Source organism: Mus caroli, unplaced genomic scaffold (genome assembly GCF_978045245.1).
Source record: "Mus caroli unplaced genomic scaffold, Mus_caroli_1 scaffold_4, whole genome shotgun sequence".
In the NCBI taxonomy this organism is placed as follows: domain Eukaryota; kingdom Metazoa; phylum Chordata; class Mammalia; order Rodentia; family Muridae; genus Mus; species Mus caroli.
In genome coordinates, this window is record NW_028227259.1 from 39,723,125 (window position 1) to 40,010,527 (window position 287,403).

A 287,403-nucleotide genomic window follows, 5' to 3' on the forward strand; every position below is an offset into this window, starting at 1 on the left:
TACCTGATTTGGGTGTATGTACCATGTACAGACATGATTGATATCTGTGCAACTCTCGCTTGTGAGGTGAAGCTTAACCGTGTGTACGTGCGTGTGTGTATGTGTGTGTATGTGTGTTGTGCACCCGCGCACCGCCCCCACCCCGTCTCTGCCCGCGCCCTGCGCTCCTTCTAGAGGCGGAGAGCCGGGTGCGTGGAGGGCACTGCGGCTCGGCCGCCCGCCCTCCGCGCTGCGGCTACCGCACGTCACCATCCTCCCCGCCCCGGCCGCTGTCCCCGCCTCCGCGGTCCTTTGTAGCTGGCAGTGGCGCTGGTCTTGGTCACCGTAGGCTCCGCCCCGCCCCGCCCAGGCCCCGCCCCTCGTGGGCCACGCCCCGGCCCTTCCTCCCTCCCTCTTTGCCCGACCGCAGTCGCGCTTGGGCCGCCGCGGGCCCGCACCGAGGCGCTCAGCGCGGAGCCAGCGGTGGCGAGAGCTGACCGCCGGAGACGGGGATGGCGGAGCGGCGGCGCGCGTGGAACACGGAGGACGACCTGCCGGTGTACCTGGCGCGGCCAGGCAGCGCGGCGCAGACCCCACGCCAGAAGTACGGCGGCATGTTCGCCGCCGTGGAGGGCGCCTACGAGAACAAGACCATCGACTTCGACGCCTACAGCGTGGGCCGCCGCGGCTCCGCGCGCACACCACGCAGCGCTGGACGGCCCGACGCCGTGGGCCTGCCGTGCCCCGGCGGCAGCGAGGACACGGCCAGTGATGTGAGCGAGCCCTCCGGCTCTGCTGTCAGTTCGCCAGGCGATCGCGATGACAGACCGCCGGCGTTGCGCATCCGATGTCCTGCGCCCCGCGACCTGCCACTCGGCCGGGACAATGGCCAGGTACCCTCGGGGCACGTGGGCCGGACGTGGGGGGGGCGGGGCCCTTGGAGACCCAGGGCTTGGGTGGCGCGAGGGCGAGTGTGGGGGCCCCGCTGCCACCAGGTTCTGGGGGACTGCTACGTCCCCTCCCCCACATCATCCTACAAGAGGTTCAGAGAGGTTGTAGGATAGGCCAGGGTTGGCCAGCATAGCCTCAGAAAGCCAAGCCAGGTTCTGAGAGGGGAAGTAAGTTGCTGCAGCTGCCGCTAAGGGACCTGTAAGGTGAATTTAAGCCTCGTTCTCCTTCTGGGGTTCTGTGAAAAGGCGAGCATTCTCTGTCTTCCTCCATCTATCTATCTGTTCACCCAGTGATCGTGGAGCGCTTAGGCTGCACCTGGCTCTGGGAGAGGTTCACAGAATGACTCTTCATACAGCTGCTCCCGCCCCTCCCTGGGGGGCGGGCGATGTGGTTAAGGGTTCAGATGCTGGGCAGTAAGAAATCATCCAGGACACTCCTGGATGTGTAAGTTGGAGGCGAGCCCGGGATTTGAACCCAGGCATATGGACTCCCCGACTTCCGAAAGTGAGGAGGGACCTCAGGAAAAGACATGACCAGGGCTTGGGCCTTAGAGATTTTCTTCCCTAAGTTTAGAATTTACCAGGGAATACGGATGGTCAGACAGAAGAGTCCTGGACAGGGTGGGTGAGGTCAGAGCCACGTGTCTGGGAAACAGAAGTTGGAGCAGCTCTGGGAAGCTGTCCCTTGAGCTCTGGGCTGGGCTGGCTCGGCAGCCTGGCCCCACCCTCCAGAAGTTCCCTGGCTGGGGAGAGAGAGCTGTGGACTCATTTCAAGAATTAAGTTCAATCAGGTCGAGAGTAATCAATAAATGCTTGCTATGGAGTTTTATCATCATTCTCGGTTTAATTAATTAATTCACCCTTTCCGTTAACACTATGAGAGGCACAAAGTGAACCCAGAGGAAGAGTTTGAACAGTACTGTAATCTGGACAGGCGTTTTGAAGGAGAAGAAAATGGGCTGATCTGAGGGCGGTGTTCTTGCTTCTGCTCTGTCGCCTGCTCGGGAACTCTCCATGGTTCTGAATCTGCTGCCTGGGAGCTGGAGGCAGGGGTGAGGACCAGGGAACTAGCCAGAGTCCAGTCCCACATCCCTTTATCTCCTCCTTGGTAGTCCGACCTCGCGTGGGAAACAGGCTCTCTAGCTCCACCAAAGGCTTCAGGGCTCAGAAACCCAGCCACGCCACCTGGAACCTGTCGAGATGTTTCACCTTCTTTCAGATGTCTTCATCTGAGACCCGGGAGTGGCAGTCTGTTCTCTGCTTCCCTCAAAGGGAATACCACGGAGGCGAGTGCTCTTTGTGACTGGCCTGGAGCTGTCCTTCTGGCTTCATGGCGCTGGTCAGGGTCATTCACACAAGCTTTGTCTCCCGCTTCACCATGGACGACCGGGTTGATGTGCCTTAGCGTTTCTGGACCCTAGTTGCTTCACCTGCTCCTGTGTTCTTCCCACCCGGGTCCCCTCTGTCCTTTCTCCCTGGCTTCTTAGGGACCTGACAAAAGGCTGCGTCTGAGGCCTCCCAAAGCACTCTCTGGTAGGGACTTAGAGCAGAAGAACTCACGGCCCCGCTGGATGGAGTAATTTACTTTCTGAAGATCTCAGGGCATGGGTTGCAGAGGGCTAGTGATATAGGGTCAGCCTTAACCACTCCAGCAAAGAGTGCCCGGGCCCCTCCCCCGCCCATAAGGCTCTTTCTTGGGAGGGAGGAGGGGTTCCAACAGCGCAGGCGCAACATTTGTGGTTGCCAGAGGCCGATGGCTGTAAAGCTTTGTACCGGCAAAGTCTGCATGGGAGCAGCAATCTGTTTGGCCAGTAGCGAGTAGGGCTCCTCCCTCTGACTTGCACGTGGTCCAACCCCTCTCTGTAGCTTGCCTGCCCAGAACCCCCTAGCTGACCCCAGGGGATGCCCGGGTACCGGAACCTATGATTTATTGGCGAGGAAAGGAATCCAGGAGACAGAAGTGTGCTGCTGCCATCCGCAGCTTCCGGTCATTAACGAGAATTTAGGGGCTGGAGCACAGGCGGGACTTAATGAGTAGAGAACCCGCTTCGCGACGCTGCCCTATGGCAGCTAATTTACGCTATTTTATCTCTGCAAGCTTCAGTTTCCTATCTGTAAAAGGGGGAAAAAATCACAGGCTAGTGTTCCCGGATATAAGCTGTTCTATCTCAGCCTACAACCCTTCTTGGTCTCATGCTGTGGACTAGGTAACTGGTTTTCTCCACGTGGTGGAAGGCCCCAGCGGGGTCCAGAGTTTTTTCTGTTCCATCACCTCCCTTGGCAGTCCGGAAGTGGAGAAGTGGGTCTATCCACAGGGTCAGTGGAGGGATTGTGCAGGCAGGAAATGAGCTCATTGGCAGGGAAATGGCTTGCTCCTGCCTGGGGACAGCTGCCTAATATTTTGAGCTGGGGGCTCCCTTGTTCATCTTTTGTTCTCACTTGGTGAAGTTTTGTCCTGGCTTCTTGCCCACCTGTCCCAGAGCCACATCGGGACCTCCCGGGCTTCGAACACTTCAAACGATAGTCAGGAAACTTCCCACATTTCTTCCCTGTCCCCAGAGCTGTAGAGACTTTAGTACCTGTGGTCCAGCTTTCCAAGCCTTCACTGCCAGGCCATATTGACAGGCCACTGAGAGGAGAGAGCAGATGAAGGGTTAGAGCCCATGGCCCATGGGTTCGCGGCTAGCCCCTTTCGCTGCTTTGCTTCTGCCTGGGAATGGAAATGGAGCGGGTAAAGAGGTGAAGGCCCTGGGGATGGGTCTGGGAAAACGAGTCATCCTTAACTGAGGTGGACTATTCAAGAGAATAGCATGAATGAAGATCTGGATTTGGATATGGAAAGGGGGTGGAAAAACGGAGACCATGGAAGAACTGGCCAGAGGGGGTCCTTGAGTGCGGTCCTGGAGGGCCAAGGATGCTTCTAGCAATTAGGGTGGGTGCTGGCTCCTGGCTCCCACTTCCTCCCAAGCACAGGTCACACACACAAAGATCAGAGACACCTGTGGCGCTGCCCACTGCTTTTGCCCCCGTGTCCAAAGGCTGTTTGTTTCTTGCTTTTAAAACACCACTCAAAAGCATATTCTCCTAGTGGCGTGAGCGAGGCCCCGGCTTAAGCGAGGGCGCGGGGCGGGGGTCGGGGGCGGAGTAGGGGAATCGGAAGGGAAGCGCTTCCTGGTTCGAGCCGAAAGGGGCGAATCCGGTTCTGCTGCCGCCACCGGGAGGAGCTGTCTGTCTTCAGCGCCCTCCTCTCGCCCTGCCTCTCCCTCCTCCTCCCGCCCTCCTTGCCAAGCCGGGCGGTGCAGGCAGCCGGAGCAGCGGCGGCGGGCCGAGCAGCGGGGAGTGGGCAGCGGTGGGAGCCGAGCTTCTGTCCTTTCTTTCATCCCTCCCTGGCCTTTGTCGCCGCTCTCACGAGTAGCGCCGCCGGGAGAGACCAGGGTAGAGCGCCAGGCAGACGTTAGTTCCAGCGGCCGGGCGGAGGGCTCCAGAGGGGCCATGTCTCATCAGGGGAAGAAGAGCATCCCGCACATCACCGTAAGCGCCCCCACCCTGCCGCAGTGCTTTGTGGCTTGAGGGTGGTCGCCATCAGGGTCCAGACCCATGGGGGTACCACAGGGACGCCCCCGGAGGCTTCCTGCGTCGCCGCGAGTGGGGCGGGGCCCGTCTCGCCGAGGCCTCCCCCTCCCCCTCTGGGGACAATGAGGGGGAGCCCCGCATGGCAGGGCGGGGCTGGAGTATCCAGTCCCTCTCTCTGCGGGCGTGAAGCCCCCTCCCTCCTCAGGATGTGCCCGGAGGGTGGCGTGTGCCGGGAGGATGGCGTGGCCCGGAGGATGCGGAGCTGAACAAAAGAGGGAGGGGCGCGGGGCCTCAGTCCCCCTCCCTCGGCCTCACTCTAGGATGGGGAGGGTGTGCCCGGCCTAGTGCACCTGGACCCTGAGTCATCCCTCCCTTGCACCTTGCAGCCTTCAGAGGAAGGAAAAAGATGCGGCTCTGCACTCCTCACTTATTAATGGGGTGGAAGGCCCGAGTTGGAGCTGCGCCATGATGGATGCACTGCTTCCTTACCTCACTGCAGCTAAGAATAGCCAGGTGGTCCATACTGCAAGCTGCGGCTTCTTAAGGGTTAACCGCAGAGGCTGAGCAGCCCGAAGGTGGGGTGGTAGTATGCGTTGAACATCTGGGCTGTGTCCTTGGGTGTGGCCGGAAACAAAGGAGGCCGGGTCTTTAAGCTTTGTCTAGGCGGGGAGCGAAGGGTGATGAAGTCAGACACTACATCCTCCACCGAGTTCCTGCCTGGTGTTAGAACCAATAAATAGTTGCCCAGAGATGGCAGCGCAGACTGGGGTGGCAATGTTGGAACATCCAGTTTCTGGCAGGCTGGATTCCCAGAGCTGTTATTCCCCTGGGTGTCTCTTGAGATTGGAGGGTGGAGTTCAGGTCAGGGACAGCCCCAGGAACTCTCCAGGATGGCAGCTGCGGGTTAGAGATGGGTGCTGACTTTCCTTAGGCACACGTCCAGTGTGATACCCTGCTAGTTTTATGGCCCTGGGGAGGTCTTCTCAGGGAAGTGCTGTTAGGAAGCAGGGGAAGGTTGGCAAGTAGACTGGGAGTATGGGTGAGAAAAGTGGGGGTGGGAGGTGGGGGTTTGGGGGGAGGGGGGTGGAAGGAATCCTCGCCCCACCTTTGTTTTGCACTGTCTGGCTTTCACCCCATCTGAACTGAGCTTCAGCCCTGGCCAGAAGACCTCTGCTGAGCTCCCACCTACAGACGAGAGTAGGCCTGGGGACTAAAACATAGGAGATGACTTGGCGAGATTGTGATGTCCATTTGGCAGACAATGAAGGAAGAAAGCCTGGGATGATTTGAACAGGTCTCTGTTGGAGAGCCTGCTGGCCATGGGCTTCTGTCAGAAGAACTGAGGCAGGTGATGAGGTGGGGCTGATGCAGGGACCAATGAGTCAATAGCTTGGGGTTCCTCTGTGTTGTGTGCTCCTGGTGGATCTGAGCTTCAGGGCACGGGTATCTCCGGTTGAAATTCAACAGATGGCTGCTAGGCAGGTCTCTGGGATGAGTTCCTTTGGAGTCAGTCCTGTGACTCTCAGTCTGTTGAGCTGTAGGGCCATCCTGCTGTGACCTTCTGCAATGGAGATGAAGAGCTCAGCCCTTATACCAGATGGCTGTGGATATGTGTCCTGCTATGGTGGCCTTTTGGAGCCTTGCTGCTTTGATATCCATGGCAGATTCCCTCCCACGCCCTCAACAAGCCTGGCCATCCAGGCAGAGCTGTTAGTGTGTTGGCACACTTGACAAGAAAGGCATGGCCTATCTGCTGCTTTAATCCTATATGCAAAGCAGGAAATCCACTTGTGGTACAATTGCAGAGATGTTCCATCAATCTCAGGAGTGGTTCCAGTGAGCATGGTGAGGAGGGATGCAGAAAGGCTATCTCATATGCAAAAAAGAGGCCCCGACAGGGCACTTGTTTCCTTGGCACACCTTGCCTATCCCAATCACAAAAATTTGTGGTTTTAAGGGGAAATAAGGCTGGATGTGAATGGCTCTACCTTGTAAGACCTTTCCTATGTCTGGAGACCTTTTGCTAATGGTGCATAGACTGTGATGAGCATCAGGTTTCCTTTTTTAAAATGCCACAGCCCTTACCTGTTCCTCAGCAGTCACCGGGTAACTTTGTCTCTGCTGGACACAGGGAAGTTGGAAAGGAGATAGCCTTAGCTCCTGTAGTTAGCAATAATTCACAGCTACTTCATAAACGGTGGTGGGTAGAGTAAAGGGGGAGTAAGGGGTTTGCAGGCAACTCCAGCAGGTATGTAGAGGATGGGGGTCAAACGAGATGGCTTTTGGGGGAGGCAGAAGGAAAGCCAGCATTATGGATCCCCATCTCCGCTGCCCTGTGGCTTCTCTGGACACTGAAAGCAAACCTTGGGAAAGTGAAAGGGGCTTTAAACAGCCTGAGGGGAGGCCCGAGATGCAGGCCACAGAAGCAAACAGAGAACACAGCTGCAGCCCCTCCTGCAGGGTGCTGGATCCCTTCATGGGCCCCTGGATCTCTGTTATGGGGAGAGATCCACAGAGGTGAAGATCTAGGCTTCAGTAGGGAATTCAGAGTTGTGTACCAGAACAGAGAACACAGGGGACACCCAGGCCAGATACCTTATGGACAAACATGGAGATGGAATTAGGAAAATGCTCTACTCCAATTGGCTAGGATGTGGAGTCGTTTCTTCCTTTGAGTATCCCAATCCTTCCTGAGATGATGGGCAGGTTGGCCTGATGGAGAAGGAAGGTAGGAAATGCACAATTAGTCTCTATCTCTAGGGTCTGTTTCAAATATTGATGAAGCTCTTTCAAGGGTGGATTTTTTTCTGTAATGAATGGCACAGGTGGGGGTTAACATAGCTGAAACTGTTTATAGATACCCACTGTGTTTAGCAAGTAGAGTATCATGGGTGTGGCTCTCAGCAAACAAAGGCACAGGGCTCCCTGGCCAGGCAGAAACTCTTGACTCCCCCCCTCCCCAGAAGAGCCACAGAATGGGGGATGCTTGTTCAGCTGTGTGCATGGGGGAGTCAGGGCACTTGCTACTGAGCTTCTGATTATTATTAAAAACAGGACTCACAGCCCTTGCTGTAGTCTACATGACTTCCATTATCTCCCGCAGGGATCTTACAACCATGGGAAGAGGGCAGCCTAAGGGTGTTAGCATCAGTCAGCATCGCTTCCCAAAGAGCAAACTGAGGATTGAAGGCATGTAATGGCACACCGAGGTTTTTGCATTGGGCTATGGAGGGAAAAAAAATCCACGTTCCAATTTACATTCAAGCAGGCAGAGTGCATGGGCTGTACTGTTTGCTGAGAAAATCACCGGGTGGGTGTGTTGGTATGTGCTTGTGTATGTGAGTATATGGTTGTGTGTGAGCGAATGTGGGTGCATATCTAATCAAACAATGAAGATGAGAGAAACTTATAATGGGCTGAAATTTGCAAAACATGTGGGGCGGTGGGGGGAGGGGGAAGAAAAAAGAAAAGGAGCTGCTTCCCACCCCCTCAAACAAAAATGAAACAAAACAAACAAAAACCCCCATCAAACCTGTGAAGATTTGACCGTCTGTCCCAAAGAGGACACTTGGAGTAGATGTTCATTTATTCCCTGAGTCTTTGCACAAAGGATTCAGGCAGTTGCACAGTTTGGCAAATGGGCTGGGAGTCGCACACCAGTACTGAGGATCTGGAAGCAGCAGAGGACAGTGCACCAGGGCCACTGTGGGACTGACCCAAGCTTCTGTCATTTAGGGCAGAGACAGAAACCCTTACTAGCGTGGGGTTCATGGGCGGGGAAAGGTGAGCCAAATTCTAGGGAAAATTACGTTTATTACAAATGAATTCTTAAGGAGGGTTTCAGAAGGGACACAAAAGTGATAGGGCAGTGTCACAGCACAGTGACACTGTCACCTTTGAACTTTCATTCTTTTAAATAATTAAAACATTTTTTTTTAGAGGCAGGATCTTACTCTGTAGCCCAGGCTAATCTATAATTTATTCTGTAGCTCAGGCTGGTCTCTACTATCGATATTCTTGTTGAGGTTTTCCAAGTGCCTTGTAACAATTATTTTATGAGTTCATTACGAAGTGGACTTGGTCAATACTCAACTCATGGGAAATGTTCAATGTCATACCTTTACAGGTTGAGAACTGCTGGTAACATAGTTAGCTTCTTTCTCTATACTCATGAACTCCGAGGAATGGAAACTTGACTCACTTTAGTGGCCAATATTGTTCCCATAGTGACTGCACATAGTGACTTACCATCAGTGCTTGCCAGCAGTGCACACACCTAAAGTAAGGACAGGTTGGATCAGAACATGCCAGGAGGAACTTAAGGACCTGGTCAGAAGCAATGGGTGGCTTCATGGATTTCACAGTGGCATAAGCAAGCAGTTAGAACCGCATAGGTGAGGTCTGGGTTGGGAGGAAGGTGGGGATTTTACACAGCCGAATCCGAGGGTCCTGAGAGAAATCTGAATGTCTGGGCAGCTGGTGATGCTTCAGGGTTGCAGAAGTTGGGGTGCATTGAAGTAATAGAAATGACAGGGCTTCTAAGATTGGGGCAGACTCCAAGAAGGTGTCTGATCTTAGGCATACCACTTCCTCCTCTTAGATCTTGAGTTCTTTTTCTTACTGTGTAATACATGAGGTAGTTGGGGTTCAATGTTACAGGGCATTCTGACACTCTGTGGGTCATAGGAAGGAGCTGGAAGCCTGTGAGCTGGGAGAATGGTGTGTTGGAAGACGCAGTTACAGGTTTGACTCCTGGGAGCTCACACAGTCTCTCCACACATCGGCCTTTCTTTATGGCCATGTGAGTGAAATGAGACAATAACAGTCAAATCCTCCATCACTAATGAAAGAAACTTGTGGGATGCTGAGACTAGTTTCTGTGCAGGGTAAACACCCCATGGGTGAGCCGTCAGCATGACCATTGTGGGACAGTGTACAGGTCAGCTTTGAGCTATATAGCACATGACCCTGAAATCTCGCTCATGCCACAAGCTGTGACCTTGTCCCTGCTGCTGCTGTTAGAAGGAGTCTCTGCCCCATGCATCTCTTTAAGACCCAGGCTGAAAGAGGAACAGAGCATGGAGATCGGGAGCCTAAAAGACCTTTAGGAACTTCTGGACCATCATGGCTTATCTTATATTTAAAGTCGTGGGGCTGAGCCCAAAGTCAGTATAAACCTGGAGTCAGCCACCAGAGGTCACACAGGCCAGTTCTGGTGTGGGAAGAGATGCTTGTAATCATCTGTTGAGACGGATGCTGAGCTCATCAAGAGTCATGGGGAAAAGGTGCGGGTTCTCAGGTGGGGTTTGCTCCCAGGGTGGTTAACATTACAGGTTGGAAGGAGGGCAAAAGGCATGGGTCATGTAGAGAGGGAACCATGCAGAGGTGTAGAAGAGATGATGTAGCAAGGAAAAGGTAAGCTATTCCACCTGAGGCTTTTCTCAGCCCGAGGAACCGAGGAACCATCTAGAGTTGGACTGCAGGTCAGTGACAGGGTTTACAGACTGTTTGAGCATCCTCTGTCTGCAGAGCCCTGAGCGCTCACAGGTGCTGAATACAGCCCAGTTTCCTGCTGTGAGCAACCCCCCCCCCCCAAAAAAAAACCAAGAAAAAACCCAAAATGAGGCATCTGGTGCTGACAAGACAAAGAAGCCTCAGAGACCATCCCCCTCCTCCCAGCACCAAGAACTAGGTCAGGGCAGTGTACAGTAGGGTGATGTGGAAGGGTAAGCCTGTGCAATCAGGGCTGCTAAGGGCCTCCATGAGACAATGAAACATGGCTGCCTACCTAGCTGGTGATATTTGGTATTTAAACCCTCTAGGAAATGCTGCTAGGTTTTAGACTATTTGTGTTTTCTGCTTAGAAAGACTGAGAACCATTTCCCTGGACAGTTATGTCTAAATCCCAAATTTTGCTCTGAGCAAAGTCAACTGTGAATTGGTGCTGGTGTATTCACGAACTGTGGCGGGAGCTGGGATACTTGAGTCAGAAGTGATTCAGCAAACATGAATGGGGCTGGGGTTGGGGGTGGCTCAGCATGTGAAATGCTTGCCACACAAGGTCTGAGTCTGTATCCCTAACACCCGTGAAAGCACTAGATGCAGTGGTATTCTAGGAAGTACTGTGGGTGGTACCTATCTGTAACTCCAGCTCTGGGGAGGTGCACCATGTGGTGAGGTAGGCAGATCTCCAGATCTCATGAGCCAGAGCCTAACCAAACCCAGGTTCAGCGAGAGAGCCTGTCTCAGACAATAAGGTGGAGAGCCATGGAGGAAGAGATCCTCCATCAGCATCTGGCTGCATGCATGTGCATGTGCATGTGCATGTGCATGTGCATGTGCATGCATGCATCCACATGAAAGGAACACATTGGTGCCAGGCTGTGTGAAGCTCCCAGTCCCACAGACTTTACTCAGCCCTCTGCTGCACGAACCCAGAGCTCTCCTAGATCAGGAACACCCTCTCTAGCACTCTGCCTTTGCCAGCAAAACCTCTGTTTTCTAAGGAACACTGTTCCCCCCTGGGATGGGGAGCTGTGAGCTCTTTGGTTAGTTTCTCATGTCCGTATGTTCCACTTTATCATGGGAGAGTCTCCCCTTCTCATCCTCTCAGAGCACCCTGCATCCTCAAGAGCACCCTGCATTTGCCCATTCATCCAAGGGATTCTACCGTATGGGTGGATAATGGAGTCCACATGCTAAGCCTTGTTTCTTGGCTGAGTGAGCTTTTAGCTGCTCCTGCAGTGGTTCTCCTTCAAACCCTGCCTGTGGACTTAGCTCTGAGCTAGTTTGCATCATGAAGGTAGGGAGAGCGGCATGAAGGGATTTAGAAATGGGGGTGGTCTTCCAGAGTGAGACCTGAGCAGCAGGGAGAGGGCGTATCTGCTTTGCCAATGAGCTTAGTTATTGGCTTTAACAATGGACAGCACTCTCTCAAGAATGTTCAGAAGTCAAGTTGAGACACAGCATGTATGACTTTACTCCCAGGGGCTTGACTCAGTAATAAACCCGATGTCAGAACTGGGTCAGTTCCAAGGTAGACTCAATGGGTCTGATACAGAACCACATAGAGCAAGCAGATGGCTGCTTGAAGAGTGTGGTGCCTATCCTCAGGCCTGGGTGGTATACACACATGTGCAGACATGCATGTGGTTGGAGACTGAATTCAGAGTGTCATGTCTGCTAAGCAAGGACTCGACCACCAAGGTATATATTCTTAGTAGAAATGTGCTTTTTGTCATAACAGACCCTGAAGGCTCAAGCCCTACATTCTACACAAATATTTGAATTCTGTAACCTCTAAGTTGAAGGGAACCTTATAAATGTGGGGGAGGTTTTCCGTGTTTGTGTAAGAAAATGCCAACATGATTTATTTTCCTAGCTTGTGCAGGAATTCCCAATCCCTCCTCCTAGAATCTTTACAGTTACAGGTCACACTTCATAGGGCAGCTGGGCTTGCTCTGGGACAGCTATGCTTGGGATGTGTGTGTGTGTGTGTGTGTGTGTGTGTGTTTCTTTTGTGAAGTGCCCTTGTTTCGCTTGAGAAATGACTCACTCCTCTGCCCTCTTGCTGCTCTCAGAGACGGTTAACCTTCTCAAAACACCGCAGGTCATTCTCTGTGCTGAGGACAGCATCATGTTTGGCTTCTCTTCCTTTCTGTCCCAGTTTGCTTTCTATTTCCGTGATAAACACTCTAGCCAAAATCTTCCCAATTTAGGGAAGAAATGGGTTTGTTTGGCTTACAGTTCCAAGTCATAGTGCATTGCTGCGGGGAGTCAGGGCAGGAACCGAAGCAGCCATCAAAGGCCGGTTTGGTTGGTGCTCTATGCAGTGTGACCTCTAGCCAGGGAACGTGCAGCCAAAGGAAGTACAACAGAAATCATGGAGCAACATTGAGTGCTGAGTTATTCACAGGCTCAAGGTCAGCTTGTTTCTTTCTACAGCACCAGAAACCTGCCCAGGGAATGGTATCGCCCACAGTGGGCTGAGCCCTTCCACATCAGTTAACACTCAAGAAAATTCTTCATATGCTTATCAACAGGCCTGTCTGATCTGGGCAACCCCTTGATTGAGGATTGAGACTCTTCTCAATAGGGTAATTGACAGTTAAAACTACAGTATTCCCTCCCCCACTTTTGTTTTTTTTTTTTTAAACTTAGCTTTATTTCTGGGCATATAGAGTAATAAATATCCAAAATAAAACTCAAAGGATTTGGCACTGAATTTTAAATTAGTAAGATAAGGAACATTCGTCCTACTTTTCCAAATGCCTCAATGCAGATGTATGGCCCCAAATCTTGGATCTCCTAGGCTGGTGTTCAGTGTGTGGGCAGCCTCCAGGCTTCTAGATCTTATCCTGGTAATCCTACAAAGTTGGAGCTCTGACTACTTCTATTTACAGAGGAGGGGCACAGCCTGCAGAGGCAACGTGGGGTGGGGGTGGCAACATGGGGTGGGGGTGGGGAAACTGTGGTCTCAGCACCAAGGAAATAATCCCTATTCTATGGAATAAGGCAGATAAAGCTGAGCTGAAAGATGGAGCACCTTGGATGTGCTAGCCAGAGGTACAGACCTCACACTAGGGAGAGCTCCATATGGTGCTTCTGGAATGACAATGGGAAGGCTGGGATGTGTGAGCTGAGTGGACCTGGCAAGTGGCCTGTCCTTCAGAGATGGCCCAGGGAGGGGCACAGGTGGTGTTAATTGGTAAGTATGGTGTGTCTTGGCAGTGAAAAGGTAGGTTAGGCATGGAGGAGCCTGCTCCGTTCTGCATGAGGAGACACTGCTGAAAGGTTGTGAAGAGGGGTGAAGACAGTTTAGTTGGGTTTGTGCTTCAGAAAGTCACTCTGGTTGTCATGTGGTAGAAACAAGAAAGGTAGAAGGGAAACAGATGTGAGGGCCAACCTAGGACAGGTGCATCAGTTGTCTGTGGAGACGTTTCTCGAGTGGACAGCGCTAGGGTCCCCATTTATCATGGTTTGCCACCTTGGAAGCTTCATCTGCAGTGCATTCATTGTGTTGGACATGATCTCACAGGCGATAACAAAGGGAGTGGGGTTGACAGAAAGTGGTGATGCCATGAAGCCACACCCTTCTGAGTGAATTGGTGTAGTTAGTGTGGAGATGGACTAGATAGAAGAATGAACCTGTGTGCACCTCTGACTGATCGTGCTCCTCTGTCCTTCTGTTTCCACCTTGGATGATAACACAGGGATTCTGTCACAGAGTTGACACCGCACTCTTGGGCTTTCTAGTCTCCACAATCAGGAGCAAAATAAACTTTTATTGGTTAATAACCTACCAGTTTCAGGTGTCCTGTGACAGGAGGTAAGGCAGTTGAAGAAAGGTATGAGAGGGTGAAGGATCTGAAGTTGAAAACACACATCTCAGAGTGATCCACCTCTCCACAGGACTGTAGTCAGATGCATTGCCATGTGTGGCCCACAGATGAACCTATGTCAGTTGTGTCATATATGGGTACTGAAGCACAGTTAGACATACACACATGACAGGGTGGCTGGACTCTGCATGGTGTCCTTAGAAGATGAGCTATGTTCTCTAGTAACCTACATGTTCTGTGATGTAATGAGGACAGGGGGCAGTGTCAGTTCTTAGCTGGGTAAGGCTCTATGCATAGTGTCTGACTCCCATCCTTCAAAACAGCCAAAGCTTTTTAATGTGCCTTCCCTTCTTGGACCACATTACCAGCAGGGATTAGCCTGACACATAGGATGACCTTGAAAATGACACAACAGATGTGGGTCTACTTTTGCTTAACCCATTGATAGAGGGGGGCAGAGCCCTTGCACCATCATTAGGGACAGTGAGAATACCCTTACTCATAGATAACCCCCAGGAGTCAGAGGAGTGGGAAGTCACAGTATAGGTGACTGAGTTTCTGCATTTGTAGCAACTTTGCTTGCTTCTTGTGGAAATTTAAGAATTAAAAATGAAAATGGAGACCCATGTAGATTTAGCTAGTGCTGTCTTTTGCAGACAGCAGGAAGGACCTGCCCCCTGGGGTCCCTGGAGAATGCACCATTTGACAACCTGATATTCTGTCACTTGAGAGTGCTTCCTGAACATCCACCAGAATGATAGGCCTGAGACCCTGCTGTCACATGTTGCCCTGGGAAAAGGCCTAAGCTCTATTCCTTGGGGCTCACCTACATTTCCGATTCAAGAATGGAACACCATTCTGCTTCCATCCGGGCAAAGGAAAGGGTAAATGGATGCTAATTAGACTGAGTTCCACCCTGATTTCCACTCCCTGGGTCTTTCCTGACTATGGATGTGTAGGCTGCCACAAAGATGATTTTGTGTGAGTGAATAAACAGATGTGTGTAGCTGTATAGTAGCACTTGCTGCTGCCAGAGAGCCTGGTGGGAGATACGGAGGGGATGAGGCTGTGGCTACTGAGGATACAACCCCATTGTGTCAGTGTGAAGGGTTTGGGCTGTTCAGCTCGCAGCCGGCACATGTGTTCACGGTGTCATTATACTGTACTGCTGCATAGCAAACACACCCACACTCCGCAGTTCATTTTTAGTGATCTGGAGATTTTGAGTGATGTCATTTGTTACGTCTGGACCACAAGAATTTTGCTAAAAGCTCCTGGGCTGAAATTTTACCAGATCACCCCAGAGTAGTTGGAGGCCATATAGACCTGGTCCTGGTGCTGTGCTATGGTCTTGGTCTCTGTCTCTATCTGCCTTTCTGCTCTCTGTCTGTCTCTCTGTGTCTCTGCTTTTGTCTGTCTCTCTCTCTTTCTGTCTCTGTTTCTTTTTCTGTGATTGAATGAGTGAACACCTACACACCCTATTGAATTTTTGAGTTTTGAACATGATCCTTGTTCACTGGTAGAGGTTGGAGAGTTGATAACTTTCTAATCTCAGCGTCAACTTCCCCCCTATCCATAAGGGAAATCATTTTTTGCCTGTGTTCATTTCCTGACATGTGTATTTTCTCCAAGGCGGGGAACCCCTGGTTTCTGTGAGGCTCATTTCCATGCTTTCCCTTTACAAAGGAAGCCCCCTCCCCCACTCCTAGGAGTGACTGTGATCTTCATTTTCCTGTCCTTCCTGCTTGTGAATATGGGAGCCTTCCTTGAATCTGTGACCTGAGGACAAGTGGTAACAGTCTTTGACATCAGGGGCTAATCTCAGCACAAGCTGAGCACCAGAAGGGATAGGACATGGGCCGTTTGGAGAATTAAAATGCTGAAAGGGTGGTAGGAGACTTGGCAGTTCTTGAAGTCGACGACATCCATCATGAAATGAGCCGTTTTAACTTTAGTTCTGTGGGGATGTAAAAATAGAAAAGCTTCCAACCAGTCCAGAAAGAAAAGCAGCAAGGACCCACAGTGCTGGATGAGGTGAGGGGAGAGAGGGACCTCTAGGTTTGGAGAGCCTCAGTGCCATGTGGACGGTGTGGCAGGACCACGGACAGCACCCACCATGCTGATCCCTGCCTTGAGCCCAGAATGCTTTTTTCGAAGGTCTGTGTCTGTGAACACTCTGTTTATGGAAGTGTTCCCCTCCCTGCTTTTATAGCTTTGTAAAGTTCCACTCATATTTTGAGAACCCAGCCCAGTCCCCTCTCTGATGACACAATTACTGTACTTCTTTGTCTAATTACAGCTTTTAGTCTCTGCTATATTTTGGACAGCCACAAATGGCCAGCCAGTGATTTTCGGATAAGTGTTAGGTGAAGGTAGCGCCTCTTTCTCTTCCTGTGACAATTCACAGATCATAGTAGGATTTTATGCAGTTTCCAGCAGCTGCCTTTGTAGAAAAGACCAATTTCATTTCCACTGTGTGGGAAGAGAGCAGGACCCCATGGGAGGTAGGATCCTGTAGTGTAATTCCTCTTGGGAATAGACATGCTGTGTGATCTAGACTCATCTCCAGCTGAGCCTTAGTGTGGCTTTTCTGTTGTGTGGATAAGAATGTCTGAAGTGTTGATTTAATTTTTTGTAGTATAGCTCCACAAAATATTTCCCATCTGTATGGAGGACAAAGGCCTCCTGCCAGTGTGCCTCTCTCCAGTGGTTCTGGTAGCAGATAATGCTAGGCTTGGAGCAGAAGCCCTTCCTATGGCCTGGGCCACCCTCCTACTCACAAGACTCTTGCTAGTAGAAGTGGCATTGCTGCCTAGAGCTGAACTCAGACAGACCCTTCAAAGGAGGCATTCAGCAGCCCCACCCTCTGTGAGCCTTGTGCTCTGGGTGTGCCCCTCTCCAGATAGTGCGGCAAGGCCTCCAGAGACTAAAAGCAGGAGAGAGCAATGTGTCATTTGTCAATCTCTCCCATGTTCTCTCTTTTCTTTCTCCCACCTTCCATCCCTCCTCTCCTTGTCAATCATTCTCTGTTTCATTCTCTTCTCATTTCTCCCTCTTCAAACTTCCTTCTTCTCCTCCCCTTCCCTGTTGCTGTCTGAGACCTGCCTCTCCTCCCACTCAGCAAATATTTGCTGAATACTGTGGGATCCCAGGCTGGCTCTTGGGGACGTAGAGATCCGATGCACGGGGCTCTATGGCTCTAAAGTGAAGGCACCTCAGCAGCCCATGGCTGTGTGTACACAGACAGAGGCAGTGCAGGGGTTTCAGGGGAAATTGTGTATCTTACTGCAGTGATGACAGGGAGAACACCACGGCCATGTAATTCCAGGAAGGCACGTTTTTTTCCTCCAAGTACTTCCAAATGAAAGTTGTGTTTTGCTCTTTCCTCTAACATTTTATCATCTGTCCTTAAAACTCCCTAGAAACTATGTGAGCAGTCCAGTCCATTGGTGGCATGACTATGTCACCACACCCAATGATTCTGCATCCTTTATTGTATATACTTTTTTGACCTTTTCCTGGAGACAACGTCCCACACCCAGTTTCGGGCTCACTTGATATATATTGTAACCCCCTATTCTTACCCTCAGGCCTCTGGACAATTTAAGATAACCAGTAACCTTCTTTCCATTTCCTCTTAGTTTCCCCTCCCACATTACCATCATGCAGAGCCCAGATTCATTTTTTATGAGGCGCATTCATGCCCCAGGGTGTCACACCTGGAGATCTTTCTCTGTTCCACACTCTGAGGTTACAGACATTCACGGGCTCAATGTTTCATGCTTTAGCCAACCACAGGTGGAGAATAGTGAACAGTATTTGCATCTTTTCTTAGCATGGACTTCTCCCTGGCCCTCCAGTTTATAGTCCTTCAATAGCACAGGCTGATAACTGTTGGCTTGATGTTTCCATTGGCCCAGTGTTACACATAACCCAGGGCGACATAATCTATAGATGCTGGATGCCAACACTGAACCATTATTTTGAGGGAGTGGAACCTGTGTGATGTCTGTGTGTGGTCCTGGGGCCAAATCTCTTATATATGTGGGGGCTATACCCAACCAAAGGCCTCCACCTGTAAATGGTTACTTACAAAAGAGATCTTGCCACAGGAAGTGGCTGAGACAATCCATCCTCCAGGCCTGAGCCCAGCACTGCTCTTGCCCTCGGTTAGTCCTAATTGGCGGTCTGTTCTAATGTTGCTCACACATGAGGCTGAAACCAGCATGTGCACAGGCTGGGCACAGCTACCTTCTGCTTATCGTTGTCCCTGTGGAACGAGCCAGCACTTCCCAGAAGCTACTGAATTTCTTCTTGATGTCTTCTCAAGGTGTTTCATTTTCTGTCCATTTCCTGAGGTAGTAGGTGGCCACACTATTATGTTCTATAAATGCATGAATCTTATGCATTGATGTTTAAAATACATACTTACACATAGCTTATGTAAATGTAATGGGTTCTTTTTTGTATAATAAAACTTACCTGGTGCCTAGTTCATGAGGGATTATTTGTTTATTGATTCAGTTTTGCTGCATTGGAGATGGAGCCCAGGTCCTTGTGCATGCTTGGCAAATATTTTCTCACTGATCCATGGCCTAAGCCCAGTGATATTTGTGTGTGTGTGTGTGTGTGTGTATGCACATATGCATGTTGTGTGTGTGGAAGCCAGAGGACACACATGAGTGTCATTCCCTAAGTGCCACTTGCCTTTTATTACTTGAAACCAAGTCTCTCATTTCATGTGTAATTCACTGATTATACTAGACTGGTTTTTCAGTGAGCTGCAGGCATCTGCCTGTCTCCTCCCTGGTGTCGGGATTAAAAGCACATGCCGCCACTCCTGGTTTTCTTGAAGTGGGCTCTGGAGATGAACTCGTGTTTTTGAGCTTGCAAGGCAGGCAACTTTATTGACTGAGCCATCTCCTCTGCCCCACATGTGAGTTTTTATGATGAGAAAAAGGAGTTTTAGAATGCAAGGTTCTTGGATCAGAGTTATAATATTTCTAAATTTCATCTGCTCATGGGGTGTCATGAAATCTAACGTCTGAAGATATTTTAAAATGTGTCACAGTGTGGTTTGGTGGATCCCATGTGGACAGGGAGTTGAGAGTCATTGAGTCTGACCTGTGAGAGCCTTGGCCACTTGTGCAAAGCGGGGCCACCCATGTTCCTGAGTTTAATTTTTCTGATACACACCATTCCATGTATCAGTTACAAAGAACATACTTGTCAAAACACTTTCCCCAGATGTCTTCTATGGATATTATCCCACTAAATTGACCTGCCCTGCCCTGTTCATGGGAGGTGTGAAGCGTTCATGGAAGAAGCTATATACAAAGTTCTTCAGAGTCTTCATAACATACTGCATGCTGTCAGGGTTAGGGCTTCGTGAGGAGACCGAAGCCTTCCTGCTGTGCCGGGTGGCATTTTCTGACTTGACACACCTGGGAACCCTGGTCTATGATGGCACTTTCTGGATGTCTCTGAACTGGAGCTTAGCAGCAATGATGCTGAGAATCCTTGTTTAGGACTGGGGAGATGGTTTACTTGGTAAGGTCTGGAGTGGAAGAGTAAATTGGTTCCTGGAAACCATACCAAAAAAAAAAATCCCAAACAAGAACCAACCAACCAAACCAAACCAAACCAAACCAAACCAAACCAAACCAAACCAAACCAAACCAAACCAAACCAAACCAAACCAAGCAAACCAAAACAACAACAACAACAAAACCCCCAAAAAACCAAACCCAAAACCAAACCAAACCAAAACAAAACCAGAGAAAGGTGATGGATCAGTTGTTAAGTGCTGGTGTGGAGAACCTGAATTTGGTCCCTGAAACTCACAAAAAAGCCTGACATAGTGGCGTGCCTGTAATCACAGTACAGGGTAGACAGAGATAGGCAAATCCCTGTAGTTCATTGGCCAGTCAGGTTAGCCTACATGGGAAGATCCAAGCCAATGAGAAGTTGTCTCAAAAGAGCAAGACTAAATTCTGGAAGATGACACTAGACCTCCATACAGGTGTACACACCATCTACATGCACACGTGTTCCCCCACATGAATGAACACATACACACATACACACACACACACACACACACACACACACACACACACACACACACAGAGAGAGACAGACAGACAGACAGACAGACAGAGAGACAGAGAGAGACACAGAAAGAGACAGAGAGAAAGACAGAGAGAGAGAGACAGAGACAGAGACGGAGAGTCAGAGAAAGAGAGAGGCAGGTGACAGACACAGAAAGACAGACAGAGGGGGAGGACTTTTACAAAACAAAGTAGCAACCATTTTCATGAAGGAAGAAAGATAGACAGACAGACACCCCAATTCTTGCCTTGTGTATACATTTTCCTCTACAGATTTCTTGGTGTCTGTCCCCTTGTGGTCCCTCCCTCTCACATACAGAATCTGGAGTTAGATGGAGGGGTGTGTTTGAGCACAGGCTCTGCTTTGCGACTCTGGAAACAGTTGGCTGGGGATGACCCGGCACACTGCATTTAAATGCCTCCTTTCAGGCAGTGCCTGAGAAACCCACTATTAAATGTGACAAGGCAGACACTGCTCCCTGCTGCGCAGCAGCTGTGGATGACGTGTGCTTGCCTGCTGCTGGTGCTGGAGAACCCTCACCTCCCACTTGTCTGTGCTGCCCCAGACACTCAGGGCCCAGTCCTCTTCTGTCTGATGCTTTGCACTGCTCTCTGAGGTCTCATGGGGTTGCAACATCCTCTCTGCCTCCTTCATTAGGAGCACAGGACAGGAGGTTGGACTGGAGGAGAGCTACTAATTTTGCACTTCTAACTTTAGAGACATTCCAGCTGGGGAGTGGGGGCTGCTCCTTATTTTTTCCCTTTGAACAAATGATGTCATCTCTTTTCCCTATCCTTACATATTCATCTTTCAAGGACCAGTTCAGGTATCCCAGGATACCCATCATCCTTCAGTATTTTCATCTGTCCATCCCTCCACCCACCCACACCCCCACCCACACATCCATCCACCTTCCTCTGATCTGTCCATCCATTCATCCACCTAATAATTCATTTTTCCATGTCATCCATCTATCTTTAATATATCTATTTTCCTTCCTTCCTTCCTTCCTTCCTTCCTTCCTTCCTTCCTTCCTTCCTTCCTTCCTTTCCTCCCTCCCTCCCTCCCTCCCTCCCTCCCTCCCTCCCTCCCTCCCTCCCTCCCTCCCTCCCTCCCTCCCTCCCTCCCTCCCTCCCTCCCTCCCTCCCTTCCTTCCTTCTTTCCCTCCTTCCTTTTTTCCCTCCTCCCTCCCTCCCTCCCTCCCTTCCTTCCTTCCTTCCTTCTTTCCTTCCTTCCTTCCTTCCTTCCTTCCTTCCTTCCTTCCTTCCTTCCTTCCTTCCTTCCTTCTCTCCTTCAACAAATGGATCTGTACTGGTTAGTTTTTACAGTCAAGTTGATACACCCTAGGATCACCTGAGAAGAGGGAACTTAGTTGAGGAACTTCCTACATCAGATGGTCCATGGGCAAATCTGTGGGGACAGTTTTGATTAATAATTGATGTGGGAAGGCCCAGCCCATTGCTGGTGGTATCATTTCCAGGCAGGTATTGTGGGATGTGTAGAAACCTAGCCGAACATAACATAAGTCAGTGAGCAAGTGAATAAATAGCTTTCCTCCATGGTTCCTGCCTCTAGGCTCCTGCCTTGAGTTCCTGGTCTGACTTCCCTCAGGGATGGATTCTGACCTAGAAGCTAAAGTGAACCCTTCCCACCAACGAGCTACTGTTGATCAGTGTATTACCACTACAACCCCTTAGAATCTAATAGGGCAAGCCACACATTAGCTAGACATGGATAAAGCCTGTGTGACAGACGCTCTCTTAAGGGCCATGGAAACAGAAAGCAGGTGTGATGTGTAGGTTCTCCTGGCAGGTGGCAATCAATATGTGATGCTCTCTCAGACGTCTCTGCCGTGTAGGGTCTGAGTGATGCTGCTAACTTCAAGACCCCATGATTTGTTTCTGCTCAGCCAGCCACAGCTTCCTTAGCTGGGATCTTTGGCTGGGCTTGCTCATGTCTTCCCCTCTCACAGCATCTGCCACGACAGAGACACCATTAGGATCATGGTCCTTGGGATCATCAGCTTGTCCTAAGAATTCCAAGGTTCTGGTAGATTCTAGTTTAGCTGGATCCATACTAATTGTATTTAGTATTTCACACCTGCCTCCTTTCTCTGTTTCCACTACCAGCTTCCTAGGTTCCCCTCAAATTCTCTGCTCTCCCCCAGGTAGTTCTGTCAGGGCCCTGTTTCAGGAGACTGGATTCTTCTGGTTCTCTGTCAGACTCTCCCTCCTCAAGGAAGGGGGCTTAAGGCACAGTTGGAGAAACCACAGAAACAGTAAATGAATACACACCAAAACTGGATAGCCTCAAAAATACAAAGAAAAAAATCTTAATGCGGAACAATCTTAATGCCCTTGATGAAATGAACAGACACTTATGTATCCACAAGGCAGAGTATCCTGTAGGCATCTAAAATCAGAATCATGAAGAACATGTCATAACTTGGGACATACCCATGGCAAAATGGAAAGAAAAAGGCAGAAACTCGTTTTCCCTGTCTGTGGGCTTCACAATCTTCAGTGTGTCTATAACAATGTCTTTCTCTCCTAGCTGTCTCCGTTTCCATTACCTGCTATGATCCAGCTCTCCACAACTTCTCTGTGGGTCTGAACCTGCCTTACCTAACCCCAGATGAACTTGGAAGACACACCCTTGCCCTTCTGACCCCCATGAATCCCATGGCTTCTTAAACATTGTCCTCTCATCTGTCAGCCCAGCAGAGTAGACCCAGATGCCCCATGTGTCCTCTGGCTTTTAAGAGCTTGGCCCTGACCAGGAGCCAAAATAATGAATCAACCAACATGTGACTCAGGCAGGGGGAGGTCAGGATGGATGGTCTAGAGTCACAGCTGTGGAAAACATCTAGCAATACGAAAACATCAAAATGTGTAGCCTCGGGCCACGTGTGAGGGGGAACATGCTTTTAAGTCTTTTTATTATCTTTTACAATTCTCTGAACACGATTATTATACTACTTAAAAAGTGGCTTATGAAATTTTTATTTTACAAATGACCTAGTTTCTCTAATGAGTGGAAGTCACGAGGGAGGGGCTAGTGTAGGCAGCAGGAGCTCAGAGAACTCAGTGTAGGTACACTGGAGGCTTCCTGTCCTTGCTTCCTCCACAAGTACAAAGACATTTCTGAGCAAGTCTGTAAGATTGCTTATGATCTGTTCAGACGTTGGGATAAAGGCATTGGTATTCATCGAGTCAGTGGGAATACAAACTAAGTATTTAGTTGGGAGCTTGCTTACAGTTTTAGAGAGTAAGTCCATGACCCCCGGGATTGTCAGGCAGACATGTAGGCACGGCTCTGGAGCAGCAACTGAGAGGTTACATCCTGATCTGCAAGTTGGAGGCAGAGAGAGAGAGAGAGAGAGAGAGAGAGAGAGAGAGAGAGAGAGAGAGAGACTGGGCTTCAAATGGGCTTTTGAACCCTTAAAGCCCACCTCCAGTACCTCCTTCAACAAGGCCGCACCTCCTAATCCTTCCTGAAACAGTTCCACCTACTATGGACCCAGCATTTAGATATATGAAGCTATGGGGACCACTCTTATTCAAGCCATTACAATGCTCATAAACATAAAATAAAGATAAATAAATCCTTAAAGGCCAAAACAATCAAAAGAACATATAGGTCTTATCTTTGTCATTGATCTAATGCATCGTTTTGTTTTTCAGAGTGACCGGCTCCTCATCAGAGGTGGACGCATCATCAATGATGACCAGTCCTTCTATGCTGATGTCTACCTAGAAGATGGACTCATAAAGTGGGTTGACCAGAACAGACTATTACATCCTTAACAGCCATACTGGGTGTGGGTGGGTGGTGGCTGGGTTTCATCAGGAATTCTAGGGGACCCATGTTCTGAGGGTTTATGATCATCTCTGTCCCCACTGCTGTGATGGCTCCATTGCTGCTCTCTACCATTGATATGAGATTGCATAGATTTCCTACCTAACTCTTCCCTCGGGGTCTGGAAGAGGAAAGGAGGAGAGAAGAAGGCCACCATAGGTCCACCCTGGAATCTGGTACAGGAACAATGGGAGGAGTGTCAGGTTTGAAGGGGCCCTGCCAGTAGGACCAGCCTGGAACCATATGTGCTTTAGGAGGAAGAGGCAGAGAAGGAGATGTAAGAGGATGGGAGGAGGAGGATGGGGTTATGGGTGCAATAGAAGATACCATTATGCAACGCACAGTGAAGAAAGGGGCTCAAGAATGTGGGCTGGCTCTTGCCTTCACTTCTTCTCATCCTAGGAAACTAGAGAAGCCAGTAGGGAGGTAAGAGTGGGCTCCACCACGAGTGTTTCCTGGGCACCCTAGCAAGATGCTAAACCACACGGTCTGGGGTTCTGTGGGCATGCAGGTGTAGGTCAGTGCAAGGGTCTACAGCCCATGGCAGCGTCACTGGGCTGTGCTGCCTGTGGAGGGGACTCATTTGGACCACTGCCCTTCCATTTCATAAACATAGTAGGCACTAAGAGAAGATCCATATGATGTGAATAGGAATTTTAGCTTTTTTTAATCTTACCCGGGCCCCTTCAATCTCCACAGGATCCCATGTGCTTGGAGAAGAGACTCTGAGCTCAGGTGGGAACTGTGTAAGGGAGATGGACAGCACTCCTCACAGCAGTCACAGTCAGCCATCCTTTGGATGTCCCCTTGACACGCCTCCCCACATTCCATGCTGCAGCTTTCAGCTGCAGGGAAGCCCTTGTGTGATGCCAGGGTTCCCAGAAGAACCCAGTTGTTACAGACACTCTGTGGGCCTGCTCACCTCTCCATTCTTACCTCTGAAGCCCGAGGCTTCTGTGTTCTACCGGGGATGGTTGCTTATTGGGGCTGGCATTAGGATTACCAAGGCAGTATTTTTTTTTCTCTCTCCATTGTTGATGTAGAAAAGTCAAGAGGAGTTGAGAGTTTCTGAGTTTGGTTTACAAGTGAATTTGCTGTCATCTGCATCTAGTGATGCCATCCAAGTGAGGACATTGGAAGATGCTGAGCTCCCATTCTGGTCTGGCTGAGGCTGGCCCTGGTGCCTTGACAGGGGCCAGGTTACTAGTGGCTGTGGTTATTCTTCTCAAGCCTGTTGTGAGGTTTCCTCCTGGGAGATGATTCTGTGTTCCTGTCTCAGCAGGGACCAGATTGCTGGCCAACATAGCAGGCTTGGTCATGACAGCCCGGCCCTCTGGGAAGCTAGGAGTCTCTCTTGCGGTTATCATTTTTTTGGTAGCTTTGCTGGGCAGGCCCAGGAGTTTTTGTGATGTTCACAGATGTGCTGTGATTGCTTCATTACAGGGAGGGAGCTGTGCCCAGTGTGTGTAGCACTGTCCCACAACCCAGAGCTATAACACACACACACACACACACACACACACACACACACACACACACACATTGTTCAATGTTCAGCTCACGTCCCAGATCAAGATAAGGCAGGTCCCTCTAAGAAGGCTTCTCTTGTTTGTAGATAATATCTTTGCCCTGTGTCCTCTCAGGATTATCACCCCATGTGCTCCATTGTCCTAACATCTTTTTTAAAATGTATGTTATTTTATATTATTTTTGAGATTAGCATAATTAAATGTCTTCCCTTTTTCTTTCCTCCCTCCAAACTCTCCCTCTTACTTGCTCGCAAATCCATGGCCTCTTTCTTCATTAATTATTATTACATTGTGTGTATGTATATATACATATATATTCCCAAATGTAACCCGCTTAGTCTATACAGTGTTTCCTGTATCTGTGTTTCCAGGGTTGACCATTTGGTATCGGGTAACCAGTTGGTGTTCATTTCCCTGGGAAGACTATTTCTCCTCTCCTCAGCATCCCTTAGTTGCGGGTAGTTCTTTGTGTAGGGATGAGGCCTCGTGAACTTTTCCCTGTCTCCTTCGGCATGTCCCTTGGTGTCATCCTTGTTCAGTTCAGGTTTGGACAGCCATGTCAGTGAGACTTTCTGAGTCTATGACATTCCTAGGAGACACAATCTCAGAACAAACACCCTGACCCTTTGGCTCTTACAGTTTTCCCAGCCCCTCTTCTTCAGTGTTTCCTGAGCTTCGGATGTAGGGGTGCTTTGTAGAAGTGTCTGTCGGCACTGGCCTCCACAGCTCTGCATTTTGACTGGCTGTGGTTCTGTAGTTTTCTCTGTGTGAATTGAAGCCTCTTAGGCGAAGGTCGAGGATGATGCTTATCTGTGGGTATAAGGACAAATGTGCAGATGGCTTTGAGGAATTATGCTAATTTAATAGTGACCTTACGTTCTTCTCCATGATCCATGATTTCCTAGCTCTGGGTTGTTGGCTAAGTTTTCAGTCCCAGACATGGTTTTCTCCTCTTATTGAACAGTTCTTAAGTCCAATAAGAGAGCTGCTGATTACCACCAAGTTATGCCCGCCACCTCTGATCATTGATCTAGGTTTATATGCATGCTGACCATTGATAAAGTTCATAGGCATCACGGTTGTGTAGGGAGATTCGATTGCCTCCCTCCTTATGTCTTTTTAAATTAATCCTAGTCCTCTTGGATTCGGGCCCACCCTAGAGACCTGCTTTATCTCTGTGAAGACCTTGCCTTTATTACAGAAATATTCTAAGTTGCTGAGGGTTGGAGCCATAACATAGGGATGTTAGGGGGACACATTTCAGTACTTAAGTGTTGGTGAAATCCTGTGGAACTAATGCTGCTGCTGCTGCCTCACTCAGTGACTCTTCTCTGTAACCCTTAGGGAACTGTCAAAACCACATACAGTTCCCTAGGGCTGACCACTTGGTAGAGAGGACAGTTTCTTCTTAGCTCTGCCATCTCCCCTCCTGGAGTCCCCTAAATAGCCCAGCCAAATGGCTAGCCCTCCTGCGCTTCTGAATTTATACTATGCTGCATTCAAGCATTAGATAGCAGGCTCTGAGCCCTTGAGAATGCTATGCCTGAGTCCTTCTTCTCAGCCCAGTACCCTGAGTCAGCTTGGGCGGGGAACACATACTTTGGGGAGCTGACACTGTATAGTCTGTACAAACAAACAGACAAACAAACAAACAGACAGACAAACAAACAAAAACCAACCCACAATTTCTTCTTTATTTGCCCCTAGACAAATAGGAGAGAACCTGATTGTTCCTGGTGGAGTGAAGACCATTGAGGCGAATGGCCGAATGGTCATTCCCGGTGGCATTGATGTCAACACTTACCTGCAGAAGCCCTCCCAGGGCATGACCTCGGCTGATGACTTCTTCCAGGGCACTAAAGCAGCGCTGGCAGGTGGAACCACGATGATCAGTGAGTGGCACTTTCCCTGGCCTTGGGGATATGGTCCATGAGCCCTGCCCTCCCCATCAGTGCACACTGGTGCTCAATGCATCTGGCCCTGTTCTCAGGATTCCATGTAACTCCTTGTCATACCCTACCACGATAAATATAGATCATCTCCATGGGTGCTCCGGTCCAGAACAAAAAGAGTTCAAACATGGTGGAGGTTAACTCTCTAAAAGGTATTTTACTGTGTATCCGAGTGAAATTGTTACCCTTGTGGTGTGTTCAGATTGGGTGTTTGCAGGTTCTTGGCCTCTTATTCAAGGACTTGAAACAAAAGCTCTCATAGGTTTGCAAAAAGTAGCGACGAGGTGTTATTTAAAGCAGAGTTAAAGAACAGGTCAGGATCCCCTGGGAAGGCAAGAGGAAGACACCCAAGGGCCCCATTATTGTTCAGGGAACATTATTGTTCTTCTTATGGGGGTTCAGGGAGTTCTGGTTGCTAAGGGCCATGATGAAGGTGGTTCTGTTGTGACTGATAGTGTAGATCACATACTTACTTTTCTACTGTACAAAGCCCTTACCAAAACGGATCTGATTTTAATCACATACACTTCCAAGTATGCATAGGCATAAGGGGGTAAACAGGAGATTCTACCTAAAAGTTCCCCTTCAGTTTGCTTTACTGTACTGCACCCTGAGCCAGTTCAGACTGAATGGGCCTTTCTGGTCTTCTACCTGGGTATAAGGAGTCCATGAATGAATAGGAAGCAAGACTAATGGTTGTTAAGGGAAGGAAAAATCTCTTCCATTGCTCTGAGAGGGGTGTGCATGCAGCTCAATGCAGCTGGATTCCTAGGCTGCTAACAGGTTGTTAGGTGTGTTATTTGTGTGTGTGTGTGTGTGTGTGTGTGTGTGTATAGCATGTGCAGGTGAGAATCTCAGGCTACCAAGTAAATTATTAGGTATTGATGTGAATATTACTTAAGGCTGTGCTTAGCCCAAGCGAAGTGGAGTCCCAGGGTGCTAAACTGTTCCTTATGGTTGCTTTTCTTAAAATGACTCGTGAATCATAGAGGCTGGGTACGTTATATTAAAGACACTTTTTTTTGAGCTTATAGTTTTAGAAAACTGAAGGTTTGAGATTCAGTGGCCCCGCTCAATTCAGCCTCTGTTGAGGTACTCCTGAGTCACATACTTCTGGCAAATGTCACCATCCTATGAATGCCAAGTGTGATGGGAGGAGATCACAAGGCAGGGCTCACTCTCTTTATCAAAGGCATCAGCTCACTGAGTGATCTCAGCATCAGTACCTTCTACCAGTACAAAAATGTAGTGTCCCAGCCACCTTCCATTAGGCTCTACCTCTCAAAAGCATGGGAATCCTGGGGACCCGGCTTCAGACACATAAATACTTGATGGACCTACTCAGGTCACATCTATGCTGAATCTGAAACCTCATTTACTATTCTGCACTCATATATGTGGATAGGAGGGTAGCGCTGCAGTGGTCACACCAGGCTATAGCTGGATCAGGGCACTGGCGCACTCCCTCTATGGAACCCATGCAAATGCACTACATCCTACTCATGGCTCATCCCAGTAAGCAGGACGGTCTTCAAGACCTCTCACCTCCTCTTGCAACAGCAGCCCTTCCCTTGCCCTCATTTCTACTCATATCAGCTGCACTGAGCTTTGAGGATGACTAATACCAGCCCATTGCAGTATGCCTGCTCCCTCTGCTTTGCTTTGTGTGAGTGCCTGCTTTTACTTGGGTCCCATTGCTATGAGGTTTTCTTTTAAAAGGCAAGACTTACGATATTCATTTGTCAAGCTCTGCTTCCAGAAAGCTTACTTTCAAGCTGCCCAGCCTTACCTATTCCTGCAGTGTATATAAGAGACTACATATGGCAATTGACAGCAGAGCCATCTGAGCTGTGAGAACCAACTCTCACCTAGCTTGGCTGACAAGTCAAGTTTATGTCTTTTTTAATGAATAGTCCTTGAACCCACTCACTGGCTAGGAGAGTGGATGAACCAGGACTTTAGACCAGAGTGAGCTCGGAACTGATCTTCAGAAACTACACAAGGATGGGCCAGGACTCAGCCTTGAGGAGCCTCAGTTTCCCTACCTGCAGGCTAGGTATTAGGGGTAACATTCCTAATGGTGGAACCTGGCATTGATAGTGTTAGAAATGATAGTGGCAAAGGTGGTGATAGTGATGATGATAGTGAAGATATCAGTGGACCTGATTTTGATAGCGGTATTGATGATGAAGATAGCATTAGCAATGGTGGTGATATAAACAGATATGATGGAGGTGACGGGGTGGTGATATTGGTCGTGGTGATGGTAGTGGTGATATTGATGTGGGCATATTGTGGTGATGGTAGTGTCCTATTTACTTACTTTTTCTATTGCTGTGATAAAACACCATGACCAAGGCATCTTATAAAAGACTTTAGTTGATGTCTTAATTAGGTCTTCTATTTTGCTCTGAAGGGACACCATGATGACCACAGTAACTCTTATAAAGGAAACACTATTTTGCTGTGAAGGGACACCATGATGACCACAACAACTCTTATAAATAGAAATTCATCTATTCCTTTTTAGTTTAGCTTCAGGAAAATTCTTGGGGCTGGTTTATAGCTCAGAGGTATAGTCTATTATCAGTATGATGGGAAGCCTAGTGGCATGCAGGTAGACATGGTACTGAAGAGGTGCTGAGAGGTTCTAAATCTGGATCCACAGGCAGCATGAAGAGAGAGTGAGCCATTGGGCATCGCTTGTGCTTCTGAAACCTCAAAGCCCATCCCCCGTGACACATTTCCTTCAACAAGCCACACCTTCCAATAGTACCACTCCCTATGAGTCTCTGGGGGCCATTTTCATTCAAACCACCACAGTTGGGCTTACAATTCCAGAGTGTTATGTCAACAGTGGCAGAGCAAAGTAATGGCAGCTGCAATAGCTGAGAGCCCACATCTTGATCTGCAAGCAGGGGGTAGAGGGCACATTGAAATGGGATGGGTCTTTTGAAACCTCAAAGTCTGTGCCCAGTGACACATCTCCAACAAGGCCATATTTCCTAAACCTCCACAAATAGTTCTAGCACCTGGAGGCCAAGTATTCAGATGTCCAAGTCTTATGGGGGACATTTCCTTCAAAGTACTACAATCCATTCTCTGGTCCCTGTAGACTTGTGGCCATATCATAATGAAGCCTGCGTTTGGTTAAACTTCAAAGTTCTTGTAGTAGTTTCACATTCACAGGCTCAAAAGTTTAAAAGTTCAACGTTCATTTGTTGTTGTTTTTTTAAACCCATAGGCCTTTTTTCCTTCACAAGTTGGGGTCTAACCTTGAGGGAATCCCTCCATTATTCCAATTCATCTCAGACTTTTCCCTGATTTCCTTATCTCTTCCAGTATAAGCCTTGGGTCCAACATCAACTTCCCTGTTGCTTGCTTCTCCACATATTGTGGATTTTGTATTTCACATTGCACTTCTTACTCTCCTCCTCTGTAAAGTTGAACAAGAGTGATTAGTAATAACCACAAGACAGAGTCAACACTAGGGTGTCTTGAAATCTCCTCTACCAAAGAAATTCATCTATTCCTTTTTAGTTTAGCTTCAGGAAAATTCTTAGGTCAGGGCCAAATGACAGGCAGATTCTTTGCCAAAATATCACAGGAATGACTGCTAGCCCAGTGGCTGCTAAAGTCCTCGTTCCTCTCTTGAGATGAGCTTCCACATAGATAGCTCTCAGCACTGCTGTCTCCCAAGCCCTACTAGGCTGACTCATTATGCTCAGCTTATGGACTTGATCTGCTTTTCCAGTCCAAAGGCTCAGTCTTCCACATTCCTCCTCAGAGCCACACGGTCAGATCTGTCTCAGCAATCTCCCATGACCCAGTATCAATTTCTAACTTGGTTACTTACTGTTGTGACAAAATACTATGTCCAAGGCACCTTATAAAAGAAAGTGCTTAATTGCAGTTATAATTCCAGAGGGGTAGAGTCCTTGATGGCATAATGAAGGCATGGCGGCGGGAACAGCTGGGAGCTCACTTCTTGATTATGAGCAGCAGGCAGAGTGCATATTGGAAATGGCAGGAGAATTTTTTGGAACTTCAAATCCCACTCCCAGTAGTGTTCTTCCTCCCACAAGTCACACCTCTTAATATTCCCCAAACAGCCACCAAATGGGGAACAAGTATACAAATGCTAGAGATTTATGGAAGACTTCTCATTCAAACTACCACAGTGGTGCTATTCATGGGCATGATGGTGGGACTATGATGATGGTTATGGGTCATGATTGTGGGTTATGGTCATGGTGATAGTGGTAGTGGTGGTGATGATGGTGGCGGTGGTTGTATGGTGATACTGATGGGAATGATGGTGATAGTGGTGATTGGTGATTGTGCCAGTGATGGTAATACTGATGGGATAGTGGTGGGGGTGATGTGGCCACTGTTGGAACATCTTGGGTTCTGAGCATCATGCCACATGTCTCTCTGTCCCAGTTGACCATGTTGTTCCTGAACCTGGGTCCAGCTTGTTGACTTCCTTTGAGAAATGGCACGAAGCAGCAGACACCAAATCCTGCTGTGACTATTCCCTCCACGTGGACATCACAAGCTGGTATGATGGCGTTCGGGAAGAGCTGGAGGTGCTGGTGCAGGACAAAGGTCAGTGAAAACCCAGAATGGGCCATACAATCCCTTCACCCTCTTCTGTGAGCCCAGCTTAGAGCTACACACTTCTGTAAATAGATGGAAGGATACACTCCTGTTTCAGGGAGTCTGTACTCTTTGAAACCTTAAGAAAGCATTCCTAGCCCACAGAATAAGTCCTATCTCCATAGCCTGACACAGAAGGCCTTTGCAGGTCTAGCTTTATTTTCTTGTACTTGGCACTATGGCTGCAATCCCTTGTCACCTGCCTTGCTACTGGCCTCTGCTCAAGCCATTTCCCCCACTGGAGTGTCCCTTTCCTGCCTGCCAAATGCTCTTCCTCACAAACCAGCCCAGCAGAACTCTTTCCCCTTAGCCTGTCAGAATTGCTTTATTCCTAAATACCTGAAGCCGAGTCTGACATTGTGGGGGCACAGCCTTTGCGTTGCTCTCTGATTTGTCCAGCTGGCTCTGTGAATAATTTTTGTGGGTAGACATCTTGGTATCCCACTTGGTTCCCCTCTGTTGGAACTCACACCAGGTGACCCTGCTCATTGCAGACATGTCTAGCTGTTTATCGTATTGAGTAGAAATGGGCCAGAGAGACAGGCAGAAAACAAGGACTGGCAGGAGGATGGAACAAGGTGGAGACATGAGTGGTCAGTCCAAAGGGGATCTTCCAGAGGTCCCTCCTGTACTGCAGAGGCTTCAAGGGGTGCTGGGTACATTTTTTATGTTTACAATACAGGTTATGTTTTCTAATTATAAAATTATCATGGTTCCTAATGCATAAAACTCAGAAAAGCAAGCGCTTCCCCCTCCGGTTCTGCTTCTGATCTCAGTGTGACATTGGTTGAATGTTACCGTCTCCACATCCTGTCCATGTCAGAGGTTTCTCCCTTATATGGATGTGCAGTTGTTGTAATTTGGAATCTTTCTCTTCACTTAATGTTTCATGAGTGACATTGCCCTCCATCAGTAACTTTTTAACGACGCCATTTATGAAATGCAATGGCTAATTTGCTCAACTGTTTTGTTTTAAGTGGGCATTTAGGTATTCTGGTTGTGTTATTATAAATTGTGTTCTGGTGAGTCTCTTCATACGCAAGCTGCAGTTTGGGATTTTTATGATTTCTTAGACCTCGAGAAAGGAAATCACAAAATGTGAAGGCTTTTGCATTTTTTTCCAGGACTGTGACTCTTATGATCAATTGATTTCCTGAAAGATGCTCCCATCCGTGCAGCCGCAGGGACACATCAGCGTCCCTGGGTCCTGAGTGTTGTACCATTGGGTATCACTGCATTTGTGATGCCCTTGCTAATTTCAAGCCAGGGTATCATTGTAGCTTTCATCACAGGTCTTCAATTGCTAATTATACTCATGCTTTGTGCATATTTGCCCCGTGTGACTACTCAATTGTCCCCGTTCCTCTCATCAGTTCAGAGTCCCAGTGTCTGTGCATGCTCTGCTGGCAGGAAGGCATGGTCCTTCCATGATGGCTACTGTGACTCTTGCTGCATGCTCAGTGTGTGGTCTGCTGTCTAGAAGGCATGGTCCTTGCATGATGGCTGCTTTGACTTTTACTGCATGCACAGTCATCACAGGAGAACCTGCCATCGTGATCTCGCTGTCCTCCCTGAGCCCTGGTGACAGTGATATTGCTTTGGTGTCTATGACTATATTGAGGTTTTATATTTTCAGAAAGGCCCATCTCTGCCATGAATGCAGTCTCTTAATGTCATATTTATGCTGGCCTCATGCATGTACTAACTGTGATATTTTTACTTGAATATACTTGTTTAGTCCATGGTATTTTTATACTAATCTCGGAAAACAATTTTCATTTCTAATTATTCCCATTATTTTAAGAGAAGGAATTTTTGTAATGCTTGTTTTTTTAACATCGGACACCTCGCTTGCCATTTCTGTTGCTGAGTAGAAGTCTCATCCCCTTTAATACTTTCAGGTTGTCTTAATCTGCTCCAAATGTTTTCACACTCTACCTACAAACCTGAGTCACACATCACAGGTCCCAGAGGAGCAAGGCTACATGACCCAAGATCCATGGCCTCTGTCCTCAAACAACTTGAAGAATGAGAGACAAGCCCTCTCAAGTCTGTCCCATGCTTCCGCAAACTGCTCCTCACAACCAAGTCTTGCCCTTCCATCCTTCCTTTTTAAATCCCTGCCTAGCCTCTGCCTGGAGTCCTGGCAGGATTCCCCAGCCTTTTCCATACTCATGTGTCCTCTGTTTCCAAGGCTGTCTCTCTATCACAGGCTGAGCTTCATGGTACGACCACCCCCCCCCCCCCGCCATGGGGAAGGGTTATGCACTAGACACAGAAGTTGATTGCAACTTTGTGTCACACACCAGAGTGTGGTTTGTACTGATTATGACATTGAACTTCATCTTGTGTATCTGTGTTACAATACAAAGAAGGGATTGGGAAGCACATGCTCTCTTTGTATCAGCTGGAGGAAGACACTTTTGTAGAAAGGAAGATAGCCCCACCATGCACACCCCTCTCTCTTTTGCACAGTTCCTGATCTTCTTCTCTACCTGCTCCCTCCTCCCTTTACTCTCAGATCAAGCTCAAGTTTGATCTTTCCCAGAAGGCTCCAGGGACTGACTGCCACCCGTATGCTGGGTTTGGTGCCACACTGTGGACCCTATGGCATCGTCTCTCCTGGTAGTTGCTACCGAGTACCAGGTCATTTGATTTGCTGCAAAGACCTTCGTCCCTACTCAGATATGCTTTTCTCCATCTTATCTTGCAATAGGTGTCAACTCCTTCCAAGTCTACATGGCGTATAAGGACCTGTACCAGATGTCTGACAGCCAGGTAGGCTCTGCTACAGCTTCCCTTTATCTGCGCAGGCCAGAGCCAGCTTTCATGGAGTCACTCCCAGCACTAAGTGATCATTTGCCTTCTTCTACCTTTGTTCACTCCTTAAAAGATATGGAAGTTGAGGTCCTAGGTGGGGTGTCCCTCACATAGCTCTTCTCCAGCATTCTCTGGGAAGCTCATTAACAAATAGCTGTTTGGAGCCCATTGTAGACATTCAGAAGTCATCTTCTGGACATGTCCTTCCTATAGGCCGGACAGTTGGCCTTGGGGCCCAGGGAAGGCTGGGGACCATCCCACTGACTCTGCAGGAGTGAGCTGTGGCCTTCCTCAAATAATGCAAGGCACCAAGGAAGTCAGACTCTCTGTTTTCTCATTTAAAAATTGTGAGATCTCCGGCCTGGGGTGCAAGGAGCTGAGGAAGACACCATTGCGCGTTTCCAAGGGCAGGCTTACTGCTGACACCCACCCTTCCTTCGTCAGTGGAGCCCTCTACCTCCTAGAGGAAGCTGTGGATGCCAATGCCAGCTTACCACACCTGTTGCTTGCTGACCAGCTAGAAAGGTCTTTCCCACCAGCTCTGGGCCTGAGGCTCATAATATCCCCAACCTTAGAGAGATTGTCGGTGTGTTGAGTGACTTCATAAAGTGAAATTCAAGGACTCTCAGGAATTGCACCTTGGCTGTTACTGCAGAACTGTGCTGACAGTGAGCTTTGCATGGAAGCCAGTCCAAAGAAGCACTTTGGATCAGACAACCACTTACCTAGGATGCCTTGAGCCTTTTAAGCAGACACAGGGTACTCTAGAAGCATTGGGCTGGTTGTAGTTCATGGAAGCAGTGCTGTATAATGAGTAGAATTATAACTAGTGCTTTTTTCTTACATTGACCCACTGAGGCACCTGGCGTGGATGTCAGCCATGGGCCTCTCATTGGAGATCTTCCAGACTGTTTCCTGCCTCTGAGAACTCCCCCCCCCCTTACATATGCAAGTATGCATCCCAGGAGCAGCAGTCTTGTACTTAGAAGGAAGACAAAGAAGATGGCAGGAGTTATAGCAGTATTTCTCAACCTATGGGTCACGATTCCTTTGGGGGGTCAAATATCAGATATCCTGCATATCAGGTGTTTATATTGTGATTCATAACAGTAGCAAAATTACAGGTATGAAATAGCAATGAAATAATTTTATGCAAGGCAACTCTTATACGGACAACATTTAATTGGTGCTGGCTTACAGGTTCAGAGGTTCAGTTCATTATCATCAAGATGGGAGCATGGCAGCTTCCAGGCAGGCATGGTGCAGGATGAGCTGAGAGTTCTACATCTTCATCTGAAGGCTGCTAGAAGACTGGCTCCCACATGGTTAGGAGGAGGGTCTCATTGCCTACCCTCACAGAGGCACACTTCCTTCAACAAGGCCACACCTACTCCAACAAGGCCACACCTCCTAAGAGTGACACTCCCTGGGCCAAGTATATTCAAATCACCACAGGGGTTGCCACAACAAGATGAACCGTATTAAAGGGTTACATCATTAGGATGGTTAATAGCCACTGTTATAGTGACACTCTTTGCCTTTGATTGGTTTGGCCCCACCCAACTTCCTACCTCTTAATCCTGAAGCTGGTAGCCCATGGGGTCTACAGAGGCTGCAGGAGTGAGCACAGAGTCCTACACCTTGATTTCTCACCAGCCCCATCTCTCCTCTTTAGCTGTACGAAGCCTTCACCTTCCTTAAGGGTCTGGGAGCTGTGATCTTAGTCCATGCAGAAAATGGAGATTTGATAGCTCAGGTGAGTGGTACAAGGTTCTCCCTCCTACCATAAAGGGGACCTGTTAGAAAGCAGACAGTAAAAGAGGGGTGCATCCTCCATGAGTGAGATGAGTGGGTGGGGAAGGATGGAGTTGAACATTGGATGCCATATCACATGTGCAGATGAGAGATGTTCCCCTGTGTGATGCCTTGTGACTACTGGCAAGGCATGTGGCTTCTGGGATCTGTTTTCTCCTCTGCATTGTGAGGTTCTGAACAAAAGTGCCCTGTGAGTAGGGAGGGGTGGTGCCCTTCAGGGCCATGGGCACCCAGCTTCTTTGTTGAAATTTGGTTTCTGAGGATTTTACTCATTCTCATTCTTGTGTAGTCAGCACTTTACCAACTGAACCATTTCCTTAGACTCTTATATCAGTCAGGTTTTTCTAGAGGAACAGAACAGACAGAACAGAGAGAATGAATATATATATATATATACACACACACATATATATATGTATATATACCATACTATATATCATATCACATATACCACATATATATATATATGTAGTAAATCACACGCATCTACCTGTCTGTCTGTTTGTCTATATTAGAGTGTCTTACAGCTAGTCCAACAATGCCTGTCTCATTGGTCCTTGTCTCCTAGGAACAAAAACGGATCCTGGAGATGGGTATCACGGGTCCCGAGGGTCATGCTCTGAGCAGACCCGAGGAGGTAAGGACTCCCCACTCTGTTATCTGTAGCTTCCAAGTGCTCATTCCCCAGCCCTTCAGCTGGGACAGAACAGCTCAGCTGCACGCAGTTCCTCCTCCTCCTCTCTGCTCTGTCCTCTCCACCCTACTCTTCTCCCTTCTCTCTGCTCCTTCCCAAGACTCTGGAGGACACAAGTCAATCAAAGAGGCCAGAAAAGGCTCTGCCCATTCCAAAGTCCAGGACCATCACCCCTGGGCTCTGCACACAACCCCAGTGTCCTGATTTGGGGAGAATCTTTAATGAAGACTTGGTATATTGGTGACAGAAAAATAGACAGAAAAGTCCCAGTCAAACCATACCCCTCTTAAGGCCATGTCTGAAGCCTTCACAGAGTGTAAATTAAAGTCCCAAAATAGAAGTCACAACAGTGCTTTGGCTTGCTGGTCCTGAGAGCATGGCTGGTCTAGAGGGAACTGAGACAAAACGAATCATGCTCAAGGGGTCACAGCAGCCAGTCATTTGACATGACCGTTTTGTGTGCTTTTGGACGCAGCATCCTCTTGGGAGAATCTTCTGACACAGCCTGCAGAGTATTTCCAAACAGTCACAGGACATCATTCTATCTCCAACTCTCCCAGCAGAATCATTTTCACTTTCCTCATTGTTCATCTGTTTTACACTCCCTTTATAAACGGGAGACTTATAGCTGCCTCCTTCCTTGTGTGACCTTTGTATTTGCTGTGTCCCCAGCTGGAGGCCGAGGCTGTGTTCCGGGCTATTGCCATTGCAGGCCGGATCAATTGCCCTGTGTACATCACCAAGGTCATGAGCAAGAGTGCAGCGGACATCATCGCACTGGCCAGGAAGAAAGGCAGGTGGTGTTTGTCCTCCTGAGGGACGACAGACGGCTGGCCAGGTTACTCTAGGGCAGAGGTCTGCCAGGAGCGGGCAGCCTGTGGTCTCTGGTATACTGGAAGGGTGGTCTGGAGTTGGTTTTAGATTTGATTGCTAGTGTCAGAGACCTCTGCAGCTCCCCCACAAGCTCTGAGCCTCAGCTCCTTCCTTTATAGTGTTCCCTGTTTCTACTTCCATTGGCCAGGTGAGACCACGTGTCTCTTCTCTGACTTTAGATCCATTCTCAGGGCTCACAAAGCTGTTGAGTAGTTCGGAATGGCCAGCAGGTCCTCCTGGATCCATCTCCACTTATTTGGGCCATTCCCTGGGCTCTAGAGAGGGCTTGGCCCTCTCCCGTGCTCTGTTCAGGACTCAACCGGGGAGCTTGGCGTTAAAACATGACCCAAGGGAACAGAGTCAGTTGTGGGTTGAGAAGAAGGAAGGCATTGTCCCAGAGTCAATGGGAACATGAGGAGCTGGATGTGGATAAGTGCTGGCTGGGACAGCTGCTATAGCTGGTGACAGAATTGGCCTCTCATAGTAAGGGGACTGTGTGGTATTGCCCCCGAGGCTTCCTAGTCAGTTTCCTCTGTCGCAGACCCTCCTTTTGTGTCAGGATCAACACTATTGTCTATAACCATGCTCTTGATGTTTGCCCCTTCAAGGCCCTCTTGTCTTCGGTGAGCCCATAGCCGCCAGCCTGGGAACCGATGGCACCCACTACTGGAGCAAGAACTGGGCCAAGGCAGCTGCATTTGTGACTTCCCCTCCCCTGAGCCCAGATCCCACCACTCCTGACTACTTGACCTCCTTGCTGGCCTGGTGAGAGCCATGGGGATAGGGACACAGGGCTGGGGTTGTAGGTGGAGTCAGTAGCTGGAAGCCACAGGCTAGTTAGACACACTAGAGAAGGGAGGTTTGGGGTCTACACTCAGAAAACAATATTCCACTTTGTTTATAGCAATTCTTCCTGGACCTAAGGGTATGTTTTGCTTAGTGATAGCTCACATTTAGTGGCCACCTGCTCCTAGCAAATGTCCTGTTTATGCACCTGCTGTGTTCTAAGCAGTTAGGTGTGGTTGATAGCCTCTAGGACTGGGCACGAGAGACCAGGATTCAAATCTTGCCTTTACCACCGATTCCATCATCTTGGGCATCAGAGCACACGCAATGTCTCCGTGCCTTCTTCAGCTTGCTCAACTGGCCACATGCACAGAATCAGATGCCTGCTTGTATGGGGCTAGTTGTGCCTCAGTGTGGGTGGAAAGCAGTTCAGTGAGCAGCATCGTTGCCGGTGACGCATAGTATTTTTCACACAGTAGAAGGGCAGCCACGGCAGTCCCTTCCTTCCATCAGTCAGCGTGCGAGAAGAGGGCTCTGCAAGACCACACAGTGAGCAGAGAGAGGCAGACTGCCACTGCAAGGGTGGATGGCTGGAGTTCTGTGGAGGAGATGAGTCAGGGCTGCGCTTGGCGATAAGGCAGGGCTTCCCAGTATAAGGAACTGTGTGGACAAACACGGGGACTCTGGCATAGGCGCCGTGTGGACATCTCTGTTCCCACACGATGTAGACACCATTTGCTGGAGAACTCAATTACTGAATCAGCACCAGAGCTGTAGCTTGTGAATGTCAGATGATTCCTCAACCTAAATAAAGAGTCCATGTCTTCCTGGGATGTGCTGTCTCACAGACATGGCCAACATTCCATGGCAGGAGTATGACCTCAGTCCACAGAAACGGATTGTGTCTCTCACCTTTGGTCACAGCCACTCTGGCTCAGTGTGCTGGTGCCTCTTGCCTCCACAGACCTCCAAAAATGCCATTACCCCCCCCCCCATGTGCTGTCCATGGAACTTAGGTACTTTAAATGTCAATGAGATCAAGGGAGGACGCCTTCCACCCATCCCATGATTTCTTCTCCCAAAGTGGAGCCCAGAAGGCAAAGCATGACCTGGACCCCCCACTCCTTAACTAGACTTCCACCTGATCCTCGCTCCAGGCTGACTTCACCGCCCGTCTGCCCTTGGCTCTCTGCTCAGCTTAAACAGTCTCAGGCCCCTGACCCCGAGAAAGAACCAAAGTCTCAGAGCCTTTGAGGTCCGCACGCACTTTGCCTAACACGCTCTCACACGTCTCTCAGTCAGCTTATTAACTGCGTCCACACCTTTGCTGGAAGGTTCCTTTTCAGAGAGGTATTGTCTGGTCATCAGATTTAAAACCGCAGCTCATCTCAACTGCAGCACTCCTGTCTCCTGTCCCAACCTACTGTGGCCCTGTTCCTACATCCACCATGCCACTGGTCTGTTGACTGTCACTGTGGCCTCACGTTATTCCAGGCACAGAGCATGTGTATGGTGTAGGTTTGTTAAACAGTCCTGAACAAGACAGCTCCTAGGCATGTGTCTAGCATCCAAATGACCTGGATACTATAAAGTAGAGGGCAGCGTCAGCCTACATCTGTACCCACCAAGCCACGGCCCTCTCATCACTCGTCCTGGTCCTCTAGGCTCAGACTCTAGATGCATCCAATGGTCCTTGCATTGTCCAAAGTCTCAATGGGCAAAATGAAAAACCCAGAGATCTATGTCACTCAACTATTACCCACGAGCAAATATTTGTTGTGTAAGCCCAGTAGAGAGGGCCCAGCTGCCATAGGCCAGCAACCTCACTGCAAGAGAAACATGTCGGTGTGTGTGTGTGCGTGTGTGTGTGTGTGTGTGTATGTGTGTGTGTGGCTCTCTTGTGACGGGAGGAGACATGAGGTTTGGGTTGCAGATGGGAGGCTCCTGATGACGTGCTGGCATGTTTTGAGTTGACAGACTGATGTTGGATGACTGACTGTATTATTGTTTATTGAGATAGGGCTGGGTAGTTTACTTGCTTCGCATGTATTAGACCCTGGCTTTAATTTTGAACAGTAGAAAAAAAAATACCAAGGTAAAATCCACAATGCTCAGAGCCTCCTTCAGAACTAACATAGAGCCAATGGTGTTTAAAGTTCCAATCTTGTGCTGGGTGAACCATTTCCAGTGAGTGTAACTCTGTCTCATTTATGCTCTTGCCAGTGGAGACTTGCAGGTCACAGGTAGTGGCCACTGTCCCTACAGTACTGCTCAGAAGGCTGTGGGCAAGGACAACTTCACTCTGATCCCTGAGGGTGTCAATGGTATAGAAGAGCGGATGACCGTTGTCTGGGACAAGGCAGTGGTAAGTCTACCCTTTCTCTCCTGGAAGATTCTACAAGCATCTTGTCTGGACCGTCCGAGCCAGTGGTATGGACGCAAGGCTCTGAAGTCTTCCTTTCTTTTTTTTTTTTTTTAATATTTTTTTATTACATATTTTCCTCAATTACATTTCCAATGCTATCCCAAAAGTCCCCCATACCCCCCCCCCACTTCCCTACCCACCCATTCCCATTCTTTTGGCCCTGGCATTCCCCTATATTGGGGCATATAAAGTTTGCAAGTCCAATGGACCTCTCTTTCCAGTGATGGCCGACTAGTCCATCTTTCGATACATATGCAGCTAGAGACAAGAGCTCCGGGGTACTGGTTAGTTCATCATGTTGTTCCAACTATAGGGTTGCAGATCCCTTTAGCTCCTTGGGTACTTTCTCTAGCTTCTCCATTGGGAGCCCTGTGATCCATCCAATAGCTGACTGTGAGCATCCACTTCTGTGTTTGCTAGGCCCCGAAGTCTTCCTTTCTTACCTGAAAGTAGAGATGGGACTTATGGGAAACTAGCCGCAGGCAGTAGAGTCCATACTTCCTGATGTCATGGTCCTGAAGGAGGAAAAGTGGATGGTGGAGGAAAGTGGGTTTTAGCTCATCAAAAGGGCTCTAAAAATCGCGTGTGTCTATCTTCATGTGTGCTTGTGTGTGTATGCTTGTGTGCATGTGTGTGCATGTTTGTGGGTGCTCATGTGCCATGGTGCTATGAAATTCAGAGGACAGCCTGTGGGAATCAGTTTTCTGTGGTAGGTGCCTTTACTTGCTGAGTCATCTTGCCAGTCCCTGCCTTACTTATTTATGTTATATTTTGTGTTATGGGTGTTTTGACTGTATTAAAGTCTGTGTACCACTTGCTGGGTGCCCTTGAAGGCAAGCAGGTGGCCCTGGAGATGCTGGAATTGAAATTATGAGCTGTTGTGAGTCATCATGTGGGTGCTGGGAATCAAATCCTGGCCCACCACCAGCGCTCCTCACCGCCAAGCTGTCTCTCCAGCTCCTCCCCGTCTTATTTTTTGAGACAGGATCCCTTTTGGGCCTCAAGCTCACCAAGTAAGTGTGGGTCTGGCTGCTCACTGAGCCCCAGGGATACTCCTGTCTTCCCCCTCCCCAGTGCTAAGATTACAGGTCTGTGCTGCTGTGCCTGGCCTTTTACATCAATTCTGGGGATTGGACTAAGATCCTCATGCTTAGGTCATGAACACTTTACTAACAGCCATCTCCTGGACCCAGTGGGCCTAGAGCCACTGATAGGCCATCACAGTGGCTCCTGTACAGACGTCAGCAGCCCTCCTCTGCAGCTCCTTCACCCTTGCTCTGTTCAGATTTCTCTCACGGGTGACTGGTGCCCATTTGTGTAGACACCATTGGAAGGCCCAGGTCTGTGCCTATCTGTTTTCCTCAATGCATGAATCTTGATTTCAGGCTACTGGCAAGATGGATGAGAACCAGTTTGTAGCCGTCACCAGCACCAACGCAGCCAAGATCTTCAACCTGTACCCGAGGAAAGGTCGGATCGCTGTGGGCTCTGATGCTGACGTAGTCATCTGGGACCCAGATAAGATGAAGACCATAACAGCCAAAAGCCATAAATCAGTAAGTGCCAGCCCACCCGTGGCACTCCTAGTTTGGGTGGGTGATGGTTCTGTTGCATCATTTCAGAAGCGTCTGGCTAGAGAATGGTTCACGGTTTTCTAAATCTGCCACATGGCTGCACCAGCAGCTCACACTGGAGAGATCCAGGGAGGTGCCTTCAGCAGGCTCAGCCAGGCTGCTGCTATGGTTTGTGAGCCTGCTCCCTACCCTCTGCCTCTTTCTTTGGCCATGCACACAGGGAAGGTATGTCAATTCCTGGCCCTTGCATCCCCCAGAAGAGCAGCCAGTGCTTACACCCCTCAGCCATCACTCCAGCCCCCAGCATACCTTTTAAAAATGAAAGTTTGGAATAGAAATCATGGAGTAAAATTTGGAAACTGCAGGAGTGAAATTTACAACATAGCTACAGAAAATAGTTATCAAAAATAGTTTGTAGAGCCAAGGAAACAGCATGGCAGAAGATACAGAGCTCAGGGCAAGGACTAGGGGCAGAAATCTGCCTCTCACAGAAGGAAAGGTAGGCTCTTTGCAAGGTGGAGAAAATACTGTAAGACTAATAAATACTAAGACAGTTGCATAGTAAGGTTGTGCATATGTGTGTGTTGCCTCGGGGAAGACAGACGCCAGGGTGTAATGTGTGTACCTGTGATACTGTCACAGCATCAGGGACACTCATAGTTGCCAGAGCTGGAACCTAGTGTCACCTCTTCAGGTGATGGAGATCACGTGATCACACATAGAGACTGCACACACAGTGTGTCTTAGCAAAAACATAGAAATATCCCATTTGTTTGGTGTTGGGAAGTGTATGTAGATCAGTGGTAGTCCCAATGCAGGTTGGGACTCAGCTCAACGGCTTAGGAACTGTAAAGAGCGCTCAGCCTCAAGTCATGCTGAGGACTTCCGGGATGCTGCTGCTGAGAATACGGCCTTGTATGATGTGCAGCCAGCATGCGTGCGTGCGTGTGTGCGTGTGTGTGTGTGTTTGTGTGTGTGAAAGATATATATATATATATATATATATGTATGTATATGTATATATGTATATATATATATAGAGAGAGAGTTAACATTCAGAAGTCCTTTAAGGCGCTCCGATCAGTCGGAGGTAGAGAGCATCTCTACCAGATACACGTCATACCACTTGATTGCTTTCAACCACATATGACCCACTTTTAAAATAATTGATAAAAAAATAAATACAGTTAAGAGGAGGTGAAAAGCCTTTGGATCGTGGCGGTTGGCTCCTGGAGTTGAGTTTCCTCTTCAAGAGCAACAAACCTAACGCAGAGTTTTAGATGTTCTGTTGCCTTTCTTGTTATTTTTCTTAAGATTTTAATTTACTTTTAAATTACATATATGTGTGTGTTTATCTGTGGAGAGATTAATGTAGTAGAGCCTGCAGATGCCAGAAGAGGGAGTTGGGTTCTCTGGAACTGTAGTTATAGGGCTGTGAGCTGCCTGGTGTGGGTGTTGGGAATCAAAGTCTGGTCTTCTGTGCTCTCTCTCTCTCTCTCTCTCTCTCTCTCTCTCTCTCTCTCTCTCTCTCTCTCTCCTCTCTCTCTCTCTCTCCTCTCTCTCTTTTTCTTTGAGGAGGGGATGTTCAGGTCAGGAACACATTGAAGGAACGAGTTCTTCTCATCCACCACATTTGTCTCAAAGATTGAACTCAGGTCATCCGGCTTGGCAGCAAGCACGCTGCCGACTGAGCCACCTCGCAGGCCCTGTTGTCTTTTCAGTAGACGAGACAGCAACAGCTTGATCTTGCCCTGTGCTCAGACTGTAGGTGTGCCACGTTCCTCGACTTCCACCTGGCAGTGCAGACTGGGCTCATTCCTTGGGGCGTGATTTGCCTGTGTACCACAAGTGTTTTAGGGAAGCCCATGCACTTTAGTTAAGGAAGCTCTCCCTCATAAAATATAACAATGTCACAGAAAGGTAAGTTACAATCAGAAAGTACACAGTGCTTGTCTACAGAGGAGCATAGCTTCCATTCAAGATGCCCAGGGGGTAGGTGTTAACATTCAGTTCCAGCAAGTACTGTTTATTGTATGTTGTGTATGATAGACTATCACAGAGAGAAGGAAGAAAACGTCATTGGAAAATACAACAGATCATCCTATGCGTGCCATGCCGATGCAGGGGAAACCCTGGCTGTGGTACAGAAGTAACTCTGGGCTTTTTTGCATTCACAGACTGTGGAGTACAACATCTTCGAGGGCATGGAGTGCCACGGCTCCCCCCTGGTGGTCATCAGCCAGGGCAAGATTGTCTTTGAGGATGGAAACATCAGCGTCAGCAAGGGCATGGGCCGCTTCATCCCCCGGAAGCCATTCCCAGAGCATCTCTACCAGCGTGTCAGGATCAGAAGCAAGGTGAGCTCCTGCACGGAGGGCCCTTGAGTTGCTGTCCCCTTCTCTGGGAACAGGGCTCTGTCCTGTGGAGGGTCAATGGGTGAGGCTGTGTGTCCCTGTGTGTTCATCTGAGACCAGACAAGGCCAGGGAGGTTGCGGGGCTTTACAGTCTGTGTCCGGTGCACCCATGTGTGAGAGGTGCTCGTGAGCTGCTTGGGGCTCTGCCTTGCACATCTTGGAGGTTCCTCACATAGCCCACTGGAGAGTCACGAGCTTTATTTTTCAGATTAGCACGTGATGCTCAGGGCCTCAGAAGACTTACCCAGTTACCCATCCACAGTGAGAATACACAGCCCACAGTCTGAGGGCTGTCTCCCAGCTGACCTGCCTAGCTCTCTCCTCCTCCCCTCCTGCCACATCGTATCTACTTCATTTCCAAAATCTTGAGCTGTGGCCTTGGAAGGCCCAGGAAGCTCTTGTCCTTGTCTCTGACTCAGAGGAGGGAACTCTGAAGTTCTTACTGTGGCCATTCCCCCCCACCCGCCCGTCTGTGACCCTCCTGTCACCATATGAAATCATTATCTACATGATCTAAGTGATGCTGTGATGGAAAGGCCACCTGTGTGTATGTTGTCTGTGTGTCTTTATTTCTTGTGTATGTACACATGTGTATCTGTGTTGTGTACTACACAGGTGTGCCACTGCATGTATTGCACACACATGCACATGTGCACATACTCATTGTGTGTAATGTGCATGCATGCATGTGTAAACATTTGTCTGTTGCTTGTATTATACATGTATGCATATGTGTGTGCCTATGTGTTCTGCGCATACATATTTGTGTGTGTGTTCATTTATCCATTGTATATTATGTATACAATGTGTTTATTATGTATACTATAAATGTATGCATATGTGTGTGCCCACTTTGCACTGTGTACACATGTATGTATATGTTCATTTATTCACTGTTTATATTGTACCGTATATGCATATGTGTGGGTGTGTGCCTACTGAGTACACTGTGCATACATGTGCATAATCATTGTATGTACTGTACATACTGCATATATACATATGCATATATATGTATTTATACATATGTATATATATGTATATATATGTACACACACACACACACATATATATATATATATATATATATATATATATATATATATGTGTGTGTGTGTGTGTGTGTCTTGCATATTGGGTGTGCACACATGCATATGTAAATTTGTACTTGAGTGGGTGCATTCTCCTGTGTGTGTTTTCATTCTTGTACTTTATCAATGGTAGCACTACTTCTTGATTAGACAGAGAACTCAGACACCTTCTCCAAGCCTCGGACCCCACAGAGTTGTCCCGGTCAGCTCTCCCTCTGCCTCTGCCACAGGGAGCAGTACCAGATAGACACACATCACAGGCTCTGTGGGCCAGAGGTCTCAGGTACCAAAATGGCTGGGATGCCCACTCTTCACAGCCTTGGCTGGGCTGTAGACCTGGTCTGCGGCTGAGTCCTGTGGTGAACAGTTAACTGTCACCGAGAAAGTACCTGGCCCCATGCTAAGTCATCAGTTTGCATCAGAGAGTCAGGTTACTGTACCTGGGGTTCCCTGCCCTAGTGCCTGGGCAGTGGACAGGAACCAGGCTGGGAGTGGGGCACAGAACCTGCCTTTGGCTGCCCTGAGCAGAGGGAAGGGTGGTGACTGAAGGGAGGCATGACATGCAGAGTGACAGGGGCACAAGTCACTGGAGGCCTTGGTAGTCAGGGAGCAGGGACTTGGGACAAAGCTCAGTTTGCCAGTTTTGGAGGAGGAGGAGTCTGGAACCGGGGTCAGAACACTTGACACCACTGGTCCGTTTAAGGCCTTGGACAGTTCCCTGGGTACACGCTGTTCTCTGAGGCCTGGAGCCAGTGTCATCTCTGTAGGACAATTTCGAGACTGGGCTGTAGAAATCTCCAGCTGGCTCCATGGGTCCCTCTCTCAGTCCTGGGCTGTCAGACTTCTTTCAGTGTCATGGCGGACAGCCTCCTTGCTTCTGGATGGTGGCAGCCTGCCCTCTTGTGGCCACCACTAGGAAGTCCTTGATTCTGCTGCCCTGTCTTAGCCTCCCTCCTTTAACCAGTCTCCTGACCCCAGTTCCTCATCTCCCTGTGTACTCTGTAAAGATGAGACTGGTGTGTGTGTGTGTGTGTGTGTGTGTGTGTGTGTGTGTATCCATATTGCGCTGTGCTGTGCGGGCACATGTCTCTGTGGGCACAAGTGTGGCTTATGTGCTGGCAGGACAGAAGCACAGACACAGTAATCATCTGACTCTTCTCTCTTTCTGTTAAGGTTTTCGGGTTGCATAGTGTTTCCAGGGGCATGTACGATGGGCCTGTGTACGAGGTGCCAGCTACACCCAAACATGCTGCTCCTGCTCCTTCTGCCAAATCCTCGCCTTCTAAACACCAACCCCCACCCATCCGGAACCTCCACCAGTCCAACTTCAGCTTATCAGGTAGTCTCATGGAAGCCAGGCTCCTGTGGAAAGGGGCACATGGCTGTGGGCATAGGTGGAGAAGGCGAGAAGGCACGGGCACACTCCTCTGCTGTGCCCCCAAGACACAGTCTAGGCGGGTGTTTCTAGGGTGCAGCCCAGCATGGTAATTCTTGACCTTGGCACCAGTCAGCCCTGGGCTTAAGCATTATGGGGGTGGGAGAGAGGACATTGCCACTCTTATACCAGGAAGCTAAGTGTGGAGCCCAGAGGTGGGTATGAGGCAGGAGCCCTGTCATTTCCTGGGTACATGCTCTGCGCCTGGCCCTCAACCACACCCGCCCTCCTGGCTAAGGAAGCATAATATGGACTCTATGTCACCCCCACATGGTGGTGGTGTGTTCCTGGTATTGTTTGAAGTTTCACAAAATTCAGTCTTAGGATTCAGGGCTCAACAATGCTTAGGAATAAGATCCCAGCTTGAAGACATGTACCTGCAACTCCACCAGATGGCCACACGGGGGCAGACACAACACTGGGAGCACTGTACTGTCATTGAAATTCCAGTTAGAGTCAGTGTAGGGTCCTAGGGATTTGATGATCAATGATGCACATCTGGACAGCTTCAGATGAGCCAAAGAACTTGCTGAATTCCACAGTTTAGAGTTCAGGTTGTTGTATTCAATGGCCTTTAAAAACAGGAACCTGTGGGGGGAAAATAAAAATAAAATCAGGAGCCACTTAAAATGTGAACCTGGGCTCTTGAGCTGTGTAAAAACAGGCAGTGGGCTAAAGTAGGTCAGTGGGTCATACCAGAAAGAGTATGTGTTAGCAACAGAGAGGGTGGGAGGAGAGAAAGAGGGTGTAGTTTTAGCTTAAATTGTAGGATAAGAAGTACGCTGCACGGGGAGTACAGTGGGTCCTGGGTCAGGGGACCCCGGGACACACCTCACTTTTCACTATCCTTTCTTGGAATAGTTACCCAAGTACAATTCTGATATTAAGGGTAGCCCATGTTACTGCACAAAAAGATTCCAAGCACAGCTCTTGAATCTTGTCTGGTATGCGCAGAAGGCTGCCTTCTGTGCTGGGAGGAGCTGGCAGACTGGCTCTCTAAGTCCATCAGGCAACTGAATACTGTAGATCTATCCTTAGATGTGGATATAATAATCTTGAGATCAAAGATAGCCCTGTAATAACAAGCCTGTGTTAGGGCTTTTGGCCCGCCCTCTGCCTGGGCCCTCTATCCCCTCTGAAGCTCACGGTGCTGCCCTCAGGGCTTCGTGGACATTTACCAAATGTCAATCCTGCTGCCAGCCGCATAGCTGATTCCCCTGCATTGCTATAAAGTTCACCCTCGTCCACTTCCAAGGCAGGGCACTGCTCTGGCACATAGGTGCAGTGTGTTAGGCTAGCAGGCATCTTCACGGTAATAGTCAGTTACCTGGCAAGCAAGGCGCATGATGGAAAATGAATGAAGTGTAGGCTGAGTCCTGAGTGGCCAGGAAGACAGACAGACAGACAGACAGACAGACAGACAGACAGATAGCTGACAATGGGACAGCTGGGAGAACCAGAGCCGTACTCTGTGCCAGGCTCTTGGTGGCCCTCCTAGTCAGGCTCTGTAAAGTCAGGGTCAGCAGGGCAGTCAGTCAGTCCACATGCAGGTACAGACTTGTGTAGTGTGCATGCACACATTTATCAAATGCCATTGGAGCAAGGGATACTGGGCAAAGGAGGGTGGGCTTCAGGGGAAAGCCAGTATGGGTGTGAGTCCTGCCTTCCCAACCTAGTATCTGTGTCCTTAGGGTATTCAGCCTGAACCTCAGCACCCTTAGTTTTGAATTGTGGGTAAAACACATATCTATCATCAGTTTGTGTGTTCTTGGCACACACCAGTGCACCATGTCTGCCTGCACCAGTAGGAACTCCCTAGTGTTTCCCTCTCTCAAGGCCAAACTATGTTGGAGTCAGAGATATAGGAGAGGGACCTCAGGACTGGCAGGTACCCAGGCGAGGTCAGGAAGGTCTACAGGTCAGGGACCCTTCCCAGAGTGAACCTGGACAGGGCCTTGAAGGTGGGTTGGAGTGAGTGTCAGCCTCAGCATGCCAAGGTGATGTGAACAGGTCTTATCTCACACACTGTTGGCTTTCTGTCTCTTTTAGGTGCCCAGATAGATGACAACAATCCAAGGCGTACAGGCCACCGCATCGTGGCGCCCCCTGGTGGCCGCTCCAACATCACCAGCCTCGGTTGACCTCAGATGAGCCAGATATGCAAGAGTGAAGGATTATGGGAAAACGTCCATTCCTTTTCCGTGTTTTTGAAGCCCACAGTTTTAGTTGGTACTGACGGAGGGGAGATTGAGTGATGCTCTTTCCTTCTCTGTTTAGGCAGAAGTGGTACTAGTGTGGTGTGTTTGCCTGGAAGTCCCTCGCCCACAGTGTGTGTTCACACCGACTCCACCTCAGAGCATGGTGCCTCCGTTTTCCCTTCCTAGTGACCCCCAGGTTTAGCATCGTCCTATACTGTTCCCTCCACTCCTCCATGACCCTCTGAGTGATGGTTCTTTTGCGCCCTGTAGCTGTTCTAGGATAGGATGCATGTTAGTAAGTTATGTATGCAAGTCTGAGCGCGCGCGGCTGATGGACATCGTCGAGGACCGACATAGACCCGATGCCAAGACCTTAGACCCCAGGGGAGATTTCCAAACTCTTAAAAATGAAGGCTCCCATGAGTCTTCACTAGAAAGATGTGGTCCCCATCCCCACCCTGACTGAGACCTGTGAAGATGCAGAGTGGCAGGGAAGGTCACGGAGCTCCACCACCCATGTCCTGTGTCAACAACCCGGTCCCTGTGGCACCTGTAACTGGCCATAGTGTTTTTTCTGGTCTGTGTGTTCTTCCAGCCAGCCTTGGGATTTGGGCCCAGCCAGGCTCACACCCAGAAAGGGGTGTCCTGACACTCCACCCAGGCCTTGAGGACGGTGCGGTAATGACTGCCCAGGCTGCCTGAGTCTCTGACCCTCTGAGGAGTTCGAGCAGGGCAGTCAGATTTTTAAAGTTTTGTACAGTTTTCCTTTGTATTCACTTCCATTTTTACTTAATAATTGACTTGTTGGTGGCTCTTATTTCTGAATTCAAAGCTTGTGAAAAAAAATAAAGAAATTAAATTGCCCGTTGATCTGAGTGGGTGTTTTCACTTGGGTTTATCAAATGCCGGGTCCTCATTCTGACTCTGTGATGACCGAGTACTTGGGACACTGGGGGTGAGAGATGGGAGAGAAGAGTGAGTACACGTCTTGGGGAAATGGGTCAAGACCCTGGGTCAATAGGCGGGCTTTTGGGTTATGCGCTGATCGACAGACACAGCTCACAGCTGGGTGTGCTTAGGAACTGGGTCACTAAGGATGATACTGGGTCACTCCTGAGCCTAAGGATGATACAGAGCAGTGACTCTCTATGTCGCACTCTAGAGCGGAGGGGCTGGGAGAAGGCTGTAATTTCTGTAAGGAGCCATGCTACTGTCCAACTAAGTAAGCCCGGGGTTAAAGAATAAGAGTGTCCCCAAGTAAAGGGCACCCTTGCAAAGTGAGTGGTAATTTTTCTCTACAGTTCCACAGAGACCCTATAGGAAAGGACATGGGGCCAGACCAACTTGGCTTCAGGGGAAAGATCTTTATTTACAGTAGCAGTTCTCTATGAGAGAAAGGCATTGCAAGGTTCTGTGAGTACCCAGGGCCTACTTGGGATGTGATGTGATAAGCAACCTTTAAAAAAAAAATCCCTGTTAGGCAGGGCTCAAGGTCTATTGGGCAGCTTGGGGCCCAGCAGGTGCCTGGCTGCATAGACATCAGCTTGTGGGGGTCACAAGCCCCACACTGGGAGGGAGGTTTTGTTCCTATTATATTTCTGTGTTTGCGATGGTGTACCAGCTTCTTAGAAACCAAGAATCCCTTCCTGTGGCAACCCTCTGACTCCTGAGGAGCTGTAGTCTCCCATCATGATCCCGGAGTGAAGTAGGTACTACTGGACAAGGGCTTCTCTTAGACCAGGCATCCCTCTCCTTAGTCTCCCTGACTCTCCTGAGTCATCTTCCCCTGCATGCTCTCTAGAAGTCCAGAGAAGTCCTGGCTTTATATTAATCAATTAGTTGATTAATTAATTAACTTATTTTCAAGATAAGGTTTCTCTTTTTAGCCTTGGCTGTTCTGAAACTTGCTTTGTGGACCAGGCTGACCTTGAACTCAGAGACCCACCTGCCTCTTATAAGTTCTGGGATTAAAGGTATGCACCACCACACCTGTTGAGATCCTGGTTTTAAAGGCTTAAAGGGGTCATAGGGAGAAGTTGAGACTTGGGACCATGAGGCCAGGTTAGAGTCTCTGAAGAGAGCGTAGAAGAGGCTACTGGTAAAGGCGCAATCCAGATACAAAGAAGATCCCGGCATGTCAGGGGTGTCAGTGCCACAGGACAGCCACCACGGACAGTAGCGTGAGCCTAGGAGGCAAGCCATGCATGCTGTAGTTGGTATTGCCAGAGAAGTGGGGCTGTCCAGGCCTTTTGAATCCACAGGATTGTGAGTGGGTCCCAGACACCAGGCACTGAAATTTTGACATTGTTGAAATTTGTTTTGCTTTGTTGTGATTGTGACTGTGCCCTGGTTCTGGTCTTTCCCTCTTGGAGTTAGGGAGTACTTCTCTCTCTCTCTCTCTGTCTGTGTCTCTGTCTCTCTGTCTCTCTCTCTCTTTCCTTCCATTCCCTCCCTCTTCCCCTCTCTCTTTCTCCTTCTTCCACCTCTTCATCCTTCTCTTTTTCTTCCTCTTCCTCCTCTTTCTGCCTCCTTTTTACAGGAGTCCATATTCAAGAGACGTGGAATTTTAGACTTCAGATACTTTAGGGAGGCTTTATTATTTTTCTTTTAGTAAAAAAAAAAAATCACACATGCACAAAACCCCCCTCGTCTCATACAATATATCCCAAACACAGTTTCCCCTCCCTTCACTCCTCCCAGTACCCACCACTACCTCCTCCCCTCTCCCTGAGATCCACTCCTCAGTGTTCCTTCAGAAAAGAGCAGACCTCCCAAGGATAGCAATCAAACATAGCACAACAAGTTCCAATAAGACGGGGCACAGACCTTCATATTAGGGCTGGGTAAGGCAGCACAGTAGGAGGAAAAGCCAAGAGCAGGCAAACGAGTCAGAGACACCCCCATTCCCACTGTTAGGAGCCCCACAAGACACCAAGCTAACAACCTTAACAAACTTGCAGAGGACCTAGTGCAGACTCATGCAAGCGTCATGGTTATCACTGCAGTCTCCGTGAGCCCCTATGAGCTCTGCCTAGCAGATTCTTCCATAGCCTTGTTCTCCGGATGTTCTTGACCTCTCTGGACCCCACAATTCTCCCCACCCTCTTCTATGGGGTTCTCTGGGCTCTGAGGGGAGGTGCTCGCTGGAGATCTCCAATTTGGGCTCCTTCTGCACCTAATGTTTAGCTGTGGGTCTCTGGTGATGATTGGGTCAGGCATTGATTTTGAGGATAGCAGAATATCATTAGGAGTCATTTTATTGATTTTTTTTTCTATCTTAGGTCTCTAGGCTATCCAGCCTTTGGTTTCCAGTCACCCTGGCAGTGTCAGTGTCGGGCATGGGCTCACGTTCATGGTGTAGGTCTCAGAGGAGACCAGGCGTTGGTTGTCCATATCCACGTGTTCTAAGCTTCCATTGCCCCCGTCCATCTTGAAGGTGGGATAGATTGTAGGTTGAAGGCTTGTGGCTGGGCTGATGTTGCAGTCTCACCATGGTAAGTTGCCTGGTTACAGAGAATGGCACTTTCATGCTCTGTATTCTTCATTACTAGGAGTCCTTGCTAGGGTGGCTCTTGTAGAGTCCTGGGCGTGTCTACTACACTGTTTTCACAATGCCTGCCAAAGCTCTCCAGTTCCAGTAGTCTCTCCCCATTCCTCCCCACACCCATACCTGACCCTTCCTGTTCCCATTCCCACCCGTACCCAGTCCACCCACAAAATCTATTTCTATTTCCCCTTCCCGGGAAATAGAAATCCATGCATTTCCCTTAGAGGCCTCCTTGTAAATTAGCCTCTCTGGGTCTGTGGATTGTAGCATGACTGTCATTTATTTAACAGCTAATACCCACTTATAAGTGAGTACATACCATGTTTGCCTTTCTGGGTCTGGGTTACCTTAGCCAGGAAAATTTTCTTTTTCTAATTCCATGCATTTGCCTGAAAATTTCATGATATCATTGTTTTGAAAATTTCATGATGTCATTGTTTTGAAAATTTCATGATGTCATTGTTTTGAAAATTTCATGATGTCATTGTTTTGAACAGCTGAATAGTACTACCTTGTGCAAATATACCACACTTTATTTGTTCTTTGGTCGAGGGACATCTTGGTTGTTTCCAGTTTCTGGCTATTGTGAATGAAGTCACTATGAATGTGGGTGAACAAGTGTCCTTGTGGTAGGATGGAGCATCCTTTGGGTATATGCCCAAGAGTGGTATAGCTGGGTTCTGGGGCAGTGGACTGTGCCAGGAAACTTGGTAAGGTCTAGTGGGTTCAGAAACTCTGATACTCTCATACCTGAGGAGGGTGGATTTCACCTATTCCTAACTGAAGTGGGAACTTTAGGGTTCTTTGGAAAGTCAGTTGGACAGTGTTTTGCTGGGACAAACACATAAAGGAATGTTTCCTTAAAGTGGACACAGGTGTGAAAGGCTAAGGCCGACTCATGAAGGAGCATTTGGATGAAGCAGACATAGGAGAGAGGATGTTCTGCCAAAGCAAGCACGTGAAACACATGTGATGAAGGATTCTCTGCTAACAACATGCATGTATTGGTTTATCTTACATTGCATAGTTGAGCTGCATTTGTCGGGACTCCATAGAAATGAGGCAAAAACCCTTCTGGTGGTGTACTGTAATTTCTTGCTGCTTCCACGGACTCTGGATGATTGGATGCACATGCTGAGGCAAGTCCCATGCTGAAGCAAGGCACATGGAGGACAGGTGGTGTTTGGAGGGTATAAATGGGACTCTACAGAGTGACACACACTCAGATACACACACACACACACACACACACACACACACACACACAGAGAGAGAGAGAGAGAGAGAGAGAGAGAGAGAGAGAGAGAGAGCTAGGCTTGCTTATAGAGCTAGCTGTGCAATGCTTGTGTGTCTTGAGTCTTCACTGATTTTGATTCCCTGAGAGAGGCACAGCTGAGAACTTCTCCTGGTGTTCCTCCTGGTCCCTCCTGCTGACTCAAGGGACCAAGGTTGAGGCCTGGCTGTCTCTGCTAGGTCCTGTCTCCATTATTGCTAACCTGACTCTACCTAACTGGACTGTTGGTGTACCCATGAGGTGCTTGTGAGTGGATCGAGCTGCCACTGCCTGCTAACCTGTGAACTGAACTACCGATTTCCAGATAACACAGATGGGAGTTGCTCCAAAGAACCTTTCTAAACAGGTCTACTTCCCCTATATCCTTCCTTTCCCACTGCCTCTGGTGGGTGATAGGTTACAGGGTGGTTAAAGCGTTTAATAACCATCATGAGAAATACGGTTTGAAATAATTAAAGTTACACTGGACCAGTTTCCTGTCCTGGAACACGTGACCATGGCACTCCATGGAGAGAACCCTGACAATCAGTCACATAGGGCCGGTGCCCGAAGCCCCTCCACAGGCAGATGAGGCATTGCTAAATCCCCAGACCAAGCCAATAGAACGCGTCTGCTTTTAGAGCCCACACCACCCCAAAATGTATACAAAACCCTGTCCAGAAGGAATCAAGTGCGAGAGTTATTTCATCTAAGATAGTCTGAGAACGTCTGTCATGTAAGAGCGGGGACACTTTTGAGGAAGCAAGTTCTCTCCCGAAGGCTAATTGAGACCCCTTCCCCTTGCTGGCTCCATGTAGCAGCCACGGAAGAGACCAGGCAGCTCGGCCAGATCCGATTCCCTCTCCCTGTTCGTGTTGGCCCACCATGTAGCGTTAGATCAACTTCCCCTCCCCTTTGAAAAGCAAGCCTCTTTGGCAACTGGAGCCTGGCCAGAGAGCTCTGCAGATCTCTGCAGATCTCTGCAGATAGTTTCTGGTGCACAGACCGGCACTCAGTGTTGGGATAGATGAAGCCCCAGTTTTCTGAGGAACTGCTATGTTGATTTTCATCGTGGTTGTCCAAGTTTCTACTCACACCAGCAGTGGAGGAGTCCCTGTGCTTCATAACCTCGCCAGCATGATCTGCCACTTGTATTACTTACCTTAGCCATTCCAACAGGTTCAAGACTTTGGATATTCTAAAAGAAAAAAAGGCTTTAGATATTTTAGAGAGGATTTGAACTTTTAAAAGGACTTTGGGTATTTTATTTAATTTTTTGAAAGCTTCTACATTTTATTACTGGACAAACCACACCACCGATTTAGGTATGAGTAAGTCTCCAGGTTAAAAATATTCACCTCTGGACTGGAGAGATGAGTTCAGTTCTCAACAGCCACATGGTGGCTCACAACCATCTGTAATGAACCCCAATGTTCTCTTCTGCTGTGTCTGAAGACAGCTACAGTGTATTCATATAAATAAAACAAATAAATCTTTAAATAAAATGTTGAACTCCATCTGGCAGGACTGATGGATGACCACAGCTTGTATAAACCCTTGCCACCATGTGGATCCTTGCAGACCCAGCTTCGTTCTCCTCTAGGGTCTTCTCTTAGAGCTGCACCTGACTTTGTTGCCAGTTTCCATCCAGATCCACTGAGGAAAAGGATGACTTTGCTTTTGGTTCTTGGCCAGGAATCGCTTGATTCTGAAAGTCTTGTGAGAAGACGACATGGCGAGAAGCCGAGTCAGGCGTAGCGCACACACAATGGTGGAGGAGTGGAGAAGCTTGACTTCGGATATTTTAAAGAGAGTAAACTTTTAAGGTGGATTTTAAGGCCTGTGGGACTTTTGAAAATATGCTGTTTTCTATTGTGATACTAACATTAACACGGTATCCTGGGTACAGATGAGAAAGGAAGATGGTAGTCGGGTAGTGACGTTTTGGAAGGAGGGAATCTTAGTTGAGGAAAGCCCCCATAAGATTGGACTGTAGGTAAATCTGTAGGGCATTTTCTTAGTGGTTGACATGTAAGGGCCCAGCTTATTGTGGGTGATGCCACCCTTGGGCAGATGGTCCTGAATACTGTAAGAATGCAGGCTGAGCAAGCCACGAGGAGCAAGCCAGTAAGCAGTGTTTCTCTAAGACTCTGTATCAGTTCTTGCCTACAGGTTTCCTGCCTAAGGTTTCTGCCAACAGTGATGGACTGTGATATGGAACCATAAGCTGAAATAAACCCTTCCCTTCCCAAGTTGCTTTTGGTCATTGTGTTTTGTCACACAATAGAAACCCTAAGTTTTCAGGTTACCTGGCCAGTCTTCATGCTGGAGGAGTGGAGCAACACGATTTATGTTCTCCACAGTCACACCATCAAACCAGAGGACTTAGGTGAGAATAGTGGTCCCCATGCAAGCAGTTTTCTTGCGGGAAGGAAATAGAGTTTTTCCAGGTTCCTCAGGTGACATGCTACATCTGAGCCACCAGAGGGCACTGTGGACTCAGGCTGGGAACCAACCCCATTCTGGGCAGGTTGGGAAACATGATCTTCTGATTGCTAAAGTGCTTGGCTTCTGAGCATGAGGACCTTCTGGCCAGGCGGCCTCTCCTAATTCCAGGCCAATGAGAAGCCTCTCCCCCATCCTTCCCTCTCTGCTGGTCCCCAAAGTGGATAAAGGTAGATAAAGGCCAGGTGGCACAAACTTTGCCCTTGGGACTCTAGAGCCTGAATCCCTGATCTCGGAGTTTAAGGTCAGCTCAGGCCTCTACATGTACACACACACACACACACACACACACACACACACACACACACACACACGGCTGCTTTCTAATTAGCCAGTTGTCGTTTTCCTAAAATTCCCAGGAAGTCCAGGAGATTGCTGAGAGGACTCCTAAGTGACAGAAAGCAGTGGGCGGTGCTGTTCTGGGCTTGCCAGGGTAGGCACACATTGACCTGTCACTGAGAAACTCTGGAGATGAATGGTTGGGTACCGTTGACATCTACTGGGTAGAGCCCAGGTTTGCTCCCATTGTCCTTCAATGCACAGGACAGGCTGGGTTCCCACATGCCTGAAACAGGCAAGAACAACTCCTGGGGTAGAGCTCTTTATTCAGGGTGAGCCAGGGTTGGCTCACGTGCAAGGAGGTTAAGGCACAGGAGGCTGGGGAATGGAAGTAGGGGAGGAAGAAGGAAAGTTGGTTGCTGCCCCGAGCCAAGTCCTTAGTCAGGAGCTCTCTCAGCCTCAAGCGTCACTCCTAGACACGATGGTGTTCCTCGGGAGGTGTTTCCTAAGAACAGCAAACCTGAAGGTGTGTTTTCACTGAGTGACAGCTCTCATCTCAAGTGAGACAGTGTGTGCCACCTACAACCTCCCATCTCTACATGGGTCTGCCTCTGACATGAGAGACTCCATCCTTGCCATCAGCAACGTTCACACCTGAACAATGAGTGATCATACCCAAATGTTGACAGTGATGACTGGGAATCCTTGATGCTGCTCCTGGAAGAGATAGCCCCCCAAGTGGGAAAGGTCTCTGGCCTATGGAAGTACGGCTGGTTTGAAAGCTTATGGAAGCCCTTATCATCCCTCGGAAGGGGCAGGTGACCTGTGGGCATCTCCTCAGATGAAAGTTTCCTCTCCTCAGTGAAGATGGTAGATGCTCCTGATGGTAGGAGCAGCATCCTTCTATGCCCTCCCTGCCCACAGAGGACCTCTTGTGGTATGTGACAGGCAAGTGTGGTTCCCATGTTCTGAGTGGTTGGCCCTGGGACTCACACATCCTTGGGTGACCAGGTTCCAGGGCTACCTGAGCCAACAGATAGAAATACCAAGGCCAAAAGTTGGTCCTGGTTGGGACCCTGACAGCCAGAACCAGGGACAGGAGATGACTGTGGAGCAGTGGAGGTGAACCAGTGGCCTCAGGCCAGGAAAATACCAGTGATGCTAAGACCCAGATGGGCAGAACTTCATGCATGCTGGAATCAGGGTCATCAATCTCCAATCAGACTGCTAGACAGCATCAAGATACTATGTGAAACTGGAGGGTGCGGGTAAGAGGGCCCTTCTGAGGGAGGAAGAGACCAGGGCAAGAGGACCAAAAAGAGGTGACAGTGGAGATGCTACATTCTCAAGGCATGTCCCCACCATCTCCAATGATCCCAGGCAGTTGATGCTACTGTCTTGCTCTCTAAGGCAGGTGGCATCCCCCCTCTCAAGACTGGCCTTTTCTTCTGTCCCCTGGTCCCAAGAGGAAGTGAGGTGTGTGCAGACCCATCTCAGCAGGGCTCCAACTAGAGATTGCTTCTTTTCTGCAGTATCTTCCTTGTGCTTTCTCCATCGCCAGCTTCGCTGTCTTGCTGATCCAGCCTTCTGCCGCTGTGGACACGGATGGGAGGCGATGCTGAGTAGGTTGCATTGTGGATGCAGGACCAGCCAGAAGAAGTAAAACTTCATGGTGCATGTGATATATAAAAAGCAGGCAGAGGATAATGCCCAGTGCCAGAGGATAATGGCTCAGTTGACCCAGCAGCCCCAGAGCTGATCCACGAACGAAAGTTCCCAGCAAAGCAGGTACCTCCTGTTATGGTCCCTCCCCGCCCACCATTCTCAAATTATATCCCTAGCACTTCCTGGGCCTCACATGAGCATCTTGAGAAGAGTCATTCCCTGACTCCAGACACTTGACAGGGGGCAGTGGGCTGGAACCCCTCACACCTGAGTGGTCCTGTGGTGTGGTCGGCCAAGGCAAGGTGGTCATCATTTGGTAGCCCCAGGTCCTCTCTCTCCCGAGGTGGGGGCTTCTTCCTTTTGGTTCTTACTGGCTTTTCTGTAGAAGACAGGCAAACCCAGGATGGCTTCACGACTTTAGATGGCACTTCCTGCTCCCACAGTTTATGAGCAACCTTGGTGGGCAAGGGGGCTTTGTACCCACGTCACTGCGAAGCAAGCTGAACATCGTGAAGCATTTCCTACACCCCACAGCCTGCTCTTGACAGAGCTGGGATGGAACTGGGTGCACCAGGTTCCTTGTTTCTGCTTCACCCACAGCATGCAGGATACAGGAAGTGGGAGAGATAGAGGGTAGAATTTGGGTACAGACCAGAGCTTTTGTGTGCAAGAGCTGTGAATCACTTCCACCAACATGACATCAGGCTATGATGTCCCATAGTATCTCTGGCAGGGGAAAGACATGTCATTTCCCCGTTTTACATATGGGAAAATAGAGATGGGGATAAGATGAGGCAGGAGAGTAGTGGAGCCAGGAACTGGCATGGTGGGCATGGGGGGATGCTAAAAAGCCAGGGTCTCTGGGATGTCCTGAGCCTGCTCAGTTACAGAGAGTAGGAGAGCTGAGAGAAGCTGTGCAGGATACCCAAGGCTACATAGATGTTTAATGGTGGCTGTGGACCGGCATCCGCACTTCTAAGCTCAGAGCCTCTTTTGTTGTAGGGACGTACCTGGAAGTCCTCGCTTGTTGGAGAATGGCTTGTTCTCAGGAAGGGGCACTCGGGCCAATGTCGCTAGCTCTGAGATAAGGGTCTGCTCAGCTTCCTGATAGACAAATGGAAGTGAATCAGATTTCTGCCACTGAGTTGAAGCTTTACACTGTGAAAGATGACTACTGGTGGCCATATCTCATGTCCCAATGTGGAAGATTTTCCAAGCAGCACCCCACCAGAGGCGTCAGGACCAGGACAGAGGCATGGAGGAGGTTGCTCCTCTTGACACATGGGTCCTCTCTTCTAGTCTCATAACCCTGTCCACAAATGAGAACAGTTTAGAGGCTCAGCCATTGCCAAACACCAGCTCTGTTCCACTTCAGTGCATGGCTGCCAGAAGACCCAGTATGATTCACTACTGTGTGTCTATACCAGACTCAGTTTCCCCGATCTGTAGTAACGATCTCTGAAGCCACCCCTTCAATTGTTCACATTTGATGTTGAGAGCTCTCAGACTAGCTACCATCTGTAAAGGATCCTTGGGAACAAAAGCTCGTCATTAACAGGATTCTTTTTTTTTTTTTTTTTTTTTTGGTTTTTCGAGACAGGGTTTCTCTGTATAGCCCTGGCTGTCCTGGAACTCACTTTGTAGACCAGGCTGGCCTCGAACTCAGACATCCGCCTGCCTCTGCCTCCCGAGTGCTGGGATTAAAGGCGTGCGCCACCACGCCCGGCCCATTAACAGGATTCTTAACAACTGCTGTCACTACTGCTAACCCTGGCCAGTTGGACAAAGAAAGGCCACACCCTGATCATACTCCTTCATTCTGAAATTCTAATTTTTCTTTTACATTTTATTTATCTATTTGGGGGTGGGGTGGTGGTGGTGGTAGGGGTGTGTGTGTGTGTGTGTTGTGTGTATACCATAGTGCATACATGGTGTTCAGAGGAAACGTCAGGAAGTAAGTCTTTCCTTTCCTTCCACCATGCATTCTGGGGCAGGGACTCAGGTCTAGGTTTGAGCAGCAAGTGCTTTTAATCTGAGCCATTCTGTGTTTCCTTGATTTTGTTTGAAGGCATCCTGACATCCCCGGATATATAGATATATATATATAGATATATATATCCCCAGATATATGTGTGTGTGTGTGCATGTATGTATATATATATTTTAAAGGCAGATATTTTGTGAGTACAGCCACACCTTATACTCCTCCAGGCTGAGACTTTTTCTGTGCTAAAGTACCCACTTTATACCCTGGGAGCTAGGCCGCTCTGACTACTTTACTGAGTCTGTTACTATCAGCATAGCCCAAGAGGCAGAGATGGCAGCCCCGATACCTGCAGCCCTCTTGGTGGTGGTCTACACCACAGGGAAAGACTCATTCCTTTACTGCTTCCCAAACCACAGGCAGCCTGCTCAGCTGGGCCCTGCACACACCAGAGTCACGAGGGGCCAACTATCCCCAAGGGGCTCATGTTCCCTTCAAGAAGCCACACGGTGTTGGCCAGTAGAACTCAAGAGAGTCAAAGATGCCACAGACAAAGAGAGGTGGAGAGGTCTGGAGTGGGGCACAGAGGGTTGGTTTTTTTTTTTGTTTTGTTTTGTTTTTTTGTTTTTGTTGTTTTTTTTTTTTTTTTTTTTTTTTTTTTTTTTTTTTTTTTTTTTTTTTTTTTTACAGTGGCCTGGGCAGCTGGCTGTGAGCCCAGGTGTGGCCTCTTCCCGGTACACTATGCCACTGCCAAGTGACACATCTCTGCAACTACCTGCAGCTGGGTCTCAAGCTGGGCTTGCAGCTGGTCCAGCTCTTGTGCCTTCTGCCTCTGAGAGTTCAGGCGGCCCTGCTGATGCTTTGTGAACTGGTCCAGGAGCCTCTTCTGCTGTGAGAGCATCCTGGCGGTGTGAAGGGGTGAAGGGATGGTTAACACTGTTGGAACCCTTGGTCCCTACAAAACCCTCCCAGAAATCATACTGCGCATGGAAACATGCTGCACAAAGGGCTTGAGACCCTTAGCTGCACTTGAGCCCTGGAGCAAAACGGGGAGCCAGGAAAACATGTGCATGCCATGTTCTATAGCCACGTTCTTCCTGGACTCTAGTTCTGACCCTGAGGCTGCATGGCCGTAAAGCTTGGGGAAGTCTAAGGAATCCTGCACTAACACTGGACTTAGACTCCTAGGAAAGCCCTGGAGGGGGGCATCAGCAGGACAGAAGGCAAACAGGACACTGCCAGGTGGGGACAAAGAACTGAACACTGGCATCAACTCATGAGCAGACAATTGTATCTAAGGAGAGATGTTCCTGTGAAAGGACCAGAGGCCTTCCGGGACTACCGAGGAAGCTCATGTCCTGGGACAGTGTCTGAGAGAGCCTTAGTGTGGCATTCTATTAATTCTGTGCAGTAGGAATAGGTTGGGTATAGGCCAAGTCCTTCACATAGAGAGTAGAGCCTTCCCTCTTGGACACAGACCCCTTCTCTTTCTCTCATCAGCACACCTTGCTCTGGCTCTGCAAACAGTGACATCAATTCCCGGCCTATAGTGTGCAGCTGCTGCCTTCTTCTTTCAGTCAGTTTTAAGAAAGACTGACTGAAGATCTGAAAGCAGAAGTCACCTTTAGCATCAATAGGTGGCTGTCTGGGGGACATAAGACACACGAATGCCACCTTGCCTCTGCTTCATGCTCTGAAGGCTGATGAAATAGCTTTCCTTCCTTCCTTATATTTGTCTTGTAAGTTTCTATTCATCCGGTTAGGACCAAATCATCCATCCCTCCATCCATCCTTCTATTTATCTACCCCCACCTATTCATGATTCTTCTCTTCAGCCACGATCCATCAATTTATTCATGATCCATTTATCCATCTATCCATTCATGATTCATGTATCCACCATCCACTTAACTAGCCATGCATGGTCCTTCATTCATTTAGCTATGATCCACCATCCAATCATCTATGTTACATCCACTCATGATCTATCTACCCGTCCATTATCCATCTATTCATCCCTTTTTAAAATCAAAATAGTTCTGGCTAGATAGGTATTATGATAGTTTAATTTTTCACTCCTCCCTTTAAAAGCCTTATTAGCATGTATTAATTGTGCACAATAATGGGTTACATTGTGACATCTCCATACATGCACATCATGTACTTTGACCATTTTGCTATCTATTCTCTCCCCCTGCCGCTCACTTATCCCTTTCCTTCCTTCCTCCCAGGACCCTGCTTCCAATTTCACATCTTCTTCAAAAATCTAGATTTTGCTTAAAAGAGAAATGTATGCTTGTCATTTTGAGTCTGGATTACCTCACTCAACATGGTGATCACCTGTCTCATCCATTTTCCTGTAGATGACATGCCATGTTTTTCAAAGGTGCCATCATATTTTATCTCTACATGTTTATTACATTTATTTCGTCCATTTGTCCATGGACAGAACAGTGGACTGATTCATTTTACCTTGTTCACTGTGGATAGTGCTGCAGCAAGCGTGTGTGTGTGTGTGTGTGTGTGTGTGTGTGTGTGTGTGTATGTGTATGACTGTTTGTTGACTATGATGGTTAGTTTTTTTGTCAGCTTGTTACAAACTCTATAGAGTCACCAAGAAGAGGAAGCCTCAACTGAGAAAACCTCAATCCCTCCAATCAGATTGGCCTGTAGGCGACTTTGTGGGGCATTTCCTTGATTAATGATAGATGTGGGAAGGTACAGCCTGACTCAGTTGTGTCATCCCTGGGCAAGCAGTTCTGAGTTATATAAGCAAGCCACGGAGAGAAAACCAGCAATCCTCCATGGTATCTTGGAGGATTTCTTGTCTACCTGTTCCGGTTTCCCTTCATGATGAGCTGTGACAGGGCACATAAGCCAAATAAACCCTTTCCACGCAGGTTGCCTTTGGTTTGGTGTTTTGTCACAGCAACAGAGACCTAACTAGGAGGATGACTCTGGTTCCTTTGGGCATAAACGCTAAGTAAGCTGTCTTACCTACTTCGCTGGTCCCCAAAGCTCTCTCTATCCTGGGGATACAGTCTTTCCATGCCACGCTGATCTCATCCATGGAGTCACATGGGGGAAACCTCTGATTTGTTTGTTTAGTGGCCTAGCCTTGCCTTCGTGGAGGTCTTCTAAGGGATGGGTATTGGACACATAAGGCCTGTGATAGGGCAGTGCCTGGCTTTGCAGCATGCTCCCTCCCTGACTTTCAAGGAGGCTGAGTTCACTATGGACTCAAGGAGAGGCCACAGCATCCTGTCTGTCAGGCTGGCTCTCCTCTCTCATCAGCCATGCGGAGTTAGAGTAGCTGGCTACTGAAGCCTGTCTTGTTCTGGGTCAAAGCTAGGCTCTGGACCACATTCCAATCATAGTGGTCTCTCTAATAGTGGAAGCCCAGGTGATAAAAATGTGGGTCTCTGAGCTCTTCCTGCAATTCTGTGACTACATCTTTGTTTTAAGGTACAAGAAGTGGGGATATGGAACCTGTACATTCAATGGCAAAGCCAATCATACCTCTGTATCTGAAATCTAAGAACTGCTGGCCCATGCTTTAACAACTTAAGGAAGGGTGGGGCAAGCCTGGACCTTGAAACTTAGCAGTGGATACCTGCTGATGGCTGCCAGTGCCCAGGCAGAGGACTCCAGGTAGGGTATGGCATTTGTTCAAGGGAAGCCCTGTTTTTTATTTACTCAGACAGCCTACTGAGGCTGGGATCAATTCTGTTATATGTGTGTGGTCCCTCCTCGATGTCATGTGGCCTCTGCTGCTCTCAGTGGTAGATGCTCTGTCTAAGCCCGGGTCTCCCTGTAATTAGAGGCATCATTCCCTAACACAGTAGCACGTGCTTTACAGCCTGCTTCTGAGACTTCCTTCAGGGGACAGACAAGAAGTGTCCCAGGCAAAACTCAAGGCCAGCTCTCTCAAAGCACTGCTTCTGTAACTCTTCAGCCCACCTGCAGCTAGTGGACATTTGTCCTCAGTAAACTGGAAAACCACTTTTCCCATGACCCTGCAAGAAGAGTCCAGCTGAGTGGCCATTTGAGTCTCGTCCTACATGACTGACAGGAACCAGACAAGCTGATTCAACTCTGACCCTCTGGTCTGCAACTAGCAGGTGAATGAAGCTAAGGGCTGCTGAGCTTGTGCAGCCTACAGAGATGCAGCAGGCATTGCCATGAAACACGCCTTTGTCTCTCTCTCCTGGATCCTCACCTTTACTTTCCAGGTTAACATCACATGACCAAGCCTAGGGAGATGGGGAGTGCTACAAGAGGGGCCATGCAGGTCTCTGGGGCTCACTGGCCAGCCAACCCAGCTCGCTTGGCATGTTCCAGGAAGGACAGTTGAGGCACTGTTGAGAATCATGGTAGATGGTGCCCGAGCAATAATAGCCAAGGTTATCCCTGGGCTGCAACATACACCTGCACCTACATAAACACACACATACACACACACTACCACCACCACCACCACCACCACCAGCAGCAGCAGTACCACCACCACCAGTCTTTATACAAATTCTCACACTGAGCCTTTTTTTCTGGGGAGCCCAGGGTATGATTGAGGGAGGCTTCAGAGCTGGCTATGAGGGAGATAAAACCCTCATCAGCAGGCAGACCATGCAGGATCCCAAGCCCACCAGGTAGAGTGGAGTGTACCCACGCAGAGACCCCCACATACAACCCTGAGCCCCACCTCTGCTGTACCCCCTGGGAAGCTCCGTGGGTACCATCCGCTGTTTGACTCTCCAACGACGGGTCACTGAATTCTTGCTTCTTCCACAGCTTGTAAGCATTGATTCTCTCCCCTGGACCCACAGACACAAGACAGTCAAGGTGTGCATTTGGAAGGTAGACTCTGCTAGGCCTGAGGTGAGGTTGGGGGCCAGGGCAAGGGGTGAGCAGAATACACCTCTTCATAACGTGTCACAAGCACCAGCACTTGGGAAGGCCAGTATAAGAGAATATCATGGGAGCTTTGGCATAGAGTAGCACCCATGGCTCCCCTCTAGCTATCTGTCAGGAGCAAGGAGAGGTGACAAGCCAGCTTCCATAGTAAGAGGCTGTCATATACCTTTCGGAGTCAGAGTCATGCAGCGGGAAGAAGGGCTGGGTGAGCTGAGCTGGGGCTTAGGTTGGCCTCGAGATGCCTGTGTGAGCGTTCTCAGAGGAGCAGGCATCTGGCCTTGACTTCACACCTACTGCCTACAGCTTTCTTATTTGCAGAGTTACCTGCTCAGAAGACTTGCGACTCATTATTATTTTAAGGAAAGTGATGTGCTTCTGGGGGCTGCCATGGCTTAGGATGCTGTCTGTTACATAATTAATCTGGTGCCACCTTTAGCCCAGGAACTCCAGCTTGGCCACAGGTGACAGACAAACCTCCTGGAGGTGCCTCTCTAGCAAATATAATCCAACACCCAGGGAGTAATTTTGGGGGTCACACAGGTTCTGCACTTTGCAGGCAGCAAGGTGATCAGCAGCTGCTGACCTTGCTGGGCCTGAGCAGCACATGGTGGGGCTTTATCAGCAGAGCCATGAGCTGGCTTACTGCCCCACGCTCCTTAGGGAAGCCGCCCTGTAAAGAGGGAGGGCTGCCTACAGTCTACCAAGGATGCCCGTTCAAGTGCCTGAGGTAAAGCTGGGCTGGAAGAGCTCAGAGGACTCAGGGAGGGAATCCTAACCCCGCAGATGGCAAGCTGAGACCTAGTGTGAGTAGATGACAGGCCCTGGTACTGAGTATATGCAGGGATGAGCAGGCGTCTTCTAAGCAAGCTCAAATCTCTTAGAGAAACTGCGGGGGAACCTGCAGCCACTAGTAGATTCCTGAGCACATGCCAGATCTCGGGTGAATCCTCCTGAATGGGGCAAGGGTCGGGCAGGTGGCAGCTAAGACCAGCTGAGAGCAGGGACAGCCATGGAAGGTGCTTCAGGACCTTCCTCCTGTCCCCGCTCCTGTGGCTCAATCCCAGCCCATCTTGAGGGAAAGCAGCAGAGTGTATGAGCTTTGGAGTTGGTGAAGTTCTGCAGACCCTTGTGCAGGGTGAGAGTAAGGAGAGGAATAGCCTGCAGGGAGCTCTGGGCGTTATTTAAATGTTGTGGTAGGGAGGGTGACCGTCATCCATTGCTTCACAGGTATGGCGGTAGGAGGTGATGGGTTATGGAAATCCTGGGTAGAGCATTCTCAGGGTCTCAGGAGCTCTGTTCTGCCTACTCTTACTCGTTGTTGGTTATTGCATGTCTTTGGCCACCAGGAAGCTCAAAGATGGCATGGCTTTCATTTTTCATTATTGATCCCAGGTGCTTCCCATAAACAAACTAGACTTACTACATACACATGACCTTTGAAGCACCCTTTACAAAGGGTTTGGAGTCAAAAGGGAAACACACACACACACACACACACACACACACACACACACACACACACAGATTCTCTCCAGGTGTGCCAGATTCTTGCAAAGCCACTCTCAGCCTCTAGCTGGGGAGACACCTACCCTGCAGGGTCTTTAGGCGCTGCAGCAATTGTTCCTCATGAGCCTGCAGGAGCTTCCCGACAGCCTGGTAATGCACCTGCACGAGGCGGTTGACACTAGTGCTGGTCACATACACACTCTCCACCACCGTCTCCACCAGCGTCCTCTGTGGAAAGCAGAAGGAGACAGGGATACCTGAAGATCATAGGTGGGGCCACCTGCCTTGCACTGCATTTCCCACCTGCTTCCAATCCAGACTGGACTGGCCAGGACTCATGCAGGGTGGGCGTGGCTGCTTAAGCTGGCTGTAATAATCTCACTTTCCTACGGCAAGAACAGGTAAAATGGTGGTTTAAATCCAGTTCTAGCTAACAAGATTCGATATTAGGGGAGCCTGCCGAGGGCAGGGCATTTCCTTCCCAAACATTAGCACAGAGCCTTGGGGTGAGAGACCCCATCACTTCCCTCATTCTGCCAGACTGTGCGCATCTCTGATTGCTAGGTCACAGACATCACGGCCCTCTGCCTCAGTTGGATTTCTTGCCTCATGGATTCAGGGGGAAACCAACAGGATGTAGGGTGCGCACTGGAGATGAGCCAAGAACTGACTCCAAGTTCATTTCTGTTGCTCACTACCTGCCAGGCTTTCAGCGTGTCTTTCGCACAATGAGAAACCTCAGTTTCCCCATCTATAGTATGGGAAGGATGATCTTCACCCAGCCTGGGCTGTGGGAAATCTGAAGAGATAGGGTGGAGAAGGCACCCAGATCACAGGACCACTATCAGTATTTTGCCCACTGTCATTTTGCCCTGGCACCAGCACCAGCACCAGCACCAGCACGTCACTTCTCACGTATCCAGGTGGAGCTCTGTGGATCATGGGGCTACCAGGGTCTGTTGGCAAAGACTCAAGGAAAGTCATATTTCTCAGTTTGAATCTGGTTTTGCTGTGCCATGGGCAGTGGGAAGAGAAGCAAGGTGCGCCTCTGGCTGGTGGAGAAGCAGAAATGACAGGACCCAGCTCAGAGCCTCTATGTGTGGGCAGGGTGATTCTTGGCTGACAAGCCAGGCACATGCCGTAGGCTGGAAGCTCAGAGGGGCAGGGAAAGTGCCATTCCTCCTGCCCCTTGGTGTCGAGGGACAGCGCCTGGCTCTCACCTTGAAGTCTTCCTTCTCCCTGGTCCGGCCTTTGCTGGCAACATTCCTAGCATGTACCAGCAGCGCCTGCCCAATGACCCGCTCCATGTGCAGCTGTAGCAGCCGCCCTGCCTCCTGTGCTTCCGCCAGCAGCTGCTGCTGGAGCCGCAGACCTGTCTGCTGGGCCTCATCCTCCAACCTGGCTGCCTCCTCCTGGATCCGTGCCTCCTACAAGGGAAGAGTGCGTGGGCCTGAAGGCTGGGAGAGGCTGAAAGGGTGGGTGTTCCAGACCTGGAACCCTAAGGATGATCTTAGGTGTGTGTTGCTTGTTCCTTCCCTCATCCAAAGACATTTGTTGAGCACCCACTGTATGCTCAGGGCCGTCCACGGCCTTTCATAAAATGAAGGCCTTGTTCATCCTTCTCAGACACTGCCAAGCCTGAATGCTGGGACTGGCAAAATTTAGAGACTCAGAGAGGTTGAAAGATTATCTAAAAGGCACACAGCAGAGCCAGGTTGAGATTTGATTCAGCTTTGGGGACTTCACAGACTCTGTGGCAGGGCACATGGGGCCAGGGGCTGCATTTGCTTAGGATGGAGAGATGGGAAGTTGGGAACCGGAGCTAGAGAAGTAACCTGCTTGCTCCTTTCGAGCCTCCAGGGAAGACCAAGAGACAGAGCACAGAAGGCATTGCAACTTCTATGGCTTAGGAGCTGTACACTGGAGACCTGGGTCAGGGGTAGGGGTTCACACCCCAGCTTTGCTGCTTGCCAGTTATTTCAATATGTTTAAACCTCCACAGAGCAGGAAGGGCCTCTTCCTGGTACCTGCATGCTGGATGCTGCACCCTCTCTGAGACTTCACTTAGACCCTTGGTGGAATCCTCTCCACGTTGCCGTCATTAGAATCCCTCGACATATGTGTGACCCCATCAGCGTTACCTCTGCCCCCCATTTTATGAGTTGGACTGTGTTCCCTCAAATGTACATGTTTAAATCCTAACCATAGGACTTCAGTGTTGGACAGTAGGGACATTGGGACGTGAGGTGATTAGTGTAGAAGGGTTGTGAGCTTGGATCCCCTCTGGGGTACCTGAAGTCCTTTCAAGAGATCAGGATCTAACACACACAGAAAGATGACCATGGTAAGGACACAAGCGTACATACATGTGTAAGCCAAGGAACAAAGTCTGGGGAGGGACCTGCCCTCCCCTACCTTGACCTCAGTCCTAAGGTCCCCATCTTGGGAGGTAATAAGGTCCTGTGAGTCAAGCCCCAACCCGTCCCTTTTGTCACCCTGCTCTGCAAGCCCCTGGGTGTCAGGACCCTAACATGGCAAGCAGGGATGGAACTTGGGTTCTAACGGAGCACTCCTAGGCAGGGTTGGGGGTAAGGGGACACCATGTTCTCACCAGGGCTCTGAGCAGCTGCCATTGATGCTCCTCCAGGCATGGGGACACACCCTGCTCTAATGCCAGCTGCTCATGTAGCTCCTGCAGGAGCCTCTTCTTCCCAGACAGCCTCATCTGAGCCAGGGCAGTGATGGTGGTGCCTCGGAGGGCCAGTCTGCGCAGAGCAGAGCACAGCAGCAGCTCGTGGCCCTGCAGGATGCCTCGTGAGGACCTGTGGGAGGAAGCAAGGCTGCTCAAAGCTCTTGGATGCTCTGAATAGTGAGGCACTTCCTGAGGAACCACACTCACAGGAGGAAGGGGAGTCAACCCTCCCACAACCCACCTAGTAACATTCAATCATGTCCGGTTCAACCCACCCATTGCACGTTCAGAGGTACATGCAGTGGCTATGGTACATGCCCTGTTCCATTTCACACACAATTCCTAAACACATTTAAAGCCAATACAAGTACTTGAGTTCCCATGTCAGTGAGTCAAAACAATCCAAAGCCCAACAAGGGGCCAATGCTTTGTTTATAATGTGCAGTGATGTCAAGAGGCTGGGAAGCTGGGCAGAACCTTAGCATCCAATGACTGACAAAAGGCAGACATGGGAAACATTCAAGGTTTTCTGCTGTGGCCTTCAGCTTGGGGATGTGGAGTCACCACACCTTACAAAGCCCTGCTGTGGAGTTAGTCAGTCCCCAGGGGGTGGAATTTATTTGCTATGACCTAAAATCCCTACCAGGAGTAAAACAAGTCATCCACACTGTTTGATACTGTAAAAGCTGGATCTTAGCTCTTCAGTCATTCAACATGTATCTACCCGTGGTCAGTAACAAGAATGCAGTCATACGAACAGGAAACAAAGTGAACATCTTTGAGTGAAAAGTAGATAACAGGAGAGCTACAAGGTAACACATTGGACCAAAAGAATGGAACAGTGCAGAATGAGTGTGGAGTGTGGTGGAAAAGTCTATTAAGTATAAAATTGAATCCTGAGAGACGAAGAGAAGACTGATTTGTATTAAATATAAATGGACCAAATACTAGTACCACTCAGGACATAGACTCCAGGCTACCTGAACCTCAGTGAGCCGGCAGTGTTCACTGGGTCACTCTGGGCCACCCTGCTTATGTTTCTCCTGTTGCTTCACTTGTATCACCCACTATAACAGCCGTACATCTGTTGTCTCCTGCCCACAACATGTTTGTGGTCATGAAGCCACAGCCATAGCCACCCACTTCGTGAACCAAACACTGCCAAAGCCACATACCTGCTCCTGATCCATCCACCATAACAGCCACACACCTGTAGCCACACCAACCCATTGCTGTTATGGTCGCCTCTACCACAGGCACATGTCTGCTTCTGTACCTACTTCTACTACAGCCACACACTGGCTACCTGTGTAAATCAGGTTCTTGGGAAAATATGGGTAATTTAAAAAAACTGTCATTTTTCTCTTGGAAAACAAGGAGAAATATTTTCACTCAACAGAAAAAAAAACCCACACCACATGAGTAGCAAAAATGTGGAAAGAAAATATACACCACATGAGTAGCAAAAATGTGGAAAGAAAATATACAGTTGATTGATAAGTAACACATGATGGTAAACAAAGATCTCTGTGGTGATAGAAGCTTCCAACATCTGGACTGTATGTAATAGCAGAAGTGAAACTTCAAATTTACCAAACATCTGGAACTGTAACCAAAACAAATGTGTATACATTTACCTCACAAGAACTATTCCGAAAAGTCCCTACCAAGCGGCATTCAGGGAAACAGGTTCTATTAGCCCCACTTTCCAGAGAAGGAAACTGAAATGGTATATCTTTATTGTCAGCGGCAGGCAGAGGACAGCTGATGTGTCCACCTGGCAGGTTAGCACGCTGAAGCCAGCCTGGAGTCGTTCACACACAGAGCCCATCCTTCAGGGTTATACTCACTCTTCAGAAAGGCCACTGAATCTGCTCAGGACGCCGTGAATGGTGCTCTCGTGGTGATCCCGCAGCTGCCTCTGTAGCACCGTGGACAGCGTAGCCTCCTCCAGCCACACCTGTGCTCACAGGGACAGCCGTGCATGAGCAGCTGCAGCCCCTCCACGGGCCCCTGACTTTTTAACACGTGCCCCCTTTTCCTGATCCTCTTAAGAACTTTGCTTGTTCCCACAGTCCTCCGAGGGGATGTCATGTGATCAGAAGGAAGGCTCTCATCTCACTCAGCGAGACAGTGCTGCAACAAGACTTGCATCACTAAGAGGCCTTTCCCACTCTTCTGAGTGTTAGTGGGCTCTGTCTCCATCAGCCCGGAGTCTGCACGTAGGCTGCGGATGGAGTACAGGTCTTAAGGAGGCCCCTGCAGCTTAGACTTCCACTCCCCAGGTTCATGATTCTTTGCCTGGTCCAGCTTCCAGAGGCTGCTGTGCACTCAGGTTCGCCAGTCCACCATTCCAACCTCTGCTTACACTGCCTGCCATTCCATCCTTTTTGGCTCTAACCCTCCTGCCTTTCTCTCAGCCCTCCTTTATGTACCTGCAGCCTCAGCTCTGTCTCATCTGTCCTCTGATTCATCACCTTTTGCCACCTGACTTCCTGGGTGAACTTGTGAGTGCTGTGCTCACACCCTGGCCCTCTGTTCATGACTGATGGGGAAGCTCTGTAATCATGAATTGGTTTCCTTGGGGCACTACATATCACCCCAGGGATTTGTGCATCTTCAGCACGCACTCTGACACTTAGTACACTTAGTACATCTGGGCAGTGTCTCTATGAGGACCTTGGGGATGTGCAGCATCTGAAATCCTTCCCTAGTACCCTAAATCTCAAATGCATAGCCCAGCCGGGGTCCCGGGAGACAAACCCGTTTGTCCTGCTCCAAGAGATCACATAGGAGTCCCCACTGTCGTCTGCGGAATCGGTCCGCCTGTCCCAGCTGCCTTGCTGCCTGCTCCTGGACCTGTTGCCGCAGGATCTCACATTCTGCCACAGGGAGGCTGCTCACTTCTGGGAGGGTCTTCAGGAACAGGGAGTCCACAAACTTTTGGAAGGTTCCCATGGTGCTACAGTACAGCTCCTGAGAGAAGAACCACACTGGGGTTATGGGTCAGGTTCCACATTCCACCGCCCTGGAGCCTGAGCTTCTAGATTTGAAACAGAGAACAGGAGGAGGCACAAGCAAAACAGACAATAGGAACAAAATGCACATACATAGCTGTTATCACAAGTGCACCATATGGATTCTGGAGAGAGTATAAGAAACGGACCTTAGGTAGTGGCGGCTGCTCTGTTCATGGTGTTATAAGCCACGCTTACACAAGACAAGCAAAGAGCTGCAATGATAAATAACATTGCTTAGTTTAAAAAGAACCAACTAGATGTTTTAGAATTCAAAAGGTCTGAGAACTCAGTGTACCATTTTAGTTACAGTCATCTAGAAGCAGGTGAAGAGAGAATCAGTGGAGTGGAAGGCAAAACAGAAGAAATCCTGAACAGAAACAGGATGGACATTGTAAAGAGAATCACGCACCAAAGAGACCAGAGAGTCCAACAGGGGTCCCTGCTGTCCCCAAGGAAGGGACAGAAGAGTGGAAGCAGAAGCAATATTTTGAGAAATAATCTAATTTCTATAAATTAAAACTATAAAAGAAGTTTACAGATGAGGAGCCCAAGGCCACAACTGATGACACCTGTTCAACACTAGACAGCTCTGGTCAGGTCAGCCACACTCCCTATCTTTGCACTTTAGTCTTGATTCTGTAATCTGGAATGCTGACTCCTGGTCCACTCAGAAACACTTCTCCAGACAGTTGTCTTTGAGTTCATCTTCACCCAGAGTCTTCATGGTCCCTCACTCTCCTCTCTGTGCTGGGAAGTAAGGGCTTGGTGATGGAGTCAATATGAACTGGGATGTCCCCAGTTCCAGCTGCTGTCCCAAGCCCTCTCAGACACTGAGTTGTTACAGTACCCCTGTGAAGGAAGACTGATGCCCTTACATAGATGGAGAAAGAAGGCTAGAGGGACCAGGTAGTGGTCACATGGTAAAGCAGAGCCTGATGCTGCACTGGTCATCTGGGCCACCTCTCCTGACAGTGCTGCCTAGCCCTAAGTATATGTGTTACATCTTTCCCTACCAGCATCTTCCTTTACCTTGTTTCCATCTTTCAGCCTGTGGCTCGTCCTTGCTTACCATCACACCCCAAGGGCCCTGTACCTGGGGAGTCTTGATGCCCTTCTTCCTGTCTCTCCCAAGCCAGCCATGAGGCGAGCAGAGCAAGCTCTAACTTGCCCATGCATAGATTCAAGGGTGGCTCAACGTCCCAGTTTCCAGCACAGACAGGTAGAACCCATGGTAGAGATGTGGTCTATGGGCCCTTCAGGCAACAAATTCAATGCTACTTGTCCCTGCTTCTAGTGTTTCAGCCCAGAAGACAAGAGGACCAAGTGGTTCTCTCAAAAATGCAGAGCTAAGGGTTGCTCTGTTGTCTGGCTAAGCCACTGCAATCTTCGTTGTTAACCTGACAGACTCAGAGTCACCTAGGAGACATACCTATGAGTAAGTCTGTGGTGGTATTTCTAGACATGCTTAACCAAGAAGGGAAGTTGCTCACCCTGAATGTGAGCCACTCCATTCCGTGAGCAGAGATCCTAGGTTAAGTAAAAGGAGGGAAGCTAAGGACCAGCATGAATGTCTTTCTGTTTTTTGACTGCAGACACAGTGCGACCAGCTGACTTAGGTTTCTGCTGCCATACTTTCCCCACTGCGATGGACTGAGAGCCTGAATTCACCCTCTCTTAAGTTGTTTTGTTGGGTATTTTGCCACAGCCATGAGAACAGTAATACAGTCACATACCTGGCAGAGCACAGCCATGGCCTCAGTGATCCGGGTGTCCTCGTCTCCCTCCTGGTCACTCCTTGTCAGCCGCTGCCTCTCCAGGACCTCATGAAAAGCCTGTAGTTAGAACAGGGGCAGAGTTCAAGCAGAAATTGCACTCTTTTGTTTTTGTGGGAAATTCTCCCCAAATGACTGACTGCCACCTCAGATGGGAAGAATATTCACCCCAATATGACTGTGAGGAAACTGAGGCACGGAGCTTTCACATGACTTCAATGGATTACAAACTGTGCCTGAGGCCAGGACTTTAAATTTAACTCCTAGGAAGCCAGTCTGTGCTTCTGTTATACTGTTGTAAGGAGTCTCCATTGGGCTGCACTTGTTAATTGTCTCTCCTATGCCTTATCAGCAGACAGTATCCTCTCTGACTTCCTCTGCTATCAACCTGCCATACTCAGAGGGACCTCCCTGGGGGACCTGGGGTAAAGCAGACAGGTTACTAGAGGCATATATAGTCAAGAAGAAGCCAGACTCTGACATCCAGAAGTTGGACCCTGCCTCCAGAGAGACAGCAGAACAGATGAATGTGGAGTCGGCCAGCAGGATAGCAGAGGCTCCTACGTAGCCAGAGGGTAGAATAGGGCACAAGGACAGGCAGTGGCTTCTCAAAGGAGGAGGGAGGGCACAGGGGCCATCTTATCAGGAGTACTCTCTAGATAGTCTCTGAAGGTGAAGGCTTCTAGTGGGGACACAAGAGCCACGGCCACCCATGATTGAGCAGCAGCAGTTGCCATAACTGGATGCTGGAGAGTCCTCTGTCTGCCTATAGGATGGTATGGAGTGGGACTGAGACGAGGTTGGAGGGCAGGGATTAGAAAAGGGGTTCTGAAGGTGGGCTGGAGGAGCTTGGTGTCCATTCATTTGTCCGTTCATGTGTTCATTCTTCGGTTCACTAATTCATTTATATGCCTGTTTATCCATTCATGTGCCCATTCAACCATTCATGTGTCCATCCATCCATCCATCCATCCATCCATCCATCCATCCATCCATCCATCCATCATCCATCCATCCATCCATCCACCTGTGCATTCATTCACCTCTCCCCTGTCATGTTTGTCCCCTGGACACCAGCCATGTTACCTCGTCTAAGCTGGATCTTGGGACACAGATGCCTATCACCCTCCTATGTTTGGGGCTCAGGGTGAGCAGAGTGTTATCCAAAGGTGACTAAGAGCTGAGTCCTATCTTCCTCTTCCTTGAGTCAATCTTCTCACTTAGAGCAAACTCCACCCCTTAAGGGTACCCTCCTGACACCTAGGCATGGATAGGGAATGTGTGACAGGCCTGGGTCTATTCTGTGCTCTGAGGGCGGGGCCTTACCTTACCTTGATGCTGTTCCCCATGCACTGTCCCCACGGCCCTGAGCCTGTCCCATTGGTTCCCAGATGCTCATTTCCTCTTCAGAGGCACCTTATTTTCTGCCTTCCCACTGGTCACCTGTCCTCTTCCTACTGACTCTCATGGTGTTTTCTAGTGGGACCGCCTCTCCGGTTCTGACTAATCCATTGACCAGAGCTGAGGGCTACTCTACTTCCTTGGCTTAGGACCATTCTGAGAAAGGTGTGGGCCTTGCACACTCTGTGCCCCATGAGCCAGCATTGGGTATGCCTCCTAAAGATTCTCCATCTTCTCTCAGCAAACCAACTTGGGATGCTCAACAATGGCTCATGAAAGAGGAATCAAGAACTCAGAAAGACTGAGGGACTTGGCTATGGTCATGTGCCTGGCATAGGGAGGCAGGTGTTGAAGCTGTGTGTGATGAAGGCCTAAGTTCTGACCAGACTCAACCTGCAAAGGACAAGTCCTGGGGATGGGGTAGGGGCAGAGTCACCTTGAGGAACTCCCCAGGATCTGAGGTCAGCTGGGAATCAGCCAGGAAACTCCTCCGTTCTTCTTCTTGGGTCTGTGTGAGCTCTGCCGCTGCCTCTGCCTGGCGAGCCTGAGATGCCTGGACCAGATCTTTCCCCCGCTGTGTGAATTCTGGGATTGAAAAGAACCATAGAGCAGGGGGGTCACTCTCCAGCAGGGCCACAGTGACTCGCTACTGTGACCTATCAAGTGGTCCCTTCTCTGTAGATGCCAGATCTGTTTTTCTGGGTAGGTCTCACTGACAGTGATCTCAAGGGTCTTGAACTCTGCCCAGCCTATCTCGGTGGCCCTGTGGGCAGGAGCAGGCATGGAGAACCTGTGTAGCTTTCCTCCACCCATGCTGACCTGACTCACAGTCACTAGCTCTTCAGCTGGGCAGGGCTAGGGCTGCAAGTGGGTAGCATGGCTCACCCCCTAGACACTTCTATGTCCTCTCTGGTTGACAGCTTCTTCTCCTTTGAGTTCTAGGTGGTTGTGCCTTGACACTGGGGTCTTGTCAGCCTGAGTCACTGAGAATGGGGGATGACTCCGGTCTTATACAGTCTCTGATCACTCTGCTTTATGGGCCTGGCACTGTTCATGGCCTGCCCTGGCTTATCCCCAGGACTGGAAGGGGAAGCAGCCCTGGCTTAGTGTCATGGATCATATGATTCCAGGTCCCCAGTCCAGGCTCACTAGCGCACCCCTGCCAAAGCGCTCTGCCTCCTCCCAGAAGGCCTTGTGCTGCTGTGTCAGGAGTTCCTCCTTCTGCCTCCCAGACAGCTGCCCCTGGACAGTCAGCAACTCCAAGCCACGGGAGATGGCAGCAAGTCTGCACTTGGTCTCCTCCTGGATCTGGGTTCTCAGGAACTCCACCATTCTTGCCAAGTGGGCTCGACCCATTGTCCTTTCCAGGGTGTCCTTTAGGGAAACACAGGACAATGAGTGGGCATCAGAGCTCTTTCTGAAGATGTTGAGGAGGCAGTGGCCTCCAATCTCACACACACACACACACACACACACACACACACACACACACACACACACTTCATTCCGAGCACAGTGAATGCCCTCCCTCCCCATCTGCATCTTAGGCAGGGATGGAAGCTTCCCCATGCCTTCAGAGTTTGGGATCAGCCACTGGGTACTTAGCACCTGTGCTGTCCCCAAACCCTTCAACTACTATCCTCTAGTCAAATCAGATTTTGGAACTCTGTCAACTACCTCTCTTCTCCTGGATGTTAGTCTAAGCCTGACCACTATATAGAGACCATCCAAAATCCAAGTATCAGAGTCTTTTGAGTGCCCTACGAAATATCAATAGACAGCCAGCATTGAGAACCCAAGCTCAGTGCTGTAGGACCACTGATCTGACTATGCACCTCCACTGTGGGATGGTGGCTGATGGATGGATGGGTGTAAGAATGGGCAGACAGGTAGAGCGGTGGCTCTGTAGTCAAATGGTACAGCTCTACCAGAGGACCTGAGTTTGATTTCTAGCACCCATGTCAGGTGGCTCACAATGGCTTGTAACTCTCCAGCTTAGGGGAAACACCTTTCCGGCACCCCCCTCCCCAATTAACAAGGGTCTGGAGAGATGACTCAGTGGTTAAAAGTACTTGTTCTTGCAAAGGACCTGGCTTCTGTTCCCAGTACCTATATGGTGGTTCATAAATATCCATAACTCCAGTTCTAGAGGATCTGGCACTTTCTTCTGACCTTCCTGGGTAACAGACATGCACCTGGTATATATACATACACTCAGGCAAAATAGTCATACACATAGAGTAGAGTAGAGTAGAATAGAATAGAATAGAATAGAATAGAATAGAATAGAATAGAATAGAATAGAATAGAATAGAATAGAACAGGCCTTTTTTTTTAAATGGATAGATGATGGGTGGATGTGTGATGGATGGATGGATGGTGATGGGGTGGTGGACAGATGGATGATGGATGGATAGATGCTAGGAGGATTCACTGCCCTTTTCTGGGGGTGCTATATCTCCCTTTACAACATGACCGTTTGACCTCCTGATCCCTAGGGTGCTTTCCTCCCCTCCATGGGCCCTGTGTTACCAGGACATGCAGGTCCTGGGAGTCATGCAGCAGCCCTTCAGCGACAATCATTCTTCCTGTCAGAGTCATCATGAACTGCCGAGCTTTGGAGCTGGAACACTTAAACTGGTCCATGAGAGTGGGCTGGATGCTTTCCATCTGCTTCCAGAAAGCTCCCATCTGTGAAATGAGCATGAGAAGCAAGTGACAAGGGAACCTTATTCAAGAAAGAGCTCGGGGCAGTGTCTGGGAACCACAGCTCCTCCCCCATTCTCAACCCTTCTGCAATTGAAGGGGGTTTATCTCAGCATTGATTGTGTCCCCGTGGTAGACACCCTCCACTCTGCCCCAGAAACTGTGGCTCCAGTCATATTATAGAGGTGTTTTCAGCAAACACAGGGTACCGTTGCCAATAAGAAAGTTATGAACACTACTTAAGGACTCCAGATGGATCAAAATTACTCCTTAGGAGCATGGGAAATGAGGCAATGAGATCCTGCGAGTTCTGGGATCTCTCAAAGGGATTAAGTATGTCTTTAAAATGAAAGCTCAGAAGGGCCACCAACTATATTAGTCATTTTCCAGAAGTCCAAAAGAGCCAAAAGGCAGAGAAGTTGCTGGTGTGAAATCATTCTGCTTTTGAAATGCAGTGTCCCACACCGTATCTTATCAGGACCAGAGCTGGGAAGAGTCGATTCATGGCGTGGGATGTGGGAGGTTCAAAGTGTGACCACACAGCCTAGCTAAGCTCCAGCACCAAGGATGGCAGGAAGTCTAGTGGGTGTCTTTATGGCATGCAGGTTGTGTGTCATCTGTGTGCTTTGCTTGTTTACTTCTGGGCAGAACGTGCCCTGAGGCAGAGCAACAGGACTAGGAAAAACCCAGATGTCACAGAATGTGACAGTCCATCATTGGCTGTATTTGGTTCAGACCCATTTAGGTCCACACTGATCCTGAATGAGGGTGGCACCATCTCATGGAGACCCAGAATGAATAAAAAGGAGAGAGATCTGAACTCCAACATTAACCTTGGATGCAATGTGACCAACTGCTTCACCCTCTTGCCACTGTGCCTTGCCCACCATAGATGACAGCCCTTTGGAATGTAATCTGTATAAACCATCTGTCCCTTAAGGTGCTGCCTGGCAGGCATTTAGCCACAGCAATGAGAAAAGTAATTGTGCTTTTTGAGTGAATTTTCCCCATAGCCTCGGTCATTTACATTTTTGGTTCCCAGTTGGTGGCACTGTTTGGGGAGGCCTTGCTGAAGGGAGCATGTCACCAGAGAAGGGTTTTGAGAGTTCAAAGACTTGCGGCATCTCTAGTCTGCTCTCTCTGCTCCATGCTTGTGTTCAAGATGAGAGCCCCCAGTTCCTGTTCCTGTCACCATGCTTTTACTCTCAGCATTGCTGTTGCTGAGTCTCTCAGGCAGGGCCAGCCTCCAGCAAATCTGAGTCCCTGCTCCGCAGCACAGAAGGTGCCAAAGGCACATATCCGTGGCCTGGAGGCCATGGAATAAAATGAGAAAGGAGTGTTCCAAGGAAGCCCTCTTTGGTGGCTTGTTTTGTGAGGCTGAGGGCTGGAGATGCTCCTAGAATCCACTCTACTATGGGATGGTAGGAATTGTGGCTTCCAGGGATGAAAGCAGCAGGCTAAAAATGTAAATGGATAAAAAATTTCCTCTGTAAATCTCTGCTCTCTAAGGATACCTTCTCGGTCTCTGAACTTCACAAATGGGGTCTCTGTCTTGGGATGGTGACAGTGTCACCTCTCTAGTCTTGCCAGTGTCACTGTTGCAGAATCCAAGACCCCCACAGAAGAGAGAGGCAGCACCTACGTTGTCTATGAGCTGCTCTGAGAGCTCTCTCTCCTTCCTCTCCACATCTGCCAGGGAAACGTAGCCAGAGTCGCCGGTACCTAACATTTCTGTATTCGCCAATCTGGCCTGAAGTCCCTTTTCTAATTCCTCCAAATCCTAGGATGAGGGAAAAGAAAAAAATACACAAAGAAAAACCAGTAAAACTCAAATCCCAGAAGAATAAATGTTCTTAAATATTTGACAGATATTTTATTATATTTATACATACATATATATATATGAATATGTGTGTGTGTATGTGTATATATGTGTGTGTGTGTGTGTGTGTGTGTGTATATACACACATACTAGTGAGATGTTCTTGGCACAGTCTTAGAGTTTAATGCTGGGCCAGAGAGATGATTTTGTGGGTAAAAGCAACTGCACTGTAAGCCTAGAAATCTGAGTTTGATGTCAGGACCCATGGGGGATGGAAAGAGAACCAATCCCACAGAGCTGCTCTCTGGCCTCACTCATGTCCTGTGGCACATTTGCCCACACCCCACCAAGCATTCACACATAGAAAGTGAAGATATGTTTAAGCTATGAGGTACAAACTCTTTTACCTCATAAAGCATTGGACCTCCAGAATGAAGGATGACTTTCTTCTATGTCCTCAATCCTCCTGACACTATAATTAATACTTAGCAAACAATGAAACTGTGTCTTCCAATGACTACAAACTCTTAGAAAAATGTGTGTTCTCAGGACTAGGCAGGAATGTTCCTTCTTCCCACACAAGGTTTCCAGGGGGAAGGATTATACATTACACCTCAAGGAACCAGTGGGAAGTATTTGGTGGGTTCAAGAGCAGGAAGTGAGCAGTACAGCTTAGTTGTCCAGCTTCTTTCTCTCTGGGACAGTATCTTCATGGGAAGCCATTGATCCGTTGTGGTCTCAGCACAGTGAACAGACAGCACAGGCTTTGCTTCCATGGGGAGATTGACATGGTCCAGGGTCTTCTTGTGACGAGGTGGGTAACTGAGTCAGTTCTGGGATTCAGTGTTAGGAAGCAACACCCTCCGGGCTGATAGTATGTCTAGATCTGCAGTCACCCCAAGCTCAGGAAGGATCAGGGGGTGCATGTGTGGCTCTTCCAAACCCCAATGTGGAGGTGAGGAATGGTGCTTGCTTCACAGGGACTGTGGTCCCAGGAAACCAAGGAGATGTGGAACTAACTTCTTCAAGTGATATAAGGTTGCGACTGATCACCTACTCATCTCTCCTTCCAACAGCAGCCAATTTCTCCTGCTACCCAATAAACATGCTGAGGCTCCTGTTTGCTGGTGGTAGTAGGTACCCTCCATCAGAATGAATACAATCCCAGCTGGCCTAGGTTTCCTGTATGCGTGTTTGTCCTTTCTTCATTCTCTTGCTGTCCCTAGTTAGGGTTCCAGGAGCCAAGCTGCAGGTCAGCACAAGGGTCCTCTTTACATATGCACATACACTTTTACAAGTTGTCACACTGTGTTCATATGTATACTATAAAATCTACTTTATGCATTAAAGAAAACTAGTTTATGCATAGCACGATATGTTTCATTATTTTCACAATTTACTGAGTTATCTTCAGATACAGGCTAAAGACTTACACGCTCTTGTTTGGAAAGAACCTTCTGGCATAATTCATCATCAGGCTTCTTTTTAGGAAAAAAATCCAGGAGGCATGCTTTAAGAATCTGAATGAACATCTGTTGGCATAGGGAAGTGTCAGGAGAAACATCTGGGTAGTGCCCCACCCCCAACATCATTCTTGCTGAAGGAAAGGACCTATATATAAAAGATTATATATCACGGCAATGGGCTGTTCTGGATTTGACAAAGCTTCTAAAGAGTATGTCTCACCTTCCTTCCTTTCCTTTTCCTTCTCTCCAGTTTCCTAATTTCCTCTCTCTCTCTCTCTCCTGACCCTCCCACCCTTATACTATGCAACTCAATGCCTACCTACACTGTGCAGAGCCCTTCATACCCTGTCCCCATTTCCACATGGAGACTTGCTTCCTTGTAAAAGAGTTAGAGACACCTCTACAGAATTGATGTGCAAAGCCCTCCTAGATTCCCGTCTCCACTAGAGATACCCCTTAAATCAAGAAGGACCCTTCTAGAATCGGGGAACCCCAGGAAATCCCAGTGGGTACTATCTCCATGGTGTCTAGTCACCCACTGAAGGAGTATTATCTGGGTATCATTAGAGACACTATTCATACAAGGGCTGGGGCTGACATGGTCTCTCCGGGGAAGGTCCTATAGGCATAGCATGCTTGGTTGTCTAATAACTGGTCCTACAGTTTTCCATTCCCTCAGTGACATGGGCAGGCCAACCTCCCCACATCCTCAGCTGGTGTGCTGTAGATAATATTTGTAGTTCTTGGCTTGGTGTCTTTCCCTCAACCAGTACTCTCTTCCCAAGTCCTTAGCAGGTGTAGCCTGAGCCCTCAACTCATCTCTAGATAGCTCCCACCCCAGCTAAATAGAAGCCCATGTCCTGTCAGTGCCCCCGAATGCATCACCACATACAGTGCTTCAGAACGTCAGCACATACAGTGCCCGGACTTCACTGCATGACTCTCAGATTTTCATGTCTGCTTTCACCCAGATCTGTGACCCTCACTCAACTGGGGCTCTGTGCACATAGGAAGTCTCACATTCTCATCTGGTTCCCCAGGTCAGGAAGAGAGAACAAATGTCTCTACTTACCAGGTGCTTCTCTTGCCTCAGCGCCATGTCTACCTGAAGCAGGTCTTTCAGGTGAAGGCTGCAGACACACAGGTCAATGTCTACACTGAAAGAAGCATGCAAGGGTCAAAGAGTCAGAAGGCAGGGTGAAGACAGGACCCTAGTCTCAGCTTGGTTTATGTGGTGGCCCTGTCCCTGTCATGCTCCTCACATACACTCGGGGTTAGAGAAGTCCACACAGCTGCTGGATGTCTCAGCTGAGGAACAGTATCAGGACACAGCTTCTGGGACATGGAAGACAAATGCATCCAGAGAGAGAAAGCCAACAGAGCAGGCTCGGTGCATCCTCTCTAGAATCTGTCACTTCTGTCATCATAGGCCTTTCCTCAGCACAGATAGCCTTAGGCCTGCATGACAGGCAAGAAAGAGACTCAGAGAGCAGAGGACCAGGGCCATCGGGCACAGACACAGGTTGCCTCGGGGACCTTTCTCTTCCTCACAGATGAGTGCATTTGGATTAAAAACTCCTATCCACACTATTATGAGGTCTGTAAATGCAAATGTGAAAATGTGGCCCCCTCCAGCCTCTCTCAGCCCGGGGACAACACCCTGGCAACAGGCCCCAACTCCATTCCTCTCTATCCTTGGGCCAGGGCTGGCTTCTGTTGGTGGAACAGTTTGTGAAGGATTAGGAGGTGTGACCTTGCTGGAGAAGGTGTCACTAGAAGCACACTTTGAGTTTTCAAAAGCCCGTGTCATTTCTAGTTACCTCTCCCTCTGCCTTGTACCTACAGATAGGGATGTGAAGCCTGTTGTTCTAGTGCCATGCCTGCCTGCCTGCCTGCTGCCCTGTTCCCCACCATGCTGATCCTGGACTCTAACCCTCCGGAACAGTAAGCTCCAATGAACTCTTTCTTGCCCTGGTCACGTATCTTATCTTAACACTAGAAAAGTAACTAAGACAGCCAGGGATTCCTGGAACTTCAGAGCACAGAAGACAGGGGACAGCTGCCAATCATACCTGTGTCAGTAGACCAAGAAGTGAGTCTGGAGACATGTCCCCTGTGCCTCAGAGATAAGGTGTCTGGATCAAACCCAGCTTATCACTCACAGTATGTGACCTTATTCACGTTACTTGGCCTCTCTGCATCTCTTTATAAAGTAGGGGACATATTGCCTAATTTTTAATGGATCACTAAACCTGGTCCAGGCTCCCTTTGCCATGCAATGGAGGTATAGCCATGAACAACAAGGATCAGGCACTGAAGTTCCTGGGACCATTTTTGCAAGGGCTGCAAGCTCTGCCCCAGACTCCCAGAGCGTTTGCTGCACTACAATTTATGGGAGACGTCAGTGGTTAGACACTGCAACCTTGTCATCTCACTCTGGAGCTCAGGCCTGGCTCTGATACTGTGCTTCTGTGTGTCCCCAGCTGAGTTACTTAACATTTCTGGGTCTGTCTCCTCCTTTGCACCAAGCCCTGCAGCTCCACTGTCCTGAGGATGCTCCTTACCTCTCACAGGCCAGGATCTCAGGGAAGCTGCCCACCCGGAGAAAGGCACACTGGAGGATCCGGTCGTCACTGTAGGTTGATCGCATGCTGGAGGAGGAGCTGCCGTCCTCCTTGCCAGCCTGGCTTAGGCTGCCCAGGCTGCTGGCTGGTGAGGCCTCTGCTGGCTGGTGGGGCAGGTGGGGCAGGATGGCCGCTGCCTGTGTCAGGTTTTCATGCAGCGATGGGTGGGAGGATCCGTCGGCCAGAGGCTATGAACAGAGCGAGACCTGACTGAGCTGACTGACTGCTGGGGTGAGTGTGCACAGACCAAGCTGCAGTCCCAGGACCAGACCAGGGTCAGGCCCACGCCTGAGGGACTGAATCATGGCCCATCTGTCCTCACACTTGTCTTCAGGGGACCAGCCCTCTTCACCAAGCTCCTACCCTGGAGCCATTAGGATCTGTCTCCCCACGCCCTTGTGTTCAACTCTCCCATCTGTGTAGCCCATGATGACCTCTGGAAAGCAGGTTTCTCTCCATTGTTTCCTCTGTGGCTGGCTCAGCTCCAGGAGCCCTTTGACTGCTTGTTCTGAGCATCTATCCTGATAAAGGGCTTTCTTGCCACAGTCTCGGTAGCTCCCACTTCCCTGACAGGCCTTATCTCCTACCTAAGCCCAGTGTGGCACTAGTCATGGCCTGATCCCAGGAACGATTGGAAGTGTCCAGCTCTCTGTCTAGGCTTGTCCCTTGCTCCTGGACCTACCCTGGCTAAAGTGACTCGTGCTCCAGACCTTCTCCTTGTGTGCTGCTTCTGGGTCATCCCAGATTGGGTTGTCTAGTTGGAATCTGCCTTTGCTGTGGCTTGCCTTCCTTGAGGTCTGCTGGGTCCCTGAGGTTTCTGACCATCTCCTTGTGGCCTGCTGCCTGACGATGGGAAGGGGCTCAGGGAACTCATAGAGCCTGTGTTCTTGTGCTGCTCAGGTAGACACAGCCATATTTACATAGAAGAGCCCTCTGTCCACCTTACAGACAGCAAGGAGCTGAGTAGGCTTTTAACAGTGTACTAGGGAACAGGTCAGTCAGCTATGATTATAACTGGCCTGGCAGAGGTGAAGATCTCCCCTGACACCTCCCCGCCACCGTGTGTGTGTGTATGTGTATGTGTGTGTGTGCCAGTGTGACCACACTGAATACATGCCCTGTCTCTGCTTTCCTGTTTGTTCTCTGTTTTCCTGTTGACTCTTTAACTGGCCTCCTGAAGCTGGGTAAACCCAGCTTGTTAGATCTGCCTGCACCTGGGATCTGACCCTAACAGCTTCAGCAGCACAACCAGATGGTGCCCATCACGAGGCTTCCCTACGGAGAGAGTCTGGAAACACCCTCTGGTGCAGGAAGCTTGCTGGCTGAGCAACTTCTGAGTCCTTCCATTCACTGTCTTGCCTGAAGTCCAAACAGCTGTCAAGGCAGAAGACTATTGCCGTGCCCCCTATTTCATAACATAGCAAGAAAGGGCTATAAAAGAGAGGCTGAGGCAGGAGGCAGGATAGCATCCTCAAGACGCAGAGCATATCTTCCTGAGTACCAGGATGCCAGCCCTCCTCCAGACACTCTGGCCCATAGGACACTTTGTGGGCTCAGCTCCTCCCTCTATTATGGCTGCTCTCTGCATAAAGACTCCAGCCAAGGGGTCCTGGTTATAGTCATGGGTGCCAAGTGTGGAGGGTAGAGCTGGCCTCCTCCTGAATGTGACCTTGAGCAGTCCGTTCACCTTTTGGGAATACTGAAAAGGGGGAATGCCTGATGCATGGCAATCCCTCAGCCCCGCATGAGTGTCTAGGAAGTGTAACATCTGGCATCAACCCTCAGCCATATGGATAGAGACAGAAGCTGAGCCTGAGGCACCCATCGAGTCGGTGCCAGAGGGAGGATCACATCCCACTATGAAGGAGCTGCTGACCTTGTAGATCAAGCAGCTTCTATAACTCCTGACCTTGACGTGGCCCCCATGTGACCCACACAGAGTCGGTCGGCTCTCACGTTTTGATCTGTTGCACAGCAAACTTTCAGACAGGATGGGAACCCGCATCTGATCCATGCCCTTGGATCCCCATGGAGCCCAGCACATCCTGGAGTAAACTTCACTGATAACAGTGGAACCTGGAGTGCTCACCCGGAACTTCTGGTTGATGGGATAGACAACTCTGGCTTTCAGTGCAAATGCCGTGATGTTGCCACTCAAGGATGCTTCACACACCTGCAAAGGAGAGGTAGCAGCACAATGAACTTCCTGTCGCATTAAAGACGGACTCTCATAGCTCTCCAAAATGCCACATTCCACCTGCAACAATGGCCGCTTGAAGGAACCCCAGTAGGCCCATTTGGATCCTTGCAAGAAGGATGGATGGATGGATAGGTGGTGGTTTGGTAAATAGTGGATGTAAAAATGGACAGGATTGAGGAATGAGAGCGTGGATGGATGAATGAATAGTTGAATGGACAGATGGATATATGAATGGATGTATATATGTATGCACACATATATGTATATATTTATGTATATGTATGCACGTATGCACGTGCGTGTATGCACATACACACATACGATGGACAGACAATGGATATATAGTTCAATGGACAGATGGGTGGAGAGACAGATGGACAAGTGGGATGATGTATCTATGAGTGTATAGATGAAGGGAGACATAGGAATACATTATGTGTATACATGACACTTTTCTTTTACTGTGATAAATTCAATGACAAAAGTAACTTGGGGAGGAAAGGGTCAATTTCACCTCAAATATTAGAGCCCATCATTGAGAGGGGTGAGGACAAGAATCTGGAGGCAGGGACTGATGTTGGGGCCATGAAGGAGCCCTTACTGCCTCGCCTTACAAGGCTTGCCTATCTTGCTTTCTCATACACCCCAGGACCATGAGGGTTATCACCACTCACACATGCAAAAAAAAATCCCCACAGGCTTGGCCACTGGCCAGTCTGATAGGGTCATTTTCTCAATTGAGGTTCCTGCTTCCCAAATGGCACTAGCCTGTGTTGGGCTGATGTAAAACTAGTCAGCACAGTACGTATAGGTGGGTAGGTAAGTGGTGGAGCATGGGATTATGCATGCATATATGGAGTAGGATGAATAAATAGGTGGAATAATTTGATGAATAAATGAATTAATGAGAAGATTGGTAGATGGGTAGATTCATGAATAGGTGGGTGAGTAAGCAAATAGGAAAATATATGGATGTGTTGATGGACAGATGGATATATGAATGGATGTATATATGTATGCACATACATATGTATGCCCAGATACACACACACACACACACACACACACACACATATTTATATGGAAGATGGAAGGATGGATGGACAATTAGGTGCATAGACAAATGCTTGTATAGACACTATCGTTTCACTCTGATCCTTCATCTTTGAAGTAATTAGGCTTTTAAAACCTTGGGACAGATTAACAAGCATCTCCAGACGGACAATGGATCATCTTCAATGGGAAAAACAACCACACGAAGTAAATGAACTTGGAGGAATTAGACCTCGCATCTCACAGTGCAGCATCATCTCTGTAGCCTACACTTCATATATTTCAAAGCAACTGGATGATGCAGAGGCCACAAAGCTTCCTACCTCACAGAGGTGACGGGTGTGATAGCATCCAAGTCACAGGTTGCACGTGTGTCATCACACCATGCTCACTGATGTAGATGATTATACGTGTCAACCAAAATTCTAAAGTAGGCGTAGCAATGCAGGCTATACACATACAGGCAATGTTTACATAGGGTTTTGGAGTATTACTTTAAACAAGAAAGGGATGGCTGAGTTAGCCTCGGTCTGCCCATATAATCAACAGAAGGAACATCTAACCCTCAAATAAAACAGGCATGAAGCTTCCAGCTGACTCCCTGGGACCAAGAAGACGCGAGGCACTGAACAGTTGTAGTGTTGGTGTTCCTAAGACAGTCAGAGCCTGCTGGGCATCACCTCCTTGAGAAGCCACCTCTGACGCAGTGGGAGGGACCAATACGTTGCTCATCCTATTCTCAGACATGCTCTGTATCTCTTCTTAGGGTTTTATTAAAGTGTACATGGTGGCCTTGAACTTATGAGCCTCCTCTGCTTCCACGCAGCTGGGATTATAGAGCTGCACACCATGTCTGGGAGCTCTGTGCAGTTTAAATCTTCTTATAATAGAGATGGAAGAAAAGGGGCCAGGGAGAGAGGAAGGCGTGGTTTCTCCAACAAACAGAGTACAAATGTACTGTACCACTATGCCAGACACAGAAAGGAACGTGCATGCCTATGCAGGAGGCAGGTAGAGTTAGGGGTGCACATGGAGGCAGGCATGATTGAAAGGCCTGGGTGGGACCACTAGGAATAGTCCTGGCTGTGTGACGCTCTACCCTTAAGGATGCCTGTGTGACCGCCTGTATCCTGCAGGACTGGATGGCTGGCCTGCTCTGCTTCGGATAGGAGATGGAGGACGCTATAGCCCTGGGTGTGTGGAGGCAAAAGCAGCCAGATCCTGTTACCTGGACAGGATTCAGAGACTTCAGCTTTTTTTTATAGTTCTCTTCACTTAATCTAGATGCTCCAAATCTGCTGGTTCCATCCCCCACCCCCACACTCTGAGATGCAATGATCCAGGAAATGGGTTGCTGTGCAAAGTTACAAGGTAGAACTTCAGCCAAAACGAGGCAGTGGTTCAGAAAATTGGTGAAGGTGTCTCTGTGTGGGAGAGAACGCTGTTTCCCTCATTGGCCCTAAGGTGTTCTTTTCCACCCTGCAAGTCGCCTGCATGGGTTGCATCACCCCTCCTCCTCATTGGCAAAGGCCAAACAGAAGACTCAGGCTGTGGAGCAGCAGGCCTCAGAACCCTTCTGGAAGTTTCTGCATGCTTTAACCAACAGGGCTATTCATTAAACAGAGTTCATCTAAGCAGCAGCAGGACAGATCACAAGGCTGAGGTTCTCTGTGCACAGGAGAGGTGGCTGGGCTCCCCAGGCAGAAATACAGCTGAATAGAGGCAGATATTTAACTCAGCTCTGGGCAATCATTAGCCTGGTGATGGGTGCCTGCCAGGGACTGAGGCAGGTTGCAGGCTAAACCTTACTAGGCTGAAGGAAGCTGAGGTAATCTCCCACTGCTGCTGCCCCGATGGAGTACCATCTGAGACAGGAATGGTGGCATGACCCTGGGCACTCTGTGGCGGACCTCTGTGACTCTCACAGAGAGGGGCCTGAGGCTCAGACAGGTTATGTCTGCTGACCAACACCAAAGAGCAAATGTACAGCAGAGCTGGGATTGGTCCATACTGGGGACCGAGGCTAGTGCTGCTTCCATGGGATCCAGAGCCACCTCACATGTGAGGGTTTTTAAAAGCTTTATCAATATAGAATTCATACCCTGTAGAATCACACTTGTATAATGCGTAACAATCGTCTTTAGTGTTTCCCCAATATCAGAAGGTTCACATAGGCAATGTCAGTGTGGCTCATTGGAGCAGAGAAGCCCCGTGCTCTCTAGCTGTTACCCACCTTCTCCTGGCAACTGCTCAGTGACTTCCTGTCCATATAAATCTCCCATGTATTTTCTTTCTGGTTCCACTTATGACTGGCTGTCTTCACTTTGGCTAACAATGGCCAGGTCACAGTGCATATCAGTACTGTGCTCCTTCTTATGGTCAATAACATTCAGCAAGGATAGATCACAACTCTGTTTTGTTTGAGTCTTGGTTTCAATATGTAAGACAGACCAGGCTCAAATGCACAATCCTCCTGCCTCAGCACTAGTGCGGCCCACTGTGCCTGAATGATAGACCACATTCTGTCCATGCATTTCTTGGCCAATGGTCATTTGTGTTCTTTCCAGTCTGGCTGTTGAGGACCAAGCTGGACATCTGTGTACAAGCATTTGTGTGGAAATAGTTTTCCTGTCCGTGAGAGGGATTTTAATGGTATGCAGGGAGAGGCAAGACAATCTAGAGAGATGAAGGAAATTAGAAAGACAGAGAGATAACACATACCCAAAACTCTCACACACATTGTCTCAGGCACCCACAGAGAGTCACCCAGGCAAACAAGGGTGGCAAGCTCTCCACAGAGACACAAACCCCAAAAATGCAGAGACACACAGGGAAACAGACACGAGAGCAAGATTTAGAGATACACATTACTGTGGGTGGACTGTAGCTCCTGGGTTCACAGGTCCTTCAGGGTCCTGGAATCCCAGCAAGGCTCTCTCTTCACCTTCACACCCTCCCTGAAGCATTGAGGTCTGGGGGCTGCAGGCTAGGCTCTCTCCCAGAAAAGAATGGGGTTACTGAAATCTGTGGGAGGCATAGGCAACTTGGGAAAACAAGCTGCTACTCTAATTTGATTCCTAGACTTTGGAGAAGGTGGCTTCAAAGCCTAAGCCCTCTACATGACCAGCAGAGAACCCCAAGATGGAGGAACCTGAGAGACAGGGGTAGGTAGGGTGTGGAGAGTAGCAGTGCTTGCTCTGCAGGTACCAGACAAATCTTAGGATGCATCTGAATTTGGCCACTCCCCAGGTTGGGGACCCAGGGAAGTGGTCTGTCTCTTTGAACCTCAGTTTCCCCATTTGAATATAAGAACAACAATGAAAGCTGAAGGATAGTGTTCTGAGGGCACAAACCCACTGGACATTACACCCCGCCTCAACTTACAGTGTGCAGGGGTGCCTGGGACATTTTTTGGGGCACCAGGGAATGTCAAGTGATGTCCTGCCATCCTTACTGAGGGAGTGCACCCTGGCCATGTTCCATGGACCAACTGAAGCAGAACAGGGAAGATCTGGGCACAGAGAATTCATCTTTTAGGATCGGTGCCAGGTACCCAGCCTTCCCTTGGCTGCCTGTTTACTTAGAGTAATAATTTTTAGTTGGAGAATAGAATTGGGGCTTGGCCGATAACACCTGGATTCTGAGAACAACCAGTCAAAAATTCAGGAGTTGCTGAGTGACTTGCAGTGGTGGGCTCATATTGATTCCCCCACTTTTCTTTGAAGGGGAGGAGAAGAGGCCCAGGTGTGGCTATGCAAAGAAATGGGCAAGTGTTAGTAGCAGGGTGTTGTGGGACCCAAGACACAAAGAGAACAGGGCACTCTCCACACAAAACTCTAGTCATCCCATGGTCATGCAAACCCTACCTGGGGTTGCTTGAGCTTTCTGGGGTATTGGGACTTTAATTATGAGGGAACATAGCTTTGTCAGAACTCATACAACTGTGGACTTAAAAATCTGTGCCTTTTACTATACAGTCATGACAATTTCTGGGGAAATAAAACATCCAGTGGTTGTAGCACGATATCTTGGCTTTCAGGAAGACAGTCCCACACTCAGCATGTGCCCACAGAAGCACCCAGACTAACCTCAGGGGCGTCTTCATCCCGAGTGGTTTCTCTCTGGAGCCTCCTGGCTTGAGAGCCAGTGTCCCGTAGGCTCTGTGCAGAGGGCTCTGAACTCCCGAGCAGACGTTTTCTGTCATCTTTCTAAAACCACAAAGGGGTGGAGAGAAGCCAGATGCTGAAGTCAATCAGCCTTGTCTGTCCCCCTGAACTTTAGCCACCAGACCCCTACCCAGCAGTCACCTCTGCTCACCATGTGCCCTTCCTGCCCCCTTCGCCCACTGAGGATGTAGTCGAGTCCTTTAAAACCACCCAGTCCACCCAGACTCTTTCTAAGAAATCCCCTAAGGTGCATATTTCAGTTGTCCTCAAGACTCCGGGCAACATAGGGAGCAAATCTTGCAGTGTTTCTCCGCTTCTATTCTTCACTCCTTTCTGCAGCTTTGATGGAATACTCCGACAGAAGCAACTGTACCTGCATGCAGTCATTTCTCTCTGTTCTAGATTGTGGTATGACTAGCCGCTTCAGGTTCCTGCTTTGACTTCTGCACAGTTATGGACTGCCCTGTGCTAAAATACACCCTGCCCAGTTGCTTGCTGTCAGATTTGTCTCATCACAGCAACAGACAGGAAAGCGGGACAGAAGCTGCCACTCCTTTGCATGGAATAGGCAGACACTAGTTCCCCTGCTGTCCTCTGTATAGCCACTGGGCAATTTTTAAAATGATGATATTGGTTATCGTCAATAGAGGAGTGACTTCTACCGTGGCCTACAAACAAGCAGTAGGTGTGTGACCTGAAACTCCGCCACCTTGCAGATGTCAGCACCGATATGGACAGGTTTCCTACCAGCTTGTTTGGGTGGATGGGAGCCCAGTCAGGCACTTCCCTGTGCCCACTCTCCTTGTCAAGTAAATGTCCTTGTTGCAGCTCAGAGTCCAGCTTTCTGCAGTCATGTTTCCTGTTTTAGGAGACTGTGATCCTGAAACCTTGTCTAGCATTCCAAAGTACCAGAGGGCCATGATGTACCCAACAGAGAAGGTCCTTGTGAAAGAGGATCTAGTCCCAGCCAGAGTTCTTGGGTTTTTGGCTGTGAGTTCCAAAGAGAGGATTAACAATATGCAGCCAATGGCCTTTCTTTAAATAGACACAGGGTCACTTTGAAGGTAGACAGATGGAAATAGAGGCTCAAGGGACTTGACAAAGTATTCCCCATGCACAGGCTTAGTGTTCACCTGTTCTGAGCACTAAACAAGTTTGAGGACCATAACTATAATGGATAAGGAGACTAGGCAGCAGGTACAATTCTGTGAGGGGTTTGGCTCATTTAGAAAGTGCTTGCCATGGATGCCTGGGAACTCAGTTGAACTCCCAGAACCCACATCAAAAAAGCCAAGTATGGGTGTGTGTGTGCTCTCAACCCAGCGCAAGGGAGGAGGACACAGGTGGACAGACAGCCTAGCCTGCTCGCCTAGCCCAGTGAGAGACTTTGTCTCCAAAAGGTGAGCAGTGTCTAAGGAATGATACCAAGGTTGACCTCTGCCCTTGACATGAGCACACACATGCAAACTCTGGATGCATACATGCACTTACATACACATGAACATGCATGCACACACACCCACATAGGAGACAGCAGGATGGTTCAGTGTAAAGGCAGCTGTTACTAAGGTTTCTGACCGAAGGACATGTCTGTCTTCACATGGAGGGAGGGGAGAACTGATTTGAGGGGAATGTCTTCAGATCTCCACAAGCATGCTGTGTCAGAGGTGCGTGCTCAAAAAGTGCTCACACACACACACACACACACACACACACACACACACAGACAGACAGAGAGCGAGACAGAGACAGAGAGACAGAGCCAGTGACAGACAGACACACAGACCCCACCCCCAGAGAATTGCAGTTCTACCTTGATGAACTTGTTGTGCACTTAATTAGTCAGGGTTATAATTCAGCATCAGAAGGGTACCCAGCCTTGTTCCTGACACTGAAAAGAAGCCTCTTAGACAAAGTTTAAGAACAAACTTAAAGGAGGGAGCAAGCCTCTGAGGTCCCAGGAGACGGATGTGAGAGCAATTGGAAAGAGCTTGACACAGACACAGACAGGCCTGGCCATGTCAGATGTTCAGGAAGCCCATGTGCCTGGACCAGGATGGGTCTCTGGGCAGAAAGGACAGATGCTATAGCCCAAAATTCCAGGATGCTTTGTTTAGCAATTGCTGGCTGTGTTAGGGAATAATAATACACCCAGGGTCAGAAGCAATTTCTACTTCCACACTTAGAAGTGGCCAGGAGGTCAAGGGTCACAAGTGATTTAAGGACAAACTCTAACAAGAAGGGAAAAACCCCAAAACAAACTGCAGAGGGCTGAGGAGACACAAGACAACAGCCAATTACAGTGCCCTCAGAGAGAGAGAGGAGAGAGAGTCTACTCACAAACTGGCAGTTTGGGATCAAAACGGAGGACTTGGGGGATAGAAAAGAACTCTTGAACATGAAAACATAGAATGTATATTCTCATAAGAATAAAACTGAAGAAAGCCTTCCAGCATGCGTGTGCGCGCGCGCGTGCGCGCGCGCACACACACACACACACACACACACACACACACACACACACACACACACACACACACACACACTCTATCCAAGAGTTCAGGACTGCTCACAATCATATCTGACAAGCACAAAGGGTTGTCCATGAAGAGGCTTGATAACAGAGAGAAAGAAGGATTGGCCAAATCAATCCAGACATGTGTGAGTTCTTGAACGAAGTGAGAGACCAAGAAAAATAATCCTCAACCAGACATGTTTCTAGCTGGAGAAAACCAATTCCCCTGCACAACAGAGGAAACCTGGAAAAAGTCAGAACTGCCCAAAGCCAGAGTGCCCAATGGGTCTTTCCACAATTGATCAGATGGCTGCTCCTCTGTGCCAGGAGTGTCCCTGAACATCCCTAGTCATTTACACAGTTGCCAGTTAGAGCATTACTTACACCCCCCAACGCCCCGCCCCGCATATGCTTGTTGTGTTGCTAGGCTGCTTAACCCTTTGCCTCACTTTCAGCATCTGTAAAATGAGGCCACACATGGAGTTGATTCAAAAGCTGTTTGGAGAGTTCAGAGCCTAGGGCAGACAGAGCCTAGGGCTGAGAGCCAGGCTCAGTGCCTGGAACAGACATCTCTCAAGAAACTCTAGCCTCTTTCTACTCCACCACATTACCCACCTTGTTGGGTTCTATCCAAATGCTAACTGGAAATATCTATCCTGCTCACCGTTGTGCATTCAAGGCCCCGGGCCAGTTTCATCTGACAGAAAGTCCTTAGCCCACTCCCAGAGGATGTTGTCTGGCAGCTCCAAAGCAAGAAAGAGGGAGTGGGCATTCGGGTGCACATACTAATCTTTCTCTGTCCCCATACTGATCTGGGGCATATTTGCTGAGATCATGTCCAATCTTCTAACTAAACCAGTGGGCACTGTGGCATAGAAGGGCTTTTGGGCGACTATCTTTCTGCGGCCCCCAGGCCAATGCTCTCTGGCTACTCACTCTATCCTTCCTCCTCCTTCCTCAGAAAGCCCTGATGCTCCTGGATCAAGAGGTTGCACGCAATTGCAATCGCAGTCAGGAGACGCAAAGCTGGGGGTTCAGGGAATGCAGCCCAGGACTCCGCGGGAGGAAGAGGAGGGCGCTCGATCCTCCCGGCTGCGCTGGGACCCACCTGGAGCCGTGCGGGCAAGTGGCTCGCGCGACAGCCAAGCCACAAGCCAAGGCCTAGGCCGAGAACGCCACCCAGTAGCACCGCGGGGACCAGCAGTGTCGGCGCCGCCTGCAGGGCTTCCCGGCCCAGCTTCAGCCGCGCATCTTTAGTGCAGGTCATGGGGGGCTTAGGCGGGTGACCCGCTGCATCCCGCCGCCGGCCAGCTCCGCGCCTCTGTACCCTTTCCCGCTGCACCCGAGCCGAGGGAGGAGCTTGGACCCGCCGCCCCAAACTTTCAGCCTTTCCGGGCCATTCCCTACGGTGCAATGAGCATGCGCAGCCGAGGCGCGCCTTTCAGCCTGAGGACCCCAAATGCAAGAGCAAAGGAGCACCTCTCCTCCCCGAGCAAGCTACGCTTTTGTGGTCACTGAGCGTCCAGGATGCCCTGAGTCCTGAGCTGGCGGCCAGATTAACTCCAGCAGCACCTCAAGGTTGCTGTAGCCTGTTCAATCCGATTCCCGCGCCGCTCCTGGGGCAAGTCGGTCTTTCCCTCCGGGATGCTCCGCACCCGACTGATTGAACGCTTCTTGTAACCCTGGTTTCTCCCCGAGAAAGATTCTTCTTTAAGAGCGAATGTTACATTCCGGCCCCTCTAGAATCCTAACTTCTCTTCATTTTATCCTTCACGGTTCCACGTGGGCAGAATGGGAGCCAGTACTTCAGCCGCTTCAAAGAAACTGTCAGGGGAAGTGTCTCATTCAAGATCTGACAGCTCAGAAGATGGCAATGTCTGTCTACGCACACCTGTGGCTTCAGGTCACACACCTGTTAAGAGGACCTTCCTGTCCTCGGGGTATCCCTGGGAACTGCAACATCTTCCTGGCAATAGCTTCATGCTGCAACGTAGTGTTGGTTGGATGCTCAGGCCTGACTTTAAAAAACGCACAAGGTCAGGCAGTGGCGTACAGCTGTTATCTCCGGGTCACTCAGGCTATTCAGGAGGCAAAGGCAGATCACCTGACTCATCTCAAAAGGGTGGAGGGTGGGGTGAGGGGAAGGATCCATTAAAAATCAGCGCTGCTTATGTTTTGCCTCTAAAGTCACTTGTTAATACTGCCTTAATACTGCTCCAGGATGCCTGGCACTTCTCAGTGGTGCAGTACCTGGCGTGAGAGGTTTAGTTAAGGACACTAAGGGCTGCAAACTCCTGGTCTTATTTAGGTCAGGTCAAGAAAGGGATGTGTCATTGAAGGTGTGGAGAGGCTGATACAAGGCTCCCCGGCAGCTGCCCAGCAGGACCGTTCACAGAAGACCCTGTCCCTGGATAAGGGACCTCTCTAGAGCCCAGAAGGCAGACTACCCCTTCCCCAGCTCCTCCCTCTGGGCACTCAGAAGAGCCCTAACACCCCCTGGGGGAGCTTTCTGCCCCAGCTTACTCATTGGCCAAGTGATGGCTTCACTGTTGATGGAGAGGCTGGGCAGGTCCAGGAAGATCCCCAGCCCGGATTCAGAAAGTGGGTGCTCTGCTGAGACTTCCCCCTGCTCCCTGTTCTGTGTCCTTTCTAATGCTTCCCTGAGGTTTTTTAACCTCGCCGAGGCGGTCTGAGGAGAGTCGGGGTTCAAACAGTGTCTCTGGGAATTCCTAGTGCTAAGACTGAGCTGAGATCTAGAGATCCAGTGGGCATTAGTAGAGGCCTTTGTCACCCTCGGGGAAGGAGAGTAGGGGGGGGTGATTTGGAGTGAGGCACAGCCAGCGAAGGAGCTGCGCAGCTCCCTCCTACGCAGCTTGCGGCCTCCAAACTCGAGATGCCAGCGTTCCAGAAAACTTTCCAGGCGGTTCGCACTGAGCATGCTCCGCGGCGGGGCGGTCCCGGGGTCCGGAAGCTCCGCGACTCTGCGGGGCCTGTGTGGGGTCTGCAGCCACCAGATGGGGGCGACGGGCCCCACGGGCGCTGGGAGACGAGCCACGTGGGTGCTGGCTGGGAATATCCTGGCCGCTGCTCTGGTACTGGGCGCGGGTCCGCGTGCACTTCCACCCTCCTCCCCTGCTCTGGGCCCAGGGTCACCATCTCGGCCCGGCCCAGCAGGACCCTGGGCAAGCTCGCAGGTAAGCAGAGCTGGAGCTTGTGTCTGTCTCCATACTCTGAAAGAGTTCTGCCCTGTAGGGCACAAGATCAAGTGGAGGGAGAGGCTGAACTTTTTGCTTGGTGGTGCTTCTAGGTGCGTTCTGCACATACTTGTATCACGGAACTCCAGAACCGGTGAAGCCTCAGCTTGGTAGCCATAGGCTTGTATGGGTTCGGATCCAGATTCGCACCCTAGCAATTCCATGTCTGAGGGCAAATCACTTTTTATGTCTTCCGTTCTCAGTCCACTGGGACCCAAGTCATCTGAAGCCACCGTATGCACATTAGTTAGGTTGGTTAATGTATGTAGGGGTGGTAATATGGTGAGAGAGCTGGGAAGACTGGGTAGCTTTGTACTTGCCTCCAGTCTACTGGCTGCAGTAGGCCACTGGCCCCGTTTGTAGTAGTTCTAGCATTGGAAAAGCACAGGGTCCCCAGTGCCCCATAAGCCCCCTTCTGCAAGTTAGCCCCCAACCCTCCTGCCTTCTTCTCAGGATTGGCTTACATACGCCCTCCCTGCACCCTGCTACCTCTTTGGTTCAGCCATCACTTACCTCTGGCTCTTGGCCACCCTTCCACTTGGTTTCCACCCACCACTCTTAATTTGTATCTTATCTTCTGCTGGTCAGCTTTACCTGTCAGCCTAACCCATCCTAGTATGACCTGGGAAGGCTGTCTCAGTGAGGGATTGTTTAGATCACGTTGGACAGGGCCTGGGCTGGAGAAGGAGGGTTATCTCTATGTGGAAGACCCAGCCCACTGTGGGCAGTGCCATTTCCTGGGCAGGGGGGCTTTGACCTGTGTAAGAGTAGAGAAAGCAAGCTGAGTACTTGGCCTGCAAGCATTTATTGCTCTCTGCTCTGAAATGTGGCTGTGATGTGACCAGCGGCTTTAAGCTCTTGCCCTTTGGCTTCCAGGCAGAATGGATTCTAACTTGAAATTGCAAGGAAAAATAAACCCCTTTCTCCTGTAAGCGTCTCTTTGTCAGGGTGTCCCATCTCAGCAGCAGAAACGAAGTACAGCCTCTCTTAGTCATTCTGAGGAGCACATCTGTGCTCACCGCTGCCCTGATTCCTGTCACCATGGCCCTGGAAGAAAATGCAGCTTCAATTCCCAGGAGGGCCCTGGCTAGTGGCATGGCCTGTTGGAGCGGACTCTAGCGTTGCCTGCCCACTCATGACCTGTAGACCCAAGGATTATCACAGGGCCACTCTTGTTGCGAAGACTTAGTGCTTTAAGGGCGATTCTGTTTCTTTTCTGTTGCTTGCTGTCTTAGGTTGTCACTGTATAGTCCATGGACTGCACTTTAAGCCCCGTGATTGGCATTTTCATGGAGTCCTTTCCCTTACTCCTCCTGGGGAGGTGGCATAAGAGTGGCCATTTGCAGAGGACAAAATCAAGGCCCTTGAAAGCTGCTCTGACCCTTGCTTATCCTCTTGTGTGTCCCCCACATCCAGAGCCTAAGTCACTGGCTTCAGATATTTTTGAACATCTTCCCCCTTTGGGAAGCGCAATGTTCTGGTAGACACTTCCTGTTGTCAAGATCAGGTGTCGAGTCTGGAGTCTGGAGGAGTGTAACTGTTTTAAAGTAGGTTTTGGGAAGTCCTGAAGGCCATCCAGAACCAGAGCACTTCACTGTCATGGGTCCCTCTGTCCTTGTTGGAGCCTGGGCTGAACACCAGTGTCCAGAGGCCTTGGTGCTCCAACTGATTATGTTGCTTGAGTTCTGTTCATAGAGTCAGCACGTCTTCACCAATCTGGGGCTGTTATAGACAGCCCTGTGAGCTGGGCCCTGGATATTCCTGCCTTGGCCACTTATCTCTGTGAGGCACGGGTCTAGTCACAGCCTCTTGGGCCTCAGTTCTGAACAGGGATAGAAAGACTCTCTACTGAAGGTGCTTATCAGATGTTCCATCTCTGGTTGTCCAAGCCTTCACTGGCCCCTTTCTCTGCTTCCTTTCCTCATTATGTACATCTCAGAGTCATGTTCTGTATGTGGGGTTGGAGAGATAAATTCCCAATTGCCTGTTGATTAAGTAAGCACTTTGAGAGTTCTCTTGGGCTTTTATTGCTGTGAAGAGACACCATTACCATGGCAACTCTTATAAGGGACAACATTTAATTGGGGCTGGCTTACAGTTCAGAGGTTTAGTCCACTATCATCATAGTGGGAAGCATGGCAGCGTGCAGGCTGACATGGTGCTGGACAGAGAGCTGAGAGTTCTATATCTGAATCAGCAGACAGTAGGAAGAAAGAGTGCTCCTTGGCCTGGCTTGAGCATCTAAAACCTCAAAGCCCACCCCCAATGACACACTTCCTCCAGCAAGGCCACACCTGACAGTGCCACACCACAAGTGGGATGAAGGAATTGTCAGGGCTGCTAGAGGAAGAGAGGCAGATGGAAAGGCCACAGAATGCAGACATTTGGGAGGACAAGTAGAAAGGACCCCATGGGAAGGATCCTGGTGGGTGTGATCCAGGTAGGAGAGGCCTCATTGACTTGTTTGTCTTTGGCACACGGACACCCAGCCATCCTTGATCAGACCTTGACTTCCTGGCACGGGCAACCTGGGTGCCTCCTGGGTGGATGTGATCTACTGGGCAGGTATTCTCTTTTATTTCTTCCCCAGAGACACACAGAGGTCAGGTTTATACTCTAGTCGTTCTAAGAGTGGGCCCCAGAAATCTGGGGTTCTTGAACTTTTCCAGGGGTCCATGGAGTCAGGGTTTCCTTACATTTTTTTCAGAAGTGACATGACATGGGAGAGTTCACACAGAGGCAGATTTAAGAATTCAGATGCATCTATTAATTCAGACACAGGTGACTTTGCAAAAGTTTAAAGTGATGCCATTATGATTTTTTTCTTTTAATTTGGGAGTGCTAGTGATTTTCAAAGAAAATCTCCTATTTATATGACTATAGGATTCTTATTACTATTTTAAAAATGGATACTTGTTTATTCTGCTCTCTTTTGAATACAGTCTTTCTGTGGTGCAGGAGAAATGGAGTAAGTACTGACAAATGGATTGCTCATAAACCCAAGTTCTTCAGTCCTTTCTGACGATGTGGGAGGAATCATGAAGACAAGCAGTTTGGGAGCCACTGTTCCCTTGCTATCCCCATCTGGTTCCCTAGGATTTGGGGATGAAATAAGCCAGCTCCTCATAGTCATGGTTTTACTTAAAATATGACAAAATGGCTCAGGTTGGCTGGTATTCTAAGCTGAATGTGCTGTGTGTGTCCTAGGGAGGAGGAAAGAAGGGGAGAAGAAATGGAGCTAGGAAGAGTGAGGCACAGAGGGGAAGGAAGGGAAGGGAGAGACCCCAACTTGGTGCTGTGAGAGCTATCTTACAGAGCCTTTTCTGTATCCTTGTTGTTGTTACACTGTATCTTTGTTGTCACACTGTATTTTTTTGCTTGTTGTTACACTATATCTTTGTTGTTGTTGTTATTACTTTCTCTTTGTCATATTGTATCTTTATTGCTGCCACACTGTATCTTTGTTGTTACACTGTATCTTGATTGTTAAACATTGTATTTTTGTTGTCACACTATCTTTGTTATTGTTGTTACACTGTATCTTTGTTGTTGCTATCCTGTATCTTTGTTGTGTGTTGTTGCACTGTATAGTAGTTGGGCTTTCTTATTGCTGTGATAAAACTACCATGACCAAAAGCAGCTTGAGCAAAGGGTTTAGTTGGTTTATGCTTCTACATCATAGTCCACCGCTGAAGGAAGTTAGGACAGGAATTCAAGGAGGGGTGGAACTTGGAGTCAGGAGCTGATGCAGAGGCCATGGAAGGGTGCTTCTTATTGGCTTGCCCAACATTGGTTTGCTTGGTCTGATTTCTTGTTTTTGTTTTTGTTTTTTTGAGACAGGTTTTCTCTGTATAGCCCTGGCTGTCCTGGAACTCACTTTGTGGACCAGGCTGGCCTCGAACTCAGAAATCCGCCTGCCTCTGCCTCCCAAGTGCTGGGATTAAAGGCGTGCGCCACCACCTCCCGGCTTGGTCTGATTTCTTATAGAGCTCAGGACCACCAGTCCAGGGTGGTACCACCCACCTTCCCTACAGCTAGAAGCACCTTTTAAATTGAGACCCCCTCCTATCTGATGAGTCTAGCTTGTGTCAAGTTGACACAAAGATAGCCAGCATAAGCCGGGCGTGGTGGCGCACGCCTTTAATCCCAGCACTCGGGAGGCAGAGGCAGGTGGATTTCTGAGTTCGAGACCAGCCTGGTCTACAGAGTGAGTTCCAGGACAGCCAGGGCTACACAGAGAAACCCTGTCTCGAAAAACCAAAAAAAAAAAAAAAAAAAGCTAGCCAGCATAGCAATACCTTTGTTGTTGCTACTACACTGTGTTTTTGCTGTTTTACATTGTATCTTTGTTGTTGTGGTTGTTACATGGCATCTTATTGTAGTGTCAGATTGTTTTGTCCCTGTGTGAAGGGAAACCATCCTCAAATGCTTCTTGAGTCCTGTGGAGAAGATTAGGGAGGGGTCTCTGGAGCATTTTAGCTCCCAGTTTTTCTTTAGTGCCTGGGGTCTTCCAGGACTTCAGTGCTCAGCTTTCTCCTCTGGGGACTGGTATGACCTTGACCATCCAGCCCCTGAAAAGTCCAAATTCTGATTTTCAGCAGAGCTTTCGCTGTCCTTCTGGGTGGACCTGTCTGTCTGCCAAATATCCCCTCCTAGGCAGGGCCACACTGCCTGCCTTTGGTCCTCACCTTAGCCTTGGCTGTCTGTTCCTGTGTCCCACATTCCCTCCACTGGCAGGTACTCTGTTTCCAAACACGCTAACAGCTTTCACTCTTTATAAGGATGTCTTTGGTGTCATTATCATTTATATCTTGCATGGACCTCCCTACCTCTGCCCTTCCTGACCATCTTATCCCATTTAGAAGTGCCTTCTCTCCACTCCTCTTGAGGAAGCTTGTCAGTGCTCCTAGAAGAAACCAAATCCCCAGTGTGACCTGGAAGTCTCCGGATTAATCCTTACCACACTCCCTCATCTCTTGTGTATGCTCTAAGTTTCTCTGTTTGTGCATTTGGCCTCTGTGTAGTTCCTTGAAGATTCTAGGTATCTTCCTACCTTGGGGCCTTTGTGCATGCCGCTCCTTTTGCCTGTTGTCTCTTCCCCCTTAGATTCCCGTAGCCCCTCTATTCGTTCTCCAGGCGGTCCCAGAGTCACAGAAACCTTCCCACAGTGATCAAGAGCTTCGACTCTCACGGGTATGTGCACACCTGCCATCCCAGCACTTGGGAGGTCAGTTTAGGAGGACCAGGAGTTCATCATCCTCAGTTTAGAGTGAATTCAAGGTCAGCCTGGGCTACATGAGCTCCTGTCTCAAAACACAACCAACAAACCAACCAAACAAACAGAAAACAAACCTCATTACGCCGTCCCTCTGTCATCCTTTATTCCTCTCCCCATGTGTCCTGGCTAGTTTTAACTACCAACTTATCACAACTTAGCGTCATCAGGGTGGCCGTTGGTACATCTGTGGGGGATTGTCTTGATGGTTGAGGTGGGAAGATGCCCCATGAAGGTGGGCAGCACTAGCCTGTGGGCTGGGCACTGAGCGGAGTCAGAGTGAAGAGTGCTGGCTGAGCAGCAGCAGCGGCAGCAGCAGGTGGCCTGAGTGAATTCAGTTCTCTATCCTGATTGTCATGTGACACGAATAGCTGCTTGGGGGTCCTGCCTTGACTTCTCTGAAGTGATACATTGTAACCTGGAGTTCCTTGTAAGCCAGACAAACCCTTGCCCCTCCTGCTTCCCATCAAGGAGTTCATCACAGCAAGCCCCTCTTACTACTCTCTAGTATTCTGTTTATATAGTGAAATTATACAAGCAGTGCATTCTATACTGGGAACAAGAGACATAGAGAGTACATAATATAAGCAATGATGTTTATATAAGGTGTTGCATATTATTGTCTGTTTTGCACTTTTCTTAACTCCCATGAGGACATAGTTGGTGATTTCTCAGAGCAGCTAACCCCAGGCATCTGCTGTGTGTCTTTTATGTCAAGATGGTGCCTAGGTCCTGCTCTGTAGCAGTCACCAATTTCTCAATACCTTCAGTTCCAATACTGACACTCAGTCCAACATCCTTAGGTTCCATGGGGGTTGATTCTTATAGTTCCCAATGAAGAGTGTTGCAGAAATGATGATGGCAATGGCACAGCAGTCACAAGGATAACCCACTCACTCCCTGGGTCACTGCATGTACAGTCCTGTGATAACTGCTTTGTCTACATTGTCCAGTTTAATTCTTCAAAGCATGGCACAGAAGGTGTTCTTTGCCCTCTCTATTGTTATAGAGACTGTGGTCATGATTTGTGCAGTTGCGGGGAGCATGCTCAATAGACCTGGCTCCCTGGGCTTTTGCTCACAGAGGCTTAGTCCTATAAGGAAGTGCTTTTGTGGACCTGAACATAAAGGCTCAGGACTAAGTGGGCATCTGTCCCTTTCTGTTGCTCAGCTACCTGGATGCATTGGCTGCTAGCTCTATGAGGCTACTGAAATGTGAAATGCAAAGTGTACTTAAGGGTCCCTGTGACTGGAGGTGACCGGGACATCTCTGTTAAGCTCAGTCAGTCCTTCTGTGCAAAGACCCTGTGGCACCAGGAGGCGGTAAGAAGAAAGTGTGGGGTTTGTGCGGGTATTCAAGTCAACCATTCACTAAGGATGCCCAGGAGGGCCCTCCAGGGCTAGTTTCTGTCAAGAGAATATGACACATCAAGATCAGTCCCCCATTCCCGAGGGCTCTGCCTTCTCTCAGCTGGAGGAAGAGAGTAAGTGGTGGTGTTGGTGGGTATCTGGTATAGCAATGGGGTTTGTGGATCCTCACAAAGCAGGCAGCATGAACGGGAGCAGATGTGGCAGGCACTGTCCACAGGTGCCAGGAATGTGTTTGGGAGGTGGCACTGCTAGATAGGTAGAGGCCTGTGAGGAATGCAGAGAGGAGCTTTTTGGAGAGACTCTGCTATTCTGAATAAGTGGGCAGCTTGGCTGGATTTGGTTTCAGGTTGGCCCAAGTACCATGTTCTGATATAGAAACAGCTTTATGACATTACTATAGCTAGCTAACCAACCAACCAACCAACCAAAAAGCCCTAAATCAAGACAATTGGGAAACTCATTAATGGGAGCATCTGACTGAGAGGTTATAGCAAAGAGGGGGTCTCACATGCTGTCTGATAACATTCCTAGCACTTGGGTTGGTGAAACCTAGAGATATGCTAAGTTAATACTCTCCAGAAGGTTTTATGTGGTCATCATAGGATGTTTGATCAGATAGAGATGGGGAATGAATTGGCTATTAAGGAGTCTAATGATTGCTCCAGATCATTTGAATCTGGACTTGCAATATCCCAAGTCTCCACAATCAGGGACCTGCAGATGGATCCGTCAGTTCACTAGAAACCCTGGTAGAGACTGGCTTCTCCCCCAACCCCGAGGGAACTTCAGTGCCATGCAGCACTGGAGAGTGAATGCATGTGTTAGGAAGACTGTCCTGATGAAGTACTAGACAGAAAGGAACAAGATAATGTGAACAAGAAGAGAGGCTGCTGATGTTCTAAAGTGGCAAAGAATTTATGTTGCATCCCAGCTTTTAACTGTGGTCTCTTAAGTCATCCCCTGGAAGACTCCATCCATGGAATGTACAGCATCCTTTCCATCTCATGTCTGAGCCCATTACAGCCAAGTCCATACCTATTACCCAGTCTAAAGCTACATCAGAGCTTTCAGGGATTCATTGTAGCATCTTGTACTGGCTCCTTCTTGATAAGTCATCTAGACACAGGTATTTTGTTGCAGTAGCATGGAAGGACTCAGATGCTTACCTGCTGGTAGCTACGAGAATTAGGCCTTGCCTTAGGTCCACTCAGTTCTGGTGTATACCCTCTTGTTCCAGAGCAGAGCAACCAGTGAACAAATGGTGTGAGTGGAGCACAAGAAGGATCATTACCAGGCACAAAGGACCAGTAAGGTCTGAGCTCCTAGTTACCCTGGTCTAGAAGCCCAGTGTGAATGGAAGAGAGGGCTGACGGGAGGTTTGCTCAGATCATTAGTTGGTATGTGTGGCACAGGACCTGGCACTGAGCAGATCTATCCAGGATTGCTCTCCTTCCTTCCTTCCCCCCCCCTCCTCCTCCTCCTCCTCCTCCTCCTCCTCCTCCTCTTCCTCCTCCTCCTCCTCCTCCTCCTCCTCCTCCTCCTCCTCCTCTTCTTCTTCTTCTTCTTCTTCTTCTTCTTCTTCTTCTTCTTCTTCTTCTTCTTCTTCCTCTTCTCCTCCTCTTCTCCTCCTTCTCTCCCCCGCCCCTCACCACGTGCTGGGAAAAGCTAGAACTTTCTAGGGCCCAGTTGAATACACAAGTTCAACTAGACTTAGCTGCAACCAGATTTCACCCCTCCATTTGGCTAAGCAGTCTTCCTGGAAGTTTTGAGATAGTCACTTTTTGGAGAGGGATTTGAGGTTCAGAGAGGCTGAGTGGCTTGTCCAATGACACATAGTAAATAAGTGGTTATACCTAGAACACAGTTCCCTGGACTCCATATCCTGGGTTTTATCTCCAAGTCTGATAAGTGGCTGCATTGGGCCCAGACCAGAACAAGCTATGATTCATGTTAGAACGACTCCTTCTTCCTAAGCTTTGATTCACGATCCTTTAACACTATTTAAATGAAATATTTCATGTTCCTGAAAACTGTGATCAGCAGAAATAATCCCTGTGGTGTCCTTTAAAGACTTTCTCATCTTACATTTCCATCAGACAGGTGGAACATGAAGTTTTTCTCACTTTCTAAGGGTTTTTGTGTTTTTATTGTAGTACAGCGATATTTCAAGAGAAGCCCGAGGTCTCTTTGAGAATGGAGTGATATTTCAAAAATGCTCACTGGTAAGTTTCCAGGGGAGAAAATAATTGGATTTTCCCCCAAATCTCCGAAGTCATCATGTATTTAGAAACAAGCGAATAGTGGATCTGGGCAATGAAAAGAACAGAAGACCTGGGCTTGCATGGCCTCACTAGGTTTGTTGACGGAAGTTTGATTGATTAGAAGTCATTGTTAGTAAAAATCTACTGGTCAGAGCAGGGATGAAAGGGTGGTATGTTTATCACACATGATGAACAGTGATATGTGATATGGTACTTGGGGTGTATGTGTGTGTGTGTGTGTGTGTGTGTGTGTGTGTGCATAGAGGCCAGAAGAGGATGCCAGGTGCCTTCCTTAGTCACGCCCCATCTTGTCTGTTGAGAGAGCACCTCTAACTTGAACCAGAGCTCACTGGAGCAGCTTACTCTACATAGCCAGCTTGGTCCAGCGATCTGGTCTCTTCTTGGCATTTACATAGGTTATGAGGATCTGAACTCTGGCCTCCATACTTGCACATCTAATGATTGACCCACTGAGCCATCTCCCAAGCCCAGGGATAATATTTCCTAACAATGCTGTGAACTGAGGGTGTCCGTGTGTGTGTGTGTGTGTGTGTGTGTGTGTGTGTGTGCGCGCACGCGCGCGCGCGAATGCAGGCCTTTAATGCCCAGACCTTTGGGATGAAGGGGATCCAGATTCAAACACAGCAAGTCATACGTATGAAAGGGCTAAACCTGGGTGGAGGAGACCAGCCTGGAGGAGGGAAAAGCAGATGACCTACAGAGCTCTGGCTGTGGAGTCAGCATCATCTGCAGTGACTCAGGTAGCGCTGTTATTTCCTCTGTTTTGGAACACCAGGTGCCACAGTGACCCCATCCCGACTCAGGAGATTTTTGATACTCAGGAGATTTCTCCGTGACAATGAGTTCCCTGCATCCAGGGCTCTGGTTTCTCTGAAAGTGTCTCTAAGTCACAGCTTGCTAAGTGAGGGTCAACATCTCCCCTCCCAACTCTCACCTCAGGTGGAGCCTGATAGAGTCTGGGATCCTCTTTGAGGCTTATGGGTCATCATAGGGAGTCAGGCTGACAGGAATCTGTCCTCTCCCACTTTCCTCCTGCCCTAGGTGTCTGGGCAGAGCGAATCGCAGACCATGCACGTGCAGCTGTCCGTGAACAACACCAGGACACCCACGTCAGTCAACCTTTCGAACCTGCTCATGCTAGATGAGATCACTGGCCTTGCTGTGAAGGAGTCGCCTGGAAATAATACTCAGGACGGAATCCAGACTTTCAGAAAGAGCTTTCTGCAAGGTAACCACGGATGCTTAAGGCCACTATGGGTTATGCGTTAGAATGGGGTTCCCGTGTTTCCCTCGGGGAGGATCACAGCAGAGCTAGCCTACCATGGCACACCAGGACACACACACCCCTGGTTGCCTTTCAATGCCCTTCCCAGCTGTGGGTCTCACTGCCTACCTCTTACTTTCCATCATCTGTCATGGCTCTCACTCTGACCGTGTTGGGTCATGCCTGTTCTGACCCTGTCCCTCAGACAGTACTGGTCCCTCTCTCTTACATATAACATACACATCTCTCTTCAGTGAGGATTGGTGTTAGGGTTACCTTTCCTGGAAGTTCTACTTGTTTTCCAACTCCAAGCTTTCCCTCCCACCTCCACTCTGCCACAGGGACATTCTCTTGACTGTCCCTACTCTAGCCATGCCTCACCCTAAGTACTAACTAAATTCTGCTCCTCCAGATGGGCATACATCCCCTTGCCTGCACCAAGCATGGTGCCCCCTACTGGGAAAGGGCACAGTGATGTAGAGAGATACCAACACAGTCCAGCCTGGCCTGTGAGAAGTGCCCTGGCTCTGTGGACACTGTGTCAGCTTTTGATTCTTGGTGCTATTTTCTCCTGTTTATTCCAGGCATTTACTCTGTCCAGGAGGCTGTGTGCCCTGAGAACACAGTCCAAGTCACCTGTTCCCAAGCATATCCAACTGGTGCACAATGGTCACTTTCAAGTTAGGAGACAGTCATCATCCAATGAATGACTCTAAATTCCACTGGCCAATCAGATTCTAGCTTCCTGCCTTCCTGGCTCTATTACCATCATCATTGTTTGACACTCCCCCGCCCCCCCCCCAATCCCTGCCTTTATTTTAAAAAAAAATGCAATTTAGCCTGGCTGAGAGCTAAGTAGTCCCTTACTTACTACCTGTCCTGGTCTCAGTCACAGTGTCTCTTGAACACTACAGAAGGTAGCAGGCTCTTTATGTTAAACCTCAGGGGTCATGTGCAGGGATGCTTTGGGTATAAGGAGGGTGTATTGGGAGGTGGCTGAGACTGCCTTTCCCTTCTCAATGTCTTAGCTTTTGTCCTTGTGAGACAGCAAAATAGACATGTTGACTTTTCTAGGCAAACTGATTCAAACTGTCTCTAAGTTAAGCCATAGTCTCCAGCTCTGTCATCCACCAGCTGGAGCTGAGGGTCTGGCTTTCTGTGTGTAGAGCTCCTGTGAGAGCTCAGAGGGGTGTGTTACAGAGGGGGAAAGGCCCGAGAGACCAGCCTTGCTTCCAGCAGAGTGTACTGCCTGCTAGTGGCTGGGAGGCCTCAAGCAACTTCTAGCTTCCTTTCCCCAGAATGCCCTGGAGTGGGTGAAATCCTGATGCTTCTCGCTGGGGATCTGGGCTTGTGAGCAGGTACAGGATTGCCGAGGCCAGGGTTGTGGCTAGGCCAGGGGGAAGGCTACTTAGGGATGTGGCTTGGTGTGGGGAGGACTGTCCCCTTCCTAACCTGCACTTGCTGTCTCTGAGCAGTGGGAGAATGCTACTCTGTCAGTTACACAGCCTCGCTGGACCCCACAGCCCTTGGGACTGGAGAGAGCTTGGATCTTCCTGCCCGACTCATCTTTCAGAGCCCCTCACAGGTAACCCTGTCACCCTTGCTTGGGATCTGCCACTGCCCTGGAGGGGTATATTGACCACAAGGGCACAGAAACAATTCTTTCTCCCTTCCCTTCCCTTCCCTTCCCTTCCCTTCCCTTCCCTTCCCTTCCCTTCCCTTCCCTTCCCTTCCCTTCCCTTCCCTTCCCTTCCCTTCCCTTCCCTTCCCTTCCCTTCCCTTCCCTTCCCTTCCCTTCCCTTCCCTTCCCTTCCCTTCCCTTCCCTTCCCTTCCCTTCCCTTCCCTTCCCTTCCCTTCCCTTCCCTTCCCTTCCCTTCCCTTCCCTTCCCTTCCCTTCCCTTCCCTTCCCTTCCCTCCCTCCTCCCCTCCCCCTCCCTCCATTCTGTCCTCTTTCTCTTCTTCCCTTCCCTGGGAAGTCACCTGCTAACCTGAGCAGCTTCCCTGTTAAAAGCAATCTCCCCTCCCTTCTCTTCCACGTTCCATATTAATTAGTTTCATTTTCCAGTCACCTTTGAGGTCCATGTGGGTCCCATTTTACAGATGAGACAGCCAGGTCCCTCAGAGATGAACAGCTTGCCCTAGTTTGGACTGGCAACATTGCTCCAACCCAGTCCTCCACAGAGAGCTTAGCCCTCAGGACATGGGTTTGGGTTGCCACATTCTCTAGTAGAGAAGCTGGAGTCCTAGTTCCCTTGTTTCTTGAAGAGCCTTTAGAGGTTGGACAAACCCACTTTACCCAGCAGCCAGGGGCTGTTACAACTGAATTCAGGTGTGTGGGTTGGATGTGGGCCAGATTCCAAGTGACTGAAACATTTCTTCTCTGTCTTTTCCCAGAACAGAACTCAGCTAAAAGCCCCCTTTACCATCACAGTGGAAGAAAAGATAATGGTAAGACGTTTCGATCCATCCTGATCTCATGCCCACCTAGGCTCATGCTGTGTTGATGTGGGGCCTGACCTCAGAGCCAAGGGGAGGGGCTGGCCTCAGGCCTCACATCCCTGCTAGGTGGGGGTCTTAGGCCCTGTGTGTCCTAAGGCTAGTTCTGTTGGTGACCTTCTGTGATGGTTAAGTTTGAGCCCCAACCTGATGGGGTTTAGAATTACCATGGAAATGATATCCATTTCTGCTGCTGCAATAAAGCACTGTGGCCGAGGTAGTGTACAGGAGGAAGAGTTTATTTCAGCTTACTGTTCCAGAGGGGTGAGAGTCCATCATGGCAGAAGGCATGACTGTAGGACCAGGAAGCTGAAAGATGTTATCTTCAACTACACACACACAAAGCAAGTGGAGGCAGGCTATGAACTCCCAAAGTTCCTCCAACAAGACCATACCTCCTCAGGGTTCCATGACATCCCCCCAACCAATTCCACTGACTGGGGACCTCAAATACATGACTTGTGAGGAAATTTCTTATTCATACTGCCATAAGAAACAAACCTATGGGTAGGTATGTGAGGAAGCTTCAAGTCTGAATTAAGTCAGGTGCAACATCTGTTTTAAATGTGGGTAACCTCCCATGGGACTGGGGTCCAGGCCCAGTTGCTGGAGACAGCTTGTCTTCCCAGACTGTACCAAGGTGCTGTAGTCTGTAGGCAGCCTCCCTGCCTCCAATGTCCACTAGGAATCTGTTTCCCTTTTGCTTGGCAATGGGGCTGGCTCTTCCTAGCACACACACTCATTTGCCTGCATCTAACAGTTGTGTCTCACTCTGTGGGTTAGTCAGTCTTCTTCTCCAGGAGTGGGAAGGAGAGATGGAGAGAGAGAGGGAGAGGGAGAGGGAGAGGGAGAGGGAGAGGGAGAGGGAGAGGGAGAGGGAGAGGGAGAGGGAGAGGGAGAGGGAGAGGGAGAGGGAGAGGGAGAGGGAGAGGGAGAGGGAGAGAGAGAGAGAGAGAGAGAGAGAGAGAGAGAGAGAGAGAGAGAGAGAGAGAGAGAGAGAGAGGAGAGTGACTCCATAGTGTGTACTGGCTCACACAATGATGGAGAAGTTCGTCCCTGCATACCAGCATGTGGCTTAGTTCAAGTTGGAAGTCTTGGGATGCTGATGGTGTGACGCATCTGAGGATACCATTCTGAGGACTTAGTGACCATTGGTGTGTGCCGTTTACTGTCTCACCTGGTCGGTGACAATCATTCAGTAAATATCCTTTGATTGAGTTGATTGTCACCAATGATGATTGACAGTCAGTTGAAGAGGTGGCAGATGCTCTCATGATTGTGGTAAAGAACATTCTGTTAATGAATGTGCCCCACCTTCCAAGGCCTAGCCTTCCCACAGGGGTGGAAAGGGGCCTTCTATGAGGCCTGTGACCATGAGATGCCACAGTATTGAGGGTGTAGCAAGCTTTACAACCATGTGGCCTGTTGTGAATCCTGACTCTTCACGGTTCGTAGATAAAGTAATATATAGAAAGTCAATATGAGTAGTCTGAGGAATTTGAATAGAAACCACATGGAATTTTACTTTTAAAAACAACAGCAAGAAAGAGAAGTGAGAAACTGGAGGAGGTGCTTATGGTGCACATAAAAGACAAGTGCTGTAATATGTAAAGAGCATGTGTTCACTAACAAGAAGAGGAATTATGTAACAGGTGACCTTTGGCATGTTCTAGCCTGTCTGGGCCTCAATTTTCCCAGACATAAAATGAGAACCAAATCACAAACACCTCTCCAGGCAAATGGGTTCGTTTACGCAGAGCACTGAGTTTCTTTAAGTCTGTGAACATCAGCAACTGTTCCTGGTGTCATTTTTAAGTAGCAAGAGAGTAACACCAACATGCCAGTATGATCAGTCAGAACGACCGTTGCCATGGTGTCCGGCTCAGGTGTTGTACCTGGGGAGCTGAGCTGGCACCAGAAGCATCTGTGAGGCCCAGCGCGGTGTTCTAGGGACTGGAGTCTGCTGTGCAGCTTCAGAGTTAAGCTAATGTTGACTGTAGGATTGACACAGCCTCCCTCGGGTTTCCTGGGGAGAGACCCTTGGCTCGGAGTGTCCAGCAGGTCTGACCTGGGCACCTTGAGAGACAAGGGTGTACCGGTTGGGGACTGGTGGCTGGAGGAATACCAGTACTGTCATCAGACAGAACAATGGAATGCATCTACTTGCTATGTGGCCATCACACTGGAGCAAGTGGAAACTGCCCTACTGCCTCTTTAATTCCCCACCTCAAGCTAACAAGCTAGCTGGTTAAGGAAAATAAGGGGGCAAGAGATTTATTCTTAATTTACCACCCAAATCCCTGTCTTCCTCTATCCCCTGGTGAGGAGAGTCTCTGAGAGTATCGCACAGTGCCATATATGAACTGCAAGCCTTGGATTCCATCAGACTCACCTGCTGCTTGTGGATTGGGCACTACCATCTGTCGGACACCTGGATGGTGGGTTGCAAAGCTTGTTGGAAAGGGTCCCAATGAGAGAGAGAGAGAGAGAGAGAGAGAGAGAGAGAGAGAGAGAGAGAGAGAGAGACAGAGAGAGAGACAGAGAGAGAGAGAGACAGAGAGACACAAACAGAGAGAGAGAAAGAGAGACACAGACAGAGAGATAGAGACTGAGACAGAGACACCCACAGAAGGAGAGGTACACAGAGACAGAGACACACAGGTAGGCAGGTAGATAGGTAGATAGATAGATAATAGGTAGAGAGATAGATTGGTAGATAGAGTATGTCATTCAGAGTCCACTGCCAGAAGTTCTCCCATGGAGATAGAGAATTTATCTGTGTGTTCATGTAGTAAAGTGATGTTTTATTAAATGGAGAGAAGATGGTGTCCTGTGTAGATTTGGAGCCAAATAACTGGATCTCTTGAAAGAATGACAGAGGTGAATTCTTTAGTCAAACCAAAATATAGATAATGTAATATGTAGAAAGTCAATATGAGAAGTCTGAGGAATTTGAATAGAAACCACCTGGAATTTTACTTGTAAAAACAATAGCAAGAAAGATAAGTGAGAAGCGTGAGGAGGTATTTATAGTGCACATAAAAGACAAGTGTAATATGTAAAGAGCATGTGTTAACTAACAAGAAGAGGAATTATGTAACAGGTGGCTAGCTATGAAGTGAGAATTCTCAAACACTTAGTTTTACGGGGAGCTCTTGAAGCCTGGTAGATGTAACGCTATTAGCAAATCCACGAGGCTTTGAGCTGAGGTGGTGGTGTGCAGTAATCATGTCATCACTATTAACCTCACTTTCCAGCCCTCTGATCCTTGTCCTGGCCTCAGCTATTGGACTCTAGCTGTCTTCCTTAGAATACAGAGCTTCCTGTGCTCTTTCCGTAGGGCATTCTTACTGAGGCTTCATCAGAAAAGTTAACCCTCTCGATTCCTTCAAGGGCTACTGGGACGCTCTTCTTTAGAAGTCTTTCTCTCAGGTGTCCCTCAGAACTCAGCCAGCTTTTCTGACGCTGGTCATCTCTTCTCCCCAGACTGGTTGTTTGCCCCCTGCTGGACTTTCATGGCATTACAGCATTGGGCTTACTCCTCTAGTTGGCATTTGACACCTGTTCATTGACAAAAAGAGACTTTTTGCCTGGAAGATGCCTTAAGATGACTTGGTCTATGTCTGCATTTTATTGGGAAAGACGGAGGTGCAGAGATCCTGGAACCAGCCATGATCACGATGCTCTTCAGCCCCATGGCTGTGAGGAGTCGTCTGGTGTTCCCCGAGCCAAGCTCTGCTCTGTTGGAATCAGCAAGCGTATTATTAGTCAGGGTCCTTTGAACCAATAACACATTTATTTGAAGGGGTTTGTTAGATTGGTTTTCACAAGATGGTCCATATCAATGGTTCTCAACTTTCCTAATGCTGTGACCCTTTGATACAGTTCCTCATGTTGTGGTGACCCCAGCCATAAGATTATTATAGTTACTTTTTTATTATAGTAATCTTGCTACTGTTACAAATAGTAATAAAAATATCTGCTATGCAGAATATATAATATGTGACCCCTGTGAAAGGACTTTTCAACTCCTCAAATGATTGAGATCCACAGGTTGGGAACCACTATAGTGTCAGGCTTGTCCAACAACAGCCGTCTTGACCCAGGGGAGGCTGAGAGCCCAGTAGCTTCTCCACCCACCAGGCTGGGTGCCTCAGTAATCCACAAGTGGCTCCGAAGTATAGAGGACTCCTGGAGTCTCTGGTCCTCAGCCATTGTGGAAGCTGGGCTCCCATGCCGGTGTAGGGTGAAGGTGGCTGCAGGAGGCAATGGGGAGGGTGAACTTTCAAACAGAGTAGATGGACTCACCATCGAGAAGGCAGAAAGTGAAGCTTGCCCCCTCATACCTCCTTTTATGTGGACAGCCACTGGAGTTACTTACCACGGTTAGTGTGAGAGAGCCTTCTTACTTCCACTGAGAGAGAAAATCCCTCGGGGCTGTGCCCGGCAGCTGGTCTCCTAGTTGATTTCAGATCTAGCGAAGTTGACAACTAAGATGATGTATCCCAGCGAGGCTGCCTTAGGTCATGTGATGTGTGACTGACACTTCCTGCAGTCAGTCTGAACATTCACTCATCACCTGGAGGCCATGAGTCTCTTTGCTGTCCCCTAGGTCTTTGCTAGGTCACTGAGATTAGGGGCAGTGAGCCACCATTCAGCCTGCTCCTTGACTATGGAGGCCAAGCAAGAGATTTAAAACTTGCTGAGATCTTTTCTGGGAAAGTCGTGTGTGTGAAGGTATCAGGTCCCCTGGAATTAGTTATAGACAGCTATGAGCTACCATGTGGATACTGGGATTTGAACCTGGGTCCTCTGGGGAGCAGCCAGTGCTCTTAACTTCTGGGCCATCTCAGGATATCTGAGCTGCCATTATTATTATGTACAGTAAAGGGCTCAGGACAGAGGAACATCTAGGCAACATTAAATGGATGGAGAACTGAATAACACACACACCTTTTCCCATGTTTGGGGGAATAGGTGGGCATGGAAAGACACCACACATGCTCCCCCATTTCCTGCATTTGGGGGTAGGGGACATGGAAAGTCAGCACATGTGCCCTGTTTTCTGTGTTTGGAGGAGTCAGTGGGCAGGATTACTGTGTGGCCACGGGACATCCTGAGATCTCTCTGTACCCAGCCTCTGCACACACAGGGAAGCTGAACAATGACGGCTTCCAGCCTTCCAAGCCTATAGATGCATTTATCACATAATTGAAACCAAACTTTCTAAACAAGCCTTTATTGTGTCTTTGAAATGCGGTATTGAATTCTCATCTTTTCAAGTCTTCGTTGAAAGGCCTTTTTGTGCAGGATCGCTCCTCATAAATGCTATGAAGAATCTCTCAGAGGCAAGGCTGCTGCGAGTGTGTGATTAAAGGGGTGGGCACAGTGAGCGATGTCTTTGCAGGAGGTGGGGGGGGGGAGGGGAGGCAGTCACATCGTAACCACTATTTTTCCTTTCGGTGTAGACATCTGCAGCTTAGGTTATTTGTGTCCTAATGTCTCTGCTGATTGTGGTGAGTGATGGCATTTGGCTGTGCCATTTCTGAGGTCACTTAGGGATGAGGACTTGAGGCTGGATCTAATGCTCTAACAGCCCCAGTTTCCTGTCTCACTAGAGGGTTTCTGTCACCCTTGTAGAGGGGTCTCACTGGTGCCAGCCTTCCAAACAGATCACCCAGAGCCACCGTTGGCTTTTGTTTGCTCGCATCCACTCTCCAGTTATTCAGTTCTCCATCCATTTAATGTTGCCTAGATGTTCCTCTGTCCTGAGCCCTTTACTGTACATAATAATAATGGCAGCTCAGATATCCTGAGATGGCCCAGAAGTTAAGAGCACTGGCTGCTCCCCAGAGGACCCAGGTTCAAATCCCAGTATCCACATGGTAGCTCATAACTGTCTATAAGTAATTCCAGGGGACCTGACACCTTCACACAAACATACATGCAGTACAAATAAAATAAAAGTAAATCAAGTTAAGTTCCCCTCTCCAAAAAACCCAGAGTTTCTGACTGACAGTGAGGTGCTTCGCGTTTTATAATGTGGATGCTGTGTGTGTGTGTTTGTGTGCATGTGTGCATTTGTGTATGTGTGCATATGTATATGTGTACATGTGCATGTGTGTATATGTACATGTGTGTATGCATATGTGCACATCTGTGTATGCATATATGCACACATATGTGCATATGCATGTGTGTATGCATACATGTGTACACATAACAAAATAGGAGATTTACTGACATTAATATTATGTGAATCAAGTATTATATAGTTCCAGAACTTTCTCATCACTCCCAGAGTTTGAAATTCTGTACCCAGAAGCAGTCTCATCTCTTTTCTCCCAGCCCCTGGCAACCATTCCGTTGCCTTCAGTCTCTGTGGCATGGGGACTCTGGTTATTTCTCAGCACCTGTATTTTGTCTCTGTTTTATGCAATCTGGGGTTTCCCACCTGACTGGGGAAGCAGGTGGTGGTAGCATGAGGGGTCTCAGACTCCCTTCTTTCCATGCAGGTTCTGCCTAACCATGGCCTTCATGCAGCAGGCTTCATCGCAGCCTTCCTCATCTCCCTCCTCCTGACCTTGGCAGCCCTGTTCTTCCTGGCGAGGGGTCGATGTCTGCAGGGAGGCATGCTGTCCAGATGCCCGGTGAGTCTCCTTCCCAGGGATGCCAAGGTTGGCAGTGGTGTGAGGTGAGGTGTGAGGACACTCATCCTTTAGCCTGATGGGTCGGTCTCAACTCTGAGCTAAGTCAGACTCCACTGGTGATCTAAGGACAGATGCTCACCTTGCTTGTCCCTGGACATAAACTCATCATTAACCCTGGGGCTGGCAATGTATCTCAGTGGTTGAGCAGTCACTTAGCCTGTGCCAGGACAATCCACAGCATTGCCAGTAAATGAGAAAATTAATTAATTCATCAATCAAATGAAAGATTCTATGATTATTTCTATAAATATTTTTCTTAGCACACACTTGTGTGAATTTATCAGATAGAGTGTGCTAGGTTTACATGTGTGTACAGTGTGTAATGCATGGCGTACCTGTAACCTCAGGCATCCATCGCTTCTCCGTGTGAGGAAATGTACATGCTCTCATCAGCTAGTGTCAACTATGCGGCACCTTCTTGGCGACCACGCTGCTCCCCTGTGCTATGGAACTGCACAGCATTTTCCTCCTGCCTACCCCAACTGCACCCTCCCCGAACCGCTAACCATCACTCTATGCTCAGCCTCTAAGAGTTCATCCTTTTAGATTTCACCTGTGATGGAGATGAGTGATTGTCTTATTCTGGATGTAACATCCTCCAGGACCACCCACATTTTGACAGTGTAGTAGTTTGAATGACAGTGACCCCCCATAGATTCAAATATTTGAATGCTCAGTCTCCGGTTAATGGAACTGAGGAGGTACTTCACTGGGGATTGGCTTTGAGGTTTGAATAGCCCGTACTAAGCTCTCTCCCTCTCCCTCTCCCTCTCCCCCTCCCTCTCCCTCTCCCCCTCCCCCTCCCCTTCCCCCTCCCTCTCCCCCTCCCCCTCCCCCTCTCCCTGTGGATCAGGATGTAAACCTGTCAGCTACTGCTCCAGCATCATGTCTGTCTGCTTCCTACCATGATGATTATGGCCCAACCCTCTCAAACTGTCCCTGAACTAAATGCCTTCCTTTTAAGAGTTGCCTTGGTTACTAGAACAGTTACTAAGAGACAGGATGGTATCTTTTCATGACTAGCTACTATTCCACTGTGTGTTTGTTTGTGATGAACACTTAAGTTGATTTTATATCTGACTGATGGACAATTTACATGTGTCCAGATATAAGAACCTTACATTCTAGCACTCTTCTATGTAGGATGGCTTTATTCTACCCCCAATTCAAGCCCTCCCACCTGCTGAGGAGCCTCACTGTTCTGAGGTGAAGTCAGACTCCTTGGTCTGGCTTGGACTTGTGCCTCATATCTTCCCATCCTTCACCTCACCCTCTAGGCGTACACAGCGACTGACTTTTCTGAGGGAGCTCTGCTTTTCCTGCTCACTCTAATGAGGCTCCCAATCCCTTCCTTAATCTTCCCTCATGGAACTTTCCTTCTGCTTTAAACATTAACCAAGCATCTTCTTGTCCTGGAATCATCGTGGGTGCTCCTGGTAGATTGGGGTCTCTCTCAGGGTCCTCCGCTTGCTTTGAAAGATTCCACTCGGGGATCTTTTAGACCTAAGCTTTTCCAGCTCCTGATCTTCACTTCACTGCCATAGGAGTACACCCCGAGGCCAGATTCAAAGGCTCTCCGTCTCAGGAAATAACACGTTCAAGGCATGGCAGGAGGAGAGGATCGCCAGCAGCACCAGGTGTGTCCTTGAATGCCATCAAAGACTCTTAGAGCCAACCAGCCTGAGGTGCTGGAGCTAGGTCAGAATCAGACTCTGAGCCAATCCTCCTGCAGGCTGCGGCTGTGTTAGTTCCATCTCACAGAGCTGTGTGGACCTCAGGAAGCAGCCAGCAAGGTCACATCAAGAAGGCCACTGAGGAGTTTTCCTCTGATGTGGATGATGATGATGAAGGACTTAAAAAGTTATTTCTCTGTGCAGGGATGGTTCAATATATGGAAATCTGTCAATGTAATCCACCATATAAGCAAAGTGAAATGAAAAAAAAATAGTCTCATTGGATGCTGAAAAAGTCTTTGACAAAATCCTTTCACAATATAAGTCTTGGAAAGAACAGGAACACAAGGGACATGCCTAAATATAATAAAGGCAATTTATAGCAGGCTGATAGCCAACATAAAATTAAATGGGCAGAAACTGGAACCAATTCTACTAAAATCAGGAATATGACAAAGGTATCCACTCTCTCCATATCTAATCAATATAGTACTTGATGTTCTAGCTGGAGCAGTAAGATATTTAAAGGAGATAAATGTGATACAAGTTAGAAAGGAAGAAATAAAAGTATTGCTCTTTACAGATGGTAAGATATTATGCAACCCCCAAAAGTCTACCAGGGAACTCCTGCAGCTGATAAACATGGTAAGTGAAATGGCTGGATACAAGATTAACTAAAAGAAAAAAAAATCAGTAGTCCTTCTATATACCGATGACAAATGCGCTGAGAAAGAAATCAGGGAAACAGCATAATAGCCCTTCATAACTGCCACAAATAATATAAAATATCATGGGGCAACTCTAATCAAGCAAGTGGATAACAACTTCAAATCTTTGAAGAAGGAAATTGCAGAAGATAGCCATCAGTGAAATGCAAATTAAAACAGCTCTGAGAAGTTACACCTTACACATGTCAGAATGACTAAGATCAAAAACTCAAGTGACAGCTCATTCTGGTAGGGATGTGGAGCAAGAGGAGCACTCTTCCATTGCTGGTGGGAGTGCAAATCTGTACTTTGGAAGTCAATATGGTGGTTTCTAAGATAATTGGGAATTAACCTACCTCAGGACCCAGCTAGACCACTCCTGGGCATGTACCCAAAGGATACTTCATCCTATTGCAAAAACATTTGTTCAACTATATTTATAGCAGCTTTATTCATAATAGCCATAAACTGAAAACAACCTACATGTCTCTCAACTGAAAGGTGGATAAAGAAAATGTAGCCCATTTACAAAATGGAATACTACTCAGCTGTTAAAAAACAATGACGTCATCAAATCTTCAAGCAAATGGACAGAAATAGAAACTATCATCCTCTGTGTGAAATAATCCAGACCCAGAAAGACAAATATGGATGTACTAACTTGAAGTGGATCTTAGCTGTTAAGTAAATCATAATCATGTGACAACCCACAGACACAGAGAGCCTAAGTAACAAGGAGGACTTAAGGGTCTGGAGGACACGTGGATCTCGCTGGGAAGGAAAAATAGAATTAATTTTTCAGGTGAACTGGGGGCAGGTGGGGTTGGCAACAGAAGGGATCAGGTGATGGAGGAGGGAAAGAAAATACTGGGAGAAAAGCCTGGCATTGGGGAGCATTTTGGGGTCAAGTTGGAAACCAAGTGCAATGGAAACTCCATTGAATCCATGAGAGTAACCATAGCAAAAACTCCCAGTAATGGGGGACATGGAGTCTGAACTGGCCATCTGGTATAACCAGGTCTCAAGTGGAGGGATTGCGACACCACCCCAGCCACAAAAAACTACCTACAGTTTGTCCTGCTTTCAGAGTGCTCTGGAACCTGAGCCTAGCAGAATTGTCATCAAAGAGACCAGAGAGACTTTATCTGGCAACTGATGGGAGCAGATGCGGAATCCTATGGCCAGACTCTATGTAGAGCTTGGACATCCTGCAGAGGGGGTAGGAAATAGAGACCAGAGGGGTCAGGGACACCATGAGAACACGACTAACAGAGTAAATTGACTGGGACCTATGGGAGCTTGCAACCATGAGGGAGCCTGTAGGTCCTCAGAGCTAGGTCCTCTACATATGTTATGGTTGGGTAGCTTGGAGTTCTTGTGGGAATCCTAACAGTGGGTGCGGTGCGGGAGCTGTCCCTGACTCTTTTGCCTACTTGTGGGACCGTTTTCCTCCTCCTGGCTTGCCTTGTTCAGCTTTGATGTGATTATGTATGTTTTATCTTATTGTAGACCTTTTTTTGTGGTGTTTGGTTGGTGTCCCTGCGAGGCTTGCTCTTTTCTGTGGGGAAGCAGACAGGGGAGTGGATTTGAGGGAGCAGATAAGTTGGGAGGAGAGCCTGGGGCGAGGGGAGGGAGAGTAAACTGTGGTCAGGCTGTAATATATGAGAGGGTATAAAACAAAACAGAACAAAAAAAATCATCCCCCTGTCATTTTAAATGTATGTATTTTATTAATCTTTTGGGAATTTCACATAATGTATTTTGGTCATATTCACTCCCCTAATCCTCCCCTAACTCTCCCCAAGTCCATCCCTGACTTTAAAAATAATCTAACGCATCAGGTTTGAGCTTCCCATAAACTCCTAAAAGTAGGGTCACTCACTGGAGCAGAGTCAACCTACCAGAGTCATACCCATAAAGAAAACTGTCTCTGTCTTCCCAAGAAGCTGTCAACTGTCAATAATTCCCTAGTTAGGGACGAGGGCTCATGACCCTCCAGGGTGAGGTGTTGATTGGCATGATATTGTACAGTACTTATGCGAGCAGCCACAGCTGCTGTAAAGCTATGAGTGCTGCCATCCGGTCATGCTCTTCCACCCTGGTCCTCCTTGACCTCCTCCCTTCTCCCTCCTCCCCTCCCTCCCCGACTCTCTCTCTCTCTCTCTCTCTCTCTCTCTCTCTCTCTCTCTCTCTCTCTCTCTCTCTCTCTCTCTCTCTCTCTGTGTATGTTTGGTGTTCATGTCTTCTCCTCAGGTGCCTCTCAGCTTGTTTATTTGAGGCAGGGCCTCAAAATTCAGAACTCACCATTAAGGCTAGGCTGGCTTGTTGTGTGCCTCTGGAATCTGCCTGTCTCTGCCTCTGGGCCCAGTTTTCTAACAGTGTGGGTTTTAGGGTTCAAACTGGGGACCTCACATTTGTATGGCAAGCACTTTCCTGACTGAGCTATCCCCCCTCCCTGCCCCTGCCCATCTCAGTAGCAGAATATGTATGGTGATATCTTGCATATCTTTGCTTTGTTTACCCAACACTCTTGTGTGCAGCTGTTGAAATCCCATCCTTTTGATTTGGTGAGAAGTGGAGGATCTGACCTGGACAGGGGCTGGTCTGAGGTGGGAGGAGCCTAGCTTCTCCGACTGCACACACAGCCCTGCCTTCCCTCTTAGCATTCAGTATTGTCCAGGAGGCCAACCCAGCTGTCTCTCCACTTCTACAGATTCAGCATCCTGAGAACAAGCTGGAGCCCTCACCCTTCACCTCTGCTAACGGTGTGAGCCAGGACCTTTCCCTCAATGACCAAGTGGTTGCCATCCTGACTTCTGAGGAGCCTGGGAGCATGCTTCAAGCCCTAGAAGAGTAAGTCTTCAGTCATATCTGCTCTCCAGAGGTGATGGGTTGGGGGCAGCAGGCATGGAGTGTCCTTTTTGGGTTCACTTGGTCATCCATTCATCACTTGGTGGTCAGAATGGAAGTGTTGCTAGGCATTGATTCTATCGGGCCAGCTGGATGCAGAAGAAAGCGGCACCCTGGAAATGTTCCCTGGAGGAAGTGACATTATCACTTGTGTTTGATGCTGTGGAAGAAGCTTCCAAGGGGAGTGAGAGGGAATACTTCAGGCAGAAGGAAGACAGGGAGGTATAAGGATGGGAAGGTGTAAGGAGCATTTGTGAAATCTAACAGAAGAGTGTGCCAGGTGTTTGTTTACCCAATACAGAAAATAGGGAAGAAACGGCTGTTTGAAAAAGAGGCTAGCCCAGGTGCCCACCTTGGTTTGCCGGATGGAACTCTTTTTTGTTGATAAAGACCTGCACTGTGCTGTCTCCATCCTATCAAATCCTGGATGAAAAGGATATGAACTAACTCACAGGTCTTCAGAAACAACTTGGGCTGGGGTGTTGTTTTCCACTTACCCGAGGACTTGAAGGGGTATCGCTAGCAGTTCAGTTGTGATTCCTCCTCGGACAAAAGCTACACTGAGTCTGACTCATGGTACTTTTTAAGCCACTTGTTCTTGACAGTGAGGACTCTGCTCCTCTCTTGTTCAGTAGCTCTGTGAGCAGCCAGGCCTGGAGCTTTGGGTGCACAGGACCGACGTCACCCTGTGGCTCATGGGGCCCAGGGCCCCATGCACTTCTGGATTTTTGGGTAGTGTGCATGGCTTGGGTAATTAGGCTTTGGACAGCTGTTCACAAACCTTTCTTTTGCTCAGCTCTCTGATTGGAATGCCAATGATGGCAATTAAAATTTGCCACCCTGTCTTAGGAAGGCAGACATGGGTGGGCAGCTGGGATGCAAACTCCTGCCAGGAACCAAAAACACCATCTCATATATTGTGATACAAACCCAAGCAATTATCAAAGCATTTCCTAGCTAAAAGTAGGGTGTTCCCCTCCTCCTCAGCGTGAACATGAAGAGTTGGCTGGAACCATCTGACTTGGGTAACTGACAGCTGGGTGTTTGATTTACACAGGCAGGATGCTGCATGCTTCTGCCCCGGTGAAGTAGTCCTCTTTAGCAGGAACATGTCAACTCTCCGGCTCGGCTTCTGATTCAAGATGTGAAGGGTCTCAGGAGCTCAGCCTCCTCCTTCCCCATCACAGGAAACTCTCCATGGTGTTGCAGCTTATTTGGATGCCAGAGTGTTGGCATTATTAGTTCCTCTGGGACCCTGGAGCCTCTTCTTTGTACCTTCTAGGTTGCTGATCTTATTTTGTCAGAAGATCAGCACATGGATCAGCAAGCATGAACTGTGAGCACTCAGCGCAAGAATGAAATTCATCCCTCCTCCCCCAGCTCGGCCTTTTAAAATGACTTTTTTATTATGGGTGTTCTGCCTGTGTGTATGTCTGAGCAGAATGTGTGTGTGTGTGTGTTGTCCACAGAGGCCAGAAGAAGATGTTGGATCTCATGGGACTGGAGTTACAGAAGGGTGGGACCTGCTGTGTGGGAGTTGGGGAACAGACACAAGTCCTCTAGAAGACTAGGCATGGCTTTGACCCCCGAGCCATCTCTCTCCACCTCCTCACCACAGTTTAGTCTTAAAATTTATTGATTTAACTGTGTTTCAGCCTCAGTGGTTGGACACTGGTTTGAGTACTTAGTCATTCATTCATTCATTCATTCATTCAGCCTGCCTGTCTGCCTGTCTGTCTGCCTGCCTACTTGTCTACCTTCCTTTCCCTCTCTCCCTCTCCCTCTCCCCCCTTCCCTCTCCCCTCTCCCTCTCTCCCCTTCCCTCCCTCCCCCCTCCTTTCCTCTCTCCTTTCCTTCTTCCCTCTCTCTCTATCTCCCTTCTCCTCCACTTGTCAGTTACCTTTTATCTTTCTGTGTTGACCTCCACTAAGGTTTTGGAGCTCCCACAAAGGAAATGTCAGGGGCTTAGTTTGCATGGAAATCAGTCTCTCATGGGCTCCTTACTAAAAATAGCCCTTTTCTCTAGTAAGTCATTTATCCTGCCTGCAATTCTCACTGGAGGTTTAGCTGGGATTCTCACCCTGCAGACAGGCAGGCAGGCAGGTGGGCAGGCAGGCAGGCAGCTTGATTGTTGCCACATTTCCAAGGCTAGGAGGCACTGTGCCTGTTTCCCCTCTGCTGGCACACTCCTGACAGAGCATGCCCTGGGCTTGCTTGCATGTTCAGCTATGGGTTATTTATTCACAGGCCACCTCTTACAAAGAGGGTTGGAGAACTGCTTTTATCCTTTGGTCTTTATCAGGTTCCCTGACTGGAGTCACAGTGGAAGTGGGCTTGGTCCCAATGCATGCTGGAACCTGCTATGAGGAAGGAGAAACTGGATAGCTTGGCTGATCATAGAAGGTTCTAGAAACATGATGTGTGTGCGCTTCCAGTAATTTAGTGCCACCCAGACTGAAAACCTGGTCACACCAAGCATCTGGCATTGTATGAAATTCTCACTTCTGCTCAATTTTCAGACCAGTGAGCTGCCATTCAGACAGGCTCCAGTGGTTTGCCTGAGGTCGTGTGGGTGGTAATGGGCTCGCACCCATGCTAGAGTGCTTACAGATCCACTGTGCTGCTGAGGAATGGTCTCTTAGAAATCCCGAGTGCAGACGCTGCTAAGACAGAGCATAAGGAGTTCAGAGAGCTGTGTTTCTTTCCCTTACTAAGCTCTGAGCTCTCGCTGCAGCTCCTGTGCTGTCTGGAGGTTGTTTTGTGTGTGGCAGATGTGTAGGAAACATTTGTTGTGCTGGAGTTGTAAATACACATATTGAGTAGTTTTTTATGTGTTAACCATATGGTTATCATTTTTTTTATAATGCCTATCTTTTATTTTTCTTTCAAGCATTCTGTAAAAGCAAGACCTGTGGTTCTAAGATGCTTAGAACACTTTTTAAAAGTAATTAATTGGCAGGTATTTTAGCAATCCTGTGTGGTCCTGTTTGGTGCTCAGCATAGTAGTGGGCACTGCCTGGATATTTGGGTTTGTCTTTGTACTGCATACATGGGCGGAATACAAATGTCTTGAAGTGGGGACTCAAGGCTCCTTCTTCTTCTATCCTCTTCTTGGAGACTGGGTTTCGTGTAACCCAAGCTAGCTTCAGAACTTGCTATGTGACCAGAAATGAATGTGAACGATTGATCCTCCTGCCTCCACTCCAGTGCAGGGAGCCCAGGAATGAGAGAAAAACCATTAAGCTGAACGATGGTAGCAGCACATATTGCATGTGGGATGGGGTGTGGGTATCCAAGAGTCAGACAGAGTAGGTCAAAGTAGCAACTGCATGGCACAGTGGACTGGGGAGTCAAACAGAGCTAGGGAAACTTCCTCTGCAGTGGTAGCTTCTCCATCCTGTATACCCAAACTACTTCTCTTCATAGCATCCCTGGCTGCTAGAAGTGACTATACATGCAGAGGGGAGGGACAGGGACAGAAGACAGACAGACAGGCAGACAGACAGAGGCACAGAGTCAGACAGAGAGACAGAGAGAGACAGACAGACCCAGAGAGATATTGTGTCATTGCATTCTGTCTTATCTACTTAAGCAGGAAGTTCTTTGAAGGCAAATGTTTTCTGCTCTGCTCATGGATTACCCCTCCCCCTCTCCTCCTACCCCGATGCTTTGGGATGAATGTAGTCTGTGAGTGATTATTTCTTCTTACAGAGTAGCTTGGTGCCTGGAAAGGGAGCGCAGCATGAGCTCTCTGCATGGAAATATTTGGTGAAAGATGGTCCAGGAGGAAAGATGCTGAGAGCTCACCCTTGGGCTGTGGCTTGGGCTGTATTTGGAGTCGTGACAAGCTGCTGGCTCGCTGGCTCAGCATTGATTTTTCTGGTATTTTCCTCATATTGTGTGACTGCCACTTACTAGAGATTCTCAGGGGATACTTTCCCCAATTTCTGCTGCCTGCCCACCGTGCTGACAGGGTGTACGTGTGATGTTTGCCCTCTACATAGAATCGTGCACTATGCCTTCCATTGAAATCGGTTCTGATGAGGAAAGCTTTCTCCTTGCTAATATTGAGCTGTTTTGTGGGTCTGTGGTTATACCAGCTAACTTGATGATACTAGAATTATTCTAAAAGAGGCCGTGGCTGCATTGGCTTCCTTCTGAGTTACCATTCCCCAAGTTGCTTTATGAGTTCTTTTCCCCATTCAGAAAACAGTTGGCTGCCATGTGTATCAACTGGATCCTAACTTTATCCTGATACCTGGCCTCGCTATTTCGTGAGAATGATTGATTTTTTTTTAAAGAACCAAATAGGAAAGAAGGCATGAATACAATTATACTCTTTATCACTGGTAGGCAGTCAAAGTATTAATCATAATTGGTTCTTGGAAATTCTAAACAGTGGTGTTTCTTAGGCACTACTGTGGGCGCGCCAGTACAAGGAGAGATACTGGAGTTCCAGTATAGAACCCCCATCCCACGTGGCCCCAAATGCCTGTTTTCTTGATGTCATGAAGGATTTCCTGGGAGAATGGAGGAACATAGATTTCATTTTCCTGTAAATGATCACCAGTGAAGGAAGTGTGTCGCTTCACCAGTGGACCTGACGCTATATGTGAGGGAGAGATTTTTTTCTATTTGTGTTTTTCTGAAGCCGTTGGGCAATTAACAATCAGAGTTCCTGTCATTAATAGCTTGGAAATTTAGCTAATTTGTGGGGACACTCTTCTTGTGGCCTTGGGCTATTTACAGTTTTTCAGTCTATGTAAAGCCCTTGACAGTGAAGTGGCTGCAACCAAAGCATATTTAAGCTGCCATGTGTGTCAAACTCTGCTCTGACCCCTCCATGGAGTGAACTATGAGTATTTAGGGCCAACAGGCCAGGAAACTGTGCTGTGAAATTGTCATTTCTTTGTTTGATAAAATAAACTTATTTTATTGAACAGCAATGTAGGGCCATTCCCATTACACAGATGGGAAAAGCAAGTCTTTGTCTGAGCTTGCCTGGTTAATAAGTGGCTCAACAGGCAGCCAAGAGAAAGAACAAGATTGCGCAGTTTGTCCAGTGCAGGCCACCGTATTTTCTGAATTAAGGAATGCGTGATGGTTGCAGCCACTCAGCACAGTGTCTGTGAGCTTGCTGTTCACTTGGCAGATCCCCAAAGGCTTGGCAGCTTATGCCTGAATATCCTTAGATTCTGGAGACAGGGTCTGCTGCGTCTCTCCAGGCAAGAATTAAGCTTTGCAGCTTCCACAAGCGGCCTCACTGGGTGCTCATCCCTTCCTAGGTCTGCAGATCTGTCAGTTTTCACACCTGCATCCTCTCCTTCCTCATGCTGCCTCCTCTGATCCTGATTCCTTTTCAGCCTCTCTCTTCCGAGTTGGAACCCTCCTTGCTTATGTGCGGATGCTGAAGCCAGCGGCTGAGCTCTGTCTGCAGCCTCAGGCCCTTTTCAGTCATATGTTCAGGAATACTGAAGATGTAGTGGAGGAGGACTGAAGACATAGTGGAGGAGCCATGGTTCTTTCTGCCCCACAGGCTTCCTTCAAGGTGTGAAGTCTGTTTTTGCCTGTCTCAGCGTAGAACACAGCTTTACTTTCAGGTCTTGTGGGATTCTGACTGGCTCATTTAACATTTAGCTGTACACATACTTCATTCTGACATCTCCTGTGATTCTTTCTGGATCCAGCACAGTTTCCCTTGCAGTTAGGCACTTGCTGTGACCATGAAGGAAGCAAATGCATGGAGTGTCCTTTAAAATGAGACGGATGAGGGTTGGGTTTAGAAATAGTAGCACTGACTTCTTTCTAGAGAAATATCTTTTATTGAAGTGCATTTAACTCAAGGTAATAAGTTACTATAGCTATTCTGGTAAAAATATGTAGGTTAGCTACCAGGTACCCATTTTTCTGTTTGTCTGTCTGTCTGTGTATCTGTTCATCTCCTTGACACCTGAAGATGGGTGTTGAAGGGTTTTCAGATAAGATAGCATATCTTATAGCATTTGCTTTCAGTGCTCAAATACGTGTGGCAGTGAATAGACCTAGTGGGACAGGTGAAAGTTGACAAAACTCAAGCAGACCGAGATGGACCACAGTGTTCTCTACTTTCAAATGTTTAGGATTTTCTGTGATGGTTTTCTTTACTACGTTTGTATTGTCACATCCCCATCGAGTGACAGAAGATGCCTGCCATTGCAGAGCACAGCTGGAGGAAGGGCGCATTGCTGAGCGCTACCTCTGGAATCCAGTTGGGCAGATGATCAGAAAGGCTTGAACATTATGCTTTTACTCTCCAGGGTAAAGGAAGAAAAATTGATTTTGGTTCATGGGCTGAGGGTCATAGCAAGAATATGAGGCTGCTTGCCCACATCTGGAGGCATTGGGGATCAGAGACAAGACAGAAAGCAGGGCTGCTCTATCATCCTCAAGTCTTGCACTCAGCATCCCACTTCTTCCAGGCAGGCTGTACCTACTATGATTCCATAACCACCCCCAAAACTGTGCCACCAACTGATGACCAAGTACTGACCAAATGAGCCTGTGGGAAGCATTTTCCATTCAAATTATGAAAGAGTAAAAGGAAGAGAAAAACGGGAAGAGAAGGAGGGGAAAGAAAGGAAAGGCCTTTCCCATGAATACCTGAAATCCTGATAGTCTCCAGTGGCCCTTTGCTCTCTCACGCTGTCCTATAATGGAGTCTGTTTGACTTCTGTTTCTCAGGTTGGAGATCGCAACCCTGAATCAGGCAGATGCGGATCTGGAGGCTTGTCGAAACCAGATTAGTAAGGACATCATTGCCCTTTTGATGAAGAATCTGATCCGCGGTGGTCACCTCTCTCCGCAAACAGAAAGGAAGATGGCCGCTGCTTTCAAAAGGCAGTTTCTGCTGCTGGAAAACGAAATACAGGAGGAGTATGAGCGGAAGATGTTGGCACTGACGGCAGAGTGTGACCTAGAGATGAGGAAGAAGACAGAAAACCAGTACCAGAGAGAGATGGTGGCCATGGAGGAAGCAGAAGAGGTGTTGAAGAGAGTTAGTGAGAGGGTAAGGCAGCCCTGAAATCTTGTGTATGCTTCATTCCTCCTCAAGGTCTCATCAGTTATCAGTGTTTCAAATCATCCATCCATCCATCCATCCATCCATCCATCCATCCACCCACCCACCATCTACCAACTCACTCCATTCACTAATTCATCTATCAGTCCCACCCATCCATCCACCCATTCATCCATCCATGCATCTACCCACCCATAAATTCATAATACATACATATGTACATAAATACACACACACACACACACACACACACACACACACACACACACACACCCCTACCCCTCTCTCTACCTATCCACCTAGCATCTATCCTTCCATTCATGGATCTCTTCATTCACTCACCTTCTATTTATGCATTCAACCAACCTCCACTTCAATCCACCCACCCACATAGAGAGACATTCACCCATTCATCCATTTATGCATCCACCAATTTACTCATCCACCCATGCATTTCTATATCTATCTACTTACTCACCTCCCACTTTTCTGTCTGCACACCCAACCACACATATTCCTTTCTGTCTGCATCCACCCATCTATCTGCCCTTCCTGCCTCCCACCTGTCTGCTCATCTACACTTTTACTAATTCACTCATCTATCCACACACTTTTATACCCCTATCTATTCATCTATGCTATTTCACTAGGATTTATGGGTAACTTACTGCCTCTTTCCTTTAGGCTAGAAACTATAGATACTGAGTTGAATTCAACCTCTTACCTTCAAGAAGCTCATGTTCTCATGGATCGTCCTCATATTTGAAAACCTGTTACACAAGTCAGCCATGTTGCACTACATTCCCATTTGTGGTGCCACAGTGGTCATGGGGAGGGTAGAAAGGTTTCATTGGCAAAGGACATGTCCAGTTCATGATGGGTTGTGATATCAGAGTACATGTGTCCGCTTGGGGACTACCTTTTGCTAAATTACAGCTCCATCTTGGACAGGTCTGGAGCCAGGCAGGCCTGGACAGTTGTGTGACTTCCTGTGCAGGCCTGAACAAATGTCTACTCCCCTCAAACAGGGTACCAATGATAGATATCCCCTCCAGAAAAATCTGCCAGTCGAGTTTGTTGAAGTTATTATGGGAGTATGGGAGTATCAGAAGCATCTACATCACCATTTAAAAACTCAAAGCAGTATGACTGATGATTCCCAATAGCATCCCTTGGGCTCCGTGCTCAGCTTGCAGGCAATTCCATGGAAGAGTCCCCTCTCCCAGACAATTGTTACTGCTTATGTAACTTTGGGGAGGAGCCTTGTGAGTTTCATTTACTCTCTGAGCTTAGCTGGTTTTGTTTACTTCTTGAGTCTTATGAGCCTCTCTCCTCCCTCTAGGAGGGAGTGTTCATTTGGAAGACATTGTTACACAGTTATCTTGATTCCCCACATGGTGCCCTTATATCCTAAGTCCTCTGAGCACCTCCTCAGAGTGGGAAGAGAAAAGTAGTCAGGGCACCGGTTGCCAACCTGAGAGATGTGGTCTGCCAGGCACAGCCAAGCAAGTCTAAATTGTCTTCCCAGTAAAAGATGGTTGTCTAGACCATGTGACCTATGCCCGCACACATCTGAACACCTGTGTCCTTTACAGGCCCAGCAGCCTAGAGAGAGTGCCTGACTGCTGCCTCCAGACTCCACTTGCCATGCAAACACAGGCTATCTCCTGCCCCAGAAGTGAATAAAAAGCTCTCAGTTGGTGGCTCAGGGCCACTCAGTCTTCAGCACAGACACTGCTGCAGTAAAGGATAGGCAGGGTTCACTGTGCTCCACCTGTTCCCTTGCTCCAGGGCCTGCCTTGTCTCAGTGCTGTCTTGTTTAGGGTGGGGCTTGTGGCTTGTGTAGGTGCTATACTAGCTCCCTGTGGATGCTAGAACAAGGTGCCATCCATCTGGTGTCAGAGAGAGAGAGAGAGAGAGAGAGAGAGAGAGAGAGAGAGAGAGAGAGAGAGAGAGAGATAGAGAGAGAGAGAGAGAATATGTGTTCCTTTGTGGTTCTAGAGTCTAGAAATACAATTCTGAGTGTCAGCAGGGAGGGGCCGGGTCCCTCTGGACTGTTTAGGGAGGACCTTCCTTGATTGATAGCTTTGCTGGTGGCTATATGTGTTCCTCAGGCTGTAGTTAAGTCACTTTACTCCTGCTCTATCCTCTCATAGGATAGAGAGTTCTTCCTGGAACCTTGTCACCTCTTCCCTGTCTCTGTAAAGATTCTTGTCATTTGATTCATGACTTATGAGATCCTTAATTTGGTTCAACATGCAAAGACTCTTCACAGTTATGGGGTCAGGACTTAGACATGTGCATGTATTTTGGTGTGGATGTTACTCTGCCCAATCCAGCTTCACTGGACACCCCTTTTCTCTAATGCTTTGTCTATCACTATGGCTCAGCCGTAATTCCCAAAGCTAGGTCCTTGGGGAGAGTGCATTTAGCTTGCTGTATACTGATTTGATCCTAGTTCCATCTCATCACAATTTGTTCTGAGTTTTGGTTTTCAATTTTCTCTAAAAAAAAAAAAAGTATAAGCCAGTCTGCACTACAAAATAATATCTATATATCCTATGGCTTTCAGAGCATGTCCCCTAATGCTGAAAGGCTCCAGCTCCCTAGACTGGTTTTGGAGGGGTGGAGGTTGAATTTCATCCGCTCTTCCAGAAGGCTGGGCCTCCCTTTGTCTCCTCTCCACTTTTTGAACACTAGAGATGGTACTGTCTCGTCTGTTTGCCTCAGAAGACTGTGTGTGAAGTAAGTTAATATGTGGTAGGGCCTCTGGTCCAGATGTTGGGCTCTTGACTCTGATGCACAGTTAGAGGAGAGGAGACACTCTGATGGTGCCTGGACATGAAGGCACAGGGAGGGGATGATCTACTGGCCATTGCACAGTCAAAGTGGTCTCCGACCACCTTGACAGACTATGTATCTCTAAAAGCCAGAGGATTTGTGTGTTTTCACCTCAAGGAGATGATTCGTGTTGGAAGATTAGCTGTGTGGACCTGACGCAACATTATGCAGTGTATACTCACACCGAAACATCACAAGGTGGCCCATCAATATGCCACATGTTTCTGTTTTCATGAGTCAGCTAAAAGCTCGATATGAATGAAAAGATAAAGAGAAGCAAGGGTTTCGGTCAGTGCCCTTGTCAACCCTGTGTGGGTGCTGGCATGTTAGCTTTGTGTTAGCTACTTTCCTGTTGCTGTAATAAGATGCCCTGGTGAAAAGCAAACTAAGAAAGGAATTGTTCGTTTTTTGGCTGGCAGTCCCAGGAGGATAGACTCCATCATAGCAGGGAAGGCATGGCGGCATGAGAATGAGGGTGGCCTGGAAGTGAGGAGGCAGAGCAATCACACCTTCTCCACCCATGAGAAAGAACAGGAAGTGGGGCCAAACTATAGAACCTTAAAGCCCACCCCCAGTGACACACTTCTTCCATCAAGTCTCCACCTCCTAAAGGTTCCATAACCTTTCCAGACAGCACCGCCAGCTGGGGACCAGCTCTAGGGGGATTTCATCTTCAGACCACCACACCCTTCCTGTTGCTATCATAAAGTACTCTGACAAAGTAGCTTAGGGGAAGAGATTTGTTCCAGCTCATAGTTCCAGGTTACTTATACTCCATCATGACTGGGAAGTTGAGGCAGCAGACACTTGAAGCAGTTGGTCATAGGACATCCACAGTCAAGAACTCAGAGAGATGAACACAAGCCTGCTAGTGCTCAGCCCTTTCTCTCCGCTCTGGCAGAGTTCAAGATCCAAGCTTAAGGAATGGTGCCGCCCACTTTTAGCATGGATCGTTCCACATTATTAATGTAATCAAGTTAAGCCCCCTAGACACGCTCACAGGCCAACCTGTTCAAGGCACTTCTTCACTGAAACTCTTCTCAGGTCGAAACTCTTCTCAGGTGACCCTAGATGGTGTCAAATTGAGGCTTCATCTTTTGGGAAACCTTGACCACAAAATGCATATTTACATTTGAAGATGGAAAAACTAAGGCCCAGGAAACCTCATAGCTTAACTTCCCTAGGCCACTTTAGGTCCTGACCTCCTTTGTCCTCCTCCTCATCTGATATAAGTAGTACCCAAACAGTGGTAGCAGACCCCTGGAAATGGGTGTGTAGGGGTCCATCTTCTGTACGTAGGCACTGTTGACTATTTGTAAGGACCTGCATCCTGCATCGTTCCCCAGAGGGTTCCAAGCTCCCTCTTAAGCTTCTGAAAGAGAAAGATTCCTTCTGTGTAAGAAGTTGACATTGCACCCCTAATAGACATATTTTTATAAAACAGTTTTATAGTATGCCAGTCATGCTGAGTGAAGAACAGGGAGTATAATTGAGGTGATCTTAACCTCACATTTCAGATGGCATAGAGTGAACTGGAGCCCTGGTGAAGTTCTGGGACAGCTCAAAGCCCCCCTGCTGTTGGCTGAAGCTCCCTGCTGGCCACACCTCCTCTCCATGAAAAAAGGCTCTTTCATTAGAAAGTTCAGTAGGGATTTGGCCATGGAAGGTGAGGGTATCTCTGATGCTTTTCTTTTACTAATGCACATTTACTGACAACATCTAAAATAGAACCCCTTATATTAAATATGTGGATTTCTCTAAGCATGGTGGCTTATGCCTGTAATCCCTGTGTTTGGGAGATAGAGTAGGAGGATCAGTTCAGAGACATCCTTAGCTATTTGTAAGTTCATAGTCAGGCCAGGGTATGTAAGAGCCTCCCTCTCAAAACAAAACCAGGGCTTGGAGAGACAGTTTAGCAGTTAAGGGCTCTGACTGTTCTTTCAAAGGACCTGGATTCGATACGCAGTATCACACGGCAGCTCACAAAAGGGCATATGATGCCCTCTTCTGATCTCCAAGATACCAAGCATGCCTGTGGTGGTACCAGGCACACATGCGGTTCCAGGTGGTACAGGAGATACTGGGTGCACATCCATACATGCAAGCAAAACACTCATCACATATAAAATAAGTAAATATTAAAAACTTTAAAACAATAAAAGCAAAACAACAAAAGCTCTCATGGCTTTAGCCTTTCTATAAGGGATTGGAGTTCAGACCATGCTCTGTCTTCATGCGCATGCTCACCTGTCTTGCCCCTCTTCTCCCACAGTGTTACTGCCTTCTCTGTGTGTGGTTTCAGAACCCAGACCTTCAAGGGTTGCTTATATGGAACTTAGGAAAAAGGCCTGAACTTCTCTGAGCCTATGGATCTGACCTTGTAAAAGGGAAGGTGTCCGTATCTTATGGATGTGCAAAAAACCACTCTACTGAAAACAGCAGGCTCTCCCAGCTTCATGGGCAAGAGTCCTGGAAGTTCAGCTGGGTCTTCTACTCAAGATGCCACAATCTTGCAACCGTTGCTCCTTTGGACTTCAGGGTCCTGGATCAAGCTCTTCATGCAGTGGGCATAATTCACATTAGTGTGTGTAGGACCATGGATACTCCACAGTCATGGTTGGCTTCATGCCCAGCAGGAAAGGGGCTGTCTCTTTTCAGTGAGTACTCACTCCACACCTCCTTAAGGGGTCTCATGTGATGTAGCCATATCCCTCAACCCCAATTTACCCATGGTTAATGAAAGAGGGATCCAGTTACATCAGGACACCGGGCAGTGTAGGGGATACGCAGGTAAGGTGTCTGCTGTGCCAATGTGAGGACATGAGTTTGGATTCATAGCACCCATGTAGAAGCAGGCATGGCAACACACCTGTAACATCTGGGAGGGTAGAGACGGCAAGCCAGCCTAGCTGAAGCAGTGAGCTCCAGGTTCAGGAGAGACCCTGTCTCAGTAACTGAGGTGAAGGGGGAAAGAGGAGGAGACTGGGTATTGACCTCTGGCCTCCATACAGGTATGTGTATTTACAACACACACACACACACACACACACACACACACAGACAGAGCCATGGAAGGTAATGTTAGAAGTGAGCATCCTATCATGTTCCAGTTTACACTCTCACACATGGAAGTTCACCTGACATATCCACTGGGGTCCTATGATCCCATCTGCCCATGAAGGTAGGAATGGGTGTCCTGCTTATGGGGTGCAGCCACCCCAGATCTTAACCTAGGCAGCCAAGTACCATTTCTCAGGAGCTCCTTCTCTCTTCACCGAGGAGCACAGCTCAGGCCTGATGGCTGCATTTTTTTCCTCCTCGTTGACACTGGGAGTGAAAGGAATAGGAGTTATCTTGTGAGTCTAGCTGTGCCATCCGTTGACACTTCGGAGATTTCCATTTTCCACAGACACCATTCAAGCAATCTGATTTGCAAATTGGCACATGCCCGCCTACTGTGAACTTTCTGTTTTACAGCTGTTCTGGCAGAAAATTCAGATAACAAGGAAGGATGGTTTAGAATAGCATCTTTCCAGGACTCAGCAGCTGTCAGCGTGTGTGTGTGTGTTTCTGCATTCACACATGTGCTATGTTGTGTGTCTGTGTAAGTATCATGTATACACACACATTTGTCTACATTTGGATGTACTGCTGTGTGTGCACACACATGCATGTACACAGTGAAGATATGTATGTCTCTGCATATATATATATATATATATATATATATATATATATATATATATATATATATTGTGGTTACATGGACACATATACTGTGCCTGTGCATGACATGTGCATGCAATACAATGTGTGTGTGTGTGTGTGTGTGTGCAGTTCATTGTCTGTTTTGAGTGTGCTATGTGTCCATTGCACATGTGTATTATCTGTGTGCGTATATGCTCTCATGGGCACATGGGTGTGCGTGTTCATGTTCAGTTTGTCTGCCTCTCACAGACTTCTCTTCTCTCCCCAGTCTGCTGCTGAGTGCAGCAGCCTTTTGCGGACCCTCCATGGGCTGGAGCAGGAGGACATGCAGAGGTCCCTTACTCTGCACCAAGCCGAGGACTTTGCTCAAGCACACAGGCAGCTGGCTGTTTTCCAGAGGAATGAATTACACAGCATCGTCTATACCCAGATACAGAGTGCTGTCTCCAAAGGGGAACTGAGGCCCGAGGTGGCTAAAATGATGCTGCAAGACTATTCTAAAACACAGGTAATGCCTGCACTCTGGCTTGCTCCAGCAGAGAGGTGTTTTCTAAACCTTCAGTGATTTATTCCCACCCCCCAACTCCCTGCCTAGAGCTTAGTCCTGTCTTCCTTCTGTGCTGGGGACTGGTGAGCTTTCTATTCCTTCTTCCTCCTGATGAAGGAGTCAGTATGGAGGGCAGAAGGTGAGTCATAGCGCAAGCTATGGGTTCAGGCTGACTTAGACTGGATTCTGGTTCTTCCTGTATCAGCTGTGGGTCCTGGTGTAGTGGAGGTTTAATGAACGGATCCTTGGCAGGTCAGTGCTTTGCATAAAGTGTGCCACACACACATGCACACACTGACACAATAACACAGTAGTACAGACACCACTAGATACTAGATAATGCACCTACACATGCGTGTGTACACCAGTTGATGTATATCTAGGATTTAGGGTCTATGTCTAGATGAGCCCATAACAGGAGTGTAAAGACCGTTCATGTAGACTGAACCAGTCCCTAGTTGAAAGTGAAGGTAGTTCTCTGAGCATTTTAGTATTCTGGGAAATTTCCTGACTTTGAAATGGTGTAGACCAACAGAGGAGCAGCCTGCAGGCTGTAGGACTCAGCCTTCGTCTTCTAAGTCTTGGTGCCAGCAGCTGAGGACGACCTGCCAGCCTTTAGCATTTGGGGTTCTTGCAGAGGCTGAGCAGGCCTGATATGGGACAGGAGGGGAGAAGTCATCACCCTGGCCTGTTAGGAAGCCATTGCCATGCTCAGAAGATTCTCAGAGTGGACACACCATCTCTCTACATGGAACTAGTATGAATGGTTCTTGAGTGTACTTCACTCCCATGATGCACAGCACTGATGCCTTGTACCAGACACTGGGAAGGAGCACATGACATTGTTAAAAAATATTCCCTGACCCACCCACTGGCATCAGTACCAAGTACACTCTGCACTGCCCAGGTGTTGCAGCTGGCTGTGAAGTTCCTGATGGCTCAGGGGTCTGGCTCCATCAGATCCAGAAACCAGTGGAGTGTTGCTGCTTGGGAACTCTGGTGCCTGGAAGGCCCAGGGGGGATGTCAGCTTTGCTTCATACTCCTGACTATGCAGTGTCTTGCTGGAGAGTGCTGGTCCTTACATATTGGAACCCAGGTCATGGATTGTGTGGAAAGGGGACTGTCCAGCCATCACAGGTCTCAAGTGGGTCTCAAATGTATATTCAGTGTCTCCACAGCGAGAGGCAGCACTGTCTGCTGGGTGAGCCACTGTGGCGGCTGCTCAGAAAGGGGCAGTATTGTTCCTGGGATGCTGAGTTCGTAGGAGAGCTCTCCAGGATGATAGCATCCGGAAGCCGTGATGTGAACTCGATTTCCTCATCTGTTGCTCAGCCATTTCCCACAGTGTGATGTGTGCTGTGGACTCGATTTCCTTGTCTGTAGATTGGGAATAATGACTCTCTTCTTCGATTAAAATGGGGAGGGCAAGAGAGGCTCAGTGTGCTCTTACCCAGAGATATCCCAGAGGACACAAAGACTTGAGCCAGCAAGTGTCACTATGACTTTCTTCTGCTGTTCTTTGCCCCTGCTCCTGCTTGCTTTATCTCCTTAGCCACCATAGGGCTGGCCAGGTGGCTGATTGATTGACCCTAGAACATCAGCACTTGTCCCACAGTGTAAGGCTGTGGGGCATCCCCGACTGGGCTGTGAATGGTGGGTACAAGGTGACTGATGGCCTAGGTATCACATACATTCACATTCATGTTTGGTTGGTGCAGATGTGTTGCTTGCAGGCGGTTCTTGAGGCAGTGCTTGCATCTGGTCACCAGGGCACTTCTCAGAGCACCCTTATTCTCATATCTCTCCCTTATAGCCTTTGCTACAGCATGGAGGTTCAAGGTGTTCACCCTAATGCCAGTCTGCGGACCGTCTTCCAAAAGAAGTCAGATTTTAAATGTCCACAGAGACATTTCTTAGCATTCTAGTGAAGTGCACATCTTATTTTTGTAAACCAGGAGAGCGTAGAAGAGCTGATGGACTTCTTCCAAGCCACCAAGCGATACCATCTCAGCAAGAGGTTTGGCCACAGAGAGTACCTGGTCCAGAGACTGCAGGCCATGGAGACCCGCGTGCAAGGGCTGCTGAACACCGCGGCTACCCAGCTAACAAGCCTCATCCATAAACATGAGAGGTAAGAGTGAGAGCGTGTAGCCTCATGAGGGACACAGGGACACAGAGACACTGTCCCCTTCTTCCTGCCCAACAGCATTGGGAGGCTGATCCACTCCCAAGACCAGTCCCTGCTTTCCGCTATGGCTGAATGCTGTCCTCTGGTTCATCGTGGGGTTCTTTTGTTGTAAATTCCCTCTTGGTAGACTTTTAAAAACATACATGGTAGTCAAGACAACCGTGTGATGGAATGATGTCCCCACCCATCAGCCTCTGCCAGCTCTGACTCATGGCTTCATGCTCCTGTCTTGGGCTGTTTGGAGGAATAAATTCTGAGCCATGTTTTCTGGATTAATCTATGAAGGATGACATGGTGTTGGGACAGCCCTCGTCCCTTCAGGTCTAGCAATGACCCTCACAGTTGGGTATAGTACACATGGGTCTTGAGCTGACTAGGAACCATACAGGGTAAGGTGAGTCCTGCCAAGCAGGCTTCTCAGAAGCTCCCCCTCATGCCTCTAGTCGCAGTCCCTGCCCGGCCATGCTCTGAGACAGCCTCCTTGTAAACAGTGAGATGTGCTATCTAGGTCTGAAACAAACTGGGACGGGACCGTGAGGTTGGCCTGCTCGTGAGCACACATGGTTTAGTGAATTGGTTCTACACCTCAGGTCGTGTTCCGGGGACTTTGAAGCTTCCTGCCGCGGTTAATAAAGATTCAATAAGATGCAGATTATGTAGGCACTGCCCATCTTGAGATGATAATGGATTTATCACTGCAGTCTGCTTGGCATTCCTAATTAACACTTGCTGAAGCAAAAGGAGGGCTCCTGGCCTCAGCCTGAAGAAACAGCAGCTGCTGGGCTGCCCTGAGCATTTTCCAGGGAAGGCTGTCATACTTCTTATTTTAAATTCTGTTTTAAAACTGGGCACAGACCATCTCTCTCTCTCTCTCTCTCTCTCTCTCTCTCTCTCTCTCTCTCTCTCTCTCTCTCTCTGTGTGTGTGTGTATGGGTGTGTCTCTTTGGTTGGGGGAGGGAGGGTGTGTGTGTATACATATGGAAGCTGGGAGTTGGTCCTGAGTGTTTTACTTTCTGGCTTTCTTCCTTACTATTTAAGACAGGAATTTTTTTTCCCACTGAATTTAGAACCCAGAGATTGGCTATCCTGTGTGGCCAGAGAGCTCCTGGGATCTGCCTATGTCTAACCACCTCACCAGTGCCACCACTAACACACCCTCTCTCCTGCCTGGGGTGACAGATGTGTGCACCCATGCCCAGCTTTTCACACGGATGTTAGCATCTGAGCTCTAAGTCACTGTTTTTTGAACAGCGGCCACTTTAGCTACAGCCACAGACTGATGTTCTGAAAGCACCTGCTTCTCTTCCTTCCTCCCCCATTCCATCAGCATCATCCGACCTGTGTAGAACTGGGGACACAGCCAAGGGATGCAGACAGGCTGGGGGATGTGATAGCAGGAGAAGCACACACTTGTCAAGGGTCTAGGCAAATAAAAAGACCAGGACAGACATTAGGAGAGCCAGTGTAGGGACTGGCGGGGGAGTCCCTCCACCTGTCCAAGTGGTTGTTGTAAGTCAGTTCCGGTTAGAAGGCACAGGTCCCAGGTCCTGGCATGTGAATCCCACTGAAAGGGCAGAGATGGTGTAACTGACACACAGTGAGCTGTGAGGCTCAAAGGGGTGGGTGGGTGGTGGTCCTTCATGCTGTAAGTTTGCTCTACTTGAGACCCCATGAGTTGGGTGTTACCCACATTTTGGAGATGTCTCTTTTCTGTTGCTGCCTCAGAGTACCACGGACTGGACACAATGTGAGTTTATTTGGTGTATGTTCTGTCTGGACCGTGGAAAGGTTAAGACTTCACCTACTGAGGGCTTACCCCTATGTTGGACCATGCAGAAGGCATTGCATAGTGACAGTGTTTGAGAGAGAAAGGTGAGGGGTCAGGGAATAAGATTCCTTTCACAGATAACCCACTCCTGTATTTATTACCCCCCCCACACACACACACACTCCTTCCCTGTCACTTCTCATCCCCTCTTGCTGGCCATTTCTGATTTAGCTCATGGGTTAAGACTTATGGGAAGTTAAATGCCAACATGAATTTTGAAGGGATCATTCAGACCATAGCATCTGAATCACTTCCCGGGTGTCCACAGCCCCTCTTTGTCTCTCTCTCTCTCTCTCTTCACCCAGGATTCTTGGTCTCCTCTTCTTGGAAAGAGACACTCTTAATACCCCCTGGTCTCTGCAGAATATTTTTCTCCCCAAATGTCTGCCTATTTCTGACCCATCAGATCTTTCTCCTTCCATCTCCATGAACCCCGACTTCACTCTGTAAATAACATATTTGTGTCTCAGCGGCAACTTCTCCTCCTGGAAGTTTTCCATCTTGAGACCAGCCTAATAAGAACCCCCCTCCCATGCAGTGGTCCAGCCTGTGGAGAGGAGGGAAGTCCCCTAACTTTCTATCTTCTCCGTGTAGGGCTGGCTACTTGGATGAAGATCAGATGGAAACGCTATTGGAGCGTGCACAGACAGAAACCTTTTCTATAAAACAGAAGCTGGACAATGACTTAAAGCAGGAAAAGAAAAGGCTCCGCCAAAGATTAATAACCAAGAGGCGGCGAGAGCTTCTGCAGAAGGTATGTGAGGCATTGTGTTCTTCCTTTCTAGAGAACCATTCCCACAGAGTAACAGACATTGCTGTCAGCGCCTGATGCTCAGAGCTGGTGTCATGATCTGCCATCTGTAGTTGATTAGTTGTGACTTCTTAGGATCCTCTGTGAAGGAGGATTCTGTGTCTCAGTATAGCAGAGTTTGTGGTGGACTAGTCATGTCTGCATTGGAAGAGACTCAGAGGATGATAAAAGGTTCTGGCTTTTTTATGTTTAATTAGCACTGTGCATTAGATAAGACAATGTCTTTAATCCTTAGGAGGTGCAAGAGTGACCGTCACTGTTTCACTGGGGAAGGCATGTGTAATACGGATGGGACCTGAGGACAAGTAGACATTTGAAGCAGGCAAGAGGGATGTGCAAAGCTGCAGCAGCAGGCAGCACTGCCTTCTAAGTTTGAGCATTAAGACCAGAGTGTACTATTGCACTTGGCAAGCAAAGAGCAGAGTGGGGCTGAAATCAGTGGAGGGGTGAGGCCAGGACTGCAGGGGCGCTGGAGGGGTAACAGCAGGGCCAACTCAAGGAGGCATGGTATGCCAGTCTGAGGACTGACCCTCTACATTCAGACCAACTAGATTTAAAAGGTTTAGGGAAGAGAGGGTGACCCTAAGTTTGTGATTCTGGAAGCTTGTTGGGAGCACTTGGGAAGGCAGACTGTAATCTAGCGTGTGGCCAAATGAATGTTAGCAACCACTCGAATTGACACGGTACCCAGAGTTTATCAAGACAGATTCAGAAGTCTCATGGAGCCTCAGGGACCCCAGGGTGACATAAGGTAGTGTATCAGTCCAGCTGGGTAGAGAGGAGAGAAGGCAGAGCCAGGGGGTTTCAGCTGCATCTCTGGATACTGGTTTTTATTTTTATTCTTTGATAATCTCACACTTGAATACTATGTGTTTTGATCTCCACCCCTCACTTCGGCACCCCCTCTCTTTCCCACACATCCCCCCTCAACTTCATGTCTTCTTCTATTTTTGTTTTTTTAAAATGTGTGTATGATCATTTTGCCTGCATGTATGTGTGTCACACCTTAAGCCTCCCTGTTGTTGATAGAGGCCAAAAGAGGGTGTTAGAGCCCCTGGAACTGGAATTGTAGATGGTTATGAGCCATGATGTTGGTGCTGGAAATTAAACCCAGATTTTCTGGAAAAGCAGCCAGTGGTCTTAACCACTGAGTCATCTCTGTGTCTCTCTCTCTCTCTCCCCATCTCCATACTGTCTAATTAGTGTTGCTCATATTCACATAGGCTAAGGCTGACCACTGCACCACTGGCAACACACCAGGAATCACATCTCTGATGAAAACTGGCTTTCCCTTGCACCTGGAAATTGCCTGTCGCTCCCTGGCTAGGAATTAGGCTCTGTGAGCCCCTTCCTCATCCTGTCAGAATACTGACTTATGGTTTGATTTAAGGCAGGTCTTGTACATATAGGCACTGTTGTTGACAGCTCATCCTTTTTTAAAAAATTAGATATTCTTAATTTACATTTCAAATGATATCCCGAATGTTCCCTATACCCTCCCCCTGCCCTGCTCCTCTACCCACCCACTCCCACTTCTTAGCCCTGCCATTCCCCTGTACTGGGGCATATAACGTTTGTAAGATCAAGGGGCCTCTTTCCAGTGATGGCCGACTAGGCCATCTTCTGCTACATATGCAGCTAGAGACATGAGCTCTGGGGGTACTGGTTAGTTCATATTGTTGTTCCACCTATAGGGTTGCAGCCCCCTTCAGCTGTTGGGTGCTTTCTCTAGCTTCTCCATTGGGGGCCCTGTGTTCCATCCTATAGATGACTGTGAGCATCCACTTCTTGACAGCTCATCCTTATAATGTCTGGGTAACTCTTCTCCAAGTATTCCAGCTCTTCCTCTCTCTGTCCCTCTTCCCCAGTGCTCCCTGAGCCTCTGTGGGGGTGGGATAGGTATGATGTAGGTGTTCCATTGGAGGAGGGGTGTAACATAGCCTCTGGTTCCCATAACCTGACCAGTTATGAGACTCTGTAATAGCCACCATCTACTGCAAAAAGAAGTTTCTCTGACCAAGGCTGAGAGCCTGATCAAGAAACCCTAGAGACTGCATTTTATTAACACATCGTGTCCCCCTGAAAGCCATGCTTCTGTCTCTGATCACTGAAGAGTACTCCATCACCAGCACCGCCCCTTTCACGTATTAAGGTGGTCACGCGTGGGAGCCCAGAGCCACATTTCCTAGACGGTTTGGCCCCATCCAAGGTTGGTGTCTGGAAGGAGGGCTGAATTCCAGGCCCTGATACAGGTCTTGGCCATTTCTCACAGATGTTATTTTTAGCAGTTACTTTTTATAAGTGTTGTGAGTGACTCAGAGGTATAACAGCTCCACAAAGGCTATATGTTGTGTTATCAATGTCAAGGACATGGCCAGACACATGCAGTCAATAAAGAATTGATTAAAAAAAATTGGAGGACTGGATGAATGGTCCCAGGGGTCGAAGCATGAGCTGATGGAAGAGTGGTGCTTCTGCTTCTTAAATAGACTAGAGCCTGTAGGCCCACTGTCACAGGTACCGCCGTGATAGGCATCTTCGTGAAGGGCAGGACTTTCCTACTGTAGAGCCTTAGTACCAGATATCTGTCACTCAGGAGGTCCTTTCCCCAGGATTGGCTTAGGGTCTTCCTAAAGAGGATCCACTGACTTCCTCTTTAAGCTGTCTCCTACAGATAAACATTGGCTCCCCTACTCACATATCATAATTTTAGTGACCACATGCCAGACCCATAGTAGGGCCAACAGCAAGTGTGCATTGCCGCAGACTCTGCCATAGGCATTTTCCTAAGTGGGCAATTTTCTTAAGTGCTGAGCATGTATTGAGCAACTCATGAAGGTGTCTACTTTAGTGTAGGCGCTGTTGCTCCATTTGACAGATCAAGAAACAGAGGCAGAGGGAAGTCAAGACTTGTGGATGGGAAAGTTGGGCTAGAAACCTGGGGGTTCTGTGTGTGTGTGTGTGTGTGTGTGTGTGTGTATTTAATATATAGCTGCTTGTCAAACATGAACTTTTAACCATGGTGTGTGTCTTTGTGTGTGTGTTTGTGTGTGTGTAAGAGAGGGGTTGCTGAGGTATGAACCAAGGATCTCACACAGGCTAAGTAAGCGCTCTGTCACAGAGCTGCATCCCCAGCTCCCGTGTCACCCACTCACTCATAATTTACTCTTTATTTTGATACAAGGATTCACTCTGTTGTCCAGGCTGACCTCGAATTTACAATCCCCCTGCCTCAGTCTCTTAGGCAGCTGGAATGACAGGCCTATATCACGAGAGCCTGAGGTTTGGTTGTGCCAAGCAGTTTTCTAAATTGTTGGGGACAAGACAGTCCATATACTTTCTGTGTCTCTGTGAGTTTGCAAAGAAAGTACTGCACCTCTTCACCTTGATTCCCTGTGCTCCTGTGCTCCCACAGCCGTGGGTCCTGCCCATTCAATTGCCCTTTCTCACATTCCCGCCAGCACAAGGAGCAGCAGAAGGAGCAGGTGTCCCTTGGTGAGGCTTCCAGCACTGCGGAGGATGCAGTCCAGTACCTGCACCAGTGGAGGAGCGTGATGGCCGAGCACACTGCTGCCCTGGAAGAGCTGCAGGAACGTCTGGACCAGGCTGTCCTGGACGACCTCCGGGTCCTGACTGTGTCGCTGTCTGAGAAAGCCACGGAGGAGCTGAGGCGCCTGCAGAGCACAGCCATGACACAGGAGCTGCTGAAGCGCAGTGCTCCCTGGCTCTTCCTGCAGCAGATCTTAGAGGAGCACAGCCGGGAGTCTGCGGCTCGCACCACGCAACTGGAGGCAGAGGAGAGGGAACGTGGCCAGGAGCTGGTACAGGGCGTGAGGCAGAGGCTACAGCAGGATGCACCGGAGGCCTACACGGAAGAGCAGGCAGAGCTGAGGCACTGGGAGCACTTGGTGTTCATGTGAGTGATGATATCCGGCGTGTCACCGACTCACTCATAATTTGAGCTGCTTATTGTCACTGCACACAGAACCATGTGATGACTACTCCTATAGGACACAACCATCCAGAGTGACTGACATTCTTGACCCTTTTCCACCATACTAGGAAGGGACTAGTCCTTGAGGAGGGAGAGGCAGGATGTCTAAGCATATGATGTCATCCCCAGACAAATAAGATTTGCAGCGTTTATTAGTGGTACACACTGCCTAAATGTCATACAGGATTACACATGATCGGCAGGGTCATCATGAGATGATGTACTGTAGGCCAGAAGGATGGGTAACCCAGTTTCTGGGGCTGGGGGGTGGACATAGACCTATCTGAATCATCCAGTGGGTTGCCAGTGAATGAAATGTGCCTGGTCCCTCCATAGGCAGTGCTGTAACATAGGCAGTGTGGTAGTCAGGCCTGGAATTCCAACCCTTGGGAAGTGGAGGCAGGAAAGTCCGGCCTGGACCATGTGATGCCCTGTCTCACAGTAAAGTAAGGGCTGGGGAGGTGGCTGGCGTGACTAAGTGCTTGCTGCAGAAGCATGGCGACTGAGTTGGGAATCCCTAGAACTCAATAAAAGAGCCGAGCACAGAGCCTGCAACCCTAGCGCTGTGGAGGCAGAGGCAGGAGGGCTCAGACAGTCTCACCAAACCGGCACACTCCAGGCTTGGTAAGAGACTATCTCAAAAGAATAAGGTTGAGAACAATTGAGGAGTAGACCTAACATCGACATCTGGTCTCCATATTCATGTGCACACACATGTATGTGTACCTGCACACATGTGTGCATGCACACGCAAAACATGCACTCACAATAGAACTTTCTTACAGGAAGTAAAAAAAAAAAAAGGAAATGCTACCTTGCCAAGTGTGGTGGCACAGTCCTGTGACCCTGGCATTCAGAGCCAGCAGAGATCATGAGCTTGAAGCTAGCCTGGGCTACATAGTGAGAACCTGCCTCACAGAACAAAAACAAAAGAGGTGTGCTGTCTGCTTCAGGGACTTGAAGAGTGCATGTGGTGGCGTGCATGACAGTGTTACGATCTTCTCAACCCACCCTACAATGACAGCAGCCATTCAGGTAACACATGAGGGACCCACAGGCACAGTCCTGACCCCACTCTGCATTGGTTTTGCCTGGCATGCCACCCACTCACTCATAATTTGAGCTGCTTATTGTCACTGTACACAGAACCATGCAGTGGCTACTCCTATAGGACACAATCGTCCACAGTGACTGACACTCCTGCTTTATCTCCAGAAGCTGCAGGTGGTGGGTTAGGCTCAGCTGCAGAAGCAGTGGGACAGTCAGTAGCATAATCCAGGGGTCTCCGTCTGACAGCTACACTTCTCTAGGACACTTGGCAGTTACTTGTGCTGGCTCAGGTTTGACTTGGGTCTTGGGTCAGGTTTGAAAGGGGTCTTGGGCATGTCATAAGGGTCCACAAAGCATTGCATGCTTGCTGAGGGGACGTTTGGGGAGCTGCATACATGCTAGAGTAGAGGGAGCATGACTGTGGATGGAGAAACGTGTGTTTAAGCTGGATACCAGGCTCCATGTCCATGTGGGAAAGATGCTAAACTGCTGCTGGTCTCAACTTCTTGCCTGTAAAATGAGGTGATGGTATTGAATCTTTTGGGGGTGCTTTCTGCACTGCATGATGTCATCTGAAGGGTGTGATGCAAGAGCCTACGCTGCCCTTGGGGACCTGTGAGTAGACATGGAATGACACAGTGTCTATTTATAACTGTCCTCCCTGGAGGAAGTTACTTAAGTTTTCCTGCCCAGTGCTTTTCCCAGGAACCAACCTTGCTGCCAGGAGAACAGGCCACGTGTCAGGTGTGTTCAGAGAGTGGTATTGACTAGTGTGTGTGTGTGTGTGTGTGTGTGTGTGTAGCATGTGTGGTGTGTATGTGTGGTATGTATATACCTATCTATGTGTATTGAGATATATGTGTTTGTATGATGTATGTCTGTATATGTGTGTATATGTGTGTGTGTGTGTGTATGCATGTGCATGAGTGTGTGTATGCGTGTGCATGAGTATGTGGATGCACCCATGTGACAATCCTAAGAGGCTGGGTGTCCTCCATCACTCTCAACCTTATTTCCTTAAGAAAAAGTCTCTCATGAACTGGAAACTTCATTTCTGGTATCTGGCTGGGAACGAATCCCTCGGGATTCCCTTATGATTTGCCCGTGACTGCCTCTCAACGCTGGAGTTCCAGTTACACACAGCCATGCCTAGCTTTTTATGTGGGTGCTGGGGATTTGAACTCAGGTTTTCATTACTGCACAGCAAATGTTCCTTGTTGCTAATGATATTATCTGGCTTGCATTCAGCAGTCTCCCAGTTGGCCCCATCTCCGTTGTGAGCCTGGCTTCATTTGTTTTCTAGTCTCTGGTGAGTTGTTTTCTTACCCAGGGACACAAGACACTGTCTCTCTGCACAATACGAATGAGATCTTCTAAGGCCACTTCTTATAACCCGTATTGGTCCTTAGTCAGCTCAGGTGATGCTCGGCCTGGACCTACCCACAGTTCAGTTGGTGCAGGATTCTTTGATGTGTTTAATGTGACATTCCCATTACCTGACGATTATTTCCTTCTACTTTATTTGGACCTGTATTGCAGGGAGTGTTTCCAAGGCCAGCATGAAGTTAGCCGTTTATGGAGTAATGGGATATCTTGCTTTCCCATCAGCAAACTCTTATGACTTTACCTCTGGGGGTTAAGGAGGGTCAAACCACACACTCACGCTGCCAGCTGCTACCAAGCTTTGCTGATTTGAGACCCTGGGGGGTTGTGACCTGAATTTCTGAGGCATTAAGTAAAAATGGCTCTTCACTGTGGTTCTGAAACACGCTTTTATAAACGAGATGGACTGCGGCAAACCCTCTGAGCAGAAGGGTAAACGGATACCAAGAAATAGCAGTGCCGTTGAGCCCTGCCCACAGAGCCTAAACCAGGTTTCTGGCTCAGTGCTGAGCCCCAGCAGGACAAGATCCTGCCTCACGCATACCTGCTTTCTGCTGGCCACAGTCTGTTAGAAGGCTGATGAGGGACTGTTCACGGCAGAGTCCCTGTAACTCAAGAGTCCTTGTTAACAGAGGGCAACAGGCAGAGGCCGTCCTAGGAAGAGGGATCAAGAAGAGGCATTCAGAGTGTGGGAGCTGTTAGGTGATGTCAGCTGAGGACCCTGGGCATCTCTCAAAGTCAGACTGGTTTTCCATCAGAGAACTTTCTAGAACTTTTCAGTCCCACATGCTACACTCAGATGTGAGCGTCTGGAGGCCACCGTTGGTGTCCTACGGTAGGTATTCTACACGTATACACATATTTCCTGGTTTCAGAGCACGCACAGAGTGCGTTTCATGCTGCGTATGTTGACAGAACCCTGCCAGGAAAATCAGACAAACCTTGCTTGTCTGCACAGAAAACTGTTTGAAGAACATGAATAGAGGCACACTGGCCAAAGTGGGAGCGCGGGGTGGGGGTAGGGGTGGAGCTCTCCTCGAGTCACTCATTCCCTACAGTTCAAAGCTGGGGTAAGGATTATCATTGAGGTAGCCAGTATCTGGTCCTGTGGTTGCCACAGCCCAGCAACAAAACCTTGGCTTAAAGCCACAGACAGGTTTTTCTCGAACACGAGGGAGAAAAATGAAGGAATGGGCTGAGTTGCACCCCCTCAGAGGCTCAGGGGACGCTCTGCTCCTTGTTTTCCTCACCCCCCTAGTGTGGTGTGGTGCTGACCGTGAGCAGATAATTTGGGGGACCCAGTTCAGTCCCCAGCACCCAGGCAAGCAGTGTGTGTGCCCAGCATGGACTGGGTTGTTAAATGAGTCACTGATCTCTCATTCTTTTATTTTTTCACTTATTCACTTTACATCCTGCTCACTGCCCACCTCCCAGTTACCTCCTCCCACAGTCTTTCCCCATCTACCCTCCCCTTCTCCTCTGAGCAGGTTTGTGGGTATCCCCTACCTTGGCACTTCAAGTCTGTGCAAGGCTAGGTGCCTCCTTTCCCACTGAGGCCAGGCAAGGCAACCCAGCTAGAAGAATATATCTTCTAGTTGTATGGGCAACAACTTTTGGGATAGCTTTCCCCTTCCCCCCACCTCCAGTTGTTTGGGATCCACATAAAGGCCAAGCTGCACATCTGCTCTGATCTCCATTCTTTATGCAGGACTCAGTGCTAGACTTGTGCACCCATTAAGTGAACCTCCCTCCTCTCCACTTATGACATGATGCTTATGTGGCTGGGTGGACAGTGCCTCGTTTGTCTTACACTATATCAATGTTATTCTCTGCACCATATACATTAGGCACTCAAGAAAGGCACACAAAGTTGTGGATAAGCATCTAAAGCTCTTTGCTCCAGCTAGGGATTTAACTCAGACATGTTGTGTCTACAGCCTCTCTCCAAATTCCTTGCCATGCTGTCTCTGATCCAGTTCATGGTCACTGTCCCCTCCCAGGAAGCTCTGCTGTGCGGCCATCTCACTGTCTGAAGAAGACCTGCTCCGGGTAAGGCAGGAGGCACAGGGCTGCTTCAGCCAGCTGGACCGGAGCTTGGCCCTCCCCAGAGTCCGTGCACGAGTGTTGCAGCAGCAGATGCAGATGGCCTGGCGGGAAGCAGAGTTTCGGAAACTGGACCAGGCCCTGGCTGCACCCGAGCTGCAGGTAGGGGGTGTGCCTGTCTGAACTGCCATTGCAGTGGTGACTGTGGACTCACGGGCTCCTGTGCCTCCATCAGCTCTGAGCTAATCATCTCCTTTCCCCCACCCATTACTCTCTAGCCAGGGTGGCCTTTGAACACTCCCAGGGCTTCTCAGTTTGCTTTATCTTAAGGATATGAAGTAGACCACAATGGTGCCAAGGGCAGTAAGAGCAGTGACCACCGGCAGCCATGAAAATCAGCCTCCCCCACAGCTTATAGCCATACCCTTCTGTTTCTCCTGAGCATCGCGCAGCATGTCTGGCCTAGTTATCCTTGCCTTCAGCTCACATCACTTTCTGAATCAAGGGTCCAAAAGGCCCTTTTGCGTTTGACACAGAGACAAGTTCAGTGCGGCTGAGCTATGAAAGGGGGCTCTGGCCTAAAAGCTGAGGACTGACAGCCATCTTTAGTGACACCTCTTCGTTGTGTTCATTCTCCAGAGCCCTGTGGACCAGCACAGGATAGACCCGACCCAAGGCTACAGCTCTGCTTGGCCTGTCCACATCTGTCCTGGTGGTGTGTTCTGTTTAGTCCATTCCTTAGACCTCCTTAGGACCTTTGTGTCTCCCAGCCTCGGTTCAGCCTCTGCTTCTAGGGAGCCAAACACAAGATGAAGCCCTTGCGTCCCCTGCTTCCTCTGCCTGCAACATGTTTTGTAGTCTAGTCAAGTGTCAGCTCTATGTGGTCTCTGCAGAAATCCACTTCTTATGCAGCACTTGTCTCAAAACTGAGTGTCTCTCTACCACCTTGGCCTGGGGTGGAAATTTGCGGTTCTAGCCATGTACACATATCCCTTTTGGCTTGGAAAGAAGCCAGCATCTCTTCTGATCTGTCTCTTCCCACAGTCCAAGGCAAGAAAGCTGCGTTCCAAGGGCAGAGGCAAGGCCGATCTTCTGAAGAAGAACCTGGAAGATAAGATCCGACTATTCGAGGAGCGGGCCCCTGTAGAACTGGCTGACCAGGTAGGGCTGGGCTCACTTACCCTTCCTCCACATCTTTCTCATCCTAACACCCAGCACACTGTCCATCCTCTTCTCAAATATTCTGTGCAGTCATGCTGGCATTCCATAGCCAGGAACCACGTGCAGGAGCATTCACAGGGTACCCTATCACTGTACCCACAGGGCACACAGGTTGGAGTGATGGATGGATTCTGCATACTTAGCTAAGGCCACAAACTGATTGGGGCCATTGAGGGAGTAGAAGAAATGTATATTTCCAGCACCAGTTCCCCCAGTCTGTAGTTCTCTAGAAGGAGGACCCACCAGAGAGAGGTCAGATGCTTTCAAGGGAGCTGTGGCTAGAGAAGGGACACTCTGTGGAAGAAAATGGGCAGACCAGGCTTGACTAAAGGATACTACTGCACTGGTACAGAGGCAGCCCAGGGAATGTGGGACCTCTCAGAAAGGATGCTCTATGGGTGTGCTGAGCCATGAGGGGTGTGTGTGTGTGTGTGTTGGGGGTGTGCTGAGACAGGAACTTGGTGGAGCTTGTCAGATAGTAAGCTGGGAATCAATGAAAGCCAGCTTGCTGGTATTATTGAAGTGGGGCAGCCCACTGAGAGATAGCTTTGTTACCTGGGCGACCAGGTACCAACTGTGAGTTGTCAGAGACCAGTCGAGATGCAGACCAGTTCCCATCCACTGCCCAGCCTCCTCCCCCGATGGTGCCTCAGCTCTCTCTACTCCTTTGAGTGACTGACTGCTGAAGAGCAAACAGACAAGATGTTTGAACATTAGCATGGCTGCTGGGTCAGTGAAGTAAGAAACTGTGTTGAGTAAGCCAGGCCTCAGAGAGAGAGAGAGAGAGAGAGAGAGAGAGAGAGAGAGAGAGATGTTGAGAGGTACTGTCACTGTGACTTTTATTTATTCTTTATTTGTGTGTATGAGGATGCAGGTGTCTATGCATGTGTGTCAAAGCCAGAGGACAACCCCAGGTGTCTTTTCTCAGGCAATGTCCACCTTTTGTTGTTGTGAGCACCTGCAGGGGAAACCCAGGTCTGAGATGTCTTCTCTTTCCTGTCACTGTCTGGAACACCTGTGTCGGGAAAAACAGAGAATACACACAGCCTAGCTTTTGGGGGGCATTTTGTCTTTTGCTGATGGAAAATGGATGTCTGTCTACGTCATATTTCTTGTGCATGAATTCTTATTGCTGTTTGTTGGATGTACATGCGCCTGTGTGGTGTGTGTGTGTGTGTGTGTGTGTGTGGTGTGGTGTGGTGTGTGTGTGAGTATGTATGTGTGTGAGTGTGTGTGTGGTGTGTGTGGTTTGGTGTGTGAGTGAGTGTGTGTGGTGTAGTGTGTGTGTGTGTGTGTGTGAGTGTGAGTGTGTATGTGTGTGGTGTGTGTGTGTGTGTGGTTTGGTGTGTGAGTGTGTGTGGTGTGTGAGTGTGAGTGTGTGTGTGTGTGTCTGTGCAGGTCAGCATGCTCCTGGGTGCGCGTGTCTATCTATGAGCTAGAGGACAGGATGATGTCCTATGTCCTCTTCATTTGCTCTCCGTGGTTTTCCCCTTTTAGTTATCTTCAGACTGGCTCTCCTGAGCCTGCAGCTCACAGGCTGGCTAGGCCATCCTCAGGAATCCTTCTGTCTCTGCCTCCCAAACACCAGGTTTATAGACACACACTGCCCAGCCCAGCTCTTAAGTCAGTGCTGGGGATATGGATTCAGGTCTCTTTCCTGCACAGCAAGCACTTGACCAACTGAGCCATCTCTCCCTGTGTCTTCCCATTCTACATCTATTACACACGTAACTGTCAATCTGTCAAGCATCTTTTGCCACCTTTCCCCCGTGTAAGACATAGAAGTCATTACCTTTAATGTCTCACCATATGTGGACTGTTAAACTCATTTAACCTCCCCAGTAAATGAGGGCATAGGTTCTGAATTCCTTGAGGTGTCAAGCATCCTGGAATATCAGCCTGCATCATTCACCTGCCGTAGCGAGGGGCAGAGAGCAGCCGCCACTGTGCATCTCACGGATAAGAAGATGAGGGCACTGACCGATCTTACAGCTCCTGTCACAGAGTGGGGAGCAGCGGAGCTGAGCATGAAGCCTTTGCACTCTGCATCCTTTCTCATTAGTGGGTCCATTTGATGGATGCCTCGGCTCACCCCTGGCATGCTTCTCCTGCTGGTTTTGATTAGCAGACGTGAGAATACTCATGAATATGCCTCAGGAGCATGTAAGGCTAAGTGGTGATGACAGGCCCACGGTTCTCTTCACCCATTGTTTCTCAGTTTGCTTTAATGACACATATCTCCGCCATCTCTGCGCACCCAGCCATTCATTCATTATTCATTCACTGTTCCCAGGTCTCATGATGCGCCATACGTGCACACTGCCTCAGGAATATCCCCCACAACTTCATCCCCTCTCATCAAGCCAAGGCCCCATTGTGCTTCTGCAGCTGCCTGGCTGCTAAGCAGAGGTGGCTGGTGTTTACCAGGGCACTTCTTCAAGGTCATCTTGACCGCACAGCTCGTTACTGTTGGAAGAGTATTGTGCTCGTCTTCAGGTGGCCTGACAAGAGAGGCAGTGGCTGGCATGGCTTCTGGCAAATGTCCATCGTAGGGAGGGGAGGCATGCTCACACAGCCACAAAGCCTGGGAAGACTCCATTCACTTCTACTGTCTGTTCTTATCCCTATCTTAGCCCTTGAGGCAGCTCGTGCATCTGGATTTCCCAGAAGCACTGGGGGAGAAGTGTCATAGCTTACTGCAACCCCCAAACAAAATCAGGACTCCGTTATTCTTGTTCATGGGACTGGGATGGAACCCAAGTCTTTGCTCATTCATGTATGGCAAGTGCTGTACCCCTGGCCTAACCCCAGCTCATCAGCAAATGTTTCTATGTTGTATTTTACCTCTGTCATAGATCATATTACTCTGTGTGTGTGTGTGTGTGTGTGTGTGTGTGTGTATTGAGAAAGAAAAAGTTAAAAGCAGGCGTTCTTCACCACCATTCACCTGGTTTGTTGAGATGAGGACTCACTGGGAACTTGTCAAGTAAGCCTGGATGGCTAGCCAGAGCCCCGGGGATCTACCAGTCTGCCCTGCCTCCCCAGCTTTGGCTTACAAGCCTGCACCAGCACACCCAGCTTTTGTTATGTGGGTTCTGGGAAGTGAACTCAGGTCCTTATGCTTACACAGCTCATACTTACGGACTTCGACATCCCCCAACCCCCATGTGAATTTGGATGCTTCTGATAAAACTCTTCTTTTCCACAATTTTTAAACTTTAAACTTTAAACTGTTTTAATTTTTGTCTAACTTATACATACATTCTTTCTGACGATCAAATAATTATAAAAGGCTTGTGCTGGGTAAAGAATAGTAGCAAAAGTCAGAGCAGGCCTCCCAGCCATATTTGCACACACACATCTTAATTCACAGTTGGAGTTCCAGTCCTGTATCTCTAACGGACACTCTCGCCTTCCTACTTAATGATTTCTCTGCTCGGATTATCTACTTGCTTTTCTCTGTGAGAAGTGGAGATTTCATCTCGGTGCCGCACGTGAGCCCCTCCTCAGCCCCAACACAGGTCTATTAATTTCCATTATCAATACTGCAGCACTATCCACGGAAGGATCACAGAATAAACCAAGGTCGGTTTTCATCCTATGCGACCTTTTGTTTTTCCTGGAATTAAGATTATCCATTTGTTTCTTTTCCTCCTTCCTGTCTTCCTTTCTTCTTTTACTTTTCTCTGTGTTCACAACTAGCTTATTGTGCTTCTTGACAGTTGAACAACTGACCTGTCAGGACCACCCCCTGGAAGTCCTCTCCCTCTGTGCTCTGCCTGGTTCCTAAGGGACATGTGTGTCTGGGCTTCACACACAGCTCCTGTCTTGTTCTTCTTTGGAGTCTTCTGTTTTCTTTTTAATTTCCTTCCTTCTTTTCTTTCTTCCTTCTCTTCTTTTCCATTCCCTTCCTTTTTATCCCTTTGTCTTGTTTGCAAACGACAGCCTAGGTTTTATCTTGCAAGACTTTGAATTTCTCATTTACAGTTTTGTCTCTAATTTTTTGAGAACTCTTCTGCCGTGTCTGTACTCTCTTTCTATATTAAGAGTATTCCTTTATTATTGATGCTGTGACTGGTTATCTTTCTCCAAGAATGTGAATAATTTATAAAGGCTAATTTATTTTATTCTTTTATAATAAATAAATAAGTAAGTAAGTATGTTTGTGCTGTTTCTCTATATGTGTACCACATTAGTGCAGGTGCCTAAGGAGGCCAGAAGAGGGCACTGGACCTCTGGAACAGGAGATAGAGTTGTTTGTGAGATGCTTGGTGTGGATGCTGGGAACCAAGCTCAGGTCCTCTGAAAGAACAAGTGCTCTTACCCACTGAGGTCTTTCCAGCTTCCACAATGGCTTTGAAATTCTCGGGTACTCTCTGTCTCCTCTGTGCTTGCTAGGAGCTCTCCTGTGCTTGTGACTCTCCTTGGCGGTCTGCTTGTGTTTTCTAGTGGATAACAGCTGTTTAGAAGCTCTGGGACTCAGTGAGGCAGTAGACCATGGCCTTCATTATTGCAAGACACCCCCCCTCCCTGCTCCCCAATATATCCCTTCAAAATGAGCAGAATTTCTCAGAGGAGATCACTGTAGTCTCCTGCAAAGGTGGAAAGGTCTGGATGCCCAGATCATGGGCGCTCAACAGGAAAAGAGCTGGGAGTTTCACAGTTTGTATGCAGACGTGTATTGGCGCTTTCTGATTTCAGTGCAGAGCCTTTTGATGCAGCTGACTTCCTTCTCCAAGCTGAGAAAATTCCCACAGATAAGCCAGGAGTCACCTGCTGGTGGAAGCAGGGAGTGGCCTGCTGCCCAGAGAGAGTTCAGGCAGGCATGAGCATTCTCAGAGCTGTCTTATGAGAGGCTCAGCCTTTTCTTCAGTCTTCCCCTACTTGCCCATGCTATTGATGCTCCTTTTTTGGGACTTGGCACATCCTGCAGAATACAGTATTTTGTTTCTGGTGACTCTACTCTGGATGGCTGAGATTTCAGCTTGGAGGATCTGTCAAGTCATTTACGGTTCAGTAGTGCACTTTCATGCTTCGTCTCAAATCCTCTGTAAACAGGGATATTTTTAACATTAAATTTATCTATTCACTTTACATCCCAATATTAGCTCCTCCTCTTCTTCCAGTAACCCTCACAAAGATCCTCTCCTATGGGAAGGGGGAGCGCCCCTCTGGGTATAACCCCCCACCTATCTCCACCCTCAGCCCCATCATCACCCAGAACAGGGAGTCACTGCAGGACTAGGTACATCCTCTCCCACTGAGGCCAGACAAGGAGGCTCAGTTAGGATAACAGGATCCACAGGCAGGCAACAGAGTGAGGGATGGCCCTCACTCCAGTTTTGGAGGACCTGCATGAAGATCAAACTGAACATCTGCTACATATGTGCAGGGGTCCAGCCCATGTATGCTCTTTGGTTGGTGGTTCAGTCTTTGGGAGCCCCCAAGGGTCCAGGTTATTTGATTCTGTTGGTCTTCTGTGGCGTCCCTGTCCTCTTCCTGTCCCTCAATCCTTCCCCCAACTCTTCCATAAGACTCCCCAAGCTCCATCTAATGTTTGGCTGTCTCTACATCTCTTTCCACTGGCTGCTGGGTGGAGCCTCTCAGATGGCAGTTACGCTGGGCTCCTGTCTGCAAGCATAGCAGAATATCATTAATAGTGTTAGGGATTGGCTCTTGTCCATGGGATGGGTCTCAATTTGGGGCAGTCATTGGTTGGCCATTCCCTTAGTCTCTGCTCTATCTTTGTTTCTGCACATCTTGTACACAGGACACATATTGAGTTGAAGGTTTTGTGGGTGGGTTGCTGTCCTTATCCCTCCACTGGGAGTCCTGCCTGGTTACAGGAAGTGGCCGCTTCAGGCTTCATATTTTCCACTGCTAAGAGTCTCAGATAGAGTCACCCCCATAGGCACGCTGGGGCCTCCCCCATCTCAGGTCTCTGACACAGCTGATTTCCATTCTCTTTCCATTGCTTTCTCCCTTGCTCTCCCTACACCTTATTCCCCGCCCCATCCCCTCTTCCACACAGTTCCCTCCCTCCATCCACCTCCAGTATCTATTTCATTCCCATTCTGAGAAAGATTCTCCATCTTCCCTTGGGACCTCCTTGTTATTTGTCTTCTTTGGGTCTGTGGATTATAGCGTGCCTATCCCGCACTGGGGTATTTTGACTTCTCACTTTCCTGTTTGTTCCCATTTTGTCTTGTTTGCTTCTCTTTTCTTAGTGCATTAATAAGACCTCTGGTCTTATTTTGGCTAGGAGTGGAGAAAGTGGGCACGTTTGCCTAGTTACTGATCTTTGTGTAGATGATTCAAGATTCCCCCCATTGAGTATAATATTGGCTGCAGGTTTACCATAGTCAACATGCTTTATTTTGTAATATGTTCCTTCTCTTCTGAGTTTCTTCAAGATTTTTTTTTTCTTTTTTGGTTTTTTGAGACAGGGTTTCTCTATGTATCCTTGGCTGTCCTGAAACTTACTTTGTAGACCAGGCTGGCCTCAAACTCAGAAATCCTCCTGCCTCTGCCTTCCGAGTGCTGGGATTAAAGGTGTGCGCCACCACGCCCGGCTCTCTTCAAGATTTTTAACAAGAAGGGATATTAGACTTTTGTCAAATGCGCTTCTGTTTCTGCTGAGATGGCCATGCGCTTTCTACTCTTGGGGCCATTTATGTAGGTCAGGACAATTATTGATTATATATGAGCCATTCCTCTGTCTCTGTCATAAAGCCAACATATTCATGGTGAACGATGTGTTTTGTTTTGTTTTGCTTGATGAGCTCTTGAATTCAAGTATTTTGTTGAGAGGTTTTATATCTAAGTTCATTGGGAAGATTGTTCTGGAATTTTCATTTTGTTGTTGCTGCATCTTTGTCTGATCTTGGTATCAGGGTATCACTAATGTCATAAAGACTTTGGTCATGTTCCCTCCCTATTTTGATGATCTGGTGAAACTCACGAGTGAATCCATCTGGGCCTGGACTTTTTTAGTTGGGAGGTTTTAATTACTGCTTCAACTCTACTGCTTGTTGTCGGTCAGTTTAATTGTTTATCTCATTTGATATAATTTTAGTACATAATATGTCTAGTGATTTATCCATTTTTGAGATTTTTTTTTCCAATTTAATGGAATGAATACACGCTTTCAAGATGAGGCCTAATGATTTTCTGCATTTCACTGGTATCTGTTATAGTGGCTCCCTTTTCATCTCTAATTTTACTCAACTGAGTCCTCTCTTCTTTTGGTCCATTTGGCTAAGGGTTTGTTTATCTTTTTAAAGAATCAGGTCTTTGTTTTGTTGATTTGTATTTTATGTTTGTTTGTTTTTTCCCCATTTCATTATTTTCTGCTGCAAAATTAAATGTTTTCTTTTGGGCTAGTGATTTGGGGTTTTATTTGCTCCATTTCCTGAATGTTGCTAAGTCGTTTATTTGAGATCTTTCTGATGTCTTACTAGAGAGCCATAAATTTCTCTTTTCAGAGTCTTTTCATTGTATCCTGTGGATTTTGCTATGTTGTTTTTCATTTTCTTTTGGTTCTAGAAATTCTTTTATTTCCTTCTTGATTTCTTCAGAGGCCAATTTGCCATTCAGTGGTATATCTTATATCCCTGTGAGTTGACATATGTTCTTGGGTTTCATGTGCTGTTCATTTGTTCTATTTATGCATATTCTATTATGATCAGATCGAATATGAAAGAATTGTTCCAATTTTCCAAATATCTATTGAGAGTTGATTTGTGTCCTGATACATCATCTATTTTGGAGGAAGTTACATGGACTGCTCAGAAAAGTGTGTATTCTACAGTATTCGGATAGAATATTCCAGAGATGTCTGTTAAGCCCATTTGATCTATGGTGTCATTTAATACATTTATTTCTCTATTTTTATTGGTATAACTTGTCAGTTGCTGATAGTGAGGTCGCAAAGTCAACCACCACTATTGTGCTGGGGTTAATCTGTATCAGTACATCTAGGAGTATGTGTGCTGTGGAATTGAATGGACCTGTGCTCAGGGTATGTATGTTTAGAATCTTAATGTCCTCCTGATGACTGTTCCCTTCATCAGTGTGAAGTCAGCACTGTCATCCATTCTTATTAGGGTTGGTTTAAAGTCTCTTTTCAGATACTAGGACAATGAAGCCCTTTAGTTTTCCAATTCTCCATCCTTTCACCCTAAGGTAGTGTCTGTCCTTTATACTTAGGTGTGTCTCAGAGGAAACCAAATAGATGGCCCCTACCTTTTAATCAAATCGACAGGCCTGTGCCTTTTTATTAGGGAGTGAGACCATCAATATTTGGCATAATTACCAAAAGGTATGCATTGGCTCTTGCCATTTCATTGCTTTCATGATGTTTGGTTTTGTTCTCTTGCATAACTGTTATTCTAGTGTGGTTTATTCTTTCCTGTAGCATCCTGGATGGAATTGTTTTTCCCTTCAGCCTAAAGTAATTCCTTCAAGTATCTTCTGTACAGCAGGCTTGTGATGGTTTGATTATGACAGTTAAGCTTAGGCAGTGAGGGATGTAATAAAACAAGTGTATGTGTATGTGTGTGTGTGGGGGTGTGTGTCTTCCAGCCCCATCAAGCAACAGAACTCAGCAGCTTCAGCCATGTGGCTGTGTCTTTAGTGGGAAGAATAGGAGACTACTGGAACAATGGATGCTGCTTAGCTGGAGCTAAGAAATTAGCAGTCATTAAGAAGAGACCAGCATCACTGAGGTGAAATCTAGGAAGTGTTTTCTGAGAGCACAAAGAAGCTGTGTTCCAGAGACAGCCAAGATTGTACCTCATGCTGCAGCGGGACTTGGTAATGTGTAAGAGTCACCCAGGTGGGACTGGTTTTGAAAGCAGCTGAGGCTCAGTGCTGTGAGAGTCCAGGAAAGGCCGATGGTGAAGGTGTAGCCTCAGTTGCAGTTGATGGCCCAGTACTGAAGGGGCCAGGCAAAGAAGTGGAGGCTTGGCACCATGAAGAGAGCCTATGAGAGGCTATTAGTGAAGCCTACTGTCAGCAGAAGGTCCCAGCATATTGGAGATGCCAGTACCATGAGATGATCACCTAGAACAGCAGTAACAGTGGAATGGCATCAACCAGAGCCTAGAGTGCTACAGAGGGCATTGCTGGAGATGTGACCCAAGCCCTTTGGAGGATCCAAGAAGATCATATGTAGATCCCATACATTGGTACAAGAAGCTGTAAAGTCAAAGTTGCCTTGGAGACTCCAAGATGTTAGAAATGCCAGAACCATGGGTTATCTGCTGAGGAAAACTGTTAACAGGGAGTGGAACCAGCCCAGGAGAAAGAAGTGTGTTACAGTTGTCAAAGCTGAAAGGAATTGGGCATCAGACATGGAGATGCAGAGTTTGAAGGATGCCCAGCTGGTCTTTCATGTTGCTTTGGTCCAGTATTTCCTCACTATAATGTTTTGGAATGGTAAATATATGTCCTATGATCTTGGAGATATGTGATCAGCTTTTTATTTTGATTTTATAGGGCATTCCAGTTAAATGATTGGATGAGTCTCAGAAGAGTCTCTGGACTTTGGACTTTTAAGATTATCGAGACTACTATAGACTGTGGGGACTTTTGAAGTTGGACTAAATGTATTTTGCATTATGCTATAGCTAGGTATGGCCCACATATACTCATGTATTTGAACAAGCCTATGGGGACCAGGGAGTGAAATGGGGTGGTTTGTATATGCTCAGCCCAGGCAGTGGCACTATTAGGAGGTGTGGCCTTGTTGGAGTAGGTGTGACCTTGTTGGAGGAAGTGTGTCACTTTGGGGTTGGACTTTGAGACCCTCCTCCTAGCCTCCTAGCTGTCTGGAAGCCAGTTTCTCCTGTTTGCTTTCAGAACAAGATATAGAACTCTCAGCTCCTCCTGCACCATGCCTGCCTGGATGCTGCCATGCTCCCCACCATGATGGTGGGCAATGTTGACAGTCTCATCAAAAGTGATGTTTCCACTGTGTTGAATGTTCTTCTGAGCCTTCCTCTCTGTTGGCAGCTCCTTGAGGGCTTTGATGATCAGGGCAGAGGGTACCACCTCCGTCTGGACCTGTCTGTTCTGTATGGTCAGTGTCACTGTAACCCTGAGACCTTTCCAGTCACCAGTAGCCTTGGCAATGTCATCACCATTTTTTGGAGACAGACCCAGAGTACTGATCTTAGGGGCTAAGGTGGATGTGGCGCTGACCTTGCCTCCAGTGCACCTCAAATACATGACTTTGATCTTGTTGGGGTCGAACTTGATGGCTGGTGTCGGATGAACCCAGATTGGGGACAGCCAAAGAAAGTTGCACAGTAGCCTCCTCTGAGCCAAAACCCGAAAAGGCTACTTCCCTTCAAGTGAAGCATTTACAGTGTTCAAGTGTGGGACCTGGTGGAGTTGAGTGTGTAGCGCCCAAAATGCTTCCTTAGTCTGTGAGCTCTGAGTGCCTATTGTAAGCTCTACATCATTTCCTGGGCAGGATGATAACTGCCAGATAGATATTAGCAAAGTGCAAATGTCACAGCCAGCTATCGACAGTGACAGTGTGGTGTCTACTACAGCTTTAGTTAATTAGATTAGGAGTGGGGAGGGAAGTAGGAGGATAAGGATTAATTAGTAGATGGACTTGGAAAAGAAAAAAAAATGAGGTGGGTAAGGAAGGTGGGAGGGATAAGCTAGGATCCTGTTAGGAGACTGGTAAAGCTATAGATGGTTCTAATGGAGACATAAGAAGAGGAGAGGATAGAGATGAGAGAAAGAAGACAAGACACAGACTTAAGAGGAGCTTAGCAGATGTGTGGCTAGAGAGTGTCGAGAGGAATGCCTTCTAGGCCGGGTGAAGACATATACTCCTATGTCCTAACTGGCCAGCATACAAACAAAGCAAAAACGTTCTGAGACAATTAGGTAAGATCAGGAGGCAAACCGCAGACTGAAAGTAAGGGCTGAAAGGGGGGCTTATGGGGTGACCTGCTGGTACAGATGGACTGAGGTGACAGCTAAAGTTCTCATATCCCTCTTGCTCTGGCATCGTTTCGTCCAGTGTTGTGGGCAGTGGGGCGGGAGGTACTGGGGGGCCTTTGGTCTCTCTAGCCTCTGTGCAGGTCCTGTCCTGGTAATTCTCTGGGACTTCTACACTTTACCCTCTCTTTTGATGCTAGAGCTCCTGTGTACCTGAGGAAGGCCCTGCTAACGCCTCACCTGCTCATCTCTCCATGTGTTTGTTTCTAGACCTGTTAAGAAGGACTGGTGTGATTTAGAATCCCATAGAGACCCTGTGGCGGGAGCTGGCTTGGAGGAACCTTAAAGAGCATCTTGGGACACAGCAGGGCCTTCCTTGTGCTTCTAGTGCTGTCAGGGAAAAGTAGGAAGAAAGTTGTTTGAACTTCCTATTTAAAATAAGAACATTTAGCAGGCCTTGTTCTCAAATGAGTTGTTATTATTTGAGAGGCATGAATATGTAAGGAAACCAGCCATTAATACCTCATAGATATGCAAATCTGTCCTTACCCAGGATTCTCCCGCAAGGATTCAAATCCAATATAGAGAAATAGTCTCACCAGGTGCTGGAATTCACAGAGTAAGCTTTCCAAAGAAAGAAAGGGGGATTGTGGAAACCCTTTTTAAACATTCACTGTCCATGACTTTCTTAGGAGATATACAAGAGGCTTTGGTTTTCCTTGCATTGAAGGTTTTCACTTGGGATAGCCTGGAGCTGTCCCTGAGGGTCACCACACTGGTGTCTTCCCTTTGGCAAGGCAGTGTGCCTGGGAAGGCTGAGGCTCAAAGAGCTTGTAGGGTCACAAAGGAACCAACAAGTCAATGACAGCACAGGCTTTGTTCCTGAAGAGACCTACTGGGTCAAGTCCTCTAGCATAAGGCACCAGAGGCCTCTGTCCACTTACAGGCTAGAGGTGTGTGAATGAGACTGATATCTTCTTTGGTTTATAGTCTGCCATTGTTAGGAGGAGAGGGAAATAAGGTGAGCGGGTTGAGCGTGGATGAGCGTCTCTCCTGGTCAGCCATGAATGAAGGCTCGTTGAGCTGAGAGAGCAGAAATCTAGAAAAACAACTTACTTTGGTTTCAAGAACTATCATTATTTTAAACCAAATGGGGGAGCTTTACAGATGGCACAGTCATGGCTAACCTTCCTGACTGCTTCTCAGATGGCCGGAGAAGGGGATGGAGCCGTCTTCTATGTGATTGCCTTCTGCTGGTTAGGACCAGTGACCCACCAGGTGGGCCTTACACAGACCTGAGTCTCAGGAGCTCTGTGTCTTTGTCTTTGCCTTCCTGGTTCTGGAAACATCCAGCCATCTTAATTTAGAGCAGTTTCACCATGCCCTTTCCCTCTAAGAATGGCGTCCATCTTTCCTCCCTTCTCTGTCTCCTCCCACTTACCTGCCTCTTCTACTTCATTGTTGTTGATCTTCAATCTCTTTCTTTCTGTATTTATTTATTTTTTTATTACATTACAATTTGATCATTTTCTTTCCCCTCCTACTCCTCCCAGATCCTCCCCACCTCCATACTTAGCTCATTTCATATCTGCCCATCTCCCCCACTCCCACCCCCAGAATCAAAACAAATAAAAAATCAAATCAAACCAAACAAAAAGCACACACAAAAAGGTAATCCTGCCTGGAGGTGGTGGCACACGCCTTTAATCCCAGCATTTGGGAGGCAGAGGCAGGCGGATTTCTGAGTTTGAGGCCAGCCTGGTCTATAGAGTGAGTTTCAGGCCGGCCAGGGCTACACAGATAAACCCTGTCTCAGAAAAAAAAAAAGAAAAGAAAAGAAAAGAAAGAAAGAAAGTAATCCCTTTTGTTTTTTTTTTTTTTTTTTTTTTTTTTTTTGGTTTTTCGAGACAGGGTTTCTCTGTATAGCCCTGGCTGTCCTGGAGCTCACTTTGTAGACCAGGCTGGCCTCGAACTCAGAAATCCGCCTGCCTCTGCCTCCCGAGTGCTGGGATTAAAGGCGTGCGCCACCATGCCCGGCTCAATCCCTTTTGTATAAGCAACACCGTGTAACATAGCAATATTAACCATCTTACTCAGAGTCGCACTGCTGAGTCCAATGACATCTGGGGAGACCCAGAATATGTAAACTTTACAATCAAATGAGTCTTTATCTGCCAGGTTGTGCTTTGGGAACAGGGATGAGCAAGGGATGGTGTAAGATTGGACTTTCTCCCATCTGAGTGCTAGAGAGGGATCGCCCTCTGATGTTTGCTAGAGCCATGGGGCATCAGACATCACACATAACGTTTGAAGGCTTTTGAATCTTCTATCTGCAGTTTCTTAAGTAAGTCTTTAGAGTTTGTTTGGGAGACAGAGAAGAAAAAGGTTTTACCCAAGGCTCCGTTACTAGAGGAGCAAAATATTAAGATGACTGATAGGTTAAAGATGTTAGGAGATGGAAAAGCATCTCCCATGGCTGTTACTGACAGGGATCAATCTGGAAAAGTGAGTTACTTTTAATTTCAGAAACTCTCATTGTTCAATGAAGGTGTGGTTGGGGGTAGGAGGGCAGATGGAGAGGAAGGAGTTTCATAAGATGGTGTGACCATGGCTAACATTCCTGACTTTAGTTTCTCTTAGATAAGTGAAAATGACCATGGCTGTCATTCTTGTAATTACTTTCTGCTGGTTACAGGCAGTATCCTCACCAGGGGAAAGGAGGTCCAGGGTAGTCTCTGGTATTTTAAAGGAGGAATGCACTGTCAGTTTGTCTTTCTGCTGTTTCCTGGATACAGGACTTCTCTCTATGATACAAAGCATGTTTGGGGACAAAGCAATTTTAAGAGACTGGGTAGAAATCTGTACCCTTTAAATTAGGGCCCAGGAAAGCTGGCAGATTCAGTAGTGGAGGTCAGTAAACAGCCATATGATAGGAGGTGGGGAGGGGTGTCAGAGGCTGAGTGAGAGGCCCGAGGATACAGGGAAAGCTTCCAGGCTCTGGCAGAGCACTCCATCTTCTTTGGCTGGCTTTTGGCCTCTACCTCTTAGTTTCAGTTACCTTGGAGACCCATCCGGGATGGGTATCTGGTTCTCCAGACTAGATAGAGATTGGGTCTAGTGTATTGTTCTGAGAACCTGGCCTGAGTTTCCCTAGCAAGCCTGTGTTTCTGGGGAATGTTGTGCTTGCCTTGGTGCTATGTGCTCTTCTGGCTCGTGTGGGGGTTGGGGGGATAGAGCATGTATCTAACATGAGTGCAGTCCTTGCAGACTCTCTTCTGTATGTACTCCATGGCCGTGGGCCTCTGAATGTCCTTCCAGGGAGCAGCACTGCCCTTCTCGTGTTCCTGTTTTGACTTATCCCTACCCCTCTGTGCTTCAAGCCTCAGTGCCTCTGAAAGGGCAGGTCTGAACCTTTCAAACAGGGCTGCATTTTATTGGGGGACATGCTGGGCAGTCATGGGAGAGACCTGAGCCATGATCTTCTAGCAGCCTCCGCTTCAGCTCAGTGTCCTTGTCCTGTTGCCTCTACAGAAGCATCAGGTATGAACATATATGAAAACATGTCCCATGGCAGGTCAAGACTCACGGGCTTTGCTTTTGGTTTTATGTATTGTGTTAAATCATACCACAGGAAAAAAAAAAAAAACAACTTTTAAAGACTCAGCTCACGGATATTAAAGTCCATTCACACTCTTTTGAGCCACCATCTAGCTCTAGAATTTTCCATCTTGCCAAACTGGAACTCCACACCAGTTCCACAGCACCTCCCGTTTGCTTTCACCCCAGCTGCTGGGGACCACGGTTCTCCATTGAGTGTGGCTATACAGAATTTGTCCCGTTGTGATCGACAATTCTCACTAAGCCTAGCTGGCTCAAGGCTCACCAAAATGCAGTTTCCTTCCTGTCTCGATGTCAAACCCTGGCTTGCACCGTGGATGTAGTTCATCCGCTCATCCCTCCCCGGCAGTGGGCACGTTTATGTTTGAGTTTTGGTTATCGTGGACGACATTCTAGAAACTCTAAGGTAAAATGAAAGAGATGTGGATTGTCCAACTTTCTTTGTGATTGGTGCTTTATTCTCCTGGTTTGGGGACTGGAACTCACAGGGTGACCTGTTTCTTTCCCAGGCTTGGGGAGTGAGTTTATAGTGTCTATGTAGGAAGCATAGGAGGTGTTTTGGTAGTACATGGGAGGCTGAGGCAGGAGGATTACAGGTTTGAGGAAGGGAGGGGGCAACAAAAAGGTAGAAAGAACATAGATGCTTCATTGAGACAAATCAACAGGGAAAGGCTCTTGCTGCCATGTTTGATGATCAGAGTCCCATCGCTGGAACCCACATGGTAGAGGGAGAGAACACTCTCAATTGCCCTCTGACTTCCACGTGCACTCCTTGAGGGTTAGGTATGGCTGAGCCTGCCTGTACACAAGGCCTAGGGCATGGCAGGGGTGCAGACTATCACTCTCCAGGATGCTGGGAGTCTGTAAAGGGCTAGGAGTGGACAGAGCCAGGTCTGCTCACCTCTGAAGATCCATATAGACCACGAAGGACACTGAGCCTGGTGTCCCCAGCAGCTGAGACATTGCGTCGCTCCCAGCAAAGCCCCAGACTGCTGTCTCCTGGGCAGAGCCCCTGGGATCCTCAGCTTGTGCTCTGTGGGAGGCAGTGGGATCTCCTCCTCACAGCCTCTCAGGTCCTCTGGTTCTGTCCCCTTCCCCAGGTGCGAGGGGAATTGCTCCAAGAGAGGGTCCAGAGGCTGGAGGCCCAGGAGGCGCACTTTGCTGAGTCACTTGTGGCTCTACAGTTCCAGAAGGTGGCCCGGGCTGCTGAGACCCTCTCAGTCTACACAGCCCTGCTCAGCATTCAAGACCTGCTGCTGGGGGAGCTGAGTGAATCGGAGACTCTGACCAAGTCAGCCTGTGTGCAGATCCTGGAGTCCCATAGGCCGGTGAGTGGGCTTGGGGTAGAAAAGGGTTACCTGCACTATCGTTCCTTGTGGTGCCTAGAACTTTATTAGGCATGGAATGAGTCTCTACCACATGTCCTGTCTGTGAAGTGGGGGATCAAGTAAAGGTGATTTACTAACTATACAAGAGCACTATGTGCTAGGCAGCATCCCACCTCTCCTCTGACCCCTTGCCTCTGATCGGACACCCTCTGAATCGCCACACCCTGAGAACTGGATGCCTCTTCCATTCCAGGCACTGTCCAAGTTGGTAGTGTCTCTTCATAAATGAAAACCCACCATCATCTTAATTAGGCCACATCAAATGCAGTCTTGCCTCGGGCTAAGTGTTTTACTCGGAATGTCACCATTATTCCCACTTACCGTGTTCTTTCAGCTGAAGAAATGTCACCATGAAACAAATACGTGGTAAGGCAGGTCTGAGGACCAATTTTAGGTCCTTTATATGTGGGTTTTAAAGAGAAGATTTTATTCTATTTTTAATTATCTGGCCTGTGTGTGGGTCTATACACATAGTGCTGATAGAGGCCAGAAAGAGGTATTGGCTCTCCTGAAGTTGGTGTTTCAGGCAGTTGTGAGCTGCCAAATGTAGGTGCCTGGTATTGAACTCAGGTCCTTAGGAAGAACAGCACATATGGCTAATCACTGAGCAATCCCTCCAGCACCTCTGTGTGTGGATTTTCCCCCCATATTTTGTTCTTTGCGAATTTCATAGAGTTTGTTTTGATCATATTCACCTCTCCCCTAATGCCTCCCAGATAAAACCTCCCTTCTCTACTGCCCCAACTTTGTGTCTGTTTTTTTTTAAATCCCCAATAGAGTTTTTATAAATCCCCAAATATAATTTGTGTTTCCAATATATTCTTAGATGTGTGGCTCTTTACTGGAGCATGACCAACCTACCAGGGGGCCACCCTTTTAAGAAGAGTGATTCTCCCTCTTTCTATAGCTATCATTCTTCAGTAACTTCTCAGCTAAGGATGGGACTTTGTGCAAATTATTCTTTCTTTTTTCTTATTTATTTATTTATTTGTTTATTTATTTATTTATTTATTTATTTATTCATTCATTCATTCATTCATTCATTTACTTTACAACCTGATTGCAGCCCCTCCATCTCCTTCTAGGTCCCCATCACACAGTTCTTCCCTCCCACACACTCTCTCTTTCTCCTCTGAGAATGGGGATATCCCTCCTGGGTACCAACCCACCCTGGCACCTCAAGTCACTGCAGGACTAGGTGTATTCTCGCCCACTGAGGACAGACAAGGCAGCCCAGTTACAGGAATAGGATCCACAGGCAGGCAATAGAATCAGAGACAGCCCCCTGCTCCAGTTGTTGGGGGACCAGCATTATGAGCAAGCTGCATTCCTACTATATATGTGTGGAGAGTCTAGGTTCTACCCATGTATGCTCTTTGGTTGGTGGCTCAATCTCAGAGACACTCCAAGAGTCTTATTGTGGAGTCCCTATCCTCTCCGGAGTATACTTCAATCTTTCCCCCAACTCTTCCACCAGACTTTCCAAGCTCCAAGCTCTGTTTAATGTTTGACTGTGGGTCTCTAAATCTGTTTTCATCAGCTGCTGGGTTAAGCCTCTCAGAGGACAGTTATGCTAGTCTCCTGTCTTCAAGAATAACAGTATCACTAATAATGTCAGATATTGGTTCTTGCCCATGATGTGGGTCTCATGTTGGTTGCCTCTTCCTTCTATCTCTGCTCCATCTTTGTCCCTGTATATCTTGTAGGTAGGACATATTTTGGGTCCACAATTTTGTAGTTGGGTTGGTATCTGCTGGAAGTCCTGCCTGGTTACAAGGGGGTAGCCACTTCAGGCTTCATATCTCCCACTTATAGGGGTCTCAGCTAGAGTTACCCCCAGAGACTCCCTAGAGCTTCTCCCATCCAGAGTCTCTGTAAAGTCTTAGAGATAACCCTCATGATTATTTTGTTCTCCCTTCTAAGTGGAATTCGAGCATCCTCACTAGGGCCTTCCTTCTTGTTTAATTTCTTAGGGTCTGTGGGGTGTATCATGAGTATTCTCCAATGTCTGTTTTATTTTCCCTTCTGAGTGAGATTCAAGCATCCTCCCTTGGGCCCTCCTTGTTATTTGGCTTCTTTGGGTCTTTGCTTCATTTACACAATGGAACACTACTACTCAGCTATTAGAAACAAGGACATCATGAAATTCACAGGCAAATGGATAGAACTAGAAAATATCATCCTGGGTGAGGTAACCCAAACCCAAAGGACATGCATAGTATGTGCTCACTTATAAGTAGATATTAGCCAAAGAAATATATGGGATACACACACAAATCATTCTTTCCATGCTAAGATTTTGTGTGGCTTGGGCTTTTTCTCCTGCATGTTGTCACAGTCTCTGTGCAGCTTCCCTGCTCTATCTGAAAAATTCTCTCCTTGTATTTATCTACTTTTCTGGGACCTGCCATCTCTTGGCCTTCTGTTCTGACGTGATCCCTGAGTCCCAGGATGATGGGTGTGATTGAGACACCCCATTTAGCCTGCAGCATTCTAAAGGCTCTCTTACAGTGCCAGCTGTGGGTCTCTGGGTTGATCACCATCCATAGCAAAACATAGCTTCCCTGGTGACGGTTGAGAATATGTGTGGATTTTTCTTTTTTAAATCCCATGAATTACAGTAACATGTTCCAGTGAGGAGAAAGCTCTCATTCCCTGAGGCCCTGGGTGTGCAGGCATGCACAGAGACCCATGACCAAGGCAACTTACCAAAGGAAGCACTTAACTGGGCTCTTTCAAAGGGTTGGAGCGCATGATGACAGAGCAAAGGCATGGCAGCGGGAACATTTTGTTTCACAAGCAGGAAACTGAGGCATACTAGAAATAGTGTGAGTCTTTAGAAACCCCAAAGCCTGCCCCTCCTCCAACAAGACCACACCTCCTAATCTTTTGCCAACAGTTCCACCAGCTAGGGAGCAAGTACTCAGACACATGAGCCTATGAGAGCCATTCTCACTCAGAACATCGCCCTTCTCCTACTCATATCTTCCTGGATGCTGGAGAATTCTTGATGGACTTTAACAGTCACTCCAGATGGAACTCCTCAGAAAATCAGACAGGAGGGAGACTGGCATGGAGATGGACCAGTGCCCCAGATTCTAGTCAGAGGGAAGGAGCCTAAGATATGGAAAGGGAACCAGGCATTGTGGTGTACACCTTTAATTCTAGTGCTTGGAAGGCAGAAGCAGGCAGACCTCTATGAGTTCAAGGCCAGGCTAGTCTACATAAGGAGTTCCAGGAGGCTGCATAGTAAGAGACTATCAAAGTTTAAAGAAAATCCAAGACCTCTCCCCCACTCAAAAATATGAAATTCATGCCCCAGGTCTCTTATAGAGCCCTGACATTGAGACACTAAGGCACCTGAGTAGCTGAGATGCACATCCGGGCTAGTATTGTTCACATCAGACCCCCCACACGGTCTTAGACTACCTAGGGAACACAACACCCACCCTTCCCATTTCATCTCAGAGCTCTTCTGAATAATGTCAGAGCTTCCTGCCATGATTGGCCACAGTGCGGAACCCTGTACATCCTTAATCAGGAGCAGAGACTCAGACTACACGTTCTTTAGTTGGTAGGGAGGTGGTGGACAGGCTGGACATTCCTGGTTGGCTCAAGGAGAGAAGGCAGCCTGCTTTGCTTTGTCTGAGACTCTCATTCTGCAGTGCAGTCATTCTGTGCCAAATGCTTTCCTGTTGGTAATGAGCTTCTTAGCTGTTAAAGCATTTGGAGAATTTAAAAAGCATGAAATGAAAAAGCTTGGGAAGAAACGATTCCTAAGGAGAGTCCGCGGTGTGCATCTCATTCCGTGAACAATTTAGATTCCTTTTGTGAAATAGGACTAGGAGAACCTTGTGGCAAAGAAGGGCAGATTTAAACAGGACGGGCTTATTCAGAAAGAAGGAGTAACCCCGGGCTAACGGTCCCTGCTGTATTCGCAGCTCAGTGTCACTTGCTAAGCCTCCGTTTCCAAGCCCAGCAAGGTGTCCTCCTGTGCTTCGCTGCCTGTGTGCCCCAGCCACTCCGTTGGTTGATTATGCCTGAGTTTTCACATTGCAACTCTGGCTCTTAGGCACCTTGATATCAGAAGCAGAGATGCTGTTGCGATTAGCCGACATTCACTGAGCAGGCTCGAAGCCCAGTGCACCACGTGCAGTGCTTGGAGCTTAGAGACACTCAAAGGCATTTCTGTTCCCAGGTGAGAGGCTCAGGAGCAGACTTCTGTAAAGCACTGTTACGCGGGTCTCAGGGTCTTTCAGAGAATCCAATCAAGAGGCTCAGAAGTTTAAGCAGAAATATATTTAGCAAAGCAAAACACGGAACTCAAGAGAGATTGGGGTAGGCTGTCCCGAAGCAGAGATGAACAGCACAGAGGGTTCTAAGTTGTGGGTTTAAAAGTCATGGTTTTAAATTTTTATTTATTTATTTATTTATTTATTCATATTTTATGAAAGTTTATGGGGTGGGTAGTGTAGTTATGCATGAGATGTCTCGAAATACAGATATATCAGATCTCCCTTTTAGGACATTTCCCATAAGTCTGTGGGAATGGTTAGGAGATTGTCTTAGTCAGGGTTTCTATTCCTGCACAAACATCATGACCAAGAAGTAAGTTGGGGAGGAAAGGGTTTATTCGGCTTACACTTCCATACTGCTGTTCATCACCAAAGAAAGTCAGGACTGGAACTCAAGCAGGTCAGGAAGCAGGAACTGAGCAGAGGCCATGGAGGGATGTTCTTTACTGGCTTGCTTCCCCTGGCTTGCTCAGTCTGCTCTCTTATAGAACCCAAGACTACCAGCCCAGAGATGGTCCCACCCACAAGGGGCCTTTCCCCCTTGATCACTAATTGAGAAAATGCCTTACAGTTGGATCTCATGGAAGCATTTCCTCAACTGAAGCTCCTTTCTCTGTGATAACTCCAGCTGTGTCAAGTTGACACAAAACTAACCAGTACAATTGACCCCTTGTCAACTTGACACACAAACACATCACTAGTAAGCCTCAACTCTTACATTCTTATTCATCCCCAAGATCTAAATAACTTTAAAAGTCCCACAGTCTTTACATATTCTAAAATTTTCAATCTCTTTAAAATATCCATCTCTTTTAAAATTCAAAGTCTTTTTACAATTAAAAGTCTCTTAACGGTGTGCTCCACTAAAACAGTTTCTTCCTTCAAGAGGGAAAATATCAGGGCACACTCACAATCAAAAGCAAAAATCAATCTCCAACCGTCCAATGTCTGGGATCCAACTCATGATCTTCTGGGCTCCTCTAAGGGCTTGGGTCACTTCTCCAGCCATGCCCTTTATAGCACAGGCGTCGTCCTCTAGGCTCCAGATGCCTGTACTCCACTGCTGCTGCTGCTCTTGGTGGTCATCTCATGGTACTGGCATCTCCAAAACACTGTGTGACCCCTTCAGTCCTGGGCCTTCAATTGCAACTGAGGCTGCACCTTCACCAATGGCCTTCCATGCCCTCTCACAGTGCCGAGCCTCAACTGCTCTGCATGACCCCTTCATGCCTTCAAAACCAGTACCACCTGGGTGACCCTTACATATTACCAAGTCCTGTTGCAGCAGGAGTACAACCTTGGCTATCTCTGGAACACAGCCTCTTTGTGCTTTCAGAAAACACTTCCCAGAAGATGTCACCTCAGTGATGCTGGTCTCTTCTTAATCACCGCTAATTTCTTAGCTCCAGCTAGCCAGCATCAATAGTCCCAGTAATGCAAAGTTTTTGCTTTAGTAGTTCTGGTATCTTGTTAATCACAGCTGATTCTTCAGCCCCAGCTAACAAGAACTACAGAATCTTCACAATCAAAACAGCAATGGCCCTGAAAAGAGTCTTTAATTTTTCCTCTGAAATTTCACAAGCCAGGCCTCGATCTTCTGCACTGTTCTCAACATTACCTTCCAAGCTCCTACAAAACATCTGACAGAGCTCTTAACAATGAATGGATATTCAAGCCCAAAGCTCCAAAGTCCTTCCATAGTCCTCCCCAAAGCATGGTCAGGTTGTCACAGGAATACCCCACTCTGCTGGTACCAATTTGTCTTAGTCAGGGTTTCTATTCCTGCACAAACATCATGACCAAGAAGTAAGTTGGGGAGGAAAGGGTTTATTCGGCTTACACTTCCATACTGCTGTTCATCACCAAAGAAAGTCAGGACTGGAACTCAAGCAGGTCAGGAAGCAGGAACTGAGCAGAGGCCATGGAGGGATGTTCTTTACTGGCTTGCTTCCCCTGGCTTGCTCAGTCTGCTCTCTTATAGAACCCAAGACTACCAGCCCAGAGATGGTCCCACCCACAAGGGGCCTTTCCCCCTTGATCACTAATTGAGAAAATGCCTTACAGTTGGATCTCATGGAAGCATTTCCTCAACTGAAGCTCCTTTCTCTGTGATAACTCCAGCTGTGTCAAGTTGACACAAAACTAACCAGTACAGAGATAAAAAAAAAAAAACAAAAAAACAAAACAAACAAACAAACAAAAAACACAGTGCAAATGATAGTAGGCTTGGGATAAGCTTTGGAGAATGTAGCCAGTTCATGAGTCCATGTGGGTGGCAGTTAACAAAGTGGCCTGGTGCTTTTTCTTTTTTTAATTGATAATTATTCATTTATTGAGCATTCACTAGGTACCAGACTTTCTCTTAAGCAGTTTCATTGAATTCATATCTATTTAATATTTGGAATAAATGGAGGTTTAGATGGGCTTGGTAGCTCGGTGAAAGTCTGGTCACTCCTTTTTTTTTATCCCAAAAGTCCCCCATACCCCCCCCCCCACTTCCCTACTCACCCATTCCCATTCTTTTGGCCCTGGCATTCCCCTGTATTGGGGCATATAAAGTTTGCAAGTCCAATGGGCCTCTCTTTCCAGTGATGGCCGACTAGGCCATCTCTAATCTGGCCTGAGCCTGACTTCAGCTCCAGGGATGCTTAACCACAGAGGGGACACAGCTACTGGAGAGGCTTGTGATAACTGTAACTCCTCCCTACCTGGATTCGGGTGGGACTCACCCCCCACCCCCGCCCCCCCCGCCCTGCTCCTTCATCTGCAGGAGCTGCAGGAGCTGGAGAGGAAGCTGGAGGACCAGCTGGTGCAGCAGGAAGAGACCGAGCAGCAGCGGGTCCTGGAGAGCTGGCAGCGGTGGGCGGCCGATGGACCTGGGCTGAGCGAACCTGAGGAGATGGATCCTGAAAGGCAGGTCTCTGCTGTCCTGCGGCAGGCCCTGAACAAGGGCCAGAAGCTACTGGAGCAGCATCAGCAGAGGTAGGTGGGTGGTCCACGGTGAACTCAGGAGGAGTCTCCTGGCCGGAGTAACCCGGCCTCTCACTTTCCTGCCTTAGGTACTATTCCTGTGTTCTGTACAAGCTGCTGTTGTTGAAGTATACCAGCTTCCCTCCTTCCTGATGTCTTCTATAATTTGTTTTTTAAAATATCATTGAGGTTTACTAGCAGTATTTTTTAACTTTTTAAAAACATTTTAAAAAATCGAGTGTGTGTATATGTGCATGTCTGTGCATATATGGAGGTCAGGGGACACTTTGGGGAGTTGGTTCTCTGCTTCTACCGTGTGAGTCCTGGGGATTGAACTTGGGTCTTCAGGCTTGGTGGCAGGTGCCTTTGCCTACTCAGCTGTCATCTCAACAGGCCCTTTTAAATTCCCCCCTCACCCCCAGGGCATGGTTTCAATGGATAGCCTAGCTGCCCTAGACCAGCTGGATCTGCCCGCCTCTGCCTCCCAAGCGCTGGGGTGAAAAGCTTGCACTACCACATCTGGATCCTTTTAGACTTTTTCTCAAGAAATCATAAACTTACAAGAAATTGTGAAGAGATGAGAGAGAGGCCCCACATGTTCCCACGCAGCTCCCCTGCCTGGTAGCATTTTACACCACAGTGGAGCAGCATCAGAGCCAGGAGGTAGCTGTGGCATAGGAAGGGCTCGGTTCTGATTCCACTGAGCTGCAGAGTTCTAGACCCTGCCTCTGTGGAGCTACAAATTAGATAGGTCCAAACCTTGTTGTTTCTTTGGTTTATTTTCTTTACAATCAACATCAGACAATTAGGTTTTGCCTGTGGCATTCAGTGCTTCTGGAGAAACACCATTCCTTGCAGCTCTCTAACTCCCCACTGTGACTATGGTATCTTGTATGTAAAGTAGCAGATACAAACTGTATACGGCACGCATTGGCTGGGTTTTTAGAAATGCACACATTAACTGGAGGAAACACTCCATTTGGTTTCTGGGTGAGCAGATTACAGTGATTTTGAGTTTGTTTCCTGGGTAAACAGGACATTAAAGTGCCATTTTCATTGCATGGAATTAACCAATGGAGGAGCTGAATGTCTGTCAGAAGGGGGTGAGTGCAGAGGTGTTAATTTGATCTAGGCTGGGTCTTTTTAATATATCATCATCATCATCATTATCACCACCACCACATTCTCCTGCCCCCTGAAAGAATCTGCAGAAGACAAGGGTTGGGTTTGAGTTGTACCCGTACAAGTGTTGGGTTGTGATAGGCAGTGGAACCCTCTTCATTCAGCTTCCTGGAGCTCTGCTCCTCCGCCAGCCTCCTGCGCTCCGTAAGAAGTGATCCAGGCCAGGAGGGCAGGCTAGCTCCCAGGCCAGCTCTCCCTTCCTTCCCTCCTCGCCTGTGAGTCTTTGGCCTCCCGTCAGCTTTCCCTGGCCGGGCTGGACCTCTAGATTTTCTCTTCACTCCAGGGTGAGAGAGGAGTGGCAGAACAGTGCGGTGCTGGAAGATTCTCTGGAAAGCATGGAAGCTGACACCATGGCCAGCCTTTGCAGCCAGGTGAGAGGGCACATCCACATCTGAGGACATTCTCCCTTTCTGAGAACCAGCATCTTTCGGATGTCAGATGGTCCAGCCTCGGGTTCATTATCAGCTCAGGTCCAGCAGACATGACAATGATGGCAGCTGTGCTGTTGAGCCTTTTTGTCTCCAGGACAAGACAAAGTCCCTACTGTCACCACGTCCTGTTTACAGTGAGGCCTGAGATGTTTACATCTGGCTGATGTATACAGACATCTTTCTTGTTACACTGTAACAGCAGTTCTTATAACAACAACAGTCCTTTGCCACAGCAGAGCAGATAGAGTGAAGTCTCATCTTGTCTTTACTCTGCCCACTCATGAACTCTCTCCACACGTCGTAGATCAGTCAGACTCTCCATAACCCTGTCTGGCTTTGCTGGACATCAAATGTTCCTCTTCCCCTCCAGGCATTGCCCTGTAAAATCCCAGGGAAGGCAGGGATTGATTGGCCAAGGGGCAACAATGGCCACCCTGCAAATGAGAGGAGTGGCTTTTATTGGGTTGTGGGGTCCTGGTGGCACTTTTTTTTTGCAGGGGGTGCAATGGGGTAAGGGAGTGTATCACTCAAATTGGATTTAAACTCATGCAACCCCCTGCCTCACCTCCGGAGTGTTGGCATTATAGTCACGTGCCACCACACTGGTAAACCAGCTACTGTGTCCTCGCCAAACATTTTGCAGCAGTACTGGTAGCCTCACAGTACAGATAAGAATTTGAGGCACAAAGTAAAGACATGGCCCAAGGACTTAGCATTTGGTTCAGGGATGCTGGGTACACAGCACGGGCTTTGAGGAGCACAGAGCTGGCCCATTTTTAAGCTTGTTATTTTGGACTCATTTTGGCCTGTCAGGGTATAGAACTTTACAACATCCACCTTTCGTTCCTTGTCTCCTTGGCTTTGCCTGGGACAACATCAGATCTGGCATGCAGCTTTCTGTCCTGTGACCACAGGAAATCCCTGTAACCATCACAAAGATACATAACTGTCCAACCCAGCGGTGATCCCCCATCCTCTGTATGTCATTTCACAGCCGCTGCCACACTTGACATCCCCAACCCCAGCACCATGGTCCATTCTCCATCTTTCTCTCATGTTCAGCAATGGCACTGCATGTATGTCACCTCACAGCCTCCACAGGACACAGACCATTCCCTCCCATCATAGCATCCTTGAGCTCAGCAGCCCTTCCTTTTTTGTTACCAAGTGACCTTTCATGTGTCAGTGGAGCGGTGGCACCAGTCATCCACCGCTGTAGGGACACTCAGCTTTTCCCAGAGCTTCCATTATCCCAGGGGCCTCCCAGAAGCAGAGCAGAGGGGATGGAGAGATATGCCCAACTGCAGTGATGCAGGCTGGGCCTCCTGCGCAGGGAGTCTGCCTCTGCTCAAGTGAGCCAACTTGGAAGGGGTGGGTGAGCTGTTAGAGACATTATGGGTGTGAAGGCTGCTGACCAAAGACATTTTTTTGACAGCTTTGTGAGTTCAGAATGTTTCCAGGCTGAGCCACTGAAATATTTATCACCCCAGGACAATGAAAACCTTGAGAATGTCATGAATTAGATATTGCTGCACAGCATGTCGAGAGGGAACCATGGCTTGTGTTCTTCCCTTCTTGTGTTTCCCCCTAGGGACTGAGGTTGGTGTCATACCTCTCGAGGATGACAATGGTACCAGGGAGCACACTATTGCGACTCCTGAGTGTGGTGCTTCCAGCGGCTTCACAGCCTCAGCTACTGGCCCTGCTGGATGCACTCAGTGAGAAGCACTCAGACCACACAGCTGAGAATGAGAGCGGTGGTGAACAGGCTCAGGCAGAGCAGGGCAAGAGGAGGTGAGCTTCCGGTGTGGGTGGGAATGATGGGGCAGGGGTGAGGGTGGGTGCTGCCTTGAAAGTCAGGTTTGACCTTCCTAAGATCCAGAGAAAAAGAGTGTCCGTCAGACATGGACATTTCCAGCTGGCCCTGCTGCTCAGAGCTCACGCATTAGTAGATCTGAGTAGTTGGTCCGGTGCTTTAGATTTTTATGACAAACTTCCAGGCTTCTGAACATACATTTCTCTAGGGCCATCAGAATATGTAGTATTCATGCTATTAAGAAAATTTTAAAAGTGCATAGAGAGAAAAAGAAGAAAGTATTCATGGTTTCCCTGATTGGAAAAAAAATAACTGTTATCATTTGGTTATATTTCTTCCCTTGCAGCATGCTTATCTGGCAAGTTTTGTGACTATGTGTATGCACATGTGTGTTCTGGTATCTTTTGAGGTGTGTTTTTCCATGTACTTGCATGTATGCGTGTATAGTTTCTCTATATTAATGTGAACAGGCTGTTGTTCATCAGTGTACAATGGGGTCATGTTAAGATTAGCAGAATATGAACAGAAAGAATCTCCAGTGGGCAGTGTGGCTAGCATGCCTCGCATGTCCAGTGTCTAGGCCCAGCTGCAGGGCTCGCTGCAGAGTATCTCCAGAGGTTGATAGGAAGCCTGCCCCTCCTAAAACCTGCACCCAAAAGGAGCCTGGAGAAGACTGGAGTTCAGATTTCAAATTACCATTTCTGCTGAATGTCTGTTACTGTCCCACCTTCACAGAGTGAGTGAAGCCAGCTTAGGTCAGGGTGGACGGAATTATGCCGGACTTCAGTGAGCATGCAGTGTGCACACACATGCTGTCTGCTTTCCAGACCTTGTAGCAGAGTGACTTTCCTTACTCCTGCCTGCTTCTTGTGTCGCTAGCTAGGCTGCATTTCCTGCTGTTTTTATGAATTTAAGCATGCCTCTCACTGAAACTTCCCTAAATGTTAGCTTTGGTGGCTTCTCCAACAGCGTGCCTTAGTGGGTGTGACTGTCTCCTGTTCTGGAATATGCAGTTGGGGCCCATACCTGCAGACCTACCCTCAAGGGCTTTTCTTTACAGTTATGGTCTGGGTCTGAATTGAGTTAGGCAAAGCTCCTGGGAAGACAAGACTGGGAGGAGCTTTTCACAAAATCTGAAAGCCCTGTGTCCCATCCCTGGAATGGAAAGATGTCCCAAGTGTGCCCGAGCTGGTGTCCTGACTAAAGGAGCAGTCTCTTTTTAATCAATCATAAACATTGATTAGACTTAGGTTTGCAGAGGCCAAATGGAGTAGGCTGTGGTGAGAGGAGTCAGTCAGGACAGGAGTCTCACTGGTTGGAAGAACTGTCTTAGTGTCCATGGCTCTTGCACAGTCATCTGAATCAGACTTGGGTGAGACCAGAGGGGTGGGTGTGAGCATGGTAAGAAGCTAGAGATGGATATAGCTGGATGAGTAGGTGTGGTCAGAGGAAGACAGTGCGATCTGGAACCTGGGTATGGAAGCGATCTGAAGGCTGGTTGTGAACATGTCAGAAGGCCAGGTGTAGGTGACCGAGACAGGGTGTGGGTGGGGTCATGGCTCTTGATTCTGTAGCTCTAGTCTCTGGTAACTCCATTCTGAGGCCAGCTAATCTCCAAGGCTGTGAAAGGATTGGCAGGGTGGGATAGGCTCTGGAAGACTGGGATGTCTGTCCTGAGATGAACACACATCTTCCTTCTTTGCCCTGGCTCCTGGTCAGGCTCTGAGGTTGGAACTGTCACTCTGGAGACCTGGGGCCTGGACATCACATGAGTTCAGAGTCTTGGGTTTTAAGTAACAGAAGCTGGCTAGAGAGAAAAGGTGTGCAGAGGGGCATGTGGGATCCAGAACAGATCCAGGGTCCATTATGGGAGGGCAGTGATCAGATGTGCCCTTTTCTGCCTAGGAGGTAATGGACTCCTAGCAGTAACTGTCCCCATGGAGAGTTGAGTAGCTTAGAGCACAGTGACAGCCCTCTTTGTTCTGTGCTATCTTGTGCTGGATTGAAGCCAAGGCCCACACAATTCTTCCTCTGTCCCTCTCCTCAGCCTGGAGTTAAACAGCCAGGTGGCCACCAACACTCTGTCAGGCCACCTTCCAAGACTCCATGTTTGCATTGCTCTACCCACAGCACACCTCCACACTCTTGAGTGTGTCCCCATGACCATGGCACTAGGACTCTGTGGAACATAAGAGGAATTTCACCTGCATTGTGTGTGCATCCTGAGGCCAGGAGACACAGCAGTCAGCACATGCTGTTAGGACACCACCACAGAACTCTCTGCACTGCCTGCCTCCACCTGATAGATGCTGTCTGTCACCACCACCCTCCAGGCAGGGATTATCTGTGGACCAGGCCTGAGATTGACACTCAGCAAATCTCTCAGGGTTCTAGGTGGCATCGGCAGCCACCTCAGGGATGGTGCCAGATGGGTTTTTTGAGAATCAGATTTTATTCTTTTTTTTAAAAAAAAACTGTAACCCCTTCCTTCTGCATTAGGAAACACCAAGGCTGGTGGAAGGCTTTGGACAGCAGATTCAGAGCAGATCTGGTGAGTCAAGGACTGGAGAGGATGCTCTGGGCCCGCCGGAAGAAGGAGAGGTGAGGAGCTGGGGAAGGGCCTCCGGGGTGTGGCCAAGTTGCCAGGGAGGGGATAGAAGGTGGGAAGTTCTTTCCCAGAAGAAAACATGCCTATGTTCTTGGTCTTGGTTTAAAAGCTGAAGACAAACCTATAGCTCTCAGTAGGAGAATGTTCTCCTAACATTTATTAGCGTTTTAATTACTGTATTTATTTTAGCTAATAGCAGGTTTTAATGAGATATAATTAGAAAAAGAATAATTCCTTAGGGTTCTTCAGACTTTACTATTTCCAAAGTTCTTTAACTTCTTGTTACCCTGAACCTTCCAGAAAGTGGGGAGGATAAAACCTAAGTGTGGAGAGGTCTGGTGCAGAGGCCCAGGACTGAAGCTGGGGAAGGTGGTGCGGGCCACAGGCTTAGGGCTGTCAAACTCATCCTCCTGTAAGTCTGAGCTCACAGGCTTGCCTCTTCCTCTAGTGCCTGTCTCTCTTGCTTGTGATTTCTGCACACCTAGATCTCAGAGGATAGGGAAAGGCAGGTCACTTCACATTGCCACAGACCACAGAACAAGGGTTTCCTGTGGTTTCAAATAAAGGGGATTAGAAAGATGTCACATTAGGTGGAAAATAGTCGCTTAAAAAGTGATATTTTCAGTCTGGAGTAGCAACTCAGTTGGTCAGGTACCTGTCACGCATCCAGGAAGACCTGAGTTCAGATTCACCCTCTCCAGTAAAATGCCTGGCATGGTGGCTCTTGCCTGTAATATCAGTACTGTGGAGGCAGTGGCAAGAGGATTGCTGTAGCCCACAGGCTAGCTAACCTAACCTTGGTGAGCTCTGTGTTCAATGCGGGATGCTATCTCAGAAGACAAAGTGGAGAGGTGACTGTGGAACACAGATGTCAACCTCTGGCCTCTACATGCATATACACATGTATACACATCCAGAGGAACATGCAGGCATGCCACATACATGCACACAGAAGGTAGCAGCATCTGGGCCCACACAAAGAAAGTAACGCGGCTGGCTTTAAAAGTCTTGCCCTCTGGTTACTTGGAATTGGTGGCTGTTCAAGCCCTACCCTTCTGTATTGTCTCAGAGCTGAAGGTCCCGAGATCCCATACCATGGATAATCTGCAAAGAAAAGCATGGGATCATTGGTAATAGATTGGATATCAGAATACAGCACCCAAGATATAAGAGCAGGATGTCAGGCAATGGAAGTTAACTCAAGTCCGGACCAGAAACAGCACTTGGTTGTAAGGTATTCTCCCTGCACCCATGCTGTGCTGTGCTGATGCTGTAGAGTGGGTACCAGTCATGAGAGACCTTGGTCCCAGTGTCTCGCACAGAGGCGTATACCTTAGGAAAGGCCAGTGAGCCTTGCAGGTGGTCCTTATTGATATGGCTTTTCACTACACTGCTTGGAGCCATGGGAGCATCCTGTGGCTTTAAGGTTCCATGTGGCTCGCCGGGAAGAGTTATAACAGCAATAGTAGCAGCCAGGGCTCCAGGGACAGGACCTTCCAGACCTATCATAGGGGAGTTCCTAGTCCTTCGACATTCTGTCTCAGATGTACTCTACCCAAATTCTCACTGCTTCCAGGATGAGGTCTGTAGGATGTGGTTATAAGTGTTTATCAGGGAGCTGTAGTTCCTGTAACAGGGAGTTCCAGAGGGAACCCTGCTATTTCCATAGTGTAAATATTCCTAGGAAACAAGCTTACACTGTACAGTGGTCTCACAAGACTTCTGAACCTTTCACACTACAAGCTGGTGAAGGTAGCCAGCAGTTTCATCTTCTGAAATTATACTGAAGTCACAACCAGTGGTCAGAGAGGAGACAGAAATATAAATTGTGCTTAGGGCTGGAGAGTTGGCTCAGTGGTTAAAAGTGCCTGGTGCTTGTGGTGGTTTGAGTGAAAATGGGCCCAAGGGCTCATATATTTGAATTCTTACTCACTGGGAGTGGCAGTATTTGAAAGGATTAGAAAGGTGTGGCCTTGTTGGGAGAGATGTGTCACTGAAGGGTGGACTTTAAGGTTTATAAAGCCCAGGCCAGGCCCAGTTTCTTGGCCTGAAGATTACCATGTAGCTTTCAGGCACCAAGCATGCCACCAAACCCGCCATGGTAATAATAGACCAAACTTTTGAAACTGTAAGCAAGCCCCCAGGTAACTGCTTTCTTTTATAATGACTGTCTTGGCCGTGGTGTCTCTTCACAGCAAGAGAACAGTGACTACATCAGTGCTCTGGACAGGACTGGAATTTGGTTCCCAGAACCCACATGGAGCAGCTCTCAGCTGCCTGTAACTCCAGCTCCAGGGGATCCATTGCCATTTTCCAGCCTACATGGGCAGTACACAAACATGACATACACAGAAGCACATACACACAAATAAAATGACACTTATTTGGGTCAGAATCTGATCTTCTTTTTCTCTCTGCAGCATATTGAAGAAGATATATGTTCCCGTCCAGGAAAGGGTGATGTTTCCTGGGAAAGGAAGCTGGCCACACCTGTCCCTAGAGCCCATTGGAGAACTGGCTCCCATCCCCATCACTGGGGCAGACGCTATGGACATATTAAACACGGGAGAAAAGATCTTCGTATTCAGAAGCCCAAGGGAGCCTGAGATCTCTTTGCGTGTTCCTCCCAGGAGGAAAAAGAATTTCCTGAATGCCAAGAAGGCCAACAGGGCCTTGGGCTTAGACTGACCCAGGGGGAAGCACCAGGGGCTGTCTCAAGACAGGTGCATCTTTCCTCCAGCCCACGTGGGTTGGTCTGTCCGTCTATATCACACAGCTTGCAGTATACATATGCTTGCAGCCTTGACACAGTGCCATACAAGTTGGCCCTCCAGTGTTCAGGTCCAGTCTCTTTTGTGCCACAGGACACAAACATACCTTCCTTCTAAGTCCATATTTCCATGATCCAGAGGGAACCCACCTTACCCCACCTTCCTCACACAGACCACTGACCGTGGCTGGGATGGGTCCCCACCCAGTTTATGTGAGGAAGGTGCAGTTCTCTATTCTTACAATGTGTGTTACATGCTCTGTTTTTCCATAAAGGGAACTTTAAAAATGTATGTATAAGAGTGGACCTCCTTTTTTGCTTTATGTGGGACAATTTGTGGTTGCTTTCATCTGTGCTTTGGCTCCCCATGGTGGCTCCTACAGAAAGACCCAGCCTTTCCTACAGAGGCCCAAGTATGCCAGCCCTTGAGTTGCCAGGTCAAGGTGGGATTATTTTTCTCATTTTGCAGTGAGGATATTCAGGAGAAGCAGGGCCCTCAAGCTGGTAAGTAGTGTAACAATGGCTCATGGTCTGTGGCCCAAGCCTTGGTCTGTGTTCTCTGGGTCTCAGTCAATGGACATGTTCAGGGCTCCATCTCTGCAGATATTGGGAAGCCATCTCCAGCCTTCATAGCTTACACAGACTTTCTATGTGTCCTGACACTCTCGTGCTCAGGACAGTGGTCAGGCCTTTCTTGTCCTTTTTGGGCATGAAGTTAATGAGAAAGGAATCCCATGACCACCAAGGAAAGAACAGACCTCTGATGATGATGCTTCTGAACTTCAGCTATGCCCCATTGCTCCCTCCCCCGGCTTCCTTTAAGGAATCTTAGCACTGATGTTCTAGCCACAGGGTACCATCCTAAGGAGCCAGCCAGCCCCATCACTCCATTAGTAGAGACACAAGGGAACAGTTAGTATCCCAGAGAGGGCTGATTTTCCTCATGAGATATCCAGTGGATAAAGTATAGACAGAGGAAGAGTCACTTTTCTCAGTGATGCTGAGGTTCAAGAGAAATTGTGGTCTTTCTTGTATCTTTAGGCCTCCCAGTGCTGTGGACCACAGTGCATCTGGGAGACTCCACCCAATGATGTGGTAGCTGCCCAGGGGTGGAGGGACTAGGGAAGGCTGAGGTACTTCCTTCATTCTGTGAGGGCCAGAAGCACACCCTAACCCCCTGCCCACATCACAGCTGTTCAAGTCCCCAGGCTTTCTACAATCCCACCATCAATATTTCATTCTGTGCCTCCAACATAAAGGGGTCCTATTTTGTTTTTAAATCTTTAACACAGTGCATGTCAATGACTGACCTGGGGAAAACAAAATTTTACCAAGAAGAAAATTCAATTCAAATGCTGAGCTTTCAATAAACCTTTATTATACACAATAAAGCATATGTTAAATATCTACTTAAAATGATGCTTGAGAGAGGGGAGGGACTGTGTAAATCTGTGTGTGTGTATGTGTCAGAGAGAGACAGACAGACAGACAGACAGGGAGAGACAGAGAGAGACTATGTATGTGTCAGAGAGAGAACAGTGTGTGGGACTCTGTGTGTGTGTGTGTGTGTGTGTGTGTGTGTGTACATCATCTCCCAGAGCAGAAAACCAATGTGTGGATGATCCATGATACACCATGATTATAAATACCTAGAGCACAGCATCTTCTGGATATAGGCCCACTAATCCTGTTAGGAGAAGCAAATAAACAAATGCAGCCATGGGGCACCAGTTTAAAGCCCAAGTACAGCCACCAATGCCACGAAGCTCAACCCCTTCCATAAAGTGCTACTGAGTATACACAGAGCCCTCACCATCCTCGAACACACTTAAACTCATGTCTGTGTGACTCATGATGTCAAATGCACGGGAGTCGTGCTAAATATCACCCTTAGACTGCTGCTTAGGAAATAATGACAAAAAGCCTTGTGCATTCAATACAAACTCAACTAAAATTATTTTAAAATCTACACTTGACTGAGTTTCTAGAAACTCAATCTATAAAAGGGTAGACTGATGGTAGAAAGAGAAATGAGGTGTGGAGACAGCCAGGCCAGGGTAGCTTCTGTCAGAAGATTCTCAAGGCTAGGACATAGGGCAATGGTTTAATGCTTGCATCTCATTTATGAGGCCTTGGGTTCCATCTTCAGTATGGACCAACAGAAAGGAGGAGACAAAAGGGACTCCATCAGTTTTCTGTAAACATGGTACATGTGTTGGTTTATTTAATGCCCCCCATCCCAAGGCTTCAGAGTTCAGAATCAAAGTACCTCATCCATTGCTGGTTCTGACACCTAAAATAGTGTCTGACCCCAGGCCTTTAATTTCACCTTCTGTGGCTTTAATGTCCTTGTCCATCAATTCAAAGGCACTGAATAAATAAAACTTTATTAGCTATAATGAAGTAGACACAGAATATATACTTACAATGCTGCTCTGTCCCCTGAGGTAAGTCACCAAATACACAGGTTGAGGACAGCCTTTGAAAACCTGTAACTGCTTTAAGTCAGAGCATCAAGAAGCCTAGAGTCAGAGGGGCTTCTTAGGTAGCCACTGTCCCCAGACAGGCCTGGTCTAGAGCTCAGCATGACTCAGTGACAGGCTGTGGGGCCTCTCCACCCTTAATCACTGAGGCTGAAACTGCTCCTCTGAGATACTGACAAAATGCCACTTTGTGATGCCTGCAACCCCCAATGCCCATGGGGCTGCAGCCAGTGGCTGCCTGGATAGATCCTTGACAGGCATAATATAATATTATGCATTAGTTTTATCACTGCTTTCTAGCTTCTTAATTATGCTGATGAATATTTAATGGCACATGAAGCTCTGGTAAACAGCAAGTAGCAAGTAAAAAAAAAAAAAAAAAAAAAAAGGAAAGTGACTGGAATGACCATGCTGGGGCCTCCAGTCAGTGTCTGTTCAGGGAAGGAGGGAGGAATAACTCCCCACCTCTTAAAGGTTCCTCAACACCCTAACCACACCAACACGGGCTGACATTCAAGACCCAAACTACACCATCTCCAATTTCATTTTCTGATTATGCAAATCGTTCTCTCCCTCTAGTTGAGAAAGTAGGGAGATACCAAGAGCCTCCTAGGAGGCATCCTCTGCTCCCTGGCTCCTGCTATAAGTTTGCCTGTGCTGTTTTGAAGGTAAGTTAATACCATATTCCCAATAATTCAGTTCCCTAGAATTGAACTTTCTGGGGGTTGGGATAAGGAGTGGATAATGAAATGGAGTTCATCCTAGATCAAATGGATGCAAACCTTAGGAAACCTTGCAGGTGGAGAACTGACCTCTTCCAACAACTCTCTGCAAAGAGCAAGTTACAAGACCGTGGCTGCCTCTTTCTCTCTGGCAACTTCACCTTTCTTTCTGGCCACAGTCTTGATTTCCTCATGGCCAGGCAAACCTGCACAATCCAGCAGCCTCTTCCTCAATTTTCATTTAAATCCCACCAATTTCAGAATGTCTCTCTCCTTCAAAGCTGGCACTTGAGTTCTGCCAGTGAGGAAACATGGGTTCTAAATCCAGGTTTGCATGCCTGGTTTCCTGTGACTAGCTGTCATCTCGGCTGTTTGTGTCCCTCATCCTGGCTCTGCAGCCCAGACTTCCCAGATGGGCTGAGCACAGAGAATGTGCTGTATGGGGGGAGAGCCAGACCCTAGCACTGCCCCCAGGCCACCAGAACAGAGACACAGCCTTTGCAATCACTGTATAGCTAGTCCTGGGCTCAGGTATGAATTTCCCCAGAATGCCTGATGGTCTCAGACTGCCACACACCCAGCTCCAGGCACACTGACCAGCCCAGAGTAGGCTTCCTATATATTCCTTCCAGAACAAGCTCTAGCTTGTCTTGCCTGCTCCTCCCCTCCTTCCCAGAACCCGGCCTTCTCCCTTGTTTTTATTGAGAACATGTCTCTGCCAGCTGTGGGCCATCATGCACTCTGGATGCCCAGAATCGTCCCAACTCAGAAGGAACCATAGACCCTCTAGAGCTGGCCACTGTGGGCTGCAGAACTGTGCCATCTATGGATGAAGAGGTTATTTTTGGAGATAATATCTGCGCTCTCTCTCCCTCTGAAGTTGTGTGTGTCATGGAGACTGGAAGCCCCTGTGTACTGGCTGCTACTGCCTGTGTGAATGAGCTAGTAGTGGGCAGGGAAATGGTAGAGGGGAGACCCTTGTTGGCCCAGGAATTCACCTGTCTCAGCAAGGTGACATCATTGTCACCATTGCATCCTCTGATTTCTGTAGGAGCTCTAGCTACTATTCACATGGTGGATTTCTGGAAAACAGAGACTTGCCTGTAAATTTGTCCCCAGCATGCTTTAGTGCCATTGGACACGGAACTCCAACCCTTAGATCCTGGTTTCCATAATTCCAAGCAAAGACTCTATCATAGCTCAGGAGAATAGAAACTCAACTCTAGTTGGAGATCACCCGGGGACAATGTCTCCCCCTGTCATGTGATAAGGACTCCAGCTCTAGGTAAAGAACCCAGTTCTCATCCTGTATTCTATCTATGGACTCATAATACTTCATATAGTATTTAACTGGTGTGACTCAGTTTCCCTTTCTGTTAAATGTGGGTGGTAATAACTGTATTGTGGGGGACAGCATGACTGGTTTCCTGACTGGTGCTTTGAATAGGTGTATTCCCCACATCCTCATGTGTTTGAATGCTTGGACCATAGCAAGTGGCACTATTGGGAGGTGTAGTCTTGTTGGGAGAGGTGTGACTTTGTTAGACTGTGTCAATGTGGAGGTAGGGCTTTGAGGTCTTTTTTTAAAAATTTTTAATATTTTTTATTACTTATTTTCCTCAATTACATTTCCAATGCTATTCAAAAAGTCCCCCATAGCGCCCCCCACTTCCCTACCCACCCATTCCCATTCTTTTGGCCCTGGCATTCCCCTATATTGGGGCATATAAAGTTTGCAAGTCCAATGGGCCTCTCTTTCCAGTGATGGCCGACTAGGCCATCTTTCGATACATATGCAGCTAGAGACAAGAGCTCCGGGGTTCTGGTTAGTACATCATGTTGTTCCAACTATAGGGTTGCAGATCCCTTTAGCTCCTTGGGTACTTTCTCTAGCTTCTCCATTGGGAGCCCTGTGATACATCCAATAGCTGACTGTGAGCATCCACTCCTGTGTTTGCTAGGCCCCTGCATAGTCTCACAAGAGACAGCTATATTTGGGTCCTTTCAGCAAAATCTTGCTAGTGTATGCAATGGTGTCAGCGTTTAGAAGCTGATTATGGGATGGATCCCTGGATACGGCAGTCTCTAGATGGTCCATCCTTTCATCACAGCTCCAAACTTTGTCTCTGTAACTCCTTCCATGGGTGTTTTGTTCCCAATTCTAAGAAGGGGCACAATGTCCACATTTTGGTCTTCATTCTTCTTGAGTTTCATGCGTTTAGCAAATTGTATCTTATATCTTGGGTATCCTAAGTTTTGGGCTAATATCCACTTATCAGTGAATACATATTGTGTGAGTTCCTTTGTGATTGTGTTACCTCACTCAAGATGATGCCCTCCAGGTCCATCCATTTGGCTAGGAATTTCATAAATTCATTCTTTTTAATAGCTGAGTAGTACTCCATTGTGTAAATGTACCATAATTTCTGTATCCATTCCTCTGTTGAGGGACATCTGGGTTCTTTCCAGCTTCTGGCTATTATAAATAGGGCTGCTATGAACATAGTGGAGCATGTGTCCTTCTTACCGGTTGGGACATCTTCTGGATATATGCCCAGGAGAGGTATTGCTGGATCCTCCGGTAGTACTATGTCCAATTTTCTGAGGAACCACCAGACTGATTTCCAGAGTGGTTGTACAAGCTTGCAATCCCACCAACAATGGAGGAGTGTTCCTCTTTCTCCACATCCTCGCCAGCATCTGCTGTCACCTGAATTTTTGATCTTAGCCATTCTGACTGGTGTGAGGTGGAATCTCAGGGTTGTTTTGATTTGCATTTCCCTGATGATTAAGGATGTTGAACATTTTTTCAGGTGCTTCTCTGCCATTCAGTATTCCTCAGGTGAGAATTCTTTGTTCAGTTCTGAGCCCCATTTTTTAATGGGGTTATTTGACTTTCTGGAGTCCACCTTCTTGAGTTCTTTATATATATTGGATATTAGTCCCTTATCTGATTTAGGATAGGTAAAGATCCTTTCCCAATCTGTTGGTGGTTTTTTTGTCTTATTGATGGTGTCTTTTGCCTTGCAGAAGCTTTGCAGTTTCATGAGGTCCCACTTGTCAATTCTCGATCTTACAGCACAAGCCATTGCTGTTCTATTCAAGAATTTTTCCCCTGTGCCCATATCTTCAAGGCTTTTCCCCACTTTCTCCTCTATAGGTTTCAGTGTCTCTGGTTTTATGTGAAGTTCCTTGATCCACTTAGACTTGACCTTAGTACAAGGAGATAGGAATGGATCGATTCGCATTCTTCTACATGTTAACAACCAGTTGTGCCAGCACCATTTGTTGAAAATGCTGTCTTTCTTCCACTGGATGTTTTTAGCTCCCTTGTCGAAGATCAAGTGACCATAGGTGTGTGGGTTCATTTCTGGGTCTTCAATTCTATTCCATTGGTCTATTTGTCTGTCACTATACCAGTACCACGCAGTTTTTATCACAATTGCTCTGTAGTAAAGCTTTAGGTCCGGCATGGTGATTCCACCAGAGGTTCTTTTATCCTTGAGAAGAGTTTTTGCTATCCTAGGTTTTTTGTTATTCCAGATGAATTTGCAGATTGCACTTTCTAATTCGTTGAAGAATTGAGTTGGAATTTTGATGGGGATTGCATTGAATCTGTAGATTGCTTTTGGCAAGATAGCCATTTTTACAATGTTGATCCTGCCAATCCATGAGCATGGGAGATCTTTCCATCTTCTGAGATCTTCTATAATTTCTTTCTTCAGAGACTTGAAGTTTTTATTATACAGATCTTTCACTTCCTTAGTTAGAGTCATGCCAAGATATTTTATATTATTTGTGACTATTGAGAAGGGTGTTGTTTCCCTAATTTCTTTCTCAGCCTGTTTATTCTTTGTGTAGAGAAAGGCCATTGATTTGTTTGAGTTAATTTTATATCCAGCTACTTCACCGAAGCTGTTTATCAGGTTTAGGAGTTCTTTGAGGTCTTAAATACTCAAGCTATGCCCAGTGTCAAACACATCCAGTCCCTTTCTGCTGCCTGCAGGTCAAGATGTAGAACTCTCAGCTCCTTCTCCAGCACAATGTCTGCCTGCATGCTGCTATGCTTCCAACCATGATGATAATACGCTGAACCTCTGAAACTCCAAGGCAGCTCCAATGAAATGTTTTCCTAACTAAGACACTGACAATGTGGTAAGTTCTTAAGACTGATTTCTCAAAGTCCTCCTAAGCCAAAGACCTAAGGCACATCCTCTACCATGGCCTAGCTTGCAATTAGAAGCAGCTCTCATAGGCCCTGCTTCATACTACCTGGGTGCAAGTGTACACATGTGAGGGCATATACATATATATATGTATATCTATCTATCTATCTATCTATCTATCTATCTATCTATCTGTCTGTCTGTCTGTCTGTCTATCTATCTATCTATCTATCTATCTATCTATCTATCTATCTATCTACATGTGTGCATACATGCACATATATGCATATACACATACATAAATGCATGCATACATATATGTGTATATATGCACATATGCACACATGGACATACATACAAATGTATAGATACATGCATACATAAATAAATATATATGTATATATATGTGTATATAAATATATATATATATGTATATATATATATATATATATACATACATACACACATGCAAGCACACATATACACGCATACACATGCACACCTGGGTGACCTGCATGGGTCAGTGTGTCCTGCCAACATCATGGTTATCTCTGGCTGCTATCACAAAGTACCACTGCTGGGCGTGGTGGCACAGGCCTTTAATCCCAGCACTTGGAAGGCAGAAGCAGGTGAATTTCTGAGTTTAAGGCCAACTTGGTCTACAGAGTGAGTTCCAGGACAGCCAGGGCTACACTGAGAAACTCTGTCTCGAAAAAAAAATCAAAACAAACAAACAAAACCACAAGCTGAGTGGGTCGTGAGCATCTATCTTTCACTACTTCTGAGCCTGGAAGTCTGGGATTGAATGCCAGCATGGTGGAGATCCAGTGAGGGCCTCTGAGGCTGTGTATGTACTTTTGGCTCCTCAAATCAGCACTACAAAACAGCTGGCAAGTGCTCAGATGGCAAGTGCCTGTGGGAGCATCCATGCTCACGCATGAACAGAGGAATAGCGCAGCTTTGCTTTTCTGAAAGTGGATGAGAAAAATTGGCATTATGTCTTCCTTAAACACTCCATTAAACTCCCCAGTGATTTTAGGGCAAGTTACTGACTTTATTGAGTAGGCTCTAGCTAAAAATTTAATTTCCTTGATACACATATAGAATTTATTTGTTTCTTCTTGAATAAATTTTGGTGGTTTATGTCCTTCAAGGAATTTGCTCATTTAATATAAGCTGTTGAATTTATTGGGGTAAAATATTTCCTCGTCATCTTCTTCATTTCGGTAGGATCTGTAGTTATGTCACGGGTCAGTATGGGCCCCTCCTTCCCCCTTGTTCTCCCTTCCCTTTCTTCTCTATTCCCTCTGTTCTTCCTCCTCTCTTCTCTCTTCCCCACTTTCCTCCTAAGTAATCAGGTTCCTTAGGAGTCTGCTGGACTGGCTGTTTTTTATGTCAACCAGACACAAGCTGAAGTCATTTGGGAAGAAGGAAACACAATTGAGAAAATGCCCCCACCAGATTGGCCTGTGGTCAAGCCCATGGTGCATTTTTCTTGCTTGAGGAGGCTGCAGCTCACTGGGCATGGTTTTCAGCCTTGGGTAGGTGGTCCTGGTAGCACTAAGAAAGCAGGCTGAGCCAGCCATAGGGAGCAAACCCATGAGCAGTGTTTCTCCATAGCTTCTGCTACAGTTCCTGCCGACTTCCTTTGATGATGGACTGTAGTGTGGAAGTGGGAGCTGAAATAATCTCTCTCCTTCACAAGTTGCTTTTGGTCATGGTGCTTTATCACAGCAATGGAAACCAAAATTAAGACACTGAGTAAAGATCTGCCTGCTGTATTGGCCTTTACAATAATGTATGGGTTGGTTTTTCATTGGTTTTGTCGATTGCCTCTTTTGCCTCTCCTTTCCCATTTCATTGACTTCTGCTCTTGTGGTCATTATTACCTTCCTCAGTGAATTATGACTTTGCTCTTCTGTTTTTCAGCTTCTTATGGAGGCCCCAAAGCCCAAGATTTGGGACATTTGTTCTTTTCAATGTAGACATTAACTGCTATGAGTTTTATCTCTAGAGAGTGTGCTTAGTGACATCTAACACAATTTACACATGCATGTGTGTGTATTTGTGTGTGTGTGTGTGCGTGTGCGTGTGTATACTCAAGGACACACATGTGCTTGCCAACCATGCTACCCCTACGGTCTACTCTAACCAAAGAACAAATGTTAACAATGTCAATTCTGGGTGGAATTTTAAAGATTTCATATCCTCTTCATTTTGCACCAAAATCCTGGTATTCATTGATTGACTGTTACTAACTGCAGTCTGTTTAGGGATAGATAATGTCATGTGTTAATAATCGATTGTATTGCTGGAGTGTGTTCTACGGTGAGGTTTAGAGCTTAGGAACGCTTTCATCCATTGAGTTCCCTTTGACAGATTTCTTCTGTGGAGTAGAACAGTCACCACCACTATTAATCTAAGATCTTCCTGGGTCCTCTGCGGTCTTGAAGGACAGGGGATTCCTAGTCTGGTGGGAGGAGTATGGTCCCCCAGGCTTGTATAAGCACTGATCTCCAGGCTCTCTGGAGTTCTTTCTGGATGTCTTGCCCTCATGTAGTTTCTCCATTGTAATTTCTCACAGCTCTCTGCTGAATACTGAGGGTGCCTCTGAGGTTTCTAACATCCTGCCACCTCTGGCTAGCCAGTGCTCCACGAGGTCTCATCAGGTCCCTTCCTTGAAGAAGCACTGGGTGAGCCTCCTAGGGAACTGCCTTAGATATAGGAAAGCCCCTAGAATCTTACTCTGGTCCCAAGTCCTTCAGACTTGTGTGGTTGACAAAGTCTCATTTTTCAACTGAAGCACAAGGGAGATGGCTGCCTTCTGAGAAGCTTTGGAAGCTGGCTGTCCAACTCAGCACCTCCTTGAGGTGGGGTTACATGTTGTTGCAATAAAGTTAAGGACGGGAAGTTGGTATGGACACATGGACCTCAAAAGTAAGAGGACTTTTTAAAGAGTTCACTGGTTGCCCCTAGTCCATCGCCACAGGACTTCCTGTGGAAGTTATGAAACACACAATTCCAACCAGTATTTTTCATCTGAGGAGACAGGCTGTTGTGTGAACCAAGAATGACAACCTCACAACTTTAATTGTCAACCTCACAACTCGCTGTATAAACATTTATTGTGTCTAGCCTCAGCTTTGTGTAGATGCTTAAGCTGTGCTCTGCAGCACAGTGGGGTTGAGGAGACCCACTCCTCTAGGGGACTCTGCGTGGGTACTGAACAGTGTTAAAGTCACAGCTAGGACCTAGGTCAGGCCAGTAGTGAGATTTATTTTAGTTCTTATTGTGAATGTTTATTCTCATGTTTGTTTTCCTGTAAATAAGCAAGGATGTTGGAGAACAGTGTGATTTTTGCTTTCCAACTGGCAGATATGGGACTCTCCCTCACTGCTCTGATGACTCTGACACCAGAATCCTTGGCATATATAAGGTTTACTCTTATACATGCCACCTTAAACACTGGACAGACACTACACCATAGCCTTGCTACACTTTTCCCTGCAGATATTCCTACCCAGGCTAGAGGGGGAGCACTTTCCTCATGACCTAGCAGAGCAGCTGCTGTGATTGGCACAGATATAAGCCTTCATTTGCATGAAAGGCTTTCCTGTTCAGGATGCAGATGTTCTTTCTCAAACTGTGCAGCAGGCTGTTCAGCTCACTCAGCAACCCTCCTGCACTGCCTTCCTAGAGCTGCTATACGAGGCACAATCAAATACTTCTTTTTATTTTTATTCATCTCTTTATATTGTATTTCACACCCCTTCCCTCCCCCACCTCTCCTTTCCCCATCCTACCCCTCTCTCCTGATCCTCCCTCACCTTCTACTTCTCCTCATAAAGGAGCAGGCCTCCTAGGGACATCAACCTAACACTACATAGCAAGTTATGATAATACCAGGCACATATCAAGGCATTATATCACATCAGTGCATCCCAGGAGGAGGAAAGGAGTCCCACATGTAGTCACAAGAGTCAGGGGCAGCCCCCAATCCCACTGTTAGGGGTCCTACAAGAACACCAAGCTACTCAGCCATACATATATAGAGAGGACCTAGTTCAGATCTCCACAGGCTCCCTGATCTCTGTGAGCCACTGTGTGTTCCAGTGAATCGATTGGGTTGTGTCCTATGGTGTGTCCCTGGGCCCTCTGGTTTTTCCAATCTTTCCTCCCCCTCCACTGTAGGACTCCCCCACTCTGACCAATGTTTGCTGTGGTACCCTTCAGGTGCAGGATGAAGTCTCTCTGGTCTATTTGATGATGATTCTGTTTTCCTGACTTCAGAGTGTGCTGGGACTGAAGACTTCTTTTGAGTGGCCCTTTATTGCCTATTTTTAGTAGAACTGATTGAGGTGGCTACATGAAGAAACAGTGACAGCAGAGACAGCTGATTTATGATGCAATGGCATGCAGAGCCACAGAAGAGAGAGAGCATCTGACTGCCTGTGTGCTTCTGGGGAGCATCTAGTGGATGGAGCCACAGACAGGGTAGCTATTGGATCCATATAGTTCTGGAAAGAAGCAAGTGAAGCTAAGCAGTTAACAAAGCTACAAAGGTTAGGAAGCAGATGCTATCCTGACAGCTGCAAAAAGAGGTGGGCCTGAAGACCAGAGGCTAGCAGCAGCAGCAGCAGCAGCAGCAGCAGCAGCAGGGTGGAGGCAGCTACCTCCCAAGCTGTGACTATTGTGAAGCAGCTGCAGCAGCACAAGGCCACTGAACAGTCTGAAAGTGTGACAGGATAGGAAATGAAAGAGATGGTGATGTTATGGGTCTTGTGTTGCTCAGAGACTCACCATGACCATAAATAAATAAGAACAGTCTTTTTATTTAGGTACTGGCATCCATTGTGGGGTCAGTACTGTACCTGAGATCCATTGTGGGATCAGTACTATACCTGCGAGCATGCCCAAGATACAGCCCCTAGCAGTATCAGCCCAATGGGTTATAAAGGCAAAGCCCACCAGATTACATGAATTCTGCCTACATATAAGCAGGGTCTTATTTTTAACATATATGTCTTAAGTTGTTCTAGCTATCTTTCTGAGCAGAGTAAGCAAGTTTGATCACAAAAGCAGAAATAACAGTTTTATGGCCTGTTATCTTGCTAGAGCACATCTTTTTAAAAGACCAGTCAGTTTCAGTATAGTTTTCAGTGTCTGGCGAGAAAGGGAAGTGAGCTGACGGGGTACAGCCTGCACTGAGTGGCTTATATTCTTTATTATTTATTTATTTGCTTTTAGGTCTCTCAAGCATAGTAAGTCTAGACTTTAAGCACAATGCTAACCTCCACGGTGGAGGTAGGGAGACGATGAGGCAGGGTACTGTGCCGAGGCTGTGAAGAGTCAGGGGAGACAGGGAGAATTTTAGAAAGTTGCCAAGTCAGGATCAATGGACCCAGACACCACAGGGCCAGATGCTTTAATACTGGCTGTTGGCAAGGGCCAAGGGATCTCAAAGCCCAGTCCTACACAGATCTGTAATGGTCATCAGAGTTCCCAACCTGTCTCCTGCAGGGGAACCATGACACTAGGGGGCTCCACTTGCTGCTGCTCCTGTTAGCCTGAGGCTAGTACTGGCTGGCTGTGGTCAGATGCCCAGGGACACAAAAGTGGCCCAGGGCCAGCACATGCAGAGCTCTGTACTCCCCTACCCAATGGCTACCTGGTACCAAGGAGAGAGCTGCGCGGGGATCCAACACAAAGCAGTACTGTTGAAGGACGTGGAGTAACTAGTTGCCTTCTGCATCATGTGCTGTGTACACAGGCTGAGTAACCCATACCAAACTTGCACATGATCATTACAGCCAATTGCTAATCATTACAAACAACTGAGTTAAAAGCTAAGCATTTGTTCTCAGCCCCGAAGGAGCTTCCAGTCCACAGGGGTCTACAGTTCATTGCCCATATTGCGTGTTGATCCACTGTACAATGTGAAAAGTCTTAGAGACAGAAATAATAGCTCTTTCTTCATTCCCCCAGTGCCAAGCTATTAGGACAATGGGTGTGGCAGGTTGAGGAGAGAATATCTTTTAAGGCTGTTTAGTCAGGGTTTGTATTCCTGCATCATGACCAAGAAGCAAGTTGGGGAGGAAAGGGTTTATTCAGCTTACACTTCCACATTGCTGTTCATCACCAAAGGAAGTCAGGACACACACAGGGCAGGAAGTTGGAGGCAGAAGCTGAGGCCAAAGAGGGATTGCTTTCCCTGGCTTGCTCAGCTTGCTTTCCTATAGAAGCCAGAACTACCAGCCCAGGAATGATACCACCCACAATGGGCCCTCCCACCCTTGATCACTAATTGAGAAAATGCCTTACATCTGAATCTCATGGAGGCATTTCCTCAAGGGAGGCTCCTTTCTCTGTGATAGCTCCAGCTTGTGTCAAGTTGACACACAAAACCAGCCAATACAGCTGAACTGGTTGGTGTATGCCTCTGAAGTGAACAGTCACAGCAGGCTGTCCCTGCTTTGCCCCAGCATTATGGGGACCTGCGTGGCTGGCCTTAGGCATACTCATCTCAGAAAGGGTTGGCTGATGTTCCATGCCCATGCAGGGAGGAGGCAGAAGAAGCTAGTGACCAGAGATGCAGAGATGTCTATCTGGGAGGCAGACATGAATGCTCTGGCCTCTGTGGGAGTTCTGGAAGTGGAGAGAGCATTTCTGCTTGCACCGACAGAAGTCATGGCAACTTTCAGTGCAGTTGGGTTTGTGAGTCTCTAATTCAAAAAATGAACCTCAATGGGAGCGTGACGGCTAACTCAGTAATGACGGCAGTTACAGGACCCATGGCATCACCTACACAAACAGCAGTGACAGTTGCATGAAGTAGTGACATTTTAGGGACAGCAACAGCAGTGGTGGCGGCAGCAGAGCAATGGCCACAGGAGCAACCACTGAGAATGTTGAGGACTACAGGCACAGAGGCAGAGAACACATCACAGTGACAGCCATAGGGACAAGACTGTATCAGTTACAGGGGCTGCAATAACAGTAACATCAGCACCCCCCAACAACAGCACCCCCAACGACAGTGCCCCCCACCAACCCCTTCCGAGTGATTCACCCCAAGCAGTGACCCCAGCAGTAGCAGAAGCCCCCAGCAGCAGTCTGCATCTCAGAATCCCTCCCCACTCAGTACCATCTCCACAGCCATGTCTATGACCATTTTCTTTCCCTGGGCTCAGGCTTAAATGCTTTCACGTTGCATTATCTCAGCTAGCTTCTGCATTACTCCCGTGTTATAACTCCATGACTCAAAGCCGCTTATAGAAGAAAGAATTACTTTTGAATTACGGTTCAAACCACCATACCTCCCAAGACCTGCCTGGAAAAAATAAAAGGAGAAAATGGATGAATTTATACTCATAAGGTATTCCTAATGAGAGAAGAGAATTCAGAAAAGTCAGAAATCTATCCAACTTTTTAAGGTTTCTATGACTAATAAAGCACTGACCAGAAGCAATTTGGGGACTAAAGAGCATATTTTATCTGTAGGCTACAGTCCATCCTGAAAGGAAGCCAGCAGAGGGGTGCAAGGCAGAAATCCTGAGCAAAGAGCATCGAGTAGTACCGCTGTAAGGTCACTCTTATGAGTTGCTCAGACTATGTTCTTATACAACCCAGAGCCAGCAGCCCAGGGGTGGCACTGCCTGCAGTGGGCTGGGTGCTCCCACACCAGTCATTAGTCAAGAAAGTGCCCCGCAGAACCTGCCCACCGGCCATTCTAATGGAGACATTTTCTCAGTTGAGGTAATCTACCCAGATGACTCCAGCATGTGTCAAGCTGACAAACCACCAAGCAGCACAGGGTTCTAAGCCAGGCTTTTGATTTTCTGCATATCCCTAGGAAAATCTGTTGACTTCCCTGCATCTCAAGTGTCTTAATCTTGCAATGACAAAGTGATATGATTTCCACATCTGTCCCCAAGGGCTTTGAGGTGAGGTAATGCTGAGCTATTCATAGGCTCCGATGGGGTCACTTAGGTGGAAAAATGTCTTGTTAGCTCATACTTCTTGAAGGGTGAGGTCTCTGTTTTGCCTCCTAACACCCCTACCCCAATTCTCCTCTCTCATCTTGTGGCTGCTCACAGACAGGAGCCATCAGCAAAACTGGGGAATGTGCGAAGGGGGACCTTTCATCCTATAAGCTTGTCATCTGCAGCTTCTCACTGATGTCAGGCTCTGTTTCCTCAGGGAAGATATAAAGGAAACAATAAAAGAAACCACTCACAAGCACAGGAAGGTCCAAAGCATTGCTCCTCGTCGTTGTCGTGACCCAGTCTCAGGAAGAGGGAAGGAGGGGTCCACTTGGGTCTGTGGGCTTGTTTGTGGCACTGGGTATGTTTGTAGAGCTGGCAAGGCTCCAAAGGCAATCCCAGAGCTGGCGGTCCATCTACCATTCTGTGTTAACACTTGTGGCTTTGTAGACGAAGGTGGCAGCCACTGTTTGAGAAGTGGGATACTGGAACACTCCATGTCTTTTATGCTGCTGCATATAACACAGTGGGCAGGTTGTAAAGGGTAGAGATTTACTTTGGTTCCTGGAGGTCGTAGGACAAAGGCTAACAACTGACAATGGCTTTAATGCTGGTGGAGTCCCCTGATGGCACAACTCATGGGGGCGGGGGGAGGCAGACCTACCTACATAGCTGAGCCTTGGAACTTGTTTCATAGCCCAGACTGGTCTCAGATTTGATATCCTCCTGTCTCAGACTTCCAAGAGCATGTCTTTCCTCCCCTTCCTCCTTAATGTCTATAGATCTTTAGCCTGTCTGTATGTCTATGCACCACGGGCACTCCTGGTGCCTGCAGAGGTCAGAAGGAGACATCAGATCCCCTGGAACGGAAGTTACAAGTGGTTGTCAGCCACCCAGGGGATGCTGGGAAAACCCAGGTCTTCTGTAAGAGCAGCCAGTGTTCTTAGCTGCTGAGCTATCTCTCCATTGCCCACTTTCTCTTCTTGAAAAGCTATCAATACTCAATCATAGGACCCTTTCCAATGACTGTATCTAATACTGATCACCCCTCAGAGGCTGTACCCCTAAACACCACAAGACTAAGTTTTCTCCCTCCATATATCTCACAATGGGAGCCAATTTCAAAAGTCCTCTGCATATCTACACAGTGATGAGGCAGGTATGTAGCATGGCAGAAGCTACCTACTTCAACAACAGTACATGTCTGTGACCATAGATATCTCTGCACTACCTTTGCAGGGATTCCTGGAAAGTGTAAGAGTAAGGATATGATCTATCCTCCTCCATGGGCTTTATGATGTTAAGACTGTCTGGGTTGTTTCCCTATGTTCTTTTATTAGCATGACCGTGTCAGGCCTTTGCCCATTAGTGACGTTCTCCTAGAGTCTGAGCTAAGAGTTCTGTGCAAACAGTTGATTTAAGGAGTGTTCCCAAAACCAGGCCAGCAGGGAGTGTATGAACATGTCAGAAAAGATGCTGAGTGGGTGTGTGACAGCAGGTGCTGACCAGTTCCCTGTGAGCAGGGGTGTGACAGCATGTGCTGTACAGTCCCCTGGAGCAGGTATGGGACAGAAGGTGTTGCCCAGTCTCCTCTGGTCTTGAGGCATGTATAAGGCAGTGGTGACATCTCCAGCTTTGTGTCACCCACAGAAAAGCATTAAGCTATTCTACTCCCACACTGCTCAGTTTTTGGCCATCAGTGTGTATAGAGGCAGCAGCTGAGGCAGGAAGCTACCGTAACAGACCAGTGTCGTGAGACTAATGGATCATTTTAAAGGCACCCCGGTGAATATGGTCAAAGCTAAATAGTGGTATTAGGTGTGACCAAACACCTGGCAAAAGTAACCCAAAGGAATAAAGATTTGCCTTGGCTCAGTTTTAGGTTACAGTGTATCATGGCGGGGGTGGACTGGAGCATAAGGATAATGCTCACATTGTATCCAGTCAGGAAACAGCTGAGAGCTGGTGCCCAGCTCACTTTCTGTCTTCCTTCCTTCCTTCCTTCCTTCCTTCCTTCCTTCCTTCCTTCCTTCCTTCCTTCCTTCCAAGTCCAAGACCCTAATCCAAGAGATTGTGCTGCCCTCGTTCAGTATGGGCTGTCCACCCTCAGTTAAACCAATCTGGAACCCGCCTTACAGACATGCCCAGAGGGGTGTGTCCTAGGTGATCCTAAAGCCAGTTGGGCTGACAATGCAGCTGGAGCATTGCAGTAGTCCTGGATGGAATGAGATAGAACAAGGAGGAAGTCTCTCTAGCGTCACACACCTGTCCAGGTGTGCTTTTACAACTGTGTGTATGGACATGATCTTGGGTGTCATTCACTCCTTCCTTTATGTTGAGGCAGGACAGGTGTATCTCATGTGCTCTATAGATTGTCTCCTTCCCTCCCCTGTTCCCTTAGTCCTCTTGACTTGGTGTCACCTGTGGTTTGACATCAGGAAGACTGATTATAAAGAGAAAACCATTTAAATTTAAAGTCCTCTGGGTTCTCAGGCCACTCTCAAGGCCCTGATTTTGAGCTTGCCATGGGCACTCAACTCTTTACAGAGGGTCCCTGTATTATATTAACTCCACTGCCTCCCCATTTAGATCTGCTCCAAGAACCTCATTGTGTTGATGCATCTCTCCCCATAAGCTAGAACAGCCATGGCAGAAGTGGGAATAAGCTTTTTTTCCTTCCATCGAAGTGGTTCCCAGACTCCCTTGGTGAGGACAGTTAATGGGCACTTTGCCAGTCTGCTAATCTTTTTCCTTTCTGTTTTTTTTTTTTTAATTTTTTGATCATCCAATAGCATACCAGGGATAGTCCCTGCTCCAGTTGTTGGAGGACCTGTATGAAGATTAAGCTGCACATCTGCTACATATGTGTGGGGGTTGTATTGAGAAGAGATTCAGGTCTGCAGCTGGTTCTCGCCAGTCAGCAGTTGTGGGAGCCTCAAATGTCATTCCTCTTGTTGTGCCTCACTGTCCTCCTTTAGGAAATGGGGACCCTGACTAAGTCCATCTCAATAGGCTGTGACTCCTCTGTGTGTGCCAGGACCACTGTGCATCAAGCACTCAGCATACCTCTCCATTGGTAGTAAACTCAGTGCTCTTTTGAGGTGCCACTACCTGGCTAGTCTTAGTTGTCTTTTTCTGGTGGGTCTTTGTAATTTCTTTCCCTTATCTCTTCAGGCCTTTTCTGGGATTAAGGGTTCGTGGTAATAATCTTTAGTTTCCAAAAGCCCCTCCCACTCCTTCATCATTCTAAGATAGTTTGTTCTATTGCTTTATGGTCGCAGTATTTTCTTCAATGTGTTGAAGGAAAAATAACTCAATCTTTTTAGAGGTCTCTGCTCTTCTCTGAATTGCCTGATGTCTTTAAGGAGATCGGCTTGGTACCCTGTTTGGGTCTATTGATTTTTGTATATTGGTCCACACCTACACTTTATCTTTATTGGAAATGGGCCACACTGGGGAACACAGAGGCCTCTGTGACTTTAGCTGTGTTGTCTGAGTGTGTTTGATCTCTGGGCTTCCCTCTCGAAGGAAAAATTGGCTAAGGTTTTGTGTCACAGCATGGCATCTGTCAGGTTAGGAGACAGACAGACAGACAGACAGGGTGATGCAGCTCTCTGTGGAAGCTCTGATAATGCTTACCACTAGGAAATTGGTCTCAACTCCCACAGTCCTCTGTTTGCTTTAGAGAATAGAACTCTAATTTTGGTTTAGAAGAAGAAGAAGAAGAAGAAGAAGAAGAAGAAGAAGAAGAAGAAGAAGAAGAAGAAGAGGAAGAGGAAGAGGAAGAGGAAGAGGAAGAGGAAGAGGAAGAGGAAGAGGAAGAGGAAGAGGAAGAGGAAGAGGAGGAGGAGGAGGAGGAGGAGGAGGAGGAAGAGGAGGAAGAGGAGAAAAGAGGAGGAATGGATGAGTGGGTGGGAGTTCCTGTCTTTTGTCATACCCCAGAATTTGGTGATGGCAAATTTAAGTTCTGAGAAGGATGGAGACCTTTGCTAAGGCTTGGGTTCTTGTCTGCTTCAACTTGACTCTCTGAGCAGGTTCCAAGCTGTGGTTTTTGTAATGATAAAGACATTTGGATGTCTATGTTGCTACTGTTTCCCAAGCTGTTTTCTTTTTTAAATTTTACTGATTCTTTACGAGTTTGACATCATGTACCCCAGTCCCGCTCATCTCCCCCTCCCCTTGTATTTATTCTCCACCCTTGCAACCTCCCCCTCAAAATAAAAAAATACAAAGAAACAAACAGAATACACAAATCAAAACAAACCATAGAAAACATCTTGTCATGGAAGCTGTAGTGTATCACAGTGTATCCCACAGTACATCCATCTGTTCACACAACCTTGCTTGCAAATGTTCATTGCAATGAACATTTTCTGGTTCGAGGTCTCTGGCTTCTGTAACACCATCAATACTGGATCCTCACCATGTGGTCCCCAGTGGCTACCCAGACCAGGGAAGCCCCCATGTTCTCTAGTGGTAAGATGAGTCACAGACATTGACACCTGACCCTTGCCACTGCATAGACACATAAACATGGGCCTTAGAGGGTTGGTTTGGGACTTCATCATGGTCTTAGGTGGTGGGGCTGGCCACTCACAACAGTCTGTTCCTCTCCACCTTCCTGTCTCCAGTTCCAACTCTCTTCATAATGCTCAAATGATTCCTCTTCTCCTTTCCCATCTGCCCACCATATACTTGTACATTGTAGTAGCTCCCACTGGAGATGGGCCATGTGGCTGGAGGACTTCTGGGTGACCTCCACTCTCTGCATTATGTGGTGGGGCTGCAAGCAGGCCTCTAGGTTTCCACAACCTGCCTGTGTGGCACAGTGGCAGGCATGTCTGCAGACATCTTCCCCCTCCCATACCATGTGGTGTGGCAGCTGTGTGTTTACAGCCTGCCTGAGCCAGGCAGTGGTAGGTGTTCTCTGGGAATCTTCCTAGGCCCCAAGTAACCCCCTCATTGTTATTATATCTCTGGTGGCAGTGGGAAGCCTTTGGATGCAGTTCTTAGTGACACGAGCATTCCCAGAAGCAGCACTTTTATTGGCATGAGGAATGAGTCACTTTACAGTGACAAATGGCCTCAGGATGTCAGGAACATTGCAGTGATCTGGCTTGAAGGTGTGGGTAGGGGTGGTGAACCATGAGAGGAAGCCTGGTAAGGCTGAGCTAAAGTGACCCTGAAGGGATGGTAGAAGTTTTGCCTACTCCCAGCACCAGGCTCCTGTCAGGTAGCCACACACATCCTCCCTTCCCCCTTCGTCCCCCGAGAGTATTGTGTCCATCAGTTACATAGGGACATTCACATATAAATGAGGCATCCCTAACATCTCAGACCAAGCCAATAAAAAGCCCCTACTGTTAGACCCCACCCCCCAAACTGGTATTTAAGATGCTATCCAGAAGGAATAAGGTGTGTGAGAATTATTCTGTTGTCTGAGAGCATCTGTCACAAGAGCTGTAACACTGCTCCTGAAGCTTTCATCTCCAGAAGCTCCCCTGCACTCCCCTCACTGGCTAACCAGCCCCCAGCCCCCACACTCAACCCCCACCCCTGTTGGCTCATCCTAGCTTGGCTCAGCACAGCCAGTGCAGCGTCTTGGAGCAACAGCAGCTGCTGGGGCAGCAATTCCCCCTTCCTGCTCATGCCCTTTCCCCTTTGAGTGAACCCTCCCCCTGTCCAGGCCAGAGATCTCCTTGGATAGTCTCTGGTCTACAGAGCAGCAGGGTGGGAGTGTGGAGATGGCCTTGGTCCCCTTAGATTGGCCAAACTGTTCATTCTACTTTCCTTAACCTACACCAAGAATGCCTATATGGGATGGTTAGTAAGATCCTGAAAAAGAGAAAAGCCTGTGTCCTGTAACAAACCCAGAGATAATATATGAAAGCCACAGATGGCCTAGGGACATGATATCAACAAGATAAGTGATAAAATCCTGTGGCCAGCACTGGGCTCTCTGGGGCTTCTCTTTCCCTACTCTTCAGTCCCTACCATCCAATAGGAGAGCCCTTTTCTTTTCTCAGGATTCTGGGGGAAAAAAACAATAGAATGTTTTTAGGCAGTCTAGAAGAGTCCATGGCATGGCACCAACAGGATGCATGGGGTTTAACTTAATGACAGAGTCCTGAGCTTCCTCAGTGAAGATAGGAAAGCCCTGAAAAGGCCACTGCTTGTCCTAGTGACTGCGTCTCAAACACCGGTGAATCTAAACACAGACTCGTGTTTGGGCTGTAGAGCCATCTCTTTAGCAGGTTTTACTGTTTAACCCCAGGAAAGAAAGGGACTTTTGAACCTCATAAGTTTCAGGGACTTTCTAAGACTTGTATGTTGTTCACTTCCTAGGACTTAAGGAGCCTCCCTCAGAAATACAGTGTTTCAGTTCTGAAGGATCTACTACACAGCACATCAAATCTGAAGGGGCTGTTTCCAAGGAGTTGATTCCAGGACCCTCAGATGCCAAAACACAAGCGTTCTCCAGCGCTTTACAAACATCAGCACCAGTTTGCACATAGCTCTGTTCATGTCCAGGCAAACTGTAGAGCATTTTCCCACTAGTAAAATTCCTGGCATAGTATAAATACTGTATAAATAGCTCTTAGACTATATTGGTCTGACTGCAAGAAAGGTTGTAGTATTCAGCACAGATGCAATAAAAAATATTTTTAGGCCGGGCAGTGGTGGCGCACCCCTTTAATCCCAGCACTTGGGAGGCAGAGGCAGGCGGATTTCTGAGTTCGAGGCCAGCCTGGTCTTCAGAGTGAGCTCCAGGACAGCCAGGGCTACACAGAGAAACCCTGTCTCGAAAAATCCAATATATATATATATATATATATATATATATATATATATATATTATATACTTTTTTTTAGTATCTAGTTGGTTGAAATTGAAACCCTCTGGATAAGAAGGTGCTGTGTAGTAGATCCTTCAGAACTGAAACATTGTATTTCTAAGGGAGGCTCCTTAAGTCCCAGGAAGTGAACAACATACAAGTCTTAGAAAGTCCCTGAAACTTATGAGGTTCAAAAGCCCCTTTCTTTCCTGGTTAAACAGTAAAACCTGCTAAAGAGAAGAGATTCTCCCATCTGTTGAGCAGCTTCCAATTGTTCAGAGTACTCCAAGACTACAGAATCCATGAGTCATCACTCCTACTGTGTTGGGTTTTTGCATGGTATAGCTAGCTACCTTTGTGTCCCATACTCCTGTAAGAAACCCCAGTGCCCTCATTGGTTCACCAAATTGGACTTTGGTAGAATCCTTTCAGTGTGTTGTCAGCGTCCTGTCTGGGGTGAGTGGTGTTTCTGTGTCTCCTCAGGCAGATCTCACACTGAAAAAGGGATAATGTGTTTAATCTGATTGCTTTTCTGCCACAGCTGGGTTGAAGTCATTCACTCTGAGAATGGAGGTTGTATGAGAAAGAATGAAAAACACATTTGTAACTTGGGCCTCATGGAAAAGTGGCTCTGAAGAGGGTCAGTCCCCAATAATATTGAAGAGAAAAAGTCCTGGGAAACGCAGGGGAAGTAGGGAGTGAGTTGGTTTGGCAGTGCCCAAAGCAAATAGACACAGCCAGTTTGTGTTGTGTTCCTCTATCTCCTTCATTAAAAGCCTGCTGCTTGCCCCTTACCAAGCAAGTTCTGTGAAAGCTACAGAAAATGTTCATAGAAGCCCACACGGAGTAGCTATGCCTGGCATGGATTAGTGTTGCCACGAGTCCCAGGGGACTTGGAAGAGGTGGTATTAACCTTTAACACTGATGTGATAACCTACACAGTTGGAAGCTGAGATTCATCCCAGTGGAGAGGAAGACTGGAAGGTGGTGAGGAAAACCGAGACGTCCACGGGCAATGAAGGCATTGGTTCCTGCGGTGCTGAGTGTGAGAGTTCCAGGTAGCAACTTGAGGACATCAGAAAGCATGTTTTGCCTATGTGCACCATTCTCTGGCTTTCTACCACGGAGGATAGATTCTCTCTTTACAAACACATAGCTGTAATATAAATTATAGTCACGTGGGGAGACCTTCCAATAAGCAAGCTCAATTTGATCTGGGGGGAAAGGTCAATGTGTCCTTCGAATAGCACCCCATAGCTTGAATCTTGTGTCTCCCAACAGTTTGTGTTCTAAAAGCTTGGTCCTAGAATGGTGATATTTAGAGGGAGTGAGACATTTGAGAGGTGAGTCTTGATGGGGGACTCTAGTTCAACTGGGGGCATGCTCTTGTGGGACACAGTAGGACTCTGACCCCTCTTTACTCTTTTGATCCCTGGCTCCCGTGAAAGTCAGTCCACCACACACTCCTGCCACAAGCTGCCTCCTCATGGGGCCTTAAAGAAAGAAGCCAAAAGAAATATTTTTCTCTTTCTAAGTTAGTTATCTCAGGTGTTTTGCTGCAGTGACAGAGAGCTGATAAACTCATCTTTTCACTTCGTCTCTGCTTCTGATTAATGTGGAGCCCCCTATGGATAAGAAGAAGGTTCATCCCACCCATCCCTGAATTAAGAGCCTTTTACAAGGAACATCTGAGTGCTTATTTATTCTGAACAAGGAACATGGACTTAAACAGAGCCAAACAATCAGGGTCCCCACTGTGCGCCTCCCCTTCACCACCTCCTCTCATTCACAAGCTCATCCCAAGAAGACATTGTGATACTTCCAGGTCACAGTGTAGAGAAGATTGGCTGGATGTTCTGCAGGGCAGGAAGGGCAGACAGGGGCTGGAGACAGTACAGTGGGTAGGAGATAGACATGGTGGGGGGACTCAGTTAAGGGAGGCGGTACAATGCAGTTATTTGAAAAGTGTAAAACCTTACCATACATTAAAATGTCTCTCAAGAGATCTAAGAGATGACACTGATAGACGTGAATCATAGTGAGAAAGTGGAAAATGGAAACAGACGCTGACGTGAAAACACTTGATCTCAGTGGGGATGTTCTTAGCGGGGATGACCAGACCTCAGAGGCTCCAGGTAAGAAAAGGAAACAAACTGTAAACTTAGAGGATCCTTGATCCACAGAAATCAGACCTGCTATGTCACCAAAACAGGAAAGTACCTCCAACAGAAGAGGACTGTAGTCATGATGGTGGTGATGATGATAAATATGAGGAGGAGGAAGAGTAGGGGGAGGGTGGAGAAGAAGAGGGAGGAGGAAGAGGAGGAGGAAGAGGAGGAGGGAGATGATGATGAGAAGAGTGATGGCCAATGGCTGCTGGCTGTCAGTCATTACTGTGTGACACATGGGATCTTATCAAGTCCCATAACAAAGCCATCCTTCTCCTTCCTGTTTGAAAATGAGAAAATTGACCTTTGAGCAAGCACATGATTTGCAGAGGTCTTCCAGTCTTGGCTGCAGCTGCCAACTGGCTTTCTTTGCTAATCTCAGCATCCTCAGCTCAAGGGTCAGCTGGTTCCTGGCCAGGGTATAAGATACTTGGCTTCTTGGGTGATTCTGCTTGTGTCTACAGGAGACTCTAAGCACCGAGGCTTCCTAAGGTATCAACAGGAAGCTCTGACTACCCAGCCAGGGAGCCTTTGCATGACAGGCTGACTGGACTCTTTTATATTCTTCCTGGTGGGGACTGAGGTCATGCTGCAGGATGAGTCTCCTCTGGGATCCCAGGACACTCTGTGGTGGGGAGGAGTGGCCAGAGACACAGTGCCATCTAACACGGGGATGTGGTGATATGGTGATAGCTGGTGATTGCTGGAATCCAAATGTGGGGGCAGCCTTCCACGAGTCAGGGAAAAACCTGTTTGCAGCAGAAACTTCTGGGCTTGGTCTTTATGCTGCACCATTCTAGAAGGCCAGGAAGTCTGTGTGACTCTTCCTGGTTGCTTTGGGACCTGGAAGTCCCATAAGAGGGGCAAACATGTCAGCTATTTATGTTGTTGAAAGTTCCATCAAGCAAGCTAGGATGGGCCAAATTGCAAAGTCCTCATGGTTTAAATTGTGTGGGGGCTTAGGGAGGACACTTCAGATATTGAGATAATTTACATGTATAAACACTTGATCAATGCCCAGGAGTTTACATATCTGCAGTCCAACCAGATTCTCACAATTTTATGACTGGAGATGGGGCAAAGAGCTGTTTAACCCCTTCCACAGATGCAGAAAACTGAGGCACAGAGAATGTGTGATTTGCTCAAGGTCACACAGCGAATCAGCTGGAAACAGGGACCAGAACCCTGAATACAGAGCTCTTCCTGCATCTGATGTTTTAGGGGTGAGATGGGGCCCATTAGGGGACGGGGGGAGGGGTTCTGGGTGTCAGGGCAGACAGTGTCATCTGGGCAGTCGAGCTTAGCTGCTGCAGCCTCGGGGGCATGTATGGGTCAGGATGTTATTGTTTCGACCATCCTGCAGCTTGCTTGAGGTCTGGCTTCCTATTCGGCCATCCAGGTCTGAGAGTTGGCCATCATGTCCCTGCTGCCTCCTGAGTCTGCAACAAACACAACATAGACTTAGTTAGTGGTGGTGGGCTGGATGCAGCTACATGATGGTGAGAGATTCCTAAGAGACAGCTGGAACCTGACCTTCCCAGGAATGCACGACTCTCTGGGAGTTCCCAGTGCTCTGCTTGGATATACCAGGTGAGTGACTTAACACACAGAGCCTCAGTTTCTCTGACTACAAAATGGAGATGATAATTCCAACCTTGCCAATCCCTGTGGTATTTATAAAGCATTACAGACATAATTTGCTAAGGTTCAAATCCAGGAGAGTTGTTTGGTGAATCTATGCACCCCACACAATTTAAACCATGAGGACTTTGCAATTTGGCCCATCCTAGCTTGCTTGATGGAACTTTCAACAACATAAATAGCTGGCATGTTTGCCCCTCTTATGGGACTTCCAGGTCCCAAAGCAACCAGGAAGAGTCACACAGACTTCCTGGCCTGTTTATACCCATGAACAGAACAGTAGCCGTGCCTAAGGGCAGGGGCTATGTTGGAAGGCAAAGCAGCCCCTGTCCTCATAGAGATTATGCTGCAGAGGAGATATTCTCACAAACAAATATCTGCATAATCAAACACAAAGACAGATGAAACACTTCACAGCAAGTCATGCTAAGGGTTTTAGAGTCTGGATGCTGCAATTCTTTGCAGCTGGCCACCTGCTGCAGGTTGGAGGGTGCGCACATCCCTCCTCCAGGTTCCCTTACTGCACCACAGCTGCCTTTTGTGGGCCAGAGGAGAAACAGAGACATTCAAGGAGACAGCAGAGAACCCAACCAAAACCCAGGCTCTCACCTCCCAAGTGGTCTTGGTTAAGCTGTTTGGAGTCTCTGAGACTCCATTTCCTTAGCCAAAGTGAGGCAATGGAATTAGACAGATATAAAGGAAACCACTAGTGTGGGTCTGAAAATAGTAGTTCTTTTTTTATAAAGTTAATCATTGTTTATTTATTTACATTCCAGCCATTGCCCCTCCCAGTCTCCCCTCCCACAGTTACCCATCCCACTCCCCATCCCGCTTGCCTCTGAGAGGGTGCTTCCCCTCTCCCCTGAAGGCAACCCCTTTCCCTGGGGCCTCAAGTCTCTTGAGGATTAGGCACACTAGCATGGGATGGTGGCACATATTAGTAATTCCAACTCTTGGAAGGCAGAGGCAAGAACATCCCATGGTTGAGATTAGACCAGGCTATATAGTTTCAGTCAAGTCAAGGCTGCACAGCAAGAAATTGTCTTTTAAAATCCAAGAGGAGGGGCAGCGAGAAGATGACTCCATCAACAACGTAAGTTCAGAACGTGATTGAGGAAGACACCTGACCAATCTCTAGATTATTACTAGCTCCATCTCATTCAGAAAGACACACACTTCAGACTTCAGGCAGAATTGGCCTAACCTGTAACATTTCTGTCAAACAGGGCATAGCAGGTGGCCATACACTGTAGTTCTCATTCACATGAAAGTCCTTTTACTAAAAAATAAGAGAGAAAGAGGCCTGCTTGGGCCTGCCAGCTCAGGGCAGTGTGGCTGAACTTAAGAGTAGAGCCGCAGGATCTGCACCTCAGTCAGATGGCAGCTGGGTGTGAGTGCGAATGTGCACCAGCGCCATTGCCTGAATGAACACTCAGTGACATAGCATTGTTTCATAGGACAGTGACTTGGGGCTCCTGTGCCCTGCTCTTCCTCTATCCAGCAGGACTGGAAACAGGTGGGCTGTTCTTCTGGGGTGCTTGGAAGCCTCTGCTCTCCCCACCACAGCTGAGCTCTTTCCACCCACAAACTCATCCATCCATCCATCTTTCCATCCATCCGTCCATCTGTCCATCTGTTCATCCGTCCATCCATCCATCCATCCATCCATCCATCCATCCATCCATCCATCCATCTGTCCATCCACAGATATATCCCGCATATATCCATAAATCTACAGAAACATTCCCTACCTATTTAATTTGAACTTGACTATTTATAGATATATTTATAACTTATCTAAGGGTCACAGTCAAATACTGTACCATCTGTCTGTCCACTCTCATATTTGTCTGTCATCCTACTTCATGCACACTCCCACCTATATATTCTCCATTCATGCATATCCTTCACCCACTCACTCACCTGCCATCCACGCCTAACAACATATTAACCCCTCTAGTCTGTCTCTCCACCTATTCATTATCTGCTCCATCTACTGAGATGAGCACTCACCCTACAATTCATCCATGTGTGAATTCATACATATATACATTATAATGCATCAACCATCTATGTATACATAATGTATCCATCTACCACCTACCCATCCATCATCAATCTCTATTTCCACAGGCTAACCTCCATCCGTCCACCTGCTAATCCCCTGTTCTTCTCATCTTCCCCACTTTCCAGTTGGAGATCTCAGTTGGAGAGAGCAGAGAACCGAACAGAGAGTGAGCGGGGAACCCTCGATGTGAAGAATTATCTTCTGGCATCTCTGAGCAGGGCACAGAGCTAAGACCTCTGCAGTGGGGCCCAAGTGCTTGCTCACTTGTGGGCCTATCCCATGGCCCAAGCATGTATAACGTAGGAGGAAATGGTAAGGAGTTGCAAATATATAGTGGGCATAGTTGAAAGCTACCCATGCAGATGATTTGTCTGTCTATTTCTATGATAGGACGTGTTCAATTTCTCCACTAACCTATGATTTTAACTATCAGTATTGCGAGAATCACAAGTGACAAATGCAAGCACTTCAAATTCTGCAACTCAGCCATGGCTCACCAAATTTAGAAAGACCCCACATGTCCTGTGGTCCCAAGCATTTCAGACAAAGGAGGCATGGACTGTCATGCTTCTCTAATGATAATACAAAGGGGCAGATGGGCACACACCACATCAAAACAATTGAAATGACTGCGAGGTTTCAGAAAGCCATGTACCAAATCAAGCCATGGCTATCTGGTTGGAGATGGAGGGCAGGTATCAAGGGGAGAAACCAGAGTTGGTTGGGGTAACTTAAAACTCTTCAGGAATGTTCTCGCCTCCTCTAGAGAGCCCAGCTAATCTTACCAAACCCCAGGTCCCTAGATCCCAAGCCTATATCTGGGAGCTACTGGATTCCTCAGGTGCAATGACTTGGTGTCCAATTAAAAGTGAGTCACCTGCAGCCTTCCTGGCCTCTCCTCCATTCCTTATGCCTGTAGTGTGAAGAGATGGAACAGAGAGGAGCTGAGCACAGGTCAGGGCCACCGTGTGTTGGAGGGGGCACTCCAGATTCATATACCAGACTCTGTTTTGACCTTCCCTTCATGATGGGTGCCCTTCCCACTGTGCTTTCTGGGTACTGTTTCTGGCAGTATGTTCTCTGGGTTCAGTGAGGCAGCCAAGCTTGTGTCTGTCGCAGGGCTCTTTCTTCTGACATGAAACATTCTCTTGTCATTTCCCGCCCCAGGCACTAATCAGCTCTCTGCTCCATCTCACGTTTTGCTCAAACAGTCCAGAGGAAAGGCAGATGGCTGTGTTCATCTCATGTTCTCATTGTGTTCATCAGGTCTCAAGTTTGGAACTCTATGGGAGCTGCCCCCTGACTCCTCCCACTCTCCTTGGTGGCAGGCATCCCTTAGTGCCTCCTAGGCTCTGGAAGTATCTGTCTGTCTTCACATTAGCTTGTTCCCTGTGGAGTGGGGGTCACTCTCATCCAGTGGGGCTTCATGATAACTCAATTCAGGGGCTGTCAGGCAATCTATGGCTTCTTTCTACGAAGCCTGAGAATAAAATAACAGCCAGTTAGTCAGGAAAGCAATGTAAAAATCTCACAGGGGAAGTTGCCGGTGTCCTACAGGCTTGCTTAAGGGATCCTGCTCATGGTACATACCTGACACACTTTCCTATCAGTGCTGACTGGGCTCCTTTTCCTGTTGCCTTGACTTAAAACACCTTGACAAGAGCAACTTAGGGACCAAGGGCTTACTGGACTCCGAGTTTCCCAGAACAATCCATCAGAGCATGAAGTCACAGTGGCCCGAGCTTCAGGGAGCTGGCCATGCCAATCCACAGTCAAGGAGGAGAGAGATAAATGCAAGCTACCTATCAGCTCCCCCTTTCCATTTGTATAATTCAGAGGCCCAGCCAGGGAAGGTTGCTGCTCATAGAGGAAGTGTCTTTGCATCCAATTTAATGTAAGGAGAATCCCAACAGGCATGCTCAGAGTCCTGTCTCCCAGATGATTCTAGATCTCATCAAATTGTCAACTGAGATTATTTATCAAAAATACCATTGAGCCTGGGGAGTCTTGTGAAAGAGTTGGAGGAAGGGTTGAGGGACATGGAGGGGTCAAGGACACCAAAAGAAGACCTATGAAGTCAACTAACCTGGGCCCATGGGGGCTCACAGAGACTAGACCACCAAGAAAAGAGCATGCATGGACTGGCTCTAGACCTCCTGCACGTATGTAATAGATGTACAGCTTGGTCTTCATGTGGGTCCTCTAATTATTGGAACTGGACTGTCTCTGACTCTATTGCCTGGCATTGGATCTTTCCTCCCTAGCTGGGCTTCCTTGTCTGGTTTCAGTGGGAGAGGATGTGCTTAATCCTGTTGCAATTTGATGGGCCAGGGCAGGTTGTTACCCATGGTGGGAGCATCTCTTCTTTGAGGGGAAAGGAAGGAGTGTCGGGGGAAGGGGATGTGAGGGAGTGACTTGGAGGAGAGGAGGGAGGGGCTGCAATGAGAATGTAAAGTGAATTTTTAAAGACAACCAGGCACCACTTTTGGTTGCTTGGCTGGTAGGATGAATCAATCACACTACGTTTTAATGTGCTTTTGTAATTCCAGGCACATAGTCAATACTTAGTAAACATGAGTGAAGTATGAACCTCGGTGTGCAACACTGCAAAGTCTATTCAAACTTAGCTCTCCCTTAAGAAATACAAAGTTAAATAAACACTAAGTACAAACCCCCCAAAAAAAAATACCATTGAGTTTCCTCGCATGGAAAGTGCATTAATAGCTCTCTATTTTCTTTTTTTTTAATTTTTAATATTTTTATTACATATTTTCCTCAGTTACATTTCCAATGCTATCCCAAAAGTGCTCTCTATTTTCAAGATGTTAGTAAGACTCCATGTGGGGCTGCGTCATGAAGAGGAATATCGGACTGAGCACCCCCTGAACTCCCAAAAAGCTGTGTGGGGTCTCAACTCCAAAATGATTTAACAGTAATTTCAGGCAAGAGTCTCACACTTTAGTCACACACACACACACACACACTGAGCCTGCACTGAGCATTAACACTGAATCAGGCAGAGAGGACTATAAAGAAATGACCATGGTACCTGGCCTAGAACACCTTTCATGTCCTTTCTGATGGCTGTATTTTCTGTACCCTTTATTGGCTGAGATGAGCATGCTGGGACCAGCTGCCCTCTGCACATCACACTTCAACTTCCTGTGATGGACACCCAAATGTAGTTGACCCGGGTCCCGACTTCTTAGGGAAACTGAGAGTCTTCGGAGCTGCCTTTGTCTTTACAGGAATTTCCTCCTGTAGTTTCAGGGGCCCTGCGTTTATTTTCCCCAGCATGGTCTCATACTTTGAAGTGGCTGCTTCTCCGGCTGGTGTTGCTAGGGACCCAGGAAGTCTGGCCCTGCCTTGTTTATGCCCTGTGCTCACCACTACCCTCCACCTCCCTGGGTGGTACTCTGTCCACAGTTGCTGAGCTTCAGAAAGGCTTCTTTTCTTACTGTTTCCACTGGTACTTGCAGATGGGCAGACCCTAGGGAGGTACTCCCAGACCTGCGTCATCCCATGCCTTACCTGCCTCAGTGGTGGCAGAGGCTCCCACACACTGCATCCCTTAACCCAAGTAGCAACAACAGTGGCAGTTATTACTTCTCCACTGAACATCCTCTTCTGCTGGGCTCTGCACCACAGACTCTTCTCACTTTGCCTTACTAACAAGGATGTTCAAAGTGGCTAAGGACTTTGCCTCAGGGTCTCCCAAGGGCTCCCACATCATTCTACATCCCCAGCAGAGCCTACTTCCTTTTAGCATTAGAACAGAGATCCTAATTCTGAATCTAGAAGCATCCTTCCCTCCAGGGCCTGGGCATTGCTCCTCTTTGCCCTCCCTTCCAGCACCAGGGCTGCAATCTCTCACTGTTCGTAGGGTTGGGCCACCTTCTCCTGAGGTCTCTAGTGCTGGGGGACAGGACCTAGGGGTGACAGAGTCCATGGATAATTATACTTCTCTTTAAGGATTTGGTCTTGTGGGTTAGGCTCAACCCAGAGGTGACAGAGTCCAGGAGTGACTGCACTTCTGCTGGCGGCCTTGGTCCTGGGAGACATGTTCTGTGTGAGTGTAGCAAGCTGAACTTACTTCTCTCGGTTGAATATGATGAACTCTTTCCGCACTGTCTCCAAACACTGCTGCAGGTGTCCATTCTGTCGAAGGTACAGAGAGAAGTCTAAATGGCAGCGCACTGGACAGGGGGATGTGGCAGAGGGACACTAACAGTGACTAGTTTATTTATATGGGAATTGTGGCCACTTGGGACTTAGAGACAAGTCCAGTGGCTGGGTTCAGCAATTATGTCTGCAGACAAATGTGCTTCTGAGTTTGGGCTCCCTCATATTAGGATGCTCAAGCCTGCTTTAGGACGTGGAAGAGGAGATGTTTAGATTGAGACATTCATGCCAAGCCCTCCGTCCAGGATCAGAATCTTTTAGGAACCCCCCCCCCCCCGCCTGCCGCCAGAAGCTGCATATAGATGACACATGATGCTCTGAGAGCCTCTGGGATCACTGGTCTGTGGTGCTTCCAGGGGCTGGCAAGACGGTTTCATTTATATTTAAACAAGAGCACTAAAATAAGCTTTTTTTGTTTTTTAAATCAGAGGTCATATTCATCTTTATATTAAGGTATCTGCAAAAGCGTAAAAACCTGTATTTTATAGGGGAAAGGACTGCTATGGACTGAGTTTTGTTCCCAAAGAGTATGTTCATTAAGCCATAGGGTCTTAATATGGTCTTATCTGAGACCAGGTCTTTGCAGGTATAATCATGTTAAGGTGAGGCAGGGTGGAATGTTATGGGTGCTGAAGCCAGTGGGGTGTCTTTGCACAAAGAGCACAGAGACCTAGAGACAGGCCACAGGAAGTCAAAGGGGAAGGTGGAAGGATAGAGTTGCCAGCCTGGCAATCCTAGGAAAGCTAGAAAAGCTGAGATGGTATAATGGTGAGAGAGAGAGAGAGAGAGAGAGAGAGAGAGAGAGAGAGAGAGAGAGAGAGAGAGAGAGAGAGAGGATGAAATAATTAGTTCAGAGGTCAGAGTGCACACATAAACCCTTCACAGGAATGAGAAGTAGGGGAGTTGCAGGGTATGGTTGACCCAGGAGTGGGACTGGAGTTCTAAGTGATGGTGTAGGTGGCGAGACTGTGCTTATCTCATTGGCTGAGAAAAAGTCAAGCAATATTCTCAGATCCCCAGAGTTCTGATTCATGTTGCTGCTCAACACTAAGATACCTATGTGAGAAGGACAGCCAGCCAGTGATGGGCTAGGACAAAGTGACAGGATCTAGAACAACCCAGGAGACAAACTGCTGGGCTTACCTGGGAGAGAGATTCTAAACTGGATTAACTGAGATGGGAAGACTCACTTTAAATGTGGGTGGCACCATCTCAATAAGCTTGGGTACCAAAATGAATAAAACGGAGAGAATGAGCCAGGCACCAGCATCACCCTCTCTGTGTGTCCTGACTGTGGACACCATGTGACCAGCTGCTTCAAGCTCATGCTATCATGCATTTTCCACTGTGATGGGCTGTCACAATGCAGCCTGTGGGGATCCCTGCAGGTTAGACCCTTACTAAAAGGTGCATAGAGACTGGGGTGCCCTGTATTGTCCCTGAGGTTCTCAGTGTGGATGGCAGGGATGTGGGCACTCCCTCTTCAATCATCCTTGTTTTTATCAGTATTATAAGAGATCATTCATATGCCAGAGGCATTTGATTTACTTAAAAAAAAATAGTAAGTCAGCTCTCTGTGACCTCAGATCCAACCAACTGCAGTCTGAAAATGCTGAGAAACAAAGAAATTTCAGAAGGTTCCATAAATCAAAACCTAAGATTTGAAGTGCACTGGACACTACACAAATTCCACAAGAAAGGAGTGACATAAAAGTCACCACCCTTAGCCTCTCCTGTGTCCCAGAGGTCCAGATAAGTGTTATCATCCAGTATGTCTTACTTGTGAACTTTGCAGTTGAGCCTGTGCTGGTAAGATCTGTGTTGAACAGCAATGTCCATCACCTATGTTACACACAGCATTTGGGCTGTGTCAAGTAATGGAAGTAATCCCAAAGCAATCTGAAGCATATGGAGGATGTGCCTGGGTTTTATACCCAGCACAACACCATTTTATACAAGGAGTGTGGGGATCTACAGGATTGGGATCTAGTGGGGCCCTGGCACTACTTCCCCAAGGACACAGAAGGAGGGAAAGGAAGGCTGTGGGCTGAAGTGTACCTTTGAATAAGAGGGGTCTGTCCTCCACACCTCCCTCCTTCCCCACAGAACCCTCCCCTGAGGGCTCACCAGGGGACAGCTGTCCTTTGTGCTGTCTCTGGACCTATGCTTGGCCAACCTCTTCTTCTTTTTATGAAGCGGCTTGGATTCTAGAATCATTTCTTCAAGTTCAAATGTGGGGTCACAGTTCAGTCTCCCTTTCTGAAGGGAAGCAGAAAGAAAAACACGTTTCATAGTTATTATCTGTCACATCATCCTCTGCCCATAGCCCAGGCATCTTCACATGTGGCAACCGTTACCTGTCACCCTGGGATGCCTCATGTTTCTCTCTGATAATATAATCAGTGTGGCCTAACCACACACACCATCAGTTCAGAGACACAGTCCCAGCTGGGCAACCATGCCCTGTTAACTCTCTGTCCACCTCAGCGACTCTCAACCTTCCTAATGTTTCTACCCTTTCATATACTTCCTCATGCTGTAGTGAAGTCCAAGCATAAAATTATTTTCATTGCTACTTCATAACTGTAATTTTGCTACTGTTATGAATTGTAATGTAAATATCTGATGGTCTCAGGTAACCCCTATAAAAGGGTCATCGTACCCCCAATGGAGTCACAACCCACAGTTTGGGGAGCACTGGTCTAAATCCTGTGACTGTTTATACATGTAAATTTTCTTTATTTTTACTAATTATTTCATTATAGACACAATCACAGGTCATTGTTTTTCTTATTATATTTTTTATAATTTTATTTAAAGTCTAATTAATACTTTTGAGATAACCTTGGCAGAGACAGAGTCTTACTATGTAGTACTAGCTAGCCTCAGACACACAGAAAGCTTCCTTGCCGCTACCTAAATAACATTTCTGATCAACATCTCCTGGTTACCAGTTCCTGTTTTCACAGCTAGAGCTGTCTATCCTCGGAACAGGCCCTGCTAGAGGCCTTCGTCTCCACCCACCCTGTCTTATAGGCCTAGACCCTCATATCAGGGTTCTCAGTCTTTGATGGCTGGCACCTTGATGACCCACCCATTAGCCATGCAGCCCTGTGACTATGGCATCAACAGCTCTGCAGCCACACAGGGAAGCAGAATATTGCAGTTCTCTGGTTTATAGCAGGCATCCTCACTTATGGGGACTCAGGGAGACAGGGAAAGAGCTGTCTTCCAAAGAACTACCCTATGATTTCTAGAAAGTAGTAGAACTACTACTGTAGTCCTTTCTGTTTTCATGTTGCTGGCCTGTGAGGCTCCTAGTTAAGAGAATCCAGGCCAGGTGCAGCCTCCAAGACAAACAGCCTGTCCTCTCCACACCCCAGTTGAGCAATTCTGGATTACACATGACCTGGGTCCACCCTTGTGTGGGATGCACAGCCTCAAAGGCTGCTAGGATTCACCGAGAGAGACCTGCTAAGCTTCCAGTGTCTGCCCCTTTAAGAACAAGTATTTTCTTAGCTGTGTCATAGGCTGGGTAACACTACAGGACTGCCAGCTTGAAACCTAAGTCACAAGCTAGGGTCTGCTGACCACACCAATGTGGCCAGAGCTGTCAGACTGTCTCAAAAGTGGTGAGTGTTGATATAACCAGAGAGTGGGAGGCAGGTGGGGCTCCCCAGATAGAACTGTAACTAATCCTGGCTCTTCTAACACAAGTCACAAAACCTTTGTGAGGCTCACTTTCCACGGCTATAAGATGAGGGTAATGAGGCTGACCGGAGAAAATGGAGGAGGATATTTGGGGCTGCTCTCTGCCCCTCAGTGGCACCCATACACACATTGATCTCTGATCTGTTTGTTGGGTTCTACTGTGAGTCCCATGGATCCTGGCTCCTTCTATCATAATTAACTTCCTCACCTTGGCTAAGAATCCCTTTCCTGTTGTGCACATTTGACCTCAGCATTTGTTCACCCCCAAGGGAAATCTTGAACTCAGACTCACCTCTCTCCTGAGTGGCCTGCCATCCATCCATTCATCCACTCAGATGCAGGCCCTGGATCCGGCCTTGCCTGAGATCCAGCTCTGCTGGCTTCATCCCAGGTCATCTTGGGAAAACTATTTAACCTCACCCAGAACACTAACAAGATCCACTCTCCGGCTGGTGTGAAGCTTCTAGAAGCCAACGCCTGGGAGGCTCAAAGAACAATCCCAGAGCAGAGCCCACACTTAGCCCTGCTGGCCCTGAGCACCCACACATGCACACATATGACAGTAGCAAACTGAGGACCTCCAGTGCCTTCTAGTCCACTGAGGAGGATGAGCTCCCAAGGGATGGAAGGTTCCCTGTGACCAATCATCATCTGCACTAACATAGTCCTTGACATCTGTTCAGAAGGGCAGAGAGACCAGGGGCTCTCAGCAGCTCATGGCTCCACTGCAAGAAGCACACCTTAGAAGTCTGGTCCACATACCGTGGATCTAGGTGAACTGTGAATCTGCTGGTGCCTTACTTCAGTGACCTTCAGGGGGTTCACCAGTCAGTGGCAGGGGTCAGGCTTAATACTAGGAAGGGACCCATGGAAGGGGGTGGTATGACTCACATTGGGCACAAAGCCAGGCATCAGGGCCTTCTCGAACACTGCATCCCAGTTCATGTCAGCCATGTAGGTCATGCTCTGGATGTCACGAAGGCTTGACAGGCGGCTCTCAGGGTCCTTTGTCAGCAGCTGCAGTTAGAGGGCACACTGTGAACGGTGTATCCCATAGGGATGAGCATGGACTTGGAACATGACTCCTCACCTAACACTTAGGGTGTCCTTGCATGCTATGCCTGGCAGTGGCCTGCCCCGTTTGGGTCTGGGTTCTCTCTGGAATGCTAAATGTACTGCTATAGCAAGGGAGGGACTTCAAGGTCAACTCTTTTCTCTAAGGTCATCTGGCAAGCTACCCTTGGGGAGAGACTAAGTTTTCAGCCCTCTGATAAGCAGCCTCTCTCTGATGTTCACGAAAGCTTTGATTGGAAAGAACAGGCTGGCTGCCTCATCAGAGGACTTCTGACTTGGTTTCACAAGAGTGAAACGGAATGTTCCCTCAGGAGTTACAAGGTGACCTCTGCATCCTAACTGAGTGGTCCACTTTTAACTTCTCTTGAAGGCCAGTTTCTGCTAATGGAGCTAGAGTATAAAAAACAGCTACAGAGGGACTGGCAAGGTGTCTCAATGGTTAAGGGCACTGGCTGGCTGTGCATAAGACCCCAGATTTGGGTCCCAGGACTCACATTTTAGCTCAAAAACCTCTATAGGCATTAGGCCATGTATGTGATACACATATGTACATGCAGACAAAATATTTATACACACTAAATAAAAAAAATTTAAAATGAATAGCTCCAGATCAATACTTTGCATTTTCTTTTTCTATATGCATATGTGTAGATGTGTATGCATATGTATAGATGTTATGCATATGTGTAGATGTGTGTGCATATATGTAGATGTGTGTGCATGACCCTGTGTGCATGAGTATGTGGAGGCCAGGGTTTCCATGTCTTCCTAATTGCTCTCCATCTTAGTTTAGTGGTAAAGTCTCTCACTGAACCTGTAGCTCATGGGCTCAGCTAGATTGACCAGCAAGCCTCGGGTATCCTCCTGATACTGCTGAACTCAGACATGTTGGTGGGTGGTGTGGGTTCAAACTCAGGCTGCCATGCTTGCAAAGCAAGCACTTGGCCAAATGAGCCATCTCCTCAGCTCCTGCACTGTCTTTTAAAACACTCTAGTTTATGAGATGCAAAGCCCGCTGGGATAAACACAACAGGACAGGGCTCATCCCTGGGACTGTCACATAAAGGAAATGGCCAATGACCAGGAGCCCTCCTGAGATTGGCTGTTGTTGTCTCCTGGGAAAAGGAGGAGTCCCTTACTTTCATCACAGGGCCAGGGTGAGGACCAACAGGATTGGTAAGGACCTAGCATGTGCTAAAGAGGAATGTGACACCCTTCTTGTTGGTACTGCCACTGTCATTGCAGAAACATCTTCACTCTCCACATGGAGTTGTCAGGACCACAGCACACATTCTCCTAGCAGCCCTTCCTAATACCCACATGCAGTAGGTATTTCTGTTTAATAGGAACTTGCAGTGGATTGGGAAGAGCCTGGGCTGTCACACACCCCACTGTGTTGGGTGTTAGTGCATTAGCCATCACCTCCACACAGCTGTCCAACCTCTTACCTTCTTCAGCAGGGACACCATCCCCTCACACCACGTGGAGGAGTAGTGGACACGCTCCACCTTGAACATGTTGAGAATCTCATCAATGGGTGTGGCTGAGTGGATCTCATATGGCCTCTGCAACAAAGGATGATGCCAGAATCAGAACGAATGTGTTGGTAGAGGCAGCACCCTCTTGTTCAAGGACTGTGTGGTGATGGAAAACCATTTCTATCTCCTTAAAGATGCTATGGGCTCTTCTATCTCATCAAGGCAGTGCAAGAAGAGGGCATGGATGGATTGTCTTGGACATAGGAGGCTGAGGTATTTGTCTGTGAGTGGAAGAGGCAGGACTCACTCGGCAGCTGGATGAGTCACAGGCTGGAGTACTGATACCTGCCACTGAGTACCCACAGGGACACCGTTAGTCCCATACTTCATCTGCAGGAAGAGTGGCCAGCACCTCTCTCTGTCTTGGCTGAGCAGGTCTATGAAGAGTCAGACATGATATGTGTTGGGTCTGTGTGAATACTGGGAAGACACCCACAGAAGCCATGCTTGTGAGAACTTTGTATGTGAGTATATATACATGCATGTGTATTCATGCTCATGTGTGCATCTGTGTGTAGGCCACAAGTTGACCTTGAGTGACTTCTTGATTCTCCCTCTACCTGGTTATTGAGACACACTCTCCTTCTCAACCTGAAGTTCACCGAATGGGTTAGACTGGCTGGCTAGAGAATTCCTGGGAACCTCCAGCTTCTGCCTCCCCAGCCATAGGGTTACAGGTGCTTGCCACTGTACCCAACTTTCTTTTGCAAAGATTTTTTGGATCAAACTCAGGTTCTTATACCCATAGTGCTTTGCAAACTGTGCCATAACCCATCGTTGACTATGAGAACTTTAGCCTTCAGAGATAGGTGGCTTGTACATTTAAAGTCATCCTGGGGTGACTCAGCTGAGGTGCTTCTAACTTGGGGGCCCCAGGTTTAGCCCTCCTCTGTTTGGGTGGGCATGGAGGCACAGACCTTCCTCTGAGTTAAACAGCAGCTATTAAGGCCTGTAACAGAGCCAGACTGCACTGACACTTTGTTCCATTGTCCTTAGGACGCTCTTTCTCAGAAGCTCCTCTCTTTAGAGGGTACAGTGATTGTGAGTCCTGCTGGCAAGAGTGGTTTCCAGCAGCAGGAAACAGGTAGCTTATTGCAGAGTGCAGGTATGTCTTTATTCCAGGAAACTCACTTTGTTAAAAAAAAGGCAATTTGCCACTAAATGGAAGCATAAAACGGGAGAGAACTGGCATAGGCCTGCCGTATCTTCTGCTAGAGTATGGCAGGCAGACCATCGAATCCTCTGTATGCTTTCTAGTCTCTTTATTCAGAATAACCGGCCTACAGGCAATTTGAGACTCCAAATCCTGAGAATGACTCCCCCCCACCCCCCGGGAATGATCTCCGCAGAGAAATGATGAGAAAGCTGGAACCCCGTGATAACGGGCCCTGGAAAGAGCAGAATCACCTTCCAACTCTGACTCCAGGCACTGTGGTCTGTCCTTCATTGGGACAACCAGCAGCCTCCCCATTAGGTGGAGCCCTGTTCCAGTGGTGCACACAGCAGTCCTTGGTTCTGCACTGGGCCTCTCTCTCTGAGGTATTCCAGATCTCCTTCCTTTATTGATTTGGCCTCTCTATACCCCAAATACTTTTGCTTACAGTCCCCAACAGGTGCTGGTTGGAGACAAAGGCAAGAGGGAACACACAGGGAGGCAAGTTGTTGGTAGTCAAGCTAGGAGGGCAGCATGGTCCCTACCGGGTCTCCAAGCCTCACCCTCTACTGATAGGATCTCTCTTGCACCATTGCCTCCCAGGCAGGCATCATTCAGTCTGCTGTTGCTAGTGTGCAGAATCACCTCATTATCAGCCTTGACCTCAAATATCCTCAGCACTGGAGTTAGACCTCTTATACTAGGATCTCCTCTTGTAGCAGAAGCTGGAAACAGGTGATGCCCAGGCATATATCCACATGGAACTACTGCTCTCTTACTTCCCTGAATAAGTCTAAGGTACGTCACTATACCATGTAACAAGCAAAGCACTCAGAGCCCTTTACGGAAGTTCCCTGACTGCCCTATGACATGTGGTGGGATCCAGCGATGGGTGAGTCTGCCTCGGCCTGCCTCCTCTGCCTCGCTCACACCATTGCCAACAGCAGTGTGGTTCACAGATGAGTCATCTTAGCTGTCATTCAAGAACTCCCCTCTGCTCTTCCCAGTAATGTCTTCCATGTCTGAGCTGCATCCACAGCCTCCATGGGACCATGCAACTTACATGATGACATTGTCTTCAGCACTCTGTCCCTCAGCCCCATGCTGCCAGGGCTCTCTCTGGTTATATTCCCCCCACCCCCATACTCCACAGAGACCATATTCATTATCTCAGACAAGTTAAGCATGAATTACAGTATGGATAAGCGTTTCGGCTGGCACACCTGCAGCCTTATTGTCTAATAGGTGGTAACCAGGCTGGGCCCAGCCTCATAGTGTTTGAAGGATGCTAAACCCTTGAAGGGTGCTGTGCTGAGACCACAGCAGGCTTCTCTGGGTGTGAGTCTTGTTGAGGTTAGAAAGCTAGAGCTTGTACAGTGCTGACCACCAGGGACCAGAATGTGATGGGTAATTTACATTACTAGGTCATTAAATCTCCACAAATCCCTGCTGGGGAGACATAACAGAAGTTGCCAGAGGATCTGAGCTCCCTGCCTGTTTACAAGTCCTGCTGAGTTAAGGTCACCAAACGTGGTTCCTGATGAGCCAGTGAGGTTCCTCTCAGTCTTCCTATTATAAGGAAGCATCCTTCCATTGAGGAAGAAGGAAAACTCCCTGTTTGTGACAGCTGTGTGAAGTGACTTCTCTCTGCAAGTAAGGAGCCCTCTGGATCCCAAACGTGACCATCTGTTAGGGTGGCGTCCAGTTAGCAGGGATAGTGTCCATGCTGCAGGTCACTAAGTATCTTCCAGGAGGACATGGTCAGGAGGTGGAGTCTCCTTCCACCCTGTCGGTGCTCCAGTCTGCCTTTTCGGTTCAAGAGCTGCAGGCTGATGGCAGCTCACTCCGTGTTTAAACTGCAATTGCTGGTGGTGCTCACCTGGGTTGTTTGTTCCAAGGTAGTTTTGTAGGAGTAGGAGTTCACATTCTACTCTGGGTTACAAGAGATGCTGTGTCCCGTGCACCCCTTGCCCAGATTGTAAACAAGTTCTACTTGTTTGCACAGGAGACCAGGTCCCTTTATTCTCCCAGTGTGGTGAGAACTCCTCATGGGAGAGGCAGCTGTTTTCGGTCAGAACTAGAGCATTTCTGAGATGCTGGCGAACAAGCCACAGGAGCCTTTTCTGGAGTTCCCCAGCTCCAAGCTCCTACAACTCCAGTGGGGAAGCCCCTGATGCTTTCCCTGTCTTTGGAAAGCAAGGAGCCTCAGTTCTGTCAGAACTGTCAGTGACAGACTGGAAGGAATGGCCAGGACAATGGATGACTTCTGAATCCACAGTCTACAAATAAACTGAGCAAGGTGAGGGGCTATTGAACTGGTCATTTGGCTAAATCAGTGGTTTCCAGCATGAAACCCAGAGAGCAGCCCATTTCACAACTCACCGCCCCTCTGGTAGACAACACTGACATGCAAAGACAGCTGGGAAAAAGGCTCACCCTGTTCCTAACAGGCCGTCTTTCCAGTACTTACATTGTCCCTGTACCACAGGCCCTCACTGACCCTGTGACTCTCTCTCTTCCCTTGAAGTAGAAAACTCAAGAATGAGACACGAGGAACTTAATTTTTAAGAAGCAGGCTTTCTTCCATTCTTGGGCTTCTTTGCCAAGCCATCACTGGCCCTTGAGGAATAACAGCCAGCATGCTTTCTGCTGGCAGGCTTCCTCTTTTGAGGGCAACTGTGCAACAAGGTCACCTGCATGAAGGATTGCATTAACCGCGCAGCCTCTGGAGGACAAGCATCCTGGTTCATCTGGGATTGGGGAATGCTTGTGTTCCCTGTTGGCTGCAGAGCCAAAAAGGAACTGCCAGAAACAAGGGAGCCCATGGAGTGCCAAGCCTTCCATTTAGTGCTTGAGGAAGCAAACAAGTCCTCATTTTCTCTGCGTTCTAAAAATGCCATGCACTGCAATTAAGCTTTCGAGGAATTCATGGAAATAACTGAGTTCGCGAGCAGAAAAATAGTTGGCCGAACTAGAGTGAGAATCTTTGTGCTCACGAAGGAGTTCAGGTACAGGATACTTTCATCATTGTTTGTTTGTTTGATTGACTGATTCATTCATTTATTCAATAAGCATTCATTCATTTCCCACTATCCTAAAGAAGGGATTCTCCCACCAAAATAAGATCCTGCCTTCATGGATGCTGCCCTCTGTTGTCATGAATATCCATATAAGCAAATAGATGCAAACCTGTGTTAGACTTGCAAAACTTTGTTTTGGGCATTGGATGAACAGAGACAGTTAAAGCAGGGAGAGTGCCACAGTCCAGGGACAAATGTCCCCTAATGCCATTTTCTCTATTACATAGCTGAGGAAACAATGGGTTGGGGAGGTGAGTTGACATTTTCCAATTATACTTGTGCAAAGAAAACACACTACAGAGGTTGTTTGGTCACAAGAGTTTGTACTTAAATAAAACTGTGAGGTGTTGGTTGTCAGATGGCTCCATCATTTTCAGCAATTCATGCAGACTAGTCCCAAAATAAAACCAGGCACTGACTGTCCCATATCGCCCTTAGAGATTCCTGAGTCATGTTTGAGAAGGATGGGGAGAGAGGAAAGAGAAATGAGAGAGAATACCCAAGCAAGCAGTGGGGAAGTTGGGCTTGCACGCAACTGTGGGTGCAGAGGAAGGGGTTTGAAAAATCAAAGGCCAGGGTGCTTCAACCTTCTGTGTCCTCCCTCCCTGGGCACAAAGAAGAATCTCTTTCCCTATCAAAACAGTAAGTGGCTGAGATAGAGATGGAGCCCTCTGAGGGGTTTCCAAAATCCTGGTCCAGCACCCCCTCCTGGCATCTCAGCAGCTTTGTGGATTGAAGTCCTCCCTTCTACAGGACTTACCCAGCCTCGGAGCAGCTCATAGGCTGTGACACCCAGTGACCACCAGTCCACGGGGTATGAGTACCCAGGGCCTCCATCCACATACACCTGGAAGACTTCAGGGGCTGTAATGACAAGGCAGAGAGAATATCAGCCATACCTTGACTTGAACACAAGAAGACAAGCCTGCTGAGACTTATTTTGCTACCACCAGATCCTGCTCCTGGGGAGATACCGCAGACTTTGGAATGAGCAGAAAGGGGCTGAGTGTGTGTTCCTGTGCTAACAGCCAGTGAGGTACTTGTCCATGAGTCACCTTGGGAGACCCTAGCATAGCTCACTCCTACAATGGAAAGTAAGACCTGAGCACATGGGTTTGGACAATTGCCATTCTGTCTCAGTATCAACATAGGCCAGGTAGCCAGCTATTAGGATGCTGAGGACTCTGTACCTGCAGCCCAGCTCAGGAATGATCCAGGCATGGAGTAAGACAGAGAGCAAACAGAGTGGACTTTTGGTGTAAAAGGAAGGAGTGAGGAGGCGGCTGCCTGAGGGGGCAATGGGTGTATGTCCCTGGCAGAGGCAATGTTTTTGAAAAGAGATAGAAGGAAAGGTTGTAGAGCAGTGTGGAGGGGTTTGCTACCCACCCCGGGATGGCACAAGTCGGCATGGCTAATCTGATGTTATGTGAGTTTTACCTCTCCATTGTTCTAGAGAGCCACTGGACTGAAGCTGCCAAGGCTTTAGGTGGCACTGAGGGCATCAAGGAGAGATTGGAACAGGACAGGCATGAAAGATCAGGTTGGCTGGGTTCTCTACTAGTATCTGACTATGTTGAATCTAGAGCTTAAATCAGATGAACAGTCAGATCCCAGATCCCAGATCCCAGCCGGCTTCTGTTTTTCTTTCACTCTACATTTTAATAGCATGTTCTTGCCCACAAGCTTCCCTCCCCTTGATACTACAGCCTCTTGGGGTGTGCTACCATTTAACACCTTTAACAGATGAGGTTCAGGGAGAGTCTATGGGTATATGGGAAGTCATATGGCTGAGACAGGAATAACTGAATAGTGCTCCCTACTTTGGCCAAATCCCTGTCTGACCAACATTCTTTCAGTGTGGGATCATGTTCTATTTCTGGAGAATGATGGAATTTAGAGTTTGAGAAAATAGCAACTTGTTGTGTTAGAAATAGGAAGACAGTGGGTTTGGCTGGAATAGAGTTTAACATATCACTTAGTGTCTTTACCTGTTTTGACAAATGTGGGTAATAATTATGGTTTATTCATTTGTATATTTATTATCTTTGCGAATGTGACACAACTTAGAATCCTCTGGAAGGAGAATCTCAATGAAGGGTTGTCTATGTTGGGATGGCTCAAAGGCATGTCTCTGAGAGATTATTTTAACTAAGTTAACTGAAGTGGGAAGATCCTGCCAACTGTGGGTGGTACCATTCCCTAAGCAAAAGGTCTTGAACTGTGTGAGTGGAGGAACTGATCTGAGCCCAAGCAAGTGAGCATTCATATGTTGATTTCTCTCTGCTCTTGTCTGTGGGTATGATATGATCGGCTGTCTCAAGCTCCTGCCACTGTGACTTCCCCACAAGGATAGACTGTAACCCAGAACTGTAAGCTTAAGCCTCTTTTCTCCAAAGTTGCTTTAGGTCCGAGTATTCTATTACAGTAACACAAATGGAACTAGAAGAACCAGATGGCTGGGACAATTCAGCAGCTGCCTGCAGGACACCTCACCCACACCAGATACTCTGTAAACTGAAAACTTTATCAATGGTAGTCTGATTGTTACACAAAGTTTCCCTTCCTTTGTCATGCCACCCACCCAGTACCGCCTAACAGAGATGTGGAGACCATTCTAAACTCTACCCTTCCTGCCGTATGAATTAGCTTTCTTCAAATACTGTAGGTCTTGGATTTTCAACTTTGTTTTTGTGTGTACTTTCCAATCTATCCCTAAATCAGCAGACTCCGAAGTCAATGATCTCACTTGTTCTTTACTCCATCCAATTGTGAAGGCAGCCATTGATCTAGATGAACCCATGAGAACTTAATGCACCCAAATCCATGTACTTGTCTGGCTTCTTCCTGACTTAAGAGATCTGGGAGAGAAAGACTTGCATGATGTTTGTCTATGCAGTCCCAGAGCCTGGACACTATGGCCTTGTGACAGCTTCCCAGGTGTGCCCATGAGTACAGCGTGTGTCAAGTGCATCCCAGTGCTTCCTACAAGTCCCTGTCATATCCACAGTCCAGCTCACACTTGAGACTCGGTGTAGAAGCTGCAGGTGAGGGATGCTACCAGGTTCCCATGAATAGGAGATGGCAGACGTTTTCAGTTACCGTGAAACTGATTCTCCCCTCTCTGCACTCTTGTGGCTGATGACAGAACAGAAACGTTGATGTCATAATCCCTGCACAGCTGCTTTTGTGGTTCAGAATCACAATGCAGAAGCCAGATGGGAGTTGAGAACCCGGCAAAGTCCTAGTATGCATTGCTTAGTGAATGACAGCACTGTGGCTGCCAGCTGCTGTGGTTCTGAACAAATTGAATCCTTTCAGCGCTCAGTGGGACAGGTGCAGAAGGCAGTCTGTGATGAGGAAGCAGAAGCAAGAGGGTCCTCGTGGGCTGAATGGCAGGCCCCCAAGCTTCACTCCCAGTACTTGTGAATACCATCACATGCTGAAATAGGGCCTTTGAAGCTATAACGGAGGGTCTCAAGATAAAAGGCATCAAGGTTTAGATTTGGTCCTAAATCCCATGAGTGATGTATTTATAAGAGAGATGAGAGATGATCTAAGACACAGGATGGCTGTGTGAAGATGAAGATGAAGCATGGAGTGAGGAGGCAGCACAAGCCCGGGACACCTGAGGCTGCCTGAGCTGGAGCAAGTGGAGGGACATCCCCCACCCTAGCCAAGCCTTCTGAGCAAGAATGGCTCTACCACACCATGCTAGCTCAATTCCAGCTTCTAGAACCTCAAGGAACAGCTTCTCTGTGGTTTTAAGTCTGGCTTAGGAAAGTTTGTTCTACAGTCACAAGAAGCAACTTGTCAGGTAAGGGACTTGTCAGGATCACCCACCTAGCTTGGGAAAGCTGGGATCAAATGGGTCTCAGGTTTCTGGCATCAAACCCTTTCCCCCAGTCCTGGAGAATGCCAGGAAGGACTGGGTTGCCTGAGGATTGGGGATCTGGTCCTTCCTCCTCCATCTTCCCATCCATAGTGGGTACTTTACACTATACATCCATAGAGGGTACTATATCCACTAGGTCTCCTCTGTCTCCATGGAGCTGGTCCAGCTCAAAGATGGCTTCTGGGAGGAAAAGGCTCAGTTTGTTGCTCATTTTTCAACTTTTCTCACATGCTGCCTTTGGCTGGATATCATTTTTGCCCCCTGACTCCTGTAGGAGCTTTGCATCCAGCCCCACCCCTAGAGCTTCCTGCTTTGGTCTGTTCTTGAGGCTGAGTGGGTCTCCTCTCTGCCTTGTGATGCAGACCATGGCAGTGTACTGGAACAAAACATCTTACTGCCATGCCAGCTGCTGTAGACATGGTTCTCCACAGGGATGCCAGCTCTGGGAAGGTTAACCATGCCCACAGCAAAGGGGACCTGCCTTGGAATCTTAAGTTTCAGCTGCTTGGCTTCCCAGGGCCTTTTGAGTGCCAGTACCCTCAAACAGTTTCAAAGGAGCTCAACACAATTGCATGGATTGGCAATATCTTGACAGGATTCTGGTACCATTTTGCTTTTATCTCTCAGTAGGGCACTGCAGGTTATTGATTCAGGGAACCGGTCTAGATGGTGACTCTAGTTCTGCAAACTGCTTGCAGTCTCAAGCCTGTACAGAAGTCAGTAGAGGCCTGAATACCACCAAAATATGCTGGGTTTTTTTTTCCCTCTGTACCTACCGACTAGGATAATGTCTCACTTATAAAGCAGGTCCAGGAAGAGACAAACAACAAAAGCAAGTGATAAAATAGATCAAAGTGATAGATCGCCTGAGAATCATGTGAATATATTTTCTCTTTTTCTCTGAAAATATTTCATTATACTTTCTTCATTTTCCTGTGATGATGTAAGATACACAATAAGGTGAAGGGAGATGGGTGAATTGTAGGTTCCCATGTCAGGGTCATATTAACACAAGCACTGACATACTGTGATAGTCTACTGATAACTTAGATGTCTGGGCAACTGATGGGAAGGTAGCATACACAGCATGGATGCACTGCAGAAAGCTAATTCACTTGTCCCGGGCTGGAGGGTATGCGATTCCACTATAGTACTCAAAACACACAGTTGAAACTACAACCCTATGCACCCCTAGATCATCATGCTATCACACATCTATATATTCCTAAATATCTTCAGGTCAATGTGTTAAATTGGCTGAGTGAATTTGAACCCAGTCCAAAATTTTGTTTCAGAATTGCATCTATTTATTTGGGGTGTGTGTGTGTGTGTGTGTCACAGTGACACAGTATATATTTAGTGATCAGAGAACAATTTGTGGGAATCAGTTTTCTTCTTCTACCATGTGAGGTCAGGGAATTGAACTCAGGTAGTCAGACTTGGTGGCAAGTGCCTTCACTCAGCCCCCAAACCAAAGATTTCTCTGAAGGTACACCAACCACTGTTACATTTGAGCAAATTAGGGTTTCTGTGCAACCTAAAACAGAAACATGTGGCCTTGACATTAACACGCACATAAATAAACATTGCTCACTGTTTCCACCCTGCAGATGCTACCCTCCTGTTGGTTATTATTTGTCATCTTCATTATCAGATGAGCTATCACAATATGGCCTCATGTGTTTAAGGAATGCAGGAGAACTTTGGGCTCTGGTCACATTACCAGAAGTACTGTCTGCTTTTGGCTGTTCCCCAAGAACTCATGACAATGCTGGGTGCATGCTGTTCATCCTGTGGATGCCTGTGAGTCCACTATGGCTACATGGGACAGACTCAGGCACCATGGAGCCTCTGGCTGCTCTCCCAGAGTGTTCCCATTACCTAGCAGGATCAGCGTCACCATCCATGAACTGCCTTGACTAACAGCCAAACATTTCTTCCAAGGCAGGTTTTTAATTGAAGTGAGTTTCCATGCCAAAGGGCATCAGACCAACACACAACTGGCCTTCCAGAAGAACAAGGACACATGGAGTCTGGTGGGAGAAGTTATCTTTCTTCCCCTAGAAATATAAATATATGCTTGGTGGGATTCGCCACCCAGGCTAACCATGCAGAATTCATGTGCTCATTCCGCTAAAAACAACAAAAAAAAATACAATCACTTCCTATATTACCCTTTCTCGCTTGCTGTTCAGCTCCATGGATGCTGCTGAAGGTTTTGATGTGCACCAGAGTGTGAAAAGCTATTTAACATGGAATCTGCCAGCTGACAGGCTGCCCAAGTCTGCCTCTCCAGGTAATTATGCCCTTCTGGGCTGTGAACACAGAGTCCCTGCATTTCAGCTGCGGGGTAGGGACGTTCAAGATCATTTGTCTTTTTCCCTAAATGTTCCACAGAGAAGCCAAGGCCTGGGAGTTCAAGGTCATCTCGTCCATCAGGGCCCAGAACACAGGCCTCCTTCCCACTCCTTGCTATGACAATGTGTTTCCAGCTTGATATCTCAGACTCTGGAGGCCCCACCCCTAGGCACCTCTGCCATGGGTCCTTCACATCCGCCTGCCCATCCAGATTCTTCCCTCTCACTCTGGTCCTGCTCTTGTTTCTGGGTCCCAACTGATGGTTTGCTCACCTGCATGGTCAGAAACCAGGAGTTACTATGGAGTCCACCCCCTCTTTCAGCCTGTCCCTGATCACTCGGTCACGCCCAAATCTTATCACTCTTCCCTTCTAGAACTTTCTTCTCCAGCCTCCATTCTAATTTCTATGTTGACCTATTATCATCTCTGTCCCCTTAACTTGACTTTCATGTGCCCAGAGAGATTCTAAGTACATTCAGTAAACAGAGAGATCAAGCATACAAAGAAAGTCACTTGTTACCACTGAGTTCAGGTCCCATATTCAACAGGTACAGTGGCCTTGTTTCCTCATCTGTCAGAAGAGGTAACAATCTCTTTTATGTAACATTACTGAGAAAGAAAGTATATTTATGATGTTCACTGAACATACAGTAAGTGCTTAGTAAATGCTCATTGGTCAAGCATTTAGCCTTTAAGTCTCAGGCTCCATGGATTAATGACAGTCCCCATACCACAATGAGATAGCACAGGCCACGCTTCCTTTGGGACTGGTGCAAAGCAGGGTCCCAACAGATGTGATCTGGATTTTAATATCGCAGTCTGTCAGGATGTGGGCAATGATTGGGAACCCAGTTCACCCAGACACATTCTATACACGGTCTCCAGATGGTTCAAGTCATAATTCTTTGCATTAAAATGAATCAATAACTGTAGAGATAAGTGGTGAGCCTGGGTACTCTGAATTCCACAAGGGTCATTTAATTTTGTTTGGCTTCTAGCTAGCCAATGAACTCAGGTGCCACTCTCTTACATATTAATTTGCAATAAAATGAAACTACCACCACAGGCTATTGGTTTCTTTCAGGGGTTGTTAGTAGCATTCATGGCAACAGGAAACAGCTTTTGTTAAAGTGCAAGAAATTTCTCAGTCACAGACCATTAGCATTTCACGGTCTGTGTGGGAAGAGGGAGGGGATGGGAGTCTAATTGGCTAAGGAAGAAATACAGAAGCTCTGATAAGAGGCAGAAATGAATCATGAACAGTTCCAGAAAAGCACTTCATGTTAAATAAGTCAGATTCTTCTAGTAGAGTGGATAGAAGGCAAACCCAGGTCCCCAGGAAGATTCAGATGTACAATTGTAACTGCTGAGCCATCTCTCCAGCCCCCTGGCTTGCAGCAAGCAGCTCTAATGAGAAGAGCCAAGACAAAGTCAACACATTTCACAGTTAAAGTGTGAAGCAGGGGACAGACTTCTAAACAGCATCTCCTGCAGAGACATTCATTAGCATCTGGATGGAATATCCTACATCTGAATGTCCAGGGCCAGATGTGTTTTGGCTTCAGGTTGCTTCAGACTCTGGGATGTTTGCACATATGCAATGAGGCATCTCCGGGGTAGGATTCAGGTCTCAAAAACCGAAATTAATCCAAATCTCCAGTAGCCTCATGCACATATCATGGACATAATTTTACAAAGTTCTAGGGTACTTACGTTTTCAGTGTGGCCTGTCACATGAGGTCAGGTGTAAGTGCCACCATGTCAGTACTACACGTTTTTGAATTTGAGGTTGAGATTTCTACATTTGGAATGCCCATCCTGTAGACTGCTATATAGATGGTTTGGGGTTTTCTATTTGTCCAAGACAAATAATGTTTACTACTGCTACCCCAATTTATACCATGCGGGTACTGTGTTATCAATTCATGCCTCACCAAGTTCATCTTCCTTGATTAGTGGTCAAATCTGTTCCCTTAGGTGCTTTCTGTCAGCCAGCCCCTTCTTGTCTAAGGGTCCTGGTGAATATAGTTCCATGTCTCTGGAATTCTTTGTATGTCTTCTGCTGAACAATATTGAGATATCTTTCAGGATCCAGTTGAAGTATGATGTCTCATTGAAGTTACTCTGGGCTCCTCCAGTTCCCTTCCCATTCCCCACTAATAACTCTCTTTCTCATCAGATCTGACATAGTTCTGCTCTGTTGGAGCACCGAAGTTGGAGTGTCACATCTAGCCTGTGGCAATACATTTTAATAGTCAATCTGATGGAATCTGAAAATTACCTGGGAAGTGATTTCTAGAGTAAGGTGCCCGTGGGCATGTCTGTGGGGACTTGAATCTTGATTTTGTTAACTGAGGTGAGAAGACCTGCCCTCTGTGGGTGGCACCATTCCCTAGGTTGGGGATTCCAGATTGTGTATATTTAGACAGATGCTGGGCACTAACAAGGATGCATGTGTTCATTTTCTCTGCTCTTGACTGTAGATGTGGCTAGTTGCTTCAAGTTTCTGCCTTGACTTGTCCATAATGATGCACTGTAACCTGGAATTGTGAGACAAATAAGCCCCCTCTCTTTAAAGTTGCTTTTGTGGGGGTATTTATCACAGCAAGAGACACGACAAAGTAAAGAGGCTTACTGGGAAAAGGTAAACACTGTATCTGTATTAGCTACCTTTCTGATTATTGAGACAATATACCTGACAAAATCAATTTAAGAAGGAAGGGTTTACTCTGGCTCACAGTTTGAGGGCTCAGTCCATCATTGCAGGGAGGGAATAGTGGCAGGAGTGTGCAATGGTTAGACACATTGCATCTGTAGTCAGAAAGAAGAGATGGTGCTAGTGTTCAACTTGCCTTCTCTTTGGAATGACCTCACCCATATTTAGAGTAGGTTTTATCTCCTTTGTTAAACATTTCTGGCAACATTCCCATAGGCACCAAGAGGTATATTTCAGTTAGATTAATAATTAAAATTAATAATTACACTACCATTACCCTATAGTAGTTTTTCTTGAAGTAGTTAACAATCAGACATAAGGTGTTTTCCAGCAGAGATGGAGTATGACTTGGCCTGAGTGTGCCACCAGAGGAAGACAGGGCTGGAGGAAGAGGCTGAGGCAGCCTCAGCTGAGTCATGTGTGGGTACCAGCAAGGGGCCCATGGCTTGCCCAGATGGTAAGAATGGAGCTCACACCCCCTTACCAGCTCCTTTCTATAGTGCCACAGCGTTCAAGAAGAGGACCAGGACAGAAAGAGGACTGTGGGAATTCCTTGGTGATGAAGAGGTTAGGAGAGGAGCCATTGCTTCATATATACATGCAGACAAAGCACCCCCACACAGAAATGAAATAAATACCTAAAAAGGAGTTTTCCCGAAATGGTGAGTAATCAAATCGGCTATCCAAGAGACCCACAGATCATCAGAATAGACACAATGAAAGAAAAATCAATCTTCCAGTATATCACAGGTATAACCAAAAGCTAATGATTAGGGGGAAAGGTCTAGATATAGCTCAAGAAAGACAGATATATTATAGAGCAAAGCAACGAAGATGGGAGGCACATCAGGGCCAAAGGCAGAGATGCTGCAGCAGGGTGTTACAGTTAATTCCACCAAGAGAAGAAAAGCTGTTAACCTGGCACTCAGTATACCAGATATCCATTCAAGCTATTTTTTCAAAGTTGTACTAATTTTGCAATAAACACTTTTAAAAACATGTTTATCTAAACACTATTTATTGCCAGTAGACTTTCACTAAGATTTATTTTAAGAAATACTCCAAAGTATATGATACCAGACAGAAAATGGAAACTACATACACACACAAAAATACCACTAACAGAAAAAACTATATAGAAAATTAATTCTTCATTTTGATGACTATAAAATGCCATCGACCATCAGAAGCAAAAATAAGATTGATGAATGATATGTTTATAGCAAGTGAAACAAGATGAGTGGGAAGATTGGGAAATATATTATTGTGAGGTTAATTTTTTAAAAAGTATTTCTTTTTATTTATGAATTATGTATAGCATCTCTGGGTGTGTATATGCACCTGAGTGCAGTGTCTTCAGGGGCCAGAAGAGGGCATCATATCCCTTTGATCTGGAGTTAGAGGTGGTTGTAATCTGCATAATCTGATTGAACTGAGCAATCTTAACCATTGAGCCATCTCTCCAGTTCCCTTTTATGGGCTTTTTAGAACCAAATTTCAAAAAAGTTTCTGTTGAGTGATATAAAACTAGGATACTCTGTATGCTTACATTTTCAATAAATACTGAAGTAAGAATGAGGCAAAGGGAGTGATAGATGATAATCAGCTCAGAGGCAGCAGAAAAGAGATGGAGATCACATGGGATGGGAGGAAGAAAAGGCTGGACAGTGGCTTTAGGTTGGATCTTACCCACGGTCATGCTGCACAAGGTACTGGATCATTAGAGAATTAAGCTGGGCATCAGCATTAGGATGAAATGCTAATTAGGAGAAAATTCCTATTGGGGGGAATTTTTCATAACAATGTCAAGGTAATGCTTCAACAGTTATGGGGCCGCAGCTACAGCTGGACTTTGTTTCCTGTGTGCCATGTTCCTGTGAGGAAGAAGAGTCTCAAGTCCGTTATCTGAACAAATACATTATGAACCCAGACTAAGACCAACAGGTGACCTAAGGAAGCAGGGGAAGCTATAAAGACAAGAGGGAAATGGATGCAGCAGAAAACAGAAGTGTAATGGAGAAAGACAATTTAGAAAAAAACTGGTACTTAAAAATAACACCATGTTTACTAGCCTGCAATCAGAATGACTAGAAAATCAGAGAGAAAGTATAAAACACTAATTCAAGAGTGAAAGAAGATCTGTTACCACGGAACCCACAATCCCTAAAAAGGGTGAGGGGATGTTACACATACATGGATGCCCAAGAATCTGGTTAGACAAAATACATAAATTCACTAACAACAAGAAACTAATATGCTTTATATAGTATTTGCTATTTTTAGACAGTGAGTTCATAGTTGTAAAGTTTTCTTCATACAAAATAATATCAGGTTTAATCATGTATCTTAACTGGACAATTAAAAAATCAAATTCACAAATGAGTAGCAATGGTCCCCTCAACTTACTCTGCAATCATCACTCTGCTACTCAAACCACACGGAGTTGTCATAAAAACAAGGTAAAGACAAGCAAACATTCCTCAGAAACGAGATGCAAATATTGTAAACAAGATATTAACACATGGATTCCAGATTTGCCTAAGAAAGCTAACACGTCATGACTAATGAGATTCTTTCTGGGAATGCTGGGCTGTTTGTTCTGCACTGCAAAAATTCATCAATGTACTTCAGTCTATTGTAGGAAAGAAACCATCAGGTTATATCAAAAGATGCCCTCCCACCCCCCCCCCCCCCGCAAAAAAAGGCTCTTTGGCAGAATTCAACATGCAGTTATGAATGAGGGAAAAAGCAGTTGGAATTCTTGGTAATTCTGATAAAGAGAAGTACAAATGATTAAGTGAACATCACATTGCATGGTAGACCTGTAGCCAGGATCCGGCTAGGGGCAGGGGCAGGGGCAGGGGCAGGGGCAGGGGCAGGGGCAGGGGCAGGGGCAGGGGCAGGGGCAGGGGCAGGGGCAGGGGCAGGGGCAGGGGCAGGGGCAGGGGCAGGGGCAGGGGCAGGGGCAGGGGCAGGGGCAGGGGCAGGGGCAGGGGCAGGGGCAGGGGCAGGGGCAGGGGCAGGGGCAGGGGCAGGGGCAGGGGCAGGGGCAGGGGCAGGGGCAGGGGCAGGGGCAGGGGCAGGGGCAGGGGCAGGGGCAGGGGCAGGGGCAGGGGCAGGGGCAGGGGCAGGGGCAGGGGCAGGGGCAGGGGCAGGGGCAGGGGCAGGGGCAGGGGCAGGGGCAGGGGCAGGGGCAGGGGCAGGGGCAGGGGCAGGGGCAGGGGCAGGGGCAGGGGCAGGGGCAGGGGCAGGGGCAGGGGCAGGGGCAGGGGCAGGGGCAGGGGCAGGGGCAGGGGCAGGGGCAGGGGCAGGGGCAGGGGCAGGGGCAGGGGCAGGGGCAGGGGCAGGGGCAGGGGCAGGGGCAGGGGCAGGGGCAGGGGCAGGGGCAGGGGCAGGGGCAGGGGCAGGGGCAGGGGCAGGGGCAGGGGCAGGGGCAGGGGCAGGGGCAGGGGCAGGGGCAGGGGCAGGGGCAGGGGCAGGGGCAGGGGCAGGGGCAGGGGCAGGGGCAGGGGCAGGGGCAGGGGCAGGGGCAGGGGCAGGGGCAGGGGCAGGGGCAGGGGCAGGGGCAGGGGCAGGGGCAGGGGCAGGGGCAGGGGCAGGGGCAGGGGCAGGGGCAGGGGCAGGGGCAGGGGCAGGGGCAGGGGCAGGGGCAGGGGCAGGGGCAGGGGCAGGGGCAGGGGCAGGGGCAGGGGCAGGGGCAGGGGCAGGGGCAGGGGCAGGGGCAGGGGCAGGGGCAGGGGCAGGGGCAGGGGCAGGGGCAGGGGCAGGGGCAGGGGCAGGGGCAGGGGCAGGGGCAGGGGCAGGGGCAGGGGCAGGGGCAGGGGCAGGGGCAGGGGCAGGGGCAGGGGCAGGGGCAGGGGCAGGGGCAGGGGCAGGGGCAGGGGCAGGGGCAGGGGCAGGGGCAGGGGCAGGGGCAGGGGCAGGGGCAGGGGCAGGGGCAGGGGCAGGGGCAGGGGCAGGGGCAGGGGCAGGGGCAGGGGCAGGGGCAGGGGCAGGGGCAGGGGCAGGGGCAGGGGCAGGGGCAGGGGCAGGGGCAGGGGCAGGGGCAGGGGCAGGGGCAGGGGCAGGGGCAGGGGCAGGGGCAGGGGCAGGGGCAGGGGCAGGGGCAGGGGCAGGGGCAGGGGCAGGGGCAGGGGCAGGGGCAGGGGCAGGGGCAGGGGCAGGGGCAGGGGCAGGGGCAGGGGCAGGGGCAGGGGCAGGGGCAGGGGCAGGGGCAGGGGCAGGGGCAGGGGCAGGGGCAGGGGCAGGGGCAGGGGCAGGGGCAGGGGCAGGGGCAGGGGCAGGGGCAGGGGCAGGGGCAGGGGCAGGGGCAGGGGCAGGGGCAGGGGCAGGGGCAGGGGCAGGGGCAGGGGCAGGGGCAGGGGCAGGGGCAGGGGCAGGGGCAGGGGCAGGGGCAGGGGCAGGGGCAGGGGCAGGGGCAGGGGCAGGGGCAGGGGCAGGGGCAGGGGCAGGGGCAGGGGCAGGGGCAGGGGCAGGGGCAGGGGCAGGGGCAGGGGCAGGGGCAGGGGCAGGGGCAGGGGCAGGGGCAGGGGCAGGGGCAGGGGCAGGGGCAGGGGCAGGGGCAGGGGCAGGGGCAGGGGCAGGGGCAGGGGCAGGGGCAGGGGCAGGGGCAGGGGCAGGGGCAGGGGCAGGGGCAGGGGCAGGGGCAGGGGCAGGGGCAGGGGCAGGGGCAGGGGCAGGGGCAGGGGCAGGGGCAGGGGCAGGGGCAGGGGCAGGGGCAGGGGCAGGGGCAGGGGCAGGGGCAGGGGCAGGGGCAGGGGCAGGGGCAGGGGCAGGGGCAGGGGCAGGGGCAGGGGCAGGGGCAGGGGCAGGGGCAGGGGCAGGGGCAGGGGCAGGGGCAGGGGCAGGGGCAGGGGCAGGGGCAGGGGCAGGGGCAGGGGCAGGGGCAGGGGCAGGGGCAGGGGCAGGGGCAGGGGCAGGGGCAGGGGCAGGGGCAGGGGCAGGGGCAGGGGCAGGGGCAGGGGCAGGGGCAGGGGCAGGGGCAGGGGCAGGGGCAGGGGCAGGGGCAGGGGCAGGGGCAGGGGCAAGGCAATGTTTGCCAGCTGATGGCCATTGTGGAGGGAAGTAAAGCCCTATCTGCAAACCCGAGTGCATATGGAGCAATCTCAAGGAATTCACTGGAGAAGACCTGTCAGAACTGCGAAGAGTATCACAGTCGCAAGATCTAATGTCAAAGTAAGAGTCAATTATATTCCTTTAACCATTAATGGCTGAGGACTGACTGATTAAAAAATCTAGTTCTTGAGGACGCTGAGAAATGGCACAGCTGCTTAGAGTACTTGCTGCTCTTCAAAGAACTGGAACATCTACATCTGGCAGTTCACAACCACCTATAACTCCCATTCTAGAGATCTGGCACCCTCTTCTGACCTCCTCAGGCTTGTGTATGTGGGTGTGGGTGTGTAGGTGGGTATGGGTATATACACACACCCACACTCACACCCACACACATACCATATAATAGAAAATGAGCCGCATATAAACCAACTATGGCAGATGTTGCCTAAAACATACACACATGTGTATAAACAAAAAATTTAAATGCAATTACCCTAAGACAGAGACAACAGCCCCAATTAGACACCATATGCTACCAAATAAAAACTCCAGCACCAAGAATGGGTTACCTCTTTTTTGAGTTATTGGCTACCGCAGTTCCACAGAGTCCCCCCTCCCCCAAACATATAGGCTATTGCCATTGCTCTTGGTCACTCCCCAGAAGGTAAGGGTAAGACTCTATCATTGAAGACATAACATACTTGGCTCGTGGAGAAATCAAGCAGATACTGTCCTGAAAACTCTATTGATACTTTCTAGCTTTCCCAGTGGTGGAAGGGGCCAGGCATATTTACCATAGGAGAAAAGTAAGTCATCAGTATCACCCAGTTCTGATCCCTGAAAGCTATGAAAATGACTGACCTTGCAATATATGCCCCCTGGTGCAATGGTGGCGCAAACATTACAGTGGCAACCAAACACTTTCTGACTGGAGTTAAGACCTGTTGCCCAACAATTGAACTTATCCATACCTGTTATGCTTCTAGGTGCCAGAAATATATGGCTACATAGGCCATGGGCTTAGGGGAAGAGCTACTACTATTATTCTGCCAAATAGACTTACGATTTAATATTATTTAATACTAGTTTTAAAACTACCCCTGATGATTTATTGCTATACCCTCAGATCAATGCATCTCTCATCCCTCATCATAGATGATTCTAGTTGTATTAGATGCCAACCAACACAGCGACCCAAAGCTTGTCAATGTGCTGAGGCTCTTATTGAAGTGATCAGCCCCAGTGGGCCATCAATATCATGTGCCTCCTCCTTAAAGGTTCAGAGATCTTCTAGGAAGAGGGATTGGAGAGAATTTAAAAGCCAGAGGCTGTGGATGAATTCAAGGAAACTGTTTTCTGGAGACAGCAGAGCAGAAGCCCACACAAGCTTGGAGCAATTGTAAGAGCATGCACAGAACTTGTACAAGCTCAAGCCAGACAAAATCCCAACAAGACAAAGGATGTTGGCATGACACGCCATACTTGCTGTGGAGCTGCTGACATTTGGCAGTTGCTGGAAAAGGCAGAGTCAGTTTTCTCTAATTGTAGGACTTCTGCTATATTGACCATACTCCAAGGTAGGTCTCACACTCAGCAGTGGTTGGCCAACATAAACTGGACACAAGAAGGAGAAGAGAGGAGAGGAGAGGAGAGGAGAGGAGAGGAGAGGAGAGGAGAGGAGAGGAGAGGAGAGGAGAGGAGAGGAGAGGAGAGGAGAGGAGAGGAGAGGAGAGGAGAGGAGAGAGAGAGAGAGAGAGAGAGAGAGAGAGAGAGAGAGAGAGAGAGAGAGATGTGGGGGAATGAGCTCAGTGACACAATGTTGGATGGGTAAGGAGGCAGAGATGTGTCTGGAAGTTTGGGAAGACGAATATGATCAAATTACACATGAGTATGAGATTCTCAAAGGATTGATAAAAAACATTATTTTTAAACTCCTAGTTCTTATAAAAGCAGCAAAATGCACAAAATACTTAGAAAGTGTACATATAACAAAACACATGCTAAGTCTTCACACTGATGAATCTATGGCAGAGGTGACAGAAACCAAGATGGACCAGCATCTATCTTTACTTATGGGCTGGGAGACATCACTCCTATGACACGTAGATTTGACATGGTCCTTACAGAAACCCAATAGAATTGTTTGTTATCATAGAAATTATTAAGCTGACTCTGAACATATACATGAAGAAGTACGGAACCATGTGTTGCCATAGTTTTGAAAAGAAGAAAGGAATTGGCAAGGACTCACTACAGGATTTCGAGTGCCATCTTGATGCTACAAGTAAAAGTCAGCAAGCAAATGGACGGATGAAATGGAGCAGGGTGTAGAAACAGATCCATGATTTCAGGCCAGCTGAGATCTGACAAAGTTGAAAAGGGATTTGAGTAGAGTCAGAAGAACACTTTAAACCGAGTTCAATGGTTTGGATCGCTGGATGCAGACAGGAAAAGCTGATCCCTACCTCTCGCTCTGTTCAGAAATAGATTCCAGCGGGTCTGCAGCTGCAATGTAAACTCGGAACTTGTACAAGGAAGAAAACTTCCAGAAAGCAGAAACAAGAAAGGCATGATGTTATATGAAGAAAACCTGGTTAGCAATGGCCCCCAATTATATGGTCCACGAGTGTTAAGTGCAAGGAGCCCCTGCAATGTGTGAAGAGATGGATGCACAGAAAGGTTACTCAGAGCTGATGGGCCTTGGAGACCTGAGTTGACTGCTAGCTCTGCAGTCACTTCTGGCACACATTGTAGCTATTGTTGAGAGTGCACTTGTTGCCATGGTGACTTCCCACAATACCCACATTTTCTCATCACAACTTTCTTGGGAACAGGAATGGACAGGAGTAAGGGGTGGGGGACAAAGACCAAGTGTGTGGTGTGTGGTCTCCCTATGTTCTCAACAGTGATAGATTAAGATTTCTTTAGGGCCTGCCTCTGCCACTCAAGTGTAAGCTCCAAAAGCAGGCAAATGTGAGCTCAGCTCTGCCCTGAAGCATATAGCATAGGTAGGACATGAAGCTACTCTGATATGACAGTGCTAACAGCAATAACAGTTTCTATGCATCATTGGTGACCACCTTCTGGGCACAATGCTGTGAACTTTCCTCAATTCTGCCTTGACATCCTTTCCCCCAATACCCACTGTGCTGGTTAGAACGGGAATGGCCCTATAGGCTCATGTGGTTGAACCCTTGGTCTTTAATTGGTAGAACTGTTTGGGAAGACTTAAGATATATGGCCTTACTGGGGGTAGGCGTGTCACTCGGTGGCCCCTGAGGCTTCAAAAGCCCATGTCATTCAGTTTGTTCTCTCTCTGCCTTGTGCTTGTGGATCAAGAAGTGAGCTCCAAGTTCCTGCCTGCTGCCTGCTCCCATGCTCCCTGCCATGATGGTCATGGATTCTAGACCTCTGCAACTATGAGTCTCCAACTAAAATGCTTTATTTAACAAGTTGTTTTGGTTATGATGCTTTGTCACAGCAATAGAAACCTAACTACAGTGTCTATTGAGGCTCACTGTACCCACCATCAACTGCCCCATTTCCTAGAGCAGGAAGCTAAGACCGGCTGGAAGTTTTCCAGTTAGCATCTCCTGAGGTTCACCTCAGGGAGCATGTGATGTGCATTATCAGGATACTGGGAGTCAAGCCCTTACCCACTCTGTCTGTCTCGTCTATCTCTGACCTGTTCCTGTCCTTTCAGCTATAACAGAATGGGCTCTCCCAGTTTGCAATGCTGTCTTGCTCCTCACAACCGGCCATTCCCTCAGCCTCAGCTCCTTTCCCTGTCTTAATCCAATAAAACATGCTCTCTGCATCCTCTTCTTCAGGCAAGTGCTCATGAAGAGGCCATCTCCCCTTCCCTGGAGGAACCACTTCTTCTCCCTGTGCCTCTGCCTGCCTGCGTGCCTGAGATCGCCCCACACTTGCACATCTCTGTTTCCCCAGGCCTGAGCACTAAGGACCCGGAGGTCTGTCTTTATCTGCCTCCCTGTGCTTCCCTCGGAGACCCATGCCCTCGTCACACTCCTCAACACTGGCTGAGGAGAATCCCCTCTCTGTTCATTGGGAACCATGGGAACCTCAGCATTCAGAGCGTTGGGAACCATGGGGGTGAGCTTTAATAAGAACCCTGAAATCCATGGCTGCCCTCGCCTGCCCCATCGACCATGAGAAGAAGCCATTTGGAGATCACCCTCCAAAGCCCAGGAACTTCTCTCCTGCACATTTGCTCATTAATTCAGGCCCAAGACTCCTCTAATTAGGACACCAGAAACCCTGAATCTTACATAGAGCTGTGACAATAAACTGACTCTTGTCAGAGAAAGATCAGCTTTTTCCGTATAATGACTTGGTGCCCCAAAGCAGCTTGGTGCAGAGGTTTCAGATCCAAAATGCTTCAAATTCCATCTCCCTCTCCATGGAGCTGTGTGATCTCAGGCAGGCTAAGGGACCTCTCTGGACCTCAGACTCTGTATGTAAAATGAGAAACTGCCAGCAGATACTCTGGGAATGAAGCATGATGAATAGGACCACAATCGTAGTTTAATAGGTGGGGCTGCTGGGAAGATGGTCCCTTGGAGTTTTCCCTGACTGAAGGGAAAGAGTGAGAATCCAGCCGCTTCACTTAAGGGAGGCAGGGACAGGAGGCAAAGTGGACTCTTGAGGAAACCTTCTACTTTTGCCAGTATTTATTGACAATCCTTACTTAAGATTAATATTAATTACTTGTGACTTAATTGTTGACTTCTGGGAAGAAAATAGCATAGGTTTTTATCCTATAGCCCAGGATAGCTTCGAACATGTGATGCCTCTGACTACAGAGATTCCTGGTGCAAGCTGCCAGGCTTGGCCTAGATTCCAAATGTCTACATATGTGTACACCAGAGCTGACAGCAGACGGTGCCATCAGAAACCCTGGGCATATTTACTCCCTAGCTAAGTTCTCCTCACGCCCACAGGTCACACGGCGGGGACAAACGTCAATCATGGTAAGATCATCATGCGGTGGTGTGTGTAGAGAAAGAAGCAGAGAGGAGCGAGGGGCTCGGACAGGCAGTGCATACACCCCAGTGCTCAACACCTGACTGAGAACAGCAGAGCTGGATCCAGTTTTCCAGCTTTGGTATGGCAGAGACAAAAGAGGTGGGTGCTCCCTTCTTAAAAAAAAAAAATGCCCTGAGGAAAACTATTAATTAAAACTATTTCCTCCTGGTGACAAGGTGCTTGACAAATGGCTGCCCAGAAAGGCAGGGTTTGGTTTAGCTCAGTCATCATGGGGAAGGCATGGCTGTATCATGGTGTTAAGAGCTGCAGCATCTATGGTAGGAGGGTGGGGTAGCTAGGAATCCAGAATCCAGCTAGAACTGCTAGTGCATGCTCCCGAGTCAACCCACTTGTCTTAGTTAGGGTTTTACTGCTGTGAACAGACACTATGACCAAGGCAACTCTTACAAGGACAACATTTAATTGGGGCTGGCTTACAGGTTCAGGTTTCAGTCCATTATTATCAAGGCAGGAAAATGGCAGCATCCAGGCAGGCACGGTACAGGAGGAGCTGAGAGTTCTACAACTTCATCTGAAGGCAGCTAGCAGAATACTGGCTTCCAGGCAGCTAGGGTGGGTGTCTTAAAACCCATACCCACAGTGACACACCTACTCCAACAGGACCACACCTACTCCAACAGATTCACACCTTCTAATAGTGCTCCTCCCTAGATCAATCATATACAAACCATCACCCAACTCCTCCAGCTAGGCCCCAACTTTCCAGAGTTCCAAAGTCTCTCAAAACAGAGCTACCAGCTGGGGAACCAACTGCTTTAACATGGGAGCCTGTGAGGGACAATTCATATTCACCCTGTAAGAGCAAGAGGGAAAATCACAATAGAGCAGGACAGAGACAAGTAGCCAAAAGGAGGACAAGGTCCAGATAGAGTTGGGGTGGGAGTCAACACCAGGTACCCACAGCAAGCATGATGCCTGCCTATCTCCTTCCCTCCTTTCATCCTTCTCCCTTCCTCCATCCCACCCCAGGATTAGTGATGTTGACTGTCTTTGCCTGATAGAAGCTTGGAAAATGCGAGAATGTGACGCAAGCAGCAGTGCTCAGCTTGTAGAGACTCCTGGCCGTCTTTGAGCTGCTGCCACTGGGTTGAGAAGCTAGCCGAGCCCCTTGCTATCTTGAGTTAACAACTGCTGATGTCATCACAGAGGCCAGACAATTCACAAAATAACAACATAAATGACAATAAAAATACCTCCCTCCCCCAAAACCAGGCAAGAGAAGCCAGAGGATGATAGAAATGGAGAGGAAGAGAGATTGTTCCAGAAATAAAGCCTGCACCAAAAGCCACATAAAACCAATAAACCACAGGCAGGGACTTAAAGCAGATAGAAATAACACTCTTTCAGAAAGCCAGGACTGGGTGATGAGATGGCTCAACAGGTAAAGGCTCTTGCTGGCAAGCCTGAGGACTCAAGTTCAATACCTGGGACTCCCATGGTGGAAGGCAAGAACTGATTGGAAAGATGTCCTCTGACCTCCACATACATGCTCATGAATTGTCTAGAAAACCAGGGAAGAAAGGATTGGTGAGCAGTGTGGACAGGAGGTGTGGAAACCTCCTGCTGGGGCAAGTGGAGCCTGAGTGGGATGTGGAAAGTTATCAAGGGTACACCGGGAAGATAGGAGAGAGAAACCTGGGATGCTCACCCATGTAGGGCTTCGTGCCGGCCATGGAGGAAGCCTTCTCACTTCCTTTCAGGACCGTGGCGATGTTGAAGTCCGTTATGTGCACATGCCCTGCAGAGAGAAAACACAGTTAAGCAGCACTGTGGATGTCTGTGCTCTCTCCCTGTGTGACTAGAGGCTATGGTCTGTAGTCGGCGTGGTAGGTACAGGAAGCAGACACCAGGCCTTACGTCCATCATTAAGTAGCCTCTGTTCCTTACACTATCCTGCATTCTGGTTTTATGTGTGAGCTCACCACTGTGAGCATGTTATCTGTGTGATTATGTTTGTGTCGAGGGGCTGGATGACACGTGGATGGATATAAAGTTACACTATTCTGGAGATGGAAGGTCAGTCCGGGTGTCACTCAGGAAAGCTGTAAGGGGCTGTGAGGGGGAGGATGTGACAGAAGCTCAGGCTACGTTTTCCTGTGGCCGCTGGGCTCTTAGCAACCTGATTGAGTAGAGGAGAAGGTGTAGCTTTTCATCCAACCTAACATTGCGGCAGCAGAAGAAGGCTTGAAAAGGATGGTGGCCCTATGATATAGAAGCTTAAGAAATGCGAGAAGAAAGAGAGAGAGAGAGAATGGGAGGGGACAAGGATATGAGGGGCAGGTAAAGAGAAGGAAGATGGAAGGGAAAAAAGGAGAATCCTACGGAGTCAGCACTGGCTGTGGGGAGTACTTGGCATGTGAATAATCTAGCTCCAGAGGACTTGAGGAAAATAAATCTGTGTATCTTTGCATTTCTCTCAGTCTCCACACCACAGAGAAATAGCTCCTTTGCTGTTTTGGGGATGAGGCACTTGGATACAGATAAAAGACCACAAGGAGAGTTTGCTTTCTGGGTACATGAAGGTCGCCTGCTGGAGCAGGTGCAATGAGGCTCAGGGGACTGTGTGCATAAGAGGCATGCCCAAAGCTGTCAGCCACGGTGGACAGAAAAAGCAACAGTGGCCTCAGGCACCAGCCCCGTACTCACAGCACACAGCTGCCAGCACAGATGTGCAGCAGAGCTGTGGCCTCTGTCACAAGCACTCCAGCTCCCCCAGCCCCCGGGGAGAAACAGTACTTATATTGGTTTCTCAAGGATGAGGCTGACTTTGCTGGGCAGGTCCTAGCTGGATGACGAGTACTTGTCCTCCAGCTAAAATCAGGCCACAGGGCCCCCCTTGTGTTCTCATCCCTAACATCAGCAGGTAGGTTCACCTTCCCAAGTGCTGTGGGCCGTTGTGTGGAAGGCATCAGCCTTTGTTGTGACCCCCACATAAGTAGGTCCATGCATGGCCTGCCTGCAACCACTGAGAGGGTCCTGGAGCCTGGAAGGGTAGCTTCTATTGCGCTTACTTCCATTTGTCTTGCTCTTTAAAAACTTTAACATTTATATTCTTAGAGTAATGGTGGCTCAGTCGAATAAGCCAATTAACACGGGATGGTCATGAGGTCCCTTTGTGTGGATCTATGTGTATGTGTGTTCTCTCTCTCTTTCCCCCTCCCTCTCCCTCCCTCCCTCCCTCCCTCCCCCCTCTCTCTGTGGTGTATATATCTGTGCACATGTATGTGTGGGGTTGCACACACATATGCATGTATGCATACTTATAGGCCTGAGATCAACCTTGCATGTCTTCCTCTATTTCTCTCACCTTATTCTTAGAGATAGAGTCTCTTACTGAGCCTGGTTAGACTGACTGGCCAACAAGCTCCAAGCATCCTTCTGTTTCTGCCTCCCTGGCTCTGGGATAATGGATGTGCACGGAGACAACCAGTGTTCCACATGGTTCTGGGGTCCAAATTCACCTTCCTGACTGAGCCATTTCTGCAGTCCCTGCCTTTCTCTTTCCACATTGTCCAGGTCTCCATGTTCCTCAAGTCACACTGGATTGGCTAGCTTTCCCACCATTTCTTCCTTTGCTCATGTAAACAGATATTCACATAACTTGGGACTATAGCTTGTTCTTGTAATGATGAGGTCATGTCCATTCGCAATCCTGAAAGTGATTTTAGGTTTATCTGTGTCTCATAGGCATGCTTCCAAGTTAGAACACAGAGATCTCCTTAGGAGTTCAGAGTCTCTTATCCTGTGCGTTAGTCCATCTTCTGTTGCTATAACTACACACCTGAGGCTGGGTAACTCATAAATCTATAGCTTTGAAGGTTAAAAACCCCAAACTGGGCAGAATCTTCTCTGTGCCCTCTTGGAGAAAGGCAAGTGGCTGTGGCTGGAGTCAATCATTCACCACCCCACCCATCCACTCACCACCCCACCATCTGTGGAATTGAGCCTATGGTCCATTTGAGGTTAACAGAAAATTGGAAAAGGATTTAATAGAAGGTCCAGGAACAATGAGCTACCCTTTCCAGAAGTTACCATTGTTGACAGTCTCTGTCTTTTTCCTGTGTCCCATAGGGAGCCAGTTCTGTAAGACTGCATGCAGAGGCAATTGGCCAGTGCCAGTCAGATTATAAAGCTGAAGAGAGAACTTCAGGAAAAGCAAACAAATGCCAGATTCAACTCCTTCACACCACTGTACTTCAGCCATGTGAGTTAAACAAGAAAACTCCAAACCAAACCAAACCAAACCAAACCAAACCAAACCAGACCAGACCAGACCAAACCAAACCAGACCAGACCAGACCAGACCAGACCAGACCAGACCAGACCAGACCAGACCAGACCAAACCAAACCAAACTAAACCACCCTCCACTGTCTTGGGACTGTGGGAGCTGGGCTCTGTGTCACACAGGTCAGGGCTACTGTCCTAGTTGATGCATAGGCTGACTGTTTTCTGCAGGTCATTTGCTCTCTATGAGATTCAGATTCCTTATCCGTGGAGGTGGGATAGCATTAAGCTCTGCTTGGGTGTTGTATCAGTTGCTTCTCTGCTCTTGTGATAAAACACCCTGACCAAGCAACTTAAGGAAGAGTTTACTTGGCTTACTGTTTCACGGGGCTAGAGTCCATAACACTGACTGAGGAAGGCATGGCAGCAAGAACAGGAAGCTGGCAGATTACATCCCTACCTCACACAGGAAGGAGAGAGAGAGAGAGAGAGAGAGAGAGAGAGAGAGAGAGAGAGAGAGAGAGAGAGAGAGAGAGAGAGAGAGAGAGAGAGAGAGAGAGACTTCCACCAGCAACCCCATGCTTCCTAATGCATTTGTAACTTCCTCAAACAGCACCATCAACAGGGGCCAAGCTATGAGCAGGCCTATGAGCTTACAGAGATATTTCTCATCCAAACACAGTGTGATGGCTAAGACTGATTGTCAACTTGACAAGATCTAGAATCATCCAGGAGACAAGCTTCAGGGCCCATCTGTGAGGGCTTATCTAGATTAGGTATGCTAAGGTGGGAAGACCCACCCTCAACACGGACAGCACCATTCCACGGACTGGGGTCCTGGAAGGAAAGGAAAAGACAAAGCAAGTGAGCACCAGCCTTGATCTCACCCTGTTTCCTCACTGTGGATGCAACAAGACCAGACACCTCAAAGCTCCTGCCACCATGTTCTCCTGCTGTGATGGACATAGCCCTCAGACTGCACACCAACATGAACCCTTCCTTTCTTAAGTTGCCTTTGCCAGATATTTTGTCACAGCAACAAGAGGAGGAAGTAATGTGAGTGGTCATCAAACTAAACTGAGGATGGGGCATAGCCTGAAGGTGAGGGAGGGATAGCCTGCTAGACCCCTGGAGTAAGTAAGGTGCTGCTGACAGAGGGACCACCAGGGACCAGCAAGAAGGCCAGGGGGTAAGAGGGAGTGTTAAAACAGTCAGGATTGACATGGAGTTGCTTCTGCCAAACTCAGGTAGAGCTGAACATGTCCTCATACTTACTAACCTGATAAAGAAACATCTTTGTTACGATTCTGCCAAAATAAGATTGTCACTCAGGCCCCTCCTATAGGGTTAACCATTAGCTCAGGCAAAGTTTTCTCAAGGCACAATTTTGTACCAGAAAAGCTTAGGCCATCCTCTATCCACAGTCAGCACACAGCTCCCTGGCAGGGAGAAGCCTCTGAAGCCATTGAACTTGTTCTAGAACACCTTGGATGTGCCTCTCCTCCCAGCATGTAGGCCTTCCCCTTTGCCTTCATCTCCCTGGTTGTTTCTACAACCCACCATAGCATGTGTATTTATGTTCTAGATCACAGTCACTGGCTTGTTTCCTGTAAAGTTTTTGTTTACATTCATGACAGGGAGAAGGCAGGACATGGGTAAGCTGTGTTGGACCCTCAGGGCTGTGGGAACACTGGGTCGTGTTCTCCCTGAGACGGTTTGGACCTGATCAGACTGGATTTTGATTGTCACCTTGGGTCCCTGATGTGAGGAAATTATGCCGGCTAGGATAAAAGCAGGGACGGTGAAAAATAGTTAAGGAAATGCAACTGCACTTCAGTGTAGGCTACACAACTGCTGGGCAGACCCCAGTGCCCATCCTCAAGCCTCCTGGGAGGGCGTTATTAGTAAGACTTACATCTTATTTTAAAAAGTATTTATTATTATTATCATTGTGGGGGCATGCATGCAAGAGTGCACACGTAGAGATCAGAAGACAACTCTGTGGCTTTGGTCTCTGCTTCTGCTCATACATGGCTTCCTGGGATCAAACCCAGGTCATCGGCATGCACGCAAGTGCCTTTACTGAGGAGTCATCTCGCTTCCCCTCCCTCTATTTTCTCTTTCAAAAGAATGACATTTGGGACACCAGAACATAACAGCTGCAGTACACATACAATGGAGCCCTGTGCTGCTATGCTATCCCACCACCACCATCACCACCATCAGAGTCCGGGCAGCTGCAGCTGAGTTACTTCTTTCTGGCCCCTGGTTGGATGGCCCTGGTCAGCCTGGAATCAGATGTCTCATAGTGTGTGCACAGTAGGCAACTCACAGCAGACTTCCACTTCTGCCTCCCCAGTGTGCTAAATAACGACTTGTCATTTCCTGTTGAGTGCCCTCTGATGGCTGAGTTTAGATGTGAAAGTTAGTGTTGATCAAGTTTTCCTAGGAAGCACTGGACAGCACAGTTCACAGATGAACTGGGCATCAGGCTACTTGTTTCCATAACTGAAAACACCCAGAACTCTAAGAACAGTGTGGGAGACCTACTAGCATGGCTCTAAAGAGGATATTATCAGCCAATGGTCCATCCTCCCAGCCTTATTTACACAGCTTATATTCTGACATAAGCCTTCTCACCCTCCAGCTTTTGACACCATGTTGAAGGAGCTGCTCCCCCTTCTGCCTGGAGAACTTCCTGCTGCTCCCTCCTCTACCTCCTTTCCTTCTTCAAAACCTGGCCCATGGATTCTGTTATTGATTGACTTGAGTTGCGCAGAAAACTCACTCATGTAGGGGATGCTTTCTCCATGACTGTGTCCATTTGCCCTACTGTGACAGAATGCCAGCAACTGGGTGTCTTAAGTGTGTGTATGCCTCATATTTCTAGAAGTCGGAGGTCAGGTACCAGCGTTGCTGGGTTTGGAGTAAGGGTTCCTGGTATGGGTTAAATGCATGTATCCCTGTCTTAGTCATTCTTTCTTGTTGCTATGACCAAATGCCTGAAAAGAAGCAACATGGGGGAGTCACTTGGGTTCACAGTTTAAGAAGAATAAGAATATGGGATATGGGGTGGGCAGAAGACACCTGAGTGCCACACCTGATGACACTAGAATAAAGAAATATGTGATGGAGAAGTGGGAAGGAGAAAAATGGAGAACTGTGGGGGAAATGCAGAACTGGAGACAGTGATAGGAGAGAGGGCTGGTGGGCATGCTGTCACTGCCCGAAAGGGTCAGTGGGATGGGAGACAACAGCCTAGAGCTTATACATATGCAGGCTCTGCTGTGTGAAGCTTGGGTGGCACTGGTGTCAGTGGTGGCATAGCAGCAGGAGAGCTGTCACAGATGTCCATGGTGGCATAGGGGCAGGAGAGCTGGCCCCATTCCTCCCTGGCCACTGCACAGCTATTCTCAGTTGACAGATTCTGGCTCAGATGCAGTTGGAGAAGGACTCATCCTTTCTTAGGGGATGGCCACTAGGGATTTGGCCATGCTCCAGTGAGTATATGGACAACACAAGATAGACATGTTTTTTCCTTTTTCCTTCTTTCCTTTATTGGTGGTGGTGGGGGGGTATCATGGGAAACGGGGTAGACATGGAAAAACTGGAAAGTGAGTGCAATTAGAGTGCATGATGTGAGATTCCCAAATAATAAAAAGAGATGTTCCCTCATGGTGGGGAAGACATGCTGGAAGAAGGAGCTGGAGGCTAGGGCTGGTCATGGTGCATCCACAGTTAGAAGCAGAGAGGGAACAGGAAGTGGGGCCATTAAACCTCAAGGCCACCGCCAGGGCCATACTTCCTCTCATAATTCTCCACCTGGAGCTCAAACACACAAGTCTATGGAGAACAGTATATGTTCAAGCCACAACACCTTCCAAAATGATGTGTTGAGATGTAATCATTAGTCAGCAATGAGATGGGGCCTGTAAGGGTGATGAGGACAAAGGCAACCCCTGTGAATGGGCTGAGTGCCATTATAAAAGGGTTAGTACATGAACTGCCTCCTCTTCTTTTCCTTCTGCCATTGGAGGGTGCGGCAACAAGCTCCACCTTGGGAGCAGCCTTTTCTAGACACTGCCTCTGCTAGTCTTTGATTGGTCGTCTTGTTTCCAGAGCAGTGGTAACTTTCTATTATGTGTAGACTATTCAGTTTAAGGGATTGTGTTATATTAGCAGGACCAGGCTAAAACAGCCTCCTTTTTGATTTACAGATATCCCTTACTTGCTTTGGTAGACAGAGACCTCTGGTCCCTTGATTCCCTCATACAGACACTAGTCCCAGCATAGGGTGTTGTCTCAGTGTTCTGTTGCTGTGAAGAGACACCATGACCATAGTAACTCTCATAAAAGAAAGCATTTGTTTGGTGACTTGCTTTCACTTTCAGAAACTTAGTTCATTATCATGATGGCTGGGAGCTTGGTGGCAGGCAGGCAGGCAGGCATAGTGCTGGAGAAGTAGTTTGAGAGCTATAGCCTGATCCATGAGCAAGAAAGAGGTCCTGGGCCTGGCATGGGTTTCTTGAAACCTCAAAGCCCACCCCCAGTAACATAATTCCTCTGACAAGGCCACACCTCCTAATCCTTCTCAAATAGGGTCACTCCCTGATGACTAGGTACGCAAATATATGAGCCTATAGGGGCCATTGTCCTTCAAGCTACCACTGGTGTTACTTCCATGATGTCATCTAAACCTGATCACCTTTGAAAGCCCTTACCTTCAAATGCCATCTACGACCAGAGCTTGACCACATGAGCAGTCCATTCCCTCTAGTACAGCCTGGGCTAGACCTCTCTTATAGGTACCTGTGCTCCCTTCCATTGTCATCCCAACTTCCTGGCCACCACTCCGCATGTCACCTTGTTCCTCTCCTTGTGTCCAGAAATCCTGCTTTGTTCACTTCCATTAGCACTGGCCTGGAGTAAAAAGATTTGCTGAGAGGTAATTGTGTGACTTAGCACCAGGCCCAGCAAGCACATCCTGCTGCCTGCCTTTGTTGTGCTTGCAGAGACAGCACAGAGGTTTGACAGTGTTCATTTCACCCATGGCTTTGTAACAGGGAGCCTTCTAGGCCTGCCTCTGTAGCCCAGGCTGGTGAGTGCTGTGCTTCCAGGGGACCTCTGAAAGAGGTGCCGAGACAGAGAGACTGGAGGAGCAGGCTAGGTGTTAGGATGAAAGGTACCCATAGCCACCTCCTTCCACAGTTGTGCCTGTCATTAAATTGGAACTTGGGGCAGGCCCCTTTCAAGTATCTTCCTCACCTCAGCTGGCTCTCAGGATCCACCTCATGCCCAAGCCAGAGCTCAATGGTGCTATTTAGATGAACCAATGGAAGCCTAAAGAGATAAGAACCAGAGGCAGCTACTTTGCCCATGGCTCTAGCTGCCCTTGTTCCCTGATGCTCAGTGCTAAAAATAGCTGTGCTTTTGGGTTCTGTGTGGGCTGTGGAGCGGGAGGATGGCTGTTGATCTTCTACACAGATCTGGTATCTTAGGTACCGCACACAGCTTGTGTGCTCTGGCCACTTATCCATACTGCAATCACAGCGACTTACCTTGGGAGAGAAAGAGAGCCAATCAAAGTCCACGCACAAGCTTATCAAAGCTTTGTTTGGCTCCTGGTAATAGAAGATTGTTCTTAGAGCAAGCCTTTGCCAGATAGAGAGAGGCAGGGCTCTTGGAGTACCTTCTATTCTGTATGATTTGGCTTCTCCCTATCTCACAGTTATGAAAAAGTGATGTAGGCTGCCTTTGTTTAATGGGACAGTTGTAAAACCCAAGCTAGCTAAAGAAACGATGTCCACTGAGGTAGTGTCAATGTGACCTGGGCATGCCTGGGCTCAGCTCTCCTTGACCTTGCTTCTGCAATGGCCATGAAAAAGCCATGGAGAATGTAATGTGCCTGCCAGAGTTAGAGCCAGAGAAGATGCCTGAGTCACCTAGATAGTCAGCCAACCAAGGACACCAGAAATCAGACAACAGTCAGAAAGTCTCAGTCCTAGAGGTAATCTTCATTAGAGTGGCTTCCAATTCAGCTGGACTTAGTGGTGGTAGTAAGGTTGGCCTTCCCTAGCCTGCAGCACTTCTACCCATGACACCTGTGAGCCAGCTGACTGCTCCTTGGTGATACTTTCACAGGGAAGTAGTAGAATGGTATTCAAGTTGATTGTGCAACGGAACATGGATATGTCCCTTCCTCTTTGGCCCACATTTGCCAAGTCCTCACTGCTAGGAGCTCTTAGTCACTAAGCAAGGTCACCTTTTCTTGCCAGATGCCTGTTTTTCTTTAGCTCTGTTCTCCACCCCTCATGGTTGTTCTACTTGGACGCTGGTTCTGACTCCAAATATCAGCTCTATCTTAAGAACTGAAGCTTACTCTGAGGCCAGGGAGAGCAGGGAAACTTGCCTGGGTGCTTTGGATTTGGTGGAATGAGCAGCTCTGAGCATCATCAATAAAATATTCATGTGTGTATGGATTGATGTTTTTATCTCATTGAAACGCAGCTCTCTTGTCTCAAAGATGACACCTAATGAGATGAATAGCAACACAGGGTTCCCTGTTCTGCAAATCACTTCCTAATGTGGTCTTCAGAAGGGATGTGTGGGTGCTGTCAGAATGTGCCATGCGATGACCCACTTAGAAATATTCAGGGTCCTGCCCCTGGTTATGTTCCTACTGAATGGCACCTGCTCAATAGAAAAGCTTTAGAAAATGTAAAAACCTCATGGGATAAATGATCAAAGATTCAGAAAATTAAATTTCTGTCCCAATGTCCATCAAAGATGCAGCATGCCCTGTGGAGACCAGTGAGAGGAACATCTCTGTGAGTTTCCAAGGCTTCAGAATCAAGGTACTTCCAAGGCCACATGAAGTCTGTAGTGAACTGTAGAGAGACACACTACTCTCTGTATGTATGTATGTTTGTATGTTTGTGTGTGTGTGTGTTCGTTCATGTGCAGGTGAACACACATGCACAAGAGTGCATGCATGTGTATTTATATGAGTGTAGAGGCCCAAGGAAAAACCTTAGGGCTTGCTCCGCCAGCACCATCCACCTTTCTGTTTTGGACACACAGACACTGGCACCTGGGCTCACCTATTAGCCTAGAATGGGCTGACCAGCAACTCCCCAGACTTCCAGCATTGCAGTGTGTAACTTCTCCCAGCATTTTTAGGAGGATGCTGGGGATAGAACTCTTGTTTTTGCCTGGCAAGAGCTTTATCTCCTGAGCCATCTCCTCAGTTCCTTGTGTTGTTTTAATGTACAGATGCAGGCTTGAGAACTAAATTGAGCGCTTTAGGTAGAAGTAGTAAAATTGTCAATCAATGTTACCCTTTAATTCCCTCTTGGCTTCTTATAAAGCCACACAATATCCCCGGAACCTTGGACATCATACCCTTTCCTTAGCTGGAAAGATCTTGCCTTGACAGTGGATGCAGTTAGTTGTGGGTAACCATGAGTCCCTAAGAAATTTCCTCTGAATCCTGGGAGCTAAATGAGCTCTGCAGCTCTGGCACCTGCAGCCTCTAAGAGTGATGGAGCCAGTGACTTAGGACGTCCTTGCTTGGCCCAAGGGGGGCTCCCATCCCCATTGCTTGTCTGATGTGACTAACTTAACAGTATTCCTAAAGTTCACATGCTAAACTGCAAGCCCCTGTAGTTGAAGACAATGTGGATTCAGAGATTTGATGTTTAAAGAACTAAAACGAAGCCAGCAGGGTAGGTCCTACTCCAATCTGCCTGGTGTCCTCATGAGAACAGGACACAGCCATACACAGGTGGATGAGTGAAGACCTATGGAGAAGGTGTGTCTGCATCTGCTGACCATCTCAGAAGTCTATGAACGAAGCTTCCAGATCCCTGTGTGTAGCTACAGCAGCCCATCAAGCTGGCACGTTAGGCTCTGATGGACAGGTTCCCTTGCTGCTCATGTTGGGGTCCCATGGAGACTCATCTGCTAATACTGGTCCGTTTTCCACACTCTAGCTCTGGTGTCTCTCCAACACACTTGATATTAATTCTCCAGTGGCTCCCATGTCCTTCCTGATGAACTCCAGATCAGTGAATGAGGAAATGAGGCACAGAGAGACCTGACCCCTTTCACATAGGACTGGGAGATAAAGCTCTCTTCTCCCTAGCTGTTCCCTAGGCTTTTTTTCTATTGCATTCTCGTCTGCTGCAACATCATCCCACCTTCATTGTAGGGACTTCCCTTAGCTTTCCTACCCATGACTCCTAGATCTCAGCAACTTATCTAGTCCATGCAACAATGCTGTGACATCTGCAGGGTTGGGACCACACACAACCTGTCTTCCCAGGTCCTTCTGTGTAGCAGCTTTGGGAGGAGTGAGGATGGCTGTAGGGATCACACCAGAGCCATGAGACGAATTGGGTCCCAGGCTTCCCTGATGGCTTTCTAGGGGAATTTTCAAAAATGAAGGGGCTATGATTTCCCATGAGTTGGTTGGCTTCCTGCCTAGATTCTGCCTCAGGACAGCTGTCCGCAGCTTGAACATGCCTGCCCAGAAGTCCTCTTCATCAGCGCGATATCAGTCTTGCGGATTGCTCTTCCCTGAAGGCTGTTTCCCTGGGAACTCTGCAATAGGTACTTGCACCTCTCTTCATCTTTATTTTACATGCTTCTATGACCTGAGCTTGGGTGTGTCTGACTAGAGAAAGGGTTCCCAGCACCTCACATACCTGCCCTCAGTCCTTCTGCACCCCTGTACAGGACTAGGACATTACTTTACTGCAATCCCACACTCTGGTCCTCACTGTGCCCTGTCATCCACAAACTAAGATCTAAACAGCAATGATTTCATAGAGGATGTCTGAGAATAGTTAAACCCAGCTTACTATGACAGGACATTGCCCACAAAATGACACACACCACTGTCAGGACTGGAGCGGTACACATGTTTTCGAGAGCACCTAAGATCCATTGCCCCATCCCTCATTGGTCTCCCATACCTCAAGCTGCACTGGGGCCCTAGGAAAGGGGGAAGGAGGGTTTAACTCACCGTGCTCATCCAGTAGGATGTTGTCTGGCTTGATGTCTCTGCAAGAGAAACACAAGGAAAGGTGTGAATCCTGAACCGGAAAGGCCACCACAGTCTCAGGCTAGAGAACAAGGGGGGAGCTTAGGGTGCTGCCTCTAACTTGAAGTAAGACCTCAGAGGGCTGACCTCAGTGTGACAACAGAACTTCTGAGAAATCGGAACTTCCTTTTCTTTCTGGACCCCTGAGCAATCTGTCTGTTCTGGGGTATTCCTAATGTTGACCTTTCAACACTAGCTGTAATGTGAAGAAGAATCTGTCCCCTGTGAGTCGAAATTGTTATGTTCCTTGTCATAATAGAGGTGGTAGGTTAAGAGTGAGGCATGTGTCAGTAGACAGAGACACTTCTCTGCCCTTCAACCTTCCAACCTTAGAGCCTGGAAACACTGTAAAACATAACCAAAGGGGGCTGGGGTGCTGCCTCAGTCAGTGAGGTGCCTGTGAATTCGAAACCCTAGCACCTACATAAAAGCCAAGCTTACTGCTAGAGTCTGAAACCCAAGCACTAAGTGGTAGTGGACAGAAGCAGAGCTTGGAGCTCACTGGACACTCTAACTGAATCCATGAACTCCAGGTTCAGAGAGAAATCCTGCATAAAAACAAGGTAGAAAGTGATGAAGGGGAACATTTGACACAAACCTCTGGCCTCCACAGACATACCAACATACTTGCACATACACACACATGCATACACACAGACAGAGAGAGAGAGACACACAGACACACATACACAGAGACACACAGACACACACATGCAGACAGACACACACACAGAGACACACAAACACACAGACACACACATGCATATACACTCACACAGACACACAGTCACATGCATACACACACACACACAGATATACATACACTCATACATGCCTACACACACTCACACAGAGACACACGGGCACAGACACACAGATACACAGACACACACACACACATGCGCACGCGCACCAAGATTAACATCTTGACACTGCAGTGTTTCTGAAGGACTGAAGAATTTACCATCTGGTCCTTCATAGAGGAGGTCTCCTGAACTTCTTAGGCAACTTAGCCCCACAGAGCACAATCTGGGTGGGAGTAGGGTTCTAGAAAGTTCTATTTGATGTTGCCATGCTAGCAAAGAGCCTCTCCAAACCAAGGAGCAATTTGTAAAGATGGGACTCTGCTCTATGATCTCTGCATTTGGGAACCCTGCAAGGGGCCAACTACTTGTGTGCACACATAGAACCTAAGTGGCCCGGGAAAGGAACAGTAGGTCTGTAGCAGCAGGCTTCAGTCCCCAGCTTGCCATGGCAGTGAAACCATAGATTTCAGAGAAAACCCCCCCTACAAACACACACACTCATTCAGAGTAAATGTCACAGCTGTGCTGAGGTGACTAATGACAGCGTTCTCGGAAGTCAAGAATAACTGCTCCCAAGTTGATCAAATATTAACTCTACCTGGGGAGATATGCAGGGTTATTGCTGATGCCAGCAATCTCCTCCAGGGGCAGGAGAGCAGCGCAGCATCTATATGTCAATTTTGATTTTCATCGAGCCTTTTCGAGCCTGTGAATGTTGATGAGCATTAAATAAACAGAGCCCCGCCACCAGGTTCACAGGGCCAGCCACGTGACCAAAGAGGTTGTGTGTAGAGAAGACGAGGGAGCCCTAAGGGAAGGATGAACCTGATAACAAAGAAAATTAAAACAAGAGACAGAGGTTCCGGTGTCAGTGTGTGAAAATTAGGTCAGCAAACACTAGCTCCTTATCCAGAGTTGCTCCCGGCAGCATCTCTCAAGGGGGAAAGAAGTGTGTCAGGAGTGTGATATAAGCACGTATGAAAGTGCTAGAAGGAATCACACTATTTTCTCCAACGAATATACACAAATATTGCAGTTGGACAACCAATACACTATCAAGCCAATTAAAAATTCTAGCATGGAGGGGGGAGGGGATCCCAATGGCATGCCCCAGGCTGAGGAGTGATTTGGAGTTGATGCCTGCTGAGGGAGGGAAAGTCATTATTCTCTGGGTGGGTGGACACTGGTATATATTGTCCATGCCCCAATGGATGGTCCCACACTCACGCATATATAGGTAGCATTAATTGGATTCCACGTGTTATAAAAAATAAGAAGAGGATATGAAGTGCTGGGATGGAGATGTGTTTGGGAAGGGCCAGGAGGAGGGTGTGGGGTGGGTATGGTCAAGATACACTGAACATATGCATAGAATTTTCAAAGAATAAGTTTTTACAATTACAAGAAAAAGTGGTAGGGAAAGAATGACACTGGCTGTGGAGGCAGGCGCACCAGTAGGAAACGATGAAGTGGGTGAGGCAGGAGGATCATGAGGATTGGGGTGACCTTTATTGGGTTGTGTGAATCAGAGAAGGTAACTGATCCAAGGATCATGAACCCCATATCACCAGTGGGGCCAGGACACAAACATAGCACTAAGACATGGTTGAGATGTCAAATGAGGCATGAACTGGCATGTAGGTCTGAACAGTGTCCTCACGTTCATATCCACCCCCAACCCAGGGCAGGAGCTTGTTTGGTTATGGAGTCTTGGCTGGCACACTCAGAGAAGGATCTAAATGTGAAATATGCTGGGATCAGGGCCTGTCCTGGACTCAGCAAAGCCTGTATTTCTAGCGTGGATAGAGACACAGATACACAGACAAGAAAAAAGTCAGCCTGCAGAGATGGATGGAGATCTGAGAGAGGCACTCATGTGCTTAAAAGCCAGGGAAGAGTTCTTTCCAGAGCCACTGGGGGAAATATAGCCCTGAATGCACTTGGCTTTGGGCTTCAGACCTGGGAGAGAGGAGATTCCAAGTTTATAAGCCACCAATGATGTGGTGATCTGCTTTCTACCTTGGCACAGTGGAAGATAATCTGGTGGGAATGGGGCTTACCCCCACGAGCCATATTAGAAAGCCCCTGCTTACAGCATCTTGAACCATAAAAACGGCACCATTATGAATCTAGCTAAGGATTTGGATTGCCTGGGTCCAGAGACCCAGCCTTCTCTCGTGAGTTGGGCTATTCCTGTACCTCAGTTTCCTTTGCTGAATGGATTAAATAACAGGTGCCTAGAACATCACCCCCCTCCCACATTTGACATGTTCTTTATTTACATTTCAAATGTTTTCCTCTTTCCAGGTCTCCCCTCTGGAAACCCCCTACTCTACTCGTCCTCCCCATGCCTCTATAAGGGTGCTCCCCTACCTACCCACTCCCATCTTTCGGCCCTGGCATTCCCCTACACTGGGGTATCGATCACCCTCATGCTCAAGGAACTCTCCTCCCACTGATGTACAACAAGGCCATCCTCTGCCAAATATGCTGCTGGAGTCATGGGTCTGCCCCTCCATGAGTACTCTTTGGCTGGTGGTCCAGTCCCTGGGAGCTCCAGGGGGTCTGGTCTGATGACACTGTTGCTCCCTCCATGGGGCTGCAAACCCCCTCAGCTCCTTCATTCCCTTCTTCAACTCCTCATTGCTTTTATGTCTGTTCTTATCACAGAGCAGAGTCTCCAGTGTCTGAGGAGTCTCATTCTTCTCTGTTCCCCCAAGGATACACAGAGTAAAACTGAACTGACTGATAGACTTGCACCTTAGAAGGGACCTAAGAGAAAGTATATGATAAATGACCAATGGCAACCTGGGAGGGGTGCTTTAAAGAGAGTAAACCAGGGTCTGGTGGAAATGGGTGGGGTCATGTGACAGGCAAGAAGCAGGTTCTCCTCTTGTGAATGAGGCAGCCAGCATCCCAGAGGAAGAGGTATACCCCTGCAATGGCTTCCATTCCTTGGAACATGACCAAGGTGATGGGTGGCCTTGGTTTGCTTTACTTATTTTATTTGTAATTTTTATGTATTTTATGTATATGGACACTTTGTCTGCATGTAGGTCTGCACACCAGAAGACAGCCTCAGACCGTTGTAATGTGCCGTGTGGTTGCTGGAAATTGAACACAGGACTTTCAGAAAAGCAGTGAGTGCTTTTAACCACTGAGCCATCTGTCCAGCCCCATTTATGCCATATGACAGAATATATGGAACTTCCTCTCCACCTGTTTGCCATCTTATTGCAGAATCTGCTGAGGCATATGCAGTAAGGGACTATCTTGGAAGCCACAGTGAGGCAGCTGCTCATGTGGGAGCCAACATGTGTGAACAAGGCCACATGGCCAGGTCACATAGGGGCCCCCAGGAGATGAAGCCTGCAGTCAGTACAGTTTTAAGATACAATGGCAGAATTTTGCCAAGCACCCTGAGAACTTGGGAGAAGACCCCAGAGTATACCCAACTGGCAGTTATAAGCCCCCAAGTTCAGGGTCTAGAAGACATGGGCCTGCAATCTGGAATATAAACACGGGTGATTGAAAATCTCCAAGTTAGTGGCCTTTACTTGTGGGGCTGTATGACACCAGCCATGGGGGCCTGGGCACTCAAGTCTAGGCCTTGGCTTCCTCATCTGGAAAATGAGAAACAGCAGCTGCCTCACTGTGGCTCCCAGGAGCCTTGGTCCAGTGTTCAGGGTGCCTTCCAGACCAAGAGCTGAAACAGGCAGGGACTGGGACTACAGGAGCTTTTTAAAGGTGCTTGGAAGAACTCCAGGGCAGGTTCTCCAGCTTTTAGAAAGTGGATTCAATTTTGTGTGGATGTGATTTTCTGGGAAGAGGTGGCGACATAGGGAGGCCGGCAGAGCGGCTTGGGATTTAATAGAGTGCTTTCTGGGCAGAGCCTCTTATCAGAGCTTCTCATTCAGCCCTTCCAGGTCCATTTCCTCTGTGTCTGTTTCTCACAGTGATTGTCTCTCAGCACTGGAGCATCACCCTGCTGATGCATGTCCAGAAAGGACAGGAGAAGTGTGGTGTCAATGGGGTGGTTGTGATGGTATTTGCTGAAGACAGGTTCATCACTTCTGAGCCAGGCAAGACGACACTCCAATGGAATGTATGCCTGAGAAGCTATCAAACCTGGGCTTGCCCTGGAATGAACCTTAATGCTCAGGAACGTTGGAGAACATCAACCGGGCTTTCTTATTTTAAAAACAGCACAGATAGGGGGCCAAGGAGGGCAGGAGGCTGTTTCTGCCTCTGCTCTTTGCTGGGAATATTCTTAATACTCCACACTGGTGAGCTCCGGCAGTGATGGAGACAACTGAAAAGCCGAGAAGGGTTTTAATTTGCCTTTTCCTAATTTCTGAGGATATCCAACACTTTTTAAAGACCCTTTTTAAGTTCACTGTTCTACATACTAACTGGCTGCCATCCTCAGGTCTATCTCCGGATCAGTGCTATCTGACTGGGTGAATGGTGAAGGGTTCTCAGTGAGAAACTTAGATAGATGCTTACTGATCTTTATTCTTACAACGAATCACTCTTTGCAAACCAGGACACTTTGTGTTTATCATTTCCCACATATCAAGTTGCATGTCTTTTAGACTATGACCCTATCTATGGCTTCACAAAGTGCATCTGGGCCCGACCCTCCCCCCTTCCCTCTCATGGTTCTCTAGGGCCAACAGCCTTTGTAGGTTGATTTTGCTCTCTCTGCATAAATCTAGTCTTAAAAATGAAAGAGTAACACCAAGACATGTATGCAAACTTTGAACATGTCAACTAAGGACACTAAAGATAGGTGCCAAGTATGCTGAATGTGTGTGGAAAGCATCCATGGCTGGCTTAGTGTGTAGAAGCAATTCTTTCAATGTACACAAGCTGTAAAGGATGTAGTGCCTTACACATAGCACTAAGCCTTCCATGGCTGACCTCACTGTCCTCTTGTTCCATCCATGGTCAGGTTCCACTTGAGGGTAGTGACTTCCTCAGCTATGCCAAGAGCAGCCACCACCTGTTGACACTAATTAATTCAGCCCAAGAGCTTTGTCCAGCACTGGCTGGAGGTGAGCTGGGTGACTGAGGAAGGTGTACTTGCCTCCAAGCTTATCCCTAGCAATTCAAAGCTTTCAGAATGTGCAAATTAATCCAAGAATGTACTAGGACCAATGACTGCCCTCATGGATGAGGAAGACACGTGTTTGTCTCTCTAGGCATAGAGAGGGAGGCACTTTGCTGTGAGCTTGGGCATCACTGAATCCCGGAGTTTCCATAGATCTCCATCCCAAGGTCAGGTTGCTTATTTCTATTTGTACTGAACATACTGAACTGAAGTGATCTGTGTTTGAGTCAGCCTGCTACACCAGACCCAGAGCTCTTCAGGAGGAAGCCTGTACAGCAGCAGGCAAGCGACAGTGGGAAGTGGGTGGGTGGGTCTTTGCCAGGGGCCTTACAACCACTGTTAGACAGCTGGAGCTGTGATTAATAGAAAGGTTTCACACTCAGGCACAGACCACTTCAGTCCAGAATGCTCAGTGCCAATCTCTATTCACACTGGCTCTGCAACCCGTGGCCTTCTCCTTCAATCCTGTCCACTGTGACCTCATTCCCAACTCTCCCCTAGCTCAGATTCCATGGCTGAGGTCTAGTTTATCTCTTCCTAACTTTTAACTCTTTCCTGATCTCCCCATTAGAACCAAGACCCATTTAGAACCAGCTTCCTCACCCCCATCTCTCTCTCTCTCTCTCTCTCTCTCTCTCTCTCTCTGCTCAGCAAATGCAGTCAGTCACCCTTCATCCCCTCCCCCTTTCCCTCATTAGTTCACAGCCAGTTGAACAACAGGTTCCCTTTCTTGCCCCGCAGAGCAGTGTTGCCTCTGGCATCCTGTGTGTCATCACAATACAGCAGCCACCCTCCACTCAAACCTTTCTTGTTATTCACCTGCTGAAGAAACCAGGAATGTCATGTGCCACTTAGGGAAGAGAGTTCTGAGCAGTGTTGCGTATGATTGAAACTCTGCAAACCTAGAAGAATGCACATGTCTGCACCTAGACTGTGTGGTTACTACTGATCTCGGGTATCCAATACAGTATGAGGCTCCAAGGCAAGGCAGTGAGGCAGGTGGCTGAGCTGCAATACCCTGGCAGGATGTTGTTTATCTAAACAGGAATGAAGATGTAGGAATACTAGGCAGAAGGAATTTTTCCTGTGGGGCCATGATATATATTGTCTTTCCTACCTGGAATTATTATATCAGACATGGGCAAACTTACAGAACCCACTACACACCTCCTAGTCCTGGTGACCTGGATCTGTCTCTCTGCATCTGCCTCCATCTGTCCCAGCCTGGGGTGAATCAGAGCTGAGCAGTTTCACCAGTGGCCTTCAGTTTGCTGTACCTTTACCTGGGAGGGCTAGGCTCAAATATGCACGGATCGCTCCTTTCCCTAGGCTAATCCCCAGGTGGCTGTGGGTTAGCAGCATCAGGGGCTTCAGCTTTCCAGGCTAGTCACCACCTTCCATTCTGTAGGCAAGACAGACCTGCATTGTCTTCTAGGCCCAACAGGAAGTGATAAGCCTGCTCTACTCACAGGATGTTATGATTTGAACATCCCTCACCCCCCATCTCATGTTGAAAGGATTTGGAAGTCTTGACATGAGGTGAGGAGGGTGGTCTCCTTAGAGCTCAGGAGACCCAAGCCAAAGCTTGCTCAGCCTCCTCATGCACTTTTGTTGTATTATGATGTAATACAAGCTTCTCATTAAATCACAGGGGTGTGGTGGCCAGCCTGCTTTCTTTGGAAGCTGTGATTTGGCTTTTGAGGCCCTTGGACTCAGGGCCAGGGGCACTCAGTTTGACTGGCAAGAAGGAGGAGGAGGCATTTACCTCATGGCTCATGCGTGAATCCACATTGGTGATAGAGAAACAGATTGCCAGCTCAGGAGAAAGACAGCATACAGACAACTCCAAAACCCCCACCTGTCCATGGCTGACCACAGGATTCAGAGTGGTACCACAAAAGGGGGCTTTCTGCCCTAGGGAGCCTTGGCTTGCAAACAGAGCCTGTGTGACACTCTTAATTTGAACTGATACCATAAGGATTGCTATTTTTAGGCCCCAGATGCTGTCAGTTTTATCCACGAGGACATGCGGCTGGCATGTATGAGAGTTGCAGTCTTGGATGTTCAGTGTTGGGAGTCACCTTTGAATTCTACCTAAAACCAACCAGCCCTAGGTCTCATCGTCTTTCCATGCTTCTGTTTCTTCATCTATAAAGTGGGCTAATCATGGTGTCTGCCTCCATAGGCAAGTGGGAGTTAGTGGAGCTGCCAGGAAACCCTGTGCGGAAAGGCACATTGGTTGGACATGAGTGTCCCATGACAAAGCTAATGCTTTAGAAAGACCAGAGAGTGCTGGGTGGGTGGATGTGGTGACACAGGTCCATAATACAGCTTACTGGGGAAGTTGAGAAAGGGAAATTATAAGTTCAAGGTCATCCTGGATAATTTGGTGAGACTGTGTCTCAAAATAAAAATTACAATGGGGGCTGGAGATGCAGCTCAGTGGCCTAGTGCCAAAAATAGCAAGTCCTGGCTTGATGTCTCATAATGGGAGAAGAGACAGGTGAGTCCCACCCGGCTTTGTAAGTAGAGAGACTGGGAGAAGTAACTGGACCAAGCCAGGCATGGGTGTGAAGTGGCTGATAACCCCAAGTTTCATGGAGGATTGTGGAGGCCAGCAGATTTGGTGATGACCTCAGGAGAGCACACCCACCTCCCTTGGGCCATGTTTGAGGAAAAGTTAGCCTCTAGAAGTTCAAATTCCATCCTAATTAGATGGAGGAGGCAGCGCCATTGATTCAGGCATTGACCACTTTGACCTCAGACACTTGTCAGTCTTTCCTTCTAACCAAGCAAAGGAGCAGCTCAACTGGTAAGTGATGCTATCTATCAATGACTACTGCCATGTTTCATTTTTATTACAGTGTGTGTGTGTGTGTGTGTGTGTGTGTGTGTGTGTGTGTGTGATGTGTGGAGTACAGAGGACAGCTTGTAACAACTCTGTCTTCTTCTACATGCAGGAACCCAACTCAGGTTGTCAGACTTAATGGCAAGCACCTATACCCACTAAGCCATCTTGCCAGCCTGACTAATACTATTTTGATTTGACCTGATATATGTCTTTGGTCTGAATACTAATATCCCCTAGTCACATTAAAAAAAAAACACCTAATTCCCAATGCAGTAAGATGAGGTGCAGGGTGGTGCGTGTGATTAGGACCTGTGGACTCCCTTTACTGAGAAATTAGTAACTCTCCTAAAGAGTTCGATGGAGCCTTTTCTCTTGGTGAAGACACAGAGACAAACAATCTATAGGAAAATATTGATTCTCTTGACCTTGACCTTGACCTCCCCAGGCTCAAGAACTGTGAGCACTGCATTTCTCTTGTTTATAAACTATCTAGTCCAAGGTATAGCAGCCTGAACAAACTAAAACAAGCATATGGTATTCATAACAAACATAGCTGCCACTTTTCTAAAGAACAGACTGACTGCATTTTTAGAACTAATTTGTCATAGCAAAAATATTAAGACTAACAGAGACTATTAAGTAATCAGTTCCGGGAAATATGCAAATATGACAAGAATTTTAGTAGAGAATCTGTGGGGTTTCTGCAACAAGTCACCACATTGGGTGGCTTTAAGAGAGGACCTTTATTCTCTTAGTTTCTGATGGCTGGAGTTCAGTCTCCGGTGTCTGCAGGCCTATGCTTCTATTGAGGACTCTAAGAGTGAGTCCTTCCTGCCTCAATTAGTTTTGGATGGCCCCCAGAGCTCTGAGGCTTGTGGCAACACCCTTTTCACAGCACCTTCTTCCTTCTCTGTTCTGCTGTTTCCTTTTCTCTTTCTTAAGGTCCCATTCACTGGAGTCTGGCCTTGCCTTATCTAGCATGACCTTGTTTACTCTCCATCTGAATTACATCAGCAAAGATGTATTTCTATATGAGGTAATAGTTTGAGGTCTCAGACAGATGATAATTTGAGAAGAATACAATATGATCACTGTGGTAGTTTGAATGAAAATGGCCCCATGGACTCAGGAAGTGGCATTATTAGAGGCGTGACCATGAAGGAATTGTGTCCCAGGCTTTGAGGTTTCAGATTCTCAAACCAGGCCCAGTGTCATTATCTCTTCCTACTGTCTATTGATACGGATGTAGAACTACCTCTACAGGACCATGTCTGCCTGCATGCCACCATGCTTCCTATCATGATGATAATGGACTAAATCTCTGAACTGTAAACCAGCAGCAATTAAATGTTCTCCTTTATATGAGTTGTCATGGTCATGGTGTCTCTTCATAGCAATAAAAACCCTAGCTAAGACAGTCACTGAGCCACTGAAAATAGGTCAGACATCATGGGGACTGAGTCCACTTGGTAATCATGACATGGGACCAGGAAGAATTCATACAGATCTAAATACTTGCAGAAAGATGACCATTATGTGGAGGGAGAAGAACATAACCAGGTTCAAGGGGGATACTGGTTGGGAAGGATATGGTAGATATCAGAGGCCCCACCAGATAGAAGAAGTCAAGAACGTTCACAGCCATGATAGTTCAAGTCCTGGAAACCACTTGATGGTGCTCCCTTCTCAGAGATAGAGCTTGAATGAGACCCAGCCAGAGAAAGGAAGAATGGCGGTGTTGATGCTGGGCATGGTATATTGTGTGTGCCTGGGAGATGTCCGGGTGGAGTTGGGCAACTGATAAACATGGAAGGAAGGAAAAGGGAGATTCCCAATGGAGACACAGACATCACCTCCAGGCCTGTTTAGGGTTATCGCAGGGCCTGACTAACACAGATCCACAGGCTATGTATGCATATGAATGGTCAAAAGCTGGGCTTCCTCTTCTTTCTTTACCATCAGGGCTGCCTCCCCACAGGAGAACCAGGGCTCTAAAGTTTCATCTACGCTGGAAAGCCTGTCTGAGCTCCAGGCTGACTACAGTCATGGCTTTCAATTATGTGAGTGAGATGATTGATTTATAGTTCAAAAAAAAAACAAACAAAACAAACAAACAACAAAAAAAGGACAATCTTTTCTAACCTCAGGTGTGGACTAGATGAGGCTCCCTACCAAGCTCTGTGTCTTCTGCTTCTTAGAGTCTTGGCTGTGGTCATACCAATCCAAAAACTTTCCTAGGTCTGTAGGCTTTTTAAAGTGATCTCCACTGCTAGCAAAAAACCCATTGCATAAATCAATCTAGTTGTGAATTGGTGGTACAGAGGAGAAGTGGGGGGACTTTAGTCCGAGAGACTCCCCTTCCTCATGCTGGGGCCTTTGGCTCAATGCATGTGGGTATAGTCATGATTGTAAGGGCAGCGATGAAGCTGAAATCTTATTAAACAGCTCACTGAGCCAGAAAAGACGGGAGTACAGCCATCATCTCCTATCCAAACATTTGGAAGCTTTGAGTCCCATGTAAGATGAAATATTAATGACACTTTTCTTTGGATGATGGCAGTTCAAATAGCAATGACTATATCTCATAAGTAAGAAAGAGCAAGGGGCAGGGAGGGACCAGGAGTCCTGAGGTACTGAATACTGCAGGGCTCCTGAAGAAAGAGGGATCATCTTTGGCAAAAATAACCAACCCATGCCTTAACTAGATGAAGACAGGACCAGGAGAGTGCCAGAATGCCCCAGTGAGCCCTGTTAACAGCCCTGCTTAGAGTCAACCTGGAAGAGGAAATGCCAGTTGTTCAGATTGTCCCATGAACATGTCTGTGGGGGGTTGTTTTGATTGCTAACTGATGTAGAAGGGCCCAGCCCTCCATGGGCGGCACCAGTCCTAGGCAAGGGGGCCCTGGGCTGTTCAGAAAAGTTCTGCAAGCACGAGCCACAAGCATCATTTCTCCATGGGTTCTTGATCCACAAGCATCATTTCTCCATGGGTTCTTCTTTGAGTTCCTACTCAAGTTCTTGTCCTTATTTCCCTCAGTGAGGGAATATAACCTGGAAGTGTAAGCCAAATAAATTCTTCCCTCTGCAAGTTGCTTCTGGTCATGGCATTTTATCACAGCAACAGAACAAAACTAGGATATGGACCATGGCATACTTGATGAAGTCTTTTTGTTTGTTTGTTTGTTTGTTTGTCTTTTTTATTATTGAGATTTTCTTTATTTACATTTCAAATGTTATCCCCTTCCCTAGTTTCCCCTCTGAAAACCCCCATCCCCTCCCCACTCACCAACCTACCCACTCCTGCTTCCTGGCCCTGACATTCCCCTATACTGGGGCATAGAACCTTCACAAGACCAAGGGTCCTCTGTAGGGACTGGTTAGTTCATATTAATGTTCCTCTTATGGGGCTGCAAACCCCTTCAGCACCTTGGGTCCTTCCTCTAGCTCCTTCATTGGGGACCCTGTGCTCAGTCCAATGGATGGCTCTGAGCATCCACTTCTCTATTTATCAGGCCCTGGCAGAGCCTCTCAGGAGACAGCCATATCAGGCTCCTGTCATCAAGCTCTTGTTGGCATCCACAATAGTGTCTGGGTTTGGTGGTTGTTTATGGGATGGATCCCCAGGAAGTCTTGTTCTTACTAAACAGTTCAGAGGCCATTAAAACTCATGTCCAACCTTTGTCCTTCACACCACCTATTCTCTGGCTGTCCTACTTGTGGGTCCTTTCTCTCCCATTCTCCAAATGAAAGCCCTGGTACCATATTCTATGCATGGGGTTGGCTCTGCTGTATAAGTTCCATGAACCAAGAACTGTAAGGTTCATAAAGATAATTTACCTGAAAACATTTGTGCTGACTTTTGCCTCTATTCCAAATAGTTCTGAAAATTGGCTTAAGCTATACAAACCACCAATGGGCTTATACAGTAAATGTTAGCAAGAAGGTTGGGGAAGGTAGGGCACAGGCTCTCTGAAGTCCCTGTGCTGACTTTCTAAAGTGCTAGAAACATCTCTCAGCAGAGTTCAGCAACTATGTTCTGGGATCAGATTTATTTGTGTAAATAAAGTTTGATGAGCATACTCTTATTCGTAATCATTCATTGATTCATCAGTAACATGGCTATTTCATGCTGCCATGCCCAGTGAGCCTACATTGTCCATCCTGGACCTTCCTCTTACTACCTAGTCCATTTGGTTTTATGTCATCTTCCCACCAACATCAGAGGGATCATGGAAGGGAGCAGACACAAGGCACATAGACTCTCCATGACTAGACCTAAGACAGGTCCTTCTGAGCTGTCTTATTAACTCCACTTCATCTTAGACAGATCCTTGGCTTAAAAATGTTGACCATGATAGGTCAGTGTCCTGGTCAACTTGGCATAACTTGGAGTCCCATGAGAAGAGGAAATGTTGACTGAAGAATTGAATTACCCAGATCAGACTGACCTGTGGCACAATTGGTCTACATCCTTGCTCCATACTCTTATTAATAGATAATGAGAACCCACAGCAAGGTTAACAAGTTTTGACTCATTGGTGTGGAGGATGGAAGGGAAGCCTTCTGAAGCCATGTGAGAGCTACCTGGTAGAGCAGATGCATGACATTCTGGTGACATGTCTGCTGTCTGCCCTCTGATGTTCTAAACAGCCAAAGTAAAAACAAGAATGGGAGATACAGGTGGATGGGCATGCATTAGGTTTGGCCCCTGAGACAGCAGTGGCTAAAGCAGATATTTGTAATCATCTAGGGTCTGCTCTTTCAAAGATGGAGGAGCATCTAGGCATTGTGGTGTGTGTGGACAGATGCACTGTGCATTCTCAGCATGTTTCCATATTCTCTAGCATGGGGATGGATGCACCACATTATCACATATCTCAATCCAAGTAGCAAGAAGTAAAGTTAGGAAGAGACAGCATGGGGCCAAGAAAGTTCTAGAGTTTTTCTATGATGGTTCTGTGCATAATTCATGGCTGGTGATAGTTCCATGGTCATAGCTAAGACAGGGTCAGGTTGTGAATCATTGGTTCTAGCTGCCATGTGCCTTGCTGTAGTTCAATTCAATAGACCTTGGGAAGGGCAGCAGGCTGAAGGAGTAGGGAGGGTCCTATCTCCATCTCAGTACAACGCAGTGCAGGGGTGGGAAAATCTTGCATGGGCATTTGACACCTCTCAGTTGAGCCAGTGCCCTTTCTACAAGTGTGTACCAACAGCAAGTATTGGACTGCCTTTAGAATCGAAAACAGTAGAAAGAGAAAGAACTACACAGTGTTCCCGCTGGATTTTCTATGAACTCTTGTGTCTGGTGACAGGTTAGACCATCAGCTACCACAACTGGCCAGATATGTAGTCTATTTGAAGATGCTGCCATCCCTCTCTGCCTGAATATTTTCTTCCATGACTGGGAACACAAATAGTTCTCACCCATGGGCTGTCCCACACTTCAAGTGGGGAGTGCTCTGAATCTTAAAAGTCTTTGCATTTAAAGTAGAATAGACTGGGTTTGTAATTATCAAAATCTCCTGTCTTAAGTCATTGCTGTAACGGGATACCTGAAACTGGGTGGTTTATTTAGGAGAGAAGATTGTTTTACCCAGGGTTCTGGAAGTTGCAAATCCAGAATCAGGTAGCCACACGTGGTGAGGGCCTCCTGCTTCATCACAACATGGAGGATAGTAGACAGGCAAAAGATGCAGTTTTGTTCTGTGACATCCCAATCTGCTGGGAACCTGCTCAGTCCCACAAGAGTGGGACTTACCCTATGACAATCAACCCAGTTCTGAGACAGTGACACTAATTCTTTCACACAAAGGAGCCCTCAAGTCCCCAAAATGTACAAGATCTATCATTCCTCAACCTTGTTACATTAGGTTCTAAACTTCAATATGAGTTCTGGAGAGGGCAGACTGTATTCCTGCTGTATTCCATCCCCAGGGAACTACTAAACCAAGATGGCAACATAGTCACCAGGGCACAAGGGGCATGAAAATAGAAGCTATTTGATTTGCATGTCTCAGTGGCCCAGATTACGTAACACATTAGCCAAGGTCACATTTCCTACTTAAAAGTTGGCTGGTAGCCAGTCAAGTTCTGTAGCTGCACCATGTTGCTTTAAGCCATGTGTCAACACTGGGCTTGCATAAGCTGTCACATACTCTGCCCAGGTCATCCCTTCCCACCTTCTCCCTGTAAGATCCCCCAGCCTCTGTTGAGATGGGGTGCTATGTAGGGTGTGGGGGTGTTGGCCAACCAGATGGATGACGTCTCTAGATTCTTCATCTCTGAAGCCAGTTTCCTCGTCACTCTGCCCCCACCCCCGCCTCTTGTTTCAGTTTTGCCCTTGGAGGATACACAGTCTTGGCATCTTTACCCTTCCTTTTGTCAAATCAAAATCCATACAAAACACTCTTCTTGAGTTGCCTGTGGCCTGTTCTGATCTTGAGAGTAAATAGCCGCTCATCCCACATGGATGGAGTTATCTCCACAGTCTCACCAGAGCTGTGTGTGACATTTTTATTTCTGCTTCATCCCTAGAGAAAACAGGAGTGCTCCCAGAGAAGAAGGGTGACTTATTTTTCTTCTGAAAGTAAAATCTAGATGTAGTGTGAGAGGGAATCATGGGATGCTGGCTCAGAGAACTGTGGATTTAAGCTCTCCCAGTCAGCTCTTCTGCACTCTATCAGTTCAGCTCCCAGGTCCACAATGTACACAGATACACACAGGAGAGGTTTGGATGGGCAGGTCTGGCAGGATGAGGGTCATACTCATAGAACCTTGGGATGTGGTGAGCATGAGATTTGAAGCGACCCTCAGGGCCAAAAATAACACAGTGGAATCACATTTGCTCTTCAAATCTCACAGACAAGGAACCTGGCTTAGGCTTAAGCAAAGGCAAGGTCAGAAGGTAGACCCGTGTCATCTGCACAAAGTGCCAAGTGTTCCTGCTCATTACAAGCCATCATAGAGGCCATGGGAGACCAGATACAGCAACTACAACTGCAGCTGCCACATGGGGCTGAGTGACTTGACCACACATGTTTCTTTTCATACCAACATGTTTTGGTAGTCAAAGGCACTGTCTACCTTCATGTGTCATCTCACCTCATGGTCTGTCACCTGGGATGTGCCATATGCTCACTCTACAAGGAAGAAAACAAGAGCCCAAGAGATCAATAGGCTTGCTCCTGTAACACGGAGAACAAGTGACCGGGCCCCGCTCTAAGCCCATTGATGAATATCTTACTCTTCTTGCCACTCTCCAAGATGGTAAGCGCAAGAGGAGGGAACAGATGGGCTGAGCTGTGCTGGGACACACCTGCATCTCAGCACCTGTGTCCTTTCTCTTATTAATCTTCACAGAAACTCTGGGGTTAGTTAAGGGAAGGAGAGCAGGATGGAAGGGATCGAGGTGGGTTTCCACAGTGAGGAGGGCTGGAGTGCGGCTCATCAGACCTGGTCCCTGCAGAGGAGGACTAGAAGTTTCCTAGTGTCACACTTGCTTTCCACTGAGAGGTGACTCAGGTTCTTTTAAAATGAATGTGGTCTATGAACATGCATCAGGTGTGTGCATGTGTGTGTTCATCTGTGTGGGTATGCACAGGTACATCTGTGGACATGTGTGGAGGTGTGAGGCTGACGTTGGGCATTTTCCTTAGTCACTCATCTATTTGAGACAATGTCTCTCACTGACCCTGAAGTTCACTGACTGGGCAGCGATGACTGACCAGTGAGTCCCATGGGTCCTCCTTTCCCCAGTGTTGGCATTATAGGCAATGCCTGCTTTTGTAGTAGCTTCTGAGGATCTGATCTCTGGTCCTCATGCTTGTGTGTCAAGCGCTTGATAAAGGCATCCCCGAGCACCTGTATGCACATCTCACAGAAACAAACCCAGGCAGGGGGACACATCAAAAATCTGCCCACAGACATTGCCTTCCCATGTTTCTGCAAACAAGTTAATGAGGGCGTAGTCCTGAGTCAGCTCCTAAACTAGCTTCCTCTTGGGCTGCCCTGGAAAGTCCCCATCCTCAGCAGTTTGAGTCTCAGCAGCTCACCCCAGAGATGGGCACACACACTCAGATTCCACTGACTCACTAATCAGTCCCTTTTGGAAAATGAGTAATATAGTCACAGAGACGATAAGCTCCTCTTAACTTTCCAATCTGCCACAAGAAATGTTGATAAATTCCACCGACTGCTGCTCGCAGCCGGAACATGCATATTCAGGCTTTGAGCTGAGGGTTTTCACACACAGACATCTCTTCAGCCCAACAGCTCCTGTCCCTTCCTGCTATGGAACAGTGGGTGTGGGGCTTCTTAACCATGAAGGGGAACACAAGGAGTGGGGAAATGCCAAGGAATCCTAAAATGCAAGTAATTGGCACTCTGAGTTCCACTTAGAGAAAAGCCAGAGGTTCTTACTGCCCCAATTAGCTCATTTCTAGAAATATCTAGAACTTACTGTGTACCAGGCAATGTTTAATGATGGCAAAGTAGAGTGCACAAATACCTCAAACTGTGGTGGGAGGTAGCAGTCTGATGTGTAAATATGGAACTTTCTAGATGTATGCAGAGCTCAGTAGAGGCACAGAGGGGAGAGGGGATGACATTGTGTGGGGAGACTTCCTGATAGAAATCTGTGTTTTGCTTTCTAAGAAGAATTGACTGACATTGCTGAGAGGGCATTCAAGACAAGAAGACTTAACGGTGCACGGTGGTACTGGCTGGGACCTGTTTTCATGCTTCCTGTGGTTTCTTGCCCTCTTCCTCTGGGTGTTTTGAGAAACCCCTTTGCATTCACTGTGGTCCTACAAGGCTTCCATGGGCTCAGCCCACTCAGGTGGGAGTTGGTGGTGTCTGTCTGAAATACACAGGAATTCATTTTGAGTAAGTCTCTCTCTCTCTCTCTCTCTCTCTCTCTCTCTCTCTCTCTCTGTGTGTGTGTGTGTGTATGTGTGAGAGAAAGAGAGAGAGAGACAGAGACAGAGACAGAGAGGTAGAGAGAGAGGCACATACACAGAGAGAGAGAGACAGAGACAGAGACAGAGACAGAGAGACAGAGAGAGAGAACACCCCTCCTTGCTCCATGGGCATAGAGAAAGGAGGGGAGATATTCTCGGGAAATGTCTCATTGAATGTGAATATACCAAGAGGCAGTTTGGCTCTGTCGTAAGGACAATTATCTAATTAGTTATGAAAATTGAATTCTACGTTAAAATAACAGGACGAACACTTCAAAGGAACAGATCTAACCCAGCTAAACCTGCAGCTAACATGTGGCACAATTAGCAAGCGCATCAATTAATATTGAGACAAAGGGATAAGTCACAATAGAGAGGCTTGGGACTGCTTCTACTCCCAGAATTCTTTGCCAGACAGAAGAGTGCTACTGAGACATCTGCTGCATAATCTTGGCAAGCACATCATTCTGTCTTAGCCTCAAAACCTAACGGTAAGTTTTGCAGGCAATTATGGCCATGGTTCTAGTGCCCAGGTCCAGTGTGCAACTCAAGTACAGCATTTGCCTTGAATCTCCAAAGAGACACACGGCCAAGAACCTGGATTCTTAGTCCCATACTAGAGACAATCACAGGACTAAGCAGGGCAAACCCATATTCTTTGTGTGTGTGTGTGTTCTCATGAATGGTTGGGTGGACGTGTATGTTCATGTGTGTGGATGACAAGGTGGACATTGCATACCTATCTGGGTTGTTCCCCTCTTTATTTACCAGCCGATCTGGAAAAGAAGGGTAATTGGATGGAGGCATCAGGGGATGCATGGATGGACTGATACTCGGGTGGGATGGATGGATGGGCAGGAGGAGAGATAAATGAGTGGATTTATGGCTGGACAAAGAGATGACTGGTGAGGTTAAGTGTACGAACACCTCAACCTCTCCTGCACTGCGCGGGAGGCCAGGTCCAGCACAGAGAGACAATGCCAGGCTCCACCACAGGACTCACCAAGCTCTAACCATGAGAGGAGTTACCAGCTTCTCTTTCCCTCATCTTAGTCTTCACCTTATTTGGGAAATGACTTCTACAACCCCTGTGACAGTTGTTACAAGTGAAACCCACACTTGGTGACCTTGAGGCTCAGGTTCTGCACAAGGTGGCTTGAAGTAAGTCCAAGTAAAATATTCATCTGTACATGACCTGTGAACCCAGTATTGGACCATGTCTTCCCACTGGAAAACATCTGCTACCAACTGCACCAGTCATAGTTTCTCGTAGTTCCAAGGCTGGTTTTTCTACCATCCCAGGCAAGTGGTCTACATGCCTAACAGCCCACGTCTTAGACTGCCAGGAACGCAGTGTTCTTTTCCCCTCATCTCTTCTGATCCATATCCACCTCATCATTGCATTTCCCCCACTTCTAGCATGGAGGTGTGAGAGGCTGTATCAAAGTGTAGTATTTGTATATATACATACAACCACTAGCATATATATATGCGCACATACAGACATGTATGTCTTACAAGGTGGTGGGAAGAACTTCAGTATGGTTATTATTCTGTGGAATTATCCCTTCAAAGCTTTATTTTTTTCCAAGAGGACATCTGTTGGGGGTTGGGGTCTAATTGTTTCTGTCTTAACACCCAAGCTTTGGGATTTTCCCATCATGGAGTGTTGAGTATCTGGGTGAGATGCAGACTGTTCCACTCCACTCAGCAAAGGCCTCAGCCATGGGGCAATCACAGAAATAATGCTTTTAAAACGTTCGTGTTCTCCCAATATGCTGACATTTCAGAAAACGCTGACCCGCTTTGCTGCCACCTCGTTCTCTGTCTTCCTTTGGAACTTCTGTGAATTAGCCTCTGATTCATTGGGCTTTTGCAGAGATCTGTTCTCTGTCCCCAGATTTCACCCCATGTCCTTTGTCATCAAGTTGAGACCTGCCCTATTTCGAAAATTTATTATCTAACATAAACACGCTCTACCCAATTGCAGATGCAATTTGTACCCAGGGGATGGGACAACCCTTCTAAGGATAAATTGGATTCTCGTGTATCTCACTTCTCAGTCTGCACGAAGCCATAAATCTTCAGAACGCTGGCCTGGAACAAAGGAATCACAGCCCTGCACTTTGAAATAAGTTACCCCTGAAATATAATTAGAATCTTCATCCCAAATGACAGTCTACAGAACTATATATGAATATAGTATTCATATATATATATATACACACATATATGTATATACATTATATATACATATATAATATATATAATTTTTTGTAATTGCTATAACACTAAAGGACAGATCATTGGGAATAACAAGGAGGAGGCCTTAACTGCCATACTTGGCCACCTAGTTTTACTACAATTGAGGGAGAAGAGATGGAGCTGCTAAGGTTATTAAAAACAGGTCATGGCAGCTTTATATAATGTTGATTAATTCTTATATCATTGATTAATACAATTATTGTATATGCTTCCTACAGGATTGTTCATAGCATATTGGGATGGGTTCTGTAAGAATATTTTTTGAACATAACATAATTATCTCCCCATTCTCTGCTCCTCCTTTGACTCCTCCCTCTCTCTGGTTCCCTTTGTTCTTCCAGGTAATTTTGCTTGTCCATCCACGCTACACATGCATAAATGCTGTTTTGTGTCTGTATAAAATCTGAGTGGAGCCTATGGTAATTGTCTTCCCGAGTCCGGCTTTATTCACTCTGCATGATAGTTTCCAGTCAGTTGGATCATTTTCCTGTGAGTGACAGTTTTATTCTACACCTGAATAAAATTTTATTGTATATATCACAATTTCTCTACCCATCCTTCTGTTGATAGGCTGGCTTCATTTCATTTCTTGGCTACCGTGAAAAGTGTATCAATAAACATGGGAGTTTAAGTACCTTTGTGGTGTGCCCAGGTGTGGTATAGCTGGGCCACATGGCAGATCTAATTTTTGTCTTTGAGGCACCTCCACCCTGTTCTCCACAGTGTCTGGTCTCATTTACATTCCTATCAACAGTGTACTGGGGTTTCCTCCTTTGTCCCTCTCTCCTTCCTGTCCATAGCTTTATGCCAAGTGATAGTTTATGTTTGCTGAGTGACCACCATTCTGACCAGCATGAGGTCCACTCCCAATGTGATCTCCCTGACAGCTGGAGCCACTAATAGGAGGATTCTCCTATGTTTATCACTGACCTTACTGAAGGGCTCAGGACCAGCTATGTACACTATAGCATGCGGCCTGCATTAAATATGCAAGGTAGTCACATGCAACCGTGCTGTCTGCCTAACGACTGTGCTTCTCCCTTAGTAAGAAAACTCATTCTTCTCTGCTCCATCGGAGAGATGGCAACTCATTAAAGTGAAATTCAACATTAAAGAGGCAAAGCAGGGAAACCATACAGATTCTCCCTATAACCCTGACACACCAGGAAGCCACCCTTGCTGCTTTCTACTAAACGCCAGGCATTCCTTTACATAGTCATGCAATTTATATGCTATAATCTTCTCTGAATTGTGTAGAAAGGGTACGCAGCACCCACTGGAGCATCTTAATCTCACGGTCTCTTAAAAGGGTGTGCACAGCACTAGGCAATGTTTCCCCTCAGGTTATTTTCAAATTATTGGTTATTACAAGTGGTGCTATGACAAATAGCCCTAGGCTTGAAACATTAGAAGCAAGCAGGGCTGGAGCTTTAAGAGTCCATTATGGTAAGTGAAATTTGCTGGTAAATAATGAACGTGTAAAGGATGGTTAACACTTATGAATATGTAGAAGGTGCATGATTCTTACATGGCCAAATGTCTTTTCAGAGGTTTGCAATGACTTGGGCCACCACCAGCACACACACATTCAGGGTTCTCAAAGAACATTTCTCTGGAGTGCTTCACACCAGCAAACATCTTCTTTTCCACCTAGGTAAAGCACACTGAAAGCACCCTCCCTTCTCACGAGTGTCCTTGATCCTCAGATCTCCCCCCCACCCCTGTTGTCTGAAGTCTTTGGGATTGTGAGCTGGCATCAGCAGAACACTGCTAAGCCAGCTGAGACCACTCTGAGCCTCAGTAGGCACTCAGGGACGCCTCAGGCCAGGAGGAAGCCACCCTTTTATGTGGGTATCCATTTTCAATTTACTATCTGGCACACACAAAGTGCTATTTAATGTAGACTGACTGACTGGATGTGACCCTAATATTTGGTTTATTGAAGAGACTGCCAGGGAGAAAAAACAAATCCTGCCTGAACAAACGATTTGGGTTCCTTGGATCTCTCTAGGTCATTAACTCAGAGTGTGTGCACTTACTAAACACCTACTGTGTTTCATGACCTGTACTGGGCTAACACTGAATGGCTGCACCTGGGAACTTAACATTGCGTTCATCTTCTGTCCTTAAGGGCTTCCCTAAAGTGTGAGCAGAGCTCCTGTGGGTGCTCGAAGTAGTGGGTGCTGCCCTTCTCTCTTGGGAGTAGTAGTGAGGGTCTTCATGTAGCTCATGAGGGCTGTTCTATTCTCTGTCTTACCTGTTCCTGTCCCATTCTGGGACTTTAGGGTCTATGTCTAGCAATGTCCTTGAGACTCTGAGCCGGTTTGGGAAAGAGATCATTTACTCCACACAAGGAGCACAAAGAATGGCTCCGAGAGTTGCCAAACACTGCATGCTGTGGATGGAAGGAGCTCTTTCCATGTTCCAGGGGTGGTGGTGTAGGCCTGCAGTGTCAACACTCAGGAGACTTAGGCAGGGCCATCATGAGTTCAAGGCTAGCTTGGACTACACAGGGAGATTCTGCCTCTAAAAGACAAAACAAATAATTCCTCTCCTTCCCATCAAAGCTGCCTGGCTAGCCAACAGAGGGAAGCTCACCCCCACTCCCAGCAGCCTTTACCAAAAGTCGGGTGCTCACACCCAGACCCCAGAGCCAGAGCCAGAGGGCCCACATTCTAAAGCCAGCATGGTGAGATTCTTGAGCTACCATTCCCCATTGATAATCTCCAGTGCCCACGCTCTTCCCCCTTCTGCTTCTCCTCCAACTTCCCTTATAACTCTCCCAGCATCTCCTCCTCCTTCAACCAACTCCTCTTTTGAACATTGAAGGAGACAAACAGTTCTCAGACTTTGTAACAACATAGCAGCAGTCCCTTCCACTGCCCCCCTACCCCCGCCCCAGCCTTCTCCAGCTTAGACTATAACCGCAGCAAATGAGCTGCATGCTGCGGATACCCGCTCTGCCTTCAGCCTGTTCACTTCAGGCCACTGCTGCCTTCCCACTGAAGACGAGCATCTGAAGGGTGTCTTCTCTGTCTTTCCGACACGCTCACTATCCCTGTTTTCTTATTGAAGCAATATTAGTATTAGTTTTAATTAGTACTAGTAATGGTTTTAATTAGTATTTATTAGAATTAACATTATATACTAGTATTAGCATTAATAATTGAGACTGGGTCTCACTTTGTGCAAATGGCTGGTCAAGAACTTAACTATGTTAACCAGGTGGGATGTGAACCCAGAGGTTTGCCTGCTTCTGCCTCCTGAGCAGGGTTAAAGTTATGTGTCCCAGAACCTGGCATGTTTTATAAGGATCTATTTACATGTCTGTGCATGTATACACAGGCATATGGGTGTGTGTGTGTGTGCATGTGTGTGAGTGAGAGAGAGACAGACAGACAGAGACAGAGACACAGAGAGACACAGAGAGAGAATGAGAGAGAACTTCCAGGAGTTGATTCTTTCCTTTTTCCTGGTGATTGAACTCAGGTCATCAGGCCCAGTAGCAGGTACCCTACCCACTGGGTTGTCCTACCAGCCCTCAAAGGAGTGCTGCATTTTGGCTAGCTCACTTTTCAGGAAATTCTGATGAGGCATCAAATGCAAAATGAGCATGCAGGAAGCTGCAGTGCCTGTGAATGGTGAGCCTAGGTGATCCTTAGAGTAAAGAACTGTCTTACTCGTTAGTCACTGAGTTTTAAAAAGTGAATTTCTCACCACCTCAATTCCAAAATCCTTACTAAATACTTCTGAATTAAAAAAAAAATACACATGGATAAAAATCTATTCTCTAGGATATTGGTTATAGTTATTTTGATGGTTTTGGACCTACTGTTCATTCCTAATTTCCCCCATATTTGAGTATTGTTTAATTTTCTTTTAAATGGTATTTATTCTTGTGTGTGTGTGTGACCTGTGGGAGTTGGTTTTCTCCTTATACCACATGGGTCCTGAGAATTGAGACCACTGTCAAGTTTAGCTGCTGCAGGACCTTTATCTACTCAGCCATCTTGCTTGCCTCCCATCTGATGTAGTGTCTAGATTGTAACATGGGAAGATTTCCCCCAGACATCTGATAGTCCTTCCTTCCTTGTTATGAGCCAGCTGGGAATTGATAAGGATGGGTGGGGACCCTAAGAGAGAGTCTAAGGTGTCCCAGGAAACCTCTGAGGTCAGAGTCTCTGCTCTAGCCTGAATCCATTTCCACTGAAGTCTCTGGGATTGCCTGCTTAGAGGATGAATGCCCAGCCGCATCCGGCTGACGGGCCAAATTCTCTCAGCATTTGGTGACATCTAGGTGACCTACGTATGGTAGGATGGCACCTGGCTAGGGCCATGTGCATCAGCACAACCTTCTGTGCTATTTACTCTCCTCTTCTGTTTGCTGACTGGCCTGGAGAGAGAGAGACACTGTGAGACCTCAAGATGACCTGCTCCTCAACCCTTCCTGGGGGTTATCAGCCACTGCCTCTTGTTTTAGCCGCTTTTGACTCTTCCCACTCTTCCTACACAGGGATTTCTGGGGATGGCTGAGCCTTTTGGAGGCTTCTGTAGTGTCTAGCAATTTTGACTCCCTGAGAATTAAGGCTTAATTTTTGTTATGTGTTGTCTTATGTCATTTCTCCACATCTTCCTGGCTCTCTAGTGCCTTGGGATGGTCTCCTTCAGTTTTCTCCATTGTTATGAACTTTAAAACAACAACAACAACAACAGCAACAACCCTTCCTGCCATTTAACATGTAGAGAAGTGCGTGTGAGTGAGGGTAGGGGTGGGGTTTCTGTGGGGTCGGGTGGAAGGTGTGTTTAATCTGCCTTCCTGACCAAGAAGTCCAAGACCTTGCCCTTTCCAGGTTTTTCTAAAACTTTCTAAGTTAGAAGAGGATGATAAGGACACAGTGTGACCATGGGTGACCACATGTAACGCCCCCCCCCCCCCCGCCTCGCCAGTTCCTCCCTGTGGTCCGTGTGAAGATACCATGAATCCCACCATTACTTTCCTGAGCCCCTCCCAGAACTGCTGCTTCTTCCTCACTGCGGTGCGGCTGGGCACAAGCCTGAAGATTATGGTACTCACTTCATCATGGGGCTGCTGATTAAGGTGCCCCACAGAGCACAACTGTCACTTTCCTAAAGCCCAAGACCAGCGCTGACTGCCTAAGAGGAAGCCTGTACAAAGCACCGCACTGAGCACAGCATTGGCTTCAAAGGACAGAAGGGAAGAGTGGACTCATCACTCCCAAGGAACAAGTAGGGCAATGCTCCATTCCTGCTGATCTGATGTTTCTGGAGCCTGTTCATTCCTAGCTTGACGTTCCTGTGGAAGGCCTTCCTACATGGGTATCTGACATGCATCCAGCTAGGAGCTGATATGGAACAAGAGGGGTTTAAGGACTCAAAACTAGGTTCTATAGTATCCCAGACAACCCCTGATGTCACAATCTCTCCTCCAGGCTCAGTTACACCATTTGAAGTCATCCCAAACACCTTTGGATAGAGAAGCTAAGAACGAGTGCCAGCCTTGTACTCTATCAATAATACAGAATGGACAGACAGCTGTCGTGGTCCATCTCCATTCAGGAGACATGGTCATCTGCCCTCTGCCGAGAATGTAAAGACAGTATCAAAGCTCTTTAGCATTTTGTTGTCCCCACTTTTCTGCCACTCCCCACTGCACCTGCTACCTGCCACCTGTCACCGTCCTTGTCTCCGACTGGCAGTATTACCTGTGGATGATGTGGTACCTCTGCAGGTACTCCAGAGCCAGGGCCAGCTCGCAGATGTACAGCTTCACTGTCCCCTCTGTGAAGTGCACATTCTGCTGTAGGTGGTAGCGCAGGTCCCCACCCAGCAGCAGGTCCACCACCATGAACATGTCCTCCTCATCCTGGAAGGAGTACCTAGGAACACAGAAGGACACAGGTTAGGGGGGAAACATCTCTAGTGTCCTCAGGGCTAACAGTCCATTTTACAGTCAGATGGAATGAGGCCCAGAGGGATGCTGATGCTGCCTATAGCAGCATGCTGTGGGAGGTAAGAGGCAGAAGGCTTTCCAATCCCATTCTGCCTCTGCACTGTGGGGTCACTCTATCTATTTCTTACATTAAGGCAAGTTTGAGTCCCAACATTAATCTACAGACTGTCAGGTAAACAGCCTCTTTACTGGCTGGATGCTCATGGGTTTTAGCTCATGTTTTAACCCCATGTTGTTACAGCATGTTTCTGGAAGGGTCCCCAAAGACCTATGTTTTGGAGGCTTAATGACAGGCCTATGGCATGATTGGAAGGTGATGGAACTTTGGGAAGTAGAGCCTAAAGGAAGGATGCTATGTAATTAAGGCAACCTTGCAGCCACAGATTGAAGTCTCTGAAAGTCTGAGCCAACACAAACCTTTCTTCCTTTAAAGTGGATTAGCTCAGGTATTTTGTCACAGCAATGGGAAGCGGACTAACACACGCAATTACGAGCTATTTGTAGTCCATAGTTCTGGAGACACAGCCTTCTCCCCGGCAATCCCCATACCCTCTGCACACACTGCTGCTCTCGTTAGGAAATTCATTCCCAGAATCTGTGAGCACAGCGATGCTCTATAACACCCAAGTCTGGGTATTTAAGATAACTGACAATTTTTGCTCTCCTGGCTCTTGGACTCTGGCCAGATCCTAACCCAATATTCACTAGCCAGTGGGTTACAGTCAAGTCCCCACTGTTGGCTAACATCTAGGCCAGCCCATTGTGAACTACCGTGCACCTGAGGCTGTTCTAGATAACCTCAGAGAAAACAGGAGAACTACTCAGTGAGGCCCGGCTGGCTATAGAACATGAGCCTGAAATACCTTGGTGATTTTAAGACTTTAGATCTTCGTGTGGTATTTAATTTAATTTAATTTTTATTTTTTGTCTTTGAAGCAAGAGAAAACTTGAACTCATTTTTAAATGCCAGTATATAGAAGAGCCAGCACATATGTGACAATCCACAAGTATCTCTCAAGAGGTGGCCTCATAACATCAGGCGTGACAGATCACCCTGTACAATGCAGAGCTATCTGACAGCTGTCATTCTCTCTCTTTTTATAAAGCCAGTGATGCCATCACGGAGGCTGTATCCACAGCCTCATTTAACCTTTAATTACTTCCCAATGGCTGAGCTTGTGAATGTCATCCATGTAAGGCTGAGAATTAAAACTCCAACACAAGAATATTGAGAACATATTCATACCAAGCAGAACTAAAAGAGCCTCCTGATTCTCTCTCTCTCTCTCTCTCTCTCTCTCTCTCTCTCTCTCTCTCTCTCTCTCTCTCTCTGTGTGTGTGTGTGTGTGTGTGTGTGTGTGTGTGTGTGTGCGCGTGTGTAAGTCCTTAAGAGGATCCCTGTAACATGCCTTCCATGGATGCTCAGTTTGCATTCTGGTAGATGACGGACCATGGAACATCACATCGATAGCCAGTGTGTCCCATACCTCATGCTCTCCACTCACTGCAGTGCTGTCAAAGGGGATCTTATTAAACATTCTGCCAGAATCCTTTGGGGAAGCGATGCTAGGTTTCAGGGAGAAACTTGCATACTGGGATGAGTTCTAAAGGAGACAACCAAAATGCAAAGAGAACATCCTTTAAGCAATCATTCATGTTGGGCTGTTCCTCGCTACAGATCTGTATTTTACCCCAGGCCATAGACCCTGCTTTCCCAAGGAGATTCAAAGTTATTGCTGAGAACACAGAGTGACCTTCCATCACTCTCTACTTTTGTGCTATTCTATGGCTCAGTGTCACTGTCCTTCGAGCTCCTCCTTGCACTGGAATGATAATTATGCCCTCACCACAATGCTGCATATTGTCATGGAAATGATGGAAGATGCTGGGTGAGCGAGAGAGTGTGTGCTCTCACATAGTGATAAAGACCTTCTGAGAAGTTTGGATAATTAGCTTCTCCTCCAAGCACAAAGTTTGCTGGGAGGTGGGAGGACATAATTAACCCTAGCCTGACTGCTGAATAGGCCAGTATGAAGAATACAGTGCTTGTTGTTGTTGTGTGTCTATGTGTGCCCACACGTGTGTGCAGGTGCTTGTGCACAGGTGTGCACACACATATGAAAAGTAGAGGTTAAACTTAGATATTGCTTCTGAGGTACTATCTCCCTTGCGTTTTGAGACAAAGCCTCTCACTATCTTGAAGATCAGTGATTAGGCTAGACTTGCTGGCCAGCAGGTCCTGAAGATTACCACTCCTCACTTCCTGGTGCTGGGATTATGAGTATGTACCACCACACCTAGCTTTCTTACATTGTTTCTGGGGATAGAACTCAGGTTCTCCTGCTTATACGATGAGTGACTTTACTAACGAAGCCATT

General features: G+C 48.0%; 4 protein-coding genes across 7 annotated transcripts in view; 2 read left to right on the top strand and 2 right to left on the bottom strand.

Annotated features, from left to right (window-relative positions):
- Positions 1-410: 410 nt before the first annotated feature.
- Crmp1 (collapsin response mediator protein 1) lies at positions 411-50,937 on the top strand. Of its 2 annotated transcripts, none has more exons than XM_021162273.2 (14): positions 411-872; positions 23,638-23,726; positions 27,049-27,233; positions 31,737-31,901; positions 34,669-34,730; positions 36,448-36,528; positions 37,156-37,224; positions 37,954-38,074; positions 38,763-38,919; positions 41,164-41,305; positions 42,751-42,921; positions 45,117-45,296; positions 47,618-47,783; positions 49,929-50,937. In XM_021162273.2, the coding sequence occupies exons 1-14, from the start codon at positions 492-494 to the stop codon at positions 50,018-50,020; spliced, it is 2,061 nt and encodes a 686-aa protein (XP_021017932.1). In that variant the 5' UTR covers positions 411-491; the 3' UTR covers positions 50,021-50,937. The 2 variants fall into 2 exon arrangements, with proteins under 2 accessions (XP_021017932.1, XP_021017933.1); XM_021162274.3 differs by lacking the exon at positions 411-872 and adding an exon at positions 4,059-4,460.
- A 7,046-nt stretch (positions 50,938-57,983) lies between these two features.
- Evc (EvC ciliary complex subunit 1) lies at positions 57,984-97,271 on the bottom strand. Of its 2 annotated transcripts, none has more exons than XM_029477917.2 (21): positions 96,296-97,271; positions 92,595-92,714; positions 87,343-87,426; positions 85,194-85,441; positions 83,702-83,786; positions 82,597-82,695; positions 80,984-81,121; positions 79,168-79,326; positions 77,793-78,009; positions 77,072-77,220; positions 75,196-75,294; positions 73,206-73,418; positions 72,293-72,402; positions 70,362-70,572; positions 68,971-69,177; positions 67,834-67,978; positions 66,033-66,144; positions 62,106-62,232; positions 60,357-60,450; positions 59,540-59,725; positions 57,984-59,274 (listed from the first exon to the last, which is right to left on the bottom strand). In XM_029477917.2, exons 1-20 carry the CDS (start codon positions 96,452-96,454, stop codon positions 59,559-59,561), a joined length of 2,943 nt encoding a protein of 980 aa, XP_029333777.1. In that variant the 5' UTR covers positions 96,455-97,271; the 3' UTR covers positions 57,984-59,274; positions 59,540-59,558. The 2 variants fall into 2 exon arrangements, with proteins under 2 accessions (XP_029333777.1, XP_029333776.1); XM_029477916.2 differs by having other exon boundaries at positions 57,985-59,274; positions 59,614-59,725; positions 96,296-97,270.
- Positions 97,272-98,123: 852 nt separating this feature from the next.
- Evc2 (EvC ciliary complex subunit 2) lies at positions 98,124-184,270 on the top strand. Of its 2 annotated transcripts, XM_029476919.2 has the most exons (20): positions 98,124-98,381; positions 107,240-107,308; positions 108,410-108,596; positions 110,108-110,217; positions 111,028-111,081; positions 117,645-117,779; positions 122,933-123,072; positions 129,850-130,174; positions 137,004-137,243; positions 139,239-139,414; positions 141,894-142,053; positions 145,572-146,026; positions 150,538-150,742; positions 151,625-151,741; positions 167,479-167,706; positions 174,832-175,043; positions 176,497-176,584; positions 178,236-178,438; positions 180,960-181,061; positions 183,489-184,270. In XM_029476919.2, exons 1-20 carry the CDS (start codon positions 98,124-98,126, stop codon positions 183,754-183,756), a joined length of 3,732 nt encoding a protein of 1,243 aa, XP_029332779.2. In that variant the 3' UTR covers positions 183,757-184,270. The 2 variants fall into 2 exon arrangements, with proteins under 2 accessions (XP_029332779.2, XP_085692778.1); XM_085836652.1 differs by lacking the exons at positions 98,124-98,381; positions 107,240-107,308 and adding an exon at positions 109,931-109,990 and having other exon boundaries at positions 108,425-108,596.
- Positions 184,271-207,755: 23,485 nt separating this feature from the next.
- Stk32b (serine/threonine kinase 32B) overlaps positions 207,756-287,403 on the bottom strand; it is a 260,562-nt gene continuing 180,914 nt past the window's right edge. Inside the window, exons 4-12 of the mRNA XM_021163035.2 lie at positions 284,778-284,951; positions 258,985-259,022; positions 247,382-247,471; positions 227,403-227,506; positions 222,320-222,436; positions 220,689-220,814; positions 218,214-218,345; positions 215,998-216,062; positions 207,756-209,634 (exon numbers count right to left, since the gene is read on the bottom strand). Of these exons, the coding sequence (XP_021018694.1) occupies positions 209,496-209,634; positions 215,998-216,062; positions 218,214-218,345; positions 220,689-220,814; positions 222,320-222,436; positions 227,403-227,506; positions 247,382-247,471; positions 258,985-259,022; positions 284,778-284,951 (985 nt within the window). The 3' untranslated portion in view covers positions 207,756-209,495. The remainder of the gene's footprint in view (positions 209,635-215,997; positions 216,063-218,213; positions 218,346-220,688; positions 220,815-222,319; positions 222,437-227,402; positions 227,507-247,381; positions 247,472-258,984; positions 259,023-284,777; positions 284,952-287,403) is intronic.

Bases quoted from the DNA above. Each gene is read 5' to 3' on its own strand.
- Crmp1 (XM_021162273.2), top strand. From the start codon at position 492: ATGGCGGAGCGGCGGCGCGCGTGGAACACGGAGGACGACCTGCCGGTG. The intron at 36,529-37,155 runs GTGAGTGGTACA...CTTGTCTCCTAG, and splicing joins ATGGAGATTTGATAGCTCAG to GAACAAAAACGGATCCTGGA. The intron at 41,306-42,750 runs GTAAGTCTACCC...TCTTGATTTCAG, and splicing joins TTGTCTGGGACAAGGCAGTG to GCTACTGGCAAGATGGATGA.
- Evc (XM_029477916.2), bottom strand. From the start codon at position 96,454: ATGACCTGCACTAAAGATGCGCGGCTGAAGCTGGGCCGGGAAGCCCTG. The intron at 79,327-80,983 runs GTAGGTGCTGCC...CTCATTTCACAG, and splicing joins CAGAGCAGCTCATAGACAAC to ATGGGAGCTTTCTGGAAGCA. The intron at 60,451-62,105 runs GTAGTTGCAGAG...TTTGTCTATCAG, and splicing joins AGCTTGAGACCCAGCTGCAG to GAAGCTGAGCAGACCCTTAT.
- Evc2 (XM_029476919.2), top strand. From the start codon at position 98,124: ATGCTCCGCGGCGGGGCGGTCCCGGGGTCCGGAAGCTCCGCGACTCTG. The intron at 98,382-107,239 runs GTAAGCAGAGCT...TTTTTATTGTAG, and splicing joins GACCCTGGGCAAGCTCGCAG to TACAGCGATATTTCAAGAGA. The intron at 111,082-117,644 runs GTAAGACGTTTC...CTTTCCATGCAG, and splicing joins CAGTGGAAGAAAAGATAATG to GTTCTGCCTAACCATGGCCT.